At 53.3% G+C, this 276,462-nt stretch overlaps 12 protein-coding genes and 1 long non-coding RNA gene across 22 annotated transcripts in view; 5 read left to right on the top strand and 8 right to left on the bottom strand.

Moving 5' to 3' along the window:
• The window catches only part of ACTN4 (actinin alpha 4), a 69,711-nt gene extending 49,868 nt beyond the window's left edge, over nt 1-19,843 (bottom strand). Inside the window, exon 1 of the mRNA XM_039217755.1 lies at nt 19,682-19,843. Coding sequence (XP_039073686.1) covers nt 19,682-19,843 — 162 coding nt within the window. The remainder of the gene's footprint in view (nt 1-19,681) is intronic.
• A 5,014-nt stretch (nt 19,844-24,857) lies between these two features.
• EIF3K (eukaryotic translation initiation factor 3 subunit K) lies at nt 24,858-36,477 on the bottom strand. The gene is made up of 8 exons (XM_039217752.1): nt 36,333-36,477; nt 35,415-35,513; nt 33,109-33,229; nt 31,088-31,162; nt 28,735-28,801; nt 28,555-28,632; nt 26,412-26,537; nt 24,858-24,926 (listed from the first exon to the last, which is right to left on the bottom strand). The coding sequence occupies exons 1-8, from the start codon at nt 36,389-36,391 to the stop codon at nt 24,895-24,897; spliced, it is 657 nt and encodes a 218-aa protein (XP_039073683.1). The 5' UTR covers nt 36,392-36,477; the 3' UTR covers nt 24,858-24,894.
• Nucleotides 36,478-37,618: 1,141 nt separating this feature from the next.
• MAP4K1 (mitogen-activated protein kinase kinase kinase kinase 1) lies at nt 37,619-54,001 on the top strand. Its single transcript, XM_039217732.1, has 31 exons — nt 37,619-37,821; nt 37,991-38,048; nt 38,168-38,258; nt 38,988-39,052; nt 40,595-40,650; nt 40,742-40,789; nt 40,956-40,998; nt 41,091-41,163; nt 42,241-42,372; nt 42,763-42,825; nt 42,933-43,014; nt 43,446-43,562; nt 43,791-43,869; nt 44,393-44,451; nt 44,528-44,571; nt 44,652-44,696; nt 45,351-45,393; nt 46,036-46,198; nt 46,296-46,378; nt 46,742-46,826; nt 48,061-48,137; nt 48,226-48,286; nt 49,013-49,121; nt 49,205-49,263; nt 49,461-49,564; nt 50,120-50,294; nt 50,556-50,618; nt 50,809-50,898; nt 50,985-51,055; nt 51,727-51,782; nt 53,825-54,001. The coding sequence occupies exons 1-31, from the start codon at nt 37,723-37,725 to the stop codon at nt 53,892-53,894; spliced, it is 2,463 nt and encodes an 820-aa protein (XP_039073663.1). The 5' UTR covers nt 37,619-37,722; the 3' UTR covers nt 53,895-54,001.
• A 94-nt stretch (nt 54,002-54,095) lies between these two features.
• On the bottom strand, nt 54,096-173,574 carry RYR1 (ryanodine receptor 1). Of its 2 annotated transcripts, XM_039217730.1 has the most exons (106): nt 173,527-173,574; nt 167,815-167,934; nt 166,613-166,717; nt 165,499-165,573; nt 165,343-165,421; nt 164,924-165,036; nt 164,541-164,634; nt 163,327-163,420; nt 163,097-163,171; nt 162,225-162,381; nt 161,926-162,090; nt 159,904-160,025; nt 159,220-159,415; nt 155,333-155,468; nt 155,155-155,250; nt 154,952-155,070; nt 153,886-154,019; nt 153,132-153,373; nt 152,381-152,573; nt 150,953-151,169; nt 149,320-149,424; nt 148,999-149,102; nt 148,323-148,406; nt 147,200-147,507; nt 146,146-146,348; nt 145,004-145,178; nt 144,626-144,834; nt 141,436-141,830; nt 140,367-140,499; nt 139,350-139,510; nt 138,735-138,900; nt 136,336-136,422; nt 135,963-136,189; nt 134,080-134,692; nt 132,060-132,320; nt 131,280-131,480; nt 130,840-130,951; nt 129,231-129,377; nt 126,957-127,230; nt 126,057-126,171; nt 125,839-125,971; nt 125,336-125,430; nt 123,923-124,058; nt 123,515-123,701; nt 123,316-123,424; nt 122,813-122,933; nt 122,548-122,717; nt 121,030-121,250; nt 120,850-120,940; nt 119,891-120,031; nt 119,294-119,457; nt 119,100-119,178; nt 118,732-118,821; nt 118,117-118,257; nt 117,672-117,746; nt 117,496-117,571; nt 117,069-117,192; nt 116,432-116,547; nt 114,571-114,638; nt 114,352-114,473; nt 113,827-113,876; nt 113,010-113,070; nt 112,665-112,903; nt 110,222-110,303; nt 109,554-109,684; nt 109,039-109,371; nt 108,094-108,334; nt 106,036-106,123; nt 105,864-105,956; nt 104,809-104,823; nt 103,489-103,659; nt 101,842-101,901; nt 101,456-101,593; nt 100,809-100,921; nt 100,539-100,635; nt 100,196-100,302; nt 98,583-98,634; nt 98,379-98,447; nt 96,686-96,785; nt 96,315-96,394; nt 96,147-96,223; nt 95,295-95,368; nt 94,604-94,621; nt 93,411-93,491; nt 88,471-88,559; nt 88,248-88,376; nt 88,024-88,128; nt 85,586-85,667; nt 82,935-83,122; nt 69,522-69,863; nt 66,360-67,166; nt 65,645-65,715; nt 65,012-65,165; nt 63,959-64,045; nt 62,664-62,915; nt 61,970-62,100; nt 59,931-59,973; nt 58,636-58,766; nt 58,487-58,547; nt 57,882-58,028; nt 57,500-57,634; nt 55,387-55,543; nt 54,913-54,977; nt 54,723-54,823; nt 54,476-54,527; nt 54,096-54,333 (listed from the first exon to the last, which is right to left on the bottom strand). In XM_039217730.1, the coding sequence occupies exons 1-106, from the start codon at nt 173,572-173,574 to the stop codon at nt 54,238-54,240; spliced, it is 15,114 nt and encodes a 5,037-aa protein (XP_039073661.1). In that variant the 3' UTR covers nt 54,096-54,237. The 2 variants fall into 2 exon arrangements, with proteins under 2 accessions (XP_039073661.1, XP_039073662.1); XM_039217731.1 differs by lacking the exon at nt 104,809-104,823.
• A 5,881-nt stretch (nt 173,575-179,455) lies between these two features.
• Nucleotides 179,456-194,136, top strand: RASGRP4 (RAS guanyl releasing protein 4). 2 transcript variants are annotated; one of them, XM_039217749.1, is made up of 17 exons: nt 179,456-179,595; nt 182,471-182,655; nt 183,059-183,164; nt 183,292-183,354; nt 183,994-184,125; nt 184,233-184,386; nt 185,607-185,780; nt 187,065-187,181; nt 187,986-188,261; nt 190,063-190,143; nt 190,223-190,327; nt 190,443-190,561; nt 190,672-190,816; nt 191,603-191,639; nt 191,745-191,879; nt 192,003-192,115; nt 192,787-194,136. In XM_039217749.1, the coding sequence occupies exons 1-17, from the start codon at nt 179,573-179,575 to the stop codon at nt 192,829-192,831; spliced, it is 2,010 nt and encodes a 669-aa protein (XP_039073680.1). In that variant the 5' UTR covers nt 179,456-179,572; the 3' UTR covers nt 192,832-194,136. The 2 variants fall into 2 exon arrangements, with proteins under 2 accessions (XP_039073680.1, XP_039073681.1); XM_039217750.1 differs by lacking the exon at nt 190,223-190,327.
• FAM98C (family with sequence similarity 98 member C) lies at nt 194,110-196,956 on the bottom strand. Its single transcript, XM_039217751.1, has 8 exons — nt 196,658-196,956; nt 196,404-196,552; nt 196,191-196,325; nt 195,558-195,763; nt 195,253-195,330; nt 195,045-195,161; nt 194,545-194,712; nt 194,110-194,441 (listed from the first exon to the last, which is right to left on the bottom strand). The coding sequence occupies exons 1-8, from the start codon at nt 196,720-196,722 to the stop codon at nt 194,298-194,300; spliced, it is 1,062 nt and encodes a 353-aa protein (XP_039073682.1). The 5' UTR covers nt 196,723-196,956; the 3' UTR covers nt 194,110-194,297.
• A 4,553-nt stretch (nt 196,957-201,509) lies between these two features.
• On the bottom strand, nt 201,510-206,973 carry SPRED3 (sprouty related EVH1 domain containing 3). Its single transcript, XM_039217711.1, has 5 exons — nt 206,797-206,973; nt 205,490-205,658; nt 205,323-205,399; nt 202,935-203,078; nt 201,510-202,175 (listed from the first exon to the last, which is right to left on the bottom strand). Exons 1-5 carry the CDS (start codon nt 206,971-206,973, stop codon nt 201,510-201,512), a joined length of 1,233 nt encoding a protein of 410 aa, XP_039073642.1.
• A 2,612-nt stretch (nt 206,974-209,585) lies between these two features.
• Nucleotides 209,586-213,349, top strand: GGN (gametogenetin). Its single transcript, XM_039217717.1, is given in 3 exon segments — nt 209,586-209,739; nt 210,366-212,291; nt 213,169-213,349. Coding segments are annotated over 2 exon segments (2,025 nt in total). The 5' UTR covers nt 209,586-209,739; nt 210,366-210,384; the 3' UTR covers nt 213,287-213,349.
• Nucleotides 213,350-213,837: 488 nt separating this feature from the next.
• On the bottom strand, nt 213,838-221,531 carry PSMD8 (proteasome 26S subunit, non-ATPase 8). The gene is made up of 7 exons (XM_039217758.1): nt 221,140-221,531; nt 220,053-220,125; nt 219,840-219,942; nt 217,955-218,120; nt 216,889-216,989; nt 215,130-215,241; nt 213,838-214,396 (listed from the first exon to the last, which is right to left on the bottom strand). The coding sequence occupies exons 1-7, from the start codon at nt 221,500-221,502 to the stop codon at nt 214,259-214,261; spliced, it is 1,056 nt and encodes a 351-aa protein (XP_039073689.1). The 5' UTR covers nt 221,503-221,531; the 3' UTR covers nt 213,838-214,258.
• Nucleotides 221,532-230,564: 9,033 nt separating this feature from the next.
• Nucleotides 230,565-258,595, bottom strand: CATSPERG (cation channel sperm associated auxiliary subunit gamma). 6 transcript variants are annotated; one of them, XM_039217734.1, is made up of 29 exons: nt 258,464-258,595; nt 256,850-257,133; nt 256,709-256,762; nt 252,101-252,245; nt 251,667-251,796; nt 251,412-251,484; nt 249,998-250,153; nt 247,249-247,420; nt 244,972-245,109; nt 243,912-243,971; nt 243,611-243,727; nt 243,061-243,111; nt 242,827-242,956; nt 242,219-242,330; nt 241,057-241,215; nt 240,855-240,967; nt 239,911-240,124; nt 239,549-239,611; nt 239,245-239,443; nt 239,018-239,139; nt 238,815-238,895; nt 238,668-238,724; nt 233,355-233,511; nt 233,090-233,153; nt 232,850-232,945; nt 232,456-232,545; nt 231,370-231,462; nt 231,181-231,280; nt 230,565-231,098 (listed from the first exon to the last, which is right to left on the bottom strand). In XM_039217734.1, exons 2-29 carry the CDS (start codon nt 257,102-257,104, stop codon nt 230,805-230,807), a joined length of 3,495 nt encoding a protein of 1,164 aa, XP_039073665.1. In that variant the 5' UTR covers nt 257,105-257,133; nt 258,464-258,595; the 3' UTR covers nt 230,565-230,804. The 6 variants fall into 6 exon arrangements, with proteins under 6 accessions (XP_039073665.1, XP_039073670.1, XP_039073666.1 ...); XM_039217739.1 differs by lacking the exon at nt 258,464-258,595 and adding an exon at nt 257,617-258,254 and having other exon boundaries at nt 251,667-251,793; XM_039217735.1 differs by lacking the exon at nt 258,464-258,595 and having other exon boundaries at nt 251,667-251,793; nt 256,850-257,210.
• On the top strand, nt 257,339-261,075 carry LOC120220616. The gene is made up of 3 exons (XR_005525636.1): nt 257,339-257,428; nt 260,474-260,580; nt 260,716-261,075. It is a non-coding gene; the product is annotated as an uncharacterized LOC120220616 (long non-coding RNA).
• A 1,180-nt stretch (nt 261,076-262,255) lies between these two features.
• Nucleotides 262,256-272,991, bottom strand: KCNK6 (potassium two pore domain channel subfamily K member 6). The gene is made up of 3 exons (XM_039217740.1): nt 272,670-272,991; nt 263,974-264,369; nt 262,256-263,879 (listed from the first exon to the last, which is right to left on the bottom strand). Exons 1-3 carry the CDS (start codon nt 272,989-272,991, stop codon nt 263,656-263,658), a joined length of 942 nt encoding a protein of 313 aa, XP_039073671.1. The 3' UTR covers nt 262,256-263,655.
• Nucleotides 272,992-275,851: 2,860 nt separating this feature from the next.
• YIF1B (Yip1 interacting factor homolog B, membrane trafficking protein) overlaps nt 275,852-276,462 on the top strand; it is a 7,623-nt gene continuing 7,012 nt past the window's right edge. Inside the window, exon 1 of one of the 3 annotated variants that reach the window (XM_039217761.1) lies at nt 275,852-275,941. In XM_039217761.1, coding sequence (XP_039073692.1) covers nt 275,899-275,941 — 43 coding nt within the window. In that variant the 5' untranslated portion in view covers nt 275,852-275,898. Of the gene's footprint in view, nt 275,951-276,001; nt 276,091-276,462 lie in introns of those variants that run through there. The other 2 variants (XM_039217760.1, XM_039217762.1) reach the window with 2 other exon arrangements.

Raw genomic sequence — 276,462 nt, forward strand, 5'->3', positions numbered from 1 at the left:
GATCTCTACTGTTCATGAATTCGAGCCTCGTGTCAGGCTCTGTACGGACAGTGAGAGCCTGCTTCAGAGTCTCGGTCTCCCCCTCCTCCCCCATGTTCTTTCTCTCTCTCTCTCTCTCTCTCTCCTCTCTCTCAAAATAAACATTAAAAAAGAATGCAGAGCTCTCAAAAAAACAACAACAACACAATTAATGGATGGACCACCCCATATTCTGCATCAATCATGCTGGGATCAATGACTTAAAACTGATGAGAAGAAAAAATAAAAAATTAATAAAACTAGTGAGAAAGTTTCCCCCTCTCCTCCTCATCAATGAGTTTCTCTACCTCTCCCTTCTCCATAATTCACTTCCTTCCTCTTCTGTTCATCTGTGTCCTTTTGGTGAATTTGGAAAAAGGACACAGATTGAAAAATACACCCCTCACCCCCATATGGTCCCTATGACTGGGAGCAAGGCCCACTCAAGAGAACACCTACTCCTTTGGGCCCTGTGCCAATGAGCCTTGGCCTATCTGTGGAGAGCTAGAAGCTTTCTCATCCCATCGCTGGGGCATATAGTGACAGGCCCGTCCTGGTGATGAAGGCTCCACCACCCAGCCGTTTTTCTAGGCAGAAAGCGCTTTCCCTTGCAGAGAGAGTCTCCATTGGAGGAAGAGTCGTGAGCAATGCGAAGCATTACAACCATTTTTCCCCCAGCTATTTCTAGGCACACAAATAACATCTAAGGACTCAAGGCCAGCTTGAGAAAACAATTGAGCCAGGAAATACTCAGGCCGGCACAGAGGCAACAGAGCCCAAAAAAGTTAAAGTTGAGGGCCATGCCTTTATGGAGAGTTTCCTGGCTTTTCCCAGACAGACAAGTCCAAATGCAAAGTTCAACAAGGATCTTTTTCTGTGGGACCATTCATACAATTGACAGGGGCCTCGATTAGAGCTTAGGGGGAAAAATTATAGGACTTTTTCAGGGATAAGTGTCAAATGTTTTTAAGTCGACAAATTTATTGCGCACTTAGTATATCCTCTTTTTCAGAAATCCACCAACCCTCATCAGTAATTGGTGCTGCACTGTGGCTTTTCTGTCAACAAAGATCCCAGAATTGGGTCTCTTTCACGAAACCTGGATTGCCAGCATCTTCCAGAAATCACATTTAAGTGGTCAATCCTAAATGAGTATTTCTGTACATCTGCTGCTGAGCTCCAAACTTGGAATTGGCAGTTTATTTTAAAGGTTGGCATTGTTCACTGGGTCATTGTGTGTGCAGAAGGGCCGCCTTTGCATGAAAGTGCTGTTTGGGACCTTCTGATGTTCACAGAAACATGGAGCCAGCATGTACACAGTGACAGCATATTTGAGGAGCCTATTAATAATTAATTATCTATGGTAAGGGGAGGGGGAAGGAGATGGAAGGGTCCATAGATGGAAAATCACAGATAAGGCAACCCCTCTTCACTGCCATTCATTTCAACCACCTTTTATCAGAGCTGTCAACAAGGAGCAAAAGAAAATGGATTTTTGCCTTCCCAGTAAGAGGATTAAGCAGCAGAAATCCAGTCAAGAGGAAAGAAGGAACTTTTGAAGAAGCAGAGAGGATCAAGACAATGCAAATGTCCAAGGTCAGAGGTCACGAATGGGTAGCTCTGGGAGCCCAAAAGGCCTCATTTTGTATGGCTTGCAGGTTTTTTCTTTCAAGTTGAATTAACTGCGTCATAAAAAACTACGTTACAAATTCTTGGAGAATGAAGTCCCAGGCCCTCATTCCCATCTGGCCACAATCAGATGGAGTTGAGTTGTGGCTGCCCCACCCCTACACAGGCTGCGTCACCGGTTTTTGTCACCTGCCCTGTGATAATCCAGGACCCAGGACCTCAGTCCCTCAGCTCCAGAAGAAAACTGGGAGCACTCACATCCATTCCCCTCACAGTGGCCCAAATGACAGGACCACCCACCCAGAGTGACAAGCTACATGACAGGACAAAGCGCCCCACCCCCCCACCCCCCGGCAGCTTCCAGCTTCCCTGTGGCCTCCATCCCACCATGCAATGCTCCCAGGGACCCACAGACACCCTGAAATCTCGGGTGGGAGTGGAGGGTGGTCCCCAACTCCTCTGAGTGGAAACACCAAATTCCCTGGGGGACCTAGGAGTCATTCTTTCCAGGCATTCTATCCAAATAGTGGGGCTGGGAGGCTGAGATGGGGCAAAGGTACAGTCAGGAAAATGTTCGAAACACAGGATATACTGGCTCTGTGGGGCCCAAGAGGAATGTCCCCCCCCCACCCCCGCCTTCGGCTGCCAACACTTTCCAACTGGACAGCTATTTCCACTAAAGACCAGAAAAACACTAAAGTTTCTATACACTGAAGACCGAGCCTTGAGAGTTTTGGGTGGGCGGCAGCTGCCTCTCCCTGCTTCCCTCAACTCTTGCTTCTACCTAATCAGCAAGTGAGCTAGCATTCCAAGAGATGATTTCATGACTGTTCCCAAAGAACAAAATCCCAGGACTAAAGCATGAGGGGGTCAGCCCCAGGACTGTTACGAGCCCATCAAAAAGCAGTGCTAACCTCACCAACTTCCTGGGGCCACGTGGGGCTCTGCTTCCTGCCAGTTACCACAAATTCATGGCTCCAGATTCCCCGGGGCAGCTCCAGAATCAAGCAGCGGCTCCAGCAAATTCAAGGGCAACCACTTTCCCAGGCAAGGCTGTGGTTTTTGCCACCACCCCACCATGATCTTCACCAGCAACCCCCCCATCTCATCTATGCATACAATCTAAGTACAAAAAGCATGCTTACAGCTTCTAGACTCCTCTCCCCATCCACTCAAGACCAGACTGAGCCCCCAAAGCTTTTCCCACACAGAAAGTCTAGATGCCACTGGTAGGGGACACCTGCGTACTCTGGCTTCCTTGACCAGGAGAAGCATCCATCTTGCCTACATCTGTTTTTTCTTTCTGGCAACATGTCTCAAACCAGGACAGGTCCAGGAGAGGCTGGATCCCAAGGTGACTCTTCAGCCTTGGGGACCTCAGGAAACCACAGCACAGGAGTCAAACACTCAGGACTCACCTGGAGGTCAATGTGGAAATGAACAGTACACCAAAGGCCACGTTCACAGGCACATGTCACCCTAACATTCAATTCACTTTCACCATTGAGTTCATTGCCCATCTTCCCCCTGGAGAATGTAACTTCTATGAGGACAGGAGCGACATGGTTGTCTTTCTTGCTATATCTCTAACCTAACACAGCGTCGGGTAAATGTCAGCTGAGTGGAGGGGGGAAGAGAGAATGAATACTAACGGATCACAGGATGTGAACCCCAGGAAACTTACATTAATCCCCAAACTTTCTTCTAAAGCTGTTAGGATGTTTGTTAGGGAGAGGAACGTTCAGGGAGCACTCTAAACTGTATCCTGATCCTGCATTAGCACTTCAGAGGTTTTATCAAGAAGTTGGACTATGCAAACATGAAACAAGACACCGTATTATAACCTCATCTGTGTAAATCACCCGTGGTTTACTTGGAATTCTAAGGCAAAGGCACCTCAAAAGACATAACTCTCCTTGACCAGCCCTGGGTCTTCTGACAACTGCCTTCTGCCGTATAAATAGCAAGGCAGCTTGCATATTTTGCATTAATGCCTTCATGCAGGGCTGGTTTAAGTTTATTTTTGTTGCTTTCATTTTAAGACTGTGTTTATGCCTCTCTGTTAGACTTCCAGCCAGAAGAAAAATGACAAGATGCTAAGTTTGTCCTTTTTTTCAGAGATGCTCCAGACGGTTCCTGGAGGCACACGGGAAGATTAACAACTTATAGATGCCAACTCACTGGCACTGGGTGGCTTTCCAAGATGGTTTTTGTGGAAGAAACGGATACACTAAACCAGTCCTGTGTCACTCCACGATGCAGCCTCTGTTCTCAGAAAAGCAGCAGCGTTTACCTAGTGCTGAACTCAGCGCCCTGCCTTGTGGGCCACAAATCCAACTATAAAGAAAAGCACTAAATGTGGAACAGCTCAGAAAAGGCTGTCTCTTAAAAAGGCAGCGGCGTTTTGAGGAGAAAAAATAGTAAGAGAGAATTTTTTAAACTTGGAAAAGTTGAATACAGCTAAGAATATCTCAAAGACCCCCACTTGTGATTTCCCTCCTGCCCTGCTTTTCAATGGACCTGCCTTTTCTAGAGAAATCTACACACACACACACACACACACACACACACTCCTTTTTTAAATCCCACCAGCCCTCCTCCCCCAAAGCCAGGCTGCAGTGACGGCTTCGAACAATGACATCACCCCAGGTTGGGCCCTTTGGCAGGGTCGCCAATATTGTTTGCAGTGAATTTCCTGTAAAGGTTCTTAAGGCAGGAAACTAGTCCTGTGCCTGAGTCCTCCGCCTGTTTTGAGCCATCCTGTCAAGTCGAAACAAAGGCTTTTTGTGTTTTTTCCTTTTAAAAAAAAACCAAAACTTCCCTGTGCTTTTAATGAGCACCTTAATTACAGCTAAAGAATTAGATATATTTACGGATGACCTCATGCCTGCTGATAATTAGCAATTTGAAAGACCTGGCACATCTTTAGCGCCGGTTCCTTCTCCTTCACCCTCTCCCAGAAGCGGTCAGGTTAATTACTAAGCTTGACCTTTCAAAACAAAGTAGGTCTGGCCCAGCCAGCCACCCAGCCCCCAGGGCTCCCAGGCAGTGAGGGGCTCGTTCCTCCTCCTGAGTGGAGAATGGAACCTGCGTCAGAGAAGGTCGATTTGCCCGGGATAATGCTGTAGGAGGGGTGACAGGTTTCGGGGGGGGGGGGGGCCCACTCTAAGTGTCGACACGCTTTAATTAACGCTCAGGCTAATTTAACCCTGGCACAGTCCAGGGGAAGAAAACTGCTCATCCCAGAGGGAGAAAGTGTTCGGATTTGCCGAGTCGCAGTCGTGACCGAGGGGTGCCTCTCCAAGGGGGCCCCCACTGAGGACTCTTCATGGCGGTGCCTCCGGTTCTCCTCCGTGCGCGAGTCCGGACAGGAGGTGCAGCTGACCCCAGCCCTGCCTTTCTGCACACTCCACTGCGCGAGGGGGGTGCAGGGCCGGGTTTGGAGGGCGCACACCGGGTGGCCCTCCAGCGGGGTCCCGCCTGCACGCCCAGCCCTCCCACCAGTCGGTTGCCCCTCCATTGTAACATTTTCCAATTTCCAAATTTGCTGCGGCCCTGCACCCTATTAGGGGAGAGGCTGGGAGGCGGACATTCTCCTCATTCTTTTGCCTTATTAGGTTATGGATTTGATTGCTTTTGGGGGGGACAGGGGCTAAGTTGAGGAATGGCATCAGGAAGTGACCTCGGGAAGGGGGGGCAGGAGGAAGGCTGTAAAGAGGATGGAGCAGCAGGCGTGAGAAGCACCAGGAAGGAGCCCTGGAAGGGGCACGGCTCTGCCACGCCCTCCAGAGGGTGCCACATTCCAGGTCAGCAACTGGGCGCAGGCTCCGCACACCTCTGTGCCCTGTTTGACGGCATTTCTGGATCCTTATTTTGGGGGTTATCGGCGAGAGGCTCTTCCTCTTTCTACAGCGTTACCAGCTGAGGGAAAGCAGACTGACCTGAGGCCGTAGGTTGTTTCTAATTTGAGTAAAGATTTTTTTTTTGTGCTTTGCAGGGAAGGGGACAGGAAAAGAAGGGGATCCAGGGAAAGAGCCCCTGGGCTTGTCCCAAACTTAATAACTTTTTCCTCACGAAAAAGCCTCACCGGAGCTGCCTATGGCTCATCCAGAAATGAAACCGTTCAGGATTCGCAGCTCAGAAACAAGCTCCCTCCTAAATAATGAGGCCCAGAGGGACTCAGGCTGGGGAGTGGTCATGTCACTTACAGCTCAAGTGCAGGTTGCCACCTGACAGAGGCTTTGTCTTTGAAGGTACTGGCTATGTTTTAGGGTTCGGAGCTCCCCGGGGGAGGACTTTAGGAATGTGGGTCCGTGTTCTGGCTTTCCACGGACCCGCACGCTTCGGCAGATCCCTCTAACTCCTTTAAAAAGAAGGTGCGAGCAGCAAGGCCCAGCTGGGCGCAGGATGGTGTGCCGCTGTGGTCATTAAGAGGCTACATTTATTGGGCACAGACCATGTGCCGGGCACTGGGCCAGGTGCTTTATGTATACTATCTCATTTAATTCTAGAATCATCCTGTGAGGTGGGACGATGATCCTGTTCAAAGGAGGACACTGAGGCTGAACCCCTATCACCCGCCCAGGGTCACACAGCCAGTAGGTGGAGGGCATGGGTGCGGACCCCAGGTCTGCCTCCCTCTAAAGGCTGTGTTCTGACCCTCCTCCCACCACACACCCTTCCCTGCCTCTGCCCCCCACCCTCCCACCAGAACCAACCACAGAGATGGAAGTGCAGGAGCCCCTCCCACAGGAGCTCAGCAATCTTGGGGCCCCTTCCCAGGCGGCAGCTGCTTGGGCCAGGAGACAGCCTGAATCCCAGTGACACCCGAGCCACCGCCTCTAGTCTGGTGGGTAGGCTGGGTGCTATCAGTTAACCCACTGGCTAGGCAGGCAGCTCTTCCCAGAGCCTGGGTTCACGCACGAAACTCGGTGACCCTGTAAATTCAACATCCCCAGAAAGCTCTCCCAAAAGGTGGGCAGAGCAAGCATTCTCCAAGCACAACTACTGAGCCCCAGGTTCTCTCTCCTCGAAGGAAGTCCACCTCCCTAACAGCCTTTCAGAAGTGAGGAAAAGGCCCCCCTTAAGGATGGTCAGGCAGACCCCGCCTCAAAGCCAAAATAAGCTGGAAAAGGGAACACACTAGCTGTGCTAATATTCTGCAGCTCGCGCCCCATAATGGCACAAGAAGTTAGGCGCCCAAGCTACAAAGACTAGCTCATTCCGGGCGACACCTGTCCCCCTCCCCGTCGCCACCAAATCCTCCCACAGCAAACCTACAGATCCCAGGCAGTCTAAAAGAGGAGGCCAAGTTCTACTGGATGATTTCAGCCACTACTCTACTTGCATGAGCCGAGCTATGCCACAGCTCTCAAGCATCATGACTTAAGGGAGAACAACCCAACCCAGAACCACACAAAGATCGAGGCTTGGGCCAGCTACCCTGACCTTATCTTGCAGTGGGGCCACAGACTGCAGCTCAAGTATGTCAATCTTGGGAAAGCATACCAAAGGTACTGCACTAGCTGAGTCACACAGTTGGCCATGAGCACCTGAATGAATTGTGTGTGTGTGTGGTTTTTCTAAACACACTGGAGTATTTCCTGGGATGGGAAGTCTAAGTTCCACAAGCCAGCTCTAAGGCATTTATTTAAAGAAAAGAATAGCACCTGTAAGCCGAGCTTGGCAGCCAAGAATAAACTTTCAAGGCAGAACACTTCCAGGCTCCCCTCATTCCAGGGATGGCATGCTAACCGCGGCACACCAAACCAGAGGGTTCTCAGGGATCAACCCCACTCATTTCTGTGATCTCATACATAACTGAGTGGTCGTCTGGACTAGGAGGCAGTGGTGGCATCTCACACCCGGATGGGCCATAAGGCACAAGGCTTGGAGAAACTCTTGAACCTATGAAGTGAGTCTCTCTCTCTCTTCTTTTTCTGAAGACTGTGCTTATTCTGAAGGGACCATCAGCAAGCTGAAGGCAAGTGCCCTGGAGAGGTTTAGTCAGGACAGACTGCCACGTGGGGAGATGCCTGGCCTGCCCACGACAGCCGTGAAAGGGACAGGCCCTGTGAACAGATGTGGACTCAGACCCTGGGATCTGGCTATTCAGAGGTTTCAAGGCATAGCTAAGATACACTGAACACGGTGCCTCAAACGTGAAAGTCCCCAGAGACGGTGCTCACCAGGGGAAGGAAGGGACAGGACTGTACATATAAGACATCTAAGGGCTGCTGTTCAGTCGCACACAGGAGGCCCCTAACACTTCCCCCGGAGCCCTGCATGCAGCTGGGGCAACGGCCGGCCCCTCCTGAACACTCACCTCCTTTATGAAAGTTTCCATGACTGACCCCACCTGCCCTGAGTCACCCCTTCTCTCGCCTGGGACACAGCTAGAGTGCTGCGGGCTTGTCGGCGTGCCTCTTGGTGTCCTCCTGAAGTCTCATGCGGCTCTGCTCTCTCCCCATCCACACCGTGAGCTCCTTTGAGAGCATGGGCTAGGTCTCCGGTTTCTCTCTCATACCCCTTAAGGCTTAGCGCGGAGCTCCGCTCTGCAGAGGGGCCCAGAGAGGGTTGTGCTGTCTGGCCCTGGCGGTCATGTTTCTACCTGAGTGCTGGACTCCACGGCCCACGGAGCCCCAACTCATGTTACACAACATGCCGGCCGGCTATAAAACGCAACCCACTTCGGTCTGCAGCCTCAAATCCTGCTACCCGAGTGACAAGTGCTAAAGTCTTTCAAAAGACCTTCCAAGTCTTTGCAGTGTGATGGGGAGAGACAGCTCCCTGTCTTTTCTATCTGCAGGAGCAGCCTGGAGCAGGTTCAGCTCAGCATAAAAGCATAATAAGCCACCCACCGTGGAAACTTACAGCCGTATCCCAAACGTGGGGTAGGACTCGACATAATTGGCCACGTTTTCCATTTGCCATTACACTTTCTTCCCACTCTGAACTGGTTTTATAAAGAGGAGGTTTTATTTTCGTATTTAAGGGGATGAGAACAAAAGCGCTCGCACTCATCTCCCCTCCTAGACGGCCACTTAAAAGATTTAACAAGTTCACGTGGGTATTCTGCCGGGAGCATGGAAACGTCCCCATCTTCTTTCCAGCCCAAGCAGCTGGCGGCCAGGCCGTCACCGGGCACCTTCGAAGTCACCCACTCCTTTCTATTCAGTCAACAGGGATGGGTTCTGCTGCCAAGCCGTGTGAAGGGCAGGGCGGAGGGAACCCCAGCCCACGCTCGCGGGGGACACTTTGTGGTCTGTGAACCCAGCCTCTTGCTGGGCGCTGTGTGTACAGGGTGTCTACCGACAGCCCAGAGCTGAAGGGCTGTTCCTCCCTCCCTTAGTAAGAGCCACATAACTCGTCCGACAAGGCGTGCCTTTGAATAGGGAGCCGTGGTCACAACGAAACACACGGTGTTCCTGGACTGGCTTCGGTGGGGTGTGGAGAGCTGAACACCTCGGAATCGGCCAGCGCGCACATGGGTCTCTGGGAACCAGCACCGTGCTGGCTCCGGCCCCACCTGACCAGAAGAAATGAGGCGGAGACACCGAAGAAATGGAAAAGGGACGTGCAGGGAAAGGGAGGGCCTACGAGAAGAACCAGTTAAAAACTCAGGCTTCCTGGCTTCCCACTTCAAAGAGGGAACCACAAGATTTTACCAGAGATGCTTTATAAATCAAGCGGCCTCTCGACGGGACTGAAGGGGACTGGAATCCGTTCAGAGGGTAAGAGTTAAGTTCTCCGAGAGAGACACTACAAAGCCACAGGAGTCCGCAGGGCTGTAAAACCCCGGATTCAAAAGTCACCAGCGCTTTAATCAAACACAGGTGTCTACTGCGGCCATGAGCACAGAGATAATTGAAGCTTTTGTTTGGTTTAATGCCCCACAGTCCCCGGGTTCCCACTTTAGAAGTCAGTTCTGGTCTGGCCGGTCCAGGGGCCCTGGGAAGAAAGGGCCGCAGGGCCAGAATCCTGGAAGCAGGAGGCTCCTGGCCTAATGGAATCGAAGGGGCACTGGACCTGTAGACTTCGGGCCTCATCGCCATTCCCAACGAGAAAGCTCTGAGACAGCTGTGACTGTCTTTCCTACACGCCCTACTCCTCATTGCCTCCACGCTTTCACCCCACTGCTCGGAACAGCCTCCCCATAATGCTCTCTTGGCTCCCTCTCTCTCATCTCTTAGGGAATAGCTAAAATGCCGTGTCTTCCGAGACCTTCCCCTAGATCTAAAGTGCCTGCACTGCACCCTGCTCCCCTCATCCACCTCTCCCCAAGCCATTCCCAATCCTCAGACTTAGTATATGTACATACAGGAGCACAGGCTTGAAAACTAGACCTTCCAGGTTCACATCCTGGCACTGTCACTCGAGTAAGTGACTTAAACTTCCATTTCCGCACCTGTCCTGTAAGGGTAACACTACCTACCTCACAGTCCAGGTGGAGCGCTTAGGGTAGAGTCAAGCTCAGGGTAACATGCTAGCGACTACTATTATTTGATTCACACCCCACCACACCATCTTGTTGGAAATTACCTAGTTTTGCTTATATGCCTGCTCTCTGTCTCCCCCATTAGCCTATAAATAGATCAAGAAAATACAGAAATGAGATGGAAGATGGTTTGCATTTGGTCATCTGATTTCTTTGGTGGCCACTGGCCAATCCCAAAATGGGGAGCTGGCTCCCCAAACTGCCCACATTCTGACATAAGCGAACCCGCAAAGCCAGAACTGCTACTCAGAAGTCTCATGTTTAAACAATGCTTGGAATGTTTGATAGGAACACGCATTTATTTTTAGGCAAGAAAGTTGTCTCTTAAGCTAACCCCGCAGCCCCGGAGCAGGCCGTATTTGGCAAGCATTGCTTTGTGGTTGTTTATTAAAGAGACCCAGAATTTTCTCAAGTCTAAGGTAGCTACAAAAAGAGAACTCAATGCACAGTGAGTCTTCTATTTTTATGGTCAAAGCTTGTTCCCTTTGAATCTCTAGGGTGTTTTGGTGCAGCAGGTAAGAGGCAGGTGCCACTCCTTGACATGACGCCACTCCTTGACATGACGCAGCTTGGGGTCATGATCCCTTAAGCAACCATCCCTAGAATGGATCACGGCTCTCGACGGATTGGATTCTTTTCTGCAGATTCCCTCTGTGTCTGTGAGTCAAAGAAAGTTACAAAAGGAAGGGGAAACTTACTTTCCCTAAATGGTCAAGAATGTGCTCCCCAAACCAGACTAGGTATTTCCTCTCATTCTACCTACCAGCAGACACGGTGTGGGGTGACTGCAGGCCTGACATCTCTGAAAAAGACATCTTGATACAGACCTTTCTGTTTCACAGAAAGTCAAACCCTACCACACTTGGCAGCATAGCTCAAATGACAAAAAAAAAAAAAAAAAAACCCGCCTTACAATCCTGGTGATGTTTACCGTCTGGATACCTTCCAGGACTGGTGAGCAGACAGCCTGTAAGAAAGGTTGATTCATCAGACTGCCCTTGAACCAGCCTGGAAAACCAGCTGCTTCCAGACATTTTGAATTCTGAAACTGAGTTTATACCATACGCCAGAACTGGAAGACCATAAAGCCTATAAAATTCAAAACAAACAAACAAACAAACAAACCTGACTCTTCCAAACACACTCCATGCCAGTAAGAGCCAAACGGGTACTTTGTAAACTCATTTAAATATTTTCATCAGATCCAGGGTTTAACATAAAGGTATTCAATTCCTTAAAGGAAAGAGAAGGAAGTACCAGGGAGGAAAAAAGTTTATTTACTGTCAGAGCTGGGGTAAGAAGGATGTAATTTTTTTTTTTTTTTAGTGTTATCATGGAATGAACTGCACTTGGGATTTGCTGGAAATTTTGGAGTTCTTTTTAATTTGTCAGTGTTTGTGAAAGCAGGCAAAAGATGCAGGCACATTCTGCCCTGCTATTAAGAAGTCACATAGCTGAGATTCCAACTCTAAATGCCTGGAGAAAAAGCACACATCCCAGCCACAAAGCCAACAGCGGCTTTCATGGTTGACTCTTTTTCTTCTCCCACTCTCGTGCGCAAACACACGTCCTTCATCGATAAAATGGACCGGCCGGATTCCTGCACCAGGAAGCAGAGGCTCCTCGTCCACCGACCCCACACGGCCACGGTGCCCGTGGATATCTTCCTGGAAGACCGGCTGGCAGCCTACTTCTGCCCAGCAGCCCAACATTCCACCATTAGTGCTGCCTCTGGGATGGAGGCCCTCCCCAAAACAATAAGCGATTCAGTTTCCATGGTGATGTCAACTAAGTACCTTCTACTCATAGCCAGATTTTGATCAGAGAGACCTACATGCTATGACACACGCACGGACTGAGGCAATGACATGACCGAAGTCGGCTTACATCGCCCTCGGCACTTGGTTCAGTAACACAGGTTGAAGACCCACAAACTCTCCGAGGTTTTGACACTACCTCACCCTCCCCGCATGGCTGGTGGCTGAATCACTTTCAAGCTTCCTCCCGTGATGGTTCTTCTAATCTCAAATTGGCCTTCTCTGCCATTAAAATGAGATATATATTTTAAAAACAAAAAAGAAACGTATCCATTTTACTTCCTCCTGTGCCCCCATCCTGGATGGCTGCTAATTAAGATATTTGTAAATCAGAGTCATTACTGCTCAGGAGGTAGGATATGAAAACCCTCTATCTTAGGCTTTTCTGGAGATTAAAAAAACCAAATGTGTTCTCTTCTCTTTGGGAGAATGAGGAATAATGCCTACCCCCTGCCCTTGGCAGGCCTCCTATCCACCTAGAATGTGGCTTCCACCCACTCTCAACAGCCGTCAGAGAAGGGGGGGAAAGATGAAAAGAAAAACCCACTAGAAAGCCAGTGACAGACATCACTCAGACCCACACCTTTGGGGGAAAAACATTAAAAAGCATAAAACAAACCACAATGTCTTCTTTATTCCTGCCCGAAGCTGAAGACACAAATGCTATTGTGCGGCTGGTGTTCTAGCATCCCATTCAATCATTTCAACACCGTCAACGATATTTCCCAAGATGACTTCATTGTGTTCCCCCAGTAGTAAACGGCCACTTCCAACTACTTCTGCCCTGTGTCCATAGTTCCACTGGAAAACAAAGACTCTGTTCTGCTCTGCTATTTGGAAGAAAAACATTTAAATAAGCCTTTCTTAAATTGGCAGGAGGGCATTGCTTTCTTTTAGAACCTAGGATTCAAATACCCAGACAGGATAACAGGGCAGTTTACTCCTGGGGGCGGCCAAACTTTGAGAGAGAGAGAGAGAGAGAGAGAGAGTAAGCTGGAGCCTGGGGGCAGCCAAACTCAGAGAGAGAGAGAGAGAGAGAGAGAGAGAAAGTTGGAGCCTGGGGGCAGCCAAACTCTGTGTGTGTGTGTGTGTGTGTGTGTGTGTGTATGTGTGTGTGTAAGAAAGCCAGAGTCTTAAAAAGAAAGAGCCATGTGAGGAGCAAGTGATAAGCCCACACAAAGCGGCCCTGCTTTCTTCAAAAACAAACAAACAAACAAACAAACAAACCAAAAAATGCCTAACATTCGAGGGCAGAGATAAACCCAGAGTCTTGGGATCCTGAGTGACATGGCCAAGTACAGCGCTGCGGTGTGTGTTCCTGGGTAAGTCACTCAGCCTGGAATGTTTCCAGGGTCGGATGAGATCGTTTTTTCCAAGTGTGGCAGGCACACAGGGGAGATTTTAAGGGTTTGCAACATCCTCCATTAACCCTTGAATCACCGTGAGTTTATTCCTTTGATGCTCTCTCCTAAACCTTGCATTCCTTCAAAGAGAAAGTCTCCGCTTGGGCCTTCAGCACCTCACTCCCACTTGCCAGTCTCTCTTTTTCACAAAGAGAGCAGGCCCCAGGCCCAGAGCCAGTCAGCAGGAATAATACCTAGCAAGAATTTAAGGACATTGTTTGGTTCTCAGCATGTTTATTTTTGCAGTTTCCTTCTATTTAAGGACAGGGAGGCAGAGTTTTTCATTTATCATACTTACATAACTTTTCCTCTGAAAACTTAAGAAACGCAAATTGACTTAAAGAAAGTTTTAAGTATATAAAAATTAAAACTGGTATGGAAAAATCACAAACGACTGAAGTTTTAGGCAACAGGGAGACAAGGGCAGGTGCAAGAAGGTGGGGTGGCGGCTGCTCTGGCTGGGGAATCACAGTCTCTTCTGGAAACACAGGATGGTTCCTCACTCTTGGCGGGGGAGGGGGATGGGGCTCATCGTGGAAATGCAGAAGCCAGCACGAAAATAGGTGGCAAATCACAAATCCCAAATATGCTCAAACCCTTGGCTTCCCAGAACTCTTCAATAAATTACACCTAAGAAAAAGACCACTGGCTTCTTCCAGAGTAACTAACTGCTGCTCAGACTAAAGAGAAGGCGACCAAGTTACAGCAAGCAGCTTTTCAAGCCTTTCCCTGGACATTCCAAGTTAAAGCATGGATTGTTTACAAAGGAAAGGGGAGGGGGAAGGATGCGAAAGAACAACACAACCAAAAAAGGCACAACACCAAGACAAATGTCTCAGAGATCTTTATAATCCCATGGAGACGGCTACTGGATCCAACTTCCCACCCGCACGGATGTCAAGATGCCCTTGCCAGTTAAATTCACGCTAAGATTTCACTTTCTGGAGAGAGGCAAGATCCTTCTACCAGCCAGCTGGTTAATTTTCCACCCAATAAGATCACTCTTTACAGAGTCTGGAATTTAAAAACAATTGTTTCCCTTGATTCACTGACCCTTACACTCCTTGATACCTGGGATCTGGACTAAAATGTAACTCATAAACCTTCCTGAAGAAAGGCGAGTGTTACTGTGCCACTTTCAGACACTTTGTAACAAATTCTGGCCACTGGAGTCTAGACCGCCAACACTGTAAAACTAAGTTTCCTTACAACTGTGCTTTGATGTTTTAAACTTTAAACTCATCCTAAAGGAGGGCTCATCTTGGGCTCTCAAACCACCCATGCTATAGAGACTTCTTTCAAACCTCCATGGTGACATAACTTGAAATCCACTCAAGTAGAAACGTCCGCCTGCCTACCTTTCAGTAGGTCTGTGTTTCAGTCACCACTGCCATTGAATGACCAACTTGCTATCACTTCCCTCTTATTTCCATGAAAATAGAAAAGGGGTGAAGAGGAACTTAAAAAGGTAACTTGAGTGTTTCGTTACTCCGTAAAATACATAAATAAAAGCAGCGGGAGTGAATTGAGGGGACTTGAATGTGACTGATGAGACCATGGACATCACTAAGGGAAGGAAACAGGGATAAAACTGAGGAGGAAACATTGACCTAGAATATACTAGGGGCACCTGGGTGCCTCAGTCAGTTAAGCCTCTGACTCTTGATTTCGGCTCAGGTCATGATCTTACAGTTCGTGAGTTCGAGCCCTACCTGGGTCTCTGAGCTGACAGTGCACAGCCTTCTCGGGATTCTCTCTCAGTCTCTCTGCCCTTCCCCTGCTCCCGTGCACTCTTTCTCTCTCTCACACACAATTAAGTTAAATATACTAAATGCCAAGGAAGAGCTAAACGGGTTGATAGTTAGCTATTGGGGAAACCTGCACGAGCAAGTGATACTAGAGCAAATAGCTGTTCACTAATTATTTTTGCCCTCCCCCGCCCCAATAGAGGCAATAAGGGAATCCTTGCTTTAAGAACCCTAAGATTTGGTCAAAGGCTTGTACAAATCCCAGCACACTGTCAATCAATACAGCAAAAGCCAAAAGTGTTCATCTCAACAGTCTCAGAAATTCCTTGCACCTTCTCAAATCCATTCTTTTTTGGTGCCCTCACTTTCCTTTCGTCCGCCAGCCAGCACTGCCGGGTAACTCTGAAAAACAGTGCCGTCTGGCCAAAGTCTGCCATCACTGGAGTGTATGTTTAAGTGACAGAGGTCCCCACCCCAGAAAGCTTAAGCCTAGAATGCAGACGGGTCCCTGCCCCCCGACAGGTGACTAAGAAGACTCTTTGGGAGTGCAATCACACCTCTTAAATGACCTCCCTGACTGCATCTCAGGAGTTTAACAGCACCAGCAGCACCGATATTAAAACACCACCCTCCTTTCCGGGGCTGTTTTCCTCCAACATGTCCCCAGATTTTCCCCACAAGAAGTCTGCTTGAGGCCAGGCAACTGGCTGCCCTTGAATAAAACCATTTAGCCCCAGTTAGGGTGGGTCAGCTCCCTGCCGCCAGAGTAGTCTCCTTGTTGGTCTCGGAAGCCGGAAGCAGGGAGGGTGTCTCAAAAGGCAAGGCAATCCTGGGTTGCCGCCCTGGACGGCCCAGGATCAGATGTATCGGCAACCCCCGCTGGCTCCCACTCTACTCCATGGTACCAGCTCCCGCCTGAATGAGTGTGAGTGGCTACCAGGGGCGCTGTCACTCCCGGGCCATCCCCCAACACCTCCCCTCTTTGGCAGAAAAGCGGTGTTCGGAAACACAGTGGGGGCGGGGGGAGGAGGGAAAAGCGTGCCGGTAGTTCAGTGGCTTCCTGGGATCGTCTCCTGAGAGAGCAGAGCATAGCTGCCCCCCTTTCCTATTTACAGTCTCATTTCTAGATGATAATTAAGTTCACTTAAATTTTTATTATAATTTAAATCTTTTTTGGTAGGTATGTTACTTAATTTTAAAAGCTGCTAAGGACCTGTCCGTCTTAGCCAGATCCTAAGAGGGAAGCAATTAAAGTAATGGAACAAAATAACAGATGGCTACTTTGGGGCCTCTATTGTCAGCTTTAAAAAAAAAAAAAAAAAAAAAATCTGCTTGGAGAAAAACAAAACCCCATCAGAACGTTCAAATAATTAATTCACCCTTGAAACAGCCCAAGCCAAAGGTCAGGGATCTAAACAGCGAGGCCCTGCCCGGCAAGCAGGGGGTGGGAGCAAGGCGACCCAGGCCCCTTTCAGCAACTAGGAGCCGGAACTGTGGCTGAGAACTGTAACTGCTGGAGAATCGGCTGGAAATCCAGCCCAGGCCTTCGCCCGTCCCGGGGAGAAAACTTAGGACCTTCCAGGTCAGATCTGTTGCATAACCCACTTATCAGGTTATGCCTTGGTTATGGGGGCAGGGGTCTCAGGGGTCAGAGCAAACAGTTTCCGCAGAAGCCACACACACCCTGACTTGAACCAAGCCCTGCCTAATCCCTACAGGAATGCAATTCCACACACTTGAAGGGACTACAGCTCTCCTGCACACGGATTTTCAGAGTGAGTATGCACACGTGCCAGCTGCTCAGCCTTGGAGAGGCAGGAAGGGCAACCTGTTAGTCACTAAAGCGACACTGTAATGTAGAAAAACTCCGCCAGGTTGTTTGGAGGGAGCAAGGGGGGTGGGGAGTGGGGTCCTCTTAGAAGGGAAAGCACAGAGGCCAAACTTGCGTATGTACCCCTTGCCACTACTCCGTTCCCCCACTTCGTGAAGGATCCCTGCTCCGTGATAGGAGAGCGCACAGCAGCGAAGCCACATCCCCCTCCCCCCCCCCCAAAGAACAGTTATGTGTAAATATTTGCGGCAGTAGGTATAAAGCTGGACATACTAGGATCCGGCCCTCACTGAGAACTGAAAGCAACTTGTAGCAGAGGACGCTGGGAGCGACCCTTTCTTTCCCTCAACCTTGCCTGGTCCTTGAGGAAGGGAAGAGGGACAATAACAGAGCAGCGAGGCCTTGGGGTGAGTCCTGGTTCCCACCCAAGGCCTGAATGGTGCCCCGGCCTCTCCCAGTGTGCAAGGGAGACTCTAACCACGAAGGAGCACACACCCTAACTCCCAGAAGGGAGTGGAAGGGAGCTAGCAGAAGGAGTCATTTGGGGAAGGGTGGAAGACAGGAAGGGAAGGAAAAGGAAGGTTCCCTCACCTCCACTACCTGAGAGAAGAGAGTCAGGGGCTCATCTTCCTAAGCACTCGGAGCTGGAGAAGACAGATCCCAGAAATTCTCAAAAACAATCCTGTGACCCCCGGTTCCCCCTCCCAAGTCTCTCGGCAACTCTTAACCCATTCCAACCCAGCACTGCCTCAGGCCATACGTTAGCGTTGGGCTGCTGGCTAGACCGCCCACTCCCCCCCAAACATCTGTCTGTCAGATCATCTCAAGCTGCCCACCCTGAGGGAGGTGCAGCAGCGGATAAGACCACCACCAACCTCCCCACCACCCCCCCCCTTGATGAGGAAATTCAAGCAGAGGCTGGGAATTTACCAAGGTTGTGCCAGGCCCCACCCCAGGCTGCTCCTTTCCCCTCTCCCTCCACACTGGGGGGCCTGCAAAGGGACCCTGAGCACCAATTCACACCCTCCAGAGGCTTCCAGTCACACTCTGCACCATTCAAACCCCTGGAGTCTGCCCCCCGTGTTCCTGAAAAGGCCCCACCAAGCCCACCCTCCGGAATCCCAACACCACACACACCCATCTTTGTAGCATCACAGGAGGGCCTCCTTCGACCCCTCCTCATTTTACAGATGACAGAACTGTACTAAGAGAGCAAGGTCTTTCCCAGGACCACATAACTGATTACTAACAAATCGGGGAAGAAAATCCAGATTTCCGGAACATGTTAAAAGCCTCTAACTCCAAGTACCTGCTACTGTCTTCACACACACTTTACACAACCCCTCCCAACACACACCCCACTCAACATACTCCTTTGTTTGGCTCTTCCTGCACACATCCAACCCTCTCTTCTCTCATGACAGCTCCCCTCCTCAACCACCTTGAATTATCCACCCCCTGCATATCTTCTCTGGGCCTCCCACTCCTTTTGATCTCCCTTTCGCTACTGGGGTCCCCTCTTAGTTCCTCCCACACCCCAACATGCCACCTGAAACAGACCCTGCCTTAGGATGCCTTCATCCCCTTCCCCCCAAAAGACACAATTCTTCCTGGACACTCACCACTCTCCCCCTTATTCGCCCTCCTTTATTACCCCCGCCCCCCGCAGTCCCGGGACTGTACCTCTAAAAGCCCTCCCCCCTCCAAATTCCTTCCCCGGTCCATCTATCACACACTGTGTTCCTAATGTGACTTTCATTTTCCTAAACTAACCTCCCTCCCATTACCCGCCATTCCGCCGCTCACATTCTCTCCACCATGCTCACCTTTCCCCACACTACCTTCTCCTTAGGCTCCTCCAACCCCCTGGCTGAGCTTTGCAATCTTCCATCCGTTCTTCAGACTCCCCTCTTCAGAACGTTCCAGGGACTATCCCCTTCAGCCTATCAATTCCTCTCACTCCTCCTGCTTCCCAATCTTCTCCTCTTCCTTTTAGAACAGGGCACCCCAAATAAACCTCAGCCCTTCAAGCATTTCTTACAGCTCCCTAACTTCTTCCGTTCGCACCCCTACCCATTCTCACACCCCATGCCACAGTCTCACACCCACTTCTTTCCTCTGCCCCTCTCATCTTCTGAGTCTCCCAGCCCCCCCTTCAGACTCCACATTCCTTTCTTAGTACCCCTACTCCATCTTCAGACTTCCAGAATCTCGATCCCCTTTAGAACTCCCCCAACCCCAATCTTCAGATCTTTCTGCACTCCAAATAACCCCCTCCCTTTTCGAGCTCCTGTTCAGGCTTCCCGAAAACTAATTTCATCCTGGCCTACGAATTCCAGACTCCCCCGTTTCTCTTCGCACCCCCAACCATCCTCTGAACCTTCCAGCCCGCTTTAGACCCCAATTCCATTTTAGAGGCTACAAGCATCTCGAATTCTCCCAATTCCCCGCCCAGACCCTGCAATTCCTTCATCGGGCTCCCTGATTCGTTTTTTCAGACTTCCATATTCCCTTCTAGGCCGCCAATTATTTCCCCAGACTCTCAATCCTTTACTCAAGTTCTACAATTCCTTCTCAGGACTCCAAACCCCTTCCCAGTCCCGCCAATTCCTTCTCAGGACCCCCGATTCCCATCACAGACCCTCCAATTCCCTCTCAGGACCCTCCAAGCCCCTTTCCGGCCCCCAGCCTCCCTCGGAAGCGCCCCCTCCAGCCCGTCCGGCCCGCGGGCCGCGCACCTTGCGCTGCTGCTTCTCCCAGGCCGGGTCCAGCAGCAGGTCCCGGTCCCAGTCGTCTTCCTGGGCCATGTAGTCGCCCATGCTGCCTCCGCCGCCGGCGCCATTGCCCCCGCTGCTGGGGCCGTATTGGTACGACTGGTTCGCCGCGTGGTAGTCCACCATTCCGCCGCCTCTCGCTTGCCCACCAGCCCGTCCGCTCCCGCCGCAGCTCCCGCCCCTCTGCCCGAGCCTCCGCCGCCGCCGCTGCCGCCGCTTCAGCTGCTTCAGCCCGCCCTCCCCCAGCGCCTGCGCACTACCTGCCGCGCCTGCGCACCTCGCCTCCGCCGCCGCCCTCCCGCGCGCGCGCGCGCCTCCTAACCAGAAAGGCGCTGAGACCCGCCTTGGGGAGCCCGGCGCCTGCGCAGAGTCCACTTCCCGGACCACCCCTTTAGCTCAAGTACGCGCCGCGTCCCCTCTCCCGCGTGAGCGCGCGCGTTCTCCGCCTGTGGGCGGGGCCAGATTATGAATGATTCATAAGGCGGGTCTCGCCATCAAGCCTTAACCTGCTCCGGCGTGTATTCTCATTCAGCAACGCAAATTCAACAAATATTTATTAACCGCCTCCTGTGTGCTAGATTATGTTTTACGCATTGACACTAAACCAGATAGACAAAAATCCTTGCCCTTGTGGAGCTACCTTGTAGTGAAGGAAAATAACAAAATTTTAGGAAGTATGGTCCAAAGTGGTAAGTGTTACGGAGAAAATTAAGCATGAATGGAATGTAAAAAAAAGTACTCAGGGTAGGCTTTGCAGAAAAGGAGAACACCTGATCACAGACTTGAAGGATTCATGAAATGGACATGAGAATTAGGTGGATTTGGCGTAGATACTGGCTGACTGGGAAGGAAAAGGAGTTTGGGGACTTGTCTATTCTTCATTCATTCAACAGTCATTGAGCACCTACAGTGTGTCAGGCATTGATTGCTCTTGGGCGCTGGTGATAGAGTGCTGAGCATGATAAGCATGATTAATTCTCAAGTGGCTCAAAAAGGGGGATGGCAACAACATATAAGTAAATAAATACAAATAAATGACATCACCACATTAATAGCCCTCTCAAAAAATTGTTTTTTAAGTTTATTTATTTTGAAAGAGAGAAAGCGTGTGAACGGGGTAAGAGGAGAGAGAGAGAGAGGGAGGGAGAGAATCCCAAGCAGGCTCCAGGCTGTCAGCACAGAGCTGGATGCCATGCTAGATATCAACCACGAGACCATGACCTGGGCTGAAATCAATAGTTGGCCACTAAACTGACTGAGCCACCCAGGCCACCCAGGCACCCCGCCCTCTCAAATTTAAATATCCAGAGCTAAGCTTCTGATCTTAATCACTCCACAGTCATCCCCATCCATAGTAGTTAATGGCGCCTGCAATCTTCCAGATCTGCAGGCAACAAACTATAGACCTTGCATTCATCCTTGACTCCTCTGTGTCTTCACACCCTGCATCCAGTTCAGGAAATTCTGTCAGTTCTGTCTTAAAAGTATATACAGAATCCACCCATTCCACCCCCCGCCCCCCACCCACACACACACCTGTGGTCCCACCTTAGTCCTGTCCACCCTTGCCTTGTCTTCATTTGGACCACTGCACCAGCCTCCTCACCTGCTCCCCTTCCCGTTCCCCCACCCCATTCTCTTTCCCACAGGAAGCCCAAGATAGCCTGTGAACACCTGAGTCAAATCAAGTCTCCCTCCTCTGCTCAGAACCCCTCCTTGGTGCAACACTGAGTACAAGTCAAAGTCAAGGTAAGGAGGAAAGGCTGAAGATGCCTTCCCTGCCCTGGTCCAGCCATGTCTTTTGAAACAAGAGACTCCTGGAGCCACAGTCTTCCCCATCTTGTCCGCATTTCCTCTCCCAGCTCACCTCCCTCTCTCCCTCTCAATCTCTGAGCTTCTGCCACACTGCTGATCTCCTTGGTGTTCTTCAATCACACCAGGCACCAGCCTCAGGCCTTTGTGCTGGATAGTACCTTGTTACCACCGCCGGGAACGCTTTTCCCAGATACCGGATCCCGACGGCTTGCACAGCCTCCTGTCCTACAGGTCTGCAGAACTATCACCGCAGTGAGACCTTCCCTGAGCCCCTTAGTAAAATAGCATCCTACACCTTCCCTGTTTTATTTTTTCCAGAGTACCGGTCACTATTCAACATACTATTTGGCTTATTTGCCACGTTTATCTGTCTCCTTCCTGAGAATGTCAGCCCGTGAGTGTGGAGATCTTTGGCCTTTACTGTATCCCTAGCCTCTGAAGCAGCGTCTAGCACAAGGCAGAAGCTTAATAAATCTTACGTGAATGAATGGATGGACTTAAAACCATGGTTAGGAGTTTGAATTTTTTTGGAAATGCAATGGGGAGTTAAGGGAGGAGCCTAAGCAGGGGAGGGATGGGATCCGCTGCTGTTTACAGGATCCAGCAGCCACAGGAGGGGAACAGACTGTAGGTGGAGTGAGCACAGGGAGACCAGCCAGGAGGCTGCCACAACAGTCCAGGTGAGCAGGGACAGGGCCAGGGTCCTGGAGGAGGAGAGAGCTGTGCAGGTGGGGCAGTGGAAAGACTTGGGAAAGTGGAGTTGACAGGACTTACTGTCGTGAATTGGATGGGGGCAGGCAGGGGGTGGCCATGAGAATGAGGGAAGAGCCCAGACCCAAGATGGCTCCCAAGGTTGGCCGTGACCCACAGGGGAGTGTCCACTTGAATGGATTCAGGGAAGGTAAGAAGGTAAGCGCAGGAACTGGCCCACGGTGTAAAAGGAGGGGATTGGGGGGGGGGGCGCCTGGGTGGCTCAGTCGGTTGAGCGTCCGACTTCGGCTCGGGTCATGATCTCACGGTTCGTGGGTTCGAGCCCCGTGTCGGGCTCTGTGCTGACAGCTTAGAGCCTGGAGCCTGTTTCAGATTCTGTGTCTCCCTCTCTCGCTCTGCTCCTTCCCTTCTCATTCTCTCTCTTTCTTAAGGATAAACATTAAAAATTAAAAAAAAAAAAAAACGGAGGGGATTGGGTCGCAGTCAGCTACTGGGGATGGGGGATGAGAGCACATGGCTTCTCCAGGTTTGGGAGCTCAAGGACATCTCCCCACCTCTCTCAAAGGCACTGGAAGGCATCCAACGGCACGCAAAGGGGTCAAGGCCCGGGCAGCAGCCCATGTTCTCAAGAGATGCTGGGATCTGGCCACAGATCCAGGAGCGTTGGCTGTCACCTGGAGAACAAACCCAGAACTTCTGTGTTGGGTCTCGCCGGCAGGGAGAGGCACTGGGGCCATGGGCCATCTGCCCCACCCTGCCTGCTCCCGACAGACACAGAAATATCTCCCACACGAGGGGCTCAGAGTCAAAGTGTTTGGCCCCAGTCAGTGAGGCTTAAAGGCTCCCTTTATTTATTGATAAATGTCATTTGTGACAACATTTTAGTTTTAAAGTAAGCTCTATGCTCAACATGGGGCTTGAACTCACGACCCCAAGATCAAGAGTCGCAGGCTCTGCCGACTGAGCCAGTCGGGCGCCCCTGTTGTATTCCATTGTTAATTCTAGTTACTGAAACAGACAAAAAGAGGGCTATGTCCTCTTAGAAAACATGCACAAATACAGGAGCGTCTAGGGGGGATTGTGGAAGCAAATGAGATAACACCCCTAAGCGCAAGGGAGCATGACAGGTGACAAGTGTATCACCTCTTAACTATATGCCAAACTGTTCTAAACTCATCTAAAGCATTAACTCACAGCAACGATGTCAGTGGGTACTCGCCTTGGTTGTAAAACTGAGGTACAGGGAGAGTAACCAATATGCCCACAAGTTGCTAGCCTGGGGTTTGAACCCAGGCAGTCTTTCTCTAGAGCCAGGTCTCTTAGTTGCTCAAAGGATCCTTCTAGAGCAAAAGTAGGTAGACTAAGCAGGAAATGATGTGGCTTCAAAAAAGAGGTAAAGGTCATTTCCTCTTCCTTGCGGAGAAGCCACAGTCAATTGTACAGGTTGTATTTAACACAAAGGCACCTGCCAAGCGGCTTGCGTGGGAGCTATACTCATCCAGAGGGGGTGCCTTTTGCTAATTCAAATAGCAGCATCCCAGTTCTCTCCTACACCCCCTGCTGCCACCCCGTAGAGCTGGTTCTCAAATCACCAGAGACAGAAGCACCCTTTGTCCCCAGGGTTTGGGCACACCCTAGTTCCTGGCTCCGGCTCAGGTCTGGAACCCAGGCAAAGGGTGTCCCGCCCTACCCTGGCTCCCCAAGTCAGTGGACTCAAAAGAATGATGGGTGTGAGTGCAGAGAGGGAGGGCTGAGGAGGGTGACAGCTGGGGCAAGGCCACTGCCCTCTCTGTAGGCAAAGTTCATGCCTCGTGGCTTACAAGAATGAAACTGCCCCGGTCTACACCAAGGACTCTTCCGGCATTTTCTTTCCTCACTTTCCCCCAAAGGCAATCACTGTGGTCTCCACCCCCTCTTCCTGCAGATAGCAGGCTCAGAGGGGAAGACAGTTTCCCAAGGTCACTCTGCCAAGACTCTGGAATACTCCCCATGTAAAACAGGGATAATAGGTGCAGGTACAGATCAAATAACATTGGCTAGGCCTCCTGGCTGGTGTAGGCTGGGTCTTGGGGATGGGGGTAGGGCAGGGGGAGAGTGGCCTAGCTAAAAGTCCCAATTTTCTCATGTCTCTCCGAGCAGAATTGGTGGACTAGTTTGCAGCCTTGGGGGACAAATTCTCGATCTGAAAATTACCAGCCACTATGGGGCCACTAGTGCCTACGTGTGAGTCCAAAGGCAAAGGTGGGGCCTCCCTCACGGGGAACCTACTTCTGTTCACCTGGGTTTTCAAGGGTGGAAGGGTCCAGGCTACACCCAGCTGCAGGGCTGGACTCCTACATCCTAATCACATCCTCCTCCTCGCTGACTCAGGGCTGCCCTCTCCCTACTTGTGACCTGACAGGTCAGGAAGGCGCGGGTGGAAGGCTACTGGGGTGGGGCAGGGGAGGGAGGCAGGAGGAGGGAAGAAAGGAGGAGCCTGAAGCCCGGGGGCCACTGGGGAGGAGCCAGAGCGGAGGGGGCTCCCGCACAGGGCCAGCGAAGGCCAGCTCCCGGGCTCCCTCTGCTGGGCGAGGGGCAGAGGCAGGAAGCCAGGGAGCAGGAAACAAGTCAGGAGTAAGAAGTCAACAAATCTTTATTGAACGCCTGCCACGTTACTGTGAGGAGGCCATGATGCTGGACACACCTGTTGAGGAGAGAAGGGAGGAGCAGGTCAACATGGGGAGAACGGGAGACCTACCTCCGGCCGGCAACCATGGCGCCCACAATTGTGCAGGGGCGGCCCATCGCAAGCCCCTTCTGGGCCTTGGTCACCTGCCCGAGGCAGTTTAGGGTTTTGTTTGTTTGTTTGTGTAGGTAATCCCCATCAAGCATGGGGCTTGAACTCCTAACCCCAAGATCTCATGTTCTACCTCCGGGGCCAGCCAGGCGCCACACAAAGGTAGTCTGGGGCAGTAGTTCAAAATCTGGACCAGAGCAAGGAGACCCATGTCCTAATCACAACTCTGCCTTGCACCAGGTGGGGACCTCAGGCAGTTAATTAACCCAGCTCCCCCCTGCAGAAAGCAGCCCCCCCCACACACAATCAGAGGATTAGACACCGTGCTTAGGGCAATGCCTGGTACACGGCTGTTTGCTATTGTCACCATCACAGCGACATGTGCTACACACTATTTGCAAGGCTTCCAGCTCTGCGCTGCAGAACACCCCCACCAGCAACTTCCCACCCAGAGCCCCACCCAGGGGCCGCCTCTCATTTGGAGGGGCCACAGTCCCCAAGCGCAGAGATGACTGTCCACTCAATCCCGCTCCTCAGTTAAGTACCCAATTAGCTGGTTTGTCCTGAGCAGCCACGCTGGACCAAGACATACCTTTAAGACACCAGGTTCATACTTAAGAGTGGGGGGAGGAGGAGAGCCGCGGTGCCAGGGGGCAGCCCATGCCCAGCCCCAAGTTCTCGCTCAGGCCCAGGCACGGTGAGCAGGTGAGAGCACTAACCTCACAGCTATTTTGCTCTCTTCTCAGCTGAAGGGTCAGTGGGGCCTGTGCTAGTTCAGTGTGCGTGTGACAGCAATGACCACGGCTGACGTGGCAGGTGTTTGCCAAGCGCTCTACACAGATGTTCTCACTTTGCCCCCGAACTTCCGTGAGTGGGTTATTATGATCTTGTTCAGTAATTTACAATAACAGCCCCTACCAATCAGGGTTCATGTGAGGACTGAACAACTTAAGAAGTTTAAGGAACTACATAATTTGCCATAAAACTGGTGCTGTGACTCCCACTTTTTAGACGAGAAAATTAAGGCACAAAGAGGTAAAATCACTTGCCCAAAGCACACAGCTAATAGGGAACCACGATCCCCACCCAGCTACCTGAGTCCAGAACCCGCACTCTCCGGTGTTCTTCTGTGTTTTTGAGGCACCACCCCCAAGGGTAGAGCATCAACAGAACAGAGCCCCTGGGACCAGTGAGGGCGTGGAGATGGACCGCGAGGCCCAAGCGAGCCCCGGGGTGTCCGAGGGAAGGACAGCAGGCAGGCCTGTGAGACGAGCCTGTGGAGTCTGGCCCCGCCCCAGAACACAACCACCCAAGTCCTTCGGGGCCCTGGCCCTGGTCTATCGAAGGGCATCTCCTTTGCCCCATGGCCCAAGGCCTGGAGCCACCACTCACTGTCAAAGTCGATCTTCTCCACAATATTCTTGGGCTTGATGCTCTCCTCCTGGCTGCAGATGAATATCTGTCCCGACTCATCAGCGCTCCAGCCGTATTTGCTCATCCACACCTTCAGCTGGCTGTCTGCAGGGGACACGGGAGGTGCAGGGGCTCAGACACAAAGGCCTGCCCCCCGCCCCCCACTGCTTCAGTGGCCACTGGCATCTCCCACTACTGGTCTCGCGTTTCTATGGTGCATTCTCTGCACAGCAGCCAGAGGGAGCCTTTTAGCCCTCCCACCCTTCCCTTACAAGGCTTCCTTTTATTTCCTACTTCGCTTTTCTCTCTCCCAGTGCAAATCCTCGTGTCTAACAACAGTGCTGAGTTTCCTTCTCTGCTTCTCCACGCAGCTTTGAAATGGTTTCAAAGTTACGTCACCACTATCACTAACAATGAGCCCAGATCATCAGTTGGGAATTTCTTTGGGGTCTGGGTTTTGCCCTTAAAAATTATGCCAGTAAGGATGCGCAGTTAGAGCGTCCCGCTACTTGACGTAACTCTTTTGTGTGACTGTTAGCAATCTGATGCAGAGTGCCCTGCTTCTCTTTAGATTCAAGTCTGAAAGCTGTTTTCTCTCTTTTTGACTTAATTTTACCTTACTTTTTTTTTTTTTTTTTACAGGAGAGGGAGGGAGAGTGCATGCGCAAGCAGGGGAGGGGCAGAAGAAGAGGGAGAGCACCTTCTTTTTTTATTATTTATTTTGAGAGATTGAGGGAGGGGCAGAGAGAAAGGGAGAGAATCCCAAGCAGGCTCCACCCCGTCAGCACAGAGCCCAACATAGGGCTCTACCCCACGAACCATGAGATCATAACCCGACCTGAAATCAAGAGTCAGATGTTCAACCAACTAAGCCCGCCAGGGTGCCCCAGAGTGAATCTTAAGCAGGCTCCATGCAGGGGTATATCTCACAACTGTGAGATCATGACCTAAACCAAAATCAAGAGTTGGGGGCGCCTGTGTTGCTCAGTCGGTTAAGTGTCCGACTTCAGCTCAGGTCATGATCTTACAGTTCGTGGGTTCGAGCCCCGCAACGGGCTCTGTGCTGGCAGCTAGCTCAGAGCCTGGAGCCGGTTTCAGATTCTGTGTCTCCCTCTCTCTCTGACCCCCACCCCCACCCCGTTCGCTCTCTCGCTCTCTCTCTCAGAAATAAACATTTAAAAAAAAAATGTTTTTTTTAAATCGAGAGTCAGATGCTTTAGTGACTGAGCTCCCAGGCACCGCTAATTTTTCTCTTAAATACGTAAAATATTGAGACACTTGAGTGGCTCAGTCAGTTAATTGGCTGACTTCGGCTCAGGCCATGATCTCACGGTTCATGGGTTCGAGCCCCCATCGGGCTCTGTGCTGACAGCTTAGAGCCTGGGGCCTGCTTTGGATTCTGAGTCTCCCTCTCTGTCTGCCCCTCCCCTGCTCACACACTCTCAAAAATGAATAAAGTTTAAAAACAAATAGATAGGGGCGCCTGGGTAGCTCAGTTGGCTAAGCATCTGACTTCAGCTCAGGTCATGATCTCAAGGTTTGTGGGTTCAAGCCCCACATTGGGTTCTGTGCTGGCAGCTCAGAGCCTGGACCCTGTTTCAGATTCTGTGTGTCTCTCTCTCCCTGCCCCTCCCCCGCTCATGCCCTGTCTCCCTGTCTCAAAAATAAAAAAAAATAAACTATACAAAAAATTTAAAAACAAATAAATAAAATATCTATCTGATGTAAAGCACTTAGTACAGGCCTGAAACAATGTGTCCAATAAAAGTTGGTTTCTACTAAAAAATTAAAAACACACCTATACACCTACCTGGATGAAAAGGCAAAACTATCCAGTAAGGTACTCGGACAAATCTCACCCCTGACCCTCCAAGGAATAACCATTTTCTTTAGTTTTATTTTCCTTCCTATGTTTCTTCTTGCAGAAACGAGCAAACACATAGAGTTTTCTTTTATTTTTGTTTTTTGGAAGGATCTTTTAAAACAACCAATCTGATCGTGTCCCTTGTTGCTCAGAACCCTCCTAGATCTCCCTCCCACCACCATCTCCCTGCACCTCGCACCCTGCACCTCCCTGCCCCTGACCTCCTAGATTGGCACCAGGGACCCAGAGAGGCCTTACCGGTCAGATCCCCGAGCATCTCGGCCAGTAGCCAGCGATCGATGTGCTGGTAAGTGATGCCCACAACATGGCAGATAACTGTAGAGATCGGGGACACAGAAAGTGAAGGGCCACCCCCCAGGACGCTGCTGTCACTCCCTACCCCTTCCCCCTGGGGAGCCCAGGCAGAGAGGGACTTACATTTTCGGACGGAATCTTCAAAGCCAGTGATACCTTCCAGGAGGTCCATATTTTCATCCAGGGCTTGCTGTGAGAGCAAAGATAATGTCCACATCAATGTTAATAACACCAGCAGTATTAAAGTTAATGAAACTGACAATAGAAACTGACACGTGACCATTCACCCCCCCATGCCAACTTTTCTTCTGCATGCAAACTGTATGATGTAAGTTACTACTCTGTGTGTCCATTTTAGAGATAAAAAACCAAGGCTCAGGGAAGCTAAATCACAGAGCCCGGGTTTGAATAAGGAAGGCAGAAACCACAGACCCAAAGAGGGAACAGAGACAGATTCGCTAACTGCGCTCACCCACGTCCCCTTGCTGTCTCATCAGAGAAAAGGCCAAGTGTCCTCCCCATGGCCCACAAGGCCCCACAGGACCCGCCTATCACCTCCTCCCACTCAGCCCCTCCCTCCAGCCACAGGGTCTCCTCCCTGCTCCTCAGACATACCATGCACCCGCCCACCTCAAGGCTTTTGTGCCGGCTGGTGCTGGGTCTGGAACTCTCCTTCCCCATGGCCAGCACCCCTATTTCCTTCAGGCTTCTGTTCAAACCCAGCAAGGGCTCCCTCCCAAGTCAGTGAGGGAAACCAGGAACCCACAAGGACAAAGAGGAGTGGCCAGTGAGACAGGCTATACGGGAGAATGGGATGACCGAAGGGCTCAGGCGAGCAGCGTGCGGCCACCCCATCAGAGGCGGCTGACGGGGCAGACAGCGTGGGCTCCGTGGTGTGCGCGCAGGGGACTGGGGGGCGGAGGCTGGCCACGGGAGCCTGAATGGAGGGAGAGCAACGGGTTCACGTGAGCAGGGAGGGAAGGGGAGACTGAGCACAGGCAGCCCGCCCCTGGAGCAGGGTAGCGGACGGCACTGCTCTGCTGGATGAGGAGGGGTTTCCCGAGACAGGAGACTTTCTGCTCTGAGGGGAACAGAGGAAAGGGGCAGAGGTGCCAGGGAATGCGAAGGTCAAGGGAGCGTTCTCTTTTATAGGCTAAGGACGAGCTACACGGGGGACGTGTTCTCTGGCGACAAAAACAGTCTGGGAAGGCCCTGTGTGCTGTTACGAGAGAGCAGGGAGCCGCTGGTGCGGTGGCACTGAGTGGGCGAGAGGGAAGAGGAACGGCGCTGCAGTGGAGCGAGGGGTGGCCGGGGATGGGAGGGACAACCCCCCCCCCCGCCCCGAAACAGCAAAGTGCTCAGTCAGCTGCCAGCACACGTCGAGGCTGAGGGCACACTGCGTGGGAGAGCTCTGCTCTGGCTGCTTCTGTTTCCCACAAAATGAGGTGGAAGGTCACCAGCTGAGATGAGATGGGAAGGGGGAGAGGGGATGAGAAGGTGCGAAGGGCCGGGAGGGGATAAGGGTTGGGGGTCGTGGGACTGGGCGGTCACGTGCTCCCTGCAGGCTTCCCGCCAGCCTCTCTCGCTCTCAGATACAGATCCACAATTTGCACCAGAGGAGGAAGCAGAAGAGAGGATGAGAAACGTGGGCCAGGCTGGAGACCGCGTGGGGGTTAGCTGGGAAGCCAGGAGGAAGTGGTCAGAGGGTGGACATGTTTGCCGTGGGTGAGCGGAGAAGGCGGCAATCACCAAAGATGAGTACCGGGCAGAGGCTCCCAACCTTCTCCGGGCATCCGAGCCATCAAGCCTGGAGCTGAGCCCGTGCTCACGCCAGCCACATCAGACTCCGGGGGCCGGAGCCACGTATCAGGACTGTGGTGGGTTTTTTTTTTTTTTTTAACTCCTCAGGGGCCCAACATGCTGAGAGCTGATCTAGGGCATGACTGGGAGACAGGGGCAGAGGTCACATGGAAGACAGGAGATGGAGGAACCCCAAGGTAGAGGTAGTGGAAGGACCACTGAGCTGGCTTTTCCAGCATCTAAGAAGGACAGGAGCTCCACCCTTTACCAGAGAAGCAGCAAGTGCCAACACCTGAGCTTCAGGACCAAGAGGTCACAAGGGAGACAGACGGGGTCTGGGAATATGGTGAGAAGGACACCTGGCATCCCGCTGGGACGTTGCCAAAGTGGAGGCTGGGGCCCAGTTAGAGCAAGAAAGGGAGGGAGCACTCCGAAGACGGAGGATTTGGGCAGGAAGGCCAGGTGTGGGCGCACGCATGCGTGCCCTGGCCTGAGCCCTAGGGGAACAGGGGACAACACGGGAGTCCGGACTCAGTGCGAGAATGGCAAAGCCACGCAGTCACACTCGCAGAGCCCGGATCCCGGGTGCCATCGCCCACGGCCGCACAGGCGGAGGACAGACGCACAGGGGCATTCCGTTCAGCAGGCGCCCGCCCCACCCCCAGAACCCAGTTACCCAGAAGGCCTGGAAGTGACAGGTCTCCAGCAGGTCCCCGAGGTATAAGATCTGCCGGATTGGCCGTTCTTCTTGCTGAGAGAGGAAGTGTTAAGGGCAAAGAGACCCGAGCCTCAGGAGGCGGCGGTTGAGTCATCTCCCCGCACCCGCCTTCTGTCCGCCGAAGCCCAACTGTGAAGGTGAAGGGCGAGCCAACGATGGAAGACAATTAAGTCGCCGACTGGCCCGTCCACACACTGGGATCGAGTCAACTCTTCGAGAACTGATGCAGAGGCGTGACAGGACACGCTGGGACACAAAGGCGAGATGCATGAGAGCCCACCGTCTGGGGGGATGGGGGTGGGCAGCATGTGGACGTGAACACACACAACTGTACTTGTGCGTCCCCACGGGATCTCTGGAAAGGTACCCAAGAATTGCAAACAGCTGTTGCCTCCTGCCAGCGGGAAGAGGGAAGCGGGGTGGCTGTGGGACAGAGGAGGGAGGAAGACTCTTTTTTCACTGTATGTTTTTTGTATTTGTAACACTGTACCATATGCCTGTTTTTGTTTTTGTTTTTTTTTAACATTTGTTTACTTTTGAGAAAGAGAGACAGAGCACAAGCAGGGGAGGAGCAGAGAAAGGAGACGCAGAATCTGAAACAGGCTCCAGACTCTGAGCTGTCAGAACAGGGCCCGACGTGGGGCTCGAACTCACAAACCATGAGATCACAACCTGGGCTGGAGTCGAACACTTAACCAACTGACTGAGCCCCCCAGGCTCCCCAGCCTTTTTTTTAAGCCATCAGAGCAGACCTCTGGGGAAGGTAGACCGGCTCTTTGAAGGCAAGCCTCCCACCTGGCAGGGCAGGTTCAAGGTGTAAGTCACCAACTCTCAGCTCAGCTGCAAATGGGCAGGCAGAGTGTGACAGCCTTGGGGACCGGGAGCGCTAGCAGCAAGGGGCACAGTGCAGATCAGGGGCTCTGCCAAGTGTCAAGTGATCGATCACAGGGCAGGGGGGGTGCCCACCTGGCCAAGTGCTAGGCCAGTTGCAAAAAAGCAGGTCAGAGCACGATTAGGGGTGGGGTGGGGAGAAGCCAGGTCATTTTCACTCAACATTCTATCACTGAAGGCCAGTGCTGTGCCACATACAGATGACAATCCAGCTCTTCAGGACTCCTGCCTGAGTGCTCAGGCCCCACTTCCTCCTCCTTAATCAGCTAGAACCCTCATGGGAATCCTTCTAAAGCAGAAATCTAGCCACGATACACTGCGGTTTTAAAGCTTTCTATGGTTGGGGCGCCTGGGTGGCTCAGTCGGTTAAGTGTCCGACTTCGGCTCAGGTCATGATCTCACGGTTCATGTCCTCGAGCCCCGCGTCGGGCTCTGTGCTAACAGCTCAGAGCCTGGAGCCTGTCTCTCCCTCTCGAGTCTCCCCCTCTCTCTGACCCTCCCCTATTCATGCTGTCTCTCTCTCAGAAATAAATAAAACGTTAAAAATTTTTTTCATTAAAAAATAAATTAAAAAATAGAGCTTTCTATGGTTTCCCAGTGCCCTTGAGCCTGACCGAACAGTGTCTTGAAATCTGTGGTGAGGCTGTGCCGAACTTTCTCTACTGCCTTTCAAAGAGCACCAAGCTCTTCTCTTCCTCTGGGACTCCCTACATACTATTCCCTCTGCCTGGATCACCCTTCTTCAACATTCCATTTTGCTCATCTTTCAGAGGTCCCCTCCTCCAAGAAGCCTTCCCTAACATCCAGGCAGGGACAGGTACCTTCTCTCCTCTGGCCCCTCTAAAGCCCAAGCCCAGACCAGTCCCGGCTGTTACTGATAGAGGACCTATCTCCTCCCCTGGACTGTGAGCTCTATGGCGACAGGGGCCAGACCTGTTTCAGTCACCAAGATGTCCCATCCAGCACGGCACCAAGCCCAGAGCAGACACTCAGTGTTTGCGGCTCAACTCGCAGACCACGTCCCCATGAATTCATCTCCCTTGCCCTCACCCCCTACCCCCTGACCCGCCTGGAACCGGGAAGGATACGTGTGCCTGATCAATCATGCACTTGCACAGCGTGAAGTCGGTGTGGGGCAGGTTGGTGAGGGCCTTTAGCAGGATCTGAGCGGTGACCGTGGTCTGAAAGAAGGCTGGGTTGAACTGGTACCTGAGAAGGGGAACAAGAAACATAGCAAAAGTGGCATCGTTCTGGTCCCTGGGCCTCATCAGATGCCCAGCACTTTGGCCCAGAGCTTAGGAGCTGGACATGCCTGGGCTCCACTCCCAATCACAGCACTCTGGCTCTGTGACCTTAACCTCCCTGACCTACATTCCTGTTCTGTACATGGGGACACTTAATCTTCCAACCACCAGTAAGGCAGATGCTATTAAATGGTTCACAAATGACGACACAAGTTTTAGTCTGGAATAGTGGTTGAAGCTCTGGAGCCAGACTGCTTGGATTTTTATCTATTTTTGCAAGAGGGAGCGAGCAAGCGAGCACACAAGCAAGGAAGGGGCAGAGAGAGAATCCCAAGCAGGCTCTGCATCGTCAGTGCAGAGCCCGATGTGGGGCTCAAACTCACTAATCATGAGATTATGACCTGAGTAGAAACCAAGAGTCGGATGCTTTATGGGCTGAGCAACCCAGCAACCACCCCCCTTAAAAATTCAAGTTAGTTGGGGCACCTGGGTAGCTCAGTCGCTTAAGTATCTGACTTCGGCTCAGGTCATGATCTTGCAGTTCAGGAGTTTGAGCCCCGTGTGGGGCTCTGCTGTCAGCATGGAGCCTGGGGCCTGCTTTGGATTCTGTGTCTCCCTCTCGCTGCCCCTCCCTGCTCATGCTCTGTCTCTCAAAAATAAGCTAACGTTACAATAGCAGTAACAAATTATCAAATAATATTAATAAATTATTAACAAGTTATTCTATTACAGTAATCAATAACTAATATGTTAATAAGTTATTGATAACATATTAAGTAATAACAATAATAATTCTGGCTAGTTATCAGTGTAGTCCTGGCTTCAGGAGCAGAACCCAGTGACTCATCTCTGACATATGACACCCAGTGCTCATCCCAAAAAGGGCCCTCCTTAATTCCCCTCACCCCGTTAACCCATCCCCCCACCCACTCCCCTCCAGCAACCCCTCAGTTCAGACTGCTTGGATTTAAAATTTTTTTTATTTTTTTAAATGTTTTTTTTATTTATTTCTAGGAGAGAGAAAGACAGCGTGAGCAGGGGAGGGTTAGAGAGAGAGGGAGACACAGACTCTGAAACAGGCTCCAGGCTCTGAGCTGGCAGTCAGCACAGAGTCCAACGCGGGGCTCAAACCCACGAACCGCGAGATCATGACCTAAGCGAAAGTCGGACGCTTAACTGACTAAGCCACCCAGGCGCCCCTAGACTGCTTGGATTTAAACTTCCCTGCTGAGTGACCTTGGACTCCTTTTAAACTCTCTGTGCATCAGTTTCCTCCCTTGACAAAAGGGACAAGAACCACCCTGTCTACTTCACAAGGGCAGCGCAACACCGGAGGGAACACACACGAAGCTTTACAGCACAGTAGCTGCTGCCTGCGGAGCACCCTGTGGACAGCAGTTATCACCAGGAACAATCTAGATAGACAACCCGTAAGTTCAAACGTTGCTATCTCCATTTTGCAGTTGTCAAAATCAAGACGACGTACACAAAATACACGACTGACTGCGTGTGGAGAAACCACTGAGGTGAAGGAACCCAAATGTCCATCCTCAAGAGAATGGAGAACTGAGACACACACACAGTGGGGCACTACACGGCAAACACAAAACACTGTGGCCGCAGACAAAAATGGATGGATCTCGCAACCCCCATGCTATGAGGAAGACACTACATGCAGAAGAGCTCATGCTGTCCAATTAAGTCTGTGTCAAGTTCAAAGCAAACAAACCTGAGCTAAGTGAATCGGTATGCACGCGTGTGTGGTAAACGCACATAAAGCCAGACCACGAGAGTCTAAAAGTGGTGACGAGGGTGGGGGTGAGGTGGTGGCACAAAGCGTACAAGGCAGAGGGCATGGGGCTCGGGCAGCACTCAATTCTGCACTGTGGGGGGAGATCACGCGGGTTTTCACTTGTACTTACTTAGCCATATATTTGTGTTTTGTACTAGCCTACATACAGAATCCTGAAATTTTTTTTTTTTTTTTAAAAACCAACCTTCCTCCTGCCCCAATTCCCTTGGCTTCCTAGTTCTGCACACCAAGAAAAGCCACATCCTGAAGGCTACCCCCAACTCTAGCCTCATCCATTGTTGAGAGTGGTACCCTGCTGGCCACTGGCCTAGAGGTGGGGATGGAGCCAGACACTCACAGCTTCAGGACAGCCAGGTTGGCTTCCAGATCATAGGCATTCTCCTTGGCCTGTGTCTCCACGTACCGCTCCAGGGTGGCCAGATTCTCAGGATTGTACCTACAGAAGAACCGATAGGTGAGCAGTGAGGAAACGGGAGCTGAGGCCCGTCACTTTATGGGGGAAGAGGGAGGGGAACTGTAATCTGCTCCTCCTTCCCTCTAAACCTGGCACTAAACACTTAACTCAAGTCTTCAATTGACTGTCTAATTTCTAGTAACACTGATCCACGTTCCAGACCTAAGCCTAAACTCTGAACCCCATCAGAGCCCTGGTTCTTTTACAGGATGTACCCCCAAGCCCTCAGTCATTGTAACCTGTATACAGGTCTCTTGGACATCTTTGCCACTCACCCACTTCTCCCCCCTTGGCGCCCGGGCTTCTTTTAGCTTCTCCAATTCCGGCCCTGTCCACTCCTGACTATCCCTGCCTACTGTCCGGTTTGTTTCTCTCTGAACTGGGAACTCCACGAAAGCACGGCCTGCGGCTGTCTTGATAACTCTGGTCCCCAGCACTGCCCAGCGCCGAAAGAGTAGATTTCAGGGACGCGCGCTGAATGAATGGCATGAGGAAAAAGAAAAAAGAGACGAAGAGGCACTGACCCCCAGTGAAAGGCTGAGGAGCAGAGTCACGGTAAACTTGAGACCGTGAGAGGGAAAGATGAGGAAGAGACCTTAAAACAAAGGGGAGCAGTGAGAGGTAGGCGAGGCTATATCTCCTGTCTGTAGGCCCACGCAGTGCCGTTTCCTTTCACATCTCCGGGAAGTGGGAAAGCCTACTCCCGAGCAAGTCCAGGATCCCGACCACCCCTGCGGTCTCTAGAAAATCCTCTCCACCACGCCGCTTGGCCAGAAACGCTCCCTCCGACCGGGCTCAGACCTGTCGATACCCTTGAGCAACTTGCCAACGTTCGCTCTCATCTGCTCAAACATCGCCATGACTACGGTCGCCTCCCACACCGAGGCCGGAGCCGAAGACCCAAACGATACGGCCTCCGCGAGGACCGGAAAAGGAAGAAGCGGCGGAATCGGAAATACGTTGCTGTCTCCTCTCCTCGGCGCTCACGACTGCTGTCACGTGACGCTCTTCCCGGCAGGCGCAGTGTGGCGCGTGCGCATACGCTCCACCCGCGCCGGGCCTACAGCGAGAAAAAAGGCTTACTCTAGCCCAATACGCAGGCGCCCTCTCGGGAAGAGGAGGCGGGGCTGAGGTTTTTCCCGGGCCTCCGGTACCGCGTTGTAGTCCCTAGAACGCGCGCGCGAGCTCCCCAGGACGAAGACGGCTGTCTAGCTTCGTGCACGCGCGTTGTGTTGCGCGCGATCGTGGACTCAGAAAACTGCCAGGGCGCACGTAGTAGCCCTTAATTGGAGCCACAGCCAAAGCCCCTAGGGAGGGGCTCACTGAGGTCCCCTGTGCCCCGGAGCAGGATCCTGAGCTTTGGCGTTTCAAGTCTTGAACTTGGTCTTCACGCTCCGCCCCAACTCTCAGGGTAGAGACCCGCAAAGCTGGTGTCCTGCCCCACAGAGGCTGGAGTAAGGGCTCTTGGACCCTGCTGGATGGCGCTCAATCCCCTTTAGGCTGCAGTCTTGCGGGTGAAGGCTAGGGTCCCATGTATGCTGTCATGGGTTATATGTGTGCAAATTTTGCCCACTGTAGGTGTGAATGCACAGGCATGTGTCATAGACGTAGAGGTTTGTGCCCTGAGTACGTCCACGTGTGTTCACGCAGGTATCCGGGCATGTGTGCTAGTCTGCGCCCCGTGGGTGCTTAAGTGGGTAGTACTAAGTGTATACATGTGCCCCAGGGAACAGGCACCGCTGCAGGTCCCCTCCTGTGCAGGCCTGCCGTCTCCATCGCCTCAAGCACTCAGCAGTTTCAACTGTGGTTTTTAGCCACCGCCCGGGACGGGGGAGGGGTGCTAGGGCACCCCCCCCCCCCAGATCATAAGATAGTTTGCATCTGGTTTACATTCAGCTCTGAGCCCTGGAGTTGGAGGGAGGGGTCCCCTGGGTCCCAAAGCAAGTTGCCCCTCACAGACAGACTCTCAGGGCCCAGGGGACAGGGGGTGGAGCCGGCTGCACAGCCTTGTTCAGGGCACAGCCCTGTGCTGGGGCAGGAAGCGAGAGTGGGGAGGGGGGAGGCCACAGCCGGCGGAGGCAAGGCAAGGCGGGTGCAGGGCGCAGGACTTGTGGGGAGAGAGGGAGGTGCCACGCTCGAGCCCTGAGGCCCTGCTGGCCCCTGGGCGCGGGCCCAGCTCCAGCCCCCAGGGATGGAACTCGTGGACCCCGACATCTTTAATAGGGATCCCCGGGACCACTATGACCTGCTCCAGCGGCTGGGTGGCGGCACCTATGGAGAAGTCTTCAAGGTGAGGACACCCCTCCTACTCCATCACCCTCCAAACAGTGAGCCGTTGGGATGAGGCCCAAGAAGGGGAGGGGATGAGAGAGGGTCCCAGGCCTTGGCTTGGTCAGGGATGCTGAGAAGGAACCCAGGCGAATGTAGCCTTGCCTGACTGCCAACTTCCCCTTTACAAGGCTCGAGACAAGGTGACGGGGGACCTGGTGGCAGTGAAGATGGTGAAGATGGAGCCTGGTGAGAAGAGGACACGGCAGCTCGCTCCCCACACCCCTTCCCCTCCTCTTGGGACACGGGATCGCTTCCCCCATACTCCTCCCCTGCAGCGGCCTTTTCTTTCCTGTTCCTCCTTACAGACGATGATGTTTCCACACTTCAGAAGGAAATCCTCATCTTGAAAACCTGCCGGCATGCCAACATCGTGGCCTACCATGGGAGTTATCTCTGGTGATGAGCCCCAAACCTGCCCTGGGACCCTGCCGGGCCCCTAGCCCAGAACCCCCATCCCTGACCTCTAATCCCGCACCCCCATTTTTAAACTGCCCCCCAACTTGATCCCCAGTCTGAAGTCCCACTTTTCTGACCAGAGCATTCTCTGATGTGCTCTGCAATTCAGGACTCCCATTTCTGAGCAAGAATCCCTGTTTCTGAGCGGGGATCCCCAACAGTGATCCCTTCATAGTAACCAAACCTGAAAACAAGGCCCCTTAAAACTAATCTTTCATCATCCTGCCCTCTAGGTCCCCCACTTCCACTCTCTGCTCCATTAATTCCCTAAATCCCTTGACCCATAAATTAACATCCCTGATGTCCTAGTGATGACCTCTAGCCCCCAGACCTGGCCCCCCGGGCCCCCCATCCCCCCTTAACCTGCGCATCCTGGGAGATATCTGCCCTGTCTCCTGGGTTAGCATGGGGCAGCAGAGTTAGGAGTCCTCCTGGGTTAGGAGTCCAAAGATGTGGGTTTGACCCCGAACATACGTTTCCTCTCAGAGCCTTGACTTCCCCACCTGTAAAATGGAAGTGGAATGATCTCACTCCGGTGGGCAAGGAGAGGTGGATGATGGCTGTTCTGTTAAAGTTCTTGTTGAACGGGAACAAGACAGCCAGTGAGCCGGGCTGTCCTACCGGTAATGACTTATTACTCCTGTTATTATCACTCCTGAATTGTCGTAGGCTGCAGAAGTTCTGGATATGCATGGAATTCTGCGGGGCCGGCTCTCTCCAGGACATCTACCAAGGTGAGAGGAAGGCCAAGGGCGTCCAGGTAGCACCCCTCCCCGCTGTCCATCCCTCCTGTGTCTCTGCAGTTGTGTCTTCTGGGATTGTCTTTCTGGTCCACATTTCGTGCAATGAGCCCGCTCTGGACCTGGGGCCTGGCCTGGCCGGTGCTGGGGTTGCTGTAGTGACGGAGAGGGCCCTGGGCCCTGCCCTCCAGGACTTGACAGTCCAGCCCCAATCCTCCTGCGTGCAGTGATCCGCTCTGCTTACCCCCTCATCTTCCTCCATCTGCATTTTCTCACCCATGTGGCCATAGCGGTGTTTGAGTATTTCTGCATTTTGGGCCCGTGGTATGGTCCACATTTTCGTTGGCAGAGTGATCAAATCCTTGATTCGCTCTTGAGACCTGCTTTTCACTCTTTTGGAAAACTGGAGGGTGGCGATGGGGGTGGGCCTCTGACTGCCTCTCAATTTCTGTCTTTGACCATCTCTCTGTCCCCGTTGAACCCAAGATCTCAAATGTCAGAAAAGGAAGGAATTCATTCAGAAGTCCTCAAGGAGGGGGGAAACTGAGGCCCTCAGAGAGGAAGTGGCTCACGCAGCCAGTCGGCAGGACTTGGTCTCCGACCGCTTCTGTCTGTTGTGTCTCTGTTGTCCCCTCTGCGTCTCTCTTGTCCCCTTTGGGTCTCTGTTTCTCAGAATGTCTTTCTTTGTGCTTTTCGGTCTCAGTTTGGATCTGTTCCTGTTTCTCTGTCTTTCTGTTTCTCTCTCTCATTGTGTGTGTGTGTGTGTGTGTGTGTGTGTGTATGTATGCGCCTGTGTCCCTCTGCCTTTCCTCATTTTGCAAAGTCACATCACCCCCTGCTCAGAGCCCTCCCTTGGCTTTCATTTCCCTCCAAAGAGAAGCCCAAGCTCCCCACGGTGACCTCCCACCTGCACCCAGGCTGCCAGACTTCACCTCCTACCGCTTTTCTCCCCCTCCCCCACTCTACTCCACCCACTTTGCTGCTTTCCAAACCCACCACGCATTCTCCCACCTCTAAGCCCTTGCACCTGCTCCCCTCTTCCCCTCCGAGCTGGACCCATTGCGTCTTCACCCGTCACCTTCTCTGAGTAGAGTAGACTTCACCGACCACCCTGTAAAAATGTCATACCCCTTCCCACACATATTTCCTGTTGTTCTTTCTTGCTTTATTTTTTTTTTCTTACACGTTATTAGCATCTCACGTGCGATGCTTTACTTGTTTGTTGTCTGTTGTCTCCCTGGAATGTTCTCACCACAAGGGCAGGGATCTCTGTCTCTCGTCCACAGCTGTCTCCCCAGTGCCTCAACACAGTGCCTGACACCCAGTAGACACAGTAAATATCTATTGAATGAATCCTTCTCCCTCCAGCCTCTGGTTCCCTGCGTCGGCCTGGGGACTGTCCCTCTATCTCCCCCTCTGGCTTGTCCCATATGCCTCCCCCTCCCCATGTAGCACCATTGCAGCCAGCGTGGGTGGGGGCCAGGGGCTCTCAGGCTTCCTGGCTCCCGCCCAATGCCACTGGTGTGACCTTTGCAGTGACAGGCCCCCTGTCAGAGCTCCAGATTGGCTATGTCTGCCGGGAAGTGCTCCAGGTGAGGACAGGGGTGGTGGGCCTGGGGCGGGGCAGGGCCCTGCTCCAGCCCCCGGACACTCCCAGCCCCCCGTGTCCACTCTCCTCCACAGGGACTTGCCTATCTGCACTCACAGAAGAAGATACACCGGGACATCAAGGTAGTCCAGGGGCAGAAGAGTGGTGGGTGGGGGGCCCAGGAGACAGAGGTGGTGTTTGGCGGGCGCAGGGTGGTGTTGAGGTGGGGCACTGGGAAGGGCCAGTGGGTGGAGGCACTATGGGCTGAATGGTGTCTCTGACAGCCTCTAATTTTCCCTCTCTCCCCAGGGAGCCAACATCCTCATCAATGACGCTGGGGAGGTCAGACTGGGTGAGTGTGGTGGGTGGGGGTTGGGGGGGTTGTCTGTCTGGGGACCAAGGGGATAGGGGACCCCAGGTCACTGTATCTCTCTCTGCCTCCAGCTGATTTTGGTATCTCGGCTCAGATTGGGGCAACACTGGCCCGACGCCTCTCTTTCATTGGGACGCCCTACTGGTGAGGGATGCCTGGCGCATAGCTGGGGATGGAGTGGGGCAGTGGTTTTCCCCACCTGGATCACAAGGAATCGCCTTCCCGGCTCCTTTTCCTGCATCTGTCTTTTTCTGTTGCACATTCTATTTTCCTTTTGGCTCTCTCTTGAGTTTTCCATTTACCCAGGTCTCTTGGTATTTATTTATTTTTTTAATTTTTATTTATATTTGAGAGAGAGAGAGAGAGAGAGAGACAGAGCATGAGCGGGGTAGGGGCACAGAGAGAGGGAGACACAGAATCCGAAGCAGGCTCCAGGCTCTGAGCTGTCAGCACAGAGCCTGATACAGGGCTCGAACTCAGAACCCATGAACTGTGAGATCATGATCTGAGCTGAAGTCGGACACTTAGCCGACTCAGCCACCCAGATGCCCCGCTTTGTTTTTTGTTGTTTTTTTTTTTAATTTTTTTAAATTTATTTCTAGGAGAGAGAGAGACAACGTGAGCAGGGGAGGGTCAGAGAGAGAGGGAGTCACAGACTGAAACAGGTTCCAGGCTCTGAGCTGGCAGTCAGCACAGAGCCCGACGCGGGGCCTGAACCCACGAACTGCGAGATCATGACCTGAGTGAAAGTCGGATGCTTAACCAACTAAGCCACCCAGGCGCCCCATAGTTTATTTAATATTTTTTAATAGAATGTATTGTCGAGTTGGCTAACATACAGTGTGTAAAATGTCTTCTTGGTTTTGGGGGTAGATTCCNTCCAGGCTCTGAGCTGGCAGTCAGCACAGAGCCCGACACGGGGCTCGAACCCACGAACCGCGAGATCATGACCTAAGCGAAAGTCGGACGCTTAACCGACTAAGCCACCCAGGCGCCCCCCAGACGCCCCTCTTTGTATTGATTTTTATTCTGATCATTCTGTCTTGACTTCTTTGCGTCTCTATTCCTGTCTGTCTCTTCACCTTGATGTTTCTCTCTGCCTCTGCCTCTTCCCTCCACGCCCCATTCTCCTTCTGTCTCTGTCTTCTCCCACCCCCATGCCAAGGAGTCTCCCCCTTTCCCATGTGTCACCCCTGGATCTCTGAGGGTCTCTGCCCCCAGGATGGCTCCGGAAGTGGCGGCCGTGGCCCTGAAGGGGGGATATAACGAGCTGTGTGACATCTGGTCCCTGGGCATCACCGCCATTGAACTAGCCGAGCTACAGCCACCACTCTTTGACGTGCACCCTCTCAGGTAGGCAAGTTCCCACTGGGCCCAGAGACCGGGCCCTGCCCCGACCCTGAGCGCCACTCCCCACCTGCCACCCCACAGCAAGGAGACACCCTTTCCTCCGAGCTCAACCTCACACCCCCAAGGAACCTCTCTACCCAGAAAGCCTCTCCTTCAGCCCTCCACACTGGGAACCCCCAATGCAGGGATTCCCCTATCTTGAGCCTCTCCTCATAACGGCGGTAGCTCTGTCACGTGACCTGCAGAGTCCCCTGGAAGTGGTGCCCCAGCGCACTGTAAAACCCAAGCCTCCTTGTTCTGTCCCATGCTTTGCTCTCTGGTGACCCCAGTGCTGTTGGGGACCCCGCAGGTCATTGAGAGTCTGAACCCTGCGTTCTCTCCTTGCTCTTCTAGAGTTCTCTTCCTCATGTCAAAGAGTGGTTACCAGCCCCCCAGGCTAAAAGAAAAAGGCAAATGGTAGGAGAGGGGAGAGGGTGAGGGAGGGCCAGGGAGGGCAGAGCCAGACCCGACCGTCTGATGGGAGAATTTCTGGTCTCCTCACCCCGGGACTTCTTCCTCCCAAGGTCGGCTGCCTTCCACAACTTTGTCAAAGTCACCCTCACTAAGAACCCCAAGAAACGACCCGGGGCCACCAAGATGCTCAGTGTAAACTTCCCCTCGCTTCCCTGAAAAGCGCTTCCCAAACACTCAGCCCCAGAATTCCCCGGGACCTCACCAAGACTCTCCAGAATGTACCTTAGACCTTTTTCCAAGATACCCTGAGTTGCTAAAACTCACAGATTCCCAAGGGCCTCCAGACCCATTCCTGGGTCTACTCTGGAATTCCTGGGGAAGTCTGTTGCCCCCTAAGATACCTATGGGATTCTCCACAGGCCCCTGCTGGGAACCCTAGATTCTTCTAATCCTTTCCAACCCCTTAAAATCACCCAGCATGTTTCCCAGAGTTCCCTGCCTTCCTCCTCAGTTACCCGCGCCCCCCCCCCCATTAGATTCCCTTAGACAGGTTCTCGAGCCCGTGTCCCAGCCTCTCCCCAACACCAGCCTTCTGTCTGCTGACTCTGTCCTCCCCTCTCTAGCATCAACTGGTGGCCCAGCCCAGACTAAACAGAAGCCTGATCCTAGATCTTCTTGACAAACTGAGGAATCCAGGGAAGGGGACCCCTGTTGTCGAGATTGAAGATGAGGAGCCTGAGGTGAGGGCACCCCGGCTGACAAGAGCCTTCGCTTAGGCTGTGCTCTGTGCCTGGAGTGCTTTCCTGAGGCCTCTTAAAAGGACAAGGGGGAGGAGGGATGGGGAGCTGGCCACGGGTCTGGAGGCGCAGAGGGTTATGGGAGAGCCAGACGCTCCCGGCTGGGCCCGCAGGTTGGTAGGGGTGCCGTGGGGAGGGCCATGGTCCTGATGCAGCTGCCACTCTGCCCAGGTGCCCCCTGCCGTCCCCCGGAGGATCAGGTCCACCCACCGATCCAGCTCGCTCGGGATCCCAGATGCTGATTGCTGTCGTGAGTAGAGAATCCTTAGGCTTGGGGATACTTGACCCTTTACTGGATCCAGGAGAACCATTCCACCTCTGTGACCCTGCCAGAGACCCTCATTACCACCATCTGACCTCATGATAGAGCCCAGAGAACCTTGTCACTTCCACACAGACCCTCAGAGACCCTCATCATTATCTGACCCCGCAAGAGACTGCAGAAAACCTCATCACCGGCTGACCACAGAGACCCCCTGAGACTTCCCATAACACAAGGACCCCCTATCCAAGAGACCTCTGAAATCTCTGTCAGATCCCCAGTACCCACGTGGAACCTGAAAGCAGACCCTTGATAACTCGGAGCCCTGTCTCTCCGGTCCCAAACCCTGATACCCAAATGAGATCCCTGTAAACCAAGATTTCCCCCACCCGACCAAGGGACGGTGCCAGTCCTAAGATCCTGACCTCAAACTGCCCCCGCCCCCTGCCAAATTCTACCGTCTTCTCAGATCCACCCCCTCAGCTCACCGTGTTACCCTCCTCCCTTCCAGGGCGGCACATGGAGTTCCGGAAGCTCAGAGGGATGGAGTCCAGACCCACAACCCACACGGTGAGGTGCCTCCGCCTGCTCACCTCAGATGCCCTCCCCTTCCCCCGGGCACTGCTGACCCTTTACTATCCCACAGGCCCATGTACAGCCCGCTGGAGACTTCAGGAGCAGCAGCCCGAGGTCAGGGGCCCTCAGTGTGGAGGGGAGGGGGCTGGGACAGGTGGGGGAACCGCCTGAGGGTCATGCCTGTCACTCCTCAGGAGGCAGCCATCAGAGTCGGACGACGACTACGATGACGTGGACATGTAAGAGAGGCGTGGCCCCCAGCCCCGCTGGCCCTCTCCCTCCCCCACCTTCCTACAGCCACCCTCTCCCTTCAGTCCCAACCCCGACCTCGCCTCCACTCTCCCTCCCCCTCAAGCCGACCCCTGGCCCCACCCCGGCTGAGCCCGGGGCCCTCCACCGTGGCCCAGCCCTCCCTCCGCTCCCAGCTGTTGCTCTGGCCCCCAGAGTTCTGCCCCAGCCCCCACCCTCAAAGCCCCAGCCTTCATCTGCATCTTCCCCTCCTGGGAATTTCCCTCAGCCCAAGACCCCAACCTCAGACCCCGCAGTCAGCCGAGCCCCCAGGCCTGGGGCAGCCTCACGCCCACCCACCTCGTCTGCAGTGGGCTCGCAGGCAGAGCCCAGCACCAAGTGAAGACCTGACCCCCAGGAGCTCACAGGATCTGCCGCAGTAGGTGGCTATGAAGATTCAGGCGTGATGCACTGTCCACACTTGATATCCAGCGTCGCTGGTGCCGGCATCCTCGTGGCTAGGAGTGCTTTAGTCATCAGCTCCAGCCCAGACCCGCTCACCCCCAACCCTCTTGATCTCAGACCTCCGGTCCCAAACCACTCCCTTCCGCCCCCAGTCCTTGTTACCCACACCCACGGCCGCTTCCCCCATCTTTGTGTTCCAGCCCCACCCCTGCAGAGGACATACCTCCTCCATTGCCTCCCAAGGTAAGGCCCTGGAGGCTGGGCGCTGGGGACCAGGAGGCCAGGGTCCTTAGAGGCTGGTATACTGGGCACTCTAGGGCTGGAGTCTGGGACACTGGGTCCTTGAAGTCGGGGAGAGCCAGAGGATGTACACCTTGGGGTCTGGAAGGAGCATCCCTGAACCCAAGGATGGGATTCAAAGTATTTAGCCAGATGGACACTGGTCCCAGCACTAAGCTATCTGGCATTCTGGCATTAACCCTTTAGGTATTTTTTTTAATATTTATTTATTTTAGAGAGAGAGAGAGAGAGAATGAGCTGGGAAAGGGCAGAGAGAGAGAGAGGGAGACACAGAATCCAAAGCAGGCTCCAGGCTCCGAGCTGTCAGCCCACAGCCCTATGCGGGGCTCAAACTCATAGGAGCTGGCAATCATGACCTGAGCCACTTAGGCGCCCCTGGCATTAACCCTTTAGTTGATGGAGTGTGTTGTTGGCAGAGGCAGGGGGGTGGTCATCAGGATTGATGACCGGAGGGGTAGGGGGACCATCGAAGGGTCAGAACCACGACCAACGTCAGTTTTGGCGGAGGCAGGGTTGGGACTGCAGAGCATGCTTTCTGTGAGATCATCTAATGTACTTCCCCACACTCCTCCTCCAACTTCACAGCCCAAGTTCCGTTCTCCATCAGACGAGGGTCCCGGGGGCACTGGGGATGATGGGCAGCTGAGCCCGGGGGTGCTGGTCCGGTGTGCCAGTGGGCCTCCCCCACGCACCCCCCATCTCGGGCCTCCCCCGGTCACGCGAAGCCCCCACCTAACTGCCCATTCAGGTAAAGGGGCAGGCTGGGGCAGCAGGTGGGCAGGGGGTGGGAGTTGGGCTGGGGAGGGGGGCGCTTCGGGGACTGATTTTCCCCCACCCTGTCTCAGAACCCTCACTCTGGAACCCAACCCCCCGGGACCCCAATCAGCCCCCATTGTTGCCCCCCAAGAAGGAAAAGATGAAGAGAAAGGTGAGACCAGCTGTGTGGTCTGGATGCCTGGGGGTGGGTAGGGGTGGGATGGTGTGTAGCGACAGAAGAGTAGTAATGACGATAGGTGACATTTGTTGGGCAGTGCCTTTGTGCCAGACACCGATCGCACGCTTTTACGTGGTGTAAACCTTCACAGATAGAGTGACATTGTCTTGCATGTTGGGGGTGGGGAAACGGAGGCAAAGAGGGATGTGTAGCTTGCCAAGGTCATAAACAGCTTGCCAAGGAGGCAGAGGCAGGATTTGAATGCTGATGCTCTTGCCTCAGAGCCTTAACCCCTGCACCTTCCTGTCCCCTCCTTCCTTTTGCTGGATCTGCTGCTCTGCCCCGTGGTCTGCCTAGGGATGTGCCCTTCTCGTGAAGCTGTTCAATGGCTGTCCCCTCCGGATCCACAGCACGGCTGCCTGGATACACCCCTCCACCAAGGGTGGGCACTCGGGAGTGTCACCGAGAGGAATGGGGGGTGGGAGGGCCCTTAATGGAGGCACAGACAGAGGGATGGGGAGGGTCTTTTTTTTTTTTTTAATATTTCTTTTTGAGAGAGAGAGAGAGAGAGAGAGAGAGAGCACATGCAAGGATGGTGGAAGAGCAGAGAGAGAGAGCTAGACTGAAGATCTGAAGCGGGCCCTGTGCTGACAGCTGAGAGCCCGATTCGAGGCTCGAACTCACAGACTGTGAGATCATGACCTGAGCTGAAATCAAGAGTCAGAAGCTTAACTGACTGAGCCCCCCACGTGCCCCGCTGGGGAGGATCTTAGGATGGGGAAGAACAGAGCTGAGGCAGGACCAGAGCCCAGGCTTACAGTTGGAGTTTGGGGATCAAAGATGGGTAGAGTGAAAATGAATTTGTGGGTGAAAATTCAGAAAATAAATGTTTAGGGGCCAGGAATATCACATATAACAGAATGGTCAGAGTTTGGAGTAGAAGATGGGAGACAGTTGGGCCCCTTTCACCTCAGCTGGAGGTTAATGGTAGAGAGGCTGGGGTCTGCATTCTGGAGTCAGAGTTTCGGGGATGGGAATGTAGCAGAAAGGGAAAAGATTTGGGGACAAGAGATGTGGAGACAAGGTCAGTGAGGGGTAAATATTAAAGACCCAGCAGTAGAGGCCCCTGGCTGGCACGGTTGGTGGAGTGTGTGACCCTTGATCTCAGGACTGTAAGGTCAAACCCCATGTCGGGTGTAGAGATTACTTAAAATATTTCTTTTAAAAATGACTAAAATTTATTTGAAAAAAAAAAAAACAAACAGCATTGGAGGGAGACACACAGGAGAGAAAAAGCCACATTTCAGGGGGCCCACATTTGAGGATCAGTGTTGAGACAAGATTAGCATTTGGGGGTCCAGACTGGGGAAGAGAAGGATGGAACTTTGAGGGCTATTTGGGGAAGCATGACTGATGTTGGGGGTCAAAGTCAAGGGGACAGGGGTCAGGATTTGCAGGTCCAACCTTGAGGGGTGGGGAAGAATGAGACCAGTCTGAACTGGCACTGGGTCAGCATTTGAGTTCGGATTTCAGGAAACAGAGGCTGGGAGTAAGAGGGAGTTGAGGGGCAGGGCTGGAGGACAGCCTAGCAGTGTTTGGGGTCAGGTCGGGGTCTGGGAGCCACCCCCCCGCCCAGGATGAGGCAGGTCCCAGTGTCTTTGTGTCTGTGCCCGTAGACCAGCACCTGCTCCTGGGGGCAGAGGAAGGCATTTTCATCTTGAACCGCAACGACCAGGAGGCCACACTGGAGATGGTGAGGACAGCGCCCGGGGGGCCAAGGGAGGGGCTGGAGTTGGGGATTTCCCGGGTCTTAGGGGACCCATCTGCCTCGTTCTCCACAGCTCTTTCCAAGCCGGACTACCTGGGTGTACTCCATCAACAATGTCCTCATGTCTCTCTCAGGTCTGGCTGTGGGTCAGGTGGGGGGCGTGGGGTCAGAAGTTAAGGGGTTGAGAGGGGGTTGGGAGGTAGATGGGCACAGCTGGAAAAAACAAAACAAAACGCACCCCCTTCACAGAGCCCGCACTTAAAATCTCAGCCACTTTTTCACTGTGGGACTCGCTCACTGAGCCTCAGTTTTCCTACCTGTAAAATGGGGTTCACAGTAGTCCCACCTCAAGTCAGTTTTGAGGTATGGTCTACAGTAGGTCTTTTCATTTCTTGGATGTTAGATGGCAGTTAGAATGTATTCCACACTTTAGTCAGATAGAGTGAGTGAGTAGGTATAGGTCACCATTTTGTGTTACTGTTTTAGAAACATTTTGTGTAAAAGAATTTCTAATTTATGGGGAAACGCCAAGCCAATTAGGCTTCATGAGTTAGTTAATATCACATCTGCGATCACAGACTTCTAGAGAATTTCTGGATAGGTTTCTTCTTAAATTTAGTAACGTGTGTCACTTCACCTGACCGGCTAAGTGTCCGGAGTTTCTCAGATGGCTACGGGCCCAGAAGGCTAGGGAACAGGTCTAGTTTACTAACCACTGAGCAAAAGCACATGAATAAATAAAACCGTTTGAGACTCGAAGACTTGGAAATTTCAAAGGGATAGGGCCAAGGGACAAAGAAGGGTGGCTGTGTCTGGTGTCCTTTAACTGCATGCTTCCCCTACACACACACACACTGTAGGAAAGACCCCCCACCTGTATTCTCATAGTATCCTGGGCCTGCTGGACCGCAAGGAGACCAGAGCGGGAAGCCCCATCGCGCACATCAGCCCCCACCGGCTACTGGCAAGGTACCGGCCCCCAGTGGCGCCACAGGCCCCTGTAACCCCCCTTCCTGCCGTCCCTCCGCATTTACACCCGCTTTCTTCTGCAGGAAGAATATGGTCTCCACCAAGATCCAGGACACCAAAGGGTGCCGGGCTTGCTGCGTGGGTGAGAGAGAATCCTAACGGGGTGGGGGTGGGGGGAACAAGAGGAAAGGGGGTGTGGGGCTGGGCCTGCATCTACCCAAGAGGGTTGCATTGTTAAGGCAGGGTGTCTAGAGTCCGGGGAAAGTTGTGTGTCCTTTCGGGGGGGGCGGGGAAGGGGAGAGAAGATTGACCCTAACCCGTCCTTACCCACCCCCACAGCGGAGGGTGCGAGCTCGGGGGGCCCGTTCCTGTGCGGGGCACTGGAGACGTCCGTGGTCCTGCTTCAGTGGTATCAGCCCATGAACAAGTTCCTGCTGGTCCGGGTAGGGGACCTTTAGAGGCTGGGGACTCTGTGAGGTTGAATGCTAGGACCTTCCTCTCCTGACGCTTCTGCTGAGTTTCCATGAAGCCCCGCTTCTACCCGAGGCCCCGCCCACCTGTGGTCGGCGCTAGAGGCTCCCCCTTCTGAGTGCTTCCTGATCCTTAAGCTCCGCTTCTCACTCCAGCCTAGTTCTTCTTCAGGCCCTGTGCCCCATCCCCCGGTTCTCTAAGGAGACCCCACTCAGATCCTTTGCGTCTAAGGAGAGTTTGCTCCCTGTGAGGTCACGCCCCTCCGGGGACCTTGCTTTGCTGTCATTAAGGCGGCACGCCCCAAACAGAAGCCACGCCAACTCTGAGACCACACCCATCCATTTCTAAGGAGGCAGCACCGCACGCCTCTGGGGCCTCACCCCGTGAAGTTCCTAGATGCCATCCCGCGTTACCGAGGGCCCAGGAAATATACTTGGGAAGCCCCCTGCAGCCTATCCTCCAAGGCCCCGCCCCCCTCGGGCCCCGCCCCACGCCTCTGAGCCCGCCCCCCCCTGTGCGGCCTGCAGCAGGTGCTGTTCCCGCTACCGACGCCCCTTCCCGTGTTCGCGCTGCTGACCGGGCCAGGCTCCGAGCTGCCCGCCGTCTGCATCGGCGTGAGCCCCGGGCGGCCGGCGAAGTCGGTGCTCTTCCACACCGTACGCTTCGGCGCGCTCTCCTGCTGGCTGGGCGAGATGAGCACAGGTGGGTGGGGCGGGCTCGTGGGGGCGGGGCTGCTGGGCTGTGCTTAGCCTGCGGTGTAAATTGGGTCACTGGGAAAGGGATTGAACCTGGGGCGAGGGGAGAGAGGTGGGTGCATGCAGTCGGTGAGATTGAGGTTGAGGACCCGTCGGGACCGCTGGGATGGGCGGGGTTTAGCCCCCCAGCTTGGGAATGGAGAGGGTGCCCAACGGAGGAAGGCAGAAACAGGTGGAATTGGTCTTTGAACCACCTCCTGTCAAACAGAGCACAGGGGACCGGTGCAGGTGACCCAGGTGGAGGAAGACAAGGTGATGGTGTTGATGGACGGTAAGGACGCCCCTCCCTCTCTTTCCTCCACTGTTCCTGGATCTCTGCCTCGCAGACCCCGTGCTTCTCAGAAACGCTGAGCCCCTCCAGGCCTTGCCCCCGTCCTGCTTTGCTTCTCAGTGAATTTATTGTACGGTCTCAGCATCCTTCTGAGCCTCGCTCTTAAAGCCGTCTCTCTACCGTCTTCTAGGGTCTCTGAAGCTGGTGACCCCGGAGGGAGACCCAGTCCGGGGGCTTCGGACTCCGGAGATCCCTATGACTGAAGCGGTAGAGGCTGTGGGTACGCGCAGGGATGGCAGAGCCCCCGGTCCAGAGCGGGGGAGGGGGGTCATGATACCGAGGGTAACAGGCACTGCTTTCCCCCAGCTATGGTCGGGGGCCGGCTCCAGGCCTTTTGGAAGCATGGAGTGCAGGTGTGGGCTCCAGGCTCAGACCAGGTAAGCCTCCCCATCCCACAAGCCCGCTCCTCCCTCGTCAGCCATCCAGTTCATCAGGTAGATCAGGAGAACTGAGCCAGGGTGTGAAGCCCTGACTAGAAGCTTCCTCCAGTCTCAGTTCAGACAGGTCCCCTTCTGTACCGTAGGGTCTCTTGGGTCCAGAGTGCATTCCTGGCCACTGTGGGATCTTGTGCAAGAGATTCTACTCTCTCCGAGCCTCAGTCTCCAAGTATAAAATAAGGGTCACTAGAGAGATATGTGGGTGCTGAAGGGTGTGAACAGACTGCTGGGGTTGGAATCAGCTGATTGGCCTCAAGCAAATGACTTAAACTTCCCGGGCATTACTTTCCCCATCTGGGAAATGGAGCAAAAAATGGTCCTTAGCTCATAGAATGCTATATGTTAGATGCTGCTTTTACATGTTTGTATTGTATTTAAACTTCACCATCACATATCAGGAAGGTTCTGTGACTTCCCAGGTTAGTATAAGGCACAGAGAGGTAAAGTAACTGGCTTGCGGTCACACAGCTGGTGAATGGTGTTAGCTAGACTGATTATTTCTGGACCTGAGACTAGAAGTTGAAAGGAACCCCACCCCCACCCCCACCCCGTTCCCTTTAAGGGAGAGGGGAAGAATCTTCTAGATACTGACACACACGCCTTTTCCCCAGCTGTTGCAGGAGCTGAGAGACCCCACCCTCACCTTCCGTCTGCTTGGCTCCCCCAGGTATGGACTTAGGGAAGGGGACGCAGAACCTGGGAGGGGGGCTTCCAGCTTGGAGAGGTGTCTTGAGATCTCTCTAGCCACCTGTGTCTTTGGCCTGGACATTCTCTCTCTTGGTCTCCCTGCTCCTATCTCTGTCCCTTATAGTTCATTCCCCACAGGGAAGCCAAGGGGACATTTTTATTTTTTAATTTTAATTTTCGCTTTTTAGCTTGACATAATTTTCAACTCACAGAGAAGCTGCAAGAAGAAATTTAAAAAATTCTTGTATCCCCTTCCTTCATCCAGTTTCCCAGATGTTAACTTTTTGGTGGTGGTTTGGTTTTGGTTTGTTTTTATCATGTTTATTTTGTATATATATCATTTCTTTTCTATATGGGTATGAATTGTTTCCTAAATCCAAGCAAAGACATACTCTCACAGACCACAGTGCAGCTGTCTAAATCAAGAAAACAACAGCAAGACAGCACTACCTTCTAACCCATATATCCAGTCTCACCAGTTGGCCCAATGATTCTCTTTATAACCAAAACATAATACTTTTTTTTTTTTTCTGGTCCAGGAGACAATCTAGGATGATGGGTTGCATTTAGTTGTTTTTTTTCTTTTTTTTTAATGTTTTATTTATTTCTGAGAGAGAGAGACAGTGTGAGCAGGGGAGGGTCAGAGAGAGAGGGAGGCACAGAATCTGAAACAGGCTCCAGGCTCTGAGCTGTCAGCACAGAGCCCGATGCAGGACCCGAACTCACGAACTGTGAGATCATGACCTGAGCCGAAGTCGGATGCCCAACCGACTGAGCCACCCAGGCACCCCATGGATTGCATTTTAGGAGTGATGTCTCTTTAGGCTTTAGCCTGGAACAGTTCTTCAGATTTTCTTTGTTTCTCACGACCTTGATACTTTTGAAGAGTACAGGAAGGTTGTTTTCCAGAATGTCCCTCAGTTGGGTTTGAGGTTTCCAGGTGAAGCATTAGGGGGCAGGGATACCGCCAAAGTGATGGCGTGTCCTCACTACATCATATCAGGAGGCACCTGTCAGTTTGTCCTAGCACTGGGCATGTCATCTCTGAGCACTTGGGTAAGGTGGAGTGAGTAAGGTCAGTTTTCTCCACTATAAAATTACTTTCTGTATTTAAAAAAAGTATCTTTTGTGGTGATTTGCTGAGAGTGTAATTATACTATTTCTGTCAGACTTTTACACTGCTTTTAGCATCTACTATTGATTTTTGCCTGAATATATTATTAGGATAGTTACCCAGCAGCGATTTTCTATTTCTGCACTTATTATTGGCATGCTACTGTAGGGAACACTGTTTTCTCTGCCGTGTGTGTATGTATGTGTGTATTTCAGCATAGGCTCCTGGATTTCTGTCTTATCCTGTGGGTTACAATCTTTATGACTCTCATCATCATTTATTCTGAGGCACGAGAACTCCCAGATTTAGCCCGTGAGGGCTCCTTCAAGGATCTCTTGTGGCCTTTTGACATGCCAGAGAGGTCTTTTAAAATCTAAATCCGAAAGCGTTACTCCCCTCATTTAAACTCTCCCATTCAGTACCCGGTCCCGGACACCAGATAAACACCTCAAGGTAAACAGCCAGTCCTGGCCACAGCGCACAAGACTTTGATTTCTGCAGCCCAGCCCCAAGCTCTCTCCCACCTCAAAGCCTTTGCATAGGCTGTTCTCTCCCCAAACACCTTTCCCTGACTTCTCACCAAGTTCCCTCCTCAGCCTCTTTCAGGACCCACCATCTATTCTTTGGGGCACGCTGGGCAGCCCTTTGGGATAGGTTTCCACGCAGTGCACTCCGTTACATGAGTGGTTTGCACTCACGTAATTCACTGATTCACGTTGGTCTCCCGTTTTGAGCTCCTCAAGGGCAGTGACCATCTCTGCTCATCACTGCCAATAGCCCAGAACTGTACTGGCACAGCCTCCATTAACTCCTTTGTGAATGAATGAATGAATGAATGAATGAATGAATGAATAAACGAACGAACGAACGAACGGACGAATGAACTGACTTCTCTCCTCCTTCCCCAGGCCTGTGGTGGTGGAAACACGCCCAGCAGATGATCCTACAGCCCCCAGCAACCTCTACATCCAGGAATGAGTTTCTAGGGGGATGTTAGGAACCAGTCCCTCCACTCGCCTCCCCAGCGAACATACATTAGTGGTTACGACATGCACTTGTCTCCCAATAAATATGACTCCAGCCTCTGCTGTCATCTTGTTCTTCAAGGCGGGGCAAGGGAGGGCAGAATTCCTGGATGCCCACCCACACCTCAGATGTCAACGATCCAACACAATGATGTCAGGGGTGTAGCACAGACTTTATTTCTCCAGTACATGGTCACCTGTCCCCCAGCTGCCTTGGGGGGCGGGGTTTGGGACAAAGGGACTTGCTGAGAGTATAAGGCACTTGAGGTGGGGGTGAAGGGCCAGCTGGGGGTGTCTCAGCTAAGCTGGTCCTCGTACTGTTTGCGGAAACAATCGCCAGCGGGGAAGAAATCCCAACATCTCTCTTGGTACATCTTCCAGACGTAAGACTCCTAGGATTGGGGTATGGGGAAGAATTAGTCACATCTTCAACCACTCGTGTCGACATGGGCTTTTTACTGCCACCTGCTGCTTGACCTTATATTAAAACTCTCTACGTCCCTGCCCACGGTCCTCGCATTAACACTCCCTTACCTGGCCCGTGTGTTCTGTCTCGTCCTTATTTATCAGGTACATCAGGAAAAACCTGGGGACAGGAGGACAGCGGGGATAGGTCAGGACTATCCTGACTTTCTCCTGATTGGCTGGCTCGGATCCACCCACTGGGATCCCACACCTATGGCAGTACTCCGCCCCTCGCTGCTGGCAGCCACGCCCCCATCCCGATTGGTCAGCGGGCCCAATGCTGACCACTGGGCCCAATGTTACATGTGATGCTCACATGTAATTGGCCAGGTTGTGCTCCTCTAGAGTGTGGGTCTCGAACCCGTGCGGTGTTGTATCGAAGTAATCGCTGCCGATGCCACAGATGAAGCACTTGGTCTGTGGGTGGTGGGAGACATCAGAATCCGGGCCCATTTGGCCCCCTAGCCTCCCATAATCCCTATGGGTCGCCCCCAGACTTGACCTACCTCCATATCTTCCTTCACTTGCTCCTGTTGGTCTCGGAGCTCGCCAAAAGCGTCAATGATCAGACCTGTGGCGGCAGGTGCGAGTCAGTGCTCAACCTGCGACCCAGCTCAGGCTCCTCCCTCTTCTGGCTGCCTCCCTCTGGGCCTTGCCTCCAGTTCTCCTTCTCCCTAATCTCACCCTGCTTCCTAATGATACCTAGTGTTTACTGAGCACTTATTATAGGTAAAACCCTTAGGAGGAATTGACTTAAATTCTCACAATGCTGCTGCGAGGTTGGTATCGTTAATATCCCCATTTTACTGATGGAGAAACTGAGGCTCAGAGCGGTGACTTGCCTAAAGTCTCATAGTAGGAAGAGGCAGAGCCAAGATGTGAACCCAGGCAGACTGGATCCTGGACCTGCACTCTTCAAGGAGCTGGTCTGCCTCTGGGCACTGAGCCCCCGCTCTCACAGCCCCCCGACCAGCACTGACCCTGAATGATGGCCAGCAGGATGACGATGACGAAGAAGAAGAAGGTGATGTCGAAGACCACCCGGTACAGCTCGTATTCATCGCCTGCTGGGTCCTCAATCTCATCCCCGATGCCCCCACCAGCTCGGACACCCACGTACATGTGAAACAGGTAACACTGTGGGGGAAGCATGAGAAGCATATCGGTCATGCATTCCGTCCTTCGACATCCACCGAGTACTACCAAGGCCCTGGGCTGAGGGGCAGAGGACACAGCAGCGGCTGAGACAGCTGTGGGCCCTGCCCTCGCAGGGCTCACGAACATGTCATCAGATAGCGACAGCCCGGAAGTGATCACAGCCATGATAGGGAGAACACAGGCAGCAAGGGCAGGGCCAGGGTGGGGAGCACAGTGCAATCCGGGCCCATGGGGGAGGCACAGGAAGCTTTGAAGTGCTGAAAGCTTGACTCAGCCAGGGTGATCAGGCAAGACTTCCCTAGAAGAGGGGACATGTGTGAGCTGGAACTTGAAGGAGGTGTTAGGTGGGAGAAAGTGTTCCAGGCAGAGAAAACCACACGTGTTCCGACACCCCTGGGGAGCAAAGAATACATCTTGTTCCCGGGAGGAACTGAAAGAGGTTCAGGAAGGTTAGAAAATAGAGCTCCTGTGAGAAAGAGCAGGGAGAGAAATGAGGCCCAGCTGATGGTTAGGGAGGGCTTCCTGTAGGAGGCAGCATTTAAGTTTAAAGGTGACATGTCGAGCGAAAGAGGGGCGTGTATGCGGGGCCTGTGGTGGAGGATGGAGAGCATGTAAGCTGCAAAGGGCTTGGGTGGGAGGAAACACATGGTCTTAGGGGAACTGAAAGAAGACAGGCAGCCAGAGAGCCACAAGCAAGAAAGACTGTGGTTAGACTCGGGCAAAGCTAGCTTTTCCCTGGCTTCATAAGCCATGGCGAGGGACTCGATTTTTCTCCCACGGCACTGGGGAGCTACGCGAAGGTTCAGACCAGGGAGGAGGGCACAGTCTGCCTGGCGCCTGGGAAAGACTTTACGTTTGTTCTCTCTGTGTCCCCAGAAGTGAAAGCAGCCAGTTGTCTGGTTAAGAGCTGAGGCCGCTGACTGTGGTGAAAGAGGGCTATGGGTGTCAAGACTAGGTCTGGTGGGGCCTCAAATGTCAGGCTGAGGGGCCGGACTAGGTCCTGAGAACGTGGTGCAAGATTACAGGACATTCTGTGAGAAGAAGCCCTGAGATAACTCTTTCAACCGTGGCCCATGCCTGTAGGAAGCTCGGCTCAATCTGGGTCATGACCACCATTAGCAGAATAGAAGAGAAAGTATAAACAAGCATGGCCTGCTGATACTTGGGGTGAAATTTTTATATATATGTATATTTTAAAAGTTTTTCAAGTTTATTTATCTTGAGAGAGAGAGAGAGGTTGAAGGAGGGGGCTGGACAGAGAGAGGGAGAGACAGAATCCCAAGCAGGCTCCATGATGCCAGCACAGAGCCCAATGCGGGGCTTGAACTCACAAACTGTGAGATCATGACATGAGCTGAGATGGAGTCTGATGCTTAACCTACTGAGCCACCCAGGTGCCCCTATATTTCTTTTTTTTTAAAGTAATCTCTGCACCCAACGTGGGGCTCGAACTTACAACCCTGAGATTAAGAGTCACATACTTGGGTGAGACTTTTGTAGATAATGAAGAGAGTACCTAATGCCTGTGGAATCCTTACTACACGCCAGGCACCAGTGTAAGACTTTTAGGGGAGCTCCACTGAGTCCTAAAACCAGGCCTAGGCCGTAGGCACTGTTATTACACACCCATTTTACAGAGGAGGAGCACCGGGGCCTGGGGAGGTTGACTAGCCTACCCCAACCACATGGTCTGTAAGTGACAGGGGCACTGCACCTAAGCACCTTTCCAACAATAGCTTCAAAGGCCCAAATAACATTTCAACGGTGGCCATTGATTCTATGGCTGGCACTGTTCCAAGTCCACAAGCGTCAGCTCACGGAACCCCAGTGAGTCTGTCTATGAGGTGGGTACTACTATTAACCCCCTTTACGGGTGGGAACACTAAGGGTCTGACGGTCAGGGACCCGCCCAAGAGTGCTGGGGGAGGAGCTCACTGTCATCATGTCGTCACACTTCATGTCGGGCTCGTCCTCATCCTCGCTTTTGTTGTAGAACTTGCGGAAGAAGTTGAAGGCCACCACGGTGTACAGGTAGACCACCACCGCCAGGAGGCCCACGGTCATCACCAGCTGCGGGGGGCGGAGGGCTGGTCAGCTTAACGCTCGGCCAGCCTCCCTGGTCCCCGCCCCGGGTCAGCCGATGTGGCCTTCCCTCTGGGGTCTCGCTCCCCACACCCATCCTGGCTCAGCCCGCCCAGCCTTGCCCTTCCTCCCTGGAGCCGCCCTACCCTCACCCCTCCACCCCTACTAGGGCTGCCAGCTCATCCCTGCCAGGCTCATACCCCCCACCCCACACCGGGTCAGGTCCCCTCCACACCTGCTTCCCATTATGGGTGACGGAGGACAGGATGGTGCGCAGCGTCTTGACCCCCATGGCAATGTCCAGGAGGTGGGCCGCAAAGAAGAAGTTGTTGTAGTGTCCCAGGAGGGACATCACCATGTACCAGCCCAGGTACAGGAAAGACTGTGGGCACACAGGGTCGGGGGTCAGGGAGCGTGCGGGCTTCCTGGGAAACACTCGGGGGGTCAGGGAGTGTTCACGAGGGTCAAGGAGGATTTGGGGGGCAGTAGGGAGCACTCTGGGAGCGGGAGGTGAGGAGCATTTGAGAGGGATGGGAGTGCTCTGGGAGTCAGGGTGCCATCTCTGCCTAGGGAGCGTCGGGAGGAGGGAGAGCGCTCTGCAGGAATGGACCCCAGCCATCCTAGGGGTCGCTGGGGACCCCTCTGCTGAAGGACAGAGACTGAGAATTCAAGAGCACCTGAGGAACAAGGGGCTTTGAGGCGTCAAGGGGAATCACAGGACCAGAGGTGCATGGGGGCTCAGGAGCCAGTCGCTGGTCAAGGATACCTGGGGGTGGAGCCCCCAGTCCTCCCAAGGCCTTCCTCCTGCAGCCCCTCCCCCACCTATGAGCCCCTCCTCACATTGTCTGTGAAGATGACACCGAACTTCCAGATCTGGTACTTGACGTCAATGGACATGAGCCTGTGTGCGGAGGGAGGGAGAAGGTTGGGCGGATGTCCGAGAGGCTCCCAGATGGCCCCAGGCCTGTGCAGGGTGGTCCCTGGCTTACCAGGTGAGCAGCCCCGGAGGTGGTTCAGGCTTACGCTCGTTGTGGGCTGTGATCTCCAGCGTGGCCAGATCCATGCCCAGCAGCTCGGCGATGCGCTCCCGCCCATAGATGTCCCCATGCTTGTCCAGCACCTGTACCAGGGATCACGGGGACATGCGGACACGGCTGGAGTGCAGGCGGGCCATAGCCTGCAAGGCGCATTCTGGGGACACTCTGAACTTTATGTGAGAAACTGGCGTTGCGTGTTTCTGGGGAGAAGGGTCAGAGCCTTCTTCAGATCCTCAGGGGAAGGGTCCAAGAGCGATCAAGTTTCAGCTGATGCATTAGCCAAATAGAGATAATTAAGTTGGTAGTGAGGGAGCCCTATGTAATTGGGTCTCTGCCATCTGTGAACTCTTCTCTCATTCACCTCCCTCATTCACTCTGCTCCAGCCACGCAGACCTCTTCGCAGTTCCTCAAACATACCAGACAAATTCCTGCCTCAGGGCCTTTGCACTGGCCACTCTCCCTGCCTAGGACACTCTTCTCCCAGATTTCTACTTGACTCACTCCTTCACCTCATTAACTAGTGTGCTCTTTCCTGCCTACCGAATGTGAGAGAGAAACCTTTCCTAGACAACACACACACACACACACACACCCTCCCCACCCCCCCCTTCATTGCTTTTTTCCTGTAAAGCACTTATCACCACCTAAACCCTATAACTGGACTCATCATCTGTGTTGCCAGCTCGAGTGTCAGAATCACTGTTGTGTTTACTGTTGGATTCCTGGCACATGGTAGGTGTTTGATAAATGTTTGTTAAGTGAATGAATGATGGTAACAGGCGACACTTACCTACTTTCCCTATGTGCCAGTTACTGCTCATGTAGTAGGTCACAGAATCTTTACAACCACCCTGCAGGGTCAGTCCTATTACTACCTCATTTTGAGTCTTAGGGAAACTAAGGCACAGAAAGGCCGACACAGCCAGGAATAGAAAAGCAGGCAATCTGGCACCAGAGTCTGTGTGTTTCAAATAGTATGCCTCCCCTCCCCTCTGCTAACTAGTACTGAGTACTCATTCTGAGCCAGGCACAGTGCTATGCTCATAACACATATTATGTCATTACAGAGGGAAGGGGTGATTATCACGCCCATTTCCAGATGGGCAAACTGAGGTACTCCTTGGGGAGATGAAGCCCCTTGCCCAAGGTTGCACACAAAGCAAGTGCTTGGCAGGACTGGGATGGCCAGGCGACAGCCAGAGACCCAGCTTGGGAGGCCCTTCCACTTCCCCACCCACAGCCTCACCTTCCGCTTGACAAACTTGTCCCAGTAGTTGCTGGGGAAAGACCTGCCAAGAGAGAGAGAGAGACCCCGAGATGTCAGGGCAAGAAGGACCAGGAGCCACCAGCTGGGCCAGCATGGCCGGAAGTTCCAACGCTCTTCTCACAGGGGACCCCGCACGGTAGGGTTGCATCTCACTTGGAGTCAGGCTCTGAAGGCCTCATGCCAGGCGACGTTTCCCCCGGGTCAACCTTTACCCCCAGTGCCATCTTTGGGGGGGCCCCCGGGAGGCTGCGGGCTTGCACTGGGGGGCAGGCAGCTCTGGTGCGGGAAGGGCAGGGGAGAGTCTGAGCCAGCAGCCTGGCCTGCCTCCAGCTCCGGCTGTGTGTGTGTGTGTGTGTGTGTGTGTGTGTGTGCGCGTGCGCGCGCACGCGCGCTGTGTTCTCACACTGTTTTGTTTAGGCCTATTGCATGAATCTGACCCTTTCATTCCCAGTTTTCTTTCTTTCTTTTTTTTAAATATATTTTTAAACATTTATTTATTTTTGAGAGAGAAAGAGAGAGCAGGGGAGAAGCAGAGAGAGGGGGTGACAGAAGATCCCAAGCAGGCTCCATGCCGTCAGCACAGAGCCCAGTGCGGGGCTTGAACTCACAAACTGTGAGATCATGACCTGAGCTGAAGTTGGGTGCTCAACCGACTGAGCCACCCAGGTGCCCCTCGTTCCCAGTTTTCTGACTGACAAGTTGATACCCTAAGGGGCGCCTGGGTGGCCCAGTCGGTTAAGTGTCCAACTTCAGCTCAGGTCATGATCTCACAGTTCGTGGGTTCAAGCCCCATGTCGGGCTCTGTGCTGACAGCTAGCTCAGAACCTGGAGCCTGCTTTGGAATCTGTGTCTCCCTCTCTCTGCCCCTCCCCCCCCCCACACTCTGTCTGTCTCAAAAATAAATAAAAATTTTTAAAAATCCTGCAGAGGTGGTCAATGAGTTTTGTTGGGTTTGGAGTGGAGAGTGACCATGAATCCAGGGTTTCAGACCTATTTGATGTGTTCCCATCCCTGGCACTTCCTATCCTTCCTGATGCTCCAGTTGCCGCTGATTTGTCCAGCGGGAGCCCCAGCCGCTGGCAGCGGAGGCCTTGCAGCAGGACGTTTCCTGTGGAGCACATCTTTGCCCTCTGACCCAAGGTAATCCAGGCTTACTGCCCTTCCCCGCCCCGGCCTGGAACTGGCTGCTTCTCCATGGTGCTCGGCTCCTTTTTTGTGGGAAATGGTATTTAGAAGTCAAGGTCTTGGAGCAGCCACAACGTGAAACAGATGTTTCTCCCTCTCTCTCTCTGCTCAGCACGTGTACTTGAACGCGTAGACGTCCCGTGTGCCTTCGATGGTGACGACGAGAGCACAGGATGTCCTTGGTGTGGCTTCCCTCCCTCCTCTCACCACCTCTCCTGGGCAGGACCCCATAATAAAACAACTTCCAACACGTATCCACGGCTCCATGTGCCCCGGAAGCCGCATGAGTTCGTCTCACTTCATTGTTACAAGATCCTCGGTGTTTTTGTTTTTATCCTCATTTTACAGATTAGGAAACTAAGGCACAGAGAGGCTAAATGACTTGGCCAAGAAGTCCCAGCTATCATGTGGCCCGCCCAGGCTGCCTGACCTCGTGTCCTTATTCTAGAGATGATGAGGCCCTGCTGTATGAACACATGAAATTGGACTTGATCGGGGGTGGGAGGGAGGGGGAATGGAGTGGGCTGGGATGGCACCTGGGTAAGAATCACACGTGGGGGCAGGGTTTAAATGCAGATTCCTGCCCCCCCCCCAGCCTCACCGAACCAGAAGCTCCAGGGTCTGGGCCCTGGGGATCCCCATGTGTCACCAGCACCCCCACAGGTACTATAACATACAGGCTATTTGTCTGTATTACGACAGGAGGACTAAAGCTTGGGGAGACTGAGGCAGGACTGGCAGTAACTGGTCTTTTGAGGCCGAGGCCCAGCCTGGGGTGGAAACCCAGGTCGGGTCCCCCCACCCACCCACCCCAAGGTGGGGGCGGGCCTTACGGCGTGTTGAGCACCAGCCGGTCCCATTGCCCCTTCACGTCATCGTCCTCAGGCTGTTCCGTGATGTAGAGGCCGTCAAACTCCAGCTTCCGGGCCAGCTCCTTCTCCCGTTTGAAGATCACCAGGGGCACCTACATTGTGCAGGCAGGCAAAGGGGTGGGTGTCAGGTGCCCTAAGAGACCACAGCCTTGGCGAAACACAGGACATCTTCTGGGGCAGGTGCGAGGCCCCACACGAGAGGAGCTTCTCCAGAGCAATCAGGGCAGTAAACGGGGAAAGGTGGGTAGATGGGTCGGGTCTGCGGCGGGAGAAAGTTAGGAAAGCCCAGAAGTGGCCCCTGGATCCACACTCCCCTGTTAGCATCCATGTCGTGTCTGAGGCCCACAGGCCCCCTCGGGCCCCAATAATTCACCAACTGACCGGTATGCAGGGAATAATACTCCCAATGAAAACTTGTGCCTCTTGATCCAGAAATTAACATAGGTACAGGACCTACTCCTCAGCTGTGACCCACGTTTGTTCCCCAAATATTGAATATTGTCCTTGCTGAGGACCCCAACCTTGTACCCAGTCCCCCTCTGTCCCAACCACCGTAGGAGATCCCCCAGCCGCTGCCCTAGACCCTCTCAGCCAGTGGCCCAGCACCTCTCCCTGCTCGACAAGCCCCTGCCCCAGAACCATGGCCATGACCCACCTTAAGGCAGTTGTAGCCAATGATGCAGAGAAAGGCCACCAACGTATGAAGCAGGCTCAGGCAACGCAAGGCAGGCTCCATGTAGCCCGTGCTCTCTTCCAGGAAGTAGTACACCATGTTCTCATCCTCGTCACCCTCGGCCTCCTCGCCCGCCCCCGAGCCCCAGCCAGAGCCGCCGCCGGACCCTGCACCTGACAGGTCCCCAGCTGCTGAGCCCTCCATGTCCTCCTCCCCTGGTGGAGAGTCTGAGACCTGAAGCGGGGGAGAAGTCGGTCAGGGCGGGGGGTCCTGGTGTCCTGATACCTGGTCTGCCCCACCCAGAACCCACTGACAAAAGGAACAGCTTCCAGTCCCGAGGTTGGTCGGAGGGGCCCCTGTCGGACACAATCTCGGTAGGGCTGTCAATCAAGATGGAGGGCGGGTCCAGAACCCTAGCTAGCAAATCAGACACTGTCCTGGGAGTTTGACTACTGAACTGACATGATGACTGAAAGCAATTTGAGTGGATTCGTCTTGACGGTGGAGACTTAAAGAGACTGGCCACCAATACGAATGCTGAGGCTAAAATGAGTCATGGCTAACGTTCGCACTGCGCTTTGTATGTGCCTAGTACTGCTAAGTGCTTTATGCATGCTAATACTCTTTTAAACCCCATGGCTCAGAGATATATGCTTCCATTGTCCCATTTTACAGATGAGGAAATTGAAGCACAGCGAGGTTAAGCACATTGCCTCGCATCATGCAGCCAGTGAGCGGTAGAGCCAGGATTCTATCCCACAGAAGCCACTCTGCTAGACTGCTTCTCTGTCCTGTTATCTAGGTCCCTGGCAAGACCCCAAAGGGTCCTTTTGTCCTTCGGGAGGCTGGTTCTTAGCCCTGTCCTTCCATTCCACAATCTGCCCACTTTCTCCACCCCATACATTTCTCTTTAACTTATGAGAAAGCAAAAAAGGTTAACTGAATCCGTGTGTGTTGCCGAGAGGTGACAGCGTGTGCCCAGGGGCACAAGACTGGCAAGTGGCAGAGCCGAGCGTGGAGGTCCGAACGAGTTCCCTGCTCTAACTGCCACAGACAGTCAGGTATCTGTCCCAGATGCACCTGGACACCCACACACACTCCCATGAAGGTCCCAAGATCCAGTTGTCCAGGCAGAACTCTCCTTGGAACCCCCAATCCAACACCTGCCTCTTCCCTGCGGGGGCCCTGGGAACCTGATAGGGGTTGAGCCGCCCCCTCCCCCAGCCCAGAGAAGCCCAGAGAAGCGTCTGATCCTCCTGACCCCTCATGACGAGCACCTTATAAAACAGCAAGATGAAGTTGATGGCAAATGCCAGGAAGAGGGCAAGGAATCGCAGGGTGTAGAAGTTCCGAGAGAGGTAGTTCTAGGATGAGGAGAGAAAGAGCTCACAGTCCACCTTCTTCCCTGGAGAATTCACCCCATCATCCACCCACGATCCAAAATCTGGTCCCACAACCTCCTAGTTATTGAGCGCTTACTGTATACCAGGACTTGTGCTAAGAGCTTTATACACATGAAACTTGTGTAGCTCTTACCATACCGCTAATGGAGTGAGCACAGCACATATACCCATTTCACAGATGAGAACACCGGGGCTCAGGGAGGTAAGATGTCTTGCTCAAGATCACACAGCCAAGAAGCCAGCAGGCCTGGGGTTTGAGGGCAGGCACTCGAGCTCAAGTCCACACTCCCAACTTCTCTGCTGTGCTGCCTCCTGTGTGAGGCCGCCCTGTCTGCTTTACTCCAGGCAGAGGACAGCTACTTCTATCTCTCCCTCCCTCTTTTTCTCTCCATCTGCTCCTCATTCTTCCCATGCATCCTCACTGGACCACCTTCCTTCCAACATGTTTCCTTCAGCCCCTCAGATCAGGCTGGGCCTGGAGAGGAGGCAAGACACTGAGCCCTGCCCTCCTGAACCCCCTCCCTTCGTCCTGGCCTGGATGAGTTCTGTCCCCCATCCTGAACAGGAGTGGCTGGGACTAGTTTGGTGGCTCTGACCTGAAGGCTGAGGCCCAAGAAATGGGCCACGGTGGGGGGATGGGAACTATGGCCTCGGCTGGATTTAGCTCTGGACAGCAGGTGGGGGTGGGAAGCCTAGGCAGGTGGCCCCAGGTGAGCAAAGGTATGGAAACTGGAATAAAGTTCTTGAGCAGGGAGAGGCTGAGGAGCCAAACCACCTGAAATGCTGCCCTGTGACCCGGTCCTGACTGTCTGAGGACATCTCTGCCCTCAAGCCAGCCTGGCTTCTTCTGAAAGATGAGCCTGGCACGGGTGAGGGTGGGGAGGAGCGGTGGGGGGCAATGTCAGCAAGCTCCCACTGGGTCCTCACCAAGAACTTCACCCTCTGCACTTCCAGTTCTCCCCAGAATTCCAAGCCCGCGCCCCCAGCCTCCTCCTTCTTTGGAGGGGGTGGAGAAGGTGCTGTCTTCTTGGGGGGCTCTGGTGGGGGTTCGGGGGCTTCTTCCTTCTCCCCATTCTCAGCACTGCAGGGCAGGACACAGAGACAGTGAGGAGGTGCCTGGGCAAGTCATTCATTCATTCAAAGCCACGCACTGGGGACACAGTGATGGGTCACTGCCCTCACGCGGCTCAATCCACTGGGGTATGGTCTGGTCACCAGGCAGTGGGGGCCCAGAGTGGTCAGGGCCAGGATGGGGGAAGCTCAGGAGGTTGTGGGGGTCCAGAAACCCCTCTTTGACTTGGTGGTGGGGTGTGTGTGTCAAGGTTAGCTTCCTGGAGAAAGAGATGAGCGAGCCAAAATGGAAAAGAGGAGGAAACTGAGATGAAAAGGGAAGAAAGTACTCCAGGTGGAGGGAACAGCCCACCCGAAGACCTGAGTCCCTTTCACAGAGCCCCTCCTCTGGGCCCTGGTCTGGGTGACGCTGAGGACACGGCGTGACCTCAGGAGGCCCCTGGATAGCAGTGCTAGAGGGTGGGCGCCTTGGACTCCAAGGCCACTCACTCGGCTTTCTCGGGCTCGGGCTCGGGCTCGGGCTCGGGTTCTGGAAGCAGCTCCTCTTCCTCTCCGTCCACCTGGCGGCGGGGCAAGCATCAGGGTGGTGCCCCCCAGCCCGAGTGCCTCTCACAACTGATCTGCCTGTCCCCACCTGTGTCCCTTCCTGGTCATTTTCCCTGGACAATCTAGGTTTTCCTCTCCGCGTCAGAAGCGGGATTATGAGTCTCGTTTTCCAGGAGGGAGACTGAGACTCAGAGAAGTGGACCTTCTTATCAAAGCACGGTGCAGAGTCAGGGTGACTCCAAGTGGGGCTCTTGTTCCCCGGGCTCCCCATCACCGTGCCACCCGCACCCCCACGGCACTCCTCACAAGCATCTGGATACGCCCGCGGGGCTTTCCCAGCGTCCCTGACCCTGTCCCGGGTTGTTCTAGCTCCTGGTCCCCGCTGCCCCTCTAACTTGGTTCCTGGGTCTCTCCTCTCTCTGGCTCCAGATCTTTCTCTCTCCCAGAAATACGACCTGTTTCACTGCGGGCCTTTCTCCGGGTCTCCGTCTCGGAGTCCACTTCTCCGTGTGTGTCTCTCGCCCTTGTCTCTGCGCGCCTATGTCTCGGGCTTTCTCCACTCTCTCTGTCTCTCAGTTTCCCTCCCAGACTCGTCCTCCCTCTTAGCCCCAGTGTCTCCAAACCCCTCCCCACCTCGACACCCCGCGGGCCCTCTCACCCCCAGCTTCCTCTTGATGATGGGGGAGCCCTCGGGCGTGGGAGGCTCCGCCGGCGTCGTGTCGCCCATGTCCCCGAGGCCGCCCGCCCCTTCGGGCCGGAAGGGGCCCCCCTCGGCTACGGCCACGGTCCCGTCGGCGCCTCCCGGGCCCGCCTCGTGCGCCGCCGCCTCCTCGTCGCCCGCGCCCTCCGCCTCGTCGCCCGCGCCCTCGCCCGCGCCCTCGCCGTCCGCCTCGCCACCGGGCCCGGCCGGCTGCTCGCCGTGCACCTCGTCGCCCGTGGGGTCGGGCATGCCCGCCAGGAGCTCGGTCACCGTCACCTTTTTGGCGCCCTCCACGAGGCCGCCGCCGAAGAGCGAGCCCCAGAGCAGGCGCAGCGCGCCCGCCGCCGCGCCCGCGCCCGCGCCCGCCGCGCGCGCCACCGCGGCCCAGAGCAGCGCGCCCACGGCCGCCGCCGCCTCGCGCGCCGTGAGCCGCCGCAGCCGCCGCACGCGCCGCCGCAGGCTGCGGTAGCTGAGGCCGCGCAGCGCGCGCCCCGCCGCCGCCGCCGCGCGCGCCGTCACGCCCGCCGCCGCCGGCCCCGCCGCGCCCTCGGGGCCCGCCGCGCCGTCCTCCGCGCCCTCCGCGCCCGCCTCGCCCGCGCCGTCGTCCTCGTCCTCCTCGGGCACGCCCTCGGGCTCGGAGATCTGCGCGGCGATCTGCATCTCGAAGATGGTGTCCTCGCAGAAGCTCACGAAGAGCTCCATCTTCTCGGACTCGCCGCCCTCGTTGACCACGTCGAAGATGAACTGGCGCTTGGACTCCTTCACCTGCGCGCGGGACGGGGCGCCGCGGGGTGAGCGCGGGGAGGGGTGGGGAAGGGGGACGGCGGGGCCCCGCAGCGAGCATTTCCCGCAGATGATCTCATTTCATCCTCGCACACAGTCCTGGACAGAGGGGCTCTTATCCCCATCTCGCAGATCCGGGGAGGGAGGCCTAGCGAGCGCGCCCTCGGGTGCAGCCGCTGAGAGGTGGCGGATGGAGGTTTCGAATTCCCGCACAGGCTGCCCCAAAATCAGTGATATTCGCTCCTTTGAGAGACGGAGCAGAGCGTAGTGGTTAAGGGAAAACGTTCTGCAGACCACCGGCCTGTCTGGGTTCCGATCCTGATTCTGCCCCCCGAGTAGCTGGGTGATTTAGACGGAACTCTCTGGGCCTCAGTTTCCCTCTCTGTAACCGGAGGGAATAATCGTAGGACCTCAGTTACAGGGTTGGTGTGAGGATTCAATGAGTTCATAGATGCCGAAGGATTAGAGCAGTGCCCGGTGCCTAATAAATGTCACATAGTGCCCGTCGTTATTATATGGCTGCAGATCACCGGAGACCCAAGGCCGCGGGCATACACTCTTAACCGGAAGGAGAAAGTGGGAATGGGAGGGGTGAGCAGGCAGAAGCGGGTGTTTGGAGCCGAACACTCAGAGTGTGCACGTGGGCAGCACGCGAGAGGCAGGAGGTGGGGGTGGGGGGAAGAGGGTGGAGCTCCCCTGCAGCACGGACAGGAGTGTGAAGGGCCAGCGGTGACCCGAGGCTTCCTGGAGACACGGGGATGTGGCAGACATCCTGGGGGCAAGGATGGTGCAACCGCTTTTGTGCCAGATCAGTGATGGTGGGGAGTATGCAACCCCAAGGGACCAGGGTGAATGTGCACATGTCGAGGCGTCCCATGGAGTATGTGAGGGGCCCAACGTGCAAGAGGCTTGTGACAGGGCACCAGGGACTACGGGAGGAATCGCACGTTAGTATGGGAGGATGTGGGAAGTATGCGGCCTCGTGGGGCTCAAGTGTACCAGGTGGACATGGGCACACAGGGCAGCCATGCAAGGGCCTGGGGCCGAAACCGGAGGGTAGTGCTAGTGTGGGGTCAGTGCTTGTGACAAAGGCATGAGTGTGCAGGGGGGACCGGGGAGTCAGTGCAATAAGGCCCTGATTACGAGGACGGGGTTCCGTGTGGGACGTGAGCCCAGGTGTGCCGGAACCAGGTGTTGGTGAGACAGGAGGGGCCCGGCGTACGAGGAGGTGATGGGAGTGCAAGCCTCAGGGGCTACAAGTGTGAGATGGGAAGGGGTGTGCAAGAGCATGTGGGAGGAATGTGCAGGTGAATGGGAAGTGTGAGTGTAAGGGGCGTGTGGTGTGTGTGAGCAGGAGGGGCCCCAGGGCAACAGAGGCCTGGCTGGAGGCTGAGGGTGTGTGAGGGACACGTGGGAACGCAAGAGAACAGGGAATGGAAGCTACATGCAAGCTAAGTGTGAGGTGGGCTGGAGGCCTGCAGGGTCACATGAGTGTACTCTTGGGGCAAGTGAGTGTGTAAGCAGCATTCAGACATTTGTGGGCGGGCACATGAGAGGCTGAGACAGGGCACAGCAGGCCAAGGAGTGGGACAGTCAGGGGCTCTTATGGGTGAGTTGGAGGGTGGTCGGAGTGTGCGTGTGTGATCATGGGCACGCCAGGGCTACAGAGAGGGCAGGCGGGGGGTGGGGGGTTGAATAAGTGAGGGGTGGGCAACCATATGGCGTGCCAGGACTCTATCCTTGGGGTGGGTGTACAAGAGATGTGCACCCACATGTGGACTTGAAATAAGTGGCCATTGTGTGACAGGACCTCAGAGAGCATTTGGGGGCTCAGGGGGTGACAGGTGAGGGGCAGGCCAGCATAACAGGGCATCCCAGAGCCCCCAAGGTGAGTGTGCAAAAGAGTGGGTATGGGTAGGCCGGGGCCGAGAGAGGGCACACCAGGGGCTGGTGGGAAGGTGAGCAAGGGGTATATAACCACATATAACCAAGGTGTCCCAGTGTGCAACAGCGTGGGTGTAGTTGCAACAGGACTGTAAAGACACGCTAGAGCTCCTGGGCGAGTGTGCAAGTGGCAGGCATGGAGCTCAAGCGTGCAAGGGCACAGCAATGCTGCTGCTGCACGTATGAGGGGTGTACACGCTAAATCTGCAAGAGGTGGGCAGAGGAGAGTTGGGGACACGCGAGGGCATACGAAAATGTGTGCAAAAGGGTGGGCTCGGGCTTGCATGAGCAGAGCAGGAGCCCCCCAGGACCCGCACCTGTAGGCTCCGAGCGTGCAAGGAGCATGCGCCGAAGCCGGGCGAGGCCAGCATGCACGTGCGCAGGCGTGCCCACCTGAGGCATCTCCCACTGGGTGCGGTTGGTCTCCGAGATCTCGAAGTAGATACGCTCGATGCGGCGCGAGGCGCCCATGATCTCGATGCGGCCCAGGTAGGGCCGGAAGTACTCCAGGATGCTCTCCGCCAACTCAAGGAAGTTGCGCAGGCGCGGGTCGTGGGGCACGTGCTCGGACAGGTTGGTCAGCAGCACCGCCACGTTGAAGCCGATGTCGCGGGCCGGCTCCTGAAAGCGGTTGGCGAACTCCTCACAGTTGATCATCTCGTTCTCGTCCGCCTCGGAGCAGGAAAGCAGGAACTGGATTTCGGGGCCCGTGAACTGCTTCTGGCTGTCCATCGCCTGGGGATGGGCGGGGGTGGGCGGTAGGTGGGTCAGAGGGGTGGCCCCGGGAGCCGCAGTGTGCACTTTTCATAAAGACAGAAGGTTCCAAAATCATAACCAGCACCCGAGGCCGAGGCCTGGCGGTTTGGCACAGCTAGGGCTGAACCAGCCAATCAAATACCGAAATGCTGCGTTTCCACAAAGCCACGCCCCCATCCGCTGCTTTGTCAGAGACGAAGGTGTGACTTGATGAGTCTCAGCTCTTGCGCAGTGGTTGGTAAAGAAATGCTGCCCCAGGCTCTCCATGTGCCATCCCGGTGTGCCCTGCTGGCCTGCCGTCTACCTTCCTTGCTTGATGGCACCTGTGGGCTACACCGGCGGCCCCCTGGGACCCTGTGGCTGCTGCTAGGGTCTGTCCAGTTGGGGTCAGGGAGCAGGGAGCGAATGGAGCTGTGCCATTCTCTCCCTGCTTTCCTCCCCGTGCTGCCCATGTGCCGCCTCCGAAAGTGTGCGGCCCTGCCCACACAGCTTCTCCTGTCCTCACTTGGGTGGCTGGAGCCTAGGGCCCTGGCTCATGCAGGCCACCTCCCACCTCAAACCTTCCGCAAGGCCCTTTGGTGCCGCCCCCGCCCCTTTCTAGCAACTACACGATTGACACGGGACGCAGTGGAGGGCTCCGATTTTCAATGGAAACAGTCAGGTGCCCGTCACCCCGGAATTAACAATTGCTCACGCTCACGTGTTCTTCAAATACCACATACTTAAAAACATTACAGGTATGATTGGAGCCTCCCTGTGTAATTTTGTTCCGTTCCTCCCCTCCCCCCCCCCAGCCCCACCTTCTCCCAAAGTAACCCCTATCCTGGCGTGGATGTATCTTTCCAAACGTGACAGTACTTCTGTCTGTGTCCTGGCGTTTTGTCACAAAAATACATAGTATCCAAGGGCTGCCTGGGGGGCTCAGTCGGTTAAGCGTCCGACTTCGGCTCAGGGCACGATCTCCTGGTTCGTGGGTTCGAGCTCGGCAACAGGGTGTGCTGACAGCTCAGAGCCTGGAGCCTGCTTCGGATTCTGTCTCCTTCTCTCTCTGCCCTTTCCCCACTCATGCTGTTTCTTTGTCTCTCAAAAATAAATGTTACCAAAAATAAAAATAAAATACATAGTATTCTGTGCACTTTTTTAGTTTAAAGAATTGCTATGGGGGGTGCCTGGATGGCTCAGTGAGTTGAGCGTCAGACGTCGACTCAGGTTATGATCTTATGGTTCTTGGCTTTGGGCTGAGTCGGGGTTCCAGCCCCAAGACTGGCTCTGTGCTGGCTGCTCGGAGCCTGGAGCCTGCTTCAGATTCTGTGTGTCATTCTTTCTCTGCCCCTCCCCCACTTGTGCTCTGCCCCCCCCCCCTCAAAAATAAAAAAACTAAATGTAGGGGCGCCTGGGTGGCTCAGTCGGTTAAGCGTCCAACTTCAGCTCAGGTCGTGATCTCACGGTTCGTGGGTTCCAGCCCCGTCGGGCTCTGTGCTGCCAGCTCAGAGCCTGGAGCCTGTTTCAGATTGTGTGTCTCCCTCCCTCTCTGACCCTCCCCTGCTCACGCTCTCTTTCTCTCTCTCTCAGAAAAAAATCAAAACATTAAACATTTTTTAAAAAAGTTTAAAAATGTAATTTTAAGGATCTATGCATGTTGCTATATGGATCAAACAAATTCTTTTTACTGCTGTGTGGTATTTTTTTAAAAAATAGGGGCGCCCGGGTGGCTCAGTCAGTTAAGTGTCCAACTTCGGCTCAGGTCATGATCTCACGGTTCAAGGGTTCGAGCCCCGTGTCAGGCTCTGTGCTGACAGCTAGCTCAGAGCCTGGAGCCTATCTTCGGATTCTGTGTCTCCCTCTCTCTCTGAGCCTCCCCTGCTCATGCTGTCTCTTTCTCTCTCTCAAAAATAAATAAGACATTAAAAAAATAAATGTAACACTATATTCTCCTCATGCCGGACATTTAGGCTGTTTCCGATTTTTTACTTTCAAGACCCCGCTCTCACTGGACATTCTTGTTCTGATCTCTGGTGTCCTTTCTGCAAGAGGCTCTCCAGGACACTTTTTCAAATGTTTTGACTGCACCCACAGTAAGGCTGCATTTTACAGTTTGACTCAAAAAAGGAGAGAAGGGCTCATGACACAACTCTGACTTTCGCTATGTAACACCCTGCAGGGCTCTATCTTATTTTTAAAGATGCTGGTCACGACTTAACTAAATGAATTTCATGACCCACGGATGAATTGCAGGATGCAGTTTGAGAAAGGCGCTGGGGGTATGAACAGAAGCGAATTTTTCTGGCTCTAAAAGTGCTTTGTAGCCAAGAACTTTGCAAAATGCTTTCTAAATGAGTAACATGCTTTGCAAATCATAAAGGGTTCTAGAAACCACAGAGCGTGGAGACATAATCACACAGGAACTCCTCACCATGTACCTTCGCTCCACCGACCTGCCTCCTCCCCTTATGATGCCGTGTGACACTGTCTCTCTCTTAAAAGGCCCCCTCCCTATGGGGGGTCTGGAACCCTGTCTCCTCCATTCAGTCTGGGACTCTGCCCTTGTGATTTGTGGCTGTCTTTGTCATCATCCATTTGAACGCTTCTCCTTCTTTCAAAATACCTCTTTCTCTGACTGTTCTCAGTTTCCTATGCTGGAATCCCCCCCTTTCTTCCAGACTTCTAAAGGTTGGGGGGCACCCGGCCTGGAATCCGCACCCCTTTTGTGAGATGTATGCTCTCCGCAGAGATCTCACTGAGGCCCAGGGCTCTAAACGCGATCCCACGGCAGTGACTGCCCCGTTTGCGTCTCAGCCCTAACTTCTCCCCCGAATCCCGGATCTCTACCCCAAACTGGAAATGGCCCAAACTGAACTCTTGATTTCAAAACTTCTCCCCCCACCGTCTTAGCCATCTCAGGAATAGCATCGCTCCCCACCCAGCTGCTTAAGCTAAAAAGCTTTGAGTCATCCTTGATTCCTCTTTTTTATCTCACCACCCACACCTGATTCATCAGCAAATCTGTCAGCTCCGCTTTCACAGATCTCGAGCCCACACACATCTGCCCCCTCCATGTCCCCACGCTGGTTTTGTCCCCCACGGTCTCCCACCGGACTCTCACGGCAGCCTCTTCCCTGGCCTCCCTGGCCTCCCTCAAGCCACAGTCTGTTCCCCACACACAGCCAGGGGGGCCATATACACATCTAAGGACACACTCTTCCCCGTGTCCCTTGGCTCCATCTTATTGAGTCTCCCCTGCAGCCAAGCAGGCCTTGCACGGCTGCCTCCCTCCCCTCTTGCACCCCACCTCTTCCCCCCCCCCCCCCCGCCTCGGCAACAGCCCCCTCCGGTCATGCCTGCCTCCTTGCCACCGCTCTGGCTCCCACCTTGCAGCATCTACACTCGCTGTACCCTTTATCCGGGATGTCGCAACCTCCCCCACCTCCACGGGGTATACTTCAGCTCTCAGCTTCAATGCTGTTTTTTCTGGAAAGGCCTCCCCCGACCACCCAGTTTGTAGGGTTTACTCCACCCATGCTCTCTCGCATGCCACCCTGCTCATTTCCTTCAGGCTTCAGATTATAACCTGGAATTATTTTGTTTATTTTAGTTATTTTCGTCTGCCCCTTCCCACTGGGCCATCTGCTCTGAGGGTGGGGATCTCTATCTGCTTTGCTTGTTGCTGCACAGAGCGGCTGATCAGTATATATTTGTCAAGTGACCTTAGCATCCTGGAAACAGAGAAGAGTTTTTACCTTTTATAATTTTTGAAAATTCAAAAGTCCTTTTAAAAACCCTGAACTTGGGGTGCCTGGGTGGTTCAGTCGGTTAAGCGTCCGACTTCAGCTCAGGTCATGATCTCACGGTTCGTGGGTTCGAGCCCCGCATCGGGCTCTGTGCTGACAGCTAGCTCAGAGTCTGGAGCTTGTTTCAGATTCTGTGTCTCCTTTTCTCTCTGACCCTCCTGCTCATGCTGTCTGTCTGTCTGTCTCTCTTTCTCAGAAATAAATTAAAAAAAAATTTTTTTAAACCTGAACTTGCCTATTATTATTATTATTATTATTTTAATGTGTACCCACTTTTGAGAGACAGAGACAGAGTGCGAGCTGGGGAGGGGCAGAGAGAGATGGAGACAGGAGAATCCAAAGCAGGCTTCAGAGCCCAAAGCGGGGCTTGAACTCATGAACTTCAAGATCATGACCGGAGCTGAAGTCAGATGCTTGACTGAGCCACCCAGCCTCCCCTATTATTTTTTAAATGTTTATTTGTTTATCTTGAGAGCAACCAAGAGAGTGCAACCAGGAGGTGGGTGTGGAGGGTACGGGGAATTTCATGCGGGCTCTGTGCGAGGTCAGCACAGAGTCCCGTGCGGGGATAGAACTCAAGAAACCGTGAGATCATGACCTGAAGATCAAGAGCTGGACACTCAACTGACTGAGCCACCCAGGCACCCCTAAAGCACAAAGAAACTGAAAAACGTGTGAAATACGGAGATTTGTAAGGCGCTTAGGAATCAAACGATGCGTTGTGTTTAGGGAACACGTATATTTACCAAAATCTAAATGGTCAAACATTCAGAGATGAGACTATTGTCATTTTGCGATCTCGAGAGCACTGCTGTGTCTGGGTAGCGAACATCAGTAGCCGCTGACCTCGCGGAAGGAGAGGACGTGCCTCCTGAGAGACGCACGCGGCCCCACAGAGGATGTGCTGGCAGAGCCCACAAATACACCCAAACCCGAAGCTGATGCACTTCTTGAGCCAGCTCTCAGTCTACAGGAAACACAGGGGAGGGGGGAACACACTAGGTGACACTGCAAGGTTGCTTCAGCCAGATCAAAACTGTGGGGAGCTCTACAAACAGGACAGGCACTTTCTAATGACGGCCAAGGGCCCCGTGCATCTGCTGAGCCCTCGAATCACGGCTGGTGCAAAGAGAGATGCGTTGCAAGTATAAAATACATACTAGGGGCGCCTGGGTGGCTTAGTCGGTTAAGCGTCCGACTTTCGTTCAGGTCATGGTCTCGCGGTTCGTGGGTTCGGGCCCCGCGTCGGGCTCTGTGCTGACTGCCAGCTCAGAGCCTGGAGCCTGTTTCAGAGTCTGTGACTCCCTCTCTCTCTGACCCTCCCCTGCTCACGCTGTCTCTCTCTCTCTCTCTCTCTCTCTCTCTCCTAGAAATAAATAAAACATTTTAAAAAATTAAAAAAAAATACATACTAGACTTCAAAGACTCAGCGCGAGAAAAGAGCATAAAGGATTGGATAACTTTTTATGCCGATTGCATGTTAGTGTTTTGGATGAAGTAGGCTACATAAAATATATTGTCGAAAATGACCTTAAGTGTGTCTTTCTACTTTTTTGAAGCATGGGTACTAGAAAAATTTAGACGATGCCCGTTGCTCGCGTCGTGTTTCTATCAGAGGCCGCTCCTCTACAGGACCAAGATCTTGGATCTCCAGCAGATCAACTACAGGGCAAAGGAAAAGTGCTGGAGACCAGTAGATAAAAGGAGGTTTGAAGAAATATCAGCCAGTTGCAAGGGGTGGGCCTTGTTTGGATCTTGGTTCGGAATTTTTTTTTTTTAATTACACGTGATATTTATGAGATTGGGAAATGTGAAGGCGGACTAGATATTTGCTCATTTAAAGACCTGTGGATATTTTTTGTTTCTGTTTTTCTTCTTTCCTTTTTGGTTCGGAGCGATAAGGACACTGCGGTTTGTTATTGTAAAAGGAAAAAAGGAACTTTCCTTATAAAAAAAAAAAAAAAGCCTTTTAAGACCATATAGTGTACAATTCCATTTCTATGAAGTGTCCAGAAGAGGCAAATCCATAGAGACAGGAAGTAGATTAGCAGTGGCCAGGCGCCTGGGTGGGGGAAATGGGAAGTGAACTAAAGGGTACAGGGTTTCTTGTTTGGGGTGATTAAAATGTTCTAAAATTAGAGAGTAGCTACGGTTGCACAATTCTGTGAATATGCTTTAAAAAAGCCATTGAATTGTACATTCTATTTATTTTATTTTTTACAGATATGGCTCTTACTATTTTAAAAAATTTTTAATGTTCATTTAGTTTTGGGAGAATGAGAGAGAGAGCAGGAGAGAGCCAGTGAAAGACAGAGAGGGAGACACAGAATCCAAAGCAGGCTCCAGGCTCTGAGGTGTCAGCACAGAGCCGGATGTGGGGCTCAAATTCCCAACCCGCAAGATCATGACCTGAGCTGAAGTCGGACGCTTCACCGACTGAGCCCCCCAGGTGCCCCTGAATTGTGCATTTTCAATGGATGAACTTATGAGACACATACAAAATATTTTCAGAGTAAAAAAAAAAAAAAAAGGAAAACCTTAAAACAGAACTGACCAAGAATAGATGAATAGCCTGAAATATGTCTTCAGCCACCAGACAGGGCTTTCTAAACTGTAGGAGAGGCTTCCGAATCTGCAGAGTACTTATCAGGAAAGATACGCTTTGCCAACCATGCTCTGTCCACCATGAAGGACTTGGGAAGCCAGAAAACAATGCTGTATTTTTAAAAATGCGGATCTACGTATGAGCTGAAGTGCAGAATAAACATCCGGAGAGATGTACACCAAAGCAGATAACAGTGGCAGTCTCCAGAAAGGTGGATGAGAACAGGATTGGGGGGGAGGCAAAGGTGACCTCAACCATAGTGGTTTGTTCTTATATTATCTATTTCATTAAAAATTAAGGGGCGCCTGGGTGGCTCAGTCGGTTGAGTGTCCAACTTCAGCTCAGGTCACGATCTCATGGTTCATGTGTTCGAGCCCCGTGTCGGGCTCTGTGCTGACAGCCAGCTCAGAGCCTGGAGCCTGTTTCAGATTCTGTATGTCCCTCTCTGACCCTCCCCTGCTCATGCTGTTTCTCTCTCTCAGAAATAAATTTTAAAAAAAAATTAAAAAAATTTTTTTAATTAATAAGATAATTCAAATGATTTTCTATATGAAAATCAAAAGTGTTCTGCATGGCCAAAAAAAATTATAATGGCACCATAAGCAAAGTCAAAAGACAAATGATGAGCTAGGAAAAATAGGTGCAACTTCTATCACTAACAAAGTTATAATCAGCCTAATATATAAAGAACTCTTAGAAATCAAGAAGAAAAATACCAACCTCCCAGTAGAAAAATGAGTCAAGGACACAGTCAGTTCACTGAACAAGTAATACAAAAGAGGGGTGCCTGGGTGGCTCAGTCAGTTAAGTGTCCAACTTCAGCTCAGGTCATGATCACACAGTTCATGGGTTCGAGCCCCACGTCGAGCTCTATACTGACAGCTAGCTCAGAGCCTGGAAGCTGCTTCATATCCTGTATCTCCCTCTCTCTCTGACCCTCCCCTGCTCACGCTGTCTCTCTCGCTCTCTCTCAGAAATAAATAAAAAACATTAAAAAAATTTTTTTTAATCTTGGAAAAAAAAAGTAATACAAGAGATAACATAAAAAGATGCTTAACTGCACCCGTAACAGGAGACGTGAATTAAAACTGCACAGCAATATTGTTTTTTACCTATCAGATTGGCAAAAATCCAAATATTTGACAATGTGGTCTGGTGGCGAGGCTGTGGGGAAACAGGCACGCTCACATACTGCTACTGAGAAGGAAAAATGGAGGGCGAAATTTCTCCAAATGGCAAATGCATTTACTCTTTAACCCAGAAATCTTTGGAAGTATTCTTAGATACAACTGCACATAAAGAATGATGTATGTATAAGGGTAATTGTTGTAGCCAGCATTGCTAGTGGTCCAAATGGAGCCTTCCTCAGCACAATTACACCCATCTTCTAGAAATCTGCAGTACAAATTTACAATATCTGGGCTATAACTGTATCTTTGTACGGTGTACAACTTGTACAACTATCCATGGCAGCCCTGACTACAGCATGAGTTGTAAAAGCAGAAGACTAGGAACATAGCAAGTGTCTGTCGACAAAGAATAATCAAATAAACTATAATATGTACCCCAAGTGGAATACTTAGCACCTGTGAAAAAAGAATGAGGTCACTCTCTGATCTCCAGAATATATTATTAAGTAATATAGACCAAGTTCATTGCCTGTTATGCAAGAAAGGAGGAGAATAACAAAATTTGAAAAGAACAACGCAAGGATACAAGGGAAACCTGATGCTACTCACAGCAGTGGGGAGGTGGGGGAAAGTAGGCTGAGAACGCAGTGGGAGTGAGACTTCCCACTTCATACCTTGTTACATTTTGCTCTTTAAATCATGGGAACACATTACTTATTTCAAAATAAAACCAACACACTTTTAAAGTTACAGATTACAACTGTGTGAAACAGGGAGGCCACTGAGCTGTAAGACGTTGTGTATAGGACATCCAATCTTGCTACCTGTGCAACTCTGAACAGTCAGGAGGGATCTTTACCCACTTCATTTTTTAAATTCATCTTATAACTCAACGTTTGTACCCATTTACCAACCTCTTCCCATTTCCTCCACCCCCCAACCCCTTCCCACCCACTCACTTTGCTAGTCTCGGTTTCTACGAGTGAGTTTTTTTAAGATTCCACATGTAAGTGAGACCATGCACTTAGCATGACAATCCTTGCGGTTCATCCATGTTGTTGCAAATGATCGGCTTTCCTTTTTAAAGGCAGAATAACATTTAACAGCCGCCATATATCAATCATATGCCTACGTTCGTTCCATACCTTGAATAATGCGGTAACAAATATGGGAGCACAGATACCTCTTCGAGATAATGGTTTCACTGCCCTGCATATACACCCAGCGGCACCGTTAGGTCCTATGGCACCTCTGTTTTTACTCTCCTCGGGATCCTCTACGCGGTTTTCCTTAGTGACCGCACCAACTTACATTCTCACCAATGGCGCGCGAGGGTTCCTTTCTCTCTAGATCTTTACCCACACTTGTTACCGCCTGTCTTTTTGGCACTAGCCGTTCTCACAGGTGTGCAGTGGTAGCTCGTTGTACATGTAACTTGCATTTCCCTGATGCTGAGTGACGTCGAGAACTTTTTCATGTACCTGTTGGCCATTGGTATGTCTTCTTTTTTTATGTTTTTATTTATTTTTATTTATTTTTAAATTAAAAAAATATTTTAGAGAGTGAGAGCAGGAGAGAGGGGCTGAAGGAGAGAGAGAGAGAGAGAGAGAGAATTTTAAGCAGGATCCATGCTCAGCACAGAGCCCAACGTGGGGCTTGATCCCACGAACCCAGGATCATGACCTGAGCCTAAATCAAGAGTCAGATGGTCAACCGACTGAGCTGCTCAGGTGCCCCTGTATGTCTTCTGAAAAATGCTTATTCGGCCCTTTGCCCATTTTAAAATTAGATTAAAAGTTGGTGACTTTTTGGGGTGCCTGGGTGGCTTAGTCGGTTAAGCGTCCGACTTTCGCTTAGGTCATGATCTCGCGGTTCGTGGGTTCGAGCCCCGCGTCGGGCTCTGTGCTGACTGCCAGCTCAGAGCCTGGAGCCTGTTTCAGTCTGTGACTCCCTCTCTCTCTGACCCTCCCCTGCTCACGCTGTCTCTCTCTCTCTCTTAGAAATAAATAAAACATTAAAAAAAAAAAAGTTGGTGACTTTGGTTCAGGTCATGATCTCATGGTTCGTGAGTTCGAGCCCCATATTGGATTCACTGCTGTCAGGAGATCCCACTTTAGATCCTCTGTCCCCCTCCCCCATCCCCTGCTCATGCTCTCTCTCTCAAAAATAAAATAAAAACGTGAAATTGAGTGGGGGTTTTTTGCTATTGAGTTAGGTAATTTCCTTGCATGTCCTGGATATTAGCCCTTTGTCATATACGTAGATTTACGAATATTTTCTCTCATTCCATAAACTGCCCTTTCGTTTTGTTAATGGTGCCCTTTTCTGAGAAGAATCATTTAAAAATTATGAATGATGTGTATTTAGCTCCTGCATGGTGCTTTTTGGTTTTTTGCTGACCAGGATTCTCTCCCTAAACCTGCCCGTCCTGACCGTAGAGCTGGGACTTCCAGCCACCACCCGGAACCCAGGCCATGCTCACTATCTGTTGGACTAGATTAACGGATGAATCTCGAGACAGTGTGCTCTGGAGCCAGACTGCCTGGGTTCTAATCCCACTTTTTGTCAGTCATGAGCTGTGTGACCCTGAGCACATCACTTCGCCTCCCTGTGCCTCTGTACACGAGGATTAAGAAAAAAACAACAACAGTCCTGACCTCTTGGGGTTTCTGTAAGGACCACATGAACTAACTTATTTATACACAGGACCCTTGATACATATCAGGTCTTCTTCTGGAAGGTGGAGGGCTCAAGAACAGCAAGGATTAAGAGGCCGCAGGAGGTCAGCAGGGAGGGTGCGGGTCCCACGAGTGTGTGACACAGATGCCCAGGGAAGCGGGCATCGCTGAAGGAAGGACGTGGCTGACCATGGCAGGTGCCCGAAGATGGCAGAGGAGAGACTCGGGGGTGAAGAGGTCACTGGCCATCTTGGGATAGTTTCAGAAGAGTGACAGGGCCCAAAGCTGGCAAGCCCTGAGTCGGGGAAGGGGTGGGAGGTGAGAAAGGAGTGAGTGAAGGCAGCCGGCTCTTGGAAGGCATGGCTGAGAAGGGGGAGAGACAAAGGGAGCCTCTCCGAGGGCACTGGGTGGGGGGGTGGCCGGGGACACTTTATTTTTAACTCAGGAGACCCTGGATTTTATTTAACTGCTTGTTAAATGGGCAGCAGCAGTTGCAACCTCTGGGTTAAAATAAGCATGAGTCTACACTGATATAAAAAATAAATAAATAGGGGGCGCCTGGGGGACTCAGTCGGTTAAGTGTCTGGCTCTTGGCTCCAGCTCAGGTCATGATCTCACGGTTTGTGAGATAACAGTGTGGAGCCTACTTGGGATTCTCTTTCCCTCTCTCTCTCTCTCTGCCCCTACCCCCTTCAAAATAAATAAATAAACTTGAAAAAATAAACAATGGATCAGCAAGGACAGCAAAATGGTACGTAATAAAGGGAAAGGGTGTGGTGAAATCAGAAAAATCAGAAATCTTGGGGCGCCTGGGTGGCTTAGTTGGTTAAGCTTCCGACTTTCGCTTAGGTCATGATCTCGCGGTTCGTGGGTTCGAGCCCCGCGTCGGGCTCTGTGCTGACTGCCAGCTCAGAGCCTGGAGCCTGTTTCAGAGTCTGTAACTCCCTCTCTCTCTGACCCTCCCCTACTCATGCTGTCTCTCTCCTAGAAATAAATAAAACATTAAAAAAAATTTAAAAAAAAAAAATCAGAAATCCATCAATTACCATAGTAATACTCATTTCAGGCAGAATCACCCATGGGTGCTGATCCTGGAGGGTGACCAGGGTATTTACATCATCCCAAGGCACATCCTCAGTAGATATTAAAGGGAAGGACGGTACCTTTGCAGGTAAACACCCCCTGAACCAAGCGAGCCAAGCTAAAACCAACAGCGACAGGAAGAACTAACATCACCCGCCTCCTGATAACAATGCGTTGAGGACACATGACTTCTGTGATATTCCTGCCAAAGACGTATAACCTGAATCGAGTCATGGGGGAAACCCAGACAAACCCACATTATAAAGCATTCTCAGGGTGCCTGGGTGGCTCAGTCGGTTAAGCGTCCGACTTCAGCTCAGGTCATGATCTCACGGTTCGTGGGTTTGCATCCCACGTTGGGTTCTGTGCTGACAGCTCAGAGCCTGGAGCCTGCTTCAGATTCTGTGTTTCCCTCTCTCTCTCTCTTCCTCCTCTGCTCATGCTCTCTCTCTCTCTCTCTCTCTCAGAAATAAATAAAACATTAAAAAAAATAAGGCATTCTCTAAAACACAGGTCTCTGTTCTTCAAAAACGTCAAGGTCATGAAAGACAGAGACACACCAAGGGAGGGTTCTGGATTGAAGGGGGTAAAGAGCCTGGATGTCTAAATGTGGTCCTGGATCGGGTCCTTAGCAGAACAATTTCTTCACCAGGTGAAAACTGAATTAAGGTGTGTAGATGGCAGCATCATATCGATGTTAATTTCTTCTTTTTATTTTTTTTAATTTTAATGTTTATTTCTTTGTGGGGGGCAGAGAGAGAGAGAGAGAGTGAGTGAATTCCAAGCAGGTGCCTCACTGTCAGCGCAGAGCCCGATGCGGGGCTCGAATTCAGAAACTGTGAGATGGTGACCTGAGCCGAAATCAAGAGTCAGAGGCTTAACCCACTGAGCCACCCAAGTGCCCTTTGACGCGAATTTCCTGATTTGCCCAATTGTTCTGTGATTATGTACGAGAATGCACTTTTTCTCAGGGGATACACACTCAAGTATGTAGAGGAAAATGGGAATCGTGAGACAGCAAACGTGGTAAAAAGCGAACATTTGGGCAATCTTTGGGTGAAAAGGTCATCAGAAATTCTATGTATTGTTCCTGCAGCTTCTATATAGGCTGGAAGTTATTTCAAAAGAAAAAAAACTTAACACAATGGCGGGGGAAAGGATCAGGTAGGAAGAATCGTAGGTAACATGCCTCGAGCGCTCCTGTGTCCCGGGCTCTGTCCACACACTGTCCACCTCACAGCAGTCCTGTGAGATGGTTACTTTGTGATCCTAGTCCCATTTCACAGAGGAGGAAACTGAGGCTCAGAGCAGACGACTGACTTGCCTGGGGCTCCGCAGGGAGACAGGGCAGTGCTGGGCTGGGATGGCTGACGGGGCAGATGACTGGGCTCCTGGGTAAAGCTGGTTCCTATCCTTCCTTCCTAAGACCCTCATTATTTGACCAGTAATGGCCATTGGTGACTGCTTCCCCCCCCCATTAGACTATAAGCCCCATGAAGGCAGGGCTGTGTCTGTCTCGGCCCCAGCAGAGGGCTCGGCATGGAGGAGAAATGCAGCAAATGTTTCTCAACTGAATAACTGTTATGTATAATGGTTATAATATTATGACTATTAATAACGATAAAACCCCAAAGATGGTTTTATCCCCATTTTACAGGTAAAGAAACTGAGGCTCACTGAGAAGCCTCTTGTCCAAGGCAGGCAGGCAGCCAGCCAGGGCACGCCTGCCACTTGGCACCCCTACCCACCTGCCTTCCAGCACCCACCTTCTGGAAGTCCTTCTTGGAGATGAGGCCACGGGGATCTGTGACGTAGTCCTGGAAGGCCTCAGAGCCCACGATGTCCTTGAGTTTCAGGAACATGTCGAAGAACTTGAGGATCATCTCCACGTTGGATGAGGATTCCACAAGCATGTCCACCATCTGCCGGGCAATCATGCCGTTCACCACGTTCCCTGTGGGCAGGTCCTGGTCAGCGGGGCCCCGCAGGGGGTCCTTTCTGGAGCCCCACTAGGCCTTGCTCCTTCTCCAGCTCAGGAGCCACCAGCATCCGCTACGCTGCTGGAAGCTTCCCTGGCCAGCTCCCACGCCTCGCCTCAGAGGGCACGGCTTGTTTCCTGATGGGCACCAGCATCATGTGTGAACCCGGCTGGTCCGCCTCCCTGATAGCTCGGCGGGTCCTCAACAAAACCAACAATGGCCTAAGCTAACAGCACGTCCCAGATACCACGCCAAGTGCAGGAGAAGTGTGCTACTATCCGTTTTTACAGATGGAGAAACTGAGACCCAGAGAAAGTCACACGCGCAGGGTTACATCGCCAGCAAAGGCGTGAGGAGGACTTGAACCCAGGGCCGCATGACCTCAGAGCTCACACGCCTGAGCCTTCCGCCAGTCCTCTGAGGCCATAGGTGAGTGAGGAAGGCCAAAGTTAAGACGGCAGGGAGAAGTGGAGATTCTGGTAAACTGGGGTCCCACCCCCCTGTCTGAAGCCACCCAGCTCCAGCTTCTTTTTGTACCTTGCCATTTTATTTATTTACTTAGATTTTAAAAGTTTTATTTTTAAGAAATCTCTACACCCAATGTGGGGCTCGAACTCACAACCCAGAGATCAAGAGTCTCATGCTCCGCCAACAGAGCCAGCCAGGTGCCCCTGCACCTTTCAGTGTTAACATAGCTTCCAATTTACATGAAAGTTGCAATAGTGCAAGGGGGCCCGTCTGTCCCAGATTCACTGATTGTTTACATTTTGCCATGTTTGCTTCCTAATTCCTGTCTCCCTCTCTCCCTTCTCTTCCCCCTCCCCTCCTCCCCTTCTATTTTTCCCCTGGGACCATTCACCTGAAGACATGCTGTTTTTATCCTGAACATTTCAGTATATATGCCTTAAAAGACAAGAACATTCTCTAATATAATCCTAGTGCAGTCATCTCAATTAGATTCGGCATGGATTTACTTCAGTTATTTAATCTGGTCGAGATGATTTTTTGCCATGTGAGAATACGGGCAGGGTGGGTGGGGGGAAGGGTCACCAAATCTTTCCAGTTTTCTTTTTTTTTTTTTTTAATTTTTTTTAATGTTTTATTTATTTCTAGGAGAGAGAGAGAGACAGTGTGAGCAGGGGAGGGTCAGAGAGAGAGGGAGTGACAGACTGAAACAGGCTCCAGGCTCTGAGCTGGCAGTCAGCACAGAGCCCGACGCGGGGCTCGAACCCACGAACCGCGAGATCATGACCTAAGCGAAAGTCGGACGCTTAACCGACTAAGCCACCCAGGCGCCCCTAAATCTTTCCAGTTTTCAAGAAAAGCTGGAAATCTGATGTTTACAGGGACCCTTCTGATTTTTATTTATTTTTAAACACTTACTTATTTATCTAATCTTTACAGCCAACATGGGGCTTGAACTCATGACTCCAAGATCAAGAGTTGCATTCTCTTTCCACTGAGCCAGCCAGGCACTCCTCCCCTGCTTCTTTTAAAAGGAAACTTCCATTTTTTTGTTGTTGTTTTTAATGTTTATTTATATGAGAGAGAGAGAGAGAGAGAGAGTGTGTGTGTGTGTGTGTGTGTGTGTGTGTGTGTGTGGATGTGGGAGGGGGCGGGGTAGAGAGAGACAGAGACACAGAATCTGAAGCAGGCTCCAGGTCTGAGCTGTCAGCACAGAGCCCAACGAGGGGCTGGAACTCACCAGCCATGGGATCATGACCTGAGCTGAAGTCTGACGCTCAACCCACTGAGCCACCCAGGCACCCCAGGAACATTCTAATTTTTAAAAGCTAGTGATTGGCCATCAAAAGCATCAAAAGATTGTGGGAGGATTATTCATTGCAACGTTTTTTGTAATAGCAAACCTTTTTTTTTTTTAATTTGAATGTCCGTTGATTGGGGTGTGGCTAAATGAATCACTGTTCACCCACACCATGGAGTCGTATGCAACCATGGAAAAGAATGAGGACACTGTGGATCTCTGTAGAAAAAAAAAGTCTGTCTACTAGTTAAAATGTCTTATTAATTAGCACTAAATGATAGTTGTTTTAAGTCACTAAGTTTTGAGGACATGCCTGAGGCAGCAAAAGCGACGTGACACATGTAATGAATGAATACATAAATATTAGGTATATACACGTTAAAGAGTGTCCCGGCCACCTACCTTATTAAGATTTCTCTGGGAATTCACAAAATTAATGTGTGTAGAGTCAGCATATAATAAGTGCTCAGTAAGTGTTTGCTGAGTTTGTTACTGTGACTCCTTCGTCAACCCATTGACCCTGACACGATGTGGGATGAAGTTGAAGGTTAGGGTCTCCTGGGTCTCACAGGGCCATTCCCTGCTTGTCTGTACTTTCGTGCCCTTCCCTTGTGCCCTCCCCCCACTTTCATGCCCTCCCTTGCGACCCCCCCCCCCCCGGCTGGGTGCTTACCTTCTAGCAGTGACAGCAACATCACCACCATGTCCTTCTGTAAGTCCAACAGCTCCTTCAGCAGCTCGATCTGGCTCGAGTCCTAGAGACCCCACACCCCAGCCATGTGATGCCTGGTCTCTGCAGAGACGCCTGCCCCACCTCCAGCTGCTTCCGCCTCTCCTGACCCACCCCGCGAGGCCTAAGACCCCTTTTTCTCCCCCTCTTACCTCCGAGGGGACCCGAGTCCAGACATGTTCCTCGGAAGCAGGGGAAGGGGCAGAGAGACAAGATTGTGGGGGTGGGGTTGGCACTTGGGGGGGGGGAGGGGAGGAAGTAGGCCAAACAGGTGCTATGTGGGGGGCAAGAGCTGGCAGACAAGGAGGGCTGGGAGAGAAGCTTGCGGCTGAGAGAGACAGAGAGGGGCACGTACTGGGTATGGAGACACAGCTGGGAAGGGGTGAGAGCTCAGCACTGTGCCTGGCTTATGGTGGGTGCTTGACATGTGTTTGTTGAGTGACTGTGTGATGGAAAAAGCGAGACTCGGTTCAAGAAAAAGGCTGGAGGACTCAGCCAAGCGCCTTTGGGTGAACAATTTGGGGAGAATGTGGGTGCACATTGCCTCCCCAGTCACAGTGCCTCATGTAGTGCCTACAGAAACTTCCTACATGCTCAGGGTTCTGCCTCATGGTCCCTATTTGTATTCGGTTGAGCTACATAAAACTGTTCATGTGTGAGCATTTTTGACCCATGAGTAGTCATTTCATCTGGTTCTACCTAATACGATGGAGGAGGGGGAAGGATACGAGATAAAAGGTATGTAAGGCTCCTCTACCAGAATGCTCCTTCTAGAGTTCTGATTCTATCACAGTTCCAAAGCTCGGCATTCTGGCTCTAAACTCCCAACATTCCAGAATCTCAAAATCCTACTCTGGGTGGGTGTCCGTCGTGTGCGCCTGCCGGGGTGATGCACGAGGCAGCACCCTGCTTCCCTCTAAGAATCCTGCTCTCCGAGCAAGTGGGGCTAACCCCACTTTCCCGGTTTCAGAGGTGGGCATATGGCCAGATCTGGCCAATCAGAGCTCACCCCTGGCCACGGTGATTGGTTCAGGGATGAGCATTGACCCAACAGTCCAAACAGAATCCCAAGTCGGATCTCCCATAAAAGAGGGGTTCTCTTCCCTCTGGAGCTGTTATGGGGCTGCATAGAAGCCTGGGGCATCATTTTTTTCAGTCCGGGAGCTAGCCTGTTTGAAAATGAAGCCAGAGAAGACAGTTCTGCTGATAACACTCTAGGGCCGTTTAACGCACCAGTTGGCATTGGATATCCAGCCCATGCCAACCTAGCCCTAGTCCTTAGCTAATGCATTAACACTGCAGGATTTGAAATTCTAGACTAAAATACCAATAGTCGCTAGACTTTTAAGATGACACCAATAACACCACTTCGACTGCACTGAAACTAATGAATTGCATTCCAAGTTCAGCTCCTTCAAAAAGTCCGGCGACACCAGACAGGATTTCTGCTAGCCCCTGTGACACCTTTGAGTAACTAGAAAAAGGCTCCCCTTCTTCAAGACCTTTCCTGCGGGAAAATCATAATGCAGTATACAGAGTACTGTCACCTGCTGGAAAACTGTTACATTTCTTTCTTTTTTTTTTAATGTTTTATTTATTTCTAGGAGAGAGAGAGAGAGACAGCGTGAGCAGGGGAGGGTCAGAGAGAGAGGGAGTCACAGACTCTGAAACAGGCTCCAGGCTCTGGGCTGGCAGTCAGCACAGAGCCCGACGCGGGGCTCGAACCCACGAACCGCGAGATCATGACCTAAGCGAAAGTCGGACGCTTAACCGACTAAGCCACCCAGGAGCCCCAAACTGTTACATTTCTAAGGTTCAGGATGTGGATGGCGGGCGCAGCCTTGACTATGTTACCAGACAGAAGCAGAGCATGAGACACTGACCAGACTGCAAAGGGGCCAGGGTGGTAGGGGAAGGGTACAGAGGATTCTAGAAATGGGAGGACTCGACAGGGACCTTACATCATGGGTGCCCGAGATGGGCGTCATCTGCCGCAGGCAGAATAAAGAAGCAAAACACTCCTTCAGCCGCAGTCCCTGATCTAGAAGGACGCCCCTTTCTACCCCCAGGGGCGTCGGAATCGGAGAGGACCTCACCGCCAAGAAAAGAACACCAACCAATCATAGAGGAACTCCGGGCCAGAGGGGGCGGGGCCCAAACGTCAAACCAATGGAAGTGTGCATGGGAAACCCGCCGATTGGTGGTGGCAGAGGAGGAGGCGGGGTCGTGCCGAGAGCCAATCCAGAAGATGGATTTGGCCACTCCGAGGGAACTCTTCAGGGAACATGCCAGGGGGACTTGGGTGAGAAAATGACTTGGAAATGGGCCATTTGGGGGATGCCCGGGAACAGCTGCATGAAGAACAACAGAGGGTCTCGAACCTGAGCGAGCTTCATCATCATGTGCGCAAACACGTGCAGGAATCCCACCACGGCGTCCCAGAGGCGGCTGTGCGCCAGGCTCTGCTGGTTCCCGGTACAGGGGCCCTGGCGAGGCGGGGGGCAGAGGGCTGCAGTGAGCTCCAGGCGGGGCAAAGGGTGCCGGGGGGGGGGGGGGGGGGGGGGGGGAGGGGCTGCCTCGCCCCGCCCCGGAGGGCGGGTCCTACCTGGATGTACTCTGTGAGGCTGTTGAACACCTGTTTAGCGACCGACATGGCCTTGGAAAAGTTCCTCTTGCCCTGCTCTTCGATGACATCCTTGCCGGAGTAGTACCAGTAGAAGTCGCTGATGGACTCCTGGGGGACCGATGGGGCGTGAAGGGGTGCTGGGGCCAACCAGGGCCCCACAGTCCCCCATCCAGGTCACACCTGGGCGGCATCACATCCTCACCTGCAGCCGCAGGAGGTAGTCCACCGTGCAGATGATGATGTTAATGGTGGTCGTGTTCCCTGTCTGTGTCCGTAGGTAATTTTGGAAATCTGGGGAGATGAAAAGCCATTCATTCATTGAGAGCCTGCCGTGTGTTAGGGGAGGTGGACAGTGGGTCATTTATTCATTTATGCAGTAAGTGTTCATTAAGTGTCTGTTGTATGTCAGAGGCATAGAATTGCTACCATTAATCTTTATCAAGTACCTACTGTGTGTCAGAGGAAGATGAGGATCATTTATTCTTTTATGTAAATAATCATTGAGGGCCAACTACGTGCCAGATATGGTGGAGGTCATTTATTCATTCATTCCCACCCCAAAACACGCACCCACAGTGTAGCAGGGGAAAATGGAGATTCAGTCTTCCATTTGTTTCCAAAAATGTTTATCGAACGCCTACTATGTGATGGGGGAGATGGAAGATTGGTTATTTATTCATTTATTTGTCCAATAAATATTTACTGAGCACCTAGCCAAAGGCAGAAAAGACAAGTGCCTGTCATTTCTTTTATTTATTTGTTCAATATCTATTTATTGAGTATATATTATATGCTAATGTGAGATGGAGATTGGCCACTTATTCTTTGGTACTACAAGCTTATCGAGCGTTTACTATGTGCCCGGCACTGTTCTAGGCCCTGGGAGTACGCAGTAAAAGAAGACAAAGTCTTGCAAAGTTTATATTCTTGTGTAGTAATTTTTCAATCTTTTCTAACTGCAACTTACAGTAGGGAAACCATTTTACATTGAGACCCAGTATATGTATTTAAACTGAAATTATATCTACATATACCTGAAACAGAAGTTTCACATACCCACATATGTGCTGTGTATTCTGGTATTTTCTGTGCTGTACTAGTCTACTTACCTACAAAAGAATTCTGATCTCAGGAAGGGGAAAAATAGGTTTCAAACAGAGAGGGAGGCAACCCGTAAGAGACGCTTAAATACAGAGAACAAACTGAGGATTGATGGAGAGGGCGGGGGAGAGGGGAAAATGGGTGATGGGCACTGAGGAGGGCACTTGTTAAGATGGGCACTGGGGGTTGTATGTAAGCAATGAATCACGGAAATCTACCCCCAAAACCAAGAGCACACTGTACACACTATATGTTAGCCAACTTGACAATAAATTATATTTTAAAAAAAGAATTCTGATCTCAACACATTATGTTCATAGTCCTCGATCTCTCAACCTTGGCTGCGTGTTAGATCTAGGAAGCTTTCAGAATCCCCCTGCTCAAGCCCCAACCCTAGACCAGCTAAATTAGAATCTCTGACAGTGAACCCTGGGCTTTAGTATATTTTTAAAATATGCTCTCCAGGCCTACCAGTGTGGAATTAAGATGAGGGCATGTGCACTACATGGATGCACGACCCTCTCGTGCATTAGTTCTCACTATTTGAGAAACATCGTCCTGGGGCACCTGGGTGGCTCAGTCGGTTAAGCGTCCGACTTCGGCTCAGGTCATGATCTCGCGGTTCCTGGGTTCAAGCCCCGCGTAGGGCTCTGTGCTGACAGCTCAGAGCCTGGAGCCTGCTTCAGATTCTGTGTCTCCCTCCCTCTCTGACCCTCCCCTGCTCACATCGTCTCTCTCTCTCTCTCTCTCTCTCAGAAATAAATAAAACATTAAAAAATATATAAATATATAAAATATAAATAATATATATTTAATATATATAAATATTAAAAATATATATGAAAAACATTGTTCTCTGGCAATAAGCTGATAACTGCTATGGGTGAGTGATGGGTACCATTTATTAGACCATTCTATTTTTGTGTGACTGACATAATCATAATAATATAATTATGATTATATCATATGTATGTATATCATATATATGTATTATATATACATTATATGATAATATCATAATAATAATTATAAACACGGTTCATGGGTTGTAGGGTTGTGGTGGAGGGATACTAGGCAGAATGATCAGGGTTGTGAGGTGGGAAACCCAGGGGTCTGGAGTTGTCCAGAGGAGATACCTGACTCAGCTGAGATAATCAGGGAAGGCTCCCTGGGGGAAGAGACCTCTGAACTGAGGCAGGAAAGGGAAGTGGGGGTGGGCTGTATGAATTCCCAGGTGCATGACCTCAGGCAAGTTATTGAATCCCTATGTGTGGCACAGACTGTGACTCAGTTCCCCCATTTGTAACATGGTGGTTACAGCAGAGCCTACTTTATGGAGCTCTTGTGAGTTTTTAATGCTTTGGGACACATAAAGAATTTAGGACAGGGGTGCCCTGGTGCCTCAGTCGGTTAAGCGTCTGACTCTTGATTTCCACTCAGGTCATGATCTCACCATTTGTGAGATGGAGCCCCGCATTAGGCTTTGTGCTGACAGTATACAGTGTGCTTGGGATTCTCTCTCTCTCTCTGTCCCTCCCTGACTCGCCCGTGTGCACGCTCTTTCAAAAATAAATAAATAAACGTTTTTTCCAAATTAAAAAAATTTAGGATAACCATCTGGTGCATAGTGCTCAATAAACATTGGCTGTTCTTTTTTTTTTTTTTTTTTTTAGAAATTTTAAATACATTCTTTTTTTTTTTTTTAATGTTTTATTTATTTCTAGGAGAGAGAGACAGTGTGAGCAGGGGAGGGTCAGAGAGAGAGGGAGTCACAGACTGAAACAGGCTCCAGGCTCCGAGCCAGCAGTCAGCACAGAGCCCGATGCGGGGCTCGAACCCACGAACCGCGAGATCATGACCTAAGCGAAAGTCGGACGCTTAACTAACTAAGCCACCCAGGCGCCCCTACATTGGCTGTTCTTAAAGGGCCTTAAAGAGAGTTCTGAGGTTAAGAGCTGCACTTTGGAGCACTGATTCTCAAGGTGTGGGTCCCAGATCAGTAGCATTAGCATCTCCTGGGAACCTGTCAGAGATGCAAGTTCCTGGACTCCACCCCAGAACTACTAAATCAGAAAATATGGGATGGAGCCCAGAAATCTGTATTTTAACAAGGCCTCAAGGTGATTCTGAGGCCCTTTTACATTTGAGACCCACCTCTGTAGACCCATTTGCCAAATGACCAATTCATCAAATTACGAAGACAATGAAAATAAACTTCAGCTAAGTCCTTTTCATGGTCATGGCAATGTCATGTTGCACAGGATGGCTTTACCAGCCCTTAAAAAAATTTTTTTTCTCCCCAAAGTTTTACTGTCCATTTGACTTCTGTTTCATAATCGCTGTTTCAGGTTGAATGCCCATTTTGCCTGGTTTCACACTGTAGATGAAGATTATGCTCACATATTCAATATCTTATAAGAAAATGTATGTTTTCTTCTCAACCCTGGCTTCTAACTTCTTTATGTTAATTTCTCTTTTTTTAATTTTTAAAAAATGTTTTATTTATTTCTGAGAGAGAGAGAGAGACAGTGTGAGCAGGGGAGGGTCAGAGAGAGAGGGAGACACAGAATCTGAAACAGTCTTCAGGCTCTGAGCTACTTGTCAGCAGAGCCCGACGCGGGGCTTGAACACACAAATGGTGAGATCATGACTGAGCCGACCTGAGCCAAAGTCTGATGCTTAACTGAGGAAGCCACCCAGGTGCCCCTCCTTTGTGTTAATTTCAATTGGACTTCTGTCTAAATGGTTACACATACAGCTCTTCTTTCCTGTAAAAAGCCCTGTCAATCTAGAACACAGTCTCAGACATGTACAAGAGACAAACGTTTTTTCTACTTCGAATGGCACCAAATACTCAAGACATGCGAGGCATCTGAGATTTGAAAGATATTTCAAATGTTTATTTGATTGGGCTGGTTAGTGGATCCACGAATTTATGCAGAGGACTGGCTTGCAAATTTGGTAAGAGTAATTCCCCCTTTTCATTTCCAAATAACCATAGATCCAGGGAATAAAATTCATTTAAAACCCCAGAGACTGATTCCCCTTTAGTTAAAATTAAAGAAAATCCTAATCACGTGGCACAAAGGTATTTCATAAAACTTGAAGAACAACTCGCTGTGGACATAAGAGCTTTTGAGGATGCAGAACAATGGATCTTGCTCTATCCTTTGTTTGAAAAGAGAAGAGTGGATTAAAGAAATTTACAAATCACTAGCCAAATGAGGGTGCACGTCCTATGGAAGTTAGATTTATGATTACCTCCATTCTTGTCATGAAGCTTAGTTTCTGGGCAGTCTGTGGTTTCACAATTACCTGCTAAGTATCATAACCACAACCTTGAGACTTGTATATTTGTTATAGGAAATGGCATTGGGTAGAAAGTTTGCTGTACAGAAGTTTGACAGTCCCTTTAAGGCTGTAAACTATGCGGGTTTCACCAGCTTGCTGTGTAATCCTTGATCTGGTTAAACTGCCTTGAACCAGAACAAAAGTTGGGGAAACTCTTGTTTAAGTTAGGAAAGAATCTGTAAGGCCTTCCACCTGGCAGAGTATTTTAGAAGTGAAATTAAGAAGTGATTCTAATAAATTCATTTTAAAACGCCATGCGGTTTTCCCCCCCTCTACAGAACCCAAAGTACGGAAATCTACCGCATCTAAACTTTGGCAGTTGCTGCAAAATGCCTGTGGAAAAATGGCATGTGGCTAATTGCTCATTTGGACAAACCAATCTGGGGGCAAAGCAGTTTGGGGGCAGATTGTTTTGGGGGAATTTGGACTGGCCAGAGAAGGTGAAAGTAAAGCAAAGGGGCTAGATTCCAGGAATTCAGGAGAGGTTTAGAAAGGTGGGGAAGGGGGTGAGGGCAGGGCTTGATAATGGTTGAAAATAAAGGATGAAGGACAATCGGTGACAGGGTGGGTGGTGAGGTCAGTGCTGATACGGAGTGAGGGGCCTGGAGTTTAACTCAGGCAACCCTTCTATACTGACCCCAAACCCTGGCCTCCTCTTCACCCACTCTCCCACCCGCCCCTCCTCCTCACCATTATTGTGCCCCTCGCAGAGCAATTGCAGAAATCGGAAGAGATCTTGGGTGAACTCATCGTCTGCCATGACTTTCTCACCTGGGTGGAAGAAGGGGGGGCAGGGCCCAGAAAGGGTCAGATGTGCCAGGGGAGAGCACACACATGCACACGAACCTTGCACACTGCACACGCATGCACAAAGCACGGGTGCGCAGGGAGGAGCAGCCGCCACATCAGAGACACTATGAGGGCCACAGGCATCCATGACATCAGGGGGGCCCGACTTCAGAGTCATCAGCAGATGAAGACCTGAGGGGTCCTGAGTCATGAAGCTGGGGCCTTAAGTGTCTTTCTAAACATCCGTGTTCCTCTAGCGTCACCACTTGTGTGACGTCTGGGAATGTCTGCCTACCCAGCAGAACTTCAGGCAGCTGGTATCTCCCTCAGCCCCCATCCAGGGCCACGAGGCGCAGAGTTAATGGATTAAGGGGATTGGAGTCACCTTCACGCAAAGGCTCTGAACAGGAGGGGATTGGGCAGGGAGGGGGATCGAAAGCCAGCCAATTGGCTCAGATGCCTTAAAATCAGCCAATCCAGGAGATGCAGGAGGGGGTGGGAGGCGTGTAAACATGGGCCAATCAGAACGGGCATCTGAAGGAAGCCAGTCACCGTGGGCTCTAGAGGAGGGAAGAGAGAGAGGGAGGCTAGACAGGAATGGGCCAATCAGAGCAGGCGCAGAGGAGGCACGCACACCAATCAGAGTGGATGCCAGCGGCAACCAATCCGGTTGGCGGATGGAAACTGCAGACTTGACCAATCTGGGGTCGCGGGCGCAGAGAGCGGGGTAGGTAGGAGTGGGGATTGCCCCACCCCGGGACTGCGAATCTGGGTCTGGAAGTCTGAGAACATCCACTGGAAAGGGATCTTTGCCATCTTCTCTAACTTCTATTTTACACATAGGGAAACTGAGGCTTATAGAAGGGAAGAGACTTGTTCTTAGTCTCGGCTATTGTTAGTGGCTAATCTGGGACCCGAATCTTAGTCTCTGGACCCCTGATCTCAAGACTTTCTGCCAGGCAGGATGCGTCACTGAAGGGCTCCTCCCTCCCTGGATGTCCCAGATCCTCAGCCCCCAGGTGGAGGGGGGGCAATTGGGGGTTAGAAGGGAGGGGTGCAGCGGCACAGCAAGGGGAGTGGGCTGGGGGAATTACCGTTCTGGCGGTTGATGACTGGGGCAGCCAACAGGATGGGAGGAGGAAGCAGGAGAAAAGAGGGAAAAAAAGAGACAGGAAGGAGACAGAGAGACGGACACAGAAAAACAGTGACACAGTCAGGGACGAAGAAGACCTCGACACCGAGAGAGAAACAACCACAGAGAATCAGAACGATAAGGAGACATGTGGAACCAAGGAAGAGTAAGAAATGAGGGTAAAAGCGAAGGGAGAGAAAGAAGAAGGGAGAGAGAGAGAGAGAGAGATGTATACAAGTAGAGGTGGAGAGGCAGGAGGCGAGGATCAGGGCAGAAAAGTTAGACACGTCACGACACAGCAAAGAGGAGACTCGATTAACCCGGATTAGGGACATTAATGAGAACAGCAACCAGGGTGGGAGACTTGGGGCACGTGGAGGGCGGGGTCGGTGTGCTGGGTGAGAGAACACAGGACAGAAGGACAGCCAAGGGTGGGGACGCCGAGGAGGGTGAGGAGGGAGACCCTGGAGGAATGTGGGAGCAAGACTTGGGACCACTGCACAGGAGGTGGGGGTTGGGTTGGGGGTGGAGCTTGGGGATGGTGGGGGGGGCGGGGAGTCTTGGAGGAAGGGAGCTCTGGGCAATGGGGGCGAGGGGCCGATCCCGAAGGAAGAGGATGTCCCAGGAGAGGGAAGCCCAAGAAAGGGCCTCACCGGTTCCGTCCTCGTTCACCATGCCCAGCCCCTCCGCCTTGTTCTGTCTCTCGAAGGCGTTGAGATCCAGGACGCTGGGGGCAGGGGGGGGGGAGGGGAAGGGAGGAAGACGGGGAAGGTGGGCTGAGGCTCTGCCCTCTTTCAGAGCTCTGCGGCGCTCCTCCCCCCCCCCCCCCCCCCCCCCCCCCCGTCAGCGAGCGGAGGGCCACAGTAAACCATGAATGAGCTGAAATCAAGAGGAAGCAGAAACAACTGGGAGAAGCCATGTGGCAGCAGCTCATAAGTGAGGTGGGGCCAGGATGAAATATGCACAAGTTGAAATCAAGAGGAAACAGAAACCCTCAATTAGCAAAAGCTGGGCGGGGGGAGGGGGGGAGAGTCAGTTGCCAGAAGAGAACAAAGGCAGACAGTAGTAGTCACATTAATGGAGTCATCAGAGAGAGCCCTAGTCTCCTGCTGCTTCAGTGCCCCTTGAATTCGCCACAAATTTTCAGCTCCAGCTGTTCATTCTTTCCTTTTTCTTTTTTTTTTTAAAGTTTATTTATTTATTTTGAGAGACAGAGAAAGCACGAGCAGGGGAGAGGCAGAGAGGGAGAGAGAGAGAATCCCAACCAGGCTCCTCACTGTCAGCCCCATGCGACCCCACAAACTGTGAGATCATGACCTGAGCTTAACGGACTGAGCCACCTAGGTGCCCCTCCAGCTCTTCATTCTTAAAGCCTCTGATTATTGTTATGATAATCAGCTCCCTGGTATTTGAGCTCCTTTGAGTGGGCCTCTGTTCCTGGTGCTGGGGGCGGGGGACACAGCAACACCAAAGAGCTTGACTGAAAGATACCCGGGAGCCCCTACCTGCATGTTTGCATCAGCGCCTGGATACTCTGGAAGAAGCCAACTTCCTTCTTGTCCTTCAGATAATCCAGCATTTTCTACAGAGGGGACAGGAGGTGGGGTGGCTGGGAGTCACGCAGGAGCGCCCCACCCCCCTCAGCCCTCTTCCCAAGCCCCTTCTCTTGTTACCTGTTGGACATCAGCATTGCCTCCATTTAGGATGGAGATGCCCAGCTTCAGGGTGGACGACACCATGGCGCCCGTCTCTCCTGGAGGGGGGAGCGGGGGCGGGGGGCAAAAGATGGTCCGCTCAGTTTTCGGGCGCTGTTCTCCACCCACCAGAAAACAGCAGTCCCGGGGTACGTGGGAGAAGGGGTGGAGTAGCATGCCAGGGGCAGGGAGGGGCGAGCCACTGCGAGGCAAGCGGGAGGTGTGAGCGCTGGTGTGCACACTGCAGGCATGCAGGGTGGGAGAGTGTGCACGGGGTCCCCGGGAAGTGGGGGGCCGTGGGTGTGGGGACAGGGTGCGTGTGCTCGGGAGCAGGGCCTGCATGAGGGCACCTTTGCAGGCACTGATCATCTGCAGCACCATCTCCGCCGCCCCCCGGGTGTGCAGCCGCGCCTGCTGGTACAGGAGCCGCTGCTTCTCCATCTCTTTCTCCTGCGGCAGAGCCAGGCCCGCGGGGCCGAGTGAATCCGGGCTCACCCGCCCAGCCTTTCCCCCTCCCAGCCTCATCCCTCACCCTGACCTTCCATGTTCCAACCACACCTACTTTTCTTTTTTTAATGTTTCTTAATCTGTGAGAGAGAGCGCATGCGCGCGCAGGGACCGGGCAGAGAGAGGGAGAGGGAGACAGAGGGTCCGAAGCAGCCGACAGCAGAGAGCCCGGTGCGGGGCTCCAATCGAACTCAGGAAACCCCAGATCATGACCTGAGCCGAAGTCGGACACTTAACCGACTGAGCCTCCCACACCTCACGTCTTTAATTGTGAGCTCCCTCTATCCCCTGGGACTTAAGTCCACGATTTGTGGCTTGTGCTCCGTGCAGAGCGATCTTAACCTGGATCCACACATAGATAAAATCTAGGAGGCCTGCAAACGTAGCTAGGGGAAAAATTATATGTTTATGTTTACTGCCCTCTGATTGAAACGGAGCATTTCCTTCCATTATAAATCACAGCAGTGTCAGCAGAACCCACGGTCCTGTCACCAAGAAGAACGACAGATGCTTCCGTGCCTCATTATTTTTGCAGCCATCTTAAAATACTGCTTATGTTCACCATTACTCATCAATTACTGGAGCTACAGGACCCACTGTGAGATCGTGTCGTTTGAAGGATGCTTCGAGAAAGACAGATATGACTGTCTTACAGTTTTTTAAAAAATATTCCGATGATTCTTTCCATATGCTTGTTTCCTCTGCTATGAATTCATTTTATACATTTAAAAATATACTTCTAAGAGAGGCTTCGCCAGATGCCAAAAGGGACCCTGGCAGAAAAATGGTTAAGAAACTCAAGGAATGGGGCGCCTGGGTGGCTTAATCGGTTGAGCGGTTGACTTCTGCTCAGGTCAAGATCTCATGGTCCAGTCCATGGGTTCGAGCCCCGCATTGGGCTCTTTGCTGACAGCTCAGAGGCTGGAGCCTGCTTCGGATTCTGTGTCTCCCTCTCTCTCTGCCCCTCACCTGCTCATGCTATGTCTCTCTCTGTCTCTCAAAAATGAATAAATGCTAAAAAAATTAAAAAAAAAAAGAAACTCAAGGAAATGTTCATGGACTGCCTTAACGATGAATGGATGGGTTAATTGTGCATTGACAGCTCTTTCTCACTGTCTGGCCTTTGCATATGCTGTTCCCCCTGACTGGAACACCTTTCTCCTTTTCTTCTCTGGCACACTCCTTTCATCCGCCTGCACAGACATCCTCTCCTCTGAGAAGCCCTCCCTGACACCCTTCCCCTACAGGCTGGGTCAGGCACCTTGCTTGAGCGTCCATAGCCCCCTGAACTCCCCACCCCCCATATCTCCCTGAACGTCTCTGGATTCCCCAGCCATGACTCCTCTGCCTGAGAGTCCCTTATCACCACCATGAGTACTCTTGTGTCTGTCTTCCCAGTAGACTAGTCACTGCTGTGTCCCCAACATCACCTAGCACAGGGCTGGTTCACTCTGTGAACACAGGCTGAATGAATGTGGAATGACCGAAGTCCGGGTCCCTTATCCCTTTTCTCAGGGACCTCCTGATCCCACCTACCTCAAAGGAAACCTCAACCTCCTCTTCTTCAGCTTCGCCATTCTCCCCTCCCTCCTCCAAGTGGCAGCTCTGGGGATGAGGCATCAGTTAGGGATGATGGAGAACAGGGGAGATATCCCAGTTCACCCCCAGCCCTTTCGGTGGACAGACATTGCAGTGGGGGGAAGGGAGCCTGACCTGGGGGGGGGGGGGACAGGGCCTTACCTTTGCCATGATGTCAGCATACGCCATATACAGGTAGTCTTCATCCAGTTTGCTGAGGAAGTAAGGGGGGAGAGAGTCAAGACCCAGCGGAGAGGGCCCCCATCTTATAACAGCTCCCGGTTTTCCTTTGGAAAGCGATGCTCAGAAAGTGTGGTTCAGGTGGGGTTGACTGTCCACTGCCAGGGTGGGCACATGATCGAGGCTGAGCCAGTTGGTACTTTCCATCTGCTTGGTCACGAGAATAGGTAGTTATGGGATAGTTATGGGATTCATGCTGGCCCACCGGAATTCATTCTGGAAGTCTCGCTGGAGCTATTGGTAGACGGGCTCCCTTCCCACTGGGGTTGCCAAAATGTGACGGACACCTGGACCTTCCAGGGCCATCTTGCCACCTGTTGGTTCATTTGACCACTATGACCTTTTTGGGTCTCCTCAGCAGCAATAATAATAATAATAATAATAATAATAATAATAGTAACGGCCAACACCTATTGAATATTTACTCTAAGTCCCTGTTCTAAGAGCTTTATATATGTATTAACAAATTAATCCTCACAAGAATCCCATTAGGTAGACATACTACTAGCCCCATTTTACAGATGCACAAAGCTCCTTCTTGGCCAAGACATGCAGCTTGTACTTGTCAATTCAGCCCTGGGTAATCTAACTCCAGAGTCATGGCTTTCCAAAGGATGGAGAACAGGACCCTCAGTGTCCCGGTGTCCCATGTAGCTGGTGGTGGCCTGATGTCAGAATTCTGGCCAATGAGATATGTACAGAAGCCCACCAAGGAGAACGCCTCTTCTTGCATACAAAAGATCTTGATTTTGCTTGGGGGTGGGGGGGAAGGCTTTCTCTTGCTTTCTGCCTGGAGTGTGGTCATGTCAGGAAGTTCAGCAATCCATCTCATGACCACAAGGCAAAAGCCTAGAATGGCAGGGCAGAAGGCCTGAACAGAGTCTGGGTCCCTATCTACCGTTGTGCTGTTCCCCAGCCCTGGACTTTCTATGTCCTGACTTCATGTATTAGCGAAACATAAATCCCTACACCTCCATTTCCTCAGCCACAAAAAGGAGTTACAGTAGTATCTGTCTCGTAGCGCGAAGATTAAGTGAGACGGCAGATATGTCAAGGGCCCAGCACGGTGCCAGACACGTAATAAGCACTTGATAAGTGCTGTCTGTTATTATTGCTCCCAACAACACCCTTATTTTAGTGCCAGGGCTGTCATTAGCCTATACAAAGCTTTTGTGTGCATTAGAAAAAGCCCTCTCCTCCTTTCTTCCACCTATGGGAAATTTGCTATCGCCTGCTGACTTCTTTCTTGTAATTTGCTGATTTTGTTTGAGCAAAGGCAATTCATCTGGAAAAGCCTACACTGATATTGCCCACGATGTGAACTCTTCAGGAGCGATCCCCTTGGGAAGTGCTCAGCCTGCAAAATGGTACTCAGTGGCCCTGCCTGTCCTCGTAAAGTCACATTAAAGGACTGGCTGTGCCCCCCCCCCCCTTGGACACAGAGGGTTTGTCTCTAGGAACAAGGAGGTTGTGGGGGGCGTGGGGGGTTTGCCAGGAGGAAGCAGATTCCTTCCCCGGGACCGAGGGGTCGTTACCTCTTTTCAGTCAGGGCAGTGCGGCTGAAGTGCAGGACCAGCTGGTGCAGGGGGTCAGGCTTCTTCTCTTCCACCTCCTCCTCCTCCTCCTCCTGCTTCCCAGCCTTCTGGGGGGGGGGGGGCCAGGGGTTGGGAAAGGGGCATCTAGAGTCCCCCCTTGTCTCCCCCCCAATAGCCCCCCTGTGGCTACATTTGTTCTCTTCCCCCATCTGCACTGAGTCAGGGGCGGCCACTTCCGTACCCCTCAAGGTGAAGGGCACCCCCTGGAAGCGTGCAGCCAGCAGCCTCGGCCCCCAGCCCTATCCAGCCCTGCCCCTCCACTCCCAGGCAGGCCCCAGCTCACAGAAAGGTCATCGATCATGCGGTCTTCAAAACTGTGGTCTTCGGTCAGGATCCACGCGGCTTTGTAGCTCTCCAGGAACATGTTACAAGCCCGGTGCCTGCCGGGGCGGGGGAGGCTTGTGGGTCGTTGAGACCATCCCCGCTCCGCGCCTCCTCTGTCCTTCCACACGGCTACCTTCCCAACCCATCGAGTGACCGTCCGTCCTCCCGCCTCCTCAGCCACCCCTTCTCCGCCGCCCCTCAAGCTTGCCCCTTCCCTGGGCGGTCTTACGTGGGCAGGTTGTACAGGGGGGTCATGCGGAAGCAGGCAACCACTGCCCTCCGGCGCTGCTTGGACAAGAGCTTGTGCCACACGGCCTTCTTGGATTTGTAAGGGTGCTCGATCTGGGGGGGTGGGGGGGGGCAGCAATCTGTCATGTCCCCAAACTCTGGCCCTGATCCAATTGCACCCCAGGCCCCGGGGCGAAACTGCCCATCTACATCCAGGCCCCAATTCAGGCCCAACTCACAGGGCTGTAGGGACACCCTGGCTGTACCGAGAGAGAGTCCATGTCCGAACCTGGGCTTTGCTTCTAGACCGAAATCTCTCTCAGGCCCCGCCCACAGGCACAGGTTTACTACCCAGGCCAGACTCATCCCGAGACACACCCACAGTCCTGACCAGAGTCAAGGCGTCTTCACCAGGCCCCACTCTAGACCTCGAATTCTGGCCCTGGCCCCGCACTCGGCCCGAGATCTAAGCACCAGGTCCTGCCCGGAAATTCCTTTCTCAACCCACGCGTCTAACTCTAGGCTCCACCCAGAGACCCAAGTTTCAGCCTCAGACCCCGCCCACAGACCCAAGGCCCGCCCCTCGCCCCGCCCAGAAACCGAAGCTTCGGCCACTCCCCTTGGTAAGACCCTTTCAGCCCCAGCCACCTGCTCCAGATGGTAGAGCACCGCAGACACCTCTTGGACCCTGCGCACGATTTTCTCGGGGTCGTCGGCGTCCTCCTCGCGGCCCGGGAGGCCCCGGTACAGGGCCATCTGCCAGCGCAAAGAAGGAGAGCCTTCCACCTAGGGGGAGGGGGGACCGGCGGCTGATGTGAGGGTCCCACCCCTGCTGGCTCCCCGCTCCCCAGCCAGGCTCGTCTGGGGGTCCCTCTGAGCGAGGTGGGCGTCTCTGGCTGCCCCGCCCCCCTTTCGGTGCCGTGAGGACACGTTCAGGTCCTTCTTACACTGCCCGGTACAGAGTAAGTGTACTTGGCTATTCTTGTTGCCGTTATCCCAACGTGCCCCTTTTGGCTGCTGATTAAGGAGGGTACCTTTCCCTGAAGGTGAAGGTTGTTTTGCAGATATTCCCGGACTTCCTCGTCTGTGTCTTTCTGGGGAGACATGGCCAGGCTGGGTCACTCTGATGGCCCAGCATCCTCCTTAACCCACATCCCTTTCCTTTCCGGGCCCATCACCCCAGCAGCTGGTGAGAGGCTTGTGGGTGGGTGGGTGAGGGATCTGGGAGAAACTGAAAAGGTCCAACCGTCAGGAATAGTCAGAAGGGAGTCCTAGAGGCCAAGGAAGCACCTTGAAGAGACAGTAAGGATTAGAAGGGCCTTGTGGGGATGTGAGAGGAGGTAGGGAGTGATGAGAGAATGTCCTCAAGGTCAAATAAGGCCACCAAGGGAATACTGGAGGGCAGAGGAGGGTCAAAGCGGGGCTGCGAGGTGGGCAAGGAGTTTTTGAAGATCAGAGGAGGTGGGGGAATGTATAAGGAGGACAAGAGCCGCAGGGTCACGTGGGATCAGGCAGATCAACCAAGTCCCCAGGAGGGTTTTCATTGAGGCCAAAGAGGGGTCAGCAGGGGGGGGTTCCCAGGAGAGAGGAGCCCTCAAAGACCAAGCTGAGGGGTCAGAAGGGCCCTGGAGGGCTCTTTGCGTTCTTGGCAAGACTCCACAGGTCCTAGGAGGATCTTGAGGTCCTGAAGGGAGGAGTCTTTAGGGTTCCAGGAAAGGAGGTATTTGTGATGCCAGGGGGAGTCAGTCTTCAAGGTCCCAGAGGGGTTAGCAGGTCATCAGGGTGCTTTGCAGAGTCTGGGGGAGACTCAAGGGGTCTTGGGCAGAGTCCTGGGAGGGCTTCCTAGGATCCCCGAGGCTGGTAAGGAAGGGGGTTGCTATCCCATGCAAAGGGTACATGGGATGCTGGGAGTCCTCCTTGGAGCCTTGGGGGGACACCTAAGAGGCTTCAGGGGGCAGGATCAATTGATCTAAGGAATCCTGATACATCAGAAGTTTGGGTGTGGTTCTGGGGAAGAGCCATTAGGATCCTGGGGGATGCATAAGAGCACAGTGCCCACTGGCACCCTGAGAGTCTTGGGAGGCTCTGCTGGGTGTCAACAGAGTCCAGAGGGTGGGGTCCGCAGGGTCCTGAGGGAAGGAAGTGCTGAGCTGGAGAGCTCAGTGTGGATCCCAGAAGTTCAGCGGAGGGCCACCGGGATCATGGGGGGCTCGCAGGGTCCCAAGGAGTTTGGGGAGGTCCTGGTGGAGGACTCCAAGGAGACTCGGGGGGCTCATGGTGTCTCTGGTGGGGACTTCAGGGTCCTAACAGGTTAAGCATGGTCTTGGGGGAGGCTGTTCAGGAGGGGCCTTGAAGGCTTAATATGGTCCTTGGGTCCCAGGGGTCTTAATGAAATTCCTTGGTTTCGATGGGGTTCCAATTAGGATCCTTAGGTCCCCAGAGCTCTGCCTAAGATACTGGGCAGAGCCCTGAGAACCTAAGGATCCTAATTCTCAGCAACCTGGGGGAAGGTTCAGGGCATCCCAGGGGACCCCATGAGTCCTCAGGGTCCTGGAGAAAAATTCATTAGGGTCCTAAGAGAGGGCTCCCAGTGGGATCCCGGGGGATCCATAGGGCCCAGGGGCTTGGTGGGGTGCTGAGCAGGGTGCTGGCAGGTTCCCATAATGGGGCTGTGCAAGCACCAGGGCGTAGCGGTTCTTGGCCTGCACGATGAGCTCCTGGTCAGTGGGTGCACACATGTTCAGGCCGATGGGCAGCATCTTCTTAAGCGTGGCCACAATCAGTGATGTCTGCACAGAGTACCGGTCCCCTCGGCGTTTCTTCTTGGTGCGTTCCTGGTCCGAGCCACCTGACTGTGGGGACATGGGGCTCAGTACCAGCCTGACTCCCAGCCCGGCCCCGGCTCCAACCCGTGCCATTGTCCCCTGCCTGGGCTCCAGCCCACAGCCGGGGTGCCAGGCATCCCGTCCCCCATCTCAGAGCCTGCATCAGTTCCCACCCCAGCCTTGCTGATCTTCACTTCAGGCCCCGAGCCCTCACCCTAGACCCTCTCAGACCAAGCCTGTCTCCAATCCCCAACCTTTTTCCCAAATTCCAGATTTCCCCCAAATTCCAGGACTTTCTCAACCTCTGGCAGTCTTCTCCCAGAATCCCCTAACAACTTTCAGTACAGCGCCTCCCCTCCCCCACAACATGCCCAACCCTACACGGGGTACCCCAAGACTGAGGTCCCCAAGATGAAATAAAAGATGCAGAACCATAAAGTCTCAAGAGACCAAAGAGGTTGGAAGAAAAAGAGAGACACTGAGAGACAGAGCGGACAAGGAGACAGGAAGACAGAAGATGGAAGAGATCCAGAAAGATCTAGAAGCAGAAACACGGGGCACAGAGTCCCACAGCCGTGTTCTGGAGCCTTGGGTGCAGACCCGGGGCCAGAGCCACCCCAGTCATGCCAACGAGAAGCCCCAGGGACAAGCTTCGGCCGAAGCCGCATTCACTCCCGCTCGCAATATGGAGCAGGGCTGGCGTACGAGCCAGACACTGCTGAGACCACATGCAGAGCCGCGGGGGGCCCAGGGGTCACCGGCCAGATGCCATCCGAGGCTCAGAAAATAAGACACTTGACTAAAGTCGCACAGCCAACTGCCAAGAGTCAGGATTCGAACCCAAGTCTGTCTGGTTCCGGAGCCCAAGCCTTAAACCCAACCATGCGCGTGCCTTTCCCACCCCATTCCTCGTGACCTCAGGCCACAATGCTTCGGTGCTTTGGGGAAAGCTGATTTTTTTTTTTTAAACAAAAGTTAAAAAAAAAGTTAAATTGCCAAAAGCTGAGCGTTGGGGTGGGGATGGGGGAATGGATGGGTGGGGGTGGGGAACAGAGGGATGGGGGCTGGGAGCCAAGGGCGAGGGGTTTTCTGGAGGGGATGCAGGGGCCAGGGGTACGGGGGACAGGAGGGAGTTAAGCCAAGAGGCATGCGGAAGGTCCCAGACGTGGGGCTGACCTGTACATCTCCTGCCTGCTTCGTCAGGGTGCAGACAAAGACAAGAAGGGTTACCCCGGCCCCTCAGAGAACCCCAGGCCCAACTCCAAGTGGGCCCTGCCCCAGCTCCCCTGCCCCAGCCCGACACGTGCCCCCTAGCTGGGCATTTCCAGACCCTGAGTGGAAACGGGTGGGGGGGTTTAGTCTTTAGGCCCCTGAAGAGGGCAGTGCTGAGAAGTATAGGGGAGAGGGGAGGGGGCGTAGGGGATAATGGGGAGATGGGAGAGGAGGACACTGGGGTGGGGGAAGGAGATGGAGGAGGGGAAAGTGGCAGAAGAGGGGGATGAGGGGGAGAGGGGAGGAAGGAGGAAAGGGAGGACGAGGTGGGGAGGAGGCAGAGGAGGGAGATGTGGAGGAGGGAGAGGAGGGGGGTAAGGAGGAGAGATATGGGAGAAAGGTGATGGGGAGGGAGACGGGGAGGAGGGAGAAGGGTGATGGAGAAGGAGAGGAAGGGGATGGGGAAGAGGGAGAGGAGAGAGATAGGGAGGAGATGGGAGGAGGGAGATGGGGAGGAGGGAGGGGAAGGAGGGAGATGGGGGAGATGGGGAGGAGGGTAATGGGGAAGTGGGTGAGGAAAGAGATGGGGAAGAGGGAGGCAGGGAGGAGAGATATGGGAGAACGGTGATGGGGAGGAGATGGGGAGGAGGAAGAGGGGTGGTGGGGAGAGGGTGATGGGGAGGGAGAGGAAGGGGGTGGGGAAGAGGGAGATGGAGAAGAGGGACAGGGAAAAGAAGGGAAGGAGGGAGAGGAGGGCAATAGGGAGGAGAAAGATGGGAGGAGGGAGAGGGGGAGGAGGGAGAGAAGGGAGATGGGGAGGAGATGGAGCAAGAAGAGGGAAAATGGGGGGAAGGGACAAGACAGAGGAGGCGGGAGATGGAGATGAGGAGGAGGGAGACGGGGTGCTGTGATGCTGGGGGAATGGGGCAGGGATGGCTAGCTGGTGAAGGGGTCAGGTAGGATGGCCTGGAGGGTGCTCCCGCCCTCCCTGCTCCGTGCTCTCGGAGCCTGGCACCCACCTTGGCCATTTTGCTTTTGTTGTCAGCAGTCAGAAACGACATGTTGTTGATCTCATTCTGGACCACGAAGTTCTGCTCCTCGCGCTTAAAGTTCTGGTGGGGGAGGCAGTGTCAGGATCAGCTGGGGCAGTGAGGGCCGTGGCGAGGAGGGCCTGGGCCAACGGGAACTCACGTGGGACTTGGACCAGTAGATGAAGATCTCGCCCACCATCCTGAACAGCTCCTCGGCGCTGGGATTGGGCTCCGTCAGCCAGTGTGCCCTGGGTGGGCAGGGAAGGGGGCCGGTGAGCGATGGGGGAAGGGACCCCCAGGAGAGGACACCACGTGGAGAGCTCTCAGGGGAGGGGATCAGGGGACCTGGAGATTCCAATGGGAGGGATGGGATGGAGTTTTCTAGGGTAAGCTGGTCATTCAATGATCTAAAAATCGTAACTATCCTTTAAAAAAAAGAAGTTTTTTCTATCTCTAACCTTTTTATTAAGTATCACATAAAGTGATCACATAAAGTGTCAGCTTGATGATTATTACAATGTGAACACACTTGTGTAACCACCACCCAAGTGAAGAAATAAGGATGTCTGGATGGCTCAGTCCTTTAAGCGTCCAACTTCGGCTCAGGTCATGATCTTGCGGTTTGTGACTTCAAGCCCTGTGTCGGGCTCTGTGCTGACAGCTCAGAGCCTGGAGCCTGCTTCAGATTCTGTGTCTCCCTCTCTCTCTCTCTCTCTGCCCCTCCCCTGCTCATGCTCTGTCTCTCTCTCTCTCTCTCTCAAAAATAATAAACATTATTTTTTTTTAAAAAAAGAAATAGAACATTTCCAGAACCCAGGAGTATCCTCATGTGCCTTCCCCGCCCCCCCGCCCCCTGCCCCAGCCACTCCGTTTTCCCTCCGTGGGAAGGGTCAGATGACCTTATCCTGACCATGAGTTATTTTTGTCTGTTCTTGAACCTTACATAAATAGATAGAATAGGTACTCTATTTTTGTAACTCTTCCTGGCTTCCTTCAGCCTGACATTTGTGACATTCATCCACATCGTCATATGTTGCAATGGTTGGTTCATTTTCATTGCCGTGTAGTATCCCGCGGTGGGAATGCGCCACAATTTACTTGTTCAAACCCTCTGACCCAGTGCGCGGACTCCTGGGGACCTAACCCACGGCAATACCCCCGTCATGACGCAAAGAGGGGTGTGCATGGATATATATAGCAGTCATACCACTAACTTCCAATTTACGCTCCTGTGGCAGGCATAGCTAATCAATCAGAGCCCCTTTCCTTACAGAGCCCTGATGCAACCTGAAAATCTTTTCAACCAAGATAGAACTAGGAGTGGAAATGTACTCACTATCCTTGGATTAGGCTGCCCCTAGGAGTTAATAATTCGTTAAACAGTGCTTCTGATTTTAGGGAGATGTTAGCAGTTGGTTAATACCTGCTCTTGCTTTTGACTTAAAAAAATTTTTTTTTATTTTTGAGAGAGAGAGAGACAGAGCATGAGTGGGGGAGGGTGCAGAGAGAGAGAGGGGAACAGAGGATCCGGAGCAGGCTCCAGACTTGGTGCTGTCACCACAGAGCCTGATGTGGGGCTCAAACTCACCAACTGCGAGATCATGACCTGAGCCAAAGTCGGATGCTTAACTGACTGAGCTACCCAGGTGCCCCAGCTTTTGATTTAAAATTTATTTTTTTTTAATTTTTGAGAGGGAGAGAGAACATGAGCAGAGAAGGGGCAGAGAGAGAGGGGGACAGAGGATCCGAAGTGGGCTCCAAAATGACAGCAGCAAGCCAGATGCGGGGCTCGAATCCAGGGACCGGGAGATCAGGACCTGAGCTAAAGTCGGACACTCAACCGCCTGAACTGCCTGAACCACGCAAGCGCCGCCCCTGCTCTTGCTTTTCTTAAAGAGCTGTTTCTGAGGACAACGGCTGGCCAGCTCCGGACCATCTTCCTTTCATCTCAGGGACGGACGGAGGCCTGAGCACTGGGCCTCACTGCGCAAATCGGACAGCCCCGCTGGGGGGGTGCTCAGACTCCGGCGATGCAGGGGAGTAGAAGGGGAGCGGACGCCAGCCGGCTGGGTTTTGCAGGGGCCGGAGGCAGTGGTGGGGGGTGGTCAGAAGGTGGGGTGGGGTCAGGCGAGAACTGGAGAAAGTTCATAGCAACTCCGCAGGTGAGGGGGTCAGAGGGGCCCAGGGAGGCTGCGGGGACGGCTGGGGGCTCGCTGACCTGTTGTTGTCCACGTAGCGGATGAGCAGCGGGTAGAGGGCGTACAGGTCCCGGCAGAGCACGGAGAACTCGTCGCGCACCAACAGCTCGCCCTCCTGGGCCTCGGCCTTGGCCTCCAGGCGCAGCTGCTCCTCCTCGGCCACCACCTTCCCCGCGCGCTTGCGCAGCCGCCCGATGGTGGGGATGAAGTGGGAGTGCAGGAGCTCGGGCCGGGCGCGGCTCACGATGGGCTGCGCGAACACTGCGGGGGGCGAGGCGCACCGGGGGGCGCGCGTGCTGCTGACCGGCCTCCAACTCCAGCGCCTGACCTCTGACCTCTGATCCCACTCCTGACCTTGGGCCCTGACCTCCGACATAGCCCCTGCTCCCTATCATATCCCTTGACCTGAACCTGTGACCCCAGCCTGACAGAAGCCCCTGACCTCTGACCCCAACAACGGTAGCTTACCCCAGCCTCTGACCTCTGACCCTGGCCTCCCATCCCAGCCCCCAATCTCTAGCTTGACCCGACTCCTGACAGAGAGCTTCTGATTCAGGAATCCCATCCCTTCGAAGACTCATTTCTTGACTGCTGACCTACAAACCCATCCACACCAGGGACCCTGACACCTGACCTGGTTCTCTCCCCCTCCGTATGAGGAACCCAGGCCTCCGACCCAATTCCTAACCCTCTCGAAGGCTCCAGAAACTCAGAATCCATCCCGGAGGACTCCTGGGACCCATCCATCCACCCCAGACCCCAAGAGCCCGAGATTCTGACACCCTGTGGTGACCCCCTGGCCTTCTGCCCCCGAGAAAACCTAGACTCTGACTCCTCCCAGCTCCCAGGAAAAGCCAGACCCCGAGGCTCTCTCTCAGACGGTGAGATCAAAGGGCCTGGGCCCCAAGACCCCTTGGCCCCAGTCCTCAGGAGGCACCCTGAGGGTCTCCCCCACCCAGACCCACCTGCGAGCCGCTTCATCCAGGACGCCTCGTCAATGCCCAGGTTGTTGACGATGATGCGCAGGATGTTCCCCAGCAGGGAGTTGAGGTGGTCAGAGGTGACGGCTGTGCAGGGCGGGGGCGCCCCAGCGGGCAGGGCGGGCGGGGGGGCTTCGGGCCCGCGCTCCCACCAGCGGGGCAGGTAGCTGCACAGCATGGGCAGCGTGATCTCGATGACGTGTGGCATCTCTGTATAGCGGGCCCCCGACTCGGCCAGCCCCCCGATGTCCGCCATGAGCCGCTCCAGCACCGGGATGTCAGGACACATCTCCTCCACGCTGTTGGGGAGCCCCAGGACTGGGGTGCACAGTGGGGTCAGGGCATTCAGACCCATCCCCCCCAGACCTCAGTGCCCCCCAGAAGCTCCAGAATCCTCCAACCTGGAGTGCCCCCAACCTGGGGAATCCTTAGCCCTCAGGGACACCAAAGTGGGCTCTCCCCTGGGCCCCGTGCAGCGGCCCCAGCCCCCCACAACTTACTGGCCCGCTCCCGGGGGGACTTGGTGGTGTACACAGAGCAGGCGTTGTACTCGTTCAGCTGAGGCTCCAGGAACGCCACCGGCATGGCTGCAGCCAGGCGGGCCAGGCACTCCCCCAGGGCTGGCCGCAGCCTGGAGGAAGGGGCTGCTTAGGTCCCACACTGCCCCCTGCCTGGTCCCGGGTCCCAGCCTCTATCTCCACAGAAGTGCCTCCCCCCTCCCCCCCCCCCCCAAACTCTTGGGAGCAGAGCTGCCATCCACCGAAAGCACACAAATGTGGCCTTTTCCCTGGGTTCTTAAGTGCCCTCTTGCTCCAACTGGTGATCCCAGCTCAGGGGAGACCCCCCACATGGGCACTGCCAGGGACCCTCCTTAGTGGCCCCGGCGTGCTGGGTACCACCCTCATCTCTGTGTGCCTCCTGCTAGGGCAAGCTTGCAACCTGGCATCCGGGCCAGCGAGCGCCTGGTGCTGGTCGGGCTTCCTTCACTGGCCTTCCCCTGAGTGCCCTCAAGTGGCCACCTGGGTGAACTGCAGCTGCCGCCGAGCACCTCTGTTGTGGAAGACTGTACATCTCCTCTGCTTGCCACTGCCCCCCATCTTCTGCTCCTTCCTTTCCCAGATCCCCCCAGTACCCACCCCAGCCCCAAACCATGGCTCTCTCTCCTTACTTTTCCACGTAAGGGTTCCTGGTGGTTCCCAGAGAGTAGATACTGCACAGTGTTCGGTAGCAAGAGACCTGGACGTCATCCACTGAGGGAGAGGTGGGGGTGAGGGTCGGGGACGCACCCACCATTCCCGTTCTCCCCCGCCCTCCTCCCTCATCTCCAAATACTGGGTAAGAACTGGGCGGTAGAGCCAGCCTGCCATTTACCAGCTTCGTGACTTGAGCAAAGTACTAACACTCTCTTGGCCTCAATTTCCTTATCTATAAAATGGGGATACTTATAGTGTCTTCCTCGTGGGGTGGTTGTGAGGATCAAAAGAGTTAATGCTTGGAAACCAGTTGGAACAAGGCACACAACAGGCACTCAATAAAGACTGTTCCTTCCTTGGAGAGGAGTCGTGGGTCTCTTTGATCATAGCGATGATCATTTGGTGATCTCTTTGATGACTTCTCTTTCCAGAAAAATGTAAACAAACATCCAATCTTGACTATAATTTTAGGTCATCTACTTCCACTGCCAGAAGGCGAGGTTAGGAACCTCAGCAACTTTGCAAATGTTCTGACAAAAAGAGGGCAAGGGGGGCGGTTCTAGATTAAAAAGACTCCAGGGACATAACAACCAAATGCAAAGAGAGAAACCTGACTGGATTCTGAATCTTTTTTTTTAAATCAAAGACATTTTGAGGGTAATCAGGGAAACTTAAGCACAGTTGGGTGTTGAGGTGTCACACTGTGTGCAACTCACATTTGAAAGCTCAACAAAAAGGTTTGCAAATATTTTTCACCCGTAAAGTGAAAAGTTAAGCAAACGGGGCAAATTGTGAATAATTCTCTTCTTCTGACTCTTTTGGAAACTTTAAAATTCTCTAAATAGGAGTGCCTGGGTGGCTCAGTCAGTTAAGCGTCCGACTGCAGCTCAGGGCATGATCTCAGGGTCCATGGGTTCGAGCCCCACGTCGGGCTCTGTGCTGACAGCTCAGAGCCTGGAGCCTCCTTCGGATTCTGTGTCTCCCCCTCGTTCTCTGCCCCTCCCCCACTCACACTCTGTCTCTCTCTCTCTCAAAAATAAATAAACATTTAAAAGATTCCAATTCTCTTAATAAAATGTGAGGATGGGGGAAGTTTGACTTTTCTTACTTCTGGCCAAAGGCTCTAATTTCAAAGAAACAGTGAACTGAGACATGGATTCACCATCCACCAGTCCCCACAGCCCATGGCCCGCCGGCCCATCCTGGACAGCTTCCCTGGGAGCTCCCTGGGCCGCTCGCAACCACCAAGTCCCAAATTGACCTTGCATCTCCCCAAAACGCATTACTTCTCCCAATCACTGTCTCCTGGAGCCCCCACTGTCCGAGGGGTCCAAGCTGGGGCCTTAGGATTCACTCAGGATGCCTCCCCTCCACTGCCCATCTCCTTGGTCTCCTGAACATCTCTCTCACCAGCTCCCGGTCCTACCTCCTGCTGCCCCACGGTCCAGACCACATCTCGTAAGCCTCTCTCTTTTGAGTACCTGAACGTCCTGGGTGTTGTATCTTGCCCGTGTTTCATTAACAAAGGCGTATAACACGCTGTGTGCATTACATGCCCAGATGCCAGGCTGGGTCACACCACATGCGTGCCATTTGGTGGCATAAACACAGCAGACGCTGCTAACGGACTCCCAACATCTGCTTTTAACTTTTTCTGCTCTTTAGTAACACGCCTCCAATATTTAGCTGGACACAAGACCTCCCAGAATAAAGGCTACTTTCCCAGCCTCCCTCGCAGTGACACGTGGCCACGTGCTAAATTCTGGCCAATGAGATGGATGAAAGCAGGAGCGACACAGGCCACTTCTAGGTTGTTCCTTGAAAAGAACTGCAGTGCCCCTCTCTTTGCTTCCCCTCTTCTCCTACAGGCTGGGACGGGGATGTAATTGATGGTGTGCAATCTGGACCCTGCGGGTAAAAGCAATGTTTCCAGAACAGCAGGCTTCTGGCAGGGTGGTGCGCTCACAAGGAGGCTCTCACATGAGAAAGAACTACATTTCTTTCTTGTTTAAGCTACAGTGATTTAGGGTCTTTTGTTAGAAGCTGCGGAACTCAGGGGTCCCTGGGTGGCTCAGTCGGTTCAGCATCTGACTTGGGCTCAGGTCATGATCTCACGGTTCGTGGGTTCGAGCCCTGTGTCGGGCTCTGTGCCAACAGCTGAGAGCCTGGAGCCTGCTTTGGATTCTGTGTCTCCCTCTCTCTGCCTCTCCCCTGCTCGTACTCTGTCTCTCTCAAAATAAATAAACGTTAAAAAAAAAAGCTGCTGAACTCATATCCTCATTAACTCATTCTGTTAACCTACCAATTCGCTGAATGCACACTCAGACACTTGGAGTTCTGTCGGGCACCCAGGGGTGGCCAGTGTCAGCCGAATTGCACCTCACCCCCAGCCCCGCCCTCGGGGCCAGGGGTCCTTACGGATGACATCGTCTCCGAACTGGTGCTGGGCGATGTGCTGGAAGAGCGTGGTGAGGACCGGCAGCAGGGCCACGGTGGTGTAGGTGAGGTTCTGGCCCACACCCTTCACCTGCGTGCGCGCCTGTGACACCTTGCCCAGACGAAGGTTCTCCACCATCTTCTCGATGTCCTCTGAGGCACTCTCAAAGAAGGAGCGGAGGCCGGCCTTGACGATCTCGGGGCCAGACTTCATCACCGTCCTAGGAGGGAAGCCGGGGCACGCCAGTTCTAGAATCTGAGATTCTAGATTTCAGGAAGTCCAGGAGAACAGGGCTCGGGGCTGGGGGTGGGCACCGGGCCCCGTACCTGGCATCCAGGGAGCGTGCCAGGATGTGCAGACAGTTGACCACAGCTGGGGCATCTGTCCCTGGGGAAGGAAGACGGGCCAGGGTGAAGGAAGGGCTACAAGGACTGTGTCTTCCTCTACATCCACCTCCCCCCCACCCCACCTCTCCCCTACCTCACCTCCCCCACACCCCACCCCACCCCTACCCCACCTCCCCCCACCCCACCTCCCCTCNGCTGCTATCAGGGGTTGTCATCTGGGGAGACCAGCGTGGTTCTCCACTGGCTTCAGGGACGGTGCGGGCGGTGTGTGTGTGTGTGTGTACACACATGCACGTATCTAGCTGCTGTGCCATTTGAAATGCCTGCCTTCCCACCCCTACCCCCCCCCCCCCCCCCCCCCCCCCCCCCCCCCCCCCCCCCCCCCCCCCCACCCCACCTCTCCCCTACCTCACCTCCCCCCCACCCCGCCCCACCCCTACCCCACCTCCCCCCCACTTCACCTCCACCTGGACCCCCACAGGTCCTGGTCATTCCCCAAACCCGCTCTGCCAGCGCCTCCCCCATCCCAGCCCTGACCCCTCGGGCCATCACTGTCTGGGGATGAGTCTGTGTCCCCACCGGCCTGGGGCCCCGTGAGGACAGGGCCCAGCTCTGTCCCAGTCACAGCCCTGTCCCCAGAACTACCCAGTCCATGTCTGGGTCCAGAGGAACAACATGATGAAGGCTGTTCACACTGAGGCCTGAACCGGGAGGTGCTTCTACAGGGTGGGGTTGGCCACTGCAGGGAGGGAGGGAAGATTAGGGAGAAGAGCTGGGGCGGCCAGAGGCTACTTACCGAAGAGGGAAACTCGGTGACGTACAAGAGCCGCAAGCTTGCAGAAGAGGCTGAAGAAAGGGACATAAGGACGGGGGAAACGGTGAGGACCCCATGGGGCAAGGACAGCAGTGATGCAGTTAGGGGGACAGGGACAGAGGGACAGAAGACACAGCCAGGAGGACATAGGATGGTAGGGAAGAGAACCAAGGCGTCAGGAAGGGTGGGGAAGGGGCAGAGAGATGAGCAAGCTTGAGAGTAATGGGCAAAAATGGGGATGCCGGGGGGTGGGGAGGCTGGGCTGCCTTTCTGACGGGGCGACCAATCCGTCCCATTTGCCTGAAAGTCCCATGTCCTGGGGAACCCCTTGGTCCTGGGCACATGAGCACAGGGGGTCACCCTCACCCTTCAGTCACCTCTGCAGGTAGAGTGGTTGGTGCCCAACACCCAGGACAGAGCCCGTACGGCCCCAGGTTGGCAGGAAAGGGTCCAGGATTGCAATCCTGTGAGGTCGGGGGCTGGGTCAGAGGCCACAGGGTAGCCCACCTGGTGATCATTTCCTTCTCCTTGTTGGAGGCATGGCCGCCACTGCCCAGCACTTTGGCCGGTGTGGACAGGAAATAGAGACAGTGGTTGGTGAAGTACTGGTTGATCAAAGGGAGCAGGATCTGAGGGTGAGGTGGGGAAGAGATGAGGGGGATTGGGTGAAGGGTGGGGGAGCCCGCCAGTCCCCAGCCCCCTCCAGCTTCTCAGCCCACCTCTCACCTTGGCAAAGAACTTAATCTCCTGTTCGTGTGGGGACTTTTCCACTCGTCCACTGCTGACCACAGCCTCTGGTGGGGGAGGGAAAAGAGGGGTGACGGCGGGTTCAATGCTGGGGAACCCAGGGTGTTCTAATGGAGGGGGGCACTCTAGGGTAAATGCAGGAAAAGATGGGAGATTAATTCTTGGTATAAAGTCACTTCTGTTGGCTTTGAGATGAACCTCTCTCTATCTTTCATGTGATTCCCTCTAACTCCTTGATCTAATACTTCCTGAGGCTGAAAATGGGAAAGAAGATAAACTAGGATGGAGTAAGGTCATGGAACATCTGCTTCCTCACAGGCCCTTTTCTTCCTGAACTTCAGTACTTGGCACTGAATCAATGCAGAATGAATGAATGAATGAAATAGGTCCATGTTGACAGACTAGAATTAATTTTATTTTATTATTATTTTTTTAAATAATTTTATTTATTTCTAGGAAAGAGAGAGAGACAGCGTGAGCAGGGGAGGGTCAGAGAGAGAGGGAGACACAGACTCTGAAACAGGCTCCAGGCTCTGAGCTGGCAGTCAGCACAGAGCCCGACGCGGGGCTCGAACCCACGAACCGCGAGATCGTGACCCAAGCGAAAGTCGGACGCTCAACCGACCAAGCCACCCAGGCGCCCCTAGAATTAATTTTAAAGTGGAAATCCGTTTCAAATAATAATAGTGACAGTAATAATTACTACTAATAAAATAATAATGCTGGCTCCCCTTATTAAACACTTGCTCTGTCCCTGGCCCTGTGAGGAACGCCTTTGCACAAGAATCTCCTCCCAACTTGGAGGTCTGTATAGCTGGTCCCTCTCCTTCATTTTAGATGATGAAACTGAGATGAAATAACTCAGCCCAGGTCACCCAGCAAGAACAGGACAGAACTGTGGCCCGTTATGGTGGACAGATGGGGAAACTGAGGCACAGAGAGGCGAGAGAGTTGCCCAGAGGTGCTCAGCATGGAGGAACAGCATGTGGGATTCGAAACGAGGTATGTGAGTCCTGCTGTGCCACTCATCTGAGGGGGCCTGGGAGTCCTGGGTGGCTCTCAGGGGAATGCTGGGATCTCTGGGGGAAGCTGGGAAGGATTCTAGGGGCCAGCTGTCATTCTTAGTGGGACGTAAGAGGCATGGATGGGGCATACCAACAGCCTCCGTCCCCAAATGAGCCCCACAATCTGCCCAGTCCTCACCCTCTTTGGTCCCTATGCCCAGTCTGTCCCTAATGCAGCCCAGGGGAGTCTGAGAACACCTGAGGCAGGTCAGGGCTCTCTCCTGCTCAGAACCCTCCCGTGGTGCCGTTCCACTTGGAGCAAAAAGCCACAGTCCTCCCCATGCCTCCAAAGCACTACGTGATCTGCCCCGTCACCTCTCCCCACTCAGTCACTCTGCTTCAGCCACTTGGGCCTCTGTTTCCCCAGGGACTTCTCAGAACTTCGCACTGGCTATTCCTCTGCCTGGAATATTCTCAGATGTCCGGCCAGTTCCTTCCCAGCTCCTTCAAGGTCTTCCCCAATACTCTATTTAAATTTTAAAGGGCTCCACCCCCCCCCCCACTCCCAATCTTCCTTAGCTGGCTCTAGTGTATTCTTCTTCCCAAAACACTAACCGCCTTCTAAAAACCTAAGGTGTCTGACGTTAATCGTCTGAATGTACCACAGGAATGTAAACGCAGGAGGAAAGGATCTTTGTCTCGTTCACTGCTGTGTTCTCAACGCCTGGAACGGTGTCTGGCACAATACTGAGGGGAGGGGAGGGAAGGAAAAATGCACGCGCCAGGTCCTTGGGTGACTTTGCGGGTGTATCAGCACAGGGAGGGAGCCCCCGTACCCAGGTGGGCGATAAACTCCTGGGAAATGTCCATCCAGCGCAGCAACTGCTGCAGGAAGCCAAAGGCGAACCGTTTCTCAATGGAAGACGTGTCCAGCTCCATGTCCTTAAGGCCTCTGCGTGGACAGGCAGAGAGGGGTCGGCCCAGAGGCAGGCCCGCCCTGGTACCCACTCCTCTCTAGTTTCCCTCTGCTTCCCCTACGCCCCGCGCCTGGCCGCTGCAGGCTTCTGGCCCCGCCTCCCCTCCGCGGGCCCCGCCCTCTCAGCCTCCTCTCCTCCCCTGGCTTAGCCCCTCCCCTCTCTGGCCTCATACAGTCCCCCAAGCCTCACCCTTTTAGCCTTCTCTCCCTGGTCCCAATTTCTCCTCCTGAGGCCCCTCCCTCTCTGACCTGCTCCCCGCTCTGAGGCCCCACCCATCTTGGCTTCCCCCCGCCCACTCTCCTCCAGGTCCCTCCCCCCTCTCCAGGCCCCACCCTCCTTTCCCTGGCCCCACCTCTGCTCTCCAGGCCCCACCCCTCTCAGCCTCCTTCCTTCTCTGGCCCCGCCCTTTACCCCAGCCCAGCTTTTCCCAGTTTTTGCCTGGCTGGTTCCTCTCACATTCCCCACCCCTCCGCGGCCGGGCTTGCAGCCCACGTGCCTGGTGACAGCATAGCCGTTCATCTGCAGGAACTTTAGCAGTTCCTGGGCCTTCTCTCGGTCTCGTGACTTCTCCTTGGCTGTCAGCGTGTCGTAGGGGACCAGCAGGGGATGGGTCCCACCACCTGGAGGGGCAAAGACCAGAAATCAGAGGACTGGGGAGACCCTCACTGAAGTGGTTCTTGCTGCTGAGAGCACGCATAATTATAGTAATAAAAACAGAGGTAAGAATAACCAAAACATGGCTTTCAGATGATGCTCATATGCTCACCACAACCCTATGGTAGTAGATGTTATTATGGGGGGGGTACTGGGTGGTGAAAGCAATTGTTCAAAGTCACACAGCTCTAACTTAGGCCCTTAGGAAACTGGAGCTAGGGGACTTCGGTGAAGAGGGGTCTGCGCGGGGGTGAGATGGACGCCCCTACCTTTGGCCTCCAGCTCCTGCTTCTTCTTCCGCCCCCACGTGTTGTGGTAATTTTCCGCCAGTTGTTCCGCCATGGCCTGAGAATGGACGAAAAAGTCAAGGCGCAGACTCAGAGGATGTCTTCCCCACCCCCAACACACACCTCCATGCCTCCAGGTAAAGGATCAGGGGTCTCACCTGCAGCTCCCGGGACAGGGTAACTCCGCTGAGGTCGGGGGGCTGGGGGTTGTAGCCTTCTCGCGGGTCATAAGTCTGGGAGGACAAGGGAGAGATGGGGATGCTTGATGGGCTAGCAGGAAGCCCGGGCCCCAACACAGTTTACTCCCTCCACCTGCCCTGGACCCCTGATCTTCGCCCTCCCATAGGGCCTTGTCGCTAAGCCACGCCCTCCCCCCCCTCTGCCCTTTACAGTTCTTCAGACCCACGCCCACTACCTTCCCAGATCTCAGCTTTGGCGGGCATCTGGCTCCCGGCCTCCCGGATTCCCCTGACCCCCCACGCCGCTCCCCCTGCCCTTCTCCCTTCTCAACCCCACCTCCTGCGTGACCCCACCCCTCCTGGCCCCGCCCTTTGTACTAGCCGCTCACCACCTCGCATGACCCGCCCCCGGCCCCGCCCCTACCTGGGCACTTTGGGATATCTTCCGCGTTTTCTTCTTTTCTGTCTTCTCCTCCTCACCCTCCCTGGCCTTCTCTATCGTCCATTCCCAGGCAATCATGGCTTTCAAGGACTCCTTGATGGGCCAGCGGTAAATCTCTTTGTCCTGGGGTGGACAGGAAGGCGGGGAGTTGGTGAGATGGGATAGGAGGGCAGTAGAGGTAGGAGTCCCTGCCTCAGCCTTCCTGGCCTCCAGTGTTCTAAGAAGGGGAAGCCTCGACTTCGTGGCTAAGAGGAAGTGGTCCAGCTCACATTCAAACCCAGGTCTCTTACCTGCTCTGTAACAGAGATTCCCAAACAAACTCTCATTATCGCATTTTACACTGGAGACTCCGAGAAGTTAAGTGGCACAGTCAAGGAATCAAATCCAGTCTGGCTCCTTCTAAGAGAAGGAACACCAGAAGGCTGGGGTCTGGGGGAGGCAACCTCGTTTGCAGGAAGGCAAAATCCATGAATGAGGGGCCATAACCCGCCGTCCCAGCTAGATCCAAGCTGATGAAGCTGCCTCACTCCTCTCGGAACGCTCAAATTTGGAGATTTTATATCGGACCCTCAGCATTGGGCCCCAACACTTGCTCACCTTCTCTGAAAAGGTCTTATAGGGCCTCAGCATGGGGTGGGTCTTCAGTTCCTCATCTATGTTCTCCCCATAGGACCAGTTGTTCTGGATCTGGAGGTGGAGAGGGGACAGGGGGAGGCAGTGCCACTAGGGAGCTGGAGGTGGGGGTGGGGGGAGGGGGAGGGGGAGGCAGCAGACTGGGGGATACAGAGGGGACACCCTGGAGGGGTGGAGGGCTCCGGAGGTGGCTTTGGGGTCTCAGAAGAGTTTGGGGTCTCAGGGAAATCTGGAGCCTCCTGGGAGACCTGGGTCTGGGGGAAGGTGAGGTCTTGAGGAAGGCCGGCAGGAACGGGGGTGCTGGGGGGTGGGAGGAGGACCCTGACGCCAACCTTGTCGAAGGCCCACTTCTCATGTGTGTACTCGGCAAACTTGTTAATGAAGGAGTCCAGCTTCTCTGGGATGATCACACTATGCGGGGGATGGGGTGGGCAGACGTCAGCGTGGGCCCGTCCTTCCATGTCCGAAAACTTCTCCGTCCCCCAGCCCCCAGGCCCCACCCTGCTCCTGCCCCCAGGCCTCTCACTTGAGGGTCTCCACGGGCCGAGGGTCAAAGTTGCCTTCAGCATCCACTGTGGCCTTTTTCTCGGCCTTGGATGAGTATGAGGCATCCACGTAGTCAGGGGGCAGGGCCCCTGCGATGGCGCACAGACAGGGCATAGCCATGCGGTATAGGTCTGGATCATACTTCTGGGGATGCCGGGAGGGGGGTGGGGGTGGGAGTGGGGTCACTGCAGGCCTGGCTGAGCCTTCAAATCTTGGAGCCCTAGGACTCCAAACTCACCCCTCCAACTTGCCCTCTCCCTGACCCCCCAGATGTCAGTTTCCAGGTCTCTCCCCGAAATGCAAACCTCAGCCCACCTGGCCTCTCCAAAGCCACCCCTATATCACCCCTCTCTAAGCCCCTAGACTCTAAGCAAGCCCATCGCGTCTTCCATAACAGCCAAATCAGAGACCCAACTCATAGATTCTCCAGGATCCAAACCTGCAGAACCAGCTCCCTGTCTGACCCCCCCTCCGCCCCACCAAATTTGGTAATTTCACTCTGGATCTCCCAACTTTGGGCCTCAGACCCTCCAAGCAGGCTCCTTTCAGCCCCTCCTCGCCCCCCACATGCCCAGACCTTATGGGCCAGTGAATCAAAGATGCCCCAGAAGAGTTTACGAGTGAGGTGCAGCTCTTCCTCTGAGGTGACCCCGAAGTTAGCCCAGCCTGTGGGGAGGCAGTAATACTTCCAGCAGCGCTCATAGTGGTTGGTGAGAAGCTGAGCGGGAGCAAGGGGAGACACACAAGTGAGAGGCAGGTAAGTCGTAGGGAGCAGGCAAAAGCAAAGCCAGGAAGGCCAGTGCTTTTAAATCATGAAGGAGACGTGAGTTATGCAAGTAATGCCAATGAGGGAAAATAGTATGCTGATTGGGGAGGGGTCTGGGACCGTTTATTATGCAAATTAGCATTCTAATTTGGAGTCAGGATAGGTATTCGGCCACGGCTGGATTTGTTACTTTACACAAATAAGTATGCTGATATTAATCCGTGGGTAGGGTTGTGTGCAAACGGACGTATGGACAGAGTGATCTGAATGTGAATTTCCTTGGCAAACAAATCTAGGCAGAGGCTCATGCAAATATATGGTAATTGGGAGGAGGACCTCCATATCCACTAGACAAATCTGAAATGGGGGCTGATCTAGATGTATTACGTGGACCAGTGAAGATAAGGGGTGTCTCCTTATGCAAACCAGCATGCAAATGAAAAAAATAATAGGAGAGACTGCATATATTCAGAATAGCTCTGTATTCAAATGAATGCACTCATTCGTAAGGCTGGTGGTGGTCTCGGCCTACGAACAAGCAGGCTAATTAGGAAAAGCAGTGTCCTCTGTGCAAATATGTGCTAATTTATGCGAGGGCTGGCTCACTGTTAGGCAAATTAAATGCTAATTAGGGGGCGTTAGAGGCACCCGTGACGCCAAGTGACTGTCCTGGAGAGGTTTCCACGGGGACGCTGTCCCCACTTTGCGGGTTAACTGGGCTGGGCGGGGCGTTACCAAAGAGCCCGTTGGCCCAAGGGCGGCGCCCTCACCTTGAGCGGCATCTTGGCGAACTCGTTAAGGATGGGCACGTCGAACACCAGGCGCCGCAGCAGGTGCTGCAGCATGGACGGGCGGATGTACCTGCGGGGACACGCGCGGGGCGGTGGCGTCTCACCCCCAGGGCAGCGGCGCCCCGCGGCCGCGCCCCGCCCCCCCCGGCCCCGCCCCACCTGCACAGCGACATGAGACATTCCTCGATGACGTCGCGCTGCGCCTTGGTGAGCGAGCGGCCGCGGGACAGGCGGTACACCGTGTGAAGCATGGAGTCCACCATGATGGCGCGGTGCTCCGTGCCCGCGAAGAGCGGCGCACACTTGGTGATGAGCGGCAGCACCGCCAGGCACAGGTAGCGGTTCAGCGCCAGCGCCATCTCCGTGGTGCTGAAAGTGGCCTGGGGAGCAGAGTGGGGGCATCAGGCCCGCTTCGCGCTCCTGGGGTCGCCCTGGCTTCGGATCTTCCGCCCTAAACCTGCCCCTCTCAGTCCCTATCATTACTTTGAACGATGCACATTTTCAAACACACCAAAGCCGAGGAACCAAGGCATGAACGCTCGTTGCCCAGACTGTCCTGCTGATAGTTCTGCATGCCTCTTTACTCTCCAACCTCGCCTTTTTTTCCCTGTGATATTTTTATACAGCCCCAGCCATATACCACTCTACCCATGGATATTCAAATATGTATCTCCATCAGACACCTGCTTCTGTTTAACAGCCCATGCTGCCATTTTCACACCTAACAGAATTAACAATCCATAAAATCCGTGATCAACTTTCTCCAAGTGTCTGCACAATTGCTTTACATTTAGCCGGGATTGCTTGGACCGGGGCACCGGGAAGGCCCACACATTTGCATTTGGCTGCTGGGTCTCTGGTCTTTTCATCGGTAACAGTCTCCTTTCCTCCTCTTTTTAATGCCATTTATTCGCCAGAAAAGTTGGATCATTTATCCATGGAGTTTCCCATACTTTGGTTTCTGCTGGTCATGTCCTGGTGGGTCCTTTTTAACTTGTTCTTCTGCGCTCTGTATTTCTGATAAACTGGTAGTTACGGATCCAAGTTGCAGAGTGTTCTTCTTCCCAGTTAATGGCCAGCAGCTATTTCTCTCATCTTAAGAAGAGTCTTCTGTTGGCCAAGGTCACCCATCTGGCATGGGGTCATTCCTCTGCCTCCTCTGTCACCAACTCGTGTAAAGAATTGTTGACTCTCACTGTCTCCAATACCGCACCTACCAGACCCTCGTAAACCCTCTCCAGTAAGGCTCTTACCCCCACTGCCTCGCTGAAAGGCTTATCAAGGTCACCAGTGACCTCCGTTTGGCCACACCAGTGGTCAGTTCTCAGTCCTCATCTTCCTTGACTCTGTCCCCTACTATTATCTACCTATATAACTATTAAATATCTATTAGTGTTGCTGTTGAGCTCAGGTCTTTGTCTCCTTGGTGCTGAGCCATCACCGAGAGCGATTATTTCTTAAATAAGAAAGATGAGATGTTGAAGATTTCCACCCACCCTCTCCCAGAACTCAGAGTTTCTCTTGGTTTTATTTTCTATCTTGATGGGGGGTGGGGAGGGAGGATTATGATATGTACACATGCCCAGAACAACCAGAAGCACTGCTGCTATGCCCTTGACCCATCCTGCATCCTCTCTGGGGGCGGGGAGGGTGGCTAGGCTGGGCGGGGCTGCTCACCGTGTCCAGCGAGGCGGCTGCCCGCATGTCAGGCAGGAACCCCACGTCTAGCACATGCAACAGGAAGTCTTGGTTCTCGATGCCATACACCCGGTCCAGGAAGAGCACCATGGATGCCTTGTGGTCCGGCACGAAAGAGGCCGACATCTTCGGCTGTACCAGAGCCCCATCTGTGGGCCATGAGGGCAGGGGGTCGGGGTGCCCTTTGGACCCATCCGCTCCCTCCCCAGCATCCCTTCCTTGCTGAGTCCTGCCCCCCCTGTACCTTTGCCAAGCGTGGGGATCTGCAGTGGGAGGCTGATGATGCCCACAAGGTCATCCAGGGGCACAAGGGAGCGCAGGATGGCACGGATCCGCAGAGCCTCGCCCTTGCCAGCTTGGATTAGCTGAAAAACGGAAGTGGGCATGTCATCTGGCACCCTCCGCCCCATTTGGTCATTGGCCCATCCATTCCTTCCTGACCCACCGGCAGGCAGAGCAGGACTCCTGGTGGGGCGAGCTCTTGAACTCCCAGCCCTGACTCCTCTGTTCCCAGTGCTCCTTTACTGAAACCCTGGCTGTCCCTGGCTCTCAGTACTTGGTCTCCCCAGCTGGAGTTCTGTGAGAGCCAGGCCTAGGGCTGTCTTGGTCACTGGTGTGTCCCCAGGATTGACTAGCCTAAGACCACCCGCATCGCGAGAGCTCCATCCATGTTGTCAAATGCCTGACTGAAGAGGTTCAAGGTCGGCCATGCGTGCCCCTCCCTGTCCCTGGGCCTCCAGGCCTCACATGCATCTCCGGCGCACAGCGTCCCAGCAGGTCGATCAAGGCAGCATAGAAGGACATGATGGCGTGTCCCAGGTGCACCCGGTTCTCCTCGGGGGGCTCCTCCCCAAAGCTGCAGAAGGAGGTGGGTGGCACGTGGGGGAGGCAGCAAGGGGCACAGGGAAGGTGGGCTCTTCTGCCGAGAAGGGGGTGGGAGACTCACTGCTCACGCCGCCGGTCCCTGCGGACGCCTGGGCCATCCCGCGCTGGGTCCTCAGAGATGCGTATGGCCTCTTCGATGGCGGCCAGCAGCCCCGAGCCGCCCTCGCCCCGCAGGGCAGGCCCGAAGCACTCGGGCTTGCGGATGAGCAGCCGCACCACCACGTTCGCGTTCTCCTCCACACTCTCACCTGGCGGCTCCGGCGGGTCCAGAGGCCTCATGAGCCACTGCCCCCGGGACCCTGCCCTGGCAGCCCAGCAGCTCAAGGGTTAACCCCAGGCCCCCATTGGCCTCTGGACCCTGCCCCAGCCCACCTGGAGGAATCCCTGCCCAGGCTAGGCCTGTGGCTCAGGATGCCGACACACCCTGCGGAAGGCTGGGTCAGGGACCCACCGCCAACTCCTGACTCACCGTTGACGAAGACGGCAAAGCGCAAAAAGTCCAGGTAGCGCTCGCCGCCAATAGGGTTCCAGCCGATGTCTGGGTACCCTTTGGCCAGGAGCATGGGGCAGCTTTGAAGGCCACAACCCGCCAGGTAGGACACCACCTGGGAGTGGAGAGGGGCTCAGACCGAGGCCACACCCACACCATATCCTCCTAGAGGCTTGCATCCCTGCCCATCGCTGGAGCTCTGCCACCTCATTCATGTCTGGATCTCTCAGCAAACAATAATCCTCACCCCTCACCCCCATCTCCCACCTGGGCCATCACATGGTCTCCTTCCTGGGCTCCCTCCTCCCCCCTCTGTCCCACACACAGAGAAGGACCCTGCAAACAGCCTGAGTCAGGTCATGTCCCTTCCCTGCTTAGAACCCTCCTGTGGCACCACCTCACTTCAGGTAAAATCCAGAGCCCCCACAGTGGCCCACAAGATCCTCTGCACAATCTTCCCTGTCACCTCCCTGCCCTCACTTCCCACCCCTAACCCCTCACTCGCTCTGCTCTAATTAAACTGCTCTCAAACTCAAGAAGCTCGCTTCTGCCTCAGGGCCTTTGCACTGGCTGTCCCCCTGCCTGGAATGCTCTTCCCCCTGATGCCCATATGGCCCCTCTCCTCCTTCAGAGCTTTACTTGAAAGTCACTTTCTCAGTGAGGCACTCTCTGATCACACTTGTCTAAACTTGGCCACCCTCCTGACCTTTGATATTTCTCTCCCCTGCTCACTTTTTTCATCTTTAACACTCGTCACTAGCTAACACCCTATGTGTTTTACTTATTCTATGATCCATCTTCCCAACTAGAATGTCAGCTTCAGGAGGACAAGGATTTTTGATTGTCTCAATCACTGTCACACCCCTGCTGCCTTGTACAGGTCTGGCACACAGTAGGTGCTCAGTAAATGTTTGTTGAATGACTGTAATACTGAAAGAGCAGAAAATCTTATTGAGTGCTTGCTGTTTTATAAATGCTTTCATGGATTAACCCAGCCTATCCTCAGAGTAACCCTACTGTATTATTATGTTCATTCTACAGACGAGAAGACAGAGAGCTAGAGAATTTAAGTCACTTGTCCAATGCCACACAGCAAAGGAGCAAGGAGAGTTATCATAAGGTACTGAACTCTAGAGCCCATGCCCTTCATTGCTACACGCAGAAGTGGGGGCATGGGGATGGGGGGAAGGACGGGGAGGGGCAAGGAATGTGCCAAGGTCATGCAGCTGCGGGAGGGTGAGGCATGTGCTTGCACTCGGCCCCGTGATGAGTGACTGGGTTCTTGTTCTTTCCCTGCAAATCAGCCCCCTTCTGATTCAATCCTGGGCCCTCCCATAGAGCGGGTCCCCAGTTAGCAGGTGCCCCGAGGGGCCAGGCCTCCCCCTTCCACACCTTTTCTAGGTCTTGCTCCTGCAATGCCAAGGCCAGCTCGTTGTTGTCGATGACGGAGGCAGCGGCCACATCCAGAGGCGTGGAGCCCTGCATGCCTGTGAGCGCGAGAGGCAGAGAGTGCTCTTCAGAGGTATGTAGTTGACAGGCTCACTCCTGCTTGTCTCACCTCTGCCTGGCAGCCCTCCTTGACCATTCCTTTTACAGCCTGGGTCAGGTGCCTCCTCTGGCCTGTGACTCCCCCTCCCGGGGCTGGCCACCCCAGATGGTCCCTGTGTGTCTTCCACACTGCACTGTTGGCCCTGTGAGGGCCAGGGCCAGGGCTGTCTGGGTGGACCCTCAGCACTGCTCATTAAGGGCTGCCCCGGGGGTGGGTGGAGAGTGAGTGTTTGCTGAATGACTGAATGAGTGAGTGAGCCAGCAGAGATGGATGCCTGGATAGACTGCTAAGAGTGGGCCCTGGGGGATAGCTCCCGGCCCCCCTGCCCCAGGCTGGGGATCCTCACCCAGGCCAATGCCACTGTTCTCCAGCAGGTAGCTCAGGTGGTCGAACATGGAGCGTTGGTTCTGCCGGCTGATGCGACAGAAGTAGCAGAGGAATCGGCAGCAGCTTGTCACCATTTTGGGGAAGCGGATCTCCTGGGGCAGGCAGAGTGGGCCGGTGGTCAGTGCCTGCCCCCGTGGCCCCCTGCCCTGAGCTCCTCGGCTCACACAGTCCCCTTACCTTGGATTCACCACCACCGAGGACATTCACCATGACCTCCATGACCGTCTCGTGCATGCCCAGTGCCCGCATCAGGTTCGGGTGTTGGTAGAAGACTTTGTTGTTCATGATGTTCCTGTGAATAGATTGAGTACAATGGTGTTTCCAGGGGCCAGGTGGGACCCAAGTCCAGGGAGAGCCCCCAGACCCTTAGGAAGAGCCATCCCCACCACTGTGATCAGTCAACATTTACTAAGCTCTTCCGTCATGCCTGGCACCATCCCCCTCTACATACCTGAACCCATTCAATCTTTATGTCTACTCTGGATGGCAGGAATTAAATTATCCCTGTTTTACAGATAAGGAAACTGAGGCATGGATCCAAGGTGGGCTCCCTTGGAGCGGAGACCCTTACCATGTTGCATGTTGTATCGCTAAATGCTTAGAAAGGGTCTGGCACAAAGTAGGTGCTCAATAAATGCTTGCTGAGTGAATGAATGAGGCACACTTGACACTGAGTGAGCACTCAACGCTATCATTATTATTACCATTACTGTTGCTATGCGCATGAGCTCACTAAGCCTCAGCATGACTCTACAAGGTAGCCATGGCTCTTCCCCAGTCTAGAGTTCGAGAAACAGAAGCTCAGAGAAGGCAAATCTTGTGCCAAGAGTCACAGGTGAGTAAGAGCTGTTACCCCAGAGGTTGGATGGAGAGGTAAGGGGAGGAGACATTAGCCAGGGGGAAGGGCTAGCTACTGGGCGAAGTATATCATCTCACGGATGGGGCCAAAATGGAGGAAGGAGACATTATTACATCCAGGGGACATGGGCCCAGGGGACATGCTGGAGCCAGGAGGGCTCCCCTCCTTCCCAGGGGAAGTGCAAGGTCAGGGGAAGGGGCAGAGCCTCAGAGCCTCACCCAATGCTCTGGATCATGAGGTTTTCCTCCTGCGGCCCCATCTGCACAATGAGCAGCGATCGGATCTGGCCCAGGCACTCGAGCAAGCTCATGGTGTCTTCCGTGGATGACGGCGAGATGGTGTATGCCCGTGGCAGGGCACGCAGCAGCTCTCCGAGCCCGTCGTACTGCCGGTGCAAGAGGCTGAACATGGCCCGGACAAGCTCGGGGCTCTGCACAAAGTCCTCCTGAGCCCAGCGCACCACCGTGTGGGACACCAGCTCCTGCAGCGACTCTGGGAAGGGGACGCAAGGGTCAGAATGCACTGCCAGGTTGGGGCCTTAACCCGAACAAGGCAGTGAGGGCCCCTCTTTCCAGAGGGCTTCTCAGTTACTAACCGCCCCTACCGTCCACCTGCCAGGAGGGGGCAGATTCTGGCAGATTTCTTTTTTTATTGCTTTAAGAGCCTCCACGTTCTTTTTACCCTAATACCCAGACTGTAAGGGTCCCCTAAAGGTTTCAAGAGGAAAAAGAAACTGTACCATTCAAAATACCAGAGCACTATTATAAGCACCTTTGAAATATATAATGCACCTTTGAAAGCACAAGTCACATTTCCACTTGTTCTGTAAAAATACTGCTGAGTTTTTGGGGCATGTGGGTGGCTCAGTTGGCTAAGTGTCCGACTTCGGCTCAGGTCATGATCTCATGGCTCATGAGTTCAAGCCCCGCATCAGGTTCTGTGGTGACAGCTCAGAGCCTGGAGCCTGTTTCAGATTCTGTTTCTCCCTCTCTCTCTGCCCCTCCCCCGCTCATGCTCTGTCTCTCTGTTTCAAAAATAAATAAAAGAAATTAAAAATGAAATAAAATAAAATAAAATTACTTGATTTTTTCATCAAGAGAGACTACAGGCATAAAGAAAACTTGTGGACTTTGGTATCATTTGAAAATGATGTCAAGATTAACAGGTTTATTTTCCCTGGTCATCTCTTTGGAACTCATCTCTCTGACATCCAGCATCCATTTCTCTCTTTGTCTCTCTCTCTCTCCCGACCCTTTTCCTTCTCAGGGTTTCAGGGAGAAAAGACAGAAGTCTTAGGAGAAACCTCCGTGCACTGACACTGAATGATGGGGTCATGTAAATTCATGACATTCCAGCAGCGCTACACAATCTGGCCTGGCACTGTTTTTGTGATTTTTTTTAAAGTTTATTTATTTATTTTAAGATAGAGAGAGAGCATGAGTGGGGGATGAGAGGGTGCATAGAGAGAGAAAATCCCAAGCAGGTTCTGAACTCTCAGCACAGACCCTGATGCAGGGCTCGAACTCACAAACCATGAGATCATGACCTGAGCCAAAATCAAGAGTTGGGTGTTTAATGGACTGAATCACCCAGCAACCCCCCCCCCTTTTTTATAAGTTTGGCCCTTGCACTTTTTTTTTTTTTTTTGCATGTGGCCCTTGCACTTCTGACCTCATCTCCTGTCCCTCTTCTCCTGCTCACTCCCCATTCCAGCCACACTGACCTCTAAACATACCAAGCATGTTCCTGCTCAGGGCCTTTGTACTGGCTGTTCCCTTCATACCAATCCACTTCCCCAGATCTTTGCACACGTCCCTCCCCCACCTGACCCCTCCATCTTTATCCCACTCTTTCCTATCACTCAGCTTTATTTTATTCCTTAGTACCATGGCCACCTGACCTTATGGTATGTGTATATGTGTACCTGTTATAATATTCTAAACTCCTGGAGAACAAAGACTTTGACTTTTCCCCCTGCAGTATTCCTCAGCCAAGACAACAGTGCCTGGCCCGGAGCTGGCCCAATAACAGTTTCTTGACTATTGTAGAATTAAACCCTGTACCAACATCAGGGATTCTGTCCTTGGTGGAGAGAGCTGATGTATAGTTTGCATAACGGCCCACTGGCCCAACATTTATCATTAAGTGTGTTTCTAATCCCTCATCATAGTAATCGTTTCACCAAAAAAGAAGAGAAAAACAAAGACAACCCATGAGAACACAGAAGCCGTGCTAGTACAGGAGCTGCCACCATCCCAAGGTGGGAACAAGGTCTCTGCTCTGGCGCCACATGGCACACGGGTCCAGCACACATCTTGTGCAGCCCCCACATTTCAGCCACTCTCCCAGCACACCTCTTCGCTCACCCTACCCTCTCTCATTCATCTACCACTCCTTTCCCCTATTTCTCATGGCCTGTCTCCTACCTAGAGGCTCCCCAGACACGGGGCTGCCTGCTCCAACCCTGTCCCTCCCTAAGGCCCAGTCCTCACGGGGTTTGGCCTCCTCAGCAGGTGGCTCCTCCTCAGGTTTCTTTTCCTTCTTCTTCACTAGCCGTACTTTCTCCAATAGGCTCATCAGGCGGCTGCCCAAGGTGGCCTCTTCCTCTGGCTCCTCCTCCTCTCCCTCCAGCTGAATTCCTGGAGTTAGTCAAGATGGGAGAGGGTGTCATTCATCTGTTTGTTTATTCATCTACTCAGTCATCCACTTCTTTATTCATTCATTGATTCATTCATTCATTCATTTCTCATTAATGTATCCATTCTTGGGTTTTTCATTTATTTCTCTATATGTTCATATGTTTGTTCCTTTATTCATTCTATGAAGCATTTTAGATGTCTTTTAAACCAGCTATTGTAAGTAGGTTCAAAGAACTAAAGGAAACCATGTCTAAAGTATTAAAGAGAAGTATGACGAAGTGACTTATCAAATAGAGCATACTAATAAAGAGGTAGATCATATAAAAAATAACCATATAGAAATTGGGGGCTGAAAAGTACAATAACTGAACTTTTAAAATCACTAGAGAGACACAATAGCATATTTGATCTGGTAGAAGAAAGAATCAGTGAACTTGAAGTTAGGACAATAGAGGTTATCTAGTCTGAAGAATAAAAAAGAATGAAGAAAAACTAACAGAGCTTCAGAGCCTGTGGAATATCACAAAATAATCAATATATGCATAACAGGAGTCCCAGAAACAGAGATGAAAAATGGCAAAAAGAATTTGGAGAAATAGTAGCCCAAAAGTCCCAAATCTGATGAAAAATATTAATCTAGACATCCAAGAAACTTAACAAACTACAAGTAAGATCAAATCAGAGAGCTCTACACTTAGACACATCATATTCAACTGTTTCAAAACAAAGGCAAACAGAAAACTTGAAAGTCATCCAGAGAAAAACAACTCATTACAGATAAAAGAATCTCAGTAAGATTATTAGAGGAGTTATTATCAGAAACAATGGAAATTTTCCATTCATCCCAACCATCTCTCCATCCAATTTTTTAAAAATTTTAAATGTTTATTTATTTTTGAGAGAGACAGAGACAGAACATGAGTGGGGGAGAGGCAGAGAAAGAGGGAGACACAGAACCTGAAGCAGGCTCTAGGCTCTGAGCCACCAGCACAGAGCCTGATGCGGGGCTCAAACTCATGAACCATGAGATAATGACCTGAGCTGAAGTCAGATGCTTAACTGACTGAGCCACCCAGGCGCCTCCATCCAATTTTTAATCATCCATCTATCCATCCACCCATCTACCCATCATCCCTCTCTTTATCCATACATCCATTCAGTCATCTCCTCACCTATTTCTTTATTCATTTATCTCTCTTTCCACCAATTTACACATTCATCATTCACTTGCTTATAACCATCCATCCACATATAATCCACACAAACACCCATATAAGCTTATCCTTCCACTCATCCTCTATCTGTTCACTAATGTATCGGTTCATTCATTCATTCATTCATTCATTCAACCAAAAGTTACACTGCACCAACACTGTAAATATTTAAGATCAGGAAATCTTAGGGAAAACTTCAGAAGAGGTCTCAAGGAAGTTTCTGGGAAAAGGGTTCTCTGATCTCTTACCACAATGTGCCAACAAGTCTCGATGAAATTCAAGCAAATACTGTCGCACCTCTTCAGGGAGAGGACAATCTTCCTCATCCTCACCATCTTTGAAGTGCAACAGCATGTTTATCTAGAGAAAGGTCATAAGTTAGAATGAAGGTCAGAAACCCAAGAGGAGAAATTCTGAGGTCAAGGATCAAAGACCAATTGTGAGTCCCTGACTAAGGCCAGGAGTTAGTGAAGACTATCTGAGAAATCAGAGGTCTGAAAGGAGTCAGGATCAGTCTGAGGTGACTAAGAGGTCCTACTGGTTCAGAGAGAGATAGAAGGGTAAGACGTAAGTATATCAATAGGGTTAGAGGTCAGGCATGAGTTTAGAGGTTTAGTACCGTCAGTGATCACAGTAGGAGGAGTTGGGATTTAAAAACAATGCCAGCTGGGATCAGGGGTCAGAATACCTGTTCCTGAGGTGGGGAGCGGAACTCGCGAGTACGTCGAGCAGTCTCAGCGGCAGACATGGTGAAGGCTTTCATGAGGAGGCCATAGCGGTCCCGCTGGTTGGCCTGGAGTTTGTCCACGTAGCGCTCTGCAAAGGCTGCTAGGGATTCCACACGGTGCTGCAGCTCTTGGTCACAGAAATACTCTAGCAGGTGGCACATCTATGGGGGGACAGCCATGCAGTAGGAATGGTGGTGGTAAGACCATCAGGACTTCCTGAAACACTTTTCTTGCTTCCTCTCCCCTCTCCATGGCCCTGCCCTATCTGCCACCATCATTCCCTTTAAAAAAAATTTTTTTAATGTTTATTATTATTGAGACAGAAAGAAACACAGCATGAATGGGGGAAGGGCAGACAGAGAGGGAGACACAGAATCTGAAACGGGCTCCAGGCCCTGAGCTGTCAGCAGAGAGCCCGATGTGGGGCTCGAACCCACGAACTGTGAGATCATGACCTGAGCCGAAGTCGGACGCTCAACTGACTGAGCCACCCAGGTGCCCCTGCCACCATCATTTCCTGCCTGGATCCTTAAGCAAGCCTTCTCCATGGTCTCATCGCTCCAATTCACCTGCCACATGGCAACCAGAGAGGCCATTTGAAGCCAGCAGCATGCCAACCATCTGTGGCACTTCCACAGCTCCCCACTGCCTCAGGGCACAGTCCAGACTCATGCCCCACCAGATCCTCTGTTTTCCAGCCCAGCTGAGTGGAGGCTGGAGAACAAGAAGAATCAGCCCACCTGTAACTTCACAGACTCTGGCAACTTCATCTGGAGCAGCCCTTCCTCCAGGCCTTCTTCTTTTTCCCCTTCTGCTGTCTCCTCGTCCTCTTTTTCCTCATCTTCCTTCTCCTGTGCCTCTTCCTCCTCATCCTCTTCCTTCTCCTCTTCATCTTCTTCTTCCTCTTCCTCCTCTTCCTCTTCCTCTTCTTCAGTAAATACTTCAGGCTCAATCATCTTCAAGATCTGTTTCACATCCTCATCATCAAAGATGCCCATCACCTATAGGACAAAGCCTGGATCCTTCACTGTGGCCTCCGAGACCTCCAAATCAAGTCCCAGCCTTACTCCCCAGACCTGCTTCTCTTGAATATACCAGATTCATTCCTGCATAGGCTAGATATGATTCCTCCAACACACAGAAATGTTGCCCTCCTTCCCTGATCTCCATCCTCAAGATCCCCCCAGATCTACACCCTTTGTCCCACCTAACCACATAGCCAACCAGGCCACATAGCCAAACGTGAGTGCCTCTTCCTTCACTAGTAAATGTTCTTTTCTCCTAAACTTGAGCAAATGTGACTCTGGAACAGAACACACCCAACCCTGAAGGATGCCTTCATAGCTCCTAGTATATGCTAGCACTCAGTAAACATAATGAAAATGCTAACAGATGGAGGGAGAGCAGGTAGATGAAAAGGAAAAACAGTGGGGAAAGAGAGATGGATAAGTGGGAAGGGGGGACTGGGTGGCTGACTTAACAGATGGAATATTAGAGGTTTGAGGGGGAGAGCTATTGATGGAAAGATGAAGGTAAAGGTGGAGGAAGAGATGGGTGGATAGGTGACAGGATATGTAATGTATGGATGGGTGGGTAGGTGGATGGATGATTTGACAGGTGCATGAGTATGTAAATGAGTGGGCTGGTAAATAGATAAATGGGTAAATAGCCACTGGATGGGAAAGGATGGGATGGTTGGATGATGGATGGGTGGATAGTTTGAAGGGTACATGAAAGGGTACATGAAATAAAAGATGAAGAATGGGTGGATGGGAAGTGGATGAATGGGTGTAGGTGGTTGGATGGATTTGTGGGTAGGTGGATGGGTGTACATACATATGGATTGACAGATGCACCGGTGAACAGACAGGTAGGTAGAAGACGAAGGAATGGATGAATCTGTAGATGGGGGTATGTATGTATGTATGTATGTGTGTGTGTATGTGTGATGAATGGATGCACAGGTGGAAGGAGGATGATAGTTGGATGTATGAAAGGAAAGACAGATTAGTAAATAAATGGGTAGATGGATAAATGAAGAGATGGTACAGTGGATGTACTGATGTATGAGTAAATGGAAGGATGAATGGACAACCAGATTGAAAATTGGATAGCTGGGGGGCGCCTGGGTGGCTTAGTCGGTTAAGCGTCCGACTTTCGCTTAGGTCATGATCTCGCGGTTCGTGGGTTCGAGCCCCGCGTCGGGCTCTGTGCTGACTGCCAGCTCAGAGCCTGGAGCCTGTTTCAGAGTCTGTGACTCCCTCTCTCTCTGACCCTCCCCTGCTCATGCTGTCTCTCTCTCTCTCCTAGAAATAAATAAAACATTAAAAATTAAAAAAAAAAGAAAATTGGATAGCTGGTACATGAATGGATGGATGGACATGTGGGCAGAGAATAGAACAAGTGGATGGTCTTGTGGATAGGAAGATGGGGGTATGTTTGACTGAATAAATGGAGGAATGGAAAGGTGGGTGGAGGATAGATGGATTGATAGATGGGTGAATGATGGCTGACTGGAGGGATGAATGGAAAGAAGGGAGAAAAGACTGATACACAGATTACTAGATGACAGATGAATGGATGGGAGGAAAAGTGAATGAAAGGAGAGTAGATGATAGAAGGATAAACTGAGAGGTGGAGGATGGAGAGATGAACGGGCTGTTGGGTGTATAAATGAGAGGGGCGTTGATGGATGGATGGATGGTCTGCTTGGAATGTGGAAGAAGAGTGGGACAGAGGGAAGCAGGAGGAAACCATTACCAGCAAGGTGGACACAAGCTTGAGCACGGGCACAAACTGGAACTCCACGGAGCCCCCGACAGGGTCACGAGCGTGCTGCCCACCGTCTCGCACGGCCTCCCCCAGCATTCTCAGTGCTTTATCCCGCAGGGCCTCCAGAGGGATGCTGGGGCTGAGGCGGGCCGGGGCTTCTGCTGCCCCAGCAGCCGGCAGGGCAGCCACGAAGCAGGGGGGTGAAAAATGGTGTGGAGGCCGCAGCGAGGTGGTGACGCCAACGCCAGGCAGGCCGTGGCGGCGGGGACCATTTTCCGCACTTTTCCCAGGTGGGAAGAGAGTGATGGCGCGGGTCTCCTCCGTGAGGGGCACGACGTACTCCGAGAGCATGGAGCGGCGGCTGCGGCAGGCGCTTTCAAGGTGGATGCTGATGAGTAGGTCGTAGTAGCCTGCGCGCAGCGGGCCGGGCAGGTGCGCATCCTCCAGGGCGTGTAACAGCTGCGCCTGGTCCACGTGGCTGCACAGAGCGTGCGCGACGCGGTTGTTGCCCAGGGCGCACACAGCGCGGTAGAGGCGGAGGGTGTGGGAGTGGAATCGCTGCAGGTCCAGGCGCTCCGACAGCTCCAGGATGTCCATGCATCTGCGGTGAGATGGGCGCAGACAGGGCCAGAGCCAGCAGAGGAGGTGGGAGACGGAGGCACAGAGCACAGAGAGGCAAAGAGGCATTGAGGTGAGTGTTGCCAACCCCAGCAGGAATTCCCAGTGTCCTGATGGGTCAGGGTTCTGTGAGGCCTGTGGAGCTGGGTTTTTGAATAGTTCTAGAAGTCCCTAAGTGGTCTGGAGGCTCCTTGGGATACATCTGGGATCCCTGGGATGCTCTAGTACTCAGTATCTGAGAATCCATGGAGGAAATATGGTGGCCCTAAGATATGTCTGGGATTCCCAAGTGGAAACTGAACCTCCCTCTGGCAGGTCTGAGTAACTTGGCTATGTTTGAGTACGACTACATGTTTGAGTACGACTAGAATGTAAACCCCACCAGGGCAGAACATATCTGCCTTTTGGGGGCTTTTTTTTTTTTTTTTTTTTCTGTATTCCCAGCACCTAAACAAGACTTAGCACATGGTGAGTGTTCAATAGATAGGTGATGGATGGATGGATGGATAAATAGATACAGTGACTGGGTGTATCTGGGACTCCCGGAGATGGGTCTGAGTCCCCTTGGGCAAGTGTGAGCTCCGGAGTTATACGTGAGCATTGCTAGAGTGTCCATTCACAAGGGCTTGGTGTTTCCAGCCTAGAATGCTGCTGGCCACGTAGGAAAAGCTCAGAGGCATCTGTTGAATGAATGAATAAAGGAAAGATGACGCATGTTATGGCCTCCTGGGGTGAGTCTGGGATTGGAGTCTGTGTTCAGAGTAACTAAGAGCATTCCTGCCATACATGTGAGCACCTCTCTATCCCTGCTGTGTCCTGGTCCCCTGGACTGGGTTTGAGATCTCCATGGGATACATCCAAAGTCCCCCTGAGCGTGTCTCCCAGGACACCGGGGGTGCGTCCAGGTCTCTCTGAACAATGTCCATGACCCTCTGAGGTGCACTGGAGGCTCCTGGAGTGTTGTGTGGCTCCTTGACATGGGCCTGGAGCCCTGAGGGGGAGGTCTGGGGTCCCTGGAGGTGAGTCTTTGGTCCACTAAGATGGGCCTAAAGCCCTCTGAGGTGGGTCTGGAGTCCCCTGGAGTCATCTGGGGATGTCTGCACTAAGTCAGGGTTCCCTGAGGTAGGTCTGGGGCCTACTGGGGTGTTGTCTCAAGTCCTGGGGTACTGGTGGAGGGGGGGCACTGGGGGGGATCCGGACCCCAGAGGGCTTGCAATACCCGTCCCACCCACCCAGCCGGGGCTGGCCCTGACCGGTTCTCCTCAGGGATGTGCAACGCCATCATGGTCAGCGGCTCCCGGCACTGCACGGCCCAGCCCAGGCGCTCGCCAGCTCGCCGCGTCTCCACCTGCAGGAAGTGGTTGGGCATACGGCTCCACGAGACAGGCATCAGCATCTGCACCTCGAGCCGAGGCGGGCACTGCGGGGCCGGGTTCTTGCGCTCACTCAGAAACATGGCGGCTGACAGCGGCATGATGTTCTGGAAGCACAGAGGTGTGCACGGGTCACGATTCCCAGCCCTCTCTGTCCTGACACTCTGCTTCTAGGGAGACCTCCCGGATTGCCCCCTTTTCCGCCAGTCTGCCAGCCTGACCTCTCACACCTGCCCCATCGCTGCACCCTCACCTTCTGCTTCCCCAGCTCAAACTGGATGACGTTCTGGTGGGTGGGCAGCACAAAGACAGCAGGGAACAGCTTCGTGTTGGGTTCCACCTGGCAGGGGAGAACGGGGCAGGATGAGGAAGAGCGTGAACTGGATGTGATGTTGACTCTGAATTCTGAACTCTGGGGTCGACTGCCCCAGCCTGATCCTGCTGGTGTCTACAGATCTAAACTCAGACACTGAAAGTGCCCCAGTGACCCCAAGGCCGCTCATGGGCTTCCCCACACCTGATCCAGCCAGGCCAGCCTCTAGCTCCCCTTGGGGTCATTGTGAACATCATGCCCTCCACCACTCCCACATCTCTCCCAAGACTCAATCTTCAAATCCCAGAAAGGTCTTCTGACTGCACGCTCCCTCCAGCCTCTCTGATCTCCACAGTGGAACCCACCCAGCCTTCAACACCACAAACACCATCGCCTGTGAAGCAGTCTTGCCAAACCTGAATCTAACCACACCTCTGGACCCATCTCCTACTTCCCAGGAAATACAAGGGACAGAGGAAAATGTTAAAACAGCACCAGAAGGCTGCGACAGCCAGATACAGACTGAGAAGCTAGGCGGGCACTCCAGATGCTGGTAGACACACGAATCTCCCAGGATTAAATATGGCATTCTCATTGGGCAGGTCTGGGGGGAAGCCTGAGATTCTGCATTTTTAAATTTTTTTAAAGTTTTATTATTTATTTGGGGGGAGGAGGAGCAGATTGAGAGGGAGAGAGAGAGAGTGAGAATCCCAAGCAGGCTCTGCACTACCAGCATAGAGCCTGACACAGGGCTCGAACTCACAAAACCGTGAGATCATAACCTGAGTGGAAACCGAGGGTAAGCCGCTTAACCAACTGAGCCACCCACGGCACTCTGAGATTCTGCATTTCTAATGAGCCCCCAGGTGAGGCAGACCCTGCTGGTCCAGGGACTATATTTTGAGAAGCAAAGCTTTATAGGACAGACAGCCTGGTTTCTTCCACAAACATGTTTCAAAGACAGAGATGGAAGGGAAATCTGCATATGAGAAACTCGAGGGGCCTAGCAACCAATAAAAATATAAGACCTTATTTGGATTCCAGTTCAAATGAACAAATGGGAAAAAGACATTTTTGAGACAAACAAAGAAATGGGAACATGGACTGGATATTTGGTTAATTAATTAGGAATTATTGGATTTGTCAGTTTGTTTCTTAGATACAGGTGGTATTGTGGTTATGCTTTTTAAAAGAACCCTTATTTTTTTTAAAGATACACACTGAAAAGAGATGAAAAGAAGGAGATGAAGGGGACTCCTTCAAAATCACCCAGTGCATATGACAGTGAAGGGGGTGTGGAGGCTACAGATAACACAAGATTGGCTGTGAGTGTGTAATAGTTGAAGCTGGGTAGTGGGGTCTTGAGGGTCAGTACACTATTCGACTTTTGCATGTTTTTGAAAATTCTCCATTTGAAATAAAGTTTTAGGGGCGCCTGGACGGCTCACTCGGTTAAGCATCCGACTCTTGATTTCGGCTCGGGTCATGATCTCATGGTTCGTGAGACTGAGCCCTGTGTCAGGCTCTGGGCTGACATCGTGGAGCCTGCTTGGGATTCTCTCTCTCTCTCTCTCTCTCTCTCTCTCTGCCCCTCTCCTGCTTGCTTGCTCTCTCAAAATAAACTTTAAAGAATGAAGATAAAATGGCTTAGTCGGTTAAGTGTCCGACTTTCGCTTAGGTCATGATCTCGCGGTTCGTGGGTTTGAGCCCCGTGTCAGGCTCTGTGCTGACTGCCAGCACAGAGCCTGGAGCCTGTTTCAGAGTCTGTATCTCCCTCTCTCTCTGACCCTCCCCTGCTCACGCTGTCTCTCTCTCTCTCTTAGAAATAAATAAAAATATTTTAAAAAAAGTTTTATAAAATCCAAGTTAGATGGATTAACAGATGGATAGGTGAATAAATATGTGATAAAGCCAGTGCAGGTGGTAGATTCTTGGTAGTGGGTATATGAGAGTTCACTGTACAATTCCTTTAATTTTGTTGTATGTTTGTGATACTTCATAATAAAATGTTGAAAAGGAAAAGCCTACATTAGGATTCATCCCAGAGTGTTCCCTGACTGGTGGAAAGTTGGCAATCGATATCACCCAGCCCAAGAGGGAATATGGACCCCTCCCCAGGGTCAAGTCTCTCTCCTCCCTTCTGAGTGTCAGTTCAATACAAGGTTAAGTAGGTGGTCCCCCAGGAACTACCCAGATCTGGCCTGGCCTGAGGGCAGACTAGGAGCTGTTTTTGTCCTGTCTCTCTGGGATCTGTCCTCAGAGGGGATCTGGAAGGGTCATCCATCCCAGTGTACTGGGAATGAGAACACTGTTGCTAAGTTGCTGAGGGCTGAGCTCACCTGGAAAAAGGTGTTGCTTTCTTTGCCATTGGCGGTAAAGGTCATCAGGCCAGTGGCCAAGTCCACGAGGCAGCCAATGACAAGGTCTGTGTGGCTGATCCGGCCCTGCTGCCCCGAGCTCACGAAGTCCCCGCCCCACACCATGTAGCAGTTGCTGCACTTGAGGCTGGAGGAAACAGGAGTGGTCAGTGAATAGACCCTGGACATTTCCTTCCCCAAACTCCCAGAACACCATGACCTCAGAGCTCCATCCCCAAACCCCCACCACCTGCAGACTTGATGCCAAAATCCTGATCCCCTCAGAGTGAAGGGTCTTAGAAGTTGGCTGGGGAAGGTTCTTAGAAGCTGACTCTTCCTCTTCTGGGAGGAAGAGAGGGAAGGGAAGCAGGAAGAGAGAACAGAGAAAGGAGAAAATATAGAAAGGGGAGGGTGAGATGAAGAAGGAAGAGGAAATGGAAAAGAACAAATGGAAAATGAAGGGGAGGAAAAGCCAAGAGCAGGAGCTACTGGAGGAAAGTCAACAGGAAGAGAAGAGGAGGAGGGAGAGGGAAGCTGCTGAGTCAGGTGCCCAGCACTGACCTCTCACCTCCCACCGTCCCTACCCCTCCCAGGCACCTGCTGTGGACGTTGCCTTGTTCATCCCCCATGGTCACCGTCACTGCCCGGACCTTGCTGAGGTCGAAGTTCATGTCGTGTTGATGGTAGTCGGGGGTGACCCAGCCCACCCACACACAGCTGGGCTCCTGGCCAGCAAAGACCCTCACGGAGTAATAGTACTGGAGAGGCAAAGGGGGATCAATGGTTAGTCTGGAAGGCTGGTGATACAGGGCTCCCCTGGGACTCTAAGTTGGCCCCTCTGGATTCAGTGTCCTCTGGGAGTTCAACAAAAATTACTAGATTTGAGACTCCCCTGGGTCTATGTCCCTCTGTTTCTGTGTCTACTGATATATTTTTAGACTCAGGAATCCTCTGGGACTATTTGTGACACCCCCAAATTAGGGTCCCTCTCTAAATTACACAGTTACTGATAAATAATAGTTAACAAACAGATCACAAATTAATTTACTTAACTTTTATAATCACCATGAAGTGGGTACAACTTTTACCCCCATTTTACTGATGGGAAAACCATAAAGCTTCCATAAAGGAGAAGGTGTAGAGCACAGTGAGGTGACTTACCCACTTGGCACCCAGGAAGCCCATAATCCTAACCACAGGCTGGCTACCTGTCTCGGAAAATATTCCAGATTTGGGAAATCCCCAAACTTTATTGAGATACTTGTGAATTTAGGTTCCCAAGAATATACTAGAGTAGCTATTAAATTTGGGGATATCGAGTTTATATGGGTGAATCCAAATACTGAAGTCCCAAGTCTACATTGGTTTATCCTCTGGATTCTGGGATCCCGAGAGGTCTTATCAGTGTGCCTTATAGCTTCATGGTGTTCTCTGCAATTTTTAGACCCCCTAGCTGTATGGATTCAGGGGTTCAAAGGATTAAATCTGTATGTGCTCTATTTTGTGGACTTCAGTATATATCAGAGTGTCCCCTGGTAAGGTCAGTTAATAAAGATTGTGGAATGAAATTTAGAAATCTGAGAGGTCTCAGAGTTTAGGGTCCCGGATTCACACCGTGGTGGTATTGAGGATGATCTCAGGGTCATCACGGTTGTCGGCAGGCACCACCTCGCGAGGGAGTCGAGGCAGAGTGGGAGTGGCTGGGGGTTGGGTCATCATGGCGGCCTTCTTGGCCTTGAATAAGAACCTGGTGATGGGGAGAGGCTACTGTGAGAGCCAGCTTTCAAGCCCAGCCCCCCAGGCCTCTCCACCACAACATTCATGACCCCCCACTTCCACCCTAAATATATCCCATTTCTAATGCCCAAGTCCTCGCCTCTCGAAGGATAAAATTCCCAACTGTGTCAGCATAATCCATTCTGGATATGCTGTGCTCTGTGCTTGCTGATACCCCGTCATCCAAATTTAACAGTGCTTCTGGGAACATGGAGGTTCCCTTTAGGGCATACTATGGTCCCCCTAAGTCGGCATTTCTCATATGGGTGCTAAAGGCATTTGGGAAAGGACAATTCTTCATTGTGTGGTACTGTCTTGTACACAGAAGGCATGTAGAATTCCTGGAACCCCCAAGTAGCAGTACCACCACCCCAACAAACTGTGATAACCAAAATCGTCCATCATTTCCAAACACCTGCCAAGAGACGCAGAACTACAGCCCACTGAAAACCACTGCCAAAGTAGGGTAAAGTACATTTAGTTTCAAATCAGGTTTAGTGCCTTTGGAGAGTCTCCTCTGAAGTTAGCTTTTTGGGGGCACATTTGAGACAGAGAAATGACCCCATCCTAGAAGAACCACTCTCCCATGATACTTTAGTGTTTGTCCACTGTTGTGTCCATGGATAATGAAGTCTATTGGGTGAAACACTTTGGGATCCATTAGGTACCCCAAGGATAGTGGAGTTCTCCATAAATAGAGTGAGGTATCCTGATTTTACAGTCTCAAGGAAATGAGGGCATCCCAGGAAAATAATGGGGTTCATTTGAGGCATGATAGTCTCCCTCAGTATTCTGACTCCACTTAACATATATGGGGCCACTCTGGGATACAATGGAGTTCCTCACGTTATTGAGGTTACCTAATTGGGAGTCCCAAACCCCATCCTGGCCCCTACCCTTGACTCACCCTCTCTTCTTGTTCTTCTCTGTGGTGGCATCCTTCTCGTTCTCCGCTCTGGCGGGCTGGGGCTCTGCCCCAGCCTGGGCGTTGCCCGCGGGTGCCCCCTCCTTGGCAGTTCCTTCTTTGCCCCCCTCAGCCTCGCCCCAGCGCCCCGCTGAACGGCGCAGGTTTTCATAGTCGGGGTCGGGTTCTGCCGCCCGGACCTCATCCTCGGCGGGGGGCTGCAGGCCGGGGGGCGCCAGCGGGGTGGCCCCAGCCGTGCAGCGGAAGTGCTGGTGGAATTGGACCGGAAGGCTGAGCCGGAGAAAGAGCATCTCCACAAGACTGTTCTGGGAGCCCCAGGTGCGGTGGCTCAGGCGCAGGCAGGGCGGTGTATCCACAGTGCCATCCACACGGGCCACCTAAGGGAGAGCAGGAAGACTGAGCCAGGCAGGCAGGCTAGGCCACTGGTCCAAAACCTGGTACTCACAGAGCCACCATTAGGCCTTAGAGCACCTGGGTGAGAATCAGCCAGACTCACTCCTCTGAGTGGATGCGCCCCCTGTGGGACACACAGCTTGGCTGCAGGGTGCGTTCAGCCCTCTGCCAGTCTCTGTCTGGCAGCCCTTGTCAGACACTGGAATCCACTGGAATCGTTTGGGGAGTTTCCAGGACCTGCCCATGCACAGGCCTCACTCCACACTAAGCCATCCACCCATCCATCCATTCTACAAACACTTACTGAGAGCCTACTGTGTGCCAGGCACTGTTCCAAGTGCCAGGAACACATCAGTGAACAGGACAAAGGCCCTGCCCTCCTGGTCTCTTGGGGAGAGTCTCAAGGAGAGCAGACCAGAAGGGGCAGAGTTTTGTAAAGACTCCCCAGATGAACTTTTGCTAAACTTGCATATGGAAATATAATATTAAGGAAAGGGTGCATGTCATAACACACAATATGATGAGGTTTTAGAGTGGCCCTGTGTGCCCAGCACCCGGATGGAGAAACAGAACTTGACCCCCAGGAACCCCCTTGGTGCCCACTTAGACACCACTCTCTCAAAGGCAGTGAGGGATTCTGATGAGGGAAATGTACCAGCCTGAGCTAAACAAGAGGCAGGAGCTGACAGAGCAGGTAGGTGCCTGGCGTGCATGCTCCAAAGACAAGCTCTCCGAGGTTTTCTGGAGACCCCATAAACAGCTGGAGTGGTTCCCTCTCCTTGAAGTCCCTCTTCAAAGACCAAATACCAAGACCTCTGTGCTCCCTTTCCTGCCAGCCAACAAATTTACCCAGAGACTGTGACCGAGATTTGATGTTCTCAGAATGTCTGCAGGGTCTTTTTCTCTACTCTCTCCCATCTCTTATAGATCCTGTTTTGCTCTGCTCTTGGGCAAGAGTCTATTGACCATCTCCCTTCTCTGATTTGTGTGCAAACTAAACCTCTGAGGTATCCTTTTATGGTAACATCCTCTTGATTTAACATACCACAGATTAGCTTTGCTTGTTCTTGAACTTTCTACAAATGGGATCCCACAAGATGTGCTGTTCTGTGTCTGGCTCCTTTCCTTTTTGTAATTTTTTAAATGTTTACTTATTTATTGCTGAGATGGGGTGGGGGGGCAGGCAGAGAAAGAGAGAATCCCAAGCAGGCTCTGCACTGTCACCTCAGCCTGATGCAGGGCTCAATCACTCGACCCGTGAGATCATGACCTGAGCCTAATCAAGAGTCCAACGCTTAACCGGCTGAGCCACCCAGGCACTCTGTGCTTGGCCTCTTTCTCTCGGGATTATGTCTGTGAGATTCACCCACGTGGTTGTGTGTAGGTTAGTCTATTCATTCTCATGGCTGTCTAGCATTCTGTTCTTTGAGTTGAGAACACATCTGGCAGTAGCAGGGATTAGGAGGTTCACATCTGCCCCACCAGCCTCTCCCTCCTATGGCTCCTCTCTGGTCTTTCTGCCTCTGCTATTGTCCCCTACAATCCATTCTCAATGGGGACCTTTCCAAAACTCACATCCAAAGTGGACATTCCCCTGCTTAAAACCCATCCATTCTCACTTAGTCTTAAAATGCCCCCCCCAATTATTAATTAGTTAGAAAGAGAACAAAGTAATTTACAGTGGAGAAATCTGGGAGACTCCACCTTAACCAAACAGTCAAAATTAATGTAATTGGTAATAAGCCATAACAACATTATGTGCCTCCTGATACCCTGCATCAAGCAGGACACAGTGTCCTGATATTTCTGCCAAATATGTGTAACTTGTACCTAATCATGTGGAGACATTCAGCCAACCAAAATGAGAGCTATTCTGCAAAATAACTGGTTTGTACTCTTCAAAAATGTTAATGTCATGAAAGAAAAGGACGCAGGAACATTCTACATTAAAGAATAAAGAGGGGAGCCTGGGTGGCTCAGTCAGTTGAGCATCCAACTCTTGATTTCAGCTCAAGTGATGACCTCACAGGTGGTCATGAGATCGAGCCCTGCATCTGGCTCCACACATTCTCTCCCTCTCTATACCCCTCCCCCACTCATGTTCATGCTTTCTCTCTCTCTCAAAAAAAAAGATAATAATGAAGAGACATAATATGTGAATGCAACATGTAATCCTGGATTGGATTCTATACTAAAAAAATTTTTTAATCACCACAAATACTACAATTTGAATACAGATTATGAATTAATTAATAGTATGTATTGGTGTTAAATTTCCTGATTTTCATGACTGATTTCCATAATTGCAGTCCTGTAAGAACATAGCCTGTTCTGAAGAAATGCACGTTGAAACATTTAGGGATAAAGAACCATCATGGGGGCGGCTGCTTGGCTCAGTTGGTAGAGTGTGAAATTCTTGAGCTTAGGGTCCTGAGTTCAAGCCCCATGCTGGGCATAGAATTTACATTAAAAAAAAAAAAGACATGATGTCTCCAACATATTCAAATGATTCAGAAGAGAGAGAGGGGGAGAAGGGTTAATCCTATTCTTCTTTTTTCCCTCCCCCCATTTTATAAGTAAGGCCCCTGGAGCTCAGACAAGATGTAGTTTGCTGAGGTTATACCCTACAAAGTAGTCTTCGGAGCTCAACTGTCCCACATGCCCTTCTACATGGTTTTTGGGCTAACATGGAAGGAAAGGAGACACTTGGGGAAGAGAATTGTGGGAAGAATGAAGTTTGGAGGCATATCAGAGGGTATTGAGTAGGATCAGTCCTTACCTCATAATGGGGGTGCTCAAGGGGCACAGCGTCAAATTGGGGAAGGCTTTTGCTGAACCAGGTGGTGACCGGGCGCTGCATGTTGATGGCGAATGGCTCAAAGCCTTCCTGGAGGCCACAGATGGCAAAGAACCGCAGGGAGCTCACATCCTGGCCCAGGTTCAGGTGACCCACCTGACCAGGTCCCAAGCTGCAGACAGGCAGGAAGCCTGGTGGAAGGGGATGGATGGGCAGGGGTGAGGACAGGTGGGCAGGGTGAAGGCAGGAGGGAAGAAGGTACTGTGGAAGGAAGCGATGGAAAGCGGGAGGCTAGGGATGCAGTGTAGGGTCAGGTGAGATGGAAGAAAACCAGAAAGAGGCCATGAGGCCAGCCCTCACCATCCCCAATCTCAATTTCCCGGAAGGCCGTTTCAGAGCCTGAATCGGACATGAGGACCTCGCCATTGAGGGTGAAGATAATGGTGTTCTCTGTGAGGTCAATCATGCAGCCCACGACATCACCTGGCTGCCAGGGACGCCCAAACGGTTCACTGCCCAAGTGCCAGCGTTGGCCCTATAAGGAGGTGAAGGGAAGATATTGTGTGGGAGAGATACACAGAGAAACGGAGACATGCAGAAGCAAGGAGAGACATGTAAATATACACATGCAAGGCATCAGGTTCAAGGCATGTGAGGTGACAAGGGGTCACCCCCACAGGGTCCCCATCCTTTCCCATGCTTGCATCCATGACCTTTGGAATGTAAGGGATAGACTTTCATCTTTTCCCTTCCCACTGACCTCTGTATCCCATCCCTTCTGCCTGAGTCCTCTACTGTTTCTGTGGCTGGGGGTGGGGTTATGCAGGCCACCAAAGCCGTAGTGGGGGGTTGGGGGGCCACAGCAAGTTAGAGGGATGGAAAGGAAAAACGAAATCTACCAATGTTCACTTATACGTATAGTCATATGCCCCCAGTATAGGTAAATGGATAATGAGATGGATGGATGGGAAGTAGGGTATATGGCCAGATTGAAGAATGGAATGGAAGTTTACTCTACATTGGTTGGTACAAGGAAGAAACTATAGACAGATACATGGATGAGTGAGTGGGTGGATGGATGGACAGGTGGATGGGTGGATACATGGATGAGTGGATGGATGTATGCGTCAAATGATGTGATAGATAAGTGAAATCACAAATTGCTTAAATAGGTGAATGGCTGAACTAACAAACAAATTAATAAACCAATGGAAGTGTGGATGGTTAGGTGATTATCTGGGCAGATGATAGATGGATGGATAGTTGGATTTGTGGATAGATGGATGGATGAATAGACAGATTGGATAAAGAGATAGATGATGGATAGATATATGCATGGACAGAGAGGAAAGGATGAATGGATGGATGAACAGATGGATGAGTGGTAAGGCAGATGCAGGGATGAGTGGACAGTGGGGTACAGACAGAGGCAGGGCTGGAGTGTATGAGCTGTGTGGAGGGACCACAGGGCCTGGCAGAAGGGAGTCCAGGGAGGTACCCACGCGGTGCCCATTGAAGACATAGGCCAGTTCATCAGCTCCCAGCTCCACGTCAGGCCGCAGCTCTGGTCTCGCCCAGCCCACTCGCATCTCACCCGTGGTGACTGCCTCGAACTCAAAGTACCAGCGGCCGCTCTGCACCGCATAGGATTTCTCTGCCCGGAAGATGCGCACCCGGTCCCAACGAGACTGGCTCTCCACCTGACCTACAAATGGGGCCAGACAGAGTCAGAGACTGGGTAGGGAGTTGATCCCAAGGCACTGAGAGGTTGATGGGAGACACCAGAGAAGGTAAGGGCCTTGGGGGACTGGGGGAAGAGGGACAACTTCTTGGTGTTATAGGAGAAGACCTAGTGAATCTCAGACTGGCCAGAGGTGGAAAGGACCTACTCAGTGAGACTCATCCCCCACCCCCTCTCCTTAGCAGTCAGAGCCCTGAGAGAAGAGATGCTGACAGAGACAGAAAGTCGGGTCAGTCACTGTCATGGTCTAGGGTTATGGGTCAAGATTAGGATCGATGTTTAGATTTAAGCATTGAGAGCTGGATCAGGGAGAGAGTGTCAGATCGGGTTCAAGGAGGGGATAGAAATTGGAATTGGGGACCACAGCTGAGATGGGGCTGAGACTGAGAGGCAGTGATAGATCAGGGGTCAGGTTAAGGGTATGGGTTAGAGGCTCTCTGAGTTCTTGGTTGGGTGGCTCCATGTTGTAACTACAGTCCAGAGGTTAGAGGTTAGGGGTCCTAGCTGGGGGTCAAGAATTGGAGTCAGGGATCAGGGATAGTACTCACTGGGCTCCTGATCTGGTAGCTCAGCATTGTAGCTATAGCCCAGGCTGGGCTTACATAGGATCAAGGTCAGTGGTCAAGACTGGGTTCAGGGTCAGGGTCAGAGTAAGGGTCAGGGTTGGGGCAGGGTGGGCAGAAAGGCTCAATGTTGTAGATGTAGCCCATTCAGGGGCTGGGTCGGGTCAGAAATCAAGGGTCAAAGGACGGGGTCCACATCAGGGTGGGAGTCAGAGTAAGAATTAGGGTCAGGGGCCAGAGGCCCGCACTCACTGGGCTCCTGGTCAGGCGGCTCAATGTTGTAGCCATAGCCCAGCAGGGTGCGCACAGCCTGGCAGAGGCTGTCCCGGTTGCTGCGCTTGGTGGCCTCATCCAGCAGCCGGTAGGGGACGAGGCGAGGGTTTCGGCGCGCTGGGATGTCCTGCACAGCGCTGTAGCTCCAGCCCTGGGCCACGCGGTCTCGTGCCCACACGTTGTGCCCATTCTCTGCCAGCCGGTCCACCAGCGTCATCTGTGCCGGTGTCAGCCTCACGTGGCTCAGGTCTAGTGGTGCTGGCTTGTACCCATTACTCATCATGTACCTGTGGGTGTGGCAGGGCTTGGAGAGATGAGACCCTCACCTCCACCTCTGGGCTCTGTGCAGTGGGATCTCTGACTTCTGACCCTTGCTCCCAGGGTGCCATGATCCTGAGCTCCGGGTTTTGGAATTTCTCACCTTTAATCTCTGACATCAGGGTTCTGTGACTCTCTTGAATAAGCTTTGAGATACTTGGCTTCTTTACCCAGGATCCTGTAGCCCTAGCAAGGGCTTTCATTTCACTGACCTCTGGCCTCTCTGGCCCCTGCGTTGTGATTTTGGGAGCCTCCTCTTCAACACTGGAACTCTGACCTCTCACTTCTAACTGTGAGGTTTCTTACCTCTGACTTCAGAACCCTATCACTTCAAATTCCTGGCTTTAGAGTCCTTGACCTCTGAACTCTGACCTCTACCTCCCGGACCTCTGATCTCTCACCTATAATTTTAAGGTCCCTTACTTATGACTCCAACAGCTTCTCACCTCTTTCTATTGACCCCTTGCCTCTGACTTGGAGAAATTACCTCTGTTCTCTCATTTTCCCAGATTCCATGGCAGACCTTGACCTTGGGTCCCGACTCACACCCACTGTCCCTCTGTGGGACTCCTGCCCCCACAATCCTGACACCTCCTCAGGACACTCACCACTGACTCCAGAGCCCTGACCCCTGACCTCTGGTCCTGTGACCTTCACCTTAACCTGTGGCCTTTTGTCTCTGACCTCAGCCTCCCTACAAGACCCCTCAACCATCCAGCCCTTACCAAATCATCCCCAGCCCCCTACTCTGTTCCCCAGAGGGACCCGGGCCACCCGCACTCACGTCTTGGGGAGTTTGGTCTTCTTCAGGTTGTCCTCTGCCTTCTCATCCGCCATGCCCACGTGGCAGCCCAGTGCCAGCAGAGTCCTGGGGCAGTGGGGGGCAGGGTCACCCCACACAGCCTCCCTGCCCCTGACCTCCTTTCCCCCAGCCCAGCTCCCCTCCTCCCCACCCCCATCAGCTCTTGATGTCTCTTGCTCTGACTTTCTGCCCCATCCCTCTGTCTCTGTCTCTCTGACTCGTCTTTCATTGCTTCTCTGTCTCTGTATCTCTTTGTCTGTGTCCATCTTTTTTTTAAATTTTTAATGTTTTATTTATTTCTGAGAGAGAGAGCGTGAGCAGGGGAGGGTCAGAGAGAGAAGGAGACACAGAATCTGAAACAGGCTCCAGGCTCTGAGCTGTCAGCACAGAGCCAGATGTGGTGCTCAAACCCACGAACCATGAGATCACGACCTGAGCCGAAGTCGGACGCTTAACTGACTGAGCCACCCAGGTGCCCCTGTCTGTGTCCATCTTTTCCTGTCCACTTCTTTCCCTGATTCCACATCTCTCTCTTTCTCTTACTGCCTAGCTCTCTTCATGCCTCTGTCAGTCTCTGCCTCACCATCACTGTCTCTCCTTGCCCTCCTCCTCACCAGCAGTCAGTCCCAGGCCCCTACTCCCTGACACCCCCCCTCACTTGAGTGTCTCCCCCGACATCTGCAGGTTGTAATTCCTCTCGGGCTCCGGTAGGCTGTGGAAGTCCACAAGACACGGGTGCAGCCTCTTATTGTCATCCCGAACCTGGAAAGACCCCAATGTCAACTCCTCAGGGTCCCCTTCCCTCCCCCACAACACTCCCAGACTGTGACCCCTGACCTCCTGCCCTTAGTTTTACCACAAGAACCCCAAGGATGCCCTGATGCCCTAAAGTCCCTTCCCCCAACCACTGGCCCCTCCCCTCTCACTCCCCTAAGGGCACGTCTAACTTGACTCCCTCATGCTGCGGGCAGCCCCTCACCAGGCCGTAGGTCCAGCCCTGCTCAATGCGAGTCAGCGCCCAGAGTTCGTGGATGTTCTCTGCCAGCTTCTCCCGGATACGTTCCAGATGGGGAGGCAGGACAATCTGGAGGTAAGGAATGTTCATGAGATCCCTGCGTTCCTTGCAGGCTGCACCATGACCCCTCTCCCCAAGAACGTGTATGAGCCCTGGATGGTTCCCCCAGACCTTCCCTGCTATTCTGAGCCCTGCTTCCCATCACTGTCACCTGACTCCAGGGCCCACACCCAGCTGAATAAGGACCTAGAGTCATAGAATTAAGGATTTATCTGGGAATGGGACTATCCTCCCCCTCTGGACTGGTTGTTCCATGAGGACAGGGCCTGAGGCTGCCTCGGTTTCCACCACTTCCCCAGCCGAGCCCAGAGCTAGGCCCAGAGGAGAGGCTCAGAAAGTGGTCACTGAATGAACCTTCTTTCCTTCTTTGTACAATGAGGATCAGAACAATACTTAACCTCATAAGGATTCAGTGATATAATCCAGATGACTACTCCATCTTTCATAGTTTATGTAAGTGCCTGGCACACAGTAGATGCCTAATAAATATTTATATTGTTAGTGTTCTGCAGATAAGAGATAATGATGGTTCGGACCAGGGTAGGCCATGGGGAGAAGGGGAGGGTATGGGAGGGATGTCCAGAAGGCCAAGTGGACAGCTCATGAGGCCGACAAGCTTGGGGGAGAAGGAGGGAGACACCCAGAAGGAGGCCCAGGCTCCATCCTGGCTACAGGGGGATGGCAAGTTCACCATGAAATAATATCACTACTGCTACTGATAACACTAACTGTATTGAGTACTTCCTATTTACTCAGGACTGTGCTGAGGACATGTTATCCCCCTTTCCTCACAGATGAGGAAACTGAGGCCCAGAGAAGTAAAGCCACATACCTATGGTAACACACTGAAAATTAGACCTTCACGGTCAAGCTCTTGAACACACCTTATGTGACCTCTGATAGGGACATGTTTGGGGGGATGGTGGGGAGTTGAAGTTGGGACAGGAGGAGTGGGAAGGCCCAGATGGAAGAGATGCCAGCAAACTAGTGGAAAAGAGCTCAAGCTTTGGGACCAGCACCTGGGTTCAAATCAGTTGTGTGGCTTGTTTAGGTTGCTTATCCTTTCTAGGCCTCACTTTCCTCAACTATAAATTAGGGGCGATAATAGTCCTTTCTTGGGGTGCCTGGTTGGCTCAGGCAGGTGAACATCCAACTCTTGATTTCAGCTCAGGTCATGATTCTCAGTTTGTGAGATCCAGCCCCGCATGGGGCTCTGCACTGACAGCACAGAGCCTGCTTGGGATTCTCTCTCTGCCCCTCCCTGGTGCGTGCACACATGCTCTCTCTTAATAAATAAATAAATAAATAAATAAATAAATAAATAAATAAAACTTTAATAATGCCCTTTCTTTAGGGGACTATAGTGACGACTCCCAGAAAGTAGGATTCTGTCTTCATAGAGTTCTTTGCCTCCACTCTGCCTCAGTTTCCCAATCTGTTAAACAAACGAGATTCCCAGCTTCCAAATCAGCTCCCCACCTCTCTGACTCCTAAGGGAGTCTGCCTCGCCAGGAAACCATTGCAGGGAAGGCAGTACCTGGACAGTGTCCACAGGGCAAGGCACAAAGTCGGTGTGTGAGAGGCAGCGGCTGGGGCCCACCAGGTGGGGCCCCCGGGGCCCCTCCCGCCGGTACTCCTTGATGGGCTCCAGATGAAGTCGCTCTCGAGGGAGCACAGCTTCATGGCATGGGGCATAGCCAGGTGGAGGGAGGAACTTGAATTCACCATGGCGGCCACCAAGAAGAAACCGCACCCTGAGTGGGAGAGTGGGGGGTCACTGGTGAGGCAGATTACAGGGAGAATCTATGTTCAGTGGGGGTAAGGGAGCAATCCTGGGATCTGTGGAAAGTTCTGGGAAAGATCACTGGGCAGTCATAGAGTCATGGAGGTCATTTAAAGTCAAAAGAGAAAAGATAAGGTCAAAGAGACTGTCTGAGGTCAATAAGAATCATTGGAAATTTTTTTTAAGGGGCGCCTGGGTGGCTTAGTTGGTTAAGCGTCAGATTTTCGCTTAGGTCATGATCTCGCAGTTCGTGGGTTCGGGCCCCGCGTCGGGCTCTGTGCTGACTGCCAGCTCAGAGCCTGGAGCCTGTTTCAGTCTGTGACTCCCTCTCTCTCTGACCCTCCCCTGCTCACGCTGTCTCTCTCTCTCTCTCTCTCTCTCTCTCTCTCTCTCCTAGAAAAAAAAATTTAAAAAAAAGAAAGTGTGGGTTCATTGGGGAGTTAATGCAAGAGACCTTAGCTCAACAGAGTATTTGGGGATACAGGAAGGTTTCTGGGAGACCAAGAACTTCATTTGGAAGTCACTGAGAATCTCGTGTAACTATGAGATAACCCTAATCACCACTGAATGGCCACTGGGAAGCTCTTTACAGAGGTTGAGGTCATTGGGAAAAGACTAAGTTACTGAGAAATCTTTGAAATAACTGGGGATATTGAGGAATTATGGTCACTGGGGGGTCATGGAGTGATTAGAAGATCACTGGGAGATGCTGGGGTCAGCGAAAAGCTGTTAAGAGCATGGAGTCATTGAGAGAGTCCAAGATAATCGGGGGGGGGTCATTGGGAGGATCTGGGGTCATTGGAAGACAGCTGTCAGATTCTGGAGTCACTTGGAGGTCACTGGAATGACATGGAGTCATTGGGAGAGTCTAACATCATTTGGGAATTAACTGGAAGGGTTATTAGGTCATTGTACAATTTGGGGGACATGTAAAAGTCACCGGAAGGATATGAGGTTGGGAAGAAGCTGAGGTCATCGGGCGGGTCTGGATCATTGGGAGGACACCAAATGTTTGGGACCATGTAGAGATCACTGGGACCTTCACGTTGGGATCTGACCAGTCAGTTCTGAGGGTAAGCTGCTGGATCCTGGCCTTATAGGAGGCCATGCTGTCACTAGGAAAGTCGTCTTGGGACCATGCCAGGTCTGGGGCCTGGCAAGGGGGCAAAGGCAAGTCCTCACTTGACACCAGCTGAGAAACTGACAACAGGGAAGAAGAGCCCATCCAGGTTGAAGGCCTCAAAGACGCCCTGCACAGGACAGCCGTTGATTCGGAAGGAGATGGATGGCACGCTGAGGTCCAGGCAGCAGCTGACGACGTCCTCAGGGGCCAGGAGGTGCTGCCCTGGGGAAGTCACCGGGCGTGCCACATGTCCTGCACCAGGGTCACAGGGAAGAGTCAAAAGTCAGGAGTCTCCAGACCTCATTGGTCAGAGTCTAATGGTCTCAAGAGTCAAGAGGCAGATATTAGAGGATCCTATGGGGTCTGGATCCTAGAAACCCTAAGGTCAAGTGTTCCCATGGAGGGTCCTGGAGCTCTGAGATAAGGGAGGAGGTCAAGGTTCCCCTGAGGTTAGGATCCTGAGAGCTGTGGAGTCAGAGATTAAAGTCCCCCTGGAGTTAGAATTCCGGAAGCTTAGGAGTCAGAAGTCACAGGTCAGAGGTCATAATGATCTGGCAGTTTTCAAGGATCTCTTGCATCAAAGATCATACATCTCCTGGGGTCAGAGTTCTGGAAACTGTGAGGAAACAGTTGGGGGAAGATTCTGAAAGCTTTAGGGTTGGGGTCTTGGAAAACTAGGAATAAGGGGTCAAAATTGGGCCTATCATGGGGATCAAGATCCCCAAGAAGCCTAAGGTGTCTGGTGAGAGTCTTGGAAAATCGGGGGTCAATGGTCAGGGATGAGAGCCCCGTAGAAGAGGGTCCAGGTACCTGTCCAGAGGTGCAGCCCATCAAAGCCGTAGGAATAGAGGTCGTCGCCGACCCCATTGCCGCCCCAGCCCTCGCCGCCACCTGGGTAGGGGCTGTAGCCCTCAGTGAGGGCCCAGCCCACCCGCAGGTGGGTGGCCTGAGCTGTCAGGAATGGAGCCACCTCGTCCACCATCACTTCAAAGTACCATTTGCCGTACTGTGTGGAGCCCTCTGCTCGGCCCACAAAGATGTTGGGGCGGATGCTGCAGGAAAGATGGACAGGCGACAGGGTGAGGGAGAGATGGGGAGCAGAGCCAGGTTGTTGCAGGGGTGGAAATGAAGAAGAGAAGGAGAGATACGCACAAGAAAAACAGAAGGCAGAGACATGGAGACAGAGAGAGAAAGCAGAGACAGAGACCTCAAAAAACAGATGAGAGTGATGGGTGCGAGACAAAGAAACAGAGGAGAAAGAGAGAGAGACAGATACAGAGAGAGATAGACAACAAAAAGAGCAGATGCAGAAAAAGAGAAAGAGACAGAGGAACAGACAGAGGCAGAAATGGAGGAGGGAGACAGGACAAGAGGAGGGGAGCCAGGGGTGAGCTGGGGCGAGAGCGGACACCTGTGAGGACCAGGAGTTAAGTCTTGGGGTGGGAGACAAAGGAAGGGACATCCACCTGGGGGTGGATTCTCTGAGTCTGGGAAAGGGTTAAGAGGTCTGGGGTCAATGTGAAGTCGGTGAGGTCAGGCTGGAGTCAGGGGTTAGGGGCCAGACCTGGTGACATAGTTGATGAGGTTTGTCTGCAGCAGAAGCTCACGGCCAGGGAGTAAATTCTCGGTAATGAGATCTTGGTTGGAGCGCACGGCCACGCCATTGCACACACAGAGGGAACACAGCACGTCGAGCACCTGGAAGTCAAGGTCAGAGGTCAGGTTGTGAGAGCACAAGGGCAGGGAGTCTGTGGAAGGTGCAGGGTGGAAAGTCAGAAGTTAAGGATAATGCGCCAGGGCAGGAGGTGGAGATTTTGACGGGGGAGGAGGTGGCGGAAGTGCGAGGTCAGGGCTCACAAAGGAAGGTCAAGTGTCAAAAAGAAAGGTCAGGAGCTGGGGTAAGGCGTCAGCAGTGTAAGAAAGGAGGGACTGGAGTAGGAGATGAGATGTCGGAAGGAGGAGGGAAAAGGTTGGTTAGTGAGAGCCCGGGGGTCAGGAGGAGATTTTAGATGAGCAGGGACTGCACATGTGTGTCTTTGGGGCCCAGATGGATAATGTACCTGTGTGACGCAGTTAGAAATTGTTCAGTAGGGGGGTAGGGGAGAGCCTGGGTGGCTCAGTCAGTTAAGCCTCTGACTTCAGCTCAGGTCATGATCTAGGGGTTCGTGGGTTCGAGCCCCGTCTAGGACTCTGTGCTGACAGCTTGGAGCCTGGAGCCTGTTTTGGATTCTGTGTCTCCCTCTCTCTCTGCCCTTCTCCTACTCACATTCTGTCTCTCTCTCTCTCTCAAAAATAAATAACATTAAAAATAAAAGAAACTGTTCAGTGGAAACAGGTAGGGCCTGTGGCAAGCTGGAGAGTGTATACGCAGCCTGTATGAAGACTAAAAAATCAGAAATTAAAAAATAAAAATGTTTCAGGGATCTAATGAAGCACACCTGTGGCCCAGAATCCATTTAAGAGCTGTAAGTTCAAGACCCTTGTGTTGAGATGGTAGAATGTGGCAGTGGAGTTCAGATAAGAGACAGGATGGGGAGGAGAAACAGTGAGGGAAGTGGAGAATTCCGGGGCCATGGGGAAAGGTCAGGGGTCAGAGTTCAGGGGATGAGAGGACAGGGCGAGGGGCCAACCTTGTGGTTCCTCCCGTGCTTGTCCAGGAGGGAGATGATGGACTTGATGTGGTTCTCCTGGATGATGTTCAGGACCTCAGGACTCTCAATCAGGACACAGTACAGCACCTCCAGGATCCCTGAGCATGTGGCAGAGTGACAGGTGAGGGGACCGTGGCCCTCCCCTGCCCCAGCCCCTGTCCCCTTCCCCTGGGTTCCCCTACCAGAGGAGGCCTCCAGCCGATCTAGCTTGCTGACCAGCCAGTCCAGGTTGTTGGAGAAAAGGGCACAGTTGGCACGATTGCCACGGATCAGAGAGGCTGAGGGTAGAAAAGACGGGTCAGACCCAATGGCACTGAGCAGCTGGGGTGCTCTGGGGGAAGTCAGGACGGGGCCCCTTACCCAGGAGTTCATAGAGCAGGTTCACAATCTCTTTCCAGGACTCGGCTGCCTCCTCCCCTGCAAATTCAGCAAAGTGGGCAGCAGTGGTGTAGACGTTCAGGCGGTCAATGCAGTTCAGTACCAGGGAGAGCATCCCCTGGGGTAGGCAAAATAGAGCGGGTCACCATGGGAGTCCCAGGTCCTCTCTTCCTTCTTGGATTTGCTAACTCATTTGACTTCAACAACCAGCGACTATATTCCCAGATCCAACACCATTAGCTCCACGTTCCTGCTCCGTCCCCTCACCCTCCTCTCTTCCTCAGCTCCCCACATCCGTCCGTGTCCTCTTCTGCCTCAGTTCCCAACATAATACATCCTTGTTGACATCAGGACTGACTGTGCTCTTCCTTCTCGAAGTTGTCTTTCCATCCTGTCCAATTCCAAGCATCCCACTCCGGGTCCTAACTGGCCCATTTTACTCTCTGCAACAACCACCTGAGAGATTTGGGTTTTTTTTTTTTGCATTTTACATTTTCAACTTTGTCTTCTCTTATTGTGAATTATAACAGACATACGGAAAAGCACATACAATACAGTCAGTTCTTGTTATCTACGCTAGTTATAAGAGCGTGTGTGTGTGTGTGTGTGTGTGTGTGTGTGTGTGTTCTATAAAGTCACCATGAACACAGAGCTGGCAAATCCTGAACCACTCCCTGCTCCCGGGGAAAACACAGGGAGTTGCTCTGAGTCACAACGTCTTTGTCAGTCAGTACATAACCTTGATGTGTATGTGTGTCTGTTTAAAGACACTGATTCAATAGATATTGTTGATATCGTTGATTAAAATTCATGGCCAAAAGCACTATACCTCATCCTAAATGAAGTCTATCCACCACTTGTTTTCTCTGTAAGACACAACACAGCCTCTTGCCCTAGAGAGCACTACACAACACTTCAGCCCTACACTTGGGGGCCACTTCAAACAGCACAGTCAACAGAAAAAAAAACAACAAAAAAACAACACCAGCATGTGAAAAATGTGGCACTAAATATACCACAAAAGGGACTCTAGTTTACAGGATGAGAGCCGAAAGAAGAAGGCGGAGCATCACCTGTTCGACCTCAGCTGGGAACATGAGGGTCACCAACACAAGTTTTTTGTCACTCTGCACACGTTCACAAATGACCATAACGATGCTGCGAGTATCGATGTGCAGGTCACGAATCGATTTTAGCAAGCGGACAAATTTGCAGACAGAATCCGTGCACAACAGACATCAAATGTGTGTGGCTCCACAGAAAGAAAGAACACCTGTGTAACCGTGACCTGAGCCCAGAAAGAGAACACTGCCAGCCACGCAGACATCCAGACATCGCCTGGATGCCCCTCCTGATTCCTGATCATGCAAACCTCTCTCTAGGAATAACCGCCGCCCTGACTTTTGTAGAAACCTCTCCTTGCCTTTCAGTTTTCACTGCCTGTGGATGCATCAGTAAACAGCCTAATTGAGCTTTGACCTGTTTTTGAACTTGGCATGCACAGTAAGTGTTCTTTTGGACATGGTGTCTTTTGCTGGGTATTGTGTTTTAAGATTTAAGAACATTGTTTCACGTGGCTGTCGTCCCTTCATTTTCTTTGCTGAGTAGTATCCATAACCCATCCGCTGTATGGGAGAATATGCTACATCTGCAGCTCTATCCCAGCGACGTTTGGGCTGTTTCTAGCTTTGGGCCACTACATAGAGTGCTACTGTGACAATCACTGCCTTTATGCTGGGGCCCCTATCACTAGTAAGAGAGGCAGCACGTGGGGGTAGAGGGCACAAGCCGGTTGGAGTCACAGAGTGGCTTTGCCACTAACTAGTTGTGATGTTAGGGAACCTAATGCCCTGTGGCCAGAGCGTGGCCTTTGTCACCTCTCTGCCCTCATCTCCTCCTAGCTCACCTTAGCTCACCCTGTCCCAGTCGCCCCGGCCTCCTTATGGTTCTAGAACCTGCCAAGCACACTCCCTGTGCACTTGCTCTCCCCTCTATCTCCTCTCTGTTAAAGTTTATTTATTCTTTAAATAAAGAGAGTGACAGTGTGAGTGGGGGAGGGGCAGAGAGAAAGAGACAGAATCCCAAACAGGGTCTGCCCTGGCAGCAAAGAGCCAGACGCAGGGCTCGAACCCATGAAACTGTGAGATCATAACCTGAGCTGAAACCAAGAGTCAGGTGCTCAACTGAGCCATCCAGTTGCCCTTATTTTATTTTTCTTTTAAGTTTATTTATTTATTTTGAGAGAGAGAGAGAGCACGCACCCGTGAGCGGGGGAGGGGCAGAGAGAGAGGGAGAACAAGAGTCATAAGCAGGCTCCACGCTTAGGGCTCAGCCCTGGGCTCAATCCTACCGTCCTGAGATGGTGACCTGAGCGGAAATCAAAAGTTTGGATGCTCAACCGACTGAGCCACCCAGGTACCCACTGACCACTCTGATCTAAGGATGTTTTAAAAAAATGTTTAAGTTTATTTATGTATTTTTGAGAGAGAGCTGGAGAGAATGAGCAAGTGAGGGGCAGAGAGAGAAGGAGAAAGAGAATCCCAACCAAGCTCTGCACTGTCGGCATGGAGCCCGAGTTGAGGCTTGAACCTACAAACCATGAGATCATGACCTGAGCCGAAACCAAGAGTCGACGCTTAACCAACTGAGCCACCCACGCGCACCAAGACCACTCTATTTTAAACTGCGACAAGCCCAGCACTCCTTGCCACTTCCCTCCTTTACTTTTTTCTCAGTACTTATCATCTTATATACCATATAATTTCCTTATTTTGTTGATCATCATCTATCCTCCCCACATGTCAGTTCCATAAAGACAGAGATTTGTGTCTGTTTTGTTGACACCTGTATCCCTTGGCATATTTGTTGTGTAGATGGCTATTATTTAATCTCTCTGAGTTTCCGAGATCCATCTATAACGTGGGAATTACAACCCCATGGGGTCATCAGGAGGCTGTCATGTAAGTAGCACCCTTAGCACATAATAAAGGCCAAATTCAAGGCAATAATAACCACTAACACTTATATATCATCCACTATGTGTTGGTACGGTTCTAAACGTTTGGCATATATAATTCCACTCCACAAATTAGTTTTGTTATTGTTACTATTATCATTTTTGGATCAGATTGGGAGTCCCTGGAGAGGAGGAGGGCCAGTTGTTAGCCTTTAAATGAACATGCTCCCCTATCACCCTGTGGGGACATCAGACCTCCAGGCCTTTGTCCAGTCCCTTCCTCCCGAGGGGGGGGGGGAGGGAGGGGGTTCCCTAACTCTGACCCCGTGCTGAGCCGAGCTCCCTCCGTATCTCCTCCCTCCTTGCTCTTAGAAGACGCAAACCTCCAGCTCCTGACTCCAGAGGAGGACCCTCCCTGACACCAAAAAACGCCCCCTCTGGCCCTGCCCCATGCCCCATGCCCCACTCTGGTTCAGTCCTCCCAACTTCAGGCCCCCACAGACCCAGCCCGCTGAGTCCCGCAGCCCCATCCTCAGACTTCTTCCCAGGCCTGGCCGCCTCCACACGCCTCGCCTCCAACAGGCCTTCACTTAGGCCCCGCCCCCTCCCGGGTAAAGAAGCAAGGTCTGCCCCACCCCCTTCACTCTGGTTGCATCTCGCTCCCACAGGCACCGCCCCTGTTCTGACAAACGCCCAGCCTCTCCCTCAAGGCCCCGCCCACTACCCCAAATCCTCCCTTCTCAAGGCCCCGCCCCCTCACTTGTTCCCCAAAGGCTTGCGGCCCCGCCCTTTTACACTGGCCCCGCCGGCTCTGAAACCACTGCATACTTCCCCAGGTCCCTCAGGCTCCGCCCCTCCCCGTGCCGAGGCCCCGCCCCCCTCAGGCCCCGCCCCACCCTCGCCACGGCCCCACCTCCTCCTGGAAGAGGCTCTGGCGGTTGCGGAGGCTGCGCAGCTTGCTCTGCTTCTCCTCGTGCTGCAGCTCCTCCGAGGGCGGCTCGAAGTAGCCGATGAGGTCCTGCAGGCTCAGGATGACACCCTCGATGGGCAGCGCTGTGCCAGCTGGCGGCCCCGAGCCCCGCGGCTTCCCGCTGAAGCTGTCCAGGCCCCTGTGGGGACCGACAGCGCACTCGTCGGCCCGGAGCCCCAAGCGCTGTCACTGAGGCGAGCCCTACCCTCTGCCCCTTAAGGACTCTCCATAGACACACCTATTCTACAGAGGGGGAGACTGAGACTCGGAGAGACACAGACATTGGCCTGAGGTCACGCAGTGGCCAGGGACAGAGCTAGGGCTGGGACTCACTCCTGTGTAAGCACAGAGGGTTGTGGAAGCAGGTGTCAGGGCTGGGGAGGTCCAGGATCAAGGATCTGGGTGTCAGGGCTGATCAAGGATGTCAGAGGTCAAAATCATGGTTGTCAAGGACAGATTAGGGATCGAGTGTATAGAAGTCCGAGGTTTAGAGGTTAGGGATCCTGTGTGTGTTAGACAGGGGTGTGGAAGTCAGAGGTGGAGATTAGAGGGGGCAGGTGTATGACCCCGGGGAGCCTGGGGGTCAAGCCATGGCCGGCACCGGGGCAGAGTGGGCAAGCGGCTCACTTGATGAACTGGTTGTACAGGCCGGCAGTGCTGTAAATCATGCGGGCAGCCTGGGACTCCTCCTGCTGGCAGCGCGTCAGCGACAGTGCGTCGTCCATGTGGCCTTCCTGGTGCAGCATGGCCTGGCGGTAGGGGACAGAGTGGTCAGGAGTGGGCTCAGCACCAGGGATTCATCTGGCCCCAGATCTGCATCCAGATTCTAGCCCCAGAGCTGCCCCCATCCTCCACTGAGTCTCTCTGCCAGACACCCCCTCCTGTCCCTCTTCATCTGACTCTATTCTCTCTCTCTTCCCCCACCCCCTCTCTGTTTCTCCTCTGCCTCCAGCTCCATCTCCCTGCCCCTCTTTATTTCTGTCTCTGACTCTCTCCCTACCTCTCTCAACCTCTACCCTATGCTTTGTCTCTTTCTCCCTGTCTCTCCCTCTCTGTCTGTATCTCCATCTCTCTCTCTGCCTTCTGTCTCTTTCCTTCTCGCTGTCTCCATCCCCCTTTGATTCTGTTTGTGTCTCCCTCTCTGACTGACTCTGTCTTGTCTGTCCGTCCATCTCCAGGCCAGACCCTGTCCACCTGTACCTACTGCTGACTTAACATCCCCCCCCCCCGCCACAGCTGTAATGTCACCCTCACTCAACATGTCCCAGACTGAATGCCTGGCCGCCTTTCTGTAAGATGAGACCGTCACAGCGTTCTCCTGAGCTGACCTCCCCAGGGCCTCGTCCAGTCCTGTGGCTGTAAATACCATCCACTCCCGCTATCCCCCCTCAGGCCAGGCCCATCTCTGTATCCTCCGCTCAGGGACGCAACTCCAAGCCTCATTTGTTGCAAACGGGCGTCTCCCTAGTCTTCGCATTCATTCGCTCTTTATCGAGGGAATCAACTGTTCTACACTTTGAATCCCTGTCATCCTGAGCTGCTGACACGTGACTGTCCCCGACTCAGTTAACGGCATTTCCATCCTTACAGTTGCTCAGGACAAAATCATGGCATCACCCTCAAGCCCTGTCCCTCTCACCTCGATATCCAGTCTGTCAGGAAATCCTGTTGGCTCACCCTCAAACTACAAACGTAATCTGCCACCTTCCCCCACCCTGGTCCTGTCCACTGTTTTCTCCCACCTGACCACGACAGCAGTCACCTCCCTGGGCTTCCTGCTCCCAACTCTGTGCCTCACCCCAACCTCATCTATTCCCATGAGCAGCTAAGGAACCTGAGTCAGGTCACCTCCCTGGCCTGCTCAAAACTCTACTGCAGCTCCATCTCACTAAGAGTAAAAGCTGGGACCCTCCCCATGGCCCACAAGGCCCCACATGATCTGCCCCCATCCCCTCTCTGTCCTTATCTTGCAAGATTTGTCCCTCAATCACTGCGCTCCAGCCAAACGGGATCACACCAACCTCATTCCAACCTCAGGGCCTTTGCACATGCCTTGCCTGCTGCCCAGAGTAGCTTTCCCACTCTTCAGTTGTAAAGCTATGTACTTCATTACAGGCAGTTTATTTACCATGTCTGAATACTGGGAGGGCAGGAGACAGGTCTGTAGAGCTCACCTGTTTTTCCACACACACATCCAGAACAACTGGGGCACTCCATAGTTTACCGAATGTTAGTCTTGGTCTGTTTGTCACTGTCTTTGTCTCGCTTGGTCTTTTCCATCTCTGCTTCTCTGTGTCTGTCTTTCTGTGTTATCCTACCTCCACGTCTTTTTGTCTCTGCTTTTCTCTCTCTGTTTCTCTCTCCCTCTCTCGCTTTCCCTTTCCTTCTCCCTTTCTCCTCTCTCTCCCTTCTCTCTCTCCCTCTCCTTCTCCCTCGCCCCATTCATGATTTCCACCCTATTTTTCCTCTCCCTCTCTCTCTCCCCCTGTATATCTATCCCTTTCTTTTTTCCTCTCTGTCTCAGTTTGTCTTTCACTTTCTTTCTCTCAGTCCTACACTCACACTCCTGAAGGCTCAAGTATAATCACCCTTCGGGCCCCTTCCTGACCCTGCTGGCACCCCCACACCTTCCCCTTGCCAGGCACTCACCTTCTTCTTGAGCACGCCAAGCCGCAGGGCCTTGGGGTCCGGGGCGGCATAGGTGAGCCACAGGCCCGAGGCCACATGCTGCACGAAGCACAGGGACTCTCCATACTTGATCTCAGGGGGACCCATGCCGTCCACATCCCGCTTGGGGGCCGTATCAAGCTTCTCCTGCAAGGGTTGGGGACAGAGGTCAGCCTCCTCTGCCTGTGCATTTAATCAGGGAGCCACGCAGAGACTGCAGAGTGGGGGCTGGGGCCAGATTTGGGGCCCCAAGTGAGGGCGGGCACCTTGACCCCACCGACCTTGGAGATGCGGAAGCAGAAGGAGGTGGCCTTGGTGTGGGCCTTGCTGGCGTCGACCACCATCAGGCCCTGGTCCTCGGTGAGCGCCAGGTACCGCCCAGTGGTGACATGCCGGATCCGGAGCGGCTGGCCCCAGCGGAGGTGGCTCCCACTCCAGCTGCAGGGGGGGAGGGTGCGGGGGTCAGAGGAGCCTCCGGTCCTCCCACGGACGCCACAGTCTTGGTCCAAACGTCACCAAGCCTCCAGCCTTCTTCCGGAGGGTCCCAAACCTTCCTTGGGGCCCTCCGATCTTTCTCAGGACCCCTTGGCCTCCTTTGGGAACCCCGATCCTCTCTCAGACCCTCACAACTTCCTCGGGGCCCCCCGATGCTCCCAGCTTCCCCAGACCCACCACTTTCTCTCCCTCTACTCCCCACATTTTTCCTGGGGACCCCCAATCTCTCTGCAAGAACACCCACCCTCCCCTAGGTCCTTTTCCTCCAGGACTCTGGGACCCTGAAGATCTTTATCACCTTCTGGAGCTCCCCAGATCTTCTGCCCTCAAAATCCTCCAGTTTCTTTCTCAGATCTTCCTTTAAGATCCTCTTTCCCCGGGGTGCCTGGGTGGCTCAGTCGGTTAAGCATCCGACTTTGGCTCAGGTCGTGATCTCACGGTTGGTGGGTTCGAGCCCCACATCGGGCTCTGTGCTGACAGCTCAGAGCCTGGAGCCTGTTTCAGATTCTGTGTCTCCCTCTCTCTCTCTCCACCTCCCCCACTCGTGCTTTGTCTCTCTTTGTCTCAAAAATAAAATAAAACTAAAAAAAAAAAAAAAGATCCTCTCTCCCCTCCCCAGCCCCCAGCAGCCCTTAGCCCCAGACCCAGCCCCTCTTACCTGATTCTCAGCGGCTCCAGTCTCCAGAGGGAGCGGGCATGAGTGCACACAGATCCCCCCTCGTAGTGGACGAGTCTGGGGACACGGGAGAGAGTGAGGTCAAGGGTTTGGTTGTCATCCCCCCAGAATGTGATCCCCAACCCCACCCAGAGGGTCTGGGCCCCCCGAGCCTACTTTTGCCCCCCTCCTCCCACCCCAACACCCCAGGGCCGCTTGTCTCCATTCCAGACCTGCGCTGATCCTCGCTGTCAGCGGCGGAAATGGTCAAGCACTCATCCATGTGTCCGTGGAAGAGGCGAAGGACGTGGCCCCCGGTCACGTAGCCTGCGGAGGAGCAAGGGAAAGTGGTCACTGTGGGGCTGGAGACCTGGAGAGGACTGAAGCCAAAGACGAGTTCGGGGGTCCTGGTTCTCCCCTGCAGGAGGTTGGGACCGAATTTGGGGGTCTGAAGCTGGAGATCGAGTTTTAGGATCCCAAGTGGCAGTCTGAAATTTGGGCTAAGTTTGAGGCCTGAAGTGGGGGTATGAGATTTGGGGTCTGTGGTGGGGAATCTAAGTTTGAGGGTCTGCGTATACAGGGCTGAGGTTGGGGGGCTTGGGGGTCTGAGTTTGGATTTCTGAGGTTGGGGGTCAGAGGTTCAAGTCTAATGTTCCCAGATATTGGGTTCTGAGTTCCCAACCCGATTTGGGGTCTGGGTTTAGAGGTTTGGTGGTTGGGTCTGAGGTTGGGTCTGAACTTTGAATGTTGATTTTGGGGTTCTGAGTCTCGGGGTCTGAAGTTATAGTCGACAGTTTGGAAGTCTGAATTCAAGGACCTGAGGTTAGGGCAATCCGAGCTTTGGAGTTAGAAGTTGGTGGGCTTGACATGAAGGCCTGAGTTTCAGATTCTGAGGTTTGAGTCTCTGCTGGGGTGTGGGATTTGGGTGTTAAGAGCTGGGGGTCAAAGTTTTGGGGTCATGCTTTGGAATCTTCGCCCGGGAGTCTGAATTTGGAAGATGATTTTAGATATCTGAGTTTGAAGTGTGGGGTCTGAATTAAGGGTCTTGGTTTGGGGATCTGGGTTTGAATTTGGGGGTCTGGGTGTGGGGAGCTGAGGTCTCCAACTGTATTTGCCATCTAAGGCTTGGGGTTCTGAGAGATAAGCTCCAAGTGTGGTGCTCTCAGCTTTGGATCTGAGTTTAAGAATCTGCCCTCCACGACCTTGAGTTTGGCATAGGAGTTTTGGAGTCTAGATTTGAGTGTCTGAATCTGAGTTTGGGGTTGAGAGTCTGAACTCCAGGGATCTGGATCTGGGGTCAGTTGGACATCTAAGCATGAGGATCATAATTTGGAGATCTAGGTTTGAGATGTGAGATCCCAAGGCTCAATATGGACATGTTTGAGGGCCAATGTGGGAGGTCTCTTTGGGGGCCTCAGTTTAGGGGCAGGAGGTCCGGGACCCTCACCCTCTTCGCAGCCGGAGCAGATGGGGTTCATGTTCCACAGTGTCTGCATGAAGGAGGCGTCCACCTGGAGTTCCCCACTGGCTGTCGACAGGTGCTGGGGTCAGCAGGGGTGTGGCAGTCAGAGACGATGGCGGGTGAGCCATAGTCCAGGGTCAGAGGCCAGAAACCAAAGGAAGCCGGCAGACAGGAGACAGAAGATCAGAGATCACAGATCAGGTAACCAAGATCAAACTGGGAAACGGGGCACCGAAGACCAGAAGTGGATGTCAGAGGTCAGGAAACTAGGGATCAGGTCACTGGCAAACCAATGACCAGAAGACGGGGGACCCGTGTGCCCCCAGCCCTGAGGCAGTCGTAGCTCTGCCGGGGCTGGGATTGCTCACCAGGTAGCGCTCCGAGGAGACGCTAACGAGGATGAGGTCGTCCCCCACGCGGACCTTCTCTCCTTCCGACCTCTGCTTGGAGGCCGGGTGTGTCGTCCACCAACAGGCCTCCCCTACGGAGCGGGGAGTGCTGTCATTACCCAGAATGCCCTTCCCCAAGGGGCTCCCAGCCTCTGAGCCTCCCCAGCCCTCTGCCCTCAATTCTCTCATTACCAGCACCTGCTCTGCCTCATGTCCTCTGTTCCCACCCTCACGCTCTCTGCCTGGGGTCCCCCCATGCTGGTCCAAGTCTCCCTTGGTGCCTCCATCCCTGCCCCCGCTGTGCCTGCCACCCTCCCCCCCCCCCAGTCCTGCACCTTCTGCACCCCGCCCCTGCCTGCAGCATCCGCGTCACCGCCCTCCCCGCTCCAGCCCTGCACCTGTGGCGTCTTCCTGCAGTCCCACGTCGAAGGCCAGCTTGTCAGTCATGGAGCGTGAGGTGGTAAGGCAGCTCAGGTACTAGGATTGCAGAGGGGAGTCAGCCAGCCTCCCCCTGGCCCTGCGTCCCTGCCCCTGCCCCGTGCTCTCACACTCACCATGCCGCTGTGCGTGTGCCGGAGCAGGATGGCGTGGCCGTACAGGAGTGTCCTGTGCCCCCCACCCTGGGATGACTGCAGGGGGCAGAGAGAGGGCACAGAGTGAGAACAGAACCCCCCGAGGCATCTGGCCTATCCTACGTGGCAATATGCTCCCCTTAAAATGCCACGCTTGGGCCTGGACACGAGAAAGCCTTAGCTCAGGCCCTCAACAGAGTCTTGGCCTCAGTTTCCCCATTCATGGAAGTAAGGGGCTGGGTCTCTGAGAAGCCTGTGATTAGATGTTCTCTAGTTCCCAAGCCCACTCTGTCCTCTCTGCCTCCTTCATCGTGGCCACCAGGTCCCAGAGTCACTCGGGGAGGCTGAAGCCCTCTTCCAGTTGCTCTCCTGAGAGTCCCCACTATCTCATATACCAATGACCTTGACCCCTTCCACTGGAACCTGTCATAAGACAGCTGGGCTGCGGCCGGTGTGCACCTGCAGAGTCCTACCAGGTGTTAGGTATTTAAACTCCCCCATAGGGACCTGCCCTGTGCTGCCACACATGCTGAAGCACAGGATCCTGGGCCCCTCCTGGGGCAGGGACACCGGGTACACGCTCAGTGGCATCATGCCTCCCATCTTGGCTCTCACATGCCCATGCTCTGAGGGCGCCACGTGATGGGGCCACCTGATCGCATGGCAGACCCACCCCTGGAGCGGAGGGGACCCACACTTGGGGCAGGGGGAGGCGAGAGGAGAGGTCCCATGCGGAGAAGAGCTGGGATCGGGGTCAGAGGAAGGGATGGGAAAGAGGAGAAAGGAGCAGGTGGGGGGGGCTCAGAAGCCCCCACCCCCTTCCTTCCTGCCTGCCTGGCCTGTCTGGGCTCCACAGCCCCTGACAACTGGGGTGGAGGAGATCCCCAGCCCCTGTGTGCAGGATGTGGGCCCAAGAGGCGGGCCTGGGGTCAGGAGAGGTGAGAAGGGCAGGTGACACCCAAGGCCAGACCTACCCACTTATCCAAATTGAGGGCCTGTGAGGGGCGGGGCAGAGAGAGGAAGAGCAGATGGTGAGCGACCCCCAGGTCTTCCCACCCGACCCCACCACCACGCCCCGCAGGGCTGGGAGCCTCACCTCCACGCCCGCCTCCACCGTGTTGGCCAGCATCTCCTGCAGGGCTCGGACAGACAGGGACTGCTCCAGGACGAAGCAACAGATTGCCAGATCGGGGGGCACGTTCTGCGGGGGGGAGATGTGGGTGGGGGCACGAGGGTCCCTGAGCGCTGGTCTGAATACCCACAGCCCCTTGGAGACCCAGACCTGACCCCATTCCCCGGAGGAGCCCCTGCACCCTGCCAGCCCTGAGCACACCTGCATCAGAGAAAACATGCCTCCTTCCCTCAAACACCTGAACCCCACCCGGACCTCACAGAAGCTTCCACGCTGCCTTCCCTGTTGGCTACCTTCCCCACACCCCGCTTAACCTCAAAGAGAGCCTCGAGCCCTCTCTCAGACACACTGCACCTGCTTCAACGCCGCCGGGAGATGCGTCGCCCCCCACTCTGCGATCCCGAAGGAGCCCCCGGCTCCTGCTGTCACCAGCAGACAGTCCTAACTCCTGCCTCCTCCCTCGCACAGCCGCAACCCTGCTTCCAAATCCCAGCAGGGCCCAACCTCCCTCCTCCCTCCTCAGCCTCCCATCCAGTCCCCTGACTCCCGGGCACCCTCCCCCTTGGACCCCAGACTCTCTAACCTGCTCAGACCCTTGGCCTCCTCTGTGATCTGACTCCGTGTCCCCTCCCTCTCCCAGCCCCTGCCCTCACGCCCCCACCCAGTCACCTCCTCTCTCAGACCCTGAGTCCACCTCACCCTCAGACCCAGGCTCCCTCCACTCTCAGCCTCTAACTCCCTCCCCAGGCAGCCCCCCAACCCCCAATAGTGTCCCCTAACCCTCCAGGCCCTTTGGCTTTGGATCCAAGGCCCCTTAGACATCTACCCCCTGAGACTCCTGAGCCCCTGCTCCTACACCCCTACGACTTCAGACCTCTGGCTCTCTTTCCTTTTCATCCCCCTCCCCATCTCCTCTCTCATCCGCAGGCACCTTCAGATCCCCTCTTCTTTGAACTCAGGACCTTCCATCCCCTCAGCCACCCTCCCTCTTCCCCCAGGCCCTCTGCTCTCCCTCCTCAGACCTCCTCTCCCGCCTTGCTGGCCCTGAGCCCCCTGGGCCTCCCAGCCCTCCTTTTCTCTCCCGGCAGCACCCCGTCTTCAGACCCACGCCCCCCTTCTCTGGACCCCAGGCGCGGCCCCGCAGACCCCCGCACTCCCGCACAGACCTGGGCATTGCTGGTGGGCTCCAGGAAGCAGAGGCGGTTGCCAAAGCCCTCGGCCGCCAGGCAGAGCTTGAGCTGCTCCTTGAGCACGGTGGCGTTGCACTGCAGGACCACTTCGTCGTCCTGTGGGCGGAGCTTGAGGTCAGGCCTCCCGTCACCCCGCGCCCCTCCTCTCCGAAGAGATGGCGACTGATAACACCCACCTCACAAGTCATCAAGCCGGGCCTGTGCTGAGGGCTCCACACACTTCTAACACCCCACCAGATAGTAGCGAGTGTCATCTCGTTTTAAAGTGGGGAAACTGAGGCTCAAGGAGGGGGCATAGCTTGGCCAAAGCCACACGGCTGATAAGGGGAGGGGCTGGGATGTGAACCCCAGTCCAGCTGGCGACGGTAGGGCCCCCAAGGTGAGCTACTGGAGGTGGAAACTATGAGCACCCCAAGCTCAATGGCTTTTAAGCTCCGCCTTCTCTAATTTCTCTTTTGTGTGTTGTTTCACTAATAGCTACCATTTAAGGAGTGCTTTCCTTTTTTTTTTTAAATTTTATTTTAGAGAGAGCACGAGTTGGGGAGAGGAGCAGAGAGGCGGGGGGCGGGGGGGGAGAGAGAGAGAGAACCCCAAGCAGGCTCCACGCTCAGTGTGGAGCCCAACGTGGGACTCGATCCCACGACCCTGGGATCACGACCTGAGCCGCAATCAAGAGTTAGACGCTCAGCTGACTACTGAGCCACCAAGGCGCCCCTGAGGATACTAGGTACTTCTTAATGATACGTGAATGCAATGCCAGAGCCCAGACTGGACGCAGAGTGGAAGGGGACATGCCACAACAGACCCATTGCCATCTCCGGTAAACCCTGAGGTAGGACCGCAACAGATAATGGCACCGAGCAATGAATGCTACATTTCCTGATGCTGATAACTGCACCGTGGTTTTGTAAGAGACTGCCCTTCTTGCTTCGGAAACAGACAGTGAAGCACTTGAGGAGTTAAGGGTACAGCGTCCACAGCTTCTCCTCAAGCTGGGGGGGGGGGGAGGGAAGAGAGAAGGAAAGATAAAGCAAATGTGCCAAATCTTAACAGGTGGGGGGAATGCCTTCAGGCCTCATGAGGGGTTCTTTGAAGTAACCTTGCAACTTTTCTCCAAGTCTGAAATGATTTCAAGATTATACGCTAAAGTTCTAAGTAAAATAAAGTGTTTTCTATGTGCTTGGGTCCCATTCCAAGAACTTAACAGATAAGAACTCATCACTGAATCCTCATAGTGACCCTCTGAGCTAATAAGTTATATTATGTGAACCTGTGGAAACTGAGACCCAGAGAGGTGAGGTAACTTGCCTGAGGTCACACAGCTGTCCTACAGCATAGCTGGGATTTGATGCCAGTACCATGGCTCTCTATGCCACCCTCTTAGAACACTAGGCCACCTCTTAATATGTTAGTAAAGTTGCTACAGTTATAATTAATATAGATATGCATGAAGGAATGCCCAACATTTTTACATCAATCCAAAATAGCAGAGACCCAGGGGCACCTGGGTGGCTCAGTTGGTTAAGCATCAGACTTTGGCTCAGGTCATGATCTCACAGCTCGTGAGTTCGAGCCCCACGTCAGGCTCTATGCTGACAGCTCAGAGCCTGGAGCCTGCTTCGGATTCTGTGTCTCCCTCTCTCTCTGTCCCTCCCCTACTTTCGTTCATGTTCTCTCCCTCAAAAAAAAAAAAAAACATAAAAAAAATTTTTTTAACTGATAGAGACCCCAGTTCTTAACCACTGAGTAAGCAGTCATTGTTTCCTTTTACAGCTGAGGAAACAGGTCCGAGGAAGTTAGGCGTCCCACCTGAGGTCACACGGCCTCCAGCCCTTCCATCCAGCATGTCACACAAACGTGTCCCAGTCCTGGGCTTTGAAGCACACAGACAGCCCTCCGCCTGCTGCTCAGCCAGGGAGGAAGAAGAGCTTTGATCCATTGGCAAGAGTCTCCATAACTTCTCTGCCCTTTAGTCTCCAACCCCAACATCCTGGCACACGCTGGGCATTTGTGTATTCATAGGGACATATAGCTTGCATTTATTAAGCACTTGCTGTCTGCGAGGCTCCGAGCTTTACATCCATTTGACAGATGCTCATTAAATGTCTGCTATTGCCAGGCACCTATCTAGACGCTGGATGCAGAGCAGCGAAGAAAGCAGACAAAGTCCCTGTCCTCACAGAGCTGACATCCTCGTGGGGGAGATGCAATAAACAAGTGAATAATTTGAATGTCAGTGATAAGCGTTATGGGGAAAAAAATAACCCAGGGTGACATAAGAGAGTGGCTTTGGGGGCAGGGGTGAGTGACATCAGTGAGGGGGTGAAGCGACGGCCTCTCCAAGGAGGTGACATTTGAGCTGAGCCTGGTCCAAATAACAAGAAGGAATGAGGCCTGCTCACCTCTGGGGGAAGAACGTTCCAGGAAGAGGGGGCAGCCTTTGCAAAAGGCCTGTGGCTGGAGGGAGCCAAGGGAGCTGAGGGATTGCAAGGGAGATGGGACAGCGGCGGCAGCATGAGCAAGGAAGCGGAGGAGATGAGCCCCGAGAGACTTTGCATGGATCCCTTGAGTCCTGATTGTGCCTATTTTCATTCCCGTTTTCCAGATTAGGAAACTGAGGCTCAGAGAGAAACATTGAAAGTGCTCGCCCAAAGTTAGGAAGCAGGCAAATGGCAAAGCCAGAATGTAACCCAGAGACTGGAGGCCTACTCAGCCCCCCAAGATTCCCTAACTTCCTCCTGCAGCAGAATGAAGGGAGGTGGCCCGGTTACAGATGCAGCTCCTCTCTTGCCTTAGTTTCCTGCCCCACACTAAGAGCATGATTCAGTGGATCTGGGGTGAGCAGGGAATAGGGACCATTACCAGCCCCCAGCAGGCTCTGACGTGGGCCATGCTTTGAGAAAGCCCAGCCTGCGCAGGGCTAAAGGTCGCCACCCACCAAGGGGAAATGAAATCATTTCAGGGAGGCATGGCCACCAGGCTTCAAAGGCGAAATAAAACGGAGCAAGAACAGAACATAGCAACATGCCCCTCCTGTCCTAAGGGCCACTTACATTTTATGAAACTCGTTTCAGTTAAAAGTAGGTGTGTGGGAATGCATCCAATTTGTCCCTAGTAGCACGGATTAGAGGCAACCCAAATGTCCGTCAGCAGGTAAACTGATGGACAAATGGTGGGATATTCACCAAGTGCAATACTACTGAGCAACAAAGAGAAATGAGCACTTGATATGTGCCACGTGGGTAAATGCCAAAAAATATGCTGGGCTCCCTGCTGTGGCAGACAGCAGATGGACAGGGTGATCACTACAAACAGCAAGAGGGAACTTTCCGGGGTAAAGGAAATGTTCTAGGTCTTGATTTTGATGGTGGTTACACGGGTGGGTAAAGTTTGTCACAACTCATTGACCTGGGACACCTAAAAGGGGTACAGTTTATTGATGTCAATTATACCCCAATGGAGTTGGATTGTTAAAATAATCTATGTGAGGGGCGCCTGGGTGGCTTAGTCGGTTAAGCATCCGACTTTCGCTTAGGTCATGATCTCGCGGTTCGTGGGTTCGAGCCCCGCGTCGGGCTCTGTGCTGACTGCCAGCTCAGAGCCTGGAGCCTGTTTCAGTCNTTCTATACAACCCTTATAACGTAGGTGTCATTACTTTCATTTTGTAAATAAAGAGTATAATACACCGACCGTAAATAGTGGACCTGGAATTTGAACCCAGGTGGGAATCCTAAAGAAAAAAATTATTCATGGCACTTGTTAAAAATGATAATACTCTTAGGGCGCCTGGGTGGCTTAGTCGGTTAAGCGTCCGACTGTCGCTTAGGTCGTGATCTCGCGGTTTGTGGGTTCGAGCCCGGCATCAGGCTCTGTGCTGACTGCCAGCTCAGAGCCTGGAGCCTGTTTCAGTCTGTGACTCCCTCTCTCTCTGACCCTCTCCTGCTCACGCTGTCTCTCTCTCTCTCCTAGAAATAAATAAAAAACATAAAATAAAATAAAATAATCTATGTGTGTATCTGCACGTAGCAGGTGGCAATATAAAATGTGTTCCTTACTGGTGAGATGAGATCCAAAAAGTTTGAGGAAAACACCACACGATCTCAGTAAAGTTCGGGAAAACAGACCTAGTCTGGGGACAAGAGCTGCCAGGGCCAGACCTCTAGAACCCAGCACAGGGTAACCTGGCAGGTCTGAGTTCAGTTCTCTTCTTGGGAAAGCAGGGGGGGGTAGGTCCCCGGGGCACCCAGAGATGACACTTCCTGGCCTTGACCTTGGGCAAGTGGCTCTACCACTCAGGTCTTGGTTTCCCTCAAATCTCCCAGCAAGATAAAGATAGGGCCCTACCTCAGAAGATAGGGCAGGCGAGGATATAATTAGATGTCTCAGGAGACCAAGGCCCTGGGCATGGGGCCTGACGCAGAGTGGTTGCTTAAGGGCTGATGGACACGGCCATGGTCTTATCAGGGGAGGAAGGGCGAGCCCAACCCATGGTGTCTGCTAAGGGGCCGGAGCCGGGGCGAGAGTCTAGGGTGAAGCTAGGCCTCCTCCCGTGGCCGAATGTCCACCTGTTCCTATCCCTCACTACCAGCCCCAGCTGTCTGTTCCTCCCTCCCAGGAAACCGGACCCAGCTCCCCAGGGTCCTATTCTGGGGCCTGGAATGCTGTGTCAGCATTTCCCAGGGCCTGGGAGGACGAGGAGAGGGGCTAGTGCAGGGTCAGCAGACCTGGCCCAGAAGAGAGAGCATCACCCCCCCACCCCCACCCCCGCCCCCGCCATACTCACAGCCCCACACCCAGCTGAGCCACTGGGAGGGGAAAGTGGGAAGGACTCTGAGATGGGTAGCCCCTCCCCCATCCTCTCCCTGTCCCCTGCCCAGTCCCCAGAAAAGCCAGCTATTCTGGGAGGGACACCTGTTGTCCGGTTCCCATCCCTGCCCCCCAGCCGGGGATCAGAGATGCGCGGAGAGACAGAGCTAGAGAGGCAGAATGAAATGCAGAGGCCTAAAGCCAAGGAACAAAGAGACAGAGACAGAGACAGGAGACAGAGATGGAGAGACAGAGACACAGAGACAATCCAAAGAGATGGATAGGGAGAGACAGTACCCAGAGACCATTAGCAGCCATATTTGGCCCTCCTCCCCAAAAGGGAGGAGGGAAGAAAGAAGACCTGGAGCCTAAGGGGTCCCCGGGAGACCCTCAAGGGCTGGGAGTTCAAAGGAGTTAGATCCTCCAGCCCACCCAGCCCCCTTCCCAAGAATTAAAATTAGGTCAGAGTCTGCAGCAAGATGAGAATTAGGCCTGGGGGAGGGGGCGGGGGGGGCGGGAGAACAGCTAAATTAAGCTTAGGAATTAGAACCACCTTTCCCAAGTGCTGGCTTCCGGGGGGGGGGGGGTTGCCTCAGCGGCCCTTCTTCTCTGGGACTAATAGCTAATGTCAGAGGAGAGGATGGCGGAAGATCCCCCTCCCCATCGTACAACCCCAAATTCTAATTCTCTGCGGTGAGAAAGGTGAGCGAGACTGAGAGACAGAAAAGGAGAAAGACAGAGTGACAGTCACCCAAAGGACGGAGGAATAGACCACGAGGCTCGGAGGCCACCAGCAATCAGGACAGAGACATCCGGGGACAAAGAGACACTCAGAGGGACCCGAGAGGTGGCCCCAGAGACCCCCAGCACAGAGATACGCACCGTCCGCAGAAACTGGACCTCATCCTCGCCCTCTCCTCCGTCACCCATGATGTCGAGGCCCAAGGGGCGCGGGCTGAGGTCCGGGAATAGGAAGAGGGGGCCGCAGGCTGGGCGGGTGGGCTGGGGGTGGGCTGGGGTCGGAGACCTCTGGGGCACCCGCGAGGTAGATGGAACTGCGAGGAGGACTCGCGTGCTGGACAGAGCTGGGAGGAGGTCCCCGCCCCCCTCGGTTCCCATTGGGCCAGGACGTCCAAGGCCACGCCCCCTCACCGGAGCCCCACCCGCAGACCCTAAACCTCCGCCAGAGGTACGCGTGGGAAGCGGGGGGGGGGAGAGTGCGGGATTGTAGGAGGCGCGTCTGGAAGGTAGTCGCCCTCTCTCCACCTCCATGGTAATGAAAATGCCGGCGTTCTCCCATTTCACAGAGAGGAAACTGAGGCTCTGAGGGGGGAAGTCTCTGCTTTCTGTCCTACAGCGGAGCCGGTATGCACACCAGGTCTCCCGACTTTATAAAGCACCGTACCAAAAAAAAAAAAAAAAAAAAAAGCACTTTCAGGGCAAGGACTCTGAGCTAGACAGTTCGGATCCGAATCCCAGTCTTGCCAATCCCTTATGTGTCCTTGGACAAGTCACATCACTTCTCCGTGCCTCCGTTTCCCCAACTGGTAAGGAGAATATTAAAAATACGTACCTCACGGGGCCTTGTAAGGATTAAATGAGATAATGTATTTACAGCACTTAAGCAGTACCAATGCACAGTAAATGTTATGTACCTGTTGCCAACGACATCATCATCATCATCATCATCATCATCATCATCATCAAATCTTCTGAGTCAGGAATCAATGCCACACCAGGTGTCTTTTGTGTGCCTGTTGTGTTTCAGGCCCCAAACTAAGATATTTTTACTGCAGCTCATTAAGTTCTCACACCAATCCTGCTATTATTCACATTATTTGGAGGAGGAAACCAAGACGCATGGTCCTCGCCATGTATAATTTTAAAGACACAACTAGAATGAATGGTGTAGTTCTCACAACAATCTTGAGAAGTCAGTAGCCTGTGGTGTCCATTTTACAGATGAGACAAGCTGAGCACAGAGAGGTGGAGTGACTTGCCTGGGGTCACACAGGGGCTGAGCAAAGGGTCTGAACCCAGAGCTAGGGTTCTTAACGGTCCACTTTATTGCCTTGATACTTGCATAAAAGCTCCTCATTATAACAAAAACTTAAGTCCTCAGGGCCACTCCCAAGGTCTAACCCTCCTTCCCATAGGCGGCCTGAGCCACTGACGGCCACTAGCTGGGCCACCCCTTTATGCAGCTGAGCTCACCTGGCTTTGTAAACAGGGGAGCCTTGGGGTAACCAGCTCCTTCTTGCTCCTGGCCCATCTGGGCCTAGAGGGGGCACTGTCTTCTCTGGGTCCCCACAGGCTCTGGGGAGTGGGTGGAGGGCCTCTGCAGCTCTCTAAAACAGGCAGCTGTGGGCCCTGAAGGCCCAGTCCAGGGTACCATACACACCTGGGCCTCCTGCCAGTCATGCAGCTTGTGCCTCTGGGCCTCAGTTTCCTCATCTGTCAGCTGGGCTAATTTGGAATATTCCCCACCACTGAGGGTCATGGGCACCTGGGTGGCTCAGTCGGTTAAGCATCCGACTTCAGCTCAGGTCATGATCTCATGGTTCGTGGGTTTGAGCCCCGCGTCAGGCTCTGTGCTGACAGCTCAGAGCCTGGAGCCTGTTTCAGATTCTGTGTCTCCCTCTCTCTCTGATCATCCCCTGCTCACGCTGTCTCTCTCTCTTTCTCAAAAATAAATAGAACATTTTTTAAAAATGTAAAAAAAAAGGGGGGGTGAACCTTTTAGAGCCTATGACATAGTAACTTACTGATACAGGTAACTTATTGATAAGACTAAAATTATTGTTAACACGTAATAGTATCTATTAAGTTATACAAAACAACACCTTGGGGGCGCCTGAGTAGCTCAGCACCAGACACTCAGTTGAGCGTCCGACTTTAGTGCGGGTCGTGATCTCACAGTGCATGAGTTCGAGCCCTGTGTTGGGCTCTGTGCTGACAGCTCAGAGCCTGGAACTTGCTTCGGATTCTGTGTCTCCCTCTCTCTCTGCCCCTCCCCAACTCACATTCTGTCTCTCTCTCTCTCTCTCTCTCTCTCTCTCAAAAATAAATAAACATTAAAAAAAATACCTTACAGCTCAATTAAATTATACATAAAACGTTAAGTGCGTACAGGTTGTTATGTGTTAGTTAAATATTGAAATGTCGATGCCATCATCCTACATAGCAAAAAGTTTGTACCATATTCTTGAATTATATAAGACATAATTATATAATTATATATTTGAGCTAATATAATCACACAGTCCAATATAATTATATGGTTATTATACATTATAGAATATTAGAATATACACTTGTATATTAAATATGAAGCTTTTCCTTAGAATTTTATACACAACAAAATTATTCTGTGTCATTGTGCATTATATCATAAGATATTAATAGTGTTTCTTTTTTTTTTTTTTGTCAGTCATCATGCTGTGTTTTAAGACCTACCCATGTAGCTCTACGGACACCTGTTCTGGGACCACGAAGGCTTTACAGAGCTCCTTGGCGACTGCCCTCTTCGGGTGACGCCCAGGCTGCCCCTAACTCATATAGGATCCTCACGTGTCCCCTGATGGGACTGAGGAAGAATTTCCTGGTACGCACACCCAGGAGCTAATAGCTGAGGTAGTAGCTACAAGCGCACGCCAGATTTGACTAAATAGCACCAAGTGGCCCTTGGGAACGGCTGCTCACACCAGAGCTCCAAGGTCCCCACATACAGCCCTGCCCTCCGGTAGGCAGGCGTTTTCCAACTTCCAATCTTTGCCAGACCAATGGGATGACTCACTGTTGTTTTAATTCGCACTTCCTTGATCAGTTACCAAGAATTTCTAGCATCCTCTCAGGTGCCTGGTTTCCTCGTCACTTGCTCAAACTCTTGGCCCATTTTTCGATCAGAGCTGCTGTTTTTCTTGCGGATTTGCAGCTGTGACGTTCACATGCTCAAGATTCATTTCCCACTGATTTAAAATTTTTTCTTTGATGTTTATTTATATTTGAGGTTCTTTTCAATGTTTATTTATTTTTGAGAGAGAGAGAGACAGAGACAGAGAGAGAGCAGGGGAGGGGCAGAGAGAGAGGGAGACACAGAATCTGAAGCAGGCTCCAGGCTCTGAGCTGTCAGCAAAGAGCCCAAGGCAGGGCTGGAACCCATGAACTGTGAGATCATGACCTGAGCCAAAGTTGGCTGCTTAATTGACTGAGCCACCCAGGCGCCCCTGTGTTTGTTTTTATTTGAGACAGAAAGAGAGAGAACACATGTGCACCAATGAATTACGGGCAGAGACAGAGGGAGACAGAGGATCAGAAGCAGGCTCTGAGCTGTCAGCACAGAGCCTGACATACGGCTTGAACTCACAAACCGTGAAATCATGACCCAAGCCGATGTCAGACACCTAACCTGCTGAGCCACCCAGGTGCCCCTCCTATTGATTTTTTTTTAATGTTTTATTTATTTCTAGGAGAGAGAGAGAGAGAGAGAGCGTGAGCAGGGGAGGGTCAGAGAGAGAGAGGGAGTCACAGACTCCGAAACAGTCTCCAGGCTCTGAAATGGCTGTCAGCACAGAGCTCGACATGGGGCTCGAGCCCACGAACCGCGAGATCATGACCTAAGCGAAAGTGGACGCTTAACCGGCTAAACTACCCAGGCACCCCCCCTCCTATTGATTTTAAACATTCTAAATACTTTGTCCCACTCTGCCATCTCATTGCATATTTGTCCCATGGTGTCTTCATTAAGAGAAATCCTTATTTGGACATTATCAAATGCATCCTTTTTCTGCCTTATGAGTTTTTGTGGTTTGCTTCAGAAGTCTTTTCCTTTGTGGTTGATGGTGTTAGTGTTGGTTTTAACCATCCCTGCAGGCCTTGAGGGTGGCGCTCTGCCAGGGCCGTTACAGATCTTCCCCAGCCTTCTGGGGGCGGGGGAAGGGGCTTGGAGACACCTCAAGTTCGACTTAGCCAACAGCGTTACATCACCTCACCTTGCAGGTACTAGGGAGATGGGCCGAGAGACAGACGGACAGCACAACATGGATGGCACTGCTTGAAACTGGGGGGGAGGGGTATAAAGGAATAGGGAGAAGAAGAGAGAGAGAGATGGCCTGGGACCATACAGTCCCAAGGAAAAGCTAAACAGAATGAGCTCTGTGATTGTCTAAATGTTCTGGCATGGAAAAAAAAAATCCATGGTGACTTCTTTTAGTGAAAGAAAGAAAGGAGTAAAACTATACTTCTCAGAGAGCTTTGGTTGAATTGACTAACATCCTAGTTATGGCAGAAGCAAATTAATTATCCTGACCCATTTATTCCACTCCTGGGTATGTACCTACAGAACTGCGCCCTTTAACGTGCAACAAAAGACAGGTGCGAGAATGTTCCCAGTAGCCTGAGTCACAATAGCCCCAAACAGAGCCTCTCCGCTGTCCATTATGGGGAAACTGATCAATACATCATGGAATCGTCGCACAAGAGAAGATGATTTGGTAACCAAAAGGAATAAACTACGGCCAGGTAGACCATGAAAGAATCACAAAAACATGATTAAATGAAAGAAGTCAGACACAGGGGCGCCTGGGTGGCTTAGTCGGTTGGGCGTCCGACTTTCGCTTAGGTCATGATCTCGCAGTCCGTGGGTTCAGGCCCCGCGTCGGGCTCTGTGCTGACTGCCAGCTCAGAGCCTGGAGCCTGTTTCAGCCTGTGACTCCCTCTCTCTCTGACCCTCCCCTGCTCACGCTGTCTCTCTCTCTCTCTCCTAAAAATAAATAAAACATTAAAAAAAAAAAGAAAGAAGTCAGACACAATAAATCATTCCCTTTATCAACAGCTCAAACCCGCACAAAACTACCCTCCAAGGAATGAGGTTAGTGGTAATTTTCAGGAGGTAGGCCTGGGATGGGGCTTAGGCAGGATCGGAACCTTCTGTTTCTTGACTCTGTGAGTGTCACATAGATACATTCGGCTTATCACAATTCTATCACCCTAAACACCTATGATCTGTGCTTTTGTTTGTTCGTCAACTTAAAAATATGTGAAGCATGACACATTTAAGTAAAAGAAAAACACACATACTCAAAAGAAAAGTCTGTGTTTCTATGAGCACGTATTTCTATACCTAAACAAATACATAGCCCACAGAGCAGATGTAACCCAGCAATATGTGCTATGGGTCCCCTGCGGAAGAGGGACAGTGAGAGAGGAAGGGGCTCCCCAGAGGGTTTACCTCCATCTATAATGTTTTGCACAATAACAGTCTTTTAAGTTTGTGTCACGATTAAATTAATTAGCCTTTTAAAGCCCTTAGAACATCATGTGGTATACAGTAGGCGCTGCCTCAGGATTTGTTACAATAAAGGTAATAAAGTAAATGTTTTCTGGGATACAAGTGGTCTTATTAAAACTAAACCCGGAATAAAAGAAACATAAGAAGAAATATACAAAGTATGTTTGTGTCTTGTGACTTTCTATGCATACCTTTGTGTATTGTCTATGTGAACATGTCCTTATAGAAATATAGACTTCTGGTATGTGTTTTTACCTAAATGTGTCTTATTAGGCCTACTTTATAAAAAAGAAAAAACTGTTCTCATTGACGTAGGACAGTGACAGAACAGAGAATCACGGGTCTAGAGACAGAAAGATGGGGGAGATAGAGAGCCCGCTGGGCGACTGGGGGTGGGGGCTGGCAGCACCGGAAACCTCAGCCTGAAGGGATCCCCATGCGGGGGGAGGGGGGCCTTTGGTCTCTCCCCAGCCTCTTCCTTCCCCCTGGCCTGGGGCTGGGTGGGGAGGGGCAGTTCCTCTTTCCTTCCCAAGCACCAGAGGAGGCCTCAGCTCCCAAGGGGCTACGAAGTTGGAGCACTGGGGAGGGGGAAGAACTGAGCCAGACTTTGGCAAGATCCCCTCCCCCGCACCAGGAAGCATGAACAGGAAAGACAGCAAGAGGTGAGAGGACCCTCCCCAAGAAGACGGGGAGCACCCTAAGCCCCGGCCTCCGGCTGCGCGGGAAGGCGGGGGAGTGCTAAGGAAGCTGTAGGGTGTTGGGCTCCTTCAGCAAAAGGTGGCGAAAGATGCTTCAGGGAGTCCAGAGCCGCCAGGGCCAGGGCTGTTTGTCTGAGCATCTGGGTCTTGTTCGGGCCGGCTCTGGAGTTTGAACTGCTCTGTACCCCCTGCCGCCCCGCCCCCACTCATCACTGCTCCCTAGATTGGCTGTGTCTGTCTTCCCTGGGGTCTTCCTGGCTCCCCATCACAGTCACTCCCTCGCTGCCCCCTGCCCCTGAACTGGAAACTCCAAGCTCCTGCAGGGCCCTGCCCCGGGGGAGGGGAGTATGACGCAGGGCAAGGCGGCTCCCCTGCTTCTTAAACCACTCCTGGCTGCTCCAGACACCACAGAGAGCAGCCGGTCCACAGGTAAGGGCCGGGCCACTTCTGAAATGGGCTTCCCATCACCTGGGCAAGCTTGCTCTCCTGTCCTCACAGGGGTGATGGTGGCTGGGTCCTTAGCCTGGGTAGCTCCTCCAGCCTCCTCTGGCATGGCTCTGATGGGTAAAGGGGTCCCCTCCCTATAATATCCAGCAGTTTACTGGTGGAGACCTGGCTACTTCGTTTTCTGGCTGTGTGACCTTAGGTAAGTCACTTAACTGCTCTGTGCCCCAGTTTCTTCCTCCCAGAAGTCCTCAGTGAGACAGTCTAGACTAGTGGTTCCCAAGCTTGAGCATGCATCAGAACCCCCTGGAGGGCTTCTAAAACACATTGCTGGGCGCCTGGCTGGCTCAGTCGGTGGCTCATGTGACTCTTGATCTCAGAATTGCAAATTCAAGACCCATGTTGGGTATAGAGATTACTAAAAAATAAAAAAATCTTAAAAAAAATTTGTGTGTGTGTGTGTGTGTGTGTGAGTGAGGGAGAGAGAGAGAGAGAGAGAGAGAGAGAACGTGAGCAGGGGAGGGGCAGAGAGAGAGATACAAGAATCTGAAGCAGGCTCCAAGCTCTAAGCTGTCAGCACAGAGCCCTCGAACTCACTCACTGACCTGAGCCAAAGAAGGACGCTTAACCAACTGAGCCACCCAGGTGCTCCCAAAATAAAAAAAAAAAATTTTTTAAACCCAAAACAAAATAAAACAACACAGATTGCTCGGCCCACCCTCAAAGCTTCTGATTCTGTAGATCATATGCACCTAAGAATTTCTATTTATATCAAGTTTCCAGGTGTCCGTTAGGTGCTGTGCTTCAAGACCCACTGACCTAAACAGGTGCTCAAGCGCCTGCCCAGAACATATGAAGAACTCAATAAATACCAGCTCAACAATATTCAATACTGATTCCCTGACCCCTTATGATGCCCCAGGGACATGGCAGTGCCTCTGTAATGAAGGTCTCCCAATTTCTGCTTTCACCCCAGACCCCAGGCCTGGCTTCTGGTTTGCCCCATCATGTTCTCTGTATGTCAAGTTCAACTTTCCCATCTCTTGCCACCTAATGGCCTGAGTGAACTAAGTCCCTTATTTAGCACTTCTTTTTTTTTTTTTTAATGTCTTTATTTTATTTTGAGAAACAGAGACTGAGAGCGAGAGTGAGCGGGGGAGGGGCAGAGAGAGAAACAGAATCTGAAGCAGGCTCCAGGCTCTGAGCCATCAGCACAGAGCCCGACATGGGGCTCGAACCCACGGACTGTGAGATCATGACCTGAGCCGGAGTTGGACACTCAACCGACTGAGCCACCCAGGCGCCCCTATTTAGCACTTCTGAAGAGCAAGGCATTGAATGTTCATAATACATTCCTCAGGAAGGCCCCAGGCCGACTCTCCTTTTTCATAGGAGGAAACCGAAGCCCAGAGAAATGAAGTGACTAGCACAAAGTCACACAGCCAACATAAGTTTCTCTAACCCTGTTTTGTGAAAGCCAAGGCCATGCCAGCCTGGATTCTGCTGCCTCCTTCCTCCACCACCCCTGGCTCTCCATTACCCTCTTTCCCCAACTGGAACACGAGCCTCAGGGAGGCACAAGGCAGAGCGAGGGTTATTTTTAAACTTTCCTTGAAGCTGCCTCAGCCCCAGGGACCCTGCCCAGCTCTGACGAGCCCTGGTGAGGCCACTGTGCACCTGTATCTTCTCTCCGAATCCAGGGACCCAGGCTGGTGGCTAAGACTCAGGTCCTACCAAAGGACTGTCTTGGGGGAGGGGTGTGTCACTTAGTGCGGGGTCCAGGGGTCCAGATGGGGGAGGAAGGACAGGTGGGATCGCAGGGTCTCCTGCTTTCCTGAGGGCTGGGGGAAGGAGGGAGCAGCGCCGCAGAGCAAAGGGCAGTTCGGAGGAGTCTCCCTGAAGGCAGAACCTGGGGAGGACAGGAATGATTCTGGGTGGTCTTCTCCCATGATTCTCTGGGAGGTCAAACGTCATCCCAGCGGTCGCCAACAGGAAGTCTCTCCGTAATGCCTCAGGACTGTATAGTTAAGGGGAATTGGGGCCAATGCCTGGAGGAAGGAGTTCTTGTGATTCCCTGTAGGGTCCGTGGTAATCCCGGGGGTCTTCTCCCATGATTTCCTGGGGGTTCAGGGTGGTCTTGAGAGTCTTTTCTCCTGATTCCCTGAAGGGGGCAGGAGTAATCCATAGAGTTTACCTGTAAGAGAAGGCTCAAATTATCTGGAATACTGCGGGGGGTTTTCCGCCATGAGTCCTGGAAGGTCAGGAGGCTTTGTCTGGGGGTTTGCCTTTGGGGAGCTTCTCCCATAATGCCTTGGGGCTTTAGGGTCAAGAAGAATTCTGAGGGTCTGGCCCAAAGGACGGGGTTCCCATGATTCCCTGGGGGGTGTGCCCACAGGAAGTCCCACCAGGAATGCCCAGCAAAAACAGGGGGGCGGGGCCGGCCCCGACAGGCCCGGCGCCACAAGACATGCCCCAGCCCCCGGGAAATCAGCAAGGTCATGGCTTCCATGGCTCTGGGCATGCTGAATGAGGGCGGCTGCAGCGAAGATGAGCTGCTGGAGAAATGCATTCAGTCCTTCGGTGAGTGTCCCCTTCCCTGGCCAGCTTCCCTGACCCTAAGGTGGTAAAACACCCACCGCTCTCTAGGCCTCAGTTTTGGGGGGAGCATAAAATGGGAGCAAGGGTGTGCGGAATGAATCTCAACCACTACATTAGGGGTAAGAGAAACACATGCATGTCTTTTTCCCGAGATGTGGAGGAGGAGAGGAGGTCTGAGGCTATTTCCATCTGCGACATGACTTGCCAGGTGCTGTGCTGGTCTGTCTATGCACAGCACAGACCAGGAAACTGAGACGCCCTAAGGAGGCTAAGTCGCTTGCCCTAGTTCATGCGGGGAGTCACAGGTAGAGCTGGAGCCTGAACCAGCCTGCAGTCTTTTGCCCAGGAGCCACGCTGACACAGAGCCCCCTTCTCCCGCCCCCAGACTCAGCTGGCAGCCTGCGCCGCGGGGACCACATTCTCAACATGGCACTGGCCATGCACAGCTGGGTGCTGCCCTCTGCCCACCTCGCCACCCGTCTGCTGACCTTATATCCTCCCAGGGCCATGAGCAGTGGGTGGAGGGCACAGGACAGAGACGGGCGAGGCTGGGGGACGGGGACAGGGTGAACAGGCAGGTCTGGGATGCCGGATATCAGAGCCTTGACCAGAACTCAAGTACCAGGAGGCCACAGGGAACACACAGGAGCTGAAGCGGCTGCAGATCTGTCACCTGGTCAGGTAGGGCTGGGTCACGAACTCTACTCCCATGACTCAGGACCCCTACTGTCCTCCTTCCCCCCCCCCCAAAAAAAAAACACCTCTCAGGGAGTCTCCATCCCAATTCCCCACCGATCCAAGCCCTGCTTCCCCAAATACCACTTCTGCGACAGCCCTGGTTCGGTTCCCCAGGCCCTCCCAGTTCTGCCCCTTAGAACCCTCACCTCTTAGAGGCCCATTACCAGATCCTAAAGACCTTCTTCCAGCTGATGCCCAGGGACCTCTAGCTCTGATCCCCCGACCCCCCACCTTTTGCATACCCCAGCCTAGCTTTTAAGACCCCCCCCCCTTGTTCTCCCAAAACTTCCCACCTCAGAGGCCCCCAGCTTAATTCCCCCTCCACTGTCCTGCTCCCTAGCAATCCCACCTCTGAGAGATCCCCCCCAATTTATCTTCCACTGATCCCCCCGTGTTAAGAGGGACCCCATGTTAAGAGACCCCCATTCCTACTCCTAGAGACAGCCCTGGGCTGGTGCCTCTCCAAACCCTCACCTTCCAGAGACCCCCTAGCCCAGCACCTAGAGATTCCTCAGCCCAAGAGACCTTTTTTAGAGACCTTCCCCACCCCCACCCCCAGCCGCATCTCTAAACCCCGCTCAGGTACTGGCTGACCCAACACCCTGAGACAGTGCATCAAGAGCCTCAGTTAGAAGAGGTTATAGGTCGCTTCTGGGCCACCGTGGAGCAGGAGGGCAACTCTGCCCAGAGGAGCCTGGGAGACTCCTCCAGCCTGTGAGTCAGCCGCTCCCCACCCCCATTCTGCCGCCTCTCCCCTCACCTGCACATCCTCCACCCCGAAACCGAACCCGTCCAATACCCTGCCCCTCTCTAACCCCCAGCCTGAGCCCCGGTGGCCCAGGCCCCCCGCCCCCTCTGAGCAGCCCAGGCCTCGGCAAAAAGCGCAAAGTGTCCTTGCTCTTCGACCACCTGGAGACGGGGGAGCTGGCTCAGCACCTCACTTACCTGGAGTTCCGGTCCTTCCAGGCCATCACGGTGAGGACCCCCTTCCCCCAGCGGGGGGGGGGGGAGAAGAAGGGCGGAAATGGTGGGGGAAAGGGAGAGAGGCAAACCATGAGAGACTCTTGAATGCTGACAAAAACTGAGGACTGATGGCCGGGGGGGGGGGGGGGGGGGGCATGGAGTGGGGTGGAGCCGGGCAAGACTCAGAGAGCCGTGCACGGGCTTTGCACAGGGATCTCAGACTCTCAGAATGGGTGCCAGAAGGTTCAGTCAAACGAGTTAAGCTGGCTGAGGACGGAAACCCTGGGTCCAAATCCAGCAGCCCCTCCGTATCAGTGTACCTTTGAATTCGTTTCTCAGCCTCTCTGGGATTCACACTTGTAAAATGGTGGTCCCAATACCTCATTAGATGGTTGGGAATATTCAGTTAAAACAACCACTTAAAAATGCTTGTCACAATACCTGGCACATAGTAAGCGCTCAAAATATTTTATTAATTATTCATTTCTTTGGGAAGCATGCACATGCCGTGTGCTTCAGTTCCATCTCTGTAAAAAGGGGTATTGCATGGTTCCTGCCTCATAGGGTCAGTGTACCCGGTCCGGAGGGAATGCTATCTGGTAGAACCATTTGAAATTGCCATATTTTGCCCTATTTTACCTGCCCACATGACGATTTCATATGCTTCAACCTATATATAAGTATATATAAGTATTAGCTCCTGCCATCGCCACTTCAGGGGAAGGCCACAACCAGTTCCTTCATCTGGAAATTTCCTGATTGTTCACACACACACCTGTGCAGTACATGTGGGCATGGAATGTTGACCCCTTGAGCAGAACAAATAGAAACTGCTTTCATGTCCTCTTTGCCATTCTTCCCTTTGCTGACTACACCAGGTGGGCAGACAGGTAGGAGCGATAGACTGGGTTCTCACCCTGACTGTCGCCTGTGTGACTCTGGGCCAATTATCCTCTGTGCCTCGACAGCCTCATCTCTAAAATGTGAATAGTATATTACGGTACTCACTTCGCAGAGTTGATGTGAGGATTTAATTAGTTAATATAACAAAGGGCTGAGAACAGTGCCTGACTTTATTTAAATATTTCTCTTCAGAGAGACAGGGCCACGGTGACGTCAAGGACATGTGACAGCCAGACTAGGGCCTCAGAGGTCGCAGCTGCTAGGGGGATGGGCGTGTGAGGGCAAGGCTGCCGCACCACTGCCCACCCTGATGCCCACCTCACCCCCAGCCCCAGGATCTGCGGGGCTACGTTTTGCAGGGCTCTGTGCGGGGCTGCCCGGCCCTGGAAGGATCCGTAGGTCTCAGCAACAGCGTGTCCCGCTGGGTGCAGGTCATGGTGCTGAGCCGTCCGGGACCCGCACAGCGCGCGCAGGTGCTGGACAAGTTCATCCACGTGGCACAGGTGAGGCCCGCTCCCAGGGACTGAGGCAACCGCCGCCCGCAGTTATCTGACCCCCTACACCCCCCACATTCCAGCTGGCAGGCCCTCAGTCACAGGGGACCAGCGCGGGTGGTGACGTCATCCACGGCCTGGCCCCGCCCCCCCCGCATCACCTCCACCCTGACTCCGCCCCCGAGGCTCCAGTCCCGAGGTTCTAAACCCGGACTGTGGCTGCACTTCTTTCCCGGCCTTGATAACCCCACGTCGAACCCGCCCCGACACCCCCTTCCTTAGGCCTAGACGTAGCTGTTGACAACGTCCCCGTAGCCCAGTGTCCCAAGCCCCATGCGCGAGTATTCTGTCCACAGGCCAGTGAAACCGTCTCTTCCATGTCGCCACGTCTGCGTCACTCTCACCTCAGTCTCTAGGCCCCGGCCGTCCCTTTGGGACAGCCTGCACACTTCCCTCCCAATCACGTCAGGTCTGTCCTTGGCCCAGCCCCACTGTGTCACAACCCCTCTCTTCCCCTTCCCTAAATAGATACCTTCTCTCCTTTCTGGCGAAAAGGGAAGCCTCCTTCCCCCACGTGGCCACGCCCCCTTGCGTACTTCCTCGCAGACCACGCCCTTCCTCTCCCGTCTTCCAGCACTTTGCTTCGCCTGTCCGCCTGCCTGGCCCCTAAGGCCTGGAGGTTCTAATGTCTGCCCTGGGCCTCCTCCGTCTGAGCTCCTTCCACTCCCCCTGGCTCCACCCCCTCCCCACAGCGACGTCTGCCCTGCAAACCTGAAAAAGAGGGGAATGAGACGGTTGTCCCTGATGCCCGGCTCGCCCCACACTGGTCTCTTAGGTCCTTCTGATCCTTCCATTTCAATCGCCCCATTCACCTCTGCCCGGTTCCCAACCCCTGCCCAGAGCCCAGGCCGTCTTGTCTCCCTGTCTGAACCCCAGGTGCCCGGCACCCTGACATCTGTCTGAATCCCCCACACCTGTCTAGTCCCCAAACCTTTCCAACTCCTCACACTCGCCTGACTACCCCCCTCTTGCCACACTGTTCCCTGACTGCACATCAGTCTATCACCTGCTTGACCACCCCACCCCCACCCGGAATGCCCATATACCTGCTTGAGCCCACCCCTTCCTGACACACCCACTCCTGCCTGACACATCTCACCTGCTGCCCACGCTGGTCCACACCCACACATGCCTGACACCCCAGCTCAACCGGGATGCTGTCTCGGGAACCCCCGCTTGCCTCTCCTCTGTGTGATACCCACCATCTCTGCATCACCCACCCTTCCTTCCTAGAGGCTCCGCCAGCTACAGAATTTCAACACACTGATGGCGGTCACGGGGGGCCTGTGTCACAGTGCCATCTCCAGACTCAAGGACTCCCATGCTCACCTGAGCCCTGACAGCACCAAGGTGAACCCCCAGTGTTCTCCCAGGGCTCTGGCGGTCAGCGATCCTGAACCACCCCATGCTTGCTCCCAGTCCCCCCCACCCACCCAGGGGGCCTGGTGCCACCCGAAGACCTTACTCCTCCAAATCCAACAGACCCCTAGACTCTGTCCTCTGCCTTTCTTCCTCCCTCCTCAACCACGCACGCATCATGCTGACCCCTCTCTACTCCGCGCTTCCGGTCCTGAGCAGGACTTTTGGGAGACACATAAGAGAGATGGTCACAGAGAACTTGCAGTCCAAGTGGGGAGTGAAATGATGCCCTGAAGGACACCAAATTGAGGCCACCCAAGGGAGGAGCATGGGTGAGGCGTGTCCTGGGAAGTGCATGGGAAGAGTGAGTTACTCATGAGTCTAGTGTGTGGCTGAAGTCAGGATCTGGCAGGTGGGGGATGCCCAGGGTGGGGGACCCCGTTGAGGCTTGCAAGCTGAACTAAGGTGTCTGGGCTTTATCCAGAGGGCAATGGGCAGCTAGGGAAGGTTTGGTAATGATGACGGCACCCATGATCAGATTTCAGTTTTGGAAAAAAAAAAATCCCTGTAGCCTGGGGAATGGGGGATACGGAGCTTTCTGGGATGGGGACCCAAAAGGAAAAGCAGTTTGGGGGGATGCTGGACAGTGTGGGACATGGAGGGGGTTCAGGGAGCTGTGCAAAAAGCCACTGGACACCCCCCCAGGGGTCCGGAACTCACGCGGGTGGCTAAGGGAGCAGAAATGGCCTCCCCCATAACATCCTTCCCCCTGCATAATACGCCCCTCCCCCATAGGCCCTGCTGGAGCTGTCTGAGCTCCTTGCTGCCCACAACAACTATGCCCGTTACCGCCGCACCTGGGCCGAGTGCACAGGCTTCCGGCTGCCTGTACTGGGCGTGCACCTCAAAGACCTGGTGTCCCTGCATGAGGCCCAGCCCGACAGGTTCCCAGACGGCCGCCTGCACCTACCCAAACTCAACAGCCTCTACCTGCGGCTGCAGGAGCTGGCAGCCCTACAGAGGCAGCACCCGCCCTGCACCGCCAACGAGGACCTGCTGCATCTGCTCACGGTGAGCTGCCCCGCCCCGCCCCACCCTGCCCTACCCAGGCCGGGTGCCTGGACACTGCACCTGGAGGGTACAGGGGCTTAGGGTCCTGGGTACAAGAGGGTCTGCACCCTTGTCACGCCCGTTCTGCAGACTGGGAACCTGAGGTCCACAAGGTGAAGTCCCACAGCAGTAAAACCTGGATTTGAACCCAAGGTCAGCCTCAGAACCTGTGTGTTAACGCGCTAACCACCATCCTACATCCTGAGACCGAGAGTGTGGGATTCTAGCTATATTTGATTTTTTTAAAATATTTTTATTTATTTCTAGGAGAGAGAGAGCGAGCGCGTGATCGGGGGAGGGTCAGAGAGAGAGGGAGACAAAGACTCTGAAATAGGCTCCAGGCTCTGAGCTGGCAGTCAGCACAGAGCCCGACGCGGGGCTCGAACCCACGAACCGCGAGATCATGACCTAAGCGAAAGTGGGACGCTCAACCGACTAAGCCACCCAGGCGCCCCTAGCTATATTTGATTTCTATAATATAAATAACAATATATATATATATCCTCCCCGCCCCGCCAAGGAGCTACAGATTGAGAGACTGGGATTCTGAAGGCCATGTAGTCTGACTGATTTGCAGACCCTAAGACAGGACCAGCTACATAATTTGCAGGGCCCAGTGCAGAATGAAAATGCGGGGCTCTTTGTTCAAACTTCTTAATTATTTCAAGACGGTGAGAGCAGGGCATTAAATGAGGTGGGGGCCCATCTAAGTGTGGGGCCCGCCTGTGAAGCTGGCCTTGCCCCAAGATGGTGGGAGCCCAAGGCCCTATGCTTCGCTGATTCGAGGAGGCTAGCAAGCCCAAATATTTATTGAGCACCTGCTGTGAGCCAGACACTACTTTAGGCAGTTAGGCTCACAGCAGTGAGCACATCAGAAAAAAATAAAAATAAGAAAAAAATAAACAAACAAAAACCCCTGCAGTTCTTGTGGGGCTGACTTTCCAGTAGAGGAGAGACAGCCAATCAAACAAAGTAAGTGAGTAAATCAGATGGTCTTTCGGAGGATAAGTGCGATGCTGGAGGCTAAAGTAGGAACCAGCAGGGGCGCCTGGGTGGCTCAGTCTGTTGAGTGTCTGACTTCGGCTCAGGTCATGATCTCATGGTTCATGGGTTCGAGCCCCGTGCTGGGCTCTCTGCTGCCAGCCAGCTCAGAGCCTGGAGCCTGTTTCAGATTCTGTGTCTCCCTCTCTCTCTGACCCTCCCCTGCTCACGCTGTCTCTATCTCTCCCTCAAAAATAAATAAAACATTTAAAAGATAATAATAAAAAGGGGCGCCTGGGTGGCTTAGTCGGTTAAGCGTCCAACTTTTGCTTAGGTCATGATCTCGCGGTTCATGGGTTCGAGCCCCGCGTCGGGCTCTGTGCTGACTGCCAGCTCAGAGCCTGGAACCTGTTTCAGTCTGTGACTCCCTCTCTCTCTGACCCTCCCCTGCTCACGCTGTCTCCCTCTCTCTCTCCTAGAAATAAATAAAAAACATTAAGAAATAATAATAATAATAAAGTAGGAACCAGCAGGGAAAGTGACAGGGGTTTACAATTTTAAAAAGGACCCACAAAGGCCTCAGTGAGAAGATGGCCTTTCTGGACTAGGGGACAGAGGTGTGGAGGCTGAATGGTGGCCCGGTGGGAGCAAGGACACTGGGAGTCCCCGGAGAAGAGGGGCTGGGGAAGAGGATGAGAGTGGGGGTCCCGGCAGGGTGCAGGCCGAAGGTGGGGGCGGGGGGGATGGGGACAGGGGTCTGTAACGTCCTGCCCACCCCCAGCTTTCCCTGGATCTCTTCTACACGGAGGATGAGATCTATGAGCTTTCTTACGCCCGGGAGCCCCGCTGCCCCAAGAGTCTGGTGAGAAGTGACCCCCGGCCCCTGACCACCAGCCACAGCCCACGCACTGACTAACTGTGCCCCTCTGTCCCTGCCCCAGCCACCCTCCCCTTTCAAAGCGCCCCTGGTGGTGGAGTGGGCCCCTGGCGTGACACCCAAGCCTGACAGGGTCACCCTGGGTCAGCATGTGGAGCAGCTGGTGGAGGTAAGAAGGGGGCCAGGAAGGAAGGTATCTGTGCAGCCCTGACGTGGAAGACGAGATCTGAGACTGTGAGGATCACGGTTTGGCCTTACCCTCCCCTTCCCATGCTCCTCTGAAGTCTGTGTTCAAGAATTATGACCCTGAAGGCCGAGGAACCATCTCTCAGGAGGACTTTGAGCGATTCTCAGGCAACTTCCCCTTCGCCTGCCATGGACTTCACCCACCGCCCTGCCGGGGGTAAGTACTCCCAACTGCTGGGTCCTCCGAAGCGGGGGGGAGAGTGGGGTTGCCAGGACTCCGGAGTCTGGGAGAAAGGGGCCGGTCGTGCTGAGGTTCCCCGCCCCTAGGAACAGCTCCTTCACCCGAGAAGAGCTGACGGCGTACCTCCTCCGGGCCAGCGCCATCTGCTCCAAGCTGGGCCTGGCCTTCCTGCACAGCTTCCGTGAAGTCACCTTCCGCAAGCCCACCTTCTGTGACAGCTGCAGCGGCTTCGTGAGCACCCTGCCCCTCTATCGCCCTTCGTGCCCATCTCCCCTGAAGAGTCCCAAGCCCTAACTCCAAAAGGACAGGCTGCCCTGGAAGGCTTACAGGCCCCAAGTTCCAGAAAATCCCCCAGGTTCAAATAAGCCTCACATCCCATGTAACCCCTAGACAGTGGATGTACCTGAAGTCTAGACAATGCCCAGATCTCCGATGATCACCGTCCCGGGTCACTGCCAAACCATGGATATCTAAAACTCTAGATAATCTACAAACCTGGGTAGCTTATCTCCAAACAGAATCCATATCCAAGTCTTTAGGGTCCAGATAATTCAAACGCTGGATAATTTTCGAATTGAACGTATCTTCAAACTCTGGATAATTGACAGCTCTCTGTCTCCAAACCAAAACTAATTCACATACCTTTGATTACTTTTCCAAACCTATTTTTCATTCGCTAAATACTTAGCGAGTACCTCCTGTGTGCCAGGCAGTTCTGGACTTGAGGGCTGGGGGGGGGCGGGGGGGGCAGAGGGGCCAGGCAGGTAATAGAGACCCAACCCCTGCCTATAGAATTCACATTTCATTCATTCCAGATTTTACTTAATTGTAATATCCTCGATGACTCCCCAGACTTGCAGTGACCTCCAAATCCCTTTAATGCCCAGATCCCCACTTAAGCCTCTAGCCTTGAGAATTTCCCCAACCACGTGGTTTCCACACTTCCAGAGACCACCCCCACCCCCACCCCCAGCCTCTCCCCTCGTCCAGGTAACCAGTTCTGCTTTCTCTTCCCAGCTCTGGGGAGTCACCAAGCAAGGCTACCGCTGTCAGGGTGAGTGAGGCATCCGTGGTGGGGAGGGCTTCCAGCACCTACAGGCTGGGCAACTGGGGGGGTCCAGGCTGGGCCTCTGACCACTAACTGCTGACCTTGCCCCAGACTGTGGGCTGTGCTGCCACAAACACTGCAGAGACCGTGTGAAGGTGGAGTGTAAGAAGAGGCCAGGGGCCAAGGGCGATGTGAGCCCCCCCGGAGCCCCCGGCCCACCCACACCAGCTCCCCATGCCAGCTGTGGTAAGACCCTGGGAAGGGTGTGGCAGTCCTGGGAAGGGGGCCTGGTGAATGGGGATTAAGTTCACGATCACGAAGCCCTTCCCGTTGTACCCACACCCCCCTCACCCATCACCCCACACACAGGCACTGAGGACAACCTCTCCTACACACTATCCCTGGAGCCGGAGACCAAGTACCACCTCTGCCATGCTTGGACTCAGACAGAGCCCCCACACCCTTCCTGGGAACCGGAGACGGTGAGGAGGGACTGCCCCCGCCCCCACCAGCGGGATACAGGGGAGGCCAGGCCATTTGCTTGGGCGACCCCAGGCAGATTTGAAAAAGCATAGCAAAGGAAAAAGGTGCAAGAGTCCTCAATTGCTTGGGCAGGAGAGTATAGACACTGGTTAATTTCTAAGGTTTATTAATTTTTCAGAGACAGAGACAGAGCGGGGGAGGGGGAGGGGCAGAGAGAGGGGGAGACACAGAATCCCGAAGGAGGCTCCAGGCTCTGAGCTGTCCGCACAGAGCCCGACGTGGCGCTTGAACTCACAGCCTGCGAGATCATGACCTGAGCCAAAGTCAGACACTTAACCTACGGGGCCACCCAGGCGCCCCTCTAATGTTGATAGAAAAATAAAAATTTTAATCTGGTGGGGTGGGAGGAGGGGCTAGCCACTAGTAGAACAGGAAAAGAATTTTGAGAATAAAAGAAAACAAGAAAATGGCCAGGATACGGCCAGATACATCAGGAGCTATAATTGATGTCACTGGAGTAAATTTTACTCTTCAAAGGGAGAGACCAAACAGAACATCCATGGGAATGTTCATCCATCCACTAGACAGAAGCCTGGGTGAGGCTCCGCCCCCGCAGCGTCTGGCAGACCCTGTACATTCCCGACATCACCCACCGTCTTCCTCCTTCCAGGTGCCCCTCGAACGAGGGCCTCGCCCACCCAGTCCTCCAAGCTGAATTCCCAGGCCCCACTTGGCTCTGACCTCTCTCACCTCCCCCACAGCCAGTCCCAAGTCCTCTTAGTCGGCCTCCTCCGGCAGGACTGCCAAAGGCCTCGCCTCCTTTGCATCCACACCACCTTCGGCGAAGAGTTCGTCATCTCTTACTCCGAAAGTTGTTTTCTTCTCTTGCGGCAGAGTGCCTACAGCATGGACTCTAGTTTCCTGCCCTTAGTGTCTGTGCGGCTTCATGGTGGATATGTTTAGACTTAAGTGTCATCTCACCGAGTCCTTACATCTCCATTTTACAGATGGGGAAACTGAGGCCCAGGGAGGTTAAGCTGCCCTCCACGGTGGCAGAGCTCCTAAGTGTTGGAGGCAGGACTCAAACACTGGTCTTCTGTCTGCCTCCAAAACGGAAGCTCCTTACCGATATGCTACGCTGACAGCACGGGTCAGGATGGGAGGTGACAGGCTGGGCAGAGTTCCTAACTCTGGGGCTCCAGAGACAGGAGAGAAGCTACCATAGATATGCGACAGGAGCCTGTGAACACCTGAGTCCCTCCCCTGCTCAGAGCCCTTCCATGCCTCCGTCTCACTCAGGGGGAAAGCCTGAGTCCTCACTGTGGCCAACCTCCCACAATCTGCTTCCATCACCTCTCTGACCTCACCGACCACCACTCAACCCCTTACTCACCCTGCTTCAGCTACACTGAACCCTAGGGTCCCTGAACGTGCCAAAAATACTCCTACCTCAGGGCCTTTGCACTGGCCGTTCCTTCTGCCTAGAATGCTCTTCCAGAGGCCCACATGGGGGCTCCCTCTTTGGGACTTAGCTCGAACGCCACCTTCTCAGTGAGGGCCCCTCTGACCATACTCGAAGTTGCAATCCACCCCCAGTCCTGCTCATGCCTTCCTGCTTTGTTTTTTCCCAAAGTCCTTTACCCTTCTGACAAACGATACGTTTTTGCCTGTTTGTCTTGTTGAATGTCTGCTCCTCTTTGCCAGAAATGACAACTCTGGGACAGCAGGGCTTTTTATAATCTGTACTTTTCGCTGCTGTATTCCTGGTGCCTAGAACGGGGCTGGCACATGGTGGGCACCTCAGAACTGTTTGTCCAATGCCCGCACGTCTCCTTCCCCATGCCCGCAGGAAGGGAACGATGTGCTGCGAAAGACCAAAGGACTATGAGGGTCAGAGCAACGGGGCCTGTTGAGACCCAATGGACACAGACACCCCTACCCCTTCTCAAACCTGAGCACTCCCGGCCCACCCCACAGAGACAGGCCTGACAGCTGTCATAAATTAAATTTATTTTCCAGAGAACGTGGTTCTTGTTGAGCGGCGGGTGGGGGAAGGACATCTGGGACCTTAGGAACAGGGGATGTGGGGCCTGGGAGCCAGATGCCAAGAGAAGCTCTCCAAGCGACTCCGCAAGGACTGGCAGAGAGGACCCCCCCCCCCACCCAACCACCGGTTCCCCTTTACTTCTTCTTCTTCTTGCGACCCCAGCTCTGGCGGCCTGCCTTCCGTCCGCCTCCATCCTCCCTTCTGCTCTGCCAGGAGGGCATGGGGGCCTCCAGCTCATTTGGACGGCCCCCTCGGTCCGGCACGTTGCCCATCAGCACCTGAGAGTTGATCAGACTTGAGTTTCGGGGAAGAAAAATGAGCAAGGCGACCAGAGAGCCAAGTGTGAAGGCCAAGGATGCTGGGGCCCTTCCCTACTCCCACCTTGTTGATGGCACAGCAGGTCCCTCTGCGGGCAGCCTTGCTGGTGGCTGGGACGAGACGAGACAGGTCCGCTAGGGCAGCCAGGACATGTGCGATGGAGACATCTGATTCTGGGGTCAGAGCCTCTCGAATAGGGATCAGCACTGCCTTCATGGCTTCTCCTTGGGCCTGGGGAGGGGAGGGCATGGAGAAGGTGCCCAAGAGCCCGCCCCAGGTGGGATCAGTCATCTTGGAAGCATCTCTTTCTCCGCTTATGGTCTCACCTCCCGCATCTCTAAACAAGAGCTATGTGTAGTTCCTGAAGACCCTGCCAGCTCGGAGCTGGGAATTCTAGAATGTCCTGGGCCTCTAGATTCTACAATGCCCTGGAGGCCCTAACATTCTAGAGCCCCGGACCTTACAAGAATCTAAAAACCCGCTATAAGGGTTTTTCCTCCTCCCAGTAGTGATAGCCCCCACGACTGGGCCTCCCTGCTCCGGCCAAGGCCCTGTGGCCACACCTCTGCCCGATCACTCCAGTGGAAAGCAGATGTTGTGAGGTCCAGGCGCTTGAGAAGCAGGCGGCGGCGGCAGGAGTACTGATCTCTCAGCCGTTGGCACAAAGACTCCAATGCCTCCTGGGAAAAAGGTCCCAGTCACACCAGGGGTCCCCCTGGCTCTCGTCTCCGAGTGAGGACGCTGTTGGCACACAGCCATACACAGTCTTACCCATCGGGGTGCGTCCAGCGGGTGGCTGAGGAGGGGCTGCAGGAATCCCGGAGGCAGGGAAGGCAGCAGCTCCGCGATCTGATGGGAGAAGGAGGAGTCTGAGGTTGACTAGGCAGAAACCAGACGTACTCTCCGTGGATTCCAGTTCCCCATGGCCCTGAGGACCCAGGCGTCGGGTTCAAGAATGGTGGTCACTGCTCTCGAAAAACATCCCCGTGGCTGGGGCACTTCCTGCGCTTTTGGAGAAAGCGCCCCCACTACAAGGAAAGTGGGGTGGCCCCGGTGCGGAAGCCCCAGCTCCCTACCTTGTCATGCATCTCCCACAGCTGCCGGCTGGCGGCGGTCCCAGGCGTAGGTCTGGGCAGCCCCAGAGCTTGGAAGGTAAGGACCAGGTCCTGGACCACGTCAGCTCCCTCCTCTGCCCCTTCCCCACAGGGCGGTGCGGGGCTGGGATCCAGCCGCGGGTACAGACGGAGGAGGCGGGCAGCCTGGAGCTCCGAGCAGAGAAAGCCTAAAAGAAGGGAAAAAAGCGCGGTGCAATCAAGGAGGGCTGCCACCCCACCTACCGGGGTCAAAAAGTTCCATTTGCTTCAAAATACTCTGGCCTTCTAGTTCCACCCACCTAGCACCCAGGCTCAACGTCCAGGATAAGCTCCACCCACTTCGAGACCCAGTCCCCTGCTCGGGCTTCGAACCCGGCCCACATCGGAAACACCTGGCCGGCTGCAGCAAACCCAACCCACTCGAACTTCAAGGCGTTCCCGTCAAAACTCCACCAAAACTCCACCCACCTCCACCTCCAACCCTTTCGTCCACCTCAATTCTGACCACGCCCCCGAGGGGGAGGGGACCCTGGCTCCACCCCAATGTGCTGAGCCCGCCCCTCTAGGTGCTGTAGCCTCGCCCACTTCCGCATCCCGGGTCAGCCCCCGGCTCACGCAGCAGGCGCAGGCACGCGCCGGGCTCCCGCAGCGCGGCTGCGCGGTCTCCGCCGCAGAGCGCGCGGTCCGGGCAATGCAACTCCCGCAGCAGGTCGGCCAACTGTCGCAGGAATTCCTCCTCCGCGCCGGGGTCTGCAGGAGACGGGACACGTCAGGGCGCGGCGGCGGCCTCGCGGCCCCACCCCTCGGGGCCTCCCGCTGCACACGTACCGTCGCCGGCCCTCAGCACCTCCGCGCTCTCCTCCTGCTCCCGCTGCAGGGCGCCCAGAGTGGCCAGCTCCGCCGCCAGCCGCGCGCACAGCGCCCTGAAATCTGGACACGAAGTGCCCAGCGACGTCGCCCCCGAGAAACCCTCATACCTGTGGCGGGGCCGAGGCAGCGGGAGGGGGTGGGGAGGTCAGTAGGAATTTCCGAGGGCAAACCTGTCCCTTCCTGCACCCCCAACCACACCCCGCTCCCCTTACCCTAATGCCTGCAGGTCCCGGGCCACAGCGGCCCCCTCCCGCGCTTCCGCCTCCGCCCCCTCCATGAAAGCGTCGCCTCTTCGCCAGGCGCGCGCCCCCTGCCGGCCGGAGGGAGGCCCCGCCCCAGGAGAAGCGTGCGCGCCCGGCGCCCAACTGCGGCTCCGTCCAATCCAGCCCCTAAGGGCATTGGGCGTTCCGATTGGTGCAGGACGCGGTAGGGCCCGCCCCCAGACCTGCGGGTGCGGAGACCTAGAGCGCCGCCCTTCGGGTTACCCAGTCAGGACTGTGGAAACCCCCCAGCTCTGAATCCCACGCGTGCGTTCAGGATCCCAGCTGTCGCGACAGGCCAGCGGGTGTCGCTATTGCTGCAACTTAGAGACCGGTTTTCTTTTTCTCAGCCTTCCTCAGATGCCCTCTGCTCTTGAAGCACCCTAGACCCAGTGTTGTCCTCCCAACCCCGCTCCAAATGCAGAAACTGGTTTCCACCGTTCCAACTGAGGGTTGGAATTATGTCAGGGACTCAGGAAGCCCGGCCCACCCCCTCACACACGCCCTCTTCCTCATCGATCACAATTTGGAGTTGGGCCCTCACCCCTCTGGCTCCCTAGGGGTGCAGTTGGAGAGGAAGCAGGTGCAATTACCGCGTGATTAAGAGACTGCACCCTGGGTTAGGGTTAGGGCTTGACTCCACCACTCACCACCTGTGGCTCCCTGCCCAATTGCTTCCTATGCGTATAATGATAAAACTTACCTCTTAGAGTCGTCATAATGAGAGTCCGGTGCGGAAATGTCTACTAGACATACAGGGATACTCAATAACTAACATATATTGAATATTGTGTGTGTGCTACTAAACCATCTCAGATCCATTTCAGGGAGGAGAAACCCGAGGTTCAGAGAGGGTAAGTCAGAATGTGTGGTGGTGCCAGGACTCAAATTCAGACCCGATTCCAAAGTCCTTGCTTTTATTCCCTTCACCTAGTGCTACTATTAAGACTGCTACTGTTTTTGTTGCTGTTGTTAAAATTATAACACAATCCTCCCTGCTCCTGCCTGCTCCGAGGCTGGGTACTCAGGCCCATTTGTTGGCTTAAATAAAATATTAAAGATTGCTCAAGTCGGAACCTTGGAATCACAGCCTTGATTCCTTTCTTTTTTGCAAACTCTTTAAATTGGTGGAGTCTGTCTTCAGAATAGCTCCATTATCTTGCCCACTTCTCGCTGCCTCCTCTGTTCTTACCAGATCTTGTGTACCATTGTCTCCCCCTGGGCCATCACAGCCACCTCCTCTGCATCTCCCTGCCCACCCACTCCCAGTGTCTTCCTCGCAGGCAGCCAGAGGGAACGTGTAAACACCTGAGTCAGGTCACATCCCTCCCATGCTTGGAGCCTTCCTGTATCGCCATCACACTCAGGGTGAACACCAAAGTCCATGCGATGGCTTTGCAAGGACCCACAGATCTGCCCTGTCACCTCTGCACCCATCCCTGAAGTACCTTCCTCCTTGCTTCCTCCCCTCCAGAAACTCACTCCCTTGATGTCCCTCAGACTTCCCAGACATGCTCCTCCCTCGGGGCCTTGCAGGGGACAGTTCCCCTTTGCCTAGAATGTTCTTCCTGCAGACATCCACAGGACTCCCTCACCTCCTTCAAGGCTTTGCTCAAATGCCAGCTCCTCACTGAGGCATCCCTGACCACCCTGGGTAAAAAATGACTGTACCCCCATCTCCGCTTTATCTTTCTCTACAGTACACATCATTTCTAACATGTCATTTACTGTCTCCTTCACTGTAAGGTTCTTGTGGGAAAGGATTTTTGTCTGTTCTGTTCACTGCTTTATCCTCAGTGCCTAGAACAGGGCCTGGCGTATAACAGGTGTTCCATAAATGTACTTGAGCGACTGAATGTGTAAAACTCAGCTGGAGGGGCTGCCTGGAATTAAAGGAATTGGAGAAGAATGAACTGGGTAGGGGCCTGGCTTGGTGGTTCAGGAAGGTGAGTGAATGGGGTGCATCAGTGCAAATAAAGGACACAGGCTGAGACTTTGTCACAGACATTTCTTGGAGCGAATATCTCATGCCCCCTCCCCAATGACAAGGCTGGGTCTTTGGCCCCCATCCTCCCCCACCACTGCAGCCTGCACAGATAACAATATTGAGGTCACAGACTGGCTTGGAATCGAGATCAGGAAGATAAATGTCGGGGTGCCTCCCCCAAATCTGGGGGCCAAGCATCCAATCTGAGGGGCAAGCAGCTGGGAAATTGGGCCTGGGGGCTCCAGGGTCTGAGGTCTTCCTGGCTCCCAGGGTCAGCCCTCCACGCACCCCTGATTTGGGGGTGATGAAGAGGAATCATGGATCAGAGGTGGGTATTAGCAGGGAGCAGGACCGGGAGACCCGGGAGAGGCGGTGCTGGGAGGTGGGGGCTGGGGGAACCGACTCCGGCTCCCACCGCTTCAGCCGCAGATCCCACAGCACCTTACAGCACTCTGGTCCCCGTCCCACCCCTCCCCAAAACGAGGTAGGTTAAGAATGGAGCTTCCCCCCGCCCACCACGGAAGGGAGGAGACCGAGGCACAGAGAGGGGGATGGGGACCCAGGCTGCCCCAGCCCCCCCGGTCCCTCCGCCCTCAGCTCTGGTGGGTCTGACAGTGATGAGAGCTGGGCAGAGTGGGGATGGGAGGGACATCCCCCTATTCTCTCACCCATCCCAGGGTCTGGCTGGGAGAGCTGAATCTCACAGGTTCCGGATGTAATAAATAGTTAATAATTTAAAGGAAGTGACAGAAGGATCTAGCCCTCTGACCCCCTTGACCTATCCCTTGAACCCCTACAAGGCCATCCAAGTCTGGGTAATGGAGAAGGGTAAGTGCACATTTCCAGATCCTTGGGACCAGATGCAGGTCACAAGCCCACAGAGCACTGAGACTGTCTTGCTCCAAGACCTTGATCCTCCCATTCAGGCCATCAGATCTGAGGTGCCCTGGAAATCCCATCCCAGTCAGGAAAGAGACTGTAGCATTCTCCTTGCCCAGAAAAGGGATCACAGAGGGCCATGCAACAGGCTCTCAAACTTCACAAAGCAACCCCCAACTCCGAGATGGACGGGAAGGAGTTAACAGGGCAGAACAGAAAAAGTTTGGGAGAGGGCTAGGGCTCAAGGTTTGGCGTGGGGCTGAGTGCAAGGGGTGTGCATGTGTGTCTGTGTGTGTGTAGACCCATAGCTAGCCTAAAAAGTGACTTTGTGCACAGTGTAGCCAGCAGAGTGCGGTGTGAATTCCAGCCACACTCCCACTTTGACTGTGTGTCTTTGATTAGTGAAGCGCCTGCACAATCATCTATGGCAATGCTAGGTCCTAGAAATGGGAGTGGGGAGGGGGGCTCTGGGGTGGTCCCGGAATCCAGAAACATGAGCTCAAAACGTTTGTTTTTCACCCTCGTAAAAGGATCATTCTGTGAGATGTTGGGGGCTTGGGCTGGGACCCTTAGGACTGGAATACAGAGTTCTAGGACCTTGGGGTTTCAGGGGCTTATGGGCAGCAGGATTCAAGGGCAGCCGGTCTCAGAGAATATCAGGTTTAAGGGACTCCAGGCCAAAGGAATCTGAGATCTGAAGGTGCTACGGTCCTGGGACACTTCAGTTTTGCCTCTGGTATGGAGGGACCAAGGTCTTGAGCAGGGACAATCCCAATGTTGAATAGGCTTGAGCCCTGAACTTGGGGGATCAATGGCACCTTGGGGTCTTGGGACCTGTGCTCCCAAAGCACCTTGGGTCGCTCAGGGGCTGGGGGCCAAGGGATCAGAGGTCTGGGTTGCCAAGAACATCCCATCTTCTGGGAGCTGGGCTTCCAGCCTTTAGGGGATTGGGGATCTATGGATACAAAGCAACCAAAGATTCCAGACTATTATGGGGCTTGAAATCCAAGCCTAAGGGGTTTTGAAAGAAGGTTATCTGAGGACTTGGGACCAGTGCCTTGGGCCCCAGGTGTTGGTGGCCTTCAGCACTACATAGGGGAGGCACCTCAGAGTCCTATATATGAAACCCAAAGCTCCTGGGAACACTGGCTTGGGGTGGGTGGGTCTAAGAGGTTTTGATCCCTGGCTCCCAGAGCATCTTGGAGTCTGACATATGGATCTTGGTGGGGGGAGGGGGGGAAGAAGCTCTGAGATGGGTTACCCAAGTCATTTTGGTCAGAGAACATCTGTCTGGCATATCTAAGGACTCAGGGCATCATAAGAGGATCTGGTGTCTCAAGGGTCCCGGGGGCTACAAGAACATCTCAGATGTGGGTGCCCCAAGTTTTAGGTGAGCATTTGGGGACCATTTGGGGTGAATCTGGGTTCTATGGTCTCAAGATCTGGGAGTAATTGTATGCAGGCAGGGTCGGCTATTGGCAACTCCTGACTAACTCCGGGGCTGTAATCTGAGGATTCATGGCGTCAGGCATGATAGAGTAGAGTCTGGGTTGGTTATTTGAACAGGGAGTTGGGGTTCAGGGCCCTGCATCTCACAGGGATCCAGATGCTCCCCAGCCTGCCCGAGGTGTAGAGTCTGGGGATGCCTGGGGTCTCCTCAGTCTAGGTCAGGGAGGGGGTGGCGGCAGGACACCGGGGACACCGGAACTCAGGATGCCTGGGACCTCTTGGACAGGCATCCCAACGAAGCTGGGCCTGGGGTCTCTCAGTCCTAGATTTGGTTGGGGTCCAGGTTCCAGGTCTGGGGTCTCTCAATCCAAACTCAAGCTCCAAGTTCTGGGTGTGCCTAGGTTTGGGTTTGGGGTCCGAACGGAGTCCAGGGTCCTGGACCCTCAATTTTGGGTCCTCGGTGCAGCTACTGGACCCACCAGGCCGTCCTCACCGCGCCGCCTCCTCGTGGCGACCCCCGCAGCCAGCGCAGCCACACCGCGCCGCGACCCAGTGGCATGCGCGCAGGGGCGCATAGCAGCAGAGGCAGGGCACCGCCAGGGATAGGGCCGCCAGTGCGGCCCAGCGCGCGGCGGGACGCGGATGGCCCGGCTCGCAGGCGCACGGGTCCGAGAAGTCGCCCTCGGCGTCTGACAGGCAGTGGTAGAGCAAGCTCTCGGCGCACCACAGGCAACTGAGCCGGCGTACCAGCAGGCGACCCGGGTCCGGGGCCTCCGCGCAGCGGCCACCACGCCCGTCAGCACGGCGGCGGAAGAGCGCACGGCAGTGCACGCAGCGCGCCGCCTCCTCTGCCTCCGGGGAGGCTTTGGCCGGCGCAGGGGCAGGGCCGGGGCCGGGGGGAGGGCGAGCCGGGGGCGCTGGGGGTGCAGCCTCCGCGAGAGGGGCGGGTAGTGCGGTGGGAGGCCCCAGGGCTGCGCCCCTCAACGCGCCGGTCTTGGCAAAGCGCACCACGCAGGTGGACAGAGCGAGGGGTGCGGGTGGCCCAGCGCGCCGGTAATCCTCATAGCCACGGCCGCCCCAGCCCGGGCCCCCTACCCCAGCCAGGGGCTCTGAGGGTTCCGGAATCCCCGTGAACGGTAGGAGCGGAGGGTAGCTCTGTAGGACGAAGGGACAGGAGAACAGGTTAGCGGGGTCTGTGACCCCCTCCACACTCCACCACAATCCATCCCAGTCGCAGACGACTTGAGAATCCAAAGACCCCTGCCTCAGGCCTCATTCATCCAAGGATGCTGTCCGGGGATCCTTAGTGTCTGGGTCCAGCTCTCTGACTTCCAAGCCCTCAGCCCACTCCTCTCACAGGGGACAGAGGGTATCAAAGAACAGACCAAAGGCATCAAGCCCACACCTTAAGGACTCAGTGGTCCAGACTCCAAGTCCTGTCTTCTCCCAAGACCCAGGAAGTCCCAGCTCCCAGATCTGGGAGCTCTGGACCCCACCATCTCCCCCTTCAGGATGCAGGAATCGTTCCCCAGAGAGCCCGAACTTCCTTGGATACTGTGGCCCTCCTAATGAATTAGGCAGTCTAAAGAACTCCTTCCATGAGTACAAAACACTCCCTCACATACCCAAAGAACTGTCCAAGTCGTCCCCCAACCCCTGAGTTCAGAATTCAGAACTTTCCAAAATCTCCAAGGGTGCAGGAGACACGGGAAAGTCTCACCCAACCCTCGGAGGGACAGAAGTCTCCAAGCACCCTCCCACCACCACTGCCGTCAATTCAAGTCAGCTGGCCCCTAGGATCTGGTTGTGATTTCTTGCCCTTCTGGGGGTCTCAGCTCCCGCCTACTTCGGACCCAGCACCCTGCCCCACTTCACCCGGAGTCCCAGACTTTTGCTGGAGGTCAGAGGTCGCACCTGAGCCGAGGAGCGGCGGCGCTGGGGGGACGTGGCCGGCCCGAAGCCAGAAGCTGACTCCACGGTGATGATAGTGGCCGCCGCGGCGGTGGGAGGCGTCTCCTGGTGGCTGTGACTGGAGGAGGACTCGCTGTCCACATGGGACTGGAGGAGATTGGCGGCCTCAGAGCCGGACCACCGGCACAGCCGATGCCCTCACATAGACCCCCTCCCGTGGCGAGCGAGGGCTCTGCGGCCAGACAGGCCTCGGTTCAAGCCCCGGCTCTGCCACTGACTGGTTGTGTGACCTCCGGCAAGTGAGCTCATCTCTTTGAGCCTCAGTTTCCTTCTCTGTAAAATGGGGATCATAATAGTGTCTATTCATAAGGATGTGGTTAGGACCCCCTGTCAAGGGCAGAAGGCATGCCTGAAGTTTGGAAAAGCTGGAATCGGTTTTCGTTATTTGACCCCCCGCTTCTTATCTGCTCAGCTCACCAACCTACAGAACATCAAAATATCCTTGCTTCCCAGCGCCCCTCCCCCTTGGCCAGTCAGCCACCTTCCTGCCTCATTCCCACCACCACACCTTTACCGGGGGCAGCTCCACCCACCAGGAACGTTCTCCTTCCTCATCCAAACCAGCCGTCCCTCACAAACTGAACCGCCACTGCTCAGACCTCAGACTCTTTGCTGTACCTTGGGGATCATTCTGACTCCATCCATTTACTAGCTTCAGGAAACATTCATTGAGCACCCATGACATGCCAGGCTCACGAAGGCCATCCGGAGGATGTAAGATGGAGCGTGGAAAGTACAGCGCAACGTTCGGTGAGCGTACAGTGAGCACTCCGTACGTGGGAACTGTCTGCGAGATTTGGCAGCCCCGCCCACATCTTCCCCTCACCCTGGGATTCCCACTTTTCTGCCCCGGGAACCAGTTCTGTTCTTCCGAAGTCTCAGCAACATCCACTGTTCCCAGCAAATGCCAAATCGCGTCTGACATTATGCGCATTTATTCATTCAATACATTTATTCAACACATATTTACTGAACACTTACTGTATACCAGGCACTGTTTTAGGCATTGGAGATGCAGCAAGAAAGCAACAAAAGATCCTTGCCTCCTGGAGCTGGCATTCTAGCACAGGAGACAGGTAATACGCTAACAGATAAGAAAATTGTCTATTTAGAAAGGAAGTAAGGGAAATATCTTAGAAGACGGGGGAAAAAAATTAGAACCGGGTAAGAGCATTGGGAGACACAATTTTTAAACAGCTTACTCAGGAAAGGTGCAATGTGTATAAAACCCTGAAGGAAATAAGGGGACGAGCCATGTGGAAATTTGGGGAAGAGTATTCCAAGAGATAAGGAACAGCTCGTGCACAGGCCCTGAGACAAGAATGTGTCAGCTGTGTTGGCGTAACAGTGAGGAGGCTAGTGTGGCTGGAACAGAGTGAGCAAAACGGAGGATTGGGGGTTTTGTCCTTTACCCTGAGTGAGATGGAGCCCTGGAAGCATTCTGAGTAGAGGAATGGCCATGATCTGACTTAGATATCAAGAGGGTCTTTCTGGCTGTGTGAGGGGGAACGTCCAGGCAGTAGGAAATGGGGGGGGGTGCAGTTGAGAATAGGAGACTGGTGACATGTGCCAGTTGGGAGACGAGGCTGGACAATACCAGGTTGGAAGCAGATTCTAATCATTTTGAAAGTGAAGCCAATATTTGATGGCAGATTGGAGAAGGAGCATACAAAAGGAGAAAAGTCAAGGATGATTTTAAGGTTTGTACCCTGAATAACTAGAAGGCTGGACTTGTCGTTAAGTTGTTCCCTGTAAAACGTTTATCTTTAAAAAAAAAAAAAAAAAGTGTCTGCCTTGGGGCACCTGAGTGGCTCAGTCATGGAGCATTTGACTTTTGATTTCAGCTCAGGTCATGATCCCAGGGTCGTGAGATCGGGCCCTGTGTGGGGCTCCGCATTGAGTGTGGGGCCTTTAAGATTCTCTCTCTTTCTCCCTCTGCCCCTCTCCCCTGCTCATGCGTGCACGGTCTCTCTCTCACTTGCTCTCTCTAAAATAAATTTTCAAAAATTTTCTGCCTTTCCACGCTCGAATAGAAGCTCCATGAGGAAAGGGACTCCTTCCCCCAGTGCCTAAAACACTACTTACTGAAGGTGCTCAATAAATACCCTTGAATGAATGTGTGACCCACGACAGAATGTGAAAACGAGGATAACTGGCATTAAGTTGACACTAACAGTTTGGGCCCAGATTTGATGTCCCCAGCATGTGGCACGGTGCCTGATATACAAGAGATGCTCAAGAATGTTTGTAGGATAGAGACACACACATCCCCCCCCACCCTGCAACCCCTCCCCTCCGCCCACCCAGCAGAGCTGCATCCTGGAGACTCACCGTCAGAGGGCAGGGAGTCTCTGCGGTGTCCTGGGAAGGGGAGGAGGAAGAGGAGGAGGAAGAGGGGGTGAGCGAGCCTGGGGCAAGGAGAGAGGCGGGCAGTGAGTTCCCCGGGCCAGGCTCCAGCTTCTCCCACCCCTCCACCCCATCCTCCAGTACCCGCTCACCTCGCCCCAGTGCTGCCAGTGCAGCCAGCAGGCTCTTCTGGAACTCATCAGCTTCCGCGGGACTCTGAAACGTCAGCCCGAACTTGCAGTCGCCCAGGCTCCAGTGATGGAAGATGGGGTTGACCTTGTTGTAAACCAAGCCCGGCCTCAGGGTACACTCCAAGGTGGTCTGAGGGGGCAGGAAGGGGGCAGGTCAGACCCCCCTCTTCCAGACAGACCCGTGTCTTCCTCTTAATCCTCAGCCTAGCTGCATACCTCAGCATCCCACAAACTTCATTTCTCAGTCCTAGGTGTACCCTTGAACCCTGATCAACACCCCAACACCACTCCCCAATTTTATTGAGCACACCTCTGATACTCCAATATTTCCCCCAAGCCCTTGATCCCTACATTTTCCTAATACCCCCTTCCAATAACCCAACATCCCTCTTTCTGACTCAATAATACCCCCCAAATGTTACTGAATCTCTCAAGATATTACTATTAATCTCCTTCTGATGCCCCAATAATCTCCCAAAACACTACCCCAAAATGTTGATCAAACTCCCATAGATTTCCCCTCAGATGCTGACGTCGCCTCAGCATGTTTCCTCAGCATGTTTCCTAGACATTTCCTCATCTCCTGGTCCAACATCACTGTATTCCTTCACACCATTTCAAATCCCCCTACGTTGTTCCTTCTGAGCTCTCCTCTGAAATGCAACCCACCCCCCAAGCCTTTTCAAACAATCCAAGTCTTTCTACTACATCCCCAGCTGAAACTTTGACACTGTCCTTCCAAATCATGCCAGACAGCCTAGAATATTCCTGCTGAACCCACATACAGGGTTGGGAACCCTATTTGGCACTGCCAGATGGTCTCCCACCACATGCCTCCGTATACTTAGAGCAGACAGGGGCCAGTGGTGTAGAGCCTTCCGGTAAAGATTTCTGAGCAAGATGGAGCCACAGGAGGGTTCTGAGCAGAGGACGGACATGATCTGAGTCAGGGGTCAGCAGGGTCCTAGCGGAACAGACTGCGGTTGAGGGACAGAGCAGGAGCCGGGCAAGACCAGTGAGGAGGCTGCTGTAATAGTCCACCAGGCAATGGCAGTGGACAGGATGCGCTAAATACCCCAGATATTCCCCAAACTCCCAGTCCTTATCCATAAGACAGGTATAAGACAGGAATTCACTTCCAAACCACATCCCACACCCCGGGGTTGATTCTGGGCTGGGAGATGACCTGACCTCACCTCTGCACTCCCAGCCCCAGCCCCTCACTTCCCCATGCCCCCACCCTACCCCCACGCCCCAGGGTGGCTCACTTTCTGGTCCCGAAGGCGCTCCCCGTGGATGACGTAGTGCCCCTGGCGGGCCCCCCCCTCGGGCCTGGCCCCTCGGACCCGACAAACGCTCACCTGGCTGAGGCCCCCGCCCCCCACAGGCAGCCAGCCCCCACTGGAGTCATCTCGGGCCATCACCACGGCTCGGACCTGAACCATGTACCTGCAAGAGGTGGGGAGACAGGGACGACATAGTCATTGGGCTCCGATCCTGCTCTGCCATTCAGTGTCGGCCCCAAGCCTCATCTCCCCTCTTCATCCCTCACATCTGGATCCACTGAACCCTCAGGCCCCGATTTTCACCTTCCCTTACATACCTGCCTCTCCCTCCCCATGCCCACCTTCTTCCAGCATGGCTTCTTTCTTCCTCATGCCATCTCTTTTCTCCCATGCTCACCTTCTCTGTATCTACTTTTTCTCTCCACACCCACCTTCGTCCCTTTCCCCATCATTCCCACCCTGACCCCCACAGCCCCGGTTTTCCAATTCCCTTCCCCCTCCTTGCTCTTCCCCTATCAACCCAGTCTCCTTCTCATCCCTCAGCACATTCCCACAGCCCCACCCATCGTTCCCCCTCACAGCTGGGTGCCTGCGCATATGTATTTTCTTAGAGCCCATCAACTCAGCTCCAGATTCCCCCTACACTGCCTCCACACTCGGCCGCCCAGGCCACCGGCTGGGTGAGAAACCCAGGCTTTCTTCCCCCCACCCCTTCCCGGATTTATGAATGAGACCGGATGCAAAGCTCACTGAGTCACCCAGCAACGGGAGATGGGCAGGGAGCAGGGAGAGAACCAGAAATGGCCAGAGAGAGGCCGAAAGGGAGATGGAGGCAGAGGAAGCCAGAAACGGACGACCGAGACACGACCAGAGTGCGTTTCATTCACAAAAATCAAGCCTGCTCCCTCAGGTCCCAGCCGAGGGAAGGCAAGGGAGAGAGACTGAGGGGAGGTGGAGAACTGATCCCTCCTCCTCCCCCTCCCCGCCCCAGCATCCTTCAGAACCATCTTACCCCGCCCCCCAGCTCAGGGGACGTAGCCCTCCGCCCAGTAATCGGAATCAGCGTCCAGCCCCTCACTACCACCTAGCGCAGGGACCCTGGAGTCTCAATCTTAGGGACCCAGGCAGCGAGCTCTAGCCCCTTCCCCCACCTGCAGGCTGCCTGTTTTCCCCGGCCCTTCCGGAGGGTAAGGGGCGGTCGCAGCGCCCCCAGCCCCCTTTTCTCAATGGGATGGGATTTTGTGAATGAGCAGTCACGTGATGCTGCTTCCTTTGTCCGCCCGCCTCCCCCGACAACAGGTGAAGCAGAGAAAGAGGGCAGGGGTCCCCCAGGGCCTAGCTGGGATGGGACGCCGGGATTTCTGAATGCCCTGTGCTCCCCACACATCTGTTTCCCTGGGGGAGTGGTCCCCAGAGTTCCTCAATGGTGGGGGTCCAGTTCGGAATTTTATGAATGGGGCGTCCTCGGAGAAGTCCAGGCCTCCAAATGGAGACTGATACCCCAAATGGCTGCCGCGCAGTTTAGGGGCCCCCAACCCCTTGTCCTTCCAGCCGCGGTCTGGGGGGCGCCCCGGTGGGCAGGAGGCGCAGCGCGGTCCTGGCCGCCCCCTCACTGGGACAGGCAGTCCGTCAGCCCCCGCCCCCTCGCCCCCCTTGGCACCTGCCTGGGAGGCTCCGGCCGGGCTCCGAGCGGCGGCGACTTGGCCTCCTCCTCCTCCTCCTCCTCCTGTTCGCTCCGGTTCCCTCGCTGGCTCCGGCGGCGCTAGAGACGGGCACCGGGAGCCGGGGCGACGGGGGAGGGAGGGGGAACCTGGAAGATGGGTGAGGGGGAGGGGGCGGCTTGGGGGAGGGGTAAGCGCGAGGCGGGCGTACTTGCCCGCTGGGTCCTAGAGCCCGCCACTGACTCCAGCGAACAGCCCCCCAGCCCCCATTTTCTCAGGATCCGGAGAGGATCCCCCACTTTCCCACTCATCCGCGCCACTGATCCCTGAAGATATGGGGAAGGGTCCAGGACATGGCCTGATCTCAGGGTTCTAAAGAGGTGAGGGTCTTCTCTTTGGGTTCTAAGTGGGAGGGGCTGACTACCTGGTAGGGTTCGAAAAGGGGTGGGGCGAGAAGGGAGACTTCGCAAGGGGGCGGGGCCGGAGGGCCTTGGGAAGGAGAGTCGGTGAGGACGCCGAGGGCGCGGACAAGCGCTTGCGTCACGGAAGGGGCGGGCCCACGGTGGTTGGGCCTTCTAGGCAGGCCCGAGGAAGGAGAGGGTCTTGGGAACAGATGCAGTGGGGGTCCTAAAAGGGTGGAGTTTAGAAGCAAATTGCCTTCTGAGCGGGGAACAAGAGAGTGCCTAAAGGGAGAAGCTACTTAGCGGAGTCCGTAACGGGCGGGGCTTCGAGGGAGGGAATAACGAAGAGGGGCGGAGCGTTTATAAAGGGGAGGTGCTAAGGACAACGTTCTAAAGGGGTGGGGCCTAGGGCTACAAGGCCTGGGGGCGGGGAAGAAGACAGCGGAATATTTCAAAGGGAGATCCAGGTTCGTACGGGGCCGGCCTCTTGCTGGCTGCTCACGGGAGGGCGGGGCCTCGAGCCCGGGGGCGGGGCCTAGACCTCGGGGTCCGCACTTGCCATCACCCGCTTCACCCCCCGTTCTTTTCGGTTATTTTCTGCTACGGCCGTTCCCCGCCCTGCCCTGGGCCCAGGGGGCCGCGGTCTGAACTTTGGTCGGCTGGAGGAGTCGGTGAGTGGGAACCTCTGGGCGAAGGCGGGGCCAGGGCGGAGCTTGGGGAAGGGGGTGGGGTCTGAGTGTTGAAGCCGGCTAGTAGACCAGGAGACGGAAAAGTTTAGGAGTGAGGCCCGAAGATCTGCCGCTGCCTGGGAAGAGGGCGAGACTCAAATGATCGACACAGAGACAGGGATCGGAGGGTTAGAGGTGAGGACTGAAGGGTTGACAATACAAGAATACCGCGGAGGCGAGGCCCGACCGGGGCGGGGAGAATGGGGCCCGAGACACAATCGGGGGCGGGACCGCAGAGCAGGGGCGGGGCCTGGACCTCCCGAGCCAGGTTAGAAGGCCCGGAGAGAAGTTTGAACTCCCGGCAGGCTTTGTAGGCTACTGAGCGCAATCACCACCAATGATGTGGCCTGAGTGACTGATAGGAAAGCGGGCAAAACCTGTGTCTTGGCGCCTGGAGACCGAGGACATGATCAAAGTGTAGGGATGTGACCTGAGGGACAAGCTGAGGTGGGGGTGGGGTGGGGGCACCGGGACCGAATCTTAGTACACTAAAAAGATGGAGCCTAAGTGTCCGAATAGCAGCTGAATGGGGCCATGGGGAGAAGGCCTGACAGCGGCTGGATGGGGCGATGGGGAAGAAGGCTTGAGCGTGAGAGTCCCAGAACAGGAATGCAGCTAGAGACTAGTGAGAGACTAGTGCCTGAGCGGATCTTGGCGCACAGGGGAGGGTCTGGTGCGGACGGGTAGGACCAAATACAGTCAGCCTCGTGGAGTCCCCACAGTTTTGGCGGACTGATTAGCTGAAGTTTTTCTGATCACAGTCCCCGACCTCCGTCAGAAATGGGGAACGTGCAGTCGGAGCCGTCCGCGGGCGGGGGCTCCCGAAAAGAGCAGGCCTCGGACCGCTCCTCTGACTCCCGCCGTACGTCCCTGGTGGAGCCCGAGGTGACCCCCTCCTCCCCGGCCATGCGCCTGGCTCGCGGGCTGGGCGTCTGGTTCCCTGGCAGCTCCGCGCCCGCGGGAACCCAGGTATCCCCGGAGCCCCAGGCCTCACCCTCGCCCCTGCCCTTAGAACTGCCCTCGCCAGTGACGCCCCTTTCAGAGGAGGCAGCCGCAGCCGCGGTCTCCACACCACCCCCGTCCCCTGTGGGGACCCTGCTGTCCGCGCCGTCTAAGTGGCGAAAACCCACGGGCACTCCGGTGCCCCGGATCCGCGGTCTGCTGGAGGCGAGCCATCGCGGCCAGGGCGATCCTCCGAACCTTCGTCCGCTGCCCCCGCCGCCCCGGCAACTAACTGGAGAAGACCCAGACTCTGATCCGAGGGCCCCACCCCCTACTCCGCCGCCCTTGGCGCCGCGGAAGCCGCCACCACCGCCACCTTCCGACCGGCAGCCCCCGGACCACAGAATCACTCCTGCTCTGGCCACACCCGCCACAACCCCCACAGAAAGCAAGGTCGGGTACAGCAGCGAGGGCCCGACGGCCGGTGGAGTCCGTAGAGGGGTACCTCCCCAAGCAGGCGAGGGCGAAATGGCCCGGCCGGCGGTCCCCGAGTCCGGCCTGAGCCTGCTGTGTAAAGTCACCTTCAAGTCGGGGCCCCCTTTGACCCCTGCGGCAGCGTCGAGTTCCTTAGCTGCCAAAGCCTCGCTCGGGGGCTGCGGAGGCGGAGGACTCTTCTCCGCTGCCTCGGGTTCCATCTCTTACGCCGAAGTCCTGAAGCAGGGGTCCCTGGCTCCTGGGACCGCGCGACCCTCGGGAGTCCCTCGGGGGACTCAGGAAGCAGAAGGCGGTGGAGACGGCGAGAGGTGTTCTGGACCCCCTTAGGCGCCTGTGTCCCATGCCAGGGCCCTTCCGCCGCCATCCTACACCACCTTTCCAGGCTCGAAGCCCAAATTTGACTGGGTGAGCCCCCCCGGTGGCCCTGAACGCCACTTCCGCTTCAACGGAGCCGGCGGCAGTGTCGGGACGCCCCGACGGCGCGCAGCCACGCTCTCAGGGCCCTGGGGCTCTCCACCGCCTCCGCCAGGGCAGACGTACCCAGCTCCCGGGCCCCGGAGACCTGCACCAGCCCTGCTGGCGCCGCCGATCTTCATCTTCCCGGCGCCCACCAATGGCAAGCCTGTGAGCCCCGGGCCAGGAGGCTCACAGGAATTGCCGCCACCGCCGCCGCCCACGCCACCACCCACGCCTCCTCCCGCGCCACCGCCCACACCGCAGCCTCCCGCGCTCCAGCCAAAGTCGCTGCCTGTGGCCCGCCCTCCCACCCCATGTCCAGGCCACCTGGAGTCGGCCTTAGCTCCCGCCCCGGCTCCCACTCTGCCCCTCGCCTTGGCTGCCAGTGCCCACCCTCCCACCCCATGCCCAGGCCACTTGGAGCCGGCCCCGGCCCCATCGCCGGCTCCAGTTCCCACCATAGCGGAGCCAACGCTGCCTGTGCCCGCGCCCATCAAGGCCCGCACGCGCAGGAACAAAGGTCCCCGCGCAGCCCGGGGTGCAACCCGCGAGGATGGAGCCCCGGGAGATGGTCCCCGAGAACGTACCGCAGCCACCGTGACTGACAGCGGCGGTGGAGGGGGCGGCGGCGGCGGCGGCGGCGGCGGCGGGGCTCCTCCTCCAGCTGGGACGGCTAACTCGGGCAGCACGGCACGCCACTGGCCGCCCTTCCAGGTGCTTAACTCTTGTCCCTGCAAGTGTTACTGCCGCCACCAGCCGCGTCATCGCCGTCTACCACGCAACGTGTCCGCCTGGTGAGGGGAGGTCGTCGGGGAGTAGGGAGGGGAGCGATACCTCTTAAAGTCCTGAATCCCACCTTCCTGGATAGAGACCCATTTAGCTTGGTGTCCTGACTCCAGCTGAACCATGACCCCTTCCTTAGCTGTATCTCAAACCCAGCTGAGCTCCAATCCCTCTGGACCAAGAGGAAACTTGACACCATACTGACCCATGACAAGGGAGAGGGAACACCTAGGCCCATCCTCTGTGGAGATCTCCAAGCTGACCCTTGGCCCTGTGACCTTCTGGAGCCATCAGGGAGGGAAGCTGGTGCCAGCTGGCCTGACCCTACTTAAGGCCCTGACCCTGTCTTGAGTGCACTAAGAAGGACCATGTCCCAAGCTTTCCAGGGAGAGGGACAGGGGAGATGAATGCATGCCTCCTAAATCCTGGCCCAGCCCTTCACACTCCTGACCCCTCCAGCCTCTCCTCTTTACTCTGGGACACAAGGCTTTGATGCCCTTCCCACCCCCACCCCCTACCCCCGGTCCTTGTGCTGCAGAGGGTACACCTGATATCTGAGTCTTCAGATCCAGGGTGCAGTCTTCAGGTACACCCCCCTCCCCGCCCACACACACTGAATCTCAGGGTCTGGTCATCAGGCTCCATCTGCCCTTGGTTCCTGAGACTCTCTGCTCTGGACCCCTTGGGGTCCAGTGAAGGCAGAACAGGTTGAGGGGATGCTCAGAACACAGAATCACCAACCCTTAAATGTAAATGGATACAGCCTTGCCCTAGACTGCTTTTGTGATCCTCAGACATGGCCCCTCATACAGCTGGGGAAAGTGAAAACTAGAAGGGATAAGGGCCCAGCCCCCTGGCCATGCCCTGCTGATTCTACCCTCCCTCTAGGCTGAGCACGCCCACCAACCACCTGAGCGAGCCACCATGGGTTGCCACCATCAAGCTGGCTGGCTCCCTGGTGGCTGGGCTGGAGCACTACGATTTGCAGGCCACCCATTCCAACTGAGTCGTCTGCTCAGTGCCCTCCGCCTCCCCCTCTCTGACAATAAAATAACCATCCAGAAGTCTAGCTACCTCTCAGTCACTTGCTTAGGGTCAAAGGGATGGGATGAGGAGGGCAGAGGTCTCCGGGACAGCAGCATATCCTGGACACAGGGACACTGGGCCCAGAACAGCAGGAAGAGAGGGGAGGCAGGAGGTTCCACTGATCCAGCATCCGGACTGACGGGGATGACAGTCTCACTACCCTTAACCCCATCGGCTCCATTTGAGCTCATCTGGTGCCAAGTTCAGATGTAGAGCACAAATCACTCTGGAAAGCAGGGGTGATCATTCCTTTCACAGCGTGGAAAGGGCACTCTGGCTCAGCCAGATCTGGACTCTCCCTTAAAATACCTTCTTGAGAACTTCAAGGCAGGAAACACAGGCTTGGGGTGGTACGGGAGGTCATAAGTCACCACACTGGCTCAGGAAGGGTGGGGAGCAGGGCAATCCCAGGCCGGGGCCCATACCGATGGTCTCAAACCCGTAGCCCACAAACGGGTTCCATTTCGTAGGTCATGTAACAAACTGGTTTAATTAATTGCAAACATTTTTTAAAATTGGATGCTTCACCCCCTTCGCTGAAAAACTCGTGCCTTGGCCTGGCCTCCCTGTGTGTCCACAGCTGGCTGCCACAGTGCCTCCGCCTGGGACCTGCGCTGCTCCTCCTGCAACTGGGCCCCTTCAGTGGGCAGCTGTCTTGAGGCCCTGAGCAATGGCCACTGGACAGAGGCCGACTCAACAGAGGGTCATCTCAGACCCCACAGGGCCCCCACACTTCTAAGTTCTTCAGAGATAAGGAACTTGTCTCCCCACCATTCTGCCCGGGGAGACAAGGGCCTAGAAGAGAGAATGTCGATCCACCTTTATTGGGGGGAACCCTGCACTGTAACTGCTTTAAATAACGCAAGCCCTGCCCACCCCAGCGCCTGGTGGCTCAGACGATCATCTCCAGCTGCCGGGCGTACTCGATGACCTGTTTGGCCAGTTCCGTGGAGGGAATGGTGGTATCTTCTGGCTTCTGCTGCTGGCTGGCAAAGCTGTAGTAGTTGTTGAGGCCCAGAACCCACCCTCGCTGCAGAAAGGGAAGGATGATAGATGGGTGGGGTGATCACACAGGCCCCCTCCCCACCCCACAGAGGCAGCACTTACCAACGTGGGCCTGGCTCACTTTCCTCACTAACCCTACTCTACCCGCACAACTCTAGACCGGTAACTTCACCTCTCTGTGCCTCAGTTTCTCCACGTTTGAGACACGGACTCTGATCACACACCTTTCTGGGTCTGCTGCAAGGGAGGATTCAGTACATCAACGCCTCTAAAGCACTGAGAAGTGTTTGGCCCAGATGAACGATCACTAAAGATCAGCTGTCACCATCGGTCAAATTCAATTTCACCTCTTCCACTCTGCGCTCACCCTGCTCAGCGACCGGGGTCACTACACTGCAAGCAAAAGCCATCTCTAGGGGGCACTGCTCCTGCATAAATCTCCCAGGCCCAGTGAGGCCCAGTCTGGTGGAAAAAAGCTGCAGCTTCCAAAGAATTCTGTTAAGGAGCAGAGCTCAACAGGTACTGTGCTGCAGCGGCCACCTCCACCTGATGCCAGGTGCTGTGCTCATCCCACACGTTAAAGTCTAGCTCCACTCTACAGATCAGGAAACTGAGGCTCAGGGAAGTTCAGCAACCAGCCTGAGGTCACACAGCTGGATTTCAACCTGTGCAATCTTGCTCCAGCGTCCCTCTAGGCCACCCCACCCTGCTGTGAGCACACCCCGGCGCCCCGGCCCCTTGCCCTAGGCCCCAGCCACCTTCTTGGCGTAGTCCGTCATCTTTTTGGGTGTGTTGAAGAAGAGGATCCGGGTGGCCTCGGTGAAAAGGATTTTCTCATAGGCCTTCTCGATGCACCCGGCAATTTCATCCCTGGGGAAAGATGAGGCTCTCATTACTGAGCACAGACAACTCTGCAGGCCTTGTCCTCCCTGGCCTGACATGAGTGAGCTCTGAGCTTTCAGTTCAGCACTGATGGCTGAAACATGCTCCCTCCCCTGCTTAACCAAGGCTTGGAGAGGGTACGGAGTAGCTTGACCAGCACTGCAAAGCCAGGGCCACAGAAGGGTCCAGATCTCTCAGACCCCTGGGCCCTCACTCTGAATCCCACTCCCAGCCATGAGGACTTCAGGCTGTCTGAAACCCAGCCCGGGATTCCCGTGAGGGTATCTCTTTACAGAACACCCCCCCCCCACCCAAACACACAAAAGGGTGCTATACCCCATTTCTAGATCTCACCCTGAGAGCGTTCCTTGCTACTACTGTTATAGAGGTACCCAGATCAACACTGAAGCAAAGGATCAAATCGCTGAAATGGAAGGAGTGTTTAGCTCCAGGGCAAAAACAGTGACAGGGAATGTGTGCATCCATTTCAGAGGCATTTTCTCTCTTAGACCCAGTGGTAGGTAAGCAGACACTCATTATGTTACTCCCTGTTCACTCTGGAGAGCCAAAATATTTCTTAATTGCCATCCTAAACTCATTTTTTAAAAAATTATTATTTTTTAATGTTTTATTTCTGAGAGAGAGAGACAGTGAGCAGGGGAGGGTTAGAGAGAGAGAGAGGGAGGGAGACACAGAATCTAAACCAGGCTCCAGGCTCTGAGCTAATGGTCAGCAGAGCCCGACGTGGGGCTCGAACCCACGAACCGTGAGATCATGACCTGAGCCAGTCAGACGCTTAACTTACTGAGCCACCCAGTCACCCCAACCTAAACTCATTAAATCTCCTCTTTACTCCCACCACATCTTGGGGCTCAGTGTTGCCATCCAAGAAATGGAAACCCATCTCAGCCTGGCACTCTGCCTTCATGAACTAGCTCCACCACCACCTGGACCCTTTTAGTCCTCAAGGCACATGGAAATGTCATGCCCACCCACCCGGGTGAGGTCACTTGTGCACGCAGCAACCCCCGAGGGGCTAGTGGGTCTCCATGGCCCCATTCTTTTTTTTTTTTAATGTTTTATTTATTTCTAGGAGAGAGAGAGAGACAGCGTGAGCAGGGGAGGGTCAGAGAGAGAGGGAGTCACAGACTGAAACAGGCTCCAGGCTCTGAGCTGGCAGTCAGCACAGAGCCCGACGCGGGGCTCGAACCCACGAACCGCGAGATCATGACCTAAGCGAAAGTCGGACGCTTAACCGACTAAGCCACCCAGGTGCCCCATCCATGGCCCCATTCTAAGGAAGAAGAAACTGAGGGTTCCATAGTCTAGGTGAGCTGAGGCGAGGTCACGTGCCTCGTGGACTGGAGCACTTCTACAACAGGTAGCTGGCTTCTTGTCTGCGGAGCGCAGTCCGGGTGCCAAGCCCATGCCTGGACACATATGGGCACACGGATTAATGGCCCCGAGCGAGACGAGGGCTGTCTTCCACAATCTCGTGACCAGTTCCGGTTCATACACAAAGAGAACCGATACGCCCATCTTCCCAAATGGCCAGAACGGGATTCAACCTGGGGCTTTCTGACTCCAGGGTCCAAGCTCGTTCCGAAGCCCACAGGACCCTGGCCCCTCACACACCTGATAGTGTCGAGCAGGATGTCAATGAAGAAGGTGTAGCTCTCGGCAGGGATGTTGCCTTTGGCCAGGAACACCTTGTTATAGCTGCCCTCCATCAGGTACTGTAGACGTAGGGAGGGTGGAGAAGAGGATGAGGAAGAGGTAGGGGGCTACAAGTTGAGGCCTCACCACATCCCCAGTGCCTTCACAGTCCCCTCTGCTAGAACACCCTTTGCCATACAGTCATGCATTCCCCAGGCCGACTAGGCACCTCCTCTTCCAGGAAGCCCTCCTTGGTTTGGACACGTACACACACACATTCCTTCTCCAACCTGCCTTGGACCGGTAGCTAACCATCTTATCTATTCTCCAATCACAGGAGACAGAGCTGGATCCAAGCTCATTCCTCCACTCCTCTTCTCAAAGCTGTGCTGCCCGCCATGACTGCTCTCTCCCCCACCCTCCCTGCACAGCAAAACCCTCCCACGAGACCTCAGCTCTAGGAACTCCTTCCTAACCTCAGGTACTACGGCTCTTCCCCAACCATGCTCACCTCGTTATAGAAATACTGTCCTCTTTGCTCTCCCTCAGTCACGCCAGGCTGGTTTCTGCCTTTGGACCTTGGACTGGCTACTCCCTGTACCAGGACCACTTCCCCCGCAGATGTCGTATGGCTGAGTTCTTCACCCCTTTCAAGTCTTCCTTGAATTTCACTTTTTCGGCACGGCCTTCCCTGACCACCCTTATAAAAAATTGATCCCTCCCCCAACTCACCACCCTCCTTGCTACTTTTTTTTTTCTCCGTGGCACTTCACACCTGACAGACCACATCGATTACTTCATCTTTTTATGTACTGTCTGCTTCCTCAACTGAATGCCATGCCCGTCACGGATTTCAGCCTGTTTTGCCTGCAGTAGAGTCTGAAAACCCACCACAGTGCCTGGCACATGGCTGGGGCTCAACAGCTGCTGGACAAATTGAGCCGATGAGTCAAGACGGATGAACCCAGCCCATCCCTCCAGGAAATCTTCTCTAACGTGCCTGCACCACCGCCTCAGGCCTGCCGCTCCCCGTTCCCCGCCTCACCTGCTCCAGGGACACGGGATGCTTGATGTATACGTTGGTCTGGATGTCCTTGGCAGGCAGCCTCTCCAGCTCTGTGTGGAACTCAGCCACCCGGTTCTGGGACAGCAGGAAGAGGAGGTTGAGGCCCAGGAGCTGGTGCATGTAGGCTGACTCGGGGAGCTGCTCCCTGTGGATGGGGCGGGGGGCCGACAAGGTGAGGAAGGCTTCAGCGCCTAGGAGCCCCACCTCCTCGGGCTCCAGGGACCCTGATGACTGCCCTGTGCTGTCTCCTTGGAGAAGTTTCGGGGCCTGGGTATTCAGATGAAACTGAAGCCCAGAGAGGCACGAAGTCACAAGTCATCTGGGCCCAGGCAAGTGACTTTATTTCAGTAAAGTGACTCAGCCTCAGTTTCTCCAACTGTAAAATGAGTACTACCATGGCATCCATCTCATAGAAGGTGAGTCAAACAAATGCGGGTTGGGGCGCCTGGGTGGCTCAGTCGGTTAAGCGTCCGACTTCAGCTCAGGTCATGATCTCATGGTTCATGGGTTCGAGCCCCACGTCGGCCTCTGTGCTGACAGCTAGCTCAGAGCCTGGAGCCTGCCTTTGGATTCTGTGATTCCCTCTCTCTCTGACCCTCCCCTGTTCATACTGTCTCTCTCTCTAAAATAAATAAAACATTAAAAAAAAAAACAACAAATACAGGTTAAGTGAATTAAACGACTTAATCCAAGTAAAGTGATCAGAACAGTACATGGCTAAAATAAATATTGTAGGAATGTTAGCTATGATTATGATATTAAGAATTATCACTCTTCCGTTAAGAGGAAAACTGAGCCTTAGGAAGGTGAAGTCATTTGCACAAGATCACATAATCAGGAAGTGGTAAAATGACTTTCAAACTCAGGTTTGTCTGACTTCGGATGTCAAATTCTTTTTTTCTTTTTTCTTTTTTTCAGTTTATTTATTTTGAGAGAGAGTGCAAGTAGGGGAGGGGCAGAGGGGGAGGGAAAGAGAGAATCCCAAGCACACTCTGAGCTTGATCCCACAAACAGCGAGATCATGACCTGAGCTGAGATCAAGAGTCAGACGCTTCACCGACTGAACCACCCAGGCGGCCCTGATGTCAAATTTTTCATAATTAATCCACACAAGCACCACTGAGTTAAAAAAATCATTAAGTTTTATATTCAACACATATCCGCCAACCTCTGCTCTGGGCCCAGCCCCATGCTAGCCAGTACTGGAACACAGCAGTGACCACGCCCCTCTGCCTTCTGGAGTCCAGTGGGAGAGACAGGGGCAGAATTGGGGGAGGCACAGTCAGAGGGGTCGGGGGGGAGGCAGCATTGGAGGCCACAGGAAAGCATTCAGTCTGGAGCCTGAGGGCTACGGAGAGCCATTACAGGTCCCAAGTAGGGTCCTGACGTTGGTCCAACTTTAGTGACGCAAAGATTCTAACTGGCTGCCACGGGGGCTGAACCCAAGGGGGCAAGGCTGGAGCCGGGGCGAGTGAAAGGTGACAGCGGTGACGGTGGGGAGTGGAAATGTAGCGTGGGAATGGGGAGAAGGGAACAGACTGGAGGCCAACAGAGACTGCACGGTACAATCCCAGGACAAGGATATCCAGTGGAACCGCCTGACCCTGCAGCCTCTGGAGACAGAGCGAGGCAAATAGGGGGTTCCCAGGCGAAGGAAGATGACCTGAGTGGCTGGAGCAGCAGTGATGTAAAAAGGCACCTGCATGGCTCAGTCGGTAGAGCACGCGAGACTCCTGATCTCGGGGGTTGTGAGTTCAAGCTCCACAAGCGGTGCAGAAATTACTTAAAATTTAAAAAAAAAAAAAAAAAAGCCTACCCTATAACTCCCTGCCCCCACCCAATGAGGGGCAGGACCCATCCTCACTTGTAATCAAAGTAGTAGCACTTGAGCTGGGCCATGTAGCGTTCGAAGGAGGGGATGTCCTTGCGCAGGATGCTCCACTGGGCCCCAATCTCCAGAATGTCACCTGTGGGTGACAGGGCAGGCTCTCAGGCGGTGACCGAGTCCCTCTCCTGACCACCACTCCTCCCATCACCCCCAGCCCATCACCCTCCACCAGCCCCTATTGACACTCACGGGCCAGAATGAGCTGCTGTTTGGTCAGTTTGGTCCCCGTGGTTGGCAAGAAGTTGAGCTCCAGAAGAACCAACTGACAGGGAGAGCAGGGAAGGAAGGAAGGACAAAGATGGGACTTCAGAACAGGTTACTTACCTTTTCCAAGCCTTAGTTTTGCCATCTAGGAAATGGAGCTAATTATCATCCCTGACTCAGAAGGTTGTTTTGAGTTTTAAAGGAGTCGGTCCTCATAAAGCACTCAGAACAGGGCCCGGGCACACTGAGTGCCCGCTGAGGAGACCTCATGTTACAATATTAATAGTCCCACTAGGTAAACAGGAGACACACCCAGGCCTGACTCAATGCAATGGGGTGGGGGGGGGGAGATACTGGCACCTTCGGTTCTTGTTAAGACCTTTTCCACATTCTATCAACTCCCATCCACCCCCAAATCAACAGGAGGGAGGGAGGGGAGCCAACGTCCCCCCAGAGTCCAGCCCCCAGGTCATTTCTGATCCCACACACCTCTCTCAGGGACTTGGCCCAGCCCACAATACTTGCACTCTTTCCCAAACACGGTTGGTCTGAGGCACTCTAAGCACCATTCTGGTCCTCTTCTAAAAGAATATTTTTTCTAGGTTCTGTCCTCAACACTCAGCTGCCCCCTCCCATCCCCACAGATGCGTCCTTAAGCTCCAGATCTCTGATCCTGACTTGATCTGGTCTAACCATAATACACTCCTCAGCTCAGGCTTCTTTCATCACCCTATCGGGTCCTCATTCCCCACTTGATCTCGTCAAGAACCCGCCATGAGAAAAACTCCGGTACTCCCACCCTGCCCCTCCAGCCAGCTAGGCCTCCAACACCAAAATGTTAACCTTTCACTCGGTTGTACCATAACACTTTCCATCACACCTTCCCTCCATCCCGCGTGGGGCCGTATTTGATCCGTTCCAACCCCCCCTCATTTCTTTACCCCTGTAAGCCCGCACTCTGGCAGTTCCGAGTCCCTCACCCTACTGGATCCCCCTGCCCGCGCTGGTCTGGCCCGCGGCCGGGAACTCGCCTGGGTCTAAACACCTCGTAGAGGCCCCTACCGAACCCTACCTTGAGACGGCCCAGCTCTTCACCGCACTTGCTAAGATTGGGGCTTTTGCGGTTCCACTCGCCCTTAAGTTGCTCGTACATGCCGGCCGCAACCTGCAAGACAGCGCCCGAGGCAGCCGCAGGCCCTGAGCCCGAGGCGCCGGGCGCCCCGTTCACCGCCGCGGCCGCCATCTTCCGTGATGCGGCAAACTTCCTGCCCGACTTACGGCAGCGTCGCCGAAAGACTCTCGCCCGGCGGAAGTGGGGCCGAGAGGTGGAGCCCAGAGCCGGGGGCGGGGCTACGGCTGCTCGCCTCCGCACGCCGCGATTAGGGTTCAGTCGCTCCCGGGGAGGGGCCCTTGGGGCCCGGCCCTTAATGAACATGTCAGCCAGAGCTCCGCCTCCGCTGTCATTCAAGATGGTGACCGGAAGTCCGCTCCTGCCCTAACTGAAAATGGCAGAGGTCGCAACGGCTCCCCACCTCCCGTAACCAACATGGCTGCTCTGGCTTCAGCCTGGACGTTCCGGACCCGTACGTTTCAGTCTTCGGGGTTCCACCTTCACAGAAGCTTCTCTAAGCCAGGAGGGGGCGATGGTAGAGCTGTGCCGTCGTTTCCTTTTTATAGACGGTAGCATCACTGTTACTAGATCGTATAGCCTCTTTTTCCTGCCAGTTGGCTAACGGATAAGAACTAGTTTTTTGTTGCTTTAGTTTGCATTCACATAGTAATGACGTTGAATTAACTGTTTATTGAGCGTTTGGATTTCCTCTTTGAAATTTTTTTAACACTTCTTTTTTTAAGTGTATTTATTTTTGAGAGAGAGAACAAGCACAAGTTGGGGGGCGGGGAAGAGACTCTAAGTGCGGAGCCAAGTGCAGGGCTTGAAATCATGAACACCGAGATCATAACCTGAGCAGAAGTCTGTGAGCAAATGTCTGTAACTTAATGGACTGAGCCACCTAGGACCCTCTCCTTTTTGAAATTTTTGGTGTGGTCCTTTTCCTATAAATTTTTAAGTACTTCTGTATATTGAAGATAAAACATTTTGTTTTTTCTGTTGCAACTATTTTTTTGCTCTGTTGTTTGTTTTCTGAATATATATATATTTTTTTTACTTAAAATTTTCTATGCAAATTTTTTAAATGTTTATTTTTGAGAGAGAGAGTTAATAGCGGAGGGGGTGCAGACATAGAATCTGAAGTGGGCCCTGTGCTGATAGCAGAGAGCCTAATGCAGGGCTCAGACCCACCAACTATGAAATCATGACCTGAGCAACTGAGCCGAAGTTGGATGCTTAACCGACTGAGCCACCCAGGTGCACGCTATGAAATTTTTTTATTTGTACTTTTATTTATTTAAAATTTTTTTTTAACATTTATTTATTTTTGAGAGACAGAGCAGGAGCAGAGGGGGTCAGAGAGAGAGGGAGACAGAGAATCCCAAGCAGGCTCCAGGCTCCGAGCTGTCAGCCTAGAGCCCCACTCGGAGCTCAAACTCAAGAACCAGGAGATCATGACCTGCGCCGAAGTCAGCTGCATAACCGACTGAGCCACCCAGGCGCCTCTGTACTTTTATTTGTTTTTATAAAGATTTTAAGTAATCTCTACACCCAATGTGGGGCTTGAACTCAGAACCCGAGATCAATAGTCACATGCTCCACCAACTGAGCAAGCCAGGTGTCCCTTAATTTTTTTTAATGTTTTTTATTTTTATTTTTTTAAATATTTTTATTTATTTCTAGGAGAGAGAGAGACAGCATGAGCAGGGGAAGGTCAGAGAGAGAGAGATACAGACTCTGAAATAGGCTCCAGGCTCCGAGCTGGCAGTCAGCACAGAGCCCAATGCGGGACTCGAACCCACGAACCGCGAGATCATGACCTAAGCGAAAGTCGGACGCTTAACCGACTAAGCCACTCAGGTGCCCCTAATGTTTTTTATTTTTGACAGAGAGAGCACAAGCTGGGGAGGTGCTGAGAGAGAGGGCAACAGAGGATCCATAGTGGGCTCTATGCTGACAGCAGAGAGCTGGATGCGAGGCTTGAACTCACAAACTGTGAAATCATGACCTGAAGTTGGTCATTCAACTGACTAAACCACCCAGGGGTCCCATTAATTTTTATTTTCATATAGTCAATTTATGTAACTCTTCCTTTGTGACTTTTGTGCTTTTTGTCTTGCTTAGAAGTTCTTCCCATGCCAAAGTAAAACAAATATTCTCTAATTTTCCCTTTAGTTAAATAATTGTTTTTCCACACATAATTTTTATTAATCTTGAATGCACATTTTGTGAAGTAGGGATCTAAATTTGATTTCACCTTCATAGTCAATTTTTCCAGAACCATTTGTTAAATAAACCATTGCTTTCCCACCAAAATGAAAGACATTTGTGTCATATTAAAATCTCTTTGGGGCACCTGGGTGGCTCAGTCGGTTAAGCGTCAGACTTCAGCTCAGGTCACAATCTCATGGGTTCGAGCCCTGCATCGGGCTCTGTGTTGACAGCTCAGAGCCTGAAGCCTGCTTCGAATTCTGTGTCTCCTTCTCACTCTGTCCCTCTCCCGCTCATACTCTGCCTCTTGCTCTCAAAAATAAATAAGCATTAAAATAATTTTTTAGGGGCGCCTGGGTGGCTCAGTTGGTTAAGCATCAACTTCGGCTCAGGTCATGGTCTCGTGATTCGTGGGTTCGAGCCCCGCATCGGGCTCTGTGCTGACAGGTAGCTTAGAGCCTGGAGCCTACTTCAGATTCTGTCTCCCTCTCTCTCTGACCCTCCGCTGCTCATGCTGTCTCTCTCAGAAATAAATTAAAAAAATATTTTAAAAAATTAAAAAAAAATTTTAATAAATAAAGTCTCTTCAATAATCAGACATAATTTAAGTCATTTGTTATATTCTACCGTTCTATATTTATTCTTTGGAAATACCATACTATATATATGTTGTTGAAGTGAAAATCAGATAAATAAAATTAGCGCTTTTAAAATGAACAGTTTGGGGGCGCCTGGGTGGCTCAGTCGGTTAAACATCCGACTTCGGCTCAGGTCATGGTCTCATGGTTCGTGGGTGTGAGCCCCACGTCAGGCTCTAGCCAGCTCAGAGCCTGGAGCCTGTTTCAGATTCTATATCACCCTCTCTCTCTCTGACCCTCCCCTGCTCATGCTCTCTCTCTCTCTTTCAGAAATAAATAAAACATTAAAAAAATAATAAAAATAATAAAATGTGTTCATTGGTGCCATTTAGTACATTTACCATGTTGTACAAATACCACCTCTACCTCCAAAACATTTTTGTCACCACAAAAGGAAACACCGGGTCCCTTAGGCAATTGCTTCCCATTCCCTACTTTTTCCTTGCCCCTGGTAACCACTAATCTGCATTCTGTCTCTATATTCCTCTGTTCTGAATATTTTCTGTAAGTGGAATCACATGATATGTGGCCTTATATATCTGGCTAGTTTCACTTAGCCTTTTTTTCATGTTCATGGATGTCACAGCATGTATCTGTATTTCATACTTTTTATGGATTAATAATATTCCATTATATGGATATACCATAATTTGTTTATCCATCCATTGATGAATATTTGAGCTGTTTTCACTTATTGGCTTGTGAATAGTGCTGATATGAGCATACATGTATGTGTACTTGTTTGAGAGCATGTTTTCAATTCTTTTGGGTGATAAACCTAGGAATGGAACTGCTGGATGATATAGTAATTCTATGTTTAACTTTTTGAGGGACCACCAAACCATTTTCCACAGCAGCTGAAGCATTTTATTTTCCTACTACCAATGTATGAGTGTTTCAATTTCTCCATGCCTTTGCCAACCCCTGTTGTACCTGTTATTTAAATTAGTATAGATATTCTAATGGGTATGATGAGATATCTCACTATGGTTATTTTTTTAATGTTTTATTTATTTCTGAGAGAGAGAGAGACAGCATGAGCAGGGGAGGGTCAGAGAGAGAGGGAGATACAGAACCTGAAACAAGCTCTAGGCTCTGAGCTAGCTGTCAGCACAGAGCCCAATGCGGGGCTCAAACCCATGAACCGTGAGATCATGACCTGAGCTGAAGTCGGATGCTTAACTGACTGAGCCATCCAGGTGCCCCTCACTATCGTTTTTGTTAAGGTTTTATTTTTAAATAGGCTTCACACCCAGTGTGAGGCTCAAACTCATGACCCTGAGATCAAGTGTCACATGTGTTAAAGAAACCTGAGTGGCTCAGTAGAGCCTAAGCATCTAACTTCAGCTTAGGTCATGATCTCGAGGTTCACTAGTTCAAGCTCCACGTCAGGCTCTGTGCTGACAGCTCAGAGCTTGGAGCCAGTTTCAGATTCTGTGTCTCCCTGTCTCCCTTTCTCTCTGCCTCTCCCCTGCTCACACTCTGTGTCTCTCTCCTCTCTCTAAAAAAAAAAAAAAGAACAAAGTTGGGGGTCTTATCCTTCCTAATTCAAAGCTGCAAAGCTAGAGTAATCAAAACAGTATGCTGGCAGAGCCTGATGAGGGGCTCAATACCATGACCCTGGGATCATGCTGTGAGGCAAAAACAACTGAGCCACTCAGGCATCCCCAACTTTGTTCTTCTATTTCAAGATAGTTTGAGCTATTTAGGGCCCTTGGAAATTCCATACCAGTTTTAGGATGGGTTTCTCTATGTATGCAAAATTGCCAATAGAATTTTGATAGAGATTGTATTGAATCTGTATATCATTTTGGGCCTTATTATGGGCTGATATTCCCTCAGCGTGTAAATGTTGAAGCCCTAATCACCCAGTACCTCAGGGTGTGGGTGTATTTAGATATAGGGCCTTTAGGGAAGTGATTAAGTTAAAATGAGACCAATTAGGGTGGGTTTGACAGGAGTCTTTATAGGAAGAGGAAATCTGGACACACAGACACACACTAGGGATGTGACCATGCAGAGAAAGGACTATGTGAGCACAGCTATTGGGAAGTCAAGGGGACAGTCCTCAGAAAACAAACCTGCTGACAGTTTGATCTGAAACTTCTAAGCCCCAGAATTGTGGGAAAATAGATCTCTGTTGTTTAAATACCCAATCTGTGGTATTTTTTTTATGGGAGCCCTTGCAAACGAATACAGGTAGTACCATCATCTTAACAATATTAAGTTTTCCAATTCATGAACATGGAATGTCTTTCCATTTGTTTAAGTGCTCTTTAATTTCTTTCTGTAAAGTTTTGTGTTTTCAGTATACAGGTCTTTTACCTCTTTATACAAACTTATTCTTAAATATTTTATTCTTTTTGAAGTCGTGAATAGAATTGGGGTTTATTTTGAAATTTCCTCTTCAGAGTGTTCGTTGATAGTGTGTAGAAATGCAAGTGGTTTTTGTGTGTTGATTTTGCATACTGCAAGTTTGTTGAGTTCACTTGTTAGCTCTAACAGTTTGTGTGTGTGTGTGTGTGTGTGTATTCTACATATAAGATTCTGTCGTCTGCAGTGATACCTTTGGTTCTTCCTTTCCAATTGGGGTTCCTTTATTTTCTTTTTCTTGATTAATTCCTCTGGCTAGAACTTCCAGTATTATGTTAAGTAGAAGCGGGTATCCTTGATTGTTCCTGATCTCAAGGGAAGGCCTTTCAGTCTTTCACTACTGAGTATGATGTCAGCTATGGGATTTGTATATATTGCTTTTATCGTGTTAAGGAAAGTTCCCATCTAATCCTAGTTTATTTACTGTGTTTAGTATAAAAGAGTGTTTTGTCAAGTGTTTTTTTTCTGCATCAATTGAGATAATAGTTTTATTTCCTTCATTCTACTAATGTGATGTGTTATACTGATTGCTTTTTGTATTTTGAACTCTTACATCACAGTCATAAATCCCACTTGCTCAGAGTGTATAATCCTCTTAATGTGCTGCTGAACTTGGTTTGGTAGTATTTTGTCGAGGATTCTGGTGTTTATATTCATGAAGGATATTGGCCTTTAGTTTTCTTATCTTGTAACGTCTTTGGCTTTGTTATATAAAAGGGTAAGAATAAGTTGGAAATGTTCTCTCCTGTATAAGTTTCCAGAGGAGTTTGATAAGAATTAGCGATAATTTGTCTTTGAAAGTTTGGTAGAATTCACCAGTAAAGACATCTGGTTCTCGGCTTTTCTTTGTTGGAATGTTTAAATACTTTCTTTTTAAATAATCTCTTCACCCAACTTGGGGCTCAAACTTACAAACCTGAGATCAGCCTGAGCGGATCAAACTGAAGCCAGCCAGGCACCCCCTGTTGGAACATTTTTAGAATTACAGATTCAATCTATTTCTTCTTAGTCGGTTTTAGTAGTTTTTGTTTTTTAGGAAAATTTCCATTTCATCTAAGTTATCTCATTTGTTAGCATACAGTTCATAGTATTCTCTTATAATCATTTTTGTTTCCATAAAGAAGAAGTGGACCACTGTTTTTATTCATTTTCTAAAGATTGTATTTTTAAATATTTTTGAAGTTTATTTATCTATTCTAGGGGAGGGGAAGAAAGAGAGAGGAAGGAGAGAGAATCCCAAGCAGGAAATTTGCTGTCAGGACAGAGCCTGATGCTAGGCTCAATCTCATGAACCGTGAGATCATCAGCTGAGCCAAAATCAAGTCAGATGCTCAACTGACTGAGCCACCCATGTGCCCCTAGAGATTTTAAGTAATCTCTACACCCAACATGGAGCTCAGACTCACAACCTTGAGATCCAGAGTCGCATGCTCTACTGACTGAGCCAGCCAGGTACCTCTGGATCATTGTTTTTAAATTCAATCTGCCAGGGGCGCCTGGGTGGCTTAGTCGGTTAAGCGTCCGACTTTCGCTTAGGTCATGATCTCGCGGTTTGTGGGTTCGAGCTCTGCGTCGGACTGTATGCTGACTGCCAGCTCAGAGCCTGGAGCCTGTTTCAGTCTGTGACTCCCTCTCTCTCTGACCCTCCCCTGCTCACGCTGTCTCTCTCTCTCTCCTAGAAATAAATAAAACATGAAAAAAAATTTTTTTTTTAAAAATTCAATCTGCCAGTCTCTGCCTTTTATTAGGACACTTTAACCCAGTATTTTTAGTTTTATTAAGACATGTTTGGGGGCGCCTGGGTGGCTTAGTCGGTTAAGCGTCCGACTTTCGCTTAGGTCATGATCTCGCGTTCGTGGGTTCGAGCCCCACGTCGGGCTCTGTGCTGACTGCCAGCTCAGGGCCTGGAGCCTATTTCGGAGTCTGTGTCTCCCTCTCTCTCTGACCCTCTCTCGCTCACGCTGTCTCTCTCTCTCTCTCCTAGAAATAAATAAAAATATTAAAAAAAAAAAAAAGACATGTTTTATGACCCAACATATCTTCTATTGTGAAGAATGCTCCATGTGCACTCGAGGAGAAACCACATTCTGCTGAAGAAAAGAGATATTCCATAGAGCGAACGTGTCCCCCGCCTCCAATTCACATGTCGACATCTAATCCCCAATGTAATGGTATTAAGAGGTGGACCCCTTGGGAGCCCTCATAACTGAATGAATGCCCTTAGAGAGACCTCAGAGATCTCCTTTACCTCACCCAGCAGGTGAGGACATAGCAAAATCAAGGCCATCTATGAACCAGGAAGCAGGCTCTCACCAAACACTGAATCTGCCGTCACCTTGATCTTGGACTTCCAGGCTCCACAGGCAGTGAAAAATAAATTTCTGTTGTTTGTAAGCCACTCAGTTTATAATATTCTGTTATAGTAGCCTGAATGGACGAAGACAGGATATAACAGGGTGTTATTACATTTTCCCTCATTGCATCAATGTTATTAACTTTGTTGATGAGTCTTTAACTGTGATGTGTCATACTGCTTGACTATCCCTGACCTCTCTCTTGAGCCCCAGATCTGAAATTCCTGCAGGCCTTTTGGATGGCCTCCTCCAGAAGTCTCTCAGACCTTCCATACCGGCCAAGACCCCAAAGGCCCCAGTCTGTCCCCCAAATCTGTTCCTTCTCCCTGGTCTTCATCTCAGAGACAGCCTTCTTATCCCTCAGTCTTGAGGTCAGAGCTCTGGACCTTTCCTTAAATGCCTCCTTTGCTCCCACTTCCTTCATGGCCCTCTAGCCCAATGGCCTGCTCGCTAGGGTTTCTGGGCATCTCTCCCACCTGCCCCCTCCTTACCACGCTACACCAGGCCTTGGTCTAGCCCCATCCTCTTCTGCCCAGTCTCTGGACCACTACCTCCCGGCACCTCTGCGTCCAGTCCTGAGCTGTCCTCTATAGGAGCATCTTCCTACGTCTAACCATATCCTTTGGCCTTTCAGCCCTGAGTACTCCTCTGATCATTTCCAAGCTCCAAAACATGACCTCAGTGGCCTTGCCCGCTCTTGGAGCTGTGCTATCTCATCATGGACAAGCTGGTCCAGCCATCTGCCCTGATGCCACTCAGAGTATGTGCCCCCTCGGCCTCTACTCCTAGACAGGGTTGGTCAGAGAACCTCCAAGAAGTGAACCTCACTTCACCCAAGATCTCTGGTGAAGGGCTGATGTTGAAGTTCTTGGGGGGACAGGGGGTAGAGTACAAGGTGCATTTGTTTTATTGGGGCTTTTGGTTTTTGATTTTTTGCCTCTCAGTCTTTTCCTTCTTGATAGCACATTTTTCTTATAAGGACTGTCCTTAAGAGGTTAGGGTGGGACTGCCCTCAGCTCCCGGGGTGCGCTCCAAATGGCTTAAACTTCTGGCAGTGTGAGTAGTAAAGTGGTGAGTTCAGTCCAATCTGAGTGACTGACTGGGACTTACCTAGGAATGTTGGATTCCAGCCCTTCCTTTCTCTGGACAATCAGATATGTGGATGTGCAGCCTCAGACTGTGAAGGGGACTAGCCTGAGGTTAGAGACCACACTCAGAGGAGGACAGGTCAGGGAAAGCTACAGAGAAATGGAGCCAGAGTCCTATAGACATTGAAGACTTCTGGATCAAACTATACCTGAAGCCTATATTATTAAAGCCCATAAATTACCATTTCTATGTAGGGCATGTGAGTGAAATTTTTGCTACTTGCAACTAAAACAAAAATCCTGGAGCGCCTGGGTGGCGGTTAAGCATCTGACTTCAGCTCAGTTCATGATCTCATACTCCGTTGAGTTCGAGCCCCACATTGGGCTTGGTGCTGACAGCTCGGAGCCTGGGGCCTGCTTCAGATTTGTGTCTCCCTGTCTCTCTGACCCTCTCCTGCTCACACTCCACGTCTCTCTCTCTCAAAAATAAATAAACATTAAAAATAAATCAAATATCCTAACCTCTCCAGAGTCCCCTCCATAAGCTAGGCACCAAATAGGGATTGAAACTCAAAATATTTAATGACTGGCACTAAACGTGGGCACTGAACAATACTGCAAAGCATGGCAACGCGCCTGGGTCATGGAAGACCTTGCTGGACAGTGGGAGGTTGGGGGCAGCCCGAGGAAGGGCAGAGTCAGCAGGCACACAGAGAAGCTGCTACTTACCGGCCGGCACACAGGATTTTGACTTTAATGACCGATACGGCTGTGTGGTACAAACTAACTGAACATGAGTACTTACGAGGGCCCACAGCGGATTCTGAAATGAGGATTTAGGTCTGAAGAAGTGAAAACTGACGCAAAACAGAAAAGGGCCTGGGACGGGTGACAGTTGCATTTGCAAGATGGCCCAGGAAGTGAGGGGAGAGCATGGGCGGGAGTGGGGGCAGGCAAGAGGCTCAGGTAATCCAGTGCTTCTTCTTCTTCCTCTTCGAGGTTTCGTCAGGTGCACGCGGCTGCGCCTCTTCCGCTGTGGAACTGACACTGCGGGAGACTCTGGAGCTGACCGTGGATCTGCTCTCAGAGGTGTCACTTAAAATTCTAGGAGAGGAGGCATAAGAGTAGTAGGACTCTGACATGATGATGTTGTTGATCTTCCAGCGGAAGCTGTTCCAGGCCTTCACCATAAGAGGCAGCAGGAGGCAGAAGATGATGTAGAGGGTCACCAGGCCAATAAACACGCAGGATGACACCTGCAAGCACCACGCAACAGGCTCGGGTGGGCAGCCTCGGAGCCCGGCGCCCCTCGCAGGGCAGCTCCTCGCAGCCCCTCACCATGAGGATGAAGAAGGCCCGCTTGGCACTGAGTGGCAGCCCATGGATATGCAGCAGGAAGACGAGCTGGTAGTCACAGTAGGTGCTCTTGTCCACGCCTCTGCGGGGATATGGGGTTCAGGCCTGGGGTAGGAGTCGGGGACCCCAGAGGAAGCCCCCCAGTCTACCTAGGACCAGTGCCTGGCTCACCTGTTGCTCACCAACACCCTGAAGAAGAACTCGGGGGCGAAGATGGTATGGGGGATGGTGTCATAGCACGGGGAGTTCTCCAGACACAGCCACCTGGGGACCCAAGTTCAGGCAACGTGTGACATACAAATCATGCGTAGCACATGCCAACCTCTGATTTCTCCCTCCAGCCCACAAAGTCTCGGTGAGCACCAACGAGATGCCATCTCATCCCTTCTTCCTTGATTCATTCATCCAGTAAGGCTGACTCCATGCCTACCATGGGACAGGCTGTTGACTCGTTCGTTCCCTCCTGTCTTAACATCTCCGTCTGTGATTCCGCCATTACTGTGCGGATTATGTGTCTATCATGTGCCAACTCCTCATTTATTCCTTGTTGCTCTCATTCCTTCATCCCACAAATATACCTTGAGTGCCTACTAGGCACAAAGTCACATCTCCGTCCATTTATTCTTTCCTTTATTCATTTATTTGATAATGAATTGCATTTGACAAATGCAAGTTGAATACTGACCAGGTGCAACTTGTTACTCTGTTTATTCATTCACTTCCTCATCTGCTCACGGCATTGTTTTCTTCCTTTCACTGAGCCAAAAACCATCGAGTTCCTATATACTAATCTGTTCCTCTCTTGTTTTTATTCATTCATCCTGACCTCCATTCAAATGCCAAGAAATGCCTACCATGAATGAATGAATGAATTTGTTCATTGTCCCATTCAACAAATACTACGTTTAGTCCTATCAGGACCTGGACCTATGAGGGAGACAGACCATACAAGAGACAGTGACAGCCTAGAGGGGTCCCTGCAGGCATAAGCAGGGATGAGAGGACGTGGGAGCCAATACCCCATTCAGAATCGTCAGAAAAGTCCCCCCTGGATGAAGGGACATCTGAACTAAGGCCTGAAGAAAGAGTGAGAGGGGCCAGCACTGCAGACGAAGAGTCAGCCCCATTTGAGGAGCGCGAAGACGGTCAGCCTGGCTTGAGGCTCACGAGTCTCCCAGAGGCAGAAGGGATGCCCAGCCCAGGCCAACTCTGGGCAGGTGGGGAATTCGGGGACCAGGAGCCAAGTGGCGCACTCACTCGATGCCCAAGCTCTGGTGGGACAGGATGTTGAAGGCCGAGTCCTCGGTGGTCGTTGTGTTCTTGGTGGTCCAGATGAGGCTGTCAGTCCTGTGCAGCACGGGTAACCTCAGTTGGGACCGAGCAGGGCGGGGAAGCCCGGCCTCTGCTGCAGGCGCAGAGAGAGGCAAGAAGCGAGAGAGGCTGGCTCGGTGGGCAGTTGAGGGAAGGGGCAGGAGGAGCCTCGGGGGGCGGGGCCTCACAGCATGGGCGGGGCAAGCATTTGTGCCCTCCTGGGAGCCTGTGTCTGGGACAGAGCCCCGGATACCAGGGTGGGTGGTGCCTGCAGGGAGGGTGAGGTCTGTGGCTGGGAAGCAAGAGAGGGCGACCATGGGCCAGGGCCCGCAGGAACTACTTGTCCAAGGGGCTGTTGAAGCGGTAAATCTCCTCCTCGCTGTATTCCCTGATGTTGTCGAGGGTGGGCCCGCCGCCTATAATCTTCAGCACATAGCTGCCAGGTCAAGAGGTGCATGGGCTGGCTTCGGTGTCCAGAGCCCTGCGTCACCTCTCCCATACAGCCCGCGCTCCGTCCCTGTGGCCCGCCCTGCCCCCCTCCCCAGACTCCTGTCAGTTGCTGGCTTGGCCACGTCTTTACCTGCCCTGAAAACTGCCCGAATCTCCCGTCACCAAATCTTGGATCAAGAAGAAAGGGTAGAAGACTGTGGGGTCGGGGGGAGATCAGAAGGAGAAGACATTAGCTCTTGGCCGGAGAAGCAGAGGATGGAGGGGAGGAAGGAGAGAGGAGAGGACCGGGGGAGGAGCGGAGGATGAGTGAGGCGGTGAGCGAGCAGCGAGGGAAGGCGGGCAGCGTGGTGCGGACAGAGGGCAGTGAGGATGAGGCGAGGGGGCGGGACACGCACTATCACGGAAGAGGAAGCAGGGCATGTCGGGGTCCACCTTCACGCAGTCAAAGTAGTGTTTGTTCTGTAGCTGGTTATAATACAGTGTGGTGAGGATGTCGAAGGCCAGGCGCTTGCCAGGGGGGCAGCCGATAAGCACTGGGACCATCAAGTTGCCCTAAGTGTGAGGAGAACACTCTTACATGGAGGGGGGGGGCAGGGAGGACACCCCCCCCCCACAGCACCATGTCCTACCAGGCTACCCTCATCATTGCCACTTGATCGTTATTATTGTTAAAACAATAACTGCAAACGTTTATGTAGCTCTTACTGTGTGCAAGGCACCGGGTGATGTTCTAAGCACTTCGAACTCAAATTTAACCCTCAGAACACGCCTGGCATGGTACAGTATTAATATCTCCATTTCAGAGAATGGCAACAGTGAGGCACAGAGAAGTCAAGCCATTTACTCCTCACCCGAAGCCACGCCTCACGTGGTAGAGAGCTGGAATGGAAACTGAGGCAGGATGGTTCCAGCTGCCTCTAGGAAAAGACACGCAAAACCACTAACACCCACACCCATGGGGCCGCCACCTCCTTGGCAGACTGCACAGGGCTGGGGGGGCGGGCCTGAGACCTGGGAGGAGCCCGGGATGGGGGTCAGGGCTCAGGGAATTCCCATGGCATTGTCTTCAGAATGAACAGCCTCTGGCCCCTTTCGGGGGTAGGGTCCGAGGGTTTTATCCAAGCGCCAAAAGGACAAGGGCATCCAAAGACTGTGGCCTGGGGGTGACGGTGACTGGAGAGGGGTCAGTGGCCATTGATGAAGTAGTACTTCGCATGCTAGGCCCGGGCCCAGGATTTTACAGCCCTTAGCCGCTCACTCCCTGGGAGGTCTAATGGGCGTCTCAGAGTCAGTTTACCCACAACCCATCTTGGTTAACGGTACCTCATCCCTCTGTCTTACACCTACACCATCCAGACATCCTGCGGTCTCTAGACTTCAAAACAGAGCCGTCCTCTCCGCCTCCCCCACGCCCCCCTCCCCCCACTCTTCAACTCTTTTGCTCTGGCCTCGCCCTGCCCAGCCTTGTTTCCTCGCTGGCCTCCCTGCCCCCGCCCCTCCCCCCAGTCCGTCCCTCACACGCAGCCTCAGGTGTTCTGCCTCCCTTACCCCGTTTCATCTCTCTCCCACTTGCCTCTGGGCTCGCCCTGGTCCAGCCACAGCTGAGCCTCACTTGAGTCTAACGCGTGAAACATGTTCCCACCTCCAGGCCTCTCCACCATCCATCCCTCTCCCTGGCTCACCTTTCTGGCACATGACCGCATGGCTCACCTCCTCCCCACCTTCACGTCTTTGCTCAAATGTTTCCTCCTGGGCCAGGCCTTCCCCAAACCATCCTATGGAAAATGCTAACCTCCCCCATGCCCCCTGCCTGCTTACATCCCCCCAACCATTCATCACCTCTGACACACAATATCTTTTATCTTCCTTATTGTCTGACTCTCCGCTGTGGGTTGAATTGTGTGTCCCCAAAAGATACGTTGAACTCCTAATCTCCTGGTGCCTGCCAAGCCGGCCGGATTTGGGACAGGGCCTTTACATGTGTAATCAAGTTAAGATGAGGTGGCGCAGGGTTGATTAGGCTGGGCCCTAATCCAGTGACCAGCATCCTCATAAGAAGAGGAAAATTTAGGGGCGCCTGGGTGGCTCGGCCAGTTAAGCCTCCAACTCTTGAGCTCAGCTCAGGCCATGATCTCTCAGTTCGTGAGTTAGAGCCCCGCGTTGGACTCTGCCCTGACAGTGGGGAGCCTGCTTGGCTCTTCCTCTCTTTCTGCTCCTCCCCCACTCATTCTCTCTCTCTCTCTCAAAATTAATGAATAAACTTTAAAAATAAGTTTAAAAAAAGAAGAATGAGGAAATTTGGATACAGGCACACAAGGAAAATGCCTTGTGAAGATAGAGGCAGAGAGGGAAGTGATGTATCTAGAAGCCAAGGACTGCCAGCACCGGCCAGAGGCCAGGAGAGAGGCTTTGCAACTCATACTCCCTCGGAACCACCCGAGGAAACCAACCCTGACGTCACAGCCCTGGCCTCCAGAACTGGGACAGAAGAAACATTCTGACTAGTGGTAATTTGTTACAGCAGCCCCAGGAAGCAAACACACTCCCCTCCCCCCCCCCCCCCCCCCCCCGCTTCACACCACTGAGATGTCTGTTTTGTTCACGGCTCTAATTCCAGCACCTAAAACAATGCTGGCATGTAGTAGGCGCACAGCCAGCACCGGCGTNAAACATTCTGACTAGTGGTAATTTGTTACAGCAGCCCCAGGAAGCCCCCCCCCCCCCCCCCCCCCCCCAGAACAGAGCTTCACACCACTGAGATGTCTGTTTTGTTCACGGCTCTAATTCCAGCACCTAAAACAATGCTGGCATGTAGTAGGCGCACAGCCAGCACCGGCGGAAGGAATGAATACACTCTGTGCGCAACGAGTGAAATCAAATCTATTCCCAGTCTACCCCTTGACGCCAGCCTCATTCCCCCATGGAGGGAGGCCCGTCTCTGGGGCTGGCCTGCTGAGAGATGCTCCCAGCCTTTATTCATCCAGCCAAATTTGATTGAGTACCTCTTTGTTTTTTTTATGTTTATTTCGAGAGAGAGAGCGTGACAGAGCACGAGTCGGGGAGGGGCAGAGAGAGAGGGAGGCACAGGATCCAAAGCAGGCTCCAGGCTCCGAGCTGTCAGCACAGAGCCCAACGTGGGACTCGAACTCACGAGCCCTGAGATCATGACCTGAGCCAAAGTCGGATGCTTCACAGACTGAGCCACCCAGGAGCTCCGACTGAGCATTGATTATGTGCAAATTAGTTTGTTCTTTCCTTCATCCAACATATTTACAGATCAAAGACCCACTTGTTCATCAGTTAGCTTCAATTTCCATTTTTTCCCCCAGCATTGGGAGCCAGAGAGAGGCTCCAAGACTTCCAAATACACATCCTTCAGAGCACCTGGCTGGCTCAGGAGGTTGAGAGAGCGTCTGACTCTGGGTTTCGGCTCAGCTCATGATCTCATGGTTAGTGAGTTTGAGCCCCCTCATTGGGCTCCGCGCTGATAGGGCAGAGCCTGCTTCGGATTCTCTCTCTCCCCCTCTCTCTCTGCCCCTCCCGCGGTCTCTCTCTCTTTCTAAATAAATAAATACATACATACATACATACATACATACATATATAAATAACAAAAACCCAAATACACGCTTCTTGATCTGGTAATGTCGGGGGTGGAGAAAGAAGGAAGAGAAACCAGAAAGACTCCTGCCTGGAAATATGAAGAAAAGCTCAGACTATATGCCCCTTCAGCACCTTTACCTCCTTGTCTGTTCAAAAAAAAGCACTGACATGGGGAGCCTGGGTGGCTCAGTCGGTTAAGCGTCCGACTTCGGCTCAGGTCATGATCTCACAGTTCATGGGTTCGAGCCCCACGTCGGGCTCTGTGCTGACAGCTGGCTCAGAGCCTGGAGGCTGTCTTCGGATTCTGTGACTCCTTCTTTCTCTGACCCTCCCCTGCTCGCACTGTCTCTCTCTCTCTCTCAAAAATAAATTAAACATTAAAAAAAAAAAGCACTGATAGGTTTTCTTTAAACTTTAATTTTTAGATGGGTAACACACACACACACACACACACGCAGAGTGAAAAGTATCACTTCCATTCCTATTCCCCAACTGTCCTGCCTCTCTCCCATCCCTGAAGAGCAAAGCACTATAAGGACTTTCTTCATGCAAATAAAAGCCAACGTGAATATATGCTCTCAGTGCACCTCTTCCATGCTAATGACCTATACACACTGCTCTGCACCTGCTTTTTTCTCTTAAGAATAAAATACACTTTGGGGTGGCTGGGTGGCTTAGCTGGTTGAGCATTGGACCTCGGCTCAGGTCACAATCTTGCAGTTCGTGAGTTCGAGTCCCGCATCCGGCTCACTGCTGTCAACGAAGAGCCCACTTCAGATCCTCTGTTCCCCCCCTCTCTCTGCCCCACCTTGCTTGGTGGGGCAACTCTCAAAATAAATACAACATTTTAAAAAAGAATAACATATGCTTTGGAGACTATTTTGTATAAGTATGTGGAGACCTTTGTCCCTTCCCCACCTTTTTTTTTAACAGCTGCATAATTTTCCATTGCATGGATGCACCCTAATTTACTTAACCACTCCCCTATTAGTGGACATCTAGGTTGTTTCCAATCTTTTGCTGTAACAGTATGTTACAGATTAGATTTCCAGAAGGGATCTGTGGGGTCAAAAATAAGGATCTTAACTTTGACCTTCTGGGGTTACGATAAAGAGGAAAATAATGCGTATCGCCAGGCTGTCAGGAACACACTTATTGGGTGCTGAGGTCAGCCACTCCTCCCTGCTCTCCTCTCTCCCTGCAAAGGAGGGGGGTGGCTATTACAACCTTTGTTTTTATTATTACATTTTTAAAAGTTTATTTCTTTATTTTGAAAGCGAGCAAGAGAGAGCATGAGCAGGACAAGGGCAGAAAGAATCCCAAGGAGGATCTGCACTGTTCAGCGCGGAGCCCGATGCAGGGCTCAAGCTCACGAACTGTGAGATTCTGACCTGAGTGGAAATCCAGAGTCAGATGCTTAACTGACTCAGCCACCAGGCACCCCTACAATCCCTTTCTTTTTCTTTTCTTTTCTTTTCTTTTTTTTTTTTTTTTTACTGTCCTGGGTTATACCAAACCAGGAGGGAGGAGCAAGCAGGGCCCATGTCCTGGCGAATGGGCAGGGAAGTGGGTGGGAACAAGGCATCTGGGTTAAGTCCCTCCTTTATCACTTACTAGCTCCTTGGGTTACTCTAAGCAGATGTCTGCACATCTCTGAGCCTCAGTGTCTGTCTCTGGGCAAAAGGGATATTGCATGTGTAAGCAAGTGAGGAACTAAGGACACCATGGGAGTGAACGATGCATGTGTGACTGGGGAAATGAAGAGCCACGTGTGAAAGAAGGGCCAAGCTGGCCCACATGACACCTTTGTGCCATTTGGGAACAAAAGCCCAGTGTCGTAGATGCTTTACTTTTCCCTGCAGAAAAATATTAGAAGGAACGTGCAGGCCTGGGTGCAATCTCTACAACCGTAGAGGCAGCCCTTTCTGGAAACATGAATGGATGAAAAGAGTGAGTGGATGTGTGGGTGGGTGAACGAATGAAAAGGAAGAAATTATGAATGCATTAGAGGGATTTCCCAGGGGAGACTCAGAATCAACCCTGTTTGGCCTCGACGTAGTCCCTTCCCTCCTAGTAGAGGGCCCAGGACTCCCAAAGTCCAATACTTGCATGCGGGGTCCCTGGTGTGTGTTCTGGAAGCAATGCCCGACCGCGCCCGCCACCTGAGGGTAAGAGCAGGTGATGATGGCCGACCCCGTGGGCTCAGTCTTTCCCCTCCTCCCGTATCCCTCCCTTCCAGACTCGGACCGAACCTTGAGCAACATGGAGGTCTCCATGAGGTGGTGTCCACTAAGGCCCTGGTCAAAGCAAGCCCTTTTATCGTTGAGCGTAACCTGGGGTTGGGGGCCGAAATGAAGGTGTCACCAGGCCTGCCTGAGGACCCGGGGCGGCTCTAAAGGTCCCCTGCGCCAGCAGCTCCGCCCCGCCTCGGCACGCCCTCCGCGCGTTGTCTCACCCTGAAAAGCACCGAGTTGCGATTAATGAGGACCTTCTGTTTCACCTCCGCCTCAATGCAGCTCGGGTCGGCCAGCATCACGCCCAGATACACTTTGCTCTGCAGCTCTTCGGCCGTGAACACTGCAAGCACCCGGAGGGGTTAGGGCCCCGCCCCGCCCCCAGGCACCTCCCCCGCCGCAACCCCCGCCCCGCCCCTCGAGCGCCACTCGGGCCTCGCCCACAGACCGAGCTCAGGCGCTAACTCGAACGAATGCTCGCCGACCCTCAGGAAGACCGAGAAGACGTAGCTGGTGCCCTTGTCCAGGAAGATGCGCTCGGGCAGGTCGTACTCGGCCTTGAGGTCGTAGACCTTCCTGTAGCTGGTCATGTCAATGTACATGTTCCCCGAGCTCTGCAAGTTGCTCGCCAGATAGAAGTAGAAGTCCTGGAGACCGGAAGTGGGGCAAGGTCAGACCCGCACGGCGGTCGGGGAGGGGTGTCCGGACGCCGCCGCTCCCCCCGCCCCCGACTCCCAACCCTCTCCACGCACCTTGTGCTGTAACTTGTCCTTCCACCAGCCCGTGGTGGAGCTGGACCCCGAATCCGCGTACGGCTGCGGGGACGGGGACGGCGGGCACCGTGAGCCGGGGGGGGGGGGGAGGGCTGCGCCGCGCCCCCAAAGCCAAAGCTCACAGACCCCGGCCCGCCCCCAAGCCCTACACCCAACGCCACAGCCACACCCCCAAAGCCACCTCTCCGAGGCCCTGCTCTCCCGCTCGCCCCGCCCCCCTTAGCCTCAGACTCTCCCCGGCGGTTCCAGCCTCCGCGGCGGTTCACGAGCCACGCAGCCCTCGCAGTCTAAGCCTCCTCAGTCCCGTCTCACACCAGGCCCGGCCCCCGCCGGGCGTCCACCTTGTGGTACTTGGAGTGCAGACAAAGCAGGTAATAGACGAGCCCCTGGTAGACTGCGAGCGTGTTCTCGTCGTGGAAGCCCTGAGGGTCCAGGACGCGCGGCGGCCGCGCCAGGTAGCGCTCCTGGCGCGAGTACCTTTGCGGGTCGGGCAGGTCCCGCAGGCGCATCACCGTGAACGGGCAGAAGTTGCTGAAGGAGAGCTTCAGGTGTCTCCTGGGGAGGGCGCGGGGCGGGGGGATGGCTTTGAGGCGCCTGGCGCACCGCGAGCCCCCCCGGATCTAATCCAGCCCTGACCTTCCTGCTCAGCCTCGGCCCCCCAGTGCCCTTGGACACATCCCCCGGGGTGTCGGGTGTCCCTGCGTCCCTCAGACCGGGGTTCTGGGCCTCCTCCCTCCTCCCACCCCAAGCCGCCCTCCACCTCCCCTTTCTCCCGGGCCCCTTTTCCCTGCTGCCTCCCGGGGCTCCTCGCAGGTGACCAGATAGATCATTCCTGAATGCAGGTGAATCTGGCTGTGCAGTCCCTCCTTTGAGTCCCACCATGGCTCCCAGGAGCCTCCCTGTGGCCACCAGGCTCACCTTGTCCACCCTGCCACCAGCACCGCACTCTGTCTGCACTGTACTTCCTCTCAGTCCTGAACGCACAGTCTCCTTTCCTCCTTAGGGCCTTTGCATATGTGATTCCCCTTGCCTGGAACGCTTTCTGGAATCTTATCACTCTTCCTTACCCTTTAGCTCACAGCTCAGGTACCTCTTCCTCCTTGAAGCCCTCCCGGACGCACCCACCTCCCTCCGACTCGGCCATGCCCCTCCTTTGAGCCTCCATAGACCCTAAGCTCCCCCATCACAGCCCTGGGGATGACTCCATCTCACTCCCGGAATAGCGGCTTTGTGTGAGTGCCACCTAGGGCTCCCTGACTACCGCTGTGGTCCAGTGTCTTCTCACCCATGCCGCTGAAGGTAGTAGTTATTGCTGAGCTGCTGGTACATCAGAAGCTGCTCCACGGGCACGTTCCTCTTGACAAGGTGGCCCTGCTGGCCTTTCATCAGATACACCAGCTGCCGCAGGAAGCCAGGGCCTGGTAAGCCAGGGTCAGCCAGCCGCCCTGAGGCTTCCCCATGTTTCCCCATGACCCCCCTCCTGGCACCTGGTACAGTTTGGTGTCTTCGTAGAAGAGGGTGACCATGGTCTCATTGGGGTTGTAGGCAGGGGACTGGTGCATCGCCTGCAGGCTGACGTGCACCTCCCAGCCCCTGGACGGGAAGAGCTTGTACATCCGGTAGCTGCCTTCCAGGATGTACCAGATCTGGGGGTGCGACAGCCAGGTGGGTATGTGTGAGGGCCACAGGGACCTCTGGCCCCACGTCTCCGCCCAGTGGGGTGGCCCCATTCTCTAGGGGTGAGGCCAGGCGAGCTCACATACCTTCTCTCTGTAATGTCATCTCTACTTCCCAGAACCCAACGGCCCCTGCTCCCAAGCCCCACTCGACATAATTGTCTCCAACGTTTCGTAGGCTGGAGTGGCTCTGACTTGAAACTGAAGCATTCCTAATGTGTACTCCCCTACAGGCCAGGGTTCCTAGGGGCAAGCCCTATTTTCTCCTCACTCTGCACCCTCCAGGGTCCCACCATTCCCTTGGCCTCAGTTTCCCACCTCTGCACTGATACCCACCCCCCAACGGATTTGAGTCTAGACCTCATCCCCTCTAAGGCTCAGCCTGGAGGAGTCTGTCCAACCTTCAGGATGTCCCTCCTCCACACGGCCTCCTCTATGAAGCCCTCCCTGATACACACACACACACACACACACACACACACACACACACAGATTGCACTGGAAGCTGGGCCCCACCCATTTCTGAATGTCTGTCCGGAGGTCCTGTCTTCCACACTGCAGCCCTGTCTCCCCTGAACTGTTACTTTCTGAGAAAGATTCTGTCTTCCCACTTGGCCTGTGACCCTTGAAGGCAAGGTCCAGGGCTGACCCAGTCACCACTGCGTCCTCAGCGCTGGGTCAGGCATACAGTGAGCTCTCAGCGCTGGGTCAGGCATACAGTGAGGGCTCAGTATTTATGAACTGAACCACATGATGGAATGAAAGAGGGCCCTCTGTCGAAATCAGATCAGGACTCTGTCTCTTTACCTCTGCTGCAAGACTTTGGAAAAAACACCACTTCTCTTTGAGTTCCAGGGTCCCCAGCTGCCCTTCCCCGGGATCCCCGAGGGCACTTGCTCCCCTGAACCCTTTCACCCTGACCGAGGGAGAAGGGAGACCCCTGGGGTTTGGGGAGAGGAGCAGGGCAGCCCACCTCCTCAGTCTCGGTGACAATAGCCATGTCCCCATGGAACGAGTTGACCAGGTACTTAATGGACTGCTCCTTGGGGAAGTCCGCCAGGTAGATGAAGTTTTCATAGTTATAGCTGCAGGGGCAGAGACGGGAGCTCGGGCCCTGGAAGACGTCTGCTTCCCCCCAACTGCAGGCCTAACACAACCCGAGAACTATTTCGTCAGTTCTCTGCCAGCCTTATGAGAACACACAGGGAACCCTGGGATTCCAGCTTCTGCTCCACAGCCTCTGGGCGGCCTCCCCATCTGTAGACAGGAGCATCTGGCCAGCCTAGCGGTTTGCCACCAGCCCCTAAGTTCCTGAGGGGTGCAAAGTATCCTAACCTTTCCCCCAGACAGTGCCTTTCACGCGGACTGGGACCTTACATCAGGTTTCACTTAAGAAAGGCTTCCCAGGTCTTTAAAATATCACCTTTTCCCATCCTCACCCTAACCACCCCAGCAGCCCGTGTTTCCCCCGTCACAATCCTGACAACTTCTGAACTTGGGCATGCTCTGACAACTTGACGGCTTCAGGAAGGACGCCCACCCTGGTGGAGCTGAGGAGGCAGGGTATGTCCAGCCCCGTACCTCTGCAGGAGGAAGTTGCCCCAGATATACAGCAGGTTGCTTTGCTGGTTGTAGAACATGCCCTTGGGTACCATCGGGAAGTTGGTGTAAGACTCTGTCCCTAGGATCACTAGAAACTCCAGGCCTCGAGCTGGCCGGGGGAGAGGCAGAGTGGGCACGGCAGTGAGGGGACGGTCATCCGGGTCCCTCCTGGCCCTCATCCACTTTTGAGGCCCCCCTGCCTTCCCCTCCTACCGTCAGGGATGAATTCCGGAATGGTGTAGAGGACGACCAGGTGATTAGTGACTACAGCCGGGGAGAAACAGCAAAATCTCCTGAGGGTCTGAGCTTTCAAAACCTGAAACTGGGCAAGTCACCAGATTCCCAAACCCTCCAAAAAGCCCTCCAATGGCTTCTCATTTGGGCCTGTTAGCCCTTGGGGTTTCTTTATATGAATATGTTAGGTCACAGGACTTGCCTCCTCTGACTTCTTGGCTGAAGAGCACAGTGCACAGCCTACACAACTGTACATGGCAGCCCTATTCTCTGTTCAGGTAAAATAAAATAACATCTCCTTATTGTGAGCCACAAGGCCCTTTCAGATTTGACCTCTGCTCATGTCTCCAATCTCCCTCCCTCCTCATTCTCCCTCTTTCCCAGTCATACTGGTTTCTTCTGTTTCTGCATCCCACCCAGTCTGTTCTCCACCACTACCCCTCACCCAGGCCCCGCTGTCTGCCTTAGCACAGATCCACAATCTGAGCTCTGCCCCTTCCCACTCTGCCCCCCACAGCATCGCAATTACCCAGGTCGTAGCTGACCACCTGGAAATACTTCCTGGTGGGGTTTTCAAACTCTACCAGCAGCAGTAGGTTGTAGTCGCCAGCAATGAATACGGTCCAAATTATGGAGCAGTTGATAACTGGGTAGGAAGGGGTAGGTTCAGGGCAGCCCTGGACCCGCCCCTCTCCCTGGCCTCCGTAACCCCCACGCCTATCCCTGCGACTCCCCACCCCTCCCACGGACACTGTTCTTTACAGGGAGCTCTCCCACCTTCCCTGCTCACCCACACCCGCCCACCGCAGACCTCTCTGGGAGCCAGGTACCTTGTATCCCCTTGCACACAGACTGCTTCCGGGGCAGCAACTCGAAGGACACGCGGCCATCTGCGGAGCGGGCAGGTCGGTGCTCACACCTTCCCAGCCCTTCTGGTGTCCCACCACCCCAGCTCTCAGACTGTCCAGGGTCAGTGCCGGTGCCTCCGCCCCCTTAGTCCTTGGAATTTCAGGGGGCGGGTCTCACTCTGACCTGTCAGTCACTCACAGCTGGCCTACCAGATTAGGTCTGTCTCTGGCCATAGCAATCGGCTCAGGTCTGGGCACAGACCCAGAATGGGCCCATCAGAGCACACCCTGGACTCCCACTAGAGCTAATGGGAGAGGCTGCTTTCATTCTTTTGGGGTGACTCAGCCTGGGGGGGAGATTTGAGCCCCAAGCTCATGGGACCATCTTTAGTCCCCAGGAGAGGGGCATCTACCTGAGAACGAGGCCAAATCTCAGGGTTCATAATAATAAACCCTTTTAGTGCATCCACCATGTCCCTAGCACTGTTCTAAGATGGTTACAGACATCAATTTATTTAATCTATCAACCCAGTGAGGCAGGTGCTAACATTATCATTAGCCTTATTTTGCAGATGAGGAAAATGAGACCAAAAAGAGAGGGTAAGTCACCTGTCCAAAGCCACAGGGTGACTGGGTTGGATGCGTTCAAGCGACCGCCCCCCCCCCCAGACTTGTGCTATCGTTGCTATGGTTGCCAAGAGCTGGTGCCCTGACAACATACCCTGTGAGCCCCTGGATCTGGCCATGCCGGAAGTTGGACTCTAGTCTTGTCACTTATGTAAGTCCACACATTCTTCATGCCTAACTGATTTCTGACTTGGGCTTCTGTCCTTTGAAACCAAACACGTCACCAAAAATACATAACACCCTCAACTCCTACCCCTATAAATGCATAAACCCATTCTTCCCCTCACAGGGACAACCTCCAGCCTGAGGCCCCTCCTGGAGGCGCCTGGTGAGGGAGGAGCACCCAAGGTTGGAATTCTCACAGATGCGAGGGTATAGAGTGGTCTCTTGGGCCGCCAGAGGCCCCACCCCTTACCTTTGATGGTCCCAAAGTGGACATAGCCTTCCCGCTTGCCAGTGGTGAGGGCCATGACGTACTCGGAGCCGTTGCTATGGGAATACACGGGGCACAGCTTCTTGATACATTCGTTGGCCAACACACGAACCCAGCGCCCTGTGGGGGCCAGCATGGAACCTCAGACCCATGTCTAGACCTGGGACCTGACCCCCATCCAGATATCCATGGCCTGAATGGCCATTCAGTGTGGTGTCTGAGGGGCCACTGGAGTAGGGCCCAGCTACCTTTGAGTAAATCCCCCTTGCTCATACTCTGTCCGCAATGTACAGATGAGTCTAACCCCACTCTCGTGTTCCCCTGGCCAGAGCAATGGGTTCAACTGAGCATGTGACCATGCCGGACAAATCAGAGACAGTCCGGCTTGCAACCACTAAGAGATGCTCTTTCCTGGGGCCCCTGAAAGAATAGAAGTCCACAGTTGCGAGGTGGAGGGAGGCAGTCACCAGGGCTATCACCAGGAGGGGCCTGTTTAAGCTGCAGTGAGCGAGCATTAGATCCAACTGTCCCTGAAATCAAATGTACCCATCTAAGCCAAAAAACACCTCTTCCTTCCTCTTTCTTTCTTTCTTCCTTTCTTCCTTCCTTCCTTCCTTCCTTCCTTCCTTCCTTCCTTCCTTCCCTTCCCTTCCCTTCCCTTCCCTTTCCTTTCCTTTCCTTTCTTCTTTTCCTTCCTCCCTTCCTCTCCTCTCCTTTCCCTTCCTCCCTCCCTCCTTCCCTCTCTCTCTCTTTCTTTCTTTGCTTCATGTCCCGTGGGGAACCCAACACAGAACTTGAACTCACAACCTGATCAAGACCTAAGCTGAGACAGAATCAGATGTAAAATGAACTGAGCCAACCAGGAGCCCTAGCACCCCTTCCTTTTATTTATTTATTTTTAATTTTTTAGTCTTTATTTTATTTTTAAGAGACAGAGAGCGAGCGGGGGACGGGCAGAGAGAGAGGGAGGTACAGAATGTGAAGCAGGCTCTAGGCTCTGAGCTGTCAGCACAAGAGCCCGAAGCAGGGCTCGAACCCACAAACTGTGAGATCATGACCTGAGCCGAAGTCGGACACTTAACCGACTGAGCCACCCAGGCGCCCCATTAAGTCCATTTTAATTTGGTTCATTCTACTGTCAATGTCCTAAGTTAAAAAAAAAGAGAGAAAAATGAAGCTGTTGGGAATGGGCTTTAACTAATGAAATACAGGTTATAAGTTTCTGTAACCCTATAAAATGACATCCCTCATTTAAATAGGGGGGAGAGCTGAAAGGAACTAGGAGGGTTTGAGTTTCATTTAAAAGATAAGGCTGGGGGCACCTGGGTGCCTCAGTCAGTTAAGCGTCCGACTTCAGCTCAGGCCATGATCTCAGTTTGTGAGTTCGAGCCCCACATCTGTCTCTCAAAAATAAATACATGTAAGAAAAATTTTTAAAGATAAGGCTATGTTTCAGATTCTGTGTCCCCCCCCCTCCCCTGGTCACATTGTATCTCTATTTCAAAAATAAATAAGTATTAAAAATAAATAAATAAAAGATAAGGCTGAATCAAAAGTCTCTCTTTTTCCTCTGATCAGTCTCCTTCGTGGCTTTTCCTCTCCAGCTGCTCATCCCACCTTCTGTCTGCCTTTCTGATTCTCCATGCCTCTCTCCCACCACTCAAACTTCTTTTAAGCTTTTAAGTTTATTTATTTTGAGAGAGGGAGAGAGCGAGAGCACAAGCAGGGTAAGGGCAGAAAGAAGGAGAGAGAGGATGCGAAGCAGACTCTGAGCTGACAGCAGAGAGCCCGATGCAGGGCTCGAACGCAGGTACAGTGATATCATGACCTGAGCCAAAGTGAGACAGTTAATCCACTGACCCACCCAGGCACCCCCCAAACTTCTCTTTTGCTATGCATCTCTCTCGGCATGTCTTTCTCTGCCTATCTGACACTGTGTGTGTGTATGTGTGTGTGTGTGTGTGTGTGGCACACACATGTCTCTCTCTCTCTCTGCTCTCCTTTCCCTCTCACACCTCCCTCTACCCTCTGCTGGTTCACAGGTCCAGAGGAAAGCCTCACGCCAGCATATAGAGGGAAGGAGACAGCCATGGAAGGTGGGCGGTGACCATTAAGGACCTTGGAGTGTCCTTCTGACACCCCCTCCCCACCCATGGCAATTCAAGTCTCGAGTGCTTCCAGTGGATGGGTTCCCTGAGGTGCCCTCCCGGGGGTTCCCACAGGCAGGGCCCCCTCCTGAGATGCCAGGGACCCCCTCACCACTGCCTTGGTTGCCCTCGTGGAGGGTGACGTAAGTGCCCGTAAAATAGTAGACCAGCTGGTTCTGCCGAATGAAGAGCGTGCTCTCGGTGGCAATGGCATCATAGATGGTGGCAGTGAAACTGGCCTGAGGGCAGTAGAAGGAGCCGACCCAGCAACTGTCAATGTTCAACTGCAGGGGAGAGTCAGTGGTGAGCTGGTCTGCCTCGGCTCCGCCCCCCACGTCCTCCCTTGAGGGGAGACAGCTGCTCTGAAAACTGCCCGGGATGGACACAGACAGCTGCCGCCGGGGCGCCCTCCCTGCTCGCCGTCAAGTAGTACCTCGTGGCCACGCTTCTCTGACATGGGTCAGGGAAGCAGGTGACCCAGGCCAGAGCCAGCTGGGACTTTGTGGGCTCTCCAGAGTTTGGCAGTGCACAACATACTCAACAGTGCAGAGCAACCTCAGTTCCCCAGGCCACAGTCGGGGCTGCACCTATGTGGATCCCAAAGATCACATTCTTGGCCCAAGGCACATTTGGAACAACCCTATTTTGCCGTGAACACAGCTGGCTGTCAGGCTGACGCTATCTGAGCTCACTGACCAATCACTAGCACTGGTGATATTCACTAACAGTGGGCAAGCGCCCCCCAGTGGACGGTTCTTGCCTCAAAGACTGAATCTGACGATCATCAAGCTGCTAGAGCTCACCAGTTTACCGGCAGAAACTATATGGGGTGTTACGGACCGAATTGTGTCCCCACTCCCAATTTCTAACCCTGCCACGATGGAGGTAATTAAGGTACACTGAGGTCAGAAAGATGGGGTCCTAATCCTTTTGGACTAGTATCGTTATGAGAAGAGGAAGAGACACCAGAGATCTCTCTCACTGCCCTTGTGTGCACAGAGAGAAGACCCTATGACACGCAGTGAGAACACACTCGCTGCAAGCTGGGGAGAGACCTCGCCAGAGTTCAGCGCGCCTAACACCTTGGTCTTGGACTTCCAAGCCTCCGGAACTGTGAGAATGTAAGTTTTTGTTTAAGTTGCACGGTCTGCGGTATTTTGTTGTTTATGGCAGCCTGAGCAGACTCCTCCACACGGGCCAGAGGTGCAAGTTCGTCCACTCCATGCAGAAGTAGCCAAATTCCATAGGACAAAAGGCCTGGTGTTTAAATTTTTTTTAATGTTTTATTTATTTCTGAGAGAGAAAGAGAGACAAAGCGTGAGCAGGGGAGGGTCAGAGAGAGAGGGAGACACAGAATCTGAAGCAGGCTCCAGGCTCTGAGCTAGCTGTCAGCACAGAGCCCGGTGTGGGGCTCAAACCCACGAACTGGGAGATCATGACCTGAGCCGAAGTTGAATACTTAACCGACTGAGCCACCCAGGCGCCCCAAGACCTGGTGTTTTAACTGCTTGAAAAAAAGGTGGTTGATGAGGGGAAGGGGGTGAAGCTGGGTACAGACCTATAGGTGAGAAGATTACCAAGAGACTTAACCAAATGCAATGCATTGATCCTGCTTCAAACAAACCAACTCTCAAAAGGCATTTTTAGGAGACACACAATGGCCAACAGACACAGAAGACGCTCACCGTCAGGAAAATGCAAATCAAAACCACACAGGTGCAGCCACTGTGGAAGACAGTCTGGAGGTCCCTCAAAAAATTAAAAACAGAACTACCCTACGATCCAGTAATTTCACTACTGTTTACCCAGAGAAAATGAAAACACTAATTTGAAAAAAACACATGCACCCCATGTTTACTGTAGCATTATTTACGATACCAAGACACGGAAGAACCCGGGTCCGTTCATAGATGAATGGATAAGAAAGATGTGGTGCGCGCGTGTGCGTGCACGCACGCACACACACACACACACATACACACACGAAATATTACGCAGCCATAAAAAAGATGAGGTCGTGCCATTTGTGACAACATGGATGAACCCAGAGGGTATAATGCTAGTAAAATAATTCAGATGGAAAAAGACACCCTATGATTTCACTTATATGTGGATTTACAAAATAAACAAAAAGCAGAATCACACCTATAAATACAGAGAATAAATTGATGGTTGCCAGAGGGGAGAGGGGCTGGGGGAAGGGGAGCAGGACGTACAGGCTAGGGGATGAATACATCACGGGAGTAAAAGGAACAGCATGGGGAACATAGCCACTGCTACTCTAATAGCATTGTGTGGGGGCGGCCGGCAGGCATACGTGTGAGCGCAGCACATCGGAGGAGCGCACTGAATCACTATGAAACTGATCTGAATCAGCTGAATCACCTGAATCACCTGAAACTGATCTGAATCTGTTAAATCACCTGAAACTGATGTAATATTGCGTGTCACCTATATTCCAATAAAAACTTTTTTGGAGGTACTTTTAGATAATTGGGGAAAACGGACTAAGACAGACCCCGTTAAAGGATACGAAAGGGTTATAGCTAATTTTGTTGAGGATTCCAATTAATTCCTACCACCCTCGCGGTGATTCTGTGAGATGACATAGAAATATTCCTTGCATCGTACCGCTGAGGCATCTGAAGCCTGGGGAGATGAAATGGCGTGGCCCAGGGTCACGCCGCCAGGAGGGGACTGAACCCGGATCCGGAGCCAGGCTGTCTGGCTTCACTGGCTTAGGCCTTCCCTTCATGCCATCTGCTTCTCACGCGAGCCGCTCTGTCTTTACACACTCTTTCCACAGCCCCAGGCCCCACTCGTCAAGGGCCGAGGCCCAGCGCCTCCCTGCCACCCCTCACCTCCACGAGAAAGGAGTCCGTGAAGCTGGTGTCAGTCAGCAGGATGGACTTCTCATTAGGAATGCCACCCAGGATGAGCACAGGTGCCTGCTCCACCGTGTGCCACAGAGGCCTCGACGGGACATTGACAAAGTACCGGGGTATCAGACTGAAGATCTGCAGGGGGTGGAGGGGTGGGAGGGCTGCTCAACACTCACCCCGCCCTCCATGGCCCCATCTCATTTAGGGGAAAAGCCAAAGTCCTCACCGGACCCATGAGGCCCCACACGATTTGTCCCTGTCACCGCCCTGACCCCTTCCANTAGCTAAGCCAGGACTGGACTGCCTGCCATATTGGACATACACCTTGTGTACCTTCCCAGCTTCTTTCTCTCCTTGGTCCACATGACCCACATGCCCCGCCCCCCCCCCCCCCCCCCCCCCCCCCCCCCGGCTCACTCTCTCCCAGCCACACAGGCCTCCTCACTGCTTCCCAGGCTCACCAGGCACATTCTCACCTCTGAGCCTTTGCATTGGCTGTTCCCTGTATGTGAAATGCTCTTCCCCAACCATCTACATGCTTCCCTCTGCTCTCCCTCCAAGACTTTACTCAAATGTCCATGTTCTCAGTTATATGTTTGTTGACCATTCCATTAGCCATGCAACCCTTTCCTGCAGAGACAACCCCCCCCCCACTCTGAGCTCTCTCCAGCACCCTTTTGTCTACTCTGGAATGTACCTGACGTTGTGTTTACTATATGGTGTCTTTCTCTCCCACTAGAACTGCAGCTCTATCTGGGTCTGCGTGTTCACTGAATGAATGAATGAATGAATGAATGAATGAATGAACGAACGAATGCACCATGATGAAGACTATGGGTGCAGGAGGGGCGCCTGGGTGGTTCAGTCGGTGAAGCGTCAGACTTCCCCTCAGGTCATGATCTCACGGCTAGTGAGTTCGAGCCCCACATCGGGCTCTGTGCTGACAGCTCAGAGCCTGGAGCCTGTTTCGGATTCTGTGTCTTCCTCTCTCTCTGCCCCTCCCCCATTTGCTCGAACATGCTCGCTCTCTCTCTCTCTCAAAAATAAATGTTAAGAAAAAAATTTTAAAGAATAAAAAGATTATGGGTGCAGGAGTCAGGCAGACACAGTTTCAAGTCTCCTTCCATGTGTACGTGCTGAGAGACTGTGGGCAAATGGCTCCAACCCTTTGGGGCCTCAGTTTTCTCCTCTTGAATATGGGCTTGTGAGCGTCCCTTCCCTCCCAGGCTCATCGTGGAGACTGGATGTGACCGCGTATTTAGTGGAGCCCTCCGCCTGGGGCCAGCTCCGCAGCGTGCACTCTGTAAGTGGGGTCTGCCGCCGGTGTGGGAAGTAATTGGGGCCCCAGCCTACTGTCTTCAACCCATGTTCCTCGGCTGTCGGGGCCCCTCACCTCATTTCCCACAGTGAACTGGAGCGTGTGGTCTTGCTGTCTGTGCAGGAAGCCGTTGATGTTCACGTGAAACCTGGCGGCGGGTGTGGCGCAGGGCACAGGGGAGCGGTCCGGTTTCAGGGGCTCCTGCCATAGCTCACGACCGCCTCCCTCCCCCACGCCCTCCCTTTGGCCTCCTCCTGGCTTCTTTAGGGGTCTGGACATTAGGAAGCCCCTCCCAGAGTGTACCCACTGCCCCCGCTGGGGAAGGGGCACCTTTTATTGTGAATGAAGGGCCCCAGGCCGTTGCTGCTGACATCCACGTGCATGACCACACTGCCGTTCTTCATGGGCATGGGCGTGTACCAGCTCATGGCACACACCTCCTCCGAGTTGCACTGCTCTGCTGGTGGCAAGTGGGCACTGAGGCCGCTGGGCCTCCCTGGCATCTCCCCGTAACTCCCCGTGTCCCCCTCTAGACCCTGGAGCCCACGGGGGCCTTTGTGTGGCCCCATCTGGGCCGTGGACCCCAAGGAGGCCTCCCTGTGCCCCCCTCCGGGGCACAGACCCCACTGCAGCCCCCTAAAACTCTCACACTCCCGCCAGCCCATGGGCCCCTCTGATGAGGTCAGCCTCCCGCTGACCCCAGCAAGCTCCGCCCACCCTGGCCAGGTTGGGGGGGGGGGGCTCTGCGCGCCCTCCAGGCTCACCTTTGCTGCGGAAGGGGGCTGCCTCCATCTGGATCTGCAGCTGCTCTATCTTCCAGCGATGGAAGTTGACGGGGGACTGGAAGGTCACCAGCACCACAGGCTTCAGCCCCGTCAGGTGGCCTTTGCGGACCTGGGCCTCGGAGGACTGAGGGCAAGATGGCCCCAAAGGTGTGTCCTTAAGAGAGGTTCTGGGTACCCCTGCCTTGAGCCCACTTTTAGCAGCCCATCTTCTCGGACTGGGTGGGAGAACAGTCTCCACCACGGGAAGGTGAGAGAACAAGGTCTTGGCCGTGTGCTGGAGTGGCAACAGGCCAGGCCAGGGGACAGGCAGCAGGGCCAGGGGCAGTGAAGGGAGTCAGTAGGTCTTCCTGGAGGAGGTGAGGCCAGCACCGTCGTCTTCAGACGGGATATGTATGGATGTAGGGAATGTGCAGAGAAGGGCAGCGTGGGGCTACACCGATGGGACAGTGGGGATGAACCTTGCCTCACTTCAGGGGGTCCCGGTCCCACTGTTGAGGCTTCACCACCCTCTGTAGAAATGTGACTCTCTGCCACCTCCACCACCAGTCAGAGGATTTAGAGCTGGGGCTTGTGGCGGGTGGGGGATGGGGCAGTTACACAGAAAGGAAAGGGGGGGGGAGGGGAAGGAGATAGTCAGGACCAGTCTCCTGGAAATGCCAGGACCCTGGCTGGGGGGGGAAGGGCAGGCAGGACTTGGGGTGGAGAAGAAAGGAGGGAAGAAGGGTGTGCCGGGTGTGTGGAACAGCACGAGCAAAGGCTTGGAGGCAGCCCCAAGAAAAAGTTGCACTCAAGCCACTGTGGGCAGGGGGTGGGCTATGAGACCAGGGACAGAGACTTAATGGGTCCGACCACCTTTGCACAGCCCTCCATCCCGAGGAACGCCTCGGCCAGGGCCTTATCAACCCTGGCAACTGTACCTGTCCCGAATCTACCTCTGGGTATTTCAACCACAGGGTAGCAGGTGCTGGCGAGGCAGGGATCTCCAGTCGGGGCACCATGACCCTGGCCCTGTCCACTCTCAACTCCTGCCTAGACCCTGCATCAGCCTCCTCATTGTCTCCCTGCCCCTGCCCTGCCCTGCCCTGCCCTCCCCCGCCCTCCCCTACACACACAGCAGGAGGGAGCCTGGGAACACTGGAGTCTGATCAGGCCCTCCTTTGCTCAGAACCTTCTCACAGGCTCCATCTCACTCAAGAGTGGAAGTCAACCTCTCCCTGAGATTCATGAGGCTCTCATCACCTCCCTGCCCTATCTCCTCCCACTGTCCCCTCACTCATGGCTCCTCACAGGCAGCGGGTCATCCCTGATGACCCAGAGATCTCTAAGGTCTCTGTTCAGGCCTCTTCAGAGACCTTCTCCAACCATCCCGTAACACCCTCCTTTCTAACATAGGACATTTCTTTTTTTTTTTTTTTAATGTTTTATTTCTTTCTAGGAGAGAGAGACAGCGTGAGCAGGGGAGGGTCAGAGAGAGAGGGAGTCACAGACCGAAACAGGCTCCAGGCTCCGAGCTGGCAGTCAGCACAGAGCCCGACGCGGGGCTCGAACCCACAAACCGCGAGACCATGACCTAAGCGAAAGTCGGAAAGTCGGACGCTTAACCGACTAAGCCACCCAGGCGCCCCTAACATAGGACATTTCATTTTCTTCTTCACACTGATAACTCTCCAGAAATTATTTTATGTATTTATCTGCTGATCACTTCCCTGGTGGCCTGAATCCATAAGAAAAATCTAGCCATGTTGTTAATCATTACACCCCCATGATGTAATGATTAAAAAAAAAAAAAAGAATCTGACCCATTGGAGGTGTTGAATGGCCAGATAAAGGTATTATTATCACACTTTTAAAGGTAAGGAAATTTGTGGAGAGAAACTGTCTGGCCAGGGTCACACTCTACAAACTTGTTGCTAGCATTCATGGAGCCCTCTCTATGAACCAGGCACTGTGCTAAGTGGCTCTTGCATATTGAATCATTTTGTCAAGTGGGTGTGATCATTATTGCATCCTTGTCAGGGATGAGGAAACTTTAGGGGCGCCTGGGTGGCTCAGCCGGTTGAGCGTCCGACTTCGGTTCAGGGCATGATCTCACAGTTCGTGAGTTCGAGCCCACGTCAGGCTCTGTGCTGACAGCTCAGAGCCTGGAGCCTGCTTCGGATTCTGTGTCTCCCTCTCTCTCTGACCCTCCCCTGCTCTCTCTCTCTCTCAGAAATAAATAAAACATTAAAAAATAAAAAAATTAAAAAGGATGAGGAAACTTTGGTACAGGGGAGTAAGTGATTTGCCAGAGATCACACAGTTATTAGGTGGAAGAGCTGGGATTTGAACACAGGCAGCCCGGCTCCAGAGCCTTCAGTATTAACTGTCGTGATACACATCCTCCAAGGAAATGTTAAGTCAATGGCAGATTCAGACCCAGGCCTGCTGCCACCAAAAATTCACTTCTAGGCCACAACTCTCTACTGTCCACAAAAAGCTTACTTGAACCAAAACAATCTTGGAAAAGAACGACAAAGTTGGAGGACTCAAACTTCCTGATTTAAAAACTTACTACAAACCTACAGTAATCAAGACCATGTGGGGGCGCCTGGGTGGCTTAGTCAGTTGAGCGTCCGACTTTCGCTTAGGTCATGATCTTGCGGTACGTGGGTTCGAGCCCCGCGTTGGGCTCTGTGCTGACTGCCAGCTCAGAGCCTGGAGCCTGTTTCAGAGTCTGTGTCTCCCTCTCTCTCTGACCCTCCCCTGCTCACGCTGTCTCTCTCTCTCTCTCTCTCTCTCTCCTAGAAATAAATAAAAATATTAAAAAAAAAAAAGACCATGTGATACTAGTGTATGGACAGATACATAGAGCAATGGAACAGAATTATACCCAGAAATAAACCTTTAGAGTTATAGCCAAACGACTTCTGACAACGGTGTGGAGACAACTCATTTATATATGTGCTTGTGAGATAACTGGATATCCATGCAAAAGTTGGACCCCTACCTCACGCCATACACAAAAATTAACTCAAATGGATAGACTTAAATGTAAGAGCTAAAACGAAAAAACTCTTGGAACATGTGAGTAAATCTTCATGACTGAGGCATAGACTTCCTAGACAATACCAAAAGCACACACAACACAAGAAAATTCTGATAAATGGGCTTTATCAAGGTTAAAAACTTTGGTGCTATCTTATGGAATGTGAATTATATCTCAATAAACAAAACCTTTGTGCTTTAAAGGACACCATTCAGGGGCGCCTGGGTGGCTCAGTCTGTTAAGCATCTGACTTCGGCTCAGGTCATGATCTCACGGTTTGTGGGTTTGAGCCCTGTGTCAGGCTCTGTGCTGACAGCTAGCTCAGAGCCTGTCGCCTGTCTTGGATTGTATATCTCCCTCTCTCTCTGACCCTCCCCTGCTCACTCTCTCTCTCTCTCTCAAATAAATAAAACATTAAAAAAAAAAGACACCATCAAGAAAGTAAAAAGACAATCCATATGGTGTGACAGAATATTTACAAAGCATACATCTGATAAGGAACTAGTATCCAGAATACACAGAGAAATTTTACAATGCAACAATAAAAAGACAACCCAGTTTGGCACAGAATTTGAATAGAAATTTCTCCAAAGAAGGTAGATAAGTGGCCAGGGAGCATAGGAAAAGATGTTCAACATCAGTAGTTATGAGGGTAATGCAAGTCAAAACCACAATGAGATACCCTCTCATACCCATCTCTTTTGGCTCTAGGGTTGGTGAAGATGTAGAGTCTGGAACCCTCAAACATTGCTGATGGGAATGTAAAATGGGATGTTTGGAAAACAATCAGGCAGTCCCTCAGAAGTTAAACAGTTATCATTCAATCCAGCAAGAGAACTGAAAACATACATCCACAAAAACTTGTACACTCATGGTTACAAAAGTATTATTCATAATTGCCAAAAAAAGATAGAGAACTCAGATATCTATCAATTCATGGGTAAACAAAATGTAGCATATCCTTACAATGAAATATTATTCAGCCATAGAAAGGAAATACTGATACAGGCTATAGCAGCGGTGAGCCTTGAAAACATGTGGAGTGAAAGAAGCAAGATACAAAAAATTACCTATTGTACAACTCCGTTGATATTTAATGTCCCGAACAAGTAAATTCATAGGAACAGAAAGTAGGTTAGTGATCTCCAGAGGCTGGAGGATAGAGGTACGGGGTTTCTTTTTAGGGTGGTGAATGTGTTCTGAAATTAGATAATGGTAATGGTTGTACAACTTTGTTAATATACTAAAAACTACTGAATTGTATACCTTAAAATCGTGAATTTTATGTGAGTTACATCTCAATTTTTTTTAACGGAAAGACGAAGACGAAGACGAAGACGAAGACGAAGAAGAAGAAGAAGAAGAAGAAGAAGAAGAAGCAGCAGCAGCAGAAGCAGCAGCAGCTTTAGTGCCAGTACTATGTGTGCCTGGTGGGATACTGGGAATCTTCTTGAATCCTTAGTGTCCCCAGGGTCTGGTGGTGCCACCAGTATTAAAATGTTACAGACTGGGGAAACTGAGCCAACACAGAATAAGCTCACCCCCCAACTGCACTCACTCACCTCTGCACCGCAGGAGTAGTTGATCTTTAGGTAGTATGGGAAGCCCATGTATTTCTGCAAGAAGAAGTTGGGCAAATGTCCAGAGCCCAGTGGGGTGCGGATCCATGACCTCTCCCATTCACCTGACCCCAGTCCCCTCACCTCGTTCTGGTCGATGGGCGCATCCACCAGCAGGCTGAACACATTGTCCAGCGGCCTCAGGGGCTCTAGATCGAAAAAACGGTCGCTCGTGCCGTCCTTGCCTACCGTATTGAACTTGACCAGAACAACCTGCCAGGTGCACTCCTGGATATCCTCCTTCGCCCATAGCCTCCACGGTGCCAATAGCACCGCCAGTAGTGCCCACAGCGCCCGCAGGACTCGGAGTTTCCTCCACGCAGGGCCAGCAGCGTACATCGCGGGGCAGCACGCAACGTGGCTCGAACCTAGAGAATGCGGGGGTCAACACCCGCCAGCAAGACTGCGCCCGAAAGCCGTCTTCTGAGATCCTACCACGCTTCTGAGCTTCCCCCGGCACCTGCTCCTGGCCCCACCCCTGCTCTTTCTCCCGGCCCCGCCCCTGCTCTTGCTTCGGGCCCCGCCCCTGCCCTTGCTTCGGGCCCCGCCCCTGCTCTTGCTTCGGGCCCCGCCCCTGCTCTTGCTTCGGGCTCCGTTTATACTCCAGACTTCGCCACTGACCAAGATGCGGCATCTGCTCCTATTCTGAGTCCCACGTCCACTGTAAGTCCAGGTCCCTCCTCTACTGTTGCTCCTGGACACGCCCCTGCTCCTGGTTTCGCCTCGCCTCCTCGCTTCACCCCTTAACCCTGCCCCGTAGTTGTTCTCTGCTCGGCCTCTGCTCTGCATACGGCACCTGCTCTTCACCGGGTCTCGGTGTCTGTTTCTGACTTTGGTGGTGCCCCACCTACTTTCTCCAGTCCCGCTGCTCCTTCTGGTCGTGCACCTGCACTTGCACTTGCACCTGATTTCGCCCCTACTTTTTGCCCCGCCCCCCCGCATCTCTTCGCATGTCCTCTTTCTCCTGGCCCGAGCCCTGCCCCGGTGCCGGGTCCTGTATCTAGTCTCTCCCTTCTCGGGATCGCGGGCCCAAGCCTTCCCCACGCCACGCCCCTTTCCCTGGCCCCGCCCCTGTTTCTCGTCGGTAGCTTGCTCCTCTCTCTGCTTCCCCGCCCGGTCGCGCCCCTGTTCCTCGACCCGTCCTAGTTCTTCGGCCCGCCCTGTCGCCTGGCCCACCCAGAGCTGTTCTTCTCCGGCCTGCCCCTCGCACCGCCCCCTCCTAGAACCACATCCATTCCCCTTAGAGACCCTCTCTTTGCCTCGGGATCTCTCCTTGCCACCGGCCTTCCCTTCGCTCTGCGCCTTCTCGTGGCCCTGCACCTTTTTCTCGTTCCACTCCAGCGTTATGTTGTCGGTCGGCCCTTTCGCTAACCTCACCTTCCCCCCGAGATGCGACACCTTTACACTCCACTCTCTCTTTTCACGACCCTTTTCCATGCCCTAGACAGCCACCGGCTCTAGGCCCCGCCTCTTCCAGCCCCGCCCCTACTCATCTCCTCGCTTCTTCTCTTAACCTCTCCCGGCTCGTCGCCCCGCCCTTTCCCCACCCCGTTGCTGGGTCCCTGGACTCCCCTCCCTTTCCCTTGCCTCTCCCCTTCTCGCCAGTCCCCCTCCCTCCCCTTCTCTCCACCCCCCGCCCCCCGCATCCCTCCCTGGGGTGGCCCCAGGCACCTCCCTCTTCTCCCCGCCCCGAGGTACCAGTCACTTAGTTAAAACCGGTCAACCGTCACTTGGCCGCTCCAGTCCCGCCCCTCTCGCCCGGTTTCAAAATGGCCGCCCACACTTCCACAACCTACTTCCGCCTTTCAAGAGACCTGCTGGCCGCCAGCGCCTGTCTCCACGGTAACGCTTGTCGACTTAGTGGCGCGGTGAAAGCTGGCTCAACACCCTGGTAAACGAGGCCTGGAGGGCTGAGGGTGCTGGAGACCAGAGTGTGATAGGAAGGTTTTCAGGGAGTTCCTACTGGTTATTCTAGTAGCCCTCACTCGTCTTCTGCGCAACCGGGCCTTTGTATAAATAACACGTGGAGAGTGCCTGGCAGAAATAAATTCAATAGGTAATAATTTTCCTTTGTATTCTGACGCCTAACAGTTAAGGACCCAGACCATGACTTTCTGATGAACTGCAAAGCTGACTTTGCCCTAAATGCATGGTTTTCAAACTTTAGCATGCATTAGACTCGCCGGAAGAGCTTGTTAAAACAGGTTGTTGGGCTCCACCCCCCCAGAGTTTGATTCAGTAGGTCTGAGATGAGGCTCGAGAACTGGTATTTCTGGCAAGTTTTCTGGTGATGCCGATCCTGATGGTTTAGGGACCACACCCTGTGAAACAGCACTCTAAGCCCAGCCTTCCTTGTCTCCCCAGGACCTCAGGGAAATAGCCAGTTGGTTTCCAGATGGCTGCATAATTTCATCCCCGCTGTTCTTCCTATCCAGCCCATCTCTGTTCTCCCTACAGACCTATGTCCTCTACAGGCCAGTGTCACAGAGGGACTTGAACGTCCTTGATCAGCCTGCTCTCTCTCCTCCAGACTGCGTTCCTCGCAGTAGCACCGTCTGGAACACTACTCCCTACTTTGTCACTGGCTGATCACTTTCCTTCCCTGGGGTCTTGTCTGTAACATATGACCAGTCCCCAGCCCTCCTCTGACCACACTAGACCGTGGCTGCTTCCCAGTGAATCACAGGCTCCGTTAAGGCAAGACCTAGGGTCTTCTCCATCACTATTGTTCCCAGCTCTGTCCAACGCAGCACAGAACAGATGTTCTGTGTAAATGACAGCTGATGGAAGTCTATCCCCCCCCTCCCCAGCCCCCCATGGCCATGGAGTGATTTCATCTGAGGGAAGAAGCTCGCCAGCTATGTGTCTGAGCCCTTCTACACTCATGAACAGTCACAGAGGCGTCGGTGTCCTCATGGCACCCCTCCCCCCCCCCACCAGGAATGCAGCCCTACCAGGGGGAGGTTCCTGGGTTAGATCAGCATCACTTATGCCAGCAAAAGATTGGCAGCCACCCACATGTCCATTAGTGAGACGTTAGAGTAATTTATGGGATGTGTGTCCTAGAGGAGGCACTGCAGGTATGAAAAAAAGGACGTGAGACCTACTTGTATGTCTTGGGAATGATCTCCTAATTTTACCGGGTTGGTGATAAAAGCAAGGAGCACAAGTGAGACTAGCGCTAGAAAAAGTATACAAGGATGCCTGGGTGGCTCAGTCGGTTAAGCATCCGACTTGGGCTCAGGTCATGATCTTCTGGTTCGTGAGTTCGAGCCCCACACTGAGCTCGCTGCTGTCAGCACAGAGCCTGCTTTGGATCCTGTCTGCCCCCTCTCTCTGCCCCTCCTCCGCTCGATCTCTCTCTCTCAAAATAAATAAATAAACTTTAAAAAGTATATAAAAGTTATGAATATATATAAATGTAACTTATATGATGTCAAAAAGGTGCAGAAATGAAGATAGTTATCATTAGTCAACAATTTATTGAGTACCAGACACTAGCCCAAGAGATTTACAGATATTAAATTGCTTAACTCTTTAAGAAGTCCATGAGGTAGGTGCTGTTATCATCCCATTTTACAGATTAGCAAACTCAGGCCCAAGGAGGTGAAATCACTTGCCCAAAGCGACAGAGCTTGGGAGTGACAGAGTTCAGACTTATACCCAGGGACTCTGCCTCTAAAGTCTGTAACCACCTCATCTTCCTAGATACCACCTGAATGGAGTGAAGGGAAAAATGATGACACACATATATATGTACACACACATGTATACTGCTATTTGCCCAGAAGGCCTGAGAAATCAGTCAACACAGCGTGAGTACAGGAGAAAGGCTGACTTTCTACTCTACACTCTTTTGTACCTTTTGAATTTTTAGCCTGCCACCCCCCCACCCCCCCGTGTTTTGGATTGAACAGGACCTGTTTGTTTGTTTGTTTTTTCTTCCCTAGAGGAACCTGGAAACTGCCTCCCTCAGCCAGCTGCTGACTTTAACAGCAAGGTTGACCATGAGGAGCCAGGAAGCATGGGAAGCTGGCAAAGAGCTAGACAGTAGATGTCTTCTGGGCTCCTGTGGGACAAGGTGACCAAAACGTTGCTCAGATCTCAGTTTCTGGACTTCCTGTGTGACCTTGGGCAAGTTATTTAACCTCTCTGGGCCTCCTCAACTGTAAAATCCAGAAAATGGACCTAACAGAGTTGCTGAGAAGGTTAAATAAATTATGTGTCAAGAACTTGGAACAGTGCCCGGCACATAGTAAATCCTATGGGTTTTCTATTACTGTTATTAAAACGATCTTGTGTAACTTTTTAGCATGATTTGACAACGGTGAATTATCTTTAAGTTTCTCTCATCTCTTACTGATTCTCCCTACCCTCCTGGTTTTCCTGCTTCTCTATGGGATTCCTTTTTCTGTCTCCTCTGTAAGCTCGTCTCTCTTGTGTGAGGACACCAGTTGAAAGGTCACTGCTTGGGGCGCCTGGATGGCTCAGTCCATTGAGCATCTGACTTTAGCTCAGGTCATGATCTCACGGCTCATGAATTCGAGCCCCTTATTGGGCTCTGTGAGGTCAGCGCAGAGCCTGCTTCAGATCCTCTGTCCCTCTCTCTCTGCCCCTCCTTTGCTCATACTCACTCTTTCAAAAAAAAACATTAAAAAAAAAAAAAAAGTCACTGCTTGCCCTATGGAGCCTTTATGTTCTAGGAAAAGAAGCCCCTTTGGGTCATCTTCAGCCTCGAACTTCAGCCCCTGTTTGTTTCCATCCTGCCATCCGGACATCCCCCATGTTTCCAGCCTCAACCACGCCCTGAGACTCTGCCCAGAGGTGCCTGTGACCTTCTGATGCCTTCCTCTGGACGTTCCTTTAGCCCCTCCCGCCCACCATGTTCCAAACAAGCCTCCGTGTCTTCCCCGCAAACCGGTTCTCTTCTCCCAGGTTCCCATCTCCAGGGCAGGCGGCCATCCTGGGGCCTTTTCCTGTCCTTGTCCCTCCCAAGTCTGTAAGGTCTGCACGAGGCCTGTCCACTTGGCCTCCTGAGCATGACCTCACTGCCCCTCCTCCCTTTGCTCAGCCCTGCCCAGCCTCATCTCCAGCTCCGTCCCTGTCCCAGCCTCCCCCGTGCACCCGGCCTCGGTCTTCCCCCATCTGGTCTACCTCCACGCAGCAGCTAAAGCCCAAACCTAACCATAGCCCTCTGCTGCTCAGAATCCTTCCATGGCTCTCTAGTACCCTCACGGAAGAGGCCAAGTTCCCAAGCTGGCCATTTAAGGATACTTAAGATGCACCCGTGTCCACAGCTCCGCTCTCTTTCCCCGTCACCCCCTACTCCAGTCAAGTAAGCCAGTTGCCATCAGATGTCAGAGGCTGACATCTGACATGCTTTCCTACCTCTAGACGTACACGGTTCCTTCTGCCTGGAATGCCTCCACGTGCCCCTTCTTCCTGAACACTCTCAAGGTCCAGCCCAAACGCCCCATCCCTTCTGTAACTCCATGGGGCTTGGTAGAGGTAACCGCTGAGTAGACAGGCCTGTCGCGCCAAGTACTATGACTGATGTATCATCTTGGAAGGAGGCAGATCTGGGGGCAGGAGACAGAAAAGCATTCCCCTCGCAGCTCTGTGTCTAAGACAAGGGACCTCCACTCCCAGTGCCTCAGTTTCCTCATCTATGGAAAAGGATGATGAATTATGTCCCTCGTGTGTAAAGGACCCGGAACAGAACCTGGCCAAAGAAAGCGTCACGGAATAACGTGGCAACCTCTGTGAAATCATCTTCGGAGTAACTACGGTTATTATTGCCGTTTTACAGATGAGGAAAACTGAGAACCGCAGCGGTGAAGTGACCGCCCGAGGACCGCGCAGGGACACAGCTGAGTTGGGGTTTGAGCCCAAGCAGGCTGGAGCCCAGAGCACTCACGCAGTCCGTGCTTGGGAAGCGGGGACAGCTCTTCCAACGGGGTCTGGGCTCAGAGCAGTGCGTTCCGTGCCACTCGGATCCTGGCTGGGTCCTGTGTCAGCTCCCCGCCTGCCCGGCTGCTGAGGAGGGTTCTGAGGCGCAGGCCTACCCCACCCCCCACCCCGGGCTCGCCACGTGGATCTCGCTCCCAAGGGACACGAGATAAAACAAGGTCCCCCTTCTCCCCCGGCTGCTCCTCAGACTTCAGGGCTGAGTTACCCCTTCTTCTAGAAAGCTCTCCCTGACCCTGCGGGCTGCGTCCACAGGGCGGCGTCCCTGTGCTTCCTCCATCCACCTCAGCCCTGCCCGCTCTGCCTGAGCCTTCTCGAACGCGCTGCGGCCCCCCTGTCTCCCCCTCTGCAGTCCTGCCTGTTCTGGGCCATCACCGTGTGGGGACAGGTCTGTCTACCTCGCTGGACTGGGAACCCATGAGAGCAGGGCCCGGCGCCACCTCAACCACGACAGCGTCCCTAGCACTGCTCAGCCTGGGGACCGCTCAGAGGAGGGGGGTTGGGATGAGTGGATATATTGTGTCCATTTGACAGATGCACGTCCGAGCTCAGACAAGGGCAGCCACCTGCCCACAGTACAGTGACCAGTCAAGTGCCCGAAATGAGGTCTGAGCCCAGAGCCTGCTAGAACTGAGGGCGAGGCAGGTGGAGCCAGGAAAAGAATGAGACACGGGAGAGTGAGAGGGAAAGACAGAGATGGTGAGAGAAAGCCAGAGGGCCCAGGGTGGGGGGAGTGAGAGAAAGGACGGGGGGCGGGGGGGGGCGGAGAACAAGGCAATGGCGGTGAAACCTGGGACAGGGACGGGTAAAACATAGGACAGACAGCCGGTGGCAGTGTCGTGGACGGTCCCGTATAGCAGCTCCAGTCACCCGGGCCCCTCAGCGGCAGGCCAGGTCCATCCAGCCTCAGGGCGCGGCCCCAGCTACCTGGGGATGGAGGCGTAGTCGGCATGGGAGCCGGCAGCCAGCTGCTGGTGCGGTTCCGGCGGGGGGTTCACAATGCCCGCCTGATCGTCCTCATCCCCGCTGCGGCTGGCCGGACACGGACGGGGCAACAGTACGAGCTCCGTGAAGCCATGAAGGTCGGACACGTAGCGGAAAGTCTGCAGCACGAGCATCATGGCGACCAGGCCCAGGAAGAGGTAGGCTGCAGAGGCGGCGGAGGGAGAGTGGATGCACTCGGACCCTGCAGGACAAGGCGGCGCCCCCAGCCCTGGTCCCCGGCCAGCCACTCCACTCACCTGTGACCAGCACCTTGTAAAGGGCCCGGTGGGGCTGGCCGGGGGCCTCTCCGGGCACATAGTCACCCAGGCCGATGGTGGACAGGGAGATGAAGCAGAAGTAGAAGGCGTCCAGGAAGCTCCAGCCCTCCTCGAGGTGCGCAAAGATGGCAGCCGGCACCAGGAAGCAGGTGGTCACTACGACCCCCAGCAGGACCACCAGATGCCAGCAGGCCATCCTCCGGAGGTCCCAGCCCCAACGCACGGCCAGCTGGGAGAGGGGTGCATGGGTCAGAAGCAGCATCAGGCGCTGGGCCGAGGAGGTCAGCAGCAGCATGGTGGCCGGCACTCCCAGGAGGGCGAAGGCAATGGAGAAGGCCTTGCCGGCGTCGGTCAGCGGCGTCGTGTACCCGTAGCCTGCGGGAGCAAGGGGAAAGCCTTCCGTCCGCCCGCCACCTCCGTTCCGGAGTCTGCGGCCACCCTAAACCGACACTTGATTTCACCTTGGAAACTGCCCCCCAGTCTCTCATCTCAAGTGATGGCGATGAGGGAGACTAAAGCAGGCCGAGGGTCAAGTACAAGCTAGCAACCCCGCCCCTCCCCCAGGGGGGACATGCGCGATATTCCTTGGACACTCCGGGCTACCCCAAAACAGGAAAGGACAAAAACCAAAGGTTAAACGGCTAAGAGTCTCCACCAGTTTACTAGGAAAAGGCAATCCCATCAATAGCCTGAAGTCCAGAACTCCCTACCGTGTCTTAATGCTTTGCTAGAGGGAAAAACAACCTCAGCCTGACAATAGCTAGGCCTCCAGTGATCTGTTGAGTCCTTAGCACATGAAAGTCTCTTTGGAAACTTCCCTTTTGACTTGACCCTCCCCAAGTCCATGGTGTATAACCAGATATCCCAACCGCAGCTCTTCCTGCCCTGGAGCCTGTCCCTGTGCTTTAATAAAATCACCTTTTTGTACCAAAGGTGTCTTCAAGAATTCTTTTTTGGCCATCAGCTCCAACCGCGCCCCCCCCCCCCCTTGCAAACTAAAATTTCATCAGTGACACGTCCATCCCTCCACTGCTCAGGCCATGAGCCTGGGGTCCTTGACTAGCTCACATCCACTTTCCACCTGTCAGTGAATCTCAGATTTCATACAGATCCTGACCGTGCTCACTTCACCGCACCTCAGTCCCACGGCCCCACCCTGGGCCTGTCTAAAGTAGCAGCCCCCTCCCTGGTCTCGCTTCTCCCCCAGTCTTTGCCAGAAGTCTGTCCCCCTCCCCACTCCTGCCCCGCACCCCCCCTACCCCTGCCCCGCACACGCCAGAGGGACCCCGTGAACACCTGAGTAAGGTCATGATCTTCCCACACTTAGAGCCCCCTTGTGGCTCCAACCCACTCAAGTAAAAAGACATCATGACCCACAAAACCCCACACACTCTAACAGGGCAGTAGGCTCCCACCTCAGGGCCTTTGCACTGACTGTTCCTTCCCGCATGGAAAGCTGTTCCCCCAGGGCTGGTTCTCTCTTCCTCCTTCAGGTCTTTGCTCAAATGTCAGCTTTTCAGTGGGGACTTCCCTCCCTTACCGCCTTATTTGAATTGTTACACTTTCTTCCCAAACAGTTGTTTTTGGTTTGTGTTCACAGCACTTCAACCTATTTGCTTAGTGTCTGTCTCCCCACTAGGGTGCAGCTCTAGGAGGGCAGGGGCTTCTGTCTGTTTTGTTCCCCGCTACAGCTCGGGTGCCTGGCATGCAGTGGGCACTTGATCAACAGTCAAAATAATGAACGAAGGGTGCAGGCTCCAGTTTGGCTCAGAGCCTCAGTTTCTCTTTCTCTAAAATGGGCGCGCCAAGCCCCACTGGGCTCCCAGAGGACTGCGGGAACACAGGAAGGTTAGCGTGGGTGAGAACCACAGATAGAAAGATGGGGGCGCCTGGGTGGCTCAGTCAGTTGAGCCTCTGACTTCAGCTCAGGTCATGATCTCACGGTTCATGAGGTTCATGAGATCGAGCCCTGCGTCAGGTTCACAGAGCCTGCTTCAGATCCTCTGTCAGCATCTCTCTCTCCCCTTCCCTGCTGGTACTCTCTCTCTTTAAAATGAATAAACAAGGGCACATGGGTGGCTCAGTTGATTGAGCGTTTGACCTCAGCTCAGGTCACGATCTCACAGTCTGTGAGTTCAAGCCCCACATCGGCCTCTGTGCTGACTCTGCCCTTTCCCCACTTGTGCTCTCTCAAAAATAAACATTAAAAACATTTCTTAAAAAATGAACAAACATTTTTTTAAAAACTATTTTAGGGGCGCCTGGGTGGCTTAGTCGGTTAAGCGTCCGACTTTTGCTTAGGTCATGATCTCGCGGTTCGTGGTTCGAGCCCCGCGTCGGGCTCTGTGCTGACTGCCAGCTCAGAGCCTGGAGCCTATTTCGGTCTGTGACTCCCTCTCTCTCTGACCCTCCCCTGCTCACCCTGTCTCTCTCTCTCTCTCTCTCTCCTAGAAATAAATAAAACATTTAAAAAATAAATAAATAAAAATAAAAACTGTTTTAAAAAAACCCAGAAAGATGATTAAAGGGGCATTCAGGCGTTGGAGACACTGGCTCACTTTGTCAACGTATAATTTAAAATCTCTTTTTATTTTACAAAAAAATCAAACCAAAGAGTCAGAGATATGACTGGGGTGGTAAGGACCCTGGTTTATGTTGGCAGTAAAATGTCTTGCCCAAAAGACCACAGACTCAGTCCTGTGATCACTAAGAAAATGTGGAAACAATGCACTCAGGAGCAGGCATTCACCTGTGCCTGTTTTCCATACAAAAGGACCCCAGCTTTTGATATGCTCAAAAGAACTAAGGGGCTCCTGGGTGGCTCAGTGGGTTAAGCATCTGATTTTTGGTTTCAGCTCAAGTCTTGATCTCACAGTTCATGGGTTCAAGCCCTCCATCGGTCTCTGCACTGACAGTGTGGAGGCTATATCCCCCACATCTCTCTGGCCCTGCCCTACTCATGCACATGCAACCTCTCTCAAAAATAAACATTAAAAAAATTTCTTTTTAAATGAGCACATTCTGATGGGCGCCTGAGTGGCTCAGTCGGTTAAGCGTCCAACTTCGGCTCAGGTCATGATCTTGCAGTCTGTGGTTTCGAGCCCCGCTTCGGGCTCTGTGCTGACAGCTCAGAGCCTGAAGCCTGTTTCAGATTCTGTGTCTCCCTCTCTCTCTGCCGCTCCCCAGCTTGTGCTCTGTCTCAAAAAAAAAAAAAAAAAAAAAAGCACGTTCTGACCCATGCTACAACACAGATGAATCCTGAGGACGTTATGATAAGTTAAACAAGCTAGTCACAAAAAGACAAATACTGTAGGATTCCACTAATCGGAGGTACTTAAAGTAGGCAAATTCGTAGAAACAGAAAGTAGAATGGTGGTTGCCAGAGGCTGGGGAGAGCGGGGAACGGGAAGATAATTGTTTGACGGGTATAGTTTCAGTTTGTGTGTGCGTGTGTGTTTTTTAAGTAAGCCCAATGTGGGGCCTGAACTCATGACCCCAGGAACCAGAGTCGCATGCTCTGTGGACTGAGCCAGGCAGACATCCTATGGCTTCAGATTTGCAAGATGAAAAGCGTTCTGGAGATGAACAGTGGTGGTGTCCACGTAAAAACGGTTAAGAAGGTACATTTTGTTATGCATATTTTACCCCAATTTTTAAAAATTGGGGTAAAAAAAAGAATCCTCTGGGTTTTGCTGGACACACGGACACCTAGAATAAAGGCATTCCCCCCGTGCAGCTCGGCAGGACTCTGGAATAATTTCTGGTCAAGGAATTATACAGGAGAGAAGCAAGCAACTTCTAGAAAGTGTCCTCGAGCACCTGGGAGGCTCAGTCGGTTAAGTGTCCGACTCTTAATTTCAGCTCAGGTCATGATCCCATGGTGTGTGAGTTTGAGCCCTGCGTCGGGCTCTCCACTGACAGTGCAGACCCTACTTGGGATTCTCTCTTTCCTTCTCTGCCTCCCCCTCCCCTACTCTCTCTCTCTCACTCAAAATAAATAAATAAACTTAAAAAAAAAGTGGTCCTTAAAAGGAGGAGAATGCCTATCCCCTCTCTTCCTCCCTCCTGCTGTTGGCTGGAACATAGACATGAAGGCTGGGGTGGGGCAGCCATCTTGGACCATGAGGCGACCTTGTGAATGGAAACTTCACAGAGGCACACAAGGGTCCCTGATGCACCATGCCAATCTTAGACTGACAACCTTGAATGTGAGCAAGAAATAAACACTTGTCTATTTAAGCAACTGTTAAGTGAGGTTTATCCCTCACATATGGCTCCAACCTTCATTAATTACAAGGATTTGGATGGACAAACTCCAGCGGCCCAGCTGAAATGACAGGTTTGCTAATGACACATAAGCCTTATAAACAGAGACATCATGGAGTTAGCACAGAATGGAGGCTGTGAGCCTCGACTGACTCCCTCAAAGAGCAGAGTCCAAGTCAGTGCTTCGCCATTTATTCCGTGTGACCTTGGCCACGTAGTTTCTTCTCTCCGAGCCTCAGTTTGCTCCGAGTACGGCAAAATGGACTCAAAACAATTCCTTCCTCAAGCGCAGTTGCAATAATCCTGCAGGCTGGAACGGGGCATAGCACTTGGCAAGGGCACGGAAAGAGTTAGCATGGCTGTAACGCTCACTTCCTCTCTCCCGTTCCCAGTTCCCGGTTCCTGGTTCCTGGTTCCTGGTGGGCTGACTCTTCCACCGTCTCTCTGAAGGATGTCTGGTTTTCTACTTCTCTAAGATACATTCAGGCCTCCTGGCTTCACCAACAATGACAATGGCAATGATACCAAGGCTCAGTAAACCTCAGTTACTACAAGTCCAGGACTCCCTCCTTGACCAAACGTCAAAGTCAGGTTCCTCTGAGCTCTCTTCTTGACTAGGTCCGGTTTTAGCAGAGATCCTAAGCCAGTTTACTAAGACTTGCCCTCCCCTCTGTGTCACCTCTTGGTAATTTTTCTATCTGCTGACCCCTCCACTCTTGGCTCTAAATCGCTAGTTGTCTCTGCTATATTCAGAGTTGAGGTCAGTCGCACTCCCCTATTGTAATAAATTACCATATTTTTAAATGTTTATTTATTTTTGAGAGAGAGCAAATGGGGGAAGGGCGGGGTGGGGGGTACCCTTGAAGAAGGGTGATATGCATGTGTATTGTGGGAAAAAAAGTTTATTCTTTTTTAGTTTATCTATTTATTTATTTTATTTGAGAGAGAGAGAGAGAGAGCAAGCATGAGTAGGTTATTGGAGTGCCTGGGTGGCTCAGTCAGTTAAGTATTCAGCTCTTGATTTCGGCTCAGGTCATGATCTCATGGTTTGTGAGATCGAGTCCCATGTCGGGCTCTGCAAACCGTGAGATCATGACCTGAGCTGAAATCAAGAGCTGGATACTTAACTGACTGAGCCACCCAGGCACCCCAGTAACCTACCATTTTTAAGAAGTATCCGAATAAACTTTGTGGGGCACCTAGGTGGCTGAGTCAGGTAAGGTTAAGCATCTGCCTTCCCTTCACGTCATAATCTCTCAGTTCGTGAGTTCAAGTCCCCCTTTGGGCTCTCCACTGTCAGCGTGGAGCCCGCTTCAGATCCTCTGACCTCGCTCTCTCTGCCTCTCTCCTGCTCATGCTCTCTCTCTCTCTCAAATAAAATAAACAGATAAACTAAAAAAAAAAAAAAAAAAGAATAAACGTTTTTTCCCACAATACACACGCATATCACCCTTCTTCATGCAAGCCTATGAAGCCTAGCATGATGTATGGGTTCAAAGCATGGGGGCTCTGAGGCCTCAAGGCCTCGGTTCATATCTCCTCTCTACACCTTCCTAGCTGTGTGGTCTTGGGCAAATCGTCCCACCTCTCTGGGCTTCAGTTTCTTTTTTTTTTTTTTTAAACATTTATTTATTATTAACAGTGAGAGACAGAACATGAGCAGGGGAGGGGCAGAGAGAGAGGGAGACACAGAATCTGAAGCAGGCTCCAGGCTCTGAGCTGTCAGCTCAGAGGCGACATAGAGCTTGAACCCACAAACCGTGAGATCATGACCTGAGCCGAAGTCAGATGCTTAACCGACTGAGCCACCCAGGCGCCCCTCTGGGCTTCAGTTTCTACTGCTGAGAAAAACAGGGCCGCAAATGGCACCCGCCTCACAAGGCTGATGTACTGACCTAGTTAAAGCCCGTCTGTGCTAAGTCCTCTACGGGTTTCACTACTACTGAGAAGTGGGGAGTGTGAGGATCTCTATTTTAGAGATGAGGGAGGACACCGAGGCCCAGAGGAGCAGCAGCTGAGCGGGGAATCCGAACCCAGGATGTGCCTGCCTTGAGTTTGGCTTCTGCACCTGTCCTGCCTTGAAGCGACTTGTCAGAAGCTGCCAGGATCTGGGAGGAGGCAAAGGGAGACACTGATGTGCCCAGTGAGGCCCAGAAGCAGGTCAGGCAGGCCCAGCCAGCTTGGTGGGAGAGGCTGGAGAAGCATCCTTGGCCTTGCTGTCTGTGGTCTTGGTTTGCTGGTCCACACAATGGGCACCAAAGGTTAGGCCACCTGCTACTTCCAGCAGGAGGGGGAGTTAAGAGTCTGGGCCTGTCCCAGTCTACCCCCACCCACAATCCCCCACAGAGATGAAGAGGAAGTTTGGGGGCTAGATATGGGCAGTGGGAGGACCCGCAGAACCTGACAACAAAGGAATTTCCCAGGTCTGGGCACCGAAGTAAGAAGGGACTTTCAGGGTAGGGCTGGGGGGGCGGGGTGGGGGCGGGGCGGTGGTGTTCAGAGAAGGGGATCTGGGGAGTCCCAGTGTCCTGGTTTGGAATGGGTCCTGCTTTGGGGCTGCAATCCTGAGTCCTGAGGCCTCAGTTAAGAGTCTGGGGCTGAGAGGAAGGAGGTGACAGGCACCAGTGGTGGCATCTGTGGACCGCAAACGGGACGGGGAGGGGAGTCGTCAGGCAAGGGGGCTTCTGAGGCCGAGGACGCTTGAGGGCACCTCATGTGGGTAGGCAGTGCCAAGGGGATGACGGGAGGGGACAGGTGTCCCGGGGCCTGGCAGAGAGAGTGAAGGGGGGAAAGCAGGAATGGCCCTGAGTGGACACTGGGGAGGGTCCCAGGGTGCTGAGGTCCTGGGGCATCCTTTTTTTTTTTTTTTATTTCTAGGAGAGAGAGAGAGACAGCGTGAGCAGGGGAGGGTCAGAGAGAGAGGGAGTCACAGACTGAAACAGGCTCCGGGCTCTGAGCTGGCAGTCAGCACAGAGCCCGACGCAGGGCTCGAACCCACGAACCGCGAGATCCTGACCCAAGCGAAAGTCGGACGCTTAACCGACTAAGCCACCCAGGCGCCCCATGGGGCATCCTTGATAGAGGGGAGACTTTCAGGTCCGAAGCAGGCTGGGGTAGTGTTGGGGTGGAGACGGAGGTCCCATCTGTGGGTCTGGGGAAGCCCGGAGGGGGGGCCAGGTTCCCAGAAAACTCCCAACCTTAGGCAGTCCAGGGTGGGCAGGGGTAGCGGGTGCGGAGAGCCCAGTCCCTCAGCCGGCCTCCTGTGGAGCGGGGTGTGAAGAGGGCTTTGGCTCTCACAGACAGTGTGTGCAAAGGGCGCTGGGGTCCCTGGGAGAAGGTCCAGGTGGCTCTGGGGCTCTTACTGAGGGGTACAAGGGTCAAGAGAGTGCTGAGAGTCTCATCTAGGGGTTCTTGGGTCCAAAGAGGCTCCTATGGAGAATCTCTGGTTTGGAAAGTGCTGGAAGTTTTGCTGGAGCTGGTTTTGGGATTGGAGAGGTGGAAGTCCTGGCTGAGGGGCTTCTGGCTGGAAGCTCAGTGGTCCTTCCTGGAGCTGCTCTAGCTTCTCCACGACATATCCCTCTCGTGCATCCCCAGTGGGGAGCGGCTGAATTGGAAGTCCCAGGTTCGGAGGGAATGGGGGTGGCCCTTCTGGGAGGAAAACCTGCCTTGGAGGCTCCCAGTACAGGGGAGGTGTCAAAATGGAAGGGTCCGGTGTCTGCAGTCAGGGCTGCTCGCTGGGGAATATGAGGATGAGGGTGGCCCTTGGTTTGGAGGAGGATGGGGGGCCCTTGCTGGGGGGGTGGTCTAGGTCCAGAGGGCGGAAGTCACTGATCGGAGGCCCTGGTCCTTGTTGAGGGGTCTGTGCGGGCAGTAAAGTCTTTAGTGATGGCGCCCTGAGAGGGTGTGGGGATTCAGGGTCCTTGCTGGGGCACCAGGGTCAGGAGGAGACTGGGGTAGGATTTCCCAAGGGGCATCTCCAAAGGACATATCTGGAGACTCAGGAGATAGTGTTGGAGGGAATGGCGGTCTGGGCCCAGAGAGAAGGGCAGAGGTCCATGTGCGGGGAGGTCCCCGTCCAGAGGGGGAGAGGGGAGTCCTAGGCCCAGAGGGGGCTGGACGGACATGGATCTTCAAGGGGGTTCAGGCGGAGAAATGGGGTCCCTGGAAGGTACTCTGTGGGCGGTCCTAGTCCAGGAGGGAACTGGGACGGGGGAGGTTTCCTGCTTGGAGAAAGGGCCTGGACGGGGGCCTCCCGAGAGGCCCGGATTCCCAGGTGCGGGTCGTGGATCCCCGCTGGGGGGGCGGGGTTCCAGGGGATCCTAGCCCCAAGGGGGACTGCGACTGATCCGCTGGGATAAGAGTATTTCGTGATAACTCCCGGGTCCCCAGGTGGGGCGGCGCTCACGTACCCACGGTGGTGACCAGCGTGCTGGCGAAGAAGAGAGCGGAGGCAAAGTCCCAGGCGGGGTCGGAGTTGTTGGCGGGCCCCGAAGCGTTGGCGAGAGCGGCGCGCCCCAGCCGTCCGGCCGCCAGCACCCTCTCCACGAAGGCGTCCAGGGCGGGGGCGGCCACACACGGGCTGCGCCGCAGCAGCTCCTCGCGCAGCGTCTCCAGCTCGGCCCGGAGGCGAGCTTCATGCGGCCCCTCCAGCCGCGACACCAGCAGCGCGCCCAGCACCAGGTACCCGGCGTACGCCGCCAGGGCGCCCGCCAGGAGTGCGCCCCGCCGCATGGCGCCCGCCGCGACCCGCGCTCGCACGGCCCCCGCCGCCCCGCTGACGTGGCCCCCGCCCTCCCGGCCGCCGGGAGCCCAGCTTCAGTTCCGGCAGCGCTCGACGCGCGCCTGCTAGCGCCCCGAAGAGGAAGAGGGAAAAGGAGAGGGGCGGGGGTGGAGGGACGCCCCGCCTCCGGTAAACTGAGGCACGCCCCAGCGCCAGGTGTGAGGGCGGTGAGGGCGGAGAGGGAGGAGCAGCGCGTTCCCGGACTCAGGACTCCAACGGGACGGAAAGGGTAGGGGGTTCCTCCATTCCTTCCTTCTCTTCCGCCCAGGAGTCGCAGCTCCCTATGTTAGAGAAAATTCGAACTTTTTCCTCTCGCAGACCGAGAAGTTGCTCCCGGACTCGTCGGGGGCTCTCGCGCCAGGCGGCACACGCCGTGCACTGCATCCAGGCGCGTGGTTGCCGGGACAAGACGACAAAGTGAAATCCAGTCCTTGCTCCATTCGCCACGTCGTGCGCTGTGGCGCGGGGTTGCGTCCACCCGGAGCGGACGCCTGTGCAATGAGGGACACCACAGAGGCAGGCGTCGTCTGTGAGCTCATGGCCAGAGGGGGTGCCTTAGCTCAAATATTTGCTCAGCGCCGACTTTGTGCCTGGCCCTTTGGTGAATGATGCTGGGAACACAGCAGTGACCAAGACAGTTCCGGACCTTGTCCTCAAGTTCTAGACGTTGCCCTCAGGGGGCTCCCAGACCCTGTTGTCGCTTCAACGGAGCGACAGCCCAGAGGGTCAGGGGTCTGATGAGGGAAGCACAGGCAGAGTGACCCGAGCTGGGATGCGCCAAGCCTAAAGGGCTGTGGAGCCCACAGGAACCCAGAAGAGGTAACTGGTCCAGTTTGGGGAGGTCAAGAAAACTACCTGAGGAAGGGGATATCTGAGCTGAGACATTAAAGGTAACTAGGAAAAAAAAAAGTGAGGGGCACCTGGGTGGCTCACTCAATCGGGCATCCAACTCTTTTTTTTTTTTTTAATTTTTATGGTTTATTTATTTTTGAGACAGAGAGAGAGAGAGAGAGAGAGAGAGCGCGCGCATGAGTGGGGGAGGGGCAGAGAGAGAGGGAGACACAGAATCTGAAACAGGCTCCAGGCTCTGAGCTGTCAGCACAGAGCCCGATGTGGGGCTCGAACCCACGAACGGTGAGATCTGACCTGAGCCGAAGTCCGACGCTTAACCGACTGAGCCACCCAGGCGCCCCGATTGGGTATCTAACTCTTGATGTCAGCTCAGGTCTTGATCTCAGGGTTGTGTGTTTGAGTCCCACGTTGGGCTCTATGCTGGGTGTGGAGCCTACAAAAAAAAAAGGGGGGGGTGGGGGGTGAATACGAGTGAGCCCCCGTTCTGGTAGAACCAGAATCACACCTCTGTTTAAGGGGAATTTTTCCTTCCCTGTTCCCTGTTCTTCACATCCCCCTGCAGCTGTAACTCAGCACTCCCCCTAAAGGCCTATGGAGGGCTGCCAGGAATCCCCACCACACCGGAACGGCAGAGGAGTGGGGCTTAGGGCCCAGCTCAGACACACCCTAGCTGGCTCTATTTATGAAACTGTGGCAGTTCTAGGGGCAGAGCCCGACTTGAGGCTGACAACCAACAGGAAGAGACGCCTGATAATAAAACCAGTAACTGTAGCTGCCAGTGATCAAAGGCTTACAATACGGCAGGCCCTGTGGACGCAGGAGGCTTGAATCGAATCCTCAACCTCTCCTGTATTATTCCCATGAAACAGATGAGAATATTTAGGCTTAAAAATGGACTAGTCACAAAACTGGTTGAGGCCAACAGGAAGCCAAAACACTTGCGTATTAATAAATTACTATTACAAAATAGTCACGGAAGAACTTAGAAGAGAAGGGAGAGCTGAAGGTGAAGACGCGGTAGTAGAGCCCGAGGGATAGATGCTAAGCCGGAGGTGCAGAAGGGGAATGGGGGAGCCTCACTCATGTAAAAAGGACCGCGACTGAGCCAGGACTCAATAACTGAGAGACCAGGAACAGTCCTCAAGTTTCCTAGAAAAGATCTCAGAGGAGGAAAGGGAAAGCCACAGTGACACGGACACTTGCTGACAGCCTTCCGGAGTGCTATCACTACCCAGAAGTCACTTCTACCATTATTTTTGCCTGAGATAAGTGGAGGAGACGGAGAGACAGAGAAGGGGGAGAGATAGAGGGAGACTGAGGGACAGAGAGAGATTAAGGAAACAACTTTTAAGGCTCCTCACTTGGCAGGTGTGTGCTGTGTGTTGCTGGAGGTTGCAGAGCGTTTTTGGCAGACAGGGGAAGCCGGGTCGCAACGCAAGAGCATTTTTATGACTCTCTGGGAAAATGTTTAAAGATATCTCGAAAGAAAGACACCTGGTTCCTCCTACCTGACATATTAGGTGTCCTTTTCTCACTCTGTGTATTCACTTTAATACCTAAGGTCGGCCAAAATTGTACAACAGTTAGAGTCTGCACAACTCCGCTTAGGCCCTCGAGAACACAAATGGATCTCTTCTGCTCTACACCCTTCCCTGGCTCCCTAGTGCTCTCCGCGATCCAAATTGAGCGTCCGTCTACATAGAGAACTCCATTTCCCATAGGTCTCCTCTCCCGATACCTGCATTTCCCGTCATGCGCAAGACCGCCTATGGCTCCGCCCACCCGCCCCTCTAGGTGCTGACTCTCGCCTTACACCACCGGCCTCTGCTCCCCGCCTCTTGCCCGCTGCCAACTGGTCCAGGCCTCCGCGAGGGGCGTGGCCTCGGTTCGATCATTATGCCTATTGGTTGTCGTGTCGTCGGTGGGGCGTGGCTACGGGAGCCGGGCGGGCACATTTCGAACCGCGGCTAGGGCGGCGGCAGCGGCAGCGGCTGCGGCGGTGAAGGATGCACCCGGCAGGCTTGGCGGCGGCGGGGACGCCCCGGCAGCGTAAGTGGCGTACGTGGCCGGTGTAGGAGATCGGGCGGGCTGCAGGGGCGTGGCGGGGCCGCCGCGGCAGTTGGCGAGGTCGCTGCAGGTCGGAGGTCACGGGGTCAGGGATCCCGAGCTTCAGGGCGTGCACAGCGCTGAGATGCCAGGTCCGTGTAGGGGGCGCTTTGGGGTCGATTCGTCTTTTCTTTGGGAAATTCCTTTGGAAGGAAACAACTTTGGGCGGGATGTTGTGTGGTGTGCAGGAAAAGACGACTTTCATTCATTTGCAGTTAGCGAGCCGCTTTCTCCCCACCCTTCTGTGGCCACCGGCTGTCGCCCACGCTCCGTAGGACAGCGTTCAAGCCCTTCGTGAGCTCAGAGGGCCATGTTTACCTCTCACATTAGATTTGAACCTGTATATTTTGGACTGTTCGCCCCCTCTTCCCGTTTCTCTTAATTTGTATCTCTCGTTAAGTTCCTTTTCATCTCCGTGAGTGTGCGTACATCTCATTTATTCGTTCAGCATGTCCTGTCTCACC

The sequence above is a fragment of the Hyaena hyaena genome, unplaced genomic scaffold (assembly GCF_003009895.1).
Source record: "Hyaena hyaena isolate Hyena2069 unplaced genomic scaffold, ASM300989v1 scaffold_721, whole genome shotgun sequence".
NCBI lineage: Eukaryota > Metazoa > Chordata > Mammalia > Carnivora > Hyaenidae > Hyaena > Hyaena hyaena.

Coding starts and splice junctions, on each gene's coding strand:
- FAM98C (XM_039217751.1), bottom strand. CDS start 196,722: ATGGAGGGGGCGGAGGCGGAAGCGCGGGAGGGGGCCGCTGTGGCCCGG. Junction 194,713..195,044: donor ACTGGAGTGATCGGGCAGAG/GTGTGGCCACAG, acceptor TCCCCTCCCCAG/GCCCAAGGAGAAGCCATGAA. Junction 194,442..194,544: donor CCTGCTGTGCCATCAACAAG/GTGGGAGTAGGG, acceptor ATCAACTCTCAG/GTGCTGATGGGCAACGTGCC.
- PSMD8 (XM_039217758.1), bottom strand. CDS start 221,502: ATGTTCATTAAGGGCCGGGCCCCAAGGGCCCCTCCCCGGGAGCGACTG. Junction 219,943..220,052: donor ACAGCAGCTCATTCTGGCCC/GTGAGTGTCAAT, acceptor TGTCACCCACAG/GTGACATTCTGGAGATTGGG. Junction 218,121..219,839: donor TGCTACTACTTTGATTACAA/GTGAGGATGGGT, acceptor CCCCATCCACAG/GGAGCAGCTCCCCGAGTCAG.
- RASGRP4 (XM_039217749.1), top strand. CDS start 179,573: ATGAACAGGAAAGACAGCAAGAG. Junction 190,144..190,222: donor CCCGCTGCCCCAAGAGTCTG/GTGAGAAGTGAC, acceptor TCCCTGCCCCAG/CCACCCTCCCCTTTCAAAGC. Junction 192,116..192,786: donor CTTCCTGGGAACCGGAGACG/GTGAGGAGGGAC, acceptor TCCTCCTTCCAG/GTGCCCCTCGAACGAGGGCC.
- RYR1 (XM_039217730.1), bottom strand. CDS start 173,574: ATGGGTGACGGAGGAGAGGGCGAGGATGAGGTCCAGTTTCTGCGGACG. Junction 130,952..131,279: donor GCTCCCCACCTCAGGAACAG/GTATTCTGACCC, acceptor ACCTTTCTCTAG/ATAAACATGCTGTTGCACTT. Junction 62,916..63,958: donor TCATCTTGCTGTTTTATAAG/GTGCTCGTCATG, acceptor CCCCCGCTTCAG/GTCTCAGACTCTCCACCAGG.
- EIF3K (XM_039217752.1), bottom strand. CDS start 36,391: ATGGCGATGTTTGAGCAGATGAGAGCGAACGTTGGCAAGTTGCTCAAG. Junction 35,514..36,332: donor TTGCTCAAGGGTATCGACAG/GTCTGAGCCCGG, acceptor GTTCTTCTGTAG/GTACAATCCTGAGAATCTGG. Junction 28,802..31,087: donor GTCACTTCCAGGCCTTCTGG/GTAACTGGGTTC, acceptor TTGCTCTCACAG/CAAGCCCTGGATGAAAATAT.
- KCNK6 (XM_039217740.1), bottom strand. CDS start 272,991: ATGCGGCGGGGCGCACTCCTGGCGGGCGCCCTGGCGGCGTACGCCGGG. Junction 264,370..272,669: donor CACGCTGGTCACCACCGTGG/GTACGTGAGCGC, acceptor TTGCTCCCGCAG/GCTACGGGTACACGACGCCG. Junction 263,880..263,973: donor TTACAAGGTGCTGGTCACAG/GTGAGTGGAGTG, acceptor CCGCCTCTGCAG/CCTACCTCTTCCTGGGCCTG.
- SPRED3 (XM_039217711.1), bottom strand. CDS start 206,973: ATGGTTCAGGTCCGAGCCGTGGTGATGGCCCGAGATGACTCCAGTGGG. Junction 205,400..205,489: donor ACTGGCAGCACTGGGGCGAG/GTGAGCGGGTAC, acceptor TCCTTGCCCCAG/GCTCGCTCACCCCCTCTTCC. Junction 203,079..205,322: donor AGACTCCCTGCCCTCTGACG/GTGAGTCTCCAG, acceptor AATCTCCTCCAG/TCCCATGTGGACAGCGAGTC.
- CATSPERG (XM_039217739.1), bottom strand. CDS start 258,202: ATGGAAAAGGGTCGTGAAAAGAGAGAGTGGAGTGTAAAGGTGTCGCAT. Junction 247,421..249,997: donor CGGACTCCTTTCTCGTGGAG/GTGAGGGGTGGC, acceptor TCTCCCCTGCAG/TTGAACATTGACAGTTGCTG. Junction 241,216..242,218: donor TTGTCACCGAGACTGAGGAG/GTGGGCTGCCCT, acceptor TCGCACCCCCAG/ATCTGGTACATCCTGGAAGG.
- MAP4K1 (XM_039217732.1), top strand. CDS start 37,723: ATGGAACTCGTGGACCCCGACATCTTTAATAGGGATCCCCGGGACCAC. Junction 40,999..41,090: donor CGCTGGGGAGGTCAGACTGG/GTGAGTGTGGTG, acceptor CTCTGCCTCCAG/CTGATTTTGGTATCTCGGCT. Junction 42,373..42,762: donor TTTGACGTGCACCCTCTCAG/GTAGGCAAGTTC, acceptor TTGCTCTTCTAG/AGTTCTCTTCCTCATGTCAA.